The sequence below is a fragment of the Rissa tridactyla genome, chromosome 15, assembly GCF_028500815.1.
Source record: "Rissa tridactyla isolate bRisTri1 chromosome 15, bRisTri1.patW.cur.20221130, whole genome shotgun sequence".
Taxonomy (NCBI): domain Eukaryota; kingdom Metazoa; phylum Chordata; class Aves; order Charadriiformes; family Laridae; genus Rissa; species Rissa tridactyla.
In genome coordinates this window covers 6,985,563-7,199,865 of record NC_071480.1, presented here as the reverse complement: position 1 = coordinate 7,199,865, position 214,303 = coordinate 6,985,563, and the positions used below count along the sequence as shown (strand labels likewise).

Below are 214,303 nucleotides of genomic sequence, written 5' to 3'. Positions count from 1 at the left end.
GGCATTAGGAGACACGTCCTGTGCAGGAGGCACCCAGGAGCAGTGGCAATGTGTGACCTGGTGGGAGCCCCCGGTGCGATGTGCAAGGCCTGGGGACATCTCGGCAGGAGATGTGGGAAAATAACAGAACATTGGCGAGGAGGACTGTAAACATGCCGAAGCGACCTGCAGCTGAGGTGTCGCAAAACACATATATCACACCAAGCATTGTTTAGTCTTGTGTGCTCGACAAGTGGAACGTCTGTGCTCAGATAACACGGGCCTGTGACGGACTCAGGGGCACCTTATTGAACATGCTTGAGATTCCTGCCCTGCTGTCGGAAAAGATCAAGGCACAGTGGAAAACTACGCCTGCTTGAATCCCCCATATACAGAGAAGAACAGCGGGTCCGGACTCTCTCACTGACAAACTCTCTCTAGCAAGGACCGAGCCCTGCAGTGCCTGCGCTCCTGCTTGCGTGCGTCTGCCCTGGCACTGCTTCGGAGATCCCCCCGCTCGCCAGGTATCGAGGTTAAATTTACTCTTTGCATTTCCTCCATGGTTTTGTGGTTATTCCTGCGTCCTGCCCATGCTGGCTTATGCACCATCCCTCCCTGTTATCCCACAAAATCCTCCAGGGTGGGATCTGTCCCCAGCATCTTGGGGACAGGCGAGGTCCTGCTGGTCCAAAGGCTGGGAGGTGGCTGCTGCCAGGGCAGGTCCCGTCCCTGGACATGGAGACACACTGCAGCACCCGGCGGGGAGGAGATCCGAGTGGCATCGGGCTTCCTTATAAACCAAAGCCAAGGTCCTGGGGCCTTTTGAAAGAGGATTTTCAGAGGCAAGCTCAGCCCTGCTCCCCTTGGCCTTGGCATCCCTGGAGCAGGACTTTTTCTCAGATAATTCAAGTATGTGTGGAAGAGGGCCTTTGCTTTCAGGGCAGCTGCGTTTTTTCCTCCCAAGGACAACGGTGCACAAGCCTGGGTGCTAATGGGGCTGTGACATGTGGCATGAGCCCGGCCATCCCACCGCGGGAGAGCTGACGGAGCCGGGGGGCTGCCTGCTCCCCGGGGAGAGGAGCCCTGCCTCCTGCGGGGTCTGACCTCCCCCGCTCACCAGGCACCCTCCATCCCCAGCTGGGACACACAGGTGGAGGGAGTCAGGATTACGAGATGTGCTGGGGATGGATGGAGCTGGGGAATAGCTCTTCGGGTGGGTTCTCACCTGCGGGGGGGTTCCAGGAGCTTGGAACCATCTCCGGTGACTTTTCAGAGGCAGTGTCACAAAGATGCTTGGGGTGAAATATCCTGGTTTTCAAAACCTTGTCATTTTTGTGCTGTAAAAACCCCACTCTCCCACCCTAGGGCTGCAGTCCGGGGTTTCCTTGTCTTTCCAATACATCAACCACTTCCTGACATGTCTCTCAGTCCGGGTTCTCCAGGAGATTTTTCCCATTGCTGGCTCTTCATGAGCCCCCCCATCTGGCTGTGGGACCCCCCGTGTTGTCTTGAGTTGCTCCCGCATGCAGACAGAGGGATTCGTGTCCCCGCAGCCCCTCAGGGAGCCCGTCCCTCCCATCCCCTCATCCCCCGGTCTCTCGGGACACAGCCTGGGGGAAAAGCCCCGCATGGAGGGGACGCCTCTTGCCCCAGCCCTCACCACCTGTTTGGACCCCGCCGTGTCCCGCTCTCACTCATTCTCATCTCTCTCAGGGGTAAAAAATGCCTGTCCCTGCTGCCACCGTCACTGAAAGCAGCCCGGTGCCGGGGCTGGCTGCCGGCAGCGCTGCCGTTCCCGGTGCGAACGGCAGAGGCCAGGCCACGGCCGCGTTCCGCGCTGCCGGCAGCAGGCTGGAAGCTGTTCCCAGCGGCAGCAGAGGATGCTCAGCCTCTGCCATCGCTCCCTTCCCTCTCACCTCCATCTCACCAGCCTCCGCTGCCCCACTCACCCATCCCTGCCAGTGCTACGCTGGGTGTCGCAGCTGTCGCCCCCTGCCCCTTCCACCCCTGAGGGACACGGGGCACCCTGGGACCGCTCAAAGAGGGGGGAAGTTTTTCCTATCAGCCAAACTGGGAACCCAGGTCTGGTTCTGCGAGGGCAAACAGATAGAAAAGCCCTCCCCCAGCCTTTCCTGAGGGCATCGCGGTGCTGGTGGCAGTGGTGCCATCCGACCGTGTGGCAGATGATGCTTGTCACAGCATCCTCACCTGTCTGTCCCTGCTGCCTCCCTGCCCTGGCCATCGAAGGGCTGGGAGACGGGGAGCAGCACCCATGGCCCACCCGTCCCATGATTTACAGCTGCCCTGTGCTCGGTCACCTTTGCAAACACAGGGATGCTCCTGCTCACCTCCACGTCCCCTCCTGGGGAGCCGGGGGGGCACTGTCACCCCTAGATCCTGACTGAGCCACCCTAGTGGCACACAGACCCCTCCAAACACAGATATTAGTGGGAAATTTGTGTTTTTACCCCCTCCAAGCCCTGTTTCCTCCTACCCTCCCTCCCTCCTTGGCCAGTCTGCAGTGGGAAAGGATTAAGAACTAAGACAATAATCAAATGCAATCAAAAGCAGGATGGTGGGAGTTTGTCTTTTGGGGTTTCCTTCTCTTTTATTGCTTTCCCAATGAATAAACATTTGGGAGGGCTCTGGGGTGATTTAGTGGAGCAGGAAAGGGCAGGAGGCCGGGAGCCGCCTGCTCCCTTTGGCAAATCTCACAGGACGATGGCCCGGCCTTGGGGATTTTCCTTCCAGTAGAAATGACCGCCCAGTCAGACGATAAGGCTGGGAACAGCCTGGCTTGATGGGGAGTCTGCTTTGCCCCCCGGCACTGGGGCTGGGGTCTGCTGGAGCTGCTGGGACAGGGGCCGGGGGGGAGGAGGAGAGATTGAAGCGGGTGAATCCACAGCAGCACAGAGGAAGCGGTGACCTTTGAGAAGCAATATTCCTCGCCTGCTGCTATTTATCCAGCCTTCCCAGAGGCTGCTTCTGCTGAGCCAGACCCCTTACGTGCAGGCCAGGCTGGGCGATGCTGGGCTGCCCTGGTGCTGAGCCACGGCCGCCTCCTCTCCAGGGGTGGCTCTGGTTTGAGGAGCTGAATGCAACATTTACTGCTGGAACAGCAGCTCTGCAAGGGGACGGACCTTCCTGCCTGCCGGGTGTCCTTGTGCAGCCGTCCGGTTGTCCCTGAGCATCCCCCTCGCCTTGCCCGCCTCCCCCCCTGCTGCTGCTCGGGCTGCGCGATGAGCTGTGCCCGGGCTCGGTGGGTCCGTGCTCGGCTGAGCGGAAGCTGCAGCGTGGTGTTTACCTGCACAGCCATCTGCATTCACCTTCGGAGACGTGACCTGCCTGCCACCGGCGCCCAGCCAAGCTGCATCCATCGGCCGGGCTGGTGGGGGAGCAGAGCTCCAACCATCCATGCACTACATCAGGCCCAGCCCCTCTTGGCCACGGAAGGGCTAAGACTTCAGCATCCCTGGATGCAGGACCCCACGGGAGATGGGTGCTTGGCAGAGGGCAAGGCTGAACTGCCAAAACTGCTGCTTCCCCAGCGCACCCTTGTCAGCACTCTCATCTCTGCTGGCACCATCTCCCCGTAGGCATCCCAGCACCTGGAGGCACAACGTCTCTGTAGACACCCCTCTCTGTCGTCACCCCGACCCCTCTGCCAGCCTCTGGTCCCAAGGGGGACCGTGGCATGGGTGGGTTTGCACAGAGGCGAGGGACGGCCGCTGTCTCAGTGACCCCTTGCCCACCCATCATCATTAGGGTTATTTTTTAAATCAGGTTCCCAAAGTGGTTATTTACAGAAATGTCTAAAGTAAAGTAAATGAAAATCACATTATTACTTAGAATAGTGTCCCCCAAACAAAGCCCTCTGCTATATAAATATAAACCCACAACAGTGCGGCAGAGCCTGATGATTACTTTATTTCAGGAGCCGTTTGGAACACCAGCCTCAAAACTGATCAAACAGAAACAAAAGCATCTGCGGGGCGGTTTTCTAAAGCTTTCCTTTAAAGCAAATATACTTGTCAATTAATGAAAAGGATTTGTAATAAACAGCAGTAGATGTCCCGTAAAAAAAAAAAAAAAAAAAGATTTTTGATAAAGAGCAATAGATGTCCCATCTGCGTGGGGATGGGAACGCTCCCAGCAGCAAAGCTGTTTGGTTCAATGCGCCGAGCAATGGGAATGTGCTTTTTGCCGGTTTGCTCCCCGAAGAGAGGGGAGCCGGTGCTCGTTAGCGTGGGGACGGCCATTGCCCCCGAGGTTCTGGGCTAACGCCCGGCCCCAGCAGCGGGTGGAAGGCGGAGGCTCCTCTCTGTCGGGCATGGTGCCGGGGTTCAGGTGTCCGGGAGCACCTCAGTGCCTTCAGCGCTGCCGCGTCTGCCCGGGGGGGTGTCCTGCAAAACCAGAGGGTGAATTGGCTTGGCTGGGGGCTGCGGGTCGTGTCGTCCCCCCTTCCTCGGGTCCCGTCCCCCACCACCCCCCAGGTCCCATCCCCAACCACCCCCCTGGTCCCTGGCAGCGGGGCCAAGCCCTTTCGGCCACTATGGGACGAGCATGGGACAAGTGTGATTTTCCCAATCATCCCCACTCCCTTGGGTCCCAGTGGGGAGGAAGAGGAGGAGGAGGCAGCCTGCCCCCCCCCCCACCCCCAAGAGCCGTCCTCCTCGTGGTCCTCTCCCCCATCCTCCCTCTGCCTTCGGCTCTGCTCTCTCTCAAAAGCGCCTGAGAGAAGAGAAACCTGGCTGTAAATTAACCGGGAGGATTTTTCAATCTGAGATGTGCACTTTCTCCCCCCCCCCAACAGCGCTGTTATTTCATCTCTTGGCTGCCAAACTCCCAGGAATTAATCCCAGCCGGCGCTGACAGCGTTTACATTCAGCGCTGCTCAGATAAACCATATCAGCCGGCGCAGCTGAAGAGGAGCCGGGCGCGGACGGAAGGCCCGGCTCCTGCTCAGTGTCAGCCCCACCGGGGTGGGATGACTTTTTTCCTGCTTTTACTTTTATTTTTTAATTTCCCCCCCCTCCCCAGGGGGCTTTGGTCTGAGCAAGGAGACGCTGCAATCCCTTCACTGCTGAGGGTGGCCATAGGGTGGTTCCTACAGCCAGGAGCTCCTGGCTCTTATCTCGGTGCAGATAATGGAGAAGAAGGAGGGACATGTCCTTCTTCAAGCCGGTGGGAGCCTGCAGCTTTGTCTTCCGAGGTTTCTTGCCCTATGCCACCCAGCACACAAGGAGGGGCTTCTCCTCACCCCCAGCTCCCCCAGGCTGCCTTTTAATAGGTATTTGCTCAGCCCAGTTATTGCATGTTCTCTTTTTTAATCTCCCTCTTGCAGATGTCTGTCTGTCTGTCTGTCCCTCGTGGTGACCTCCTGCCTCTCCCCTTGGCTGTCACTGGGTGCCGGGGGGAGATGGAGACACCATGGAGATGTGTCACCTCTGAGCCAAATCCGCGCCGGGCTCGTGAAGCCATAATTCCCCAACACGTGGCAGGATCTGGGCGAGGAGCACCGGACCCCGTGGCCAGCGGTGTGGGCAGATGGGCTTTCCCAGGGCTGGAGCACAGGAGACAGGCCGGGAGCACACCCCAATTCCCCTCTCCATCCTCTCCCCACCCCATAAAACACCACTGGGACCACCGAGGCGGTGTCTAAGAGCTGGATCTCCTCCAGCTCCCTTGGGCAAGGGTTACCTCCTGGAAAGCAGCATCCCAGGGCTGCGACACTTAGAAACGGGGTGGATTTAGCCCCCACCACGGGCACAGGGAAGCGGGAGGGTGCAAGCCCATCACCAGAGCACCTGGGCCAACGTTTCAGCCTCATCCTCCCACCCTGTCTCCTTTCCCGTCAGTGCTTGCGGAGCGCTGGTGTGGCCGCGGGGTCCGGGTCACGGTGCGATCGTCACAGCCACCCTGAAGTGACGGGATCCGGGGGTAAATATTAGTACGAAGTGAAGGGCTGTGTACATATTTTCTCCCTGCAAGGTAATGCTGAAATTCCCGGCTCCTTTTCAACAAGCTGTTGGAAAAACTGGTCCTGTGTCAGCGCCGTCCGGCCACCGCTGGTTCTGGCAAGTCTCAGCCCAGCGTGCGAAGGTCTTAGAGCTTGAGGTCCCCACTGCAACCCCCCCACCCCTGAGCCAGTCCTTTGCTTGTGGTTTCCAAGCCAATGTTTCCCATCTGGAGCGCAGCGGCGTGCGGGCTTTGCTGACCGTTCGCTCCCCCCTGGAAGTGTATACAGGATGTGGTGGAGACACTGAGGATGGCTTATTAATTGCATTAAAAGCACCAAGCAGTTCCCCCCCCTGCCCCCCCCGCAAAAAAAAGACGCAATGTCAGAAGATGGTTTGAACCAGGCGGCTATTCCCCTTCCCGTGTGCTTGGGCCTTTGGTTCCCTTCTCCGCGGCTGGTTGGGCTTGCTGGGATAAGCTGTAGGGGAGAAATAGGCTCCCCTTGCATGGCCACCCCAGTCCCTGTAGCCTGGGGACCCATGACCAGCTCAAGTGCCTGCCCACGCAAGAGCTACCCCACCATGTGCAGGGCTGGAGAACATCACCATTGCCCTCAGACCAACAGGAGACAAGGCAGCATCAGGCTCCCAGGACCCTGGGCAGCCTCCAAGGCACCGATCTCGGCCCTCCTCCTTCTCACACCCCACTGAACCCCCCCATCCTCAGACTGGAGTGCTGAGCTGGGATTCCTCCGCTTAAAATTGCTGGTGGCCAGGTGCTGGTGGTTTCTACCATCCCGGTGGGATGAGCTTTCCCTTCCCTGAAAGCCCTTTCTGACTTGTGCTGATGGACTTGACATCAGCAGAGAGAAGCACAATAAAAAGGATTGCTCGGATTTCTTTTCCAAGCCTCACATCCCAAGGAAATGGGGCCTATGGGACCGTAACATGCGTCTGTCTGCCTGTCTGTCTGTCTGTCCATCCATCCCCTTGCCAACAGCTTTGGAAAGGATGGCCAGCATCGACCAAATCTGACCGAGGTTTCGAATACATCATGGGCCTGTTATGCAAAAGAGGGAGCTGGAAAGACCCACGGAGAGAAACCGCAACGTGACCCAACCGTGCTGGGACCCATCCCACTCCAGCGTGATTCAGCCGCAGTGTGAGGCACGGAAGGAGCCACGTGGGACAGAGCCACGGAAAACTTGGCTTCTGCTGCTCAGGGAGCTGTTTGTTATTTTTAAAGGCTGGGAACTATCACGCAGCCCTTGGAGGTCTTGCTTGCTGCAACTCGTGGCCATCATCACCCCCGGTTTCACGTCCAGCTCTGCCCCGCTGCCTCCCACGGAGGAGAGGAGCCTTCATCTCGGTGCCTGCTCGGATTCACGTGCCATGGAGGCTGCGAATCAGCCTTAGGACGTGTGTCAGGGAAAGTCCCCAGCCGGTCCCATGCAGAGCATCCTCCCTGTGTGCATTTTGGGCTGGCGAAGGCACGGGAACAGCTCCTGGTTCAGGGAGAGCCCCCAGAGGTTGGCACAACGTACCTGGAAGCCAAGCAAAGAGCCCGGAGGAGGAGCAGACCTTCCCCTTTTCACTCGAGCCCATCAGCAAAACGCTCATCTCCTCCCTTTGCTGCTGCTTCCCAGCCACAAAAGCTCCCTCGCCGGTGTCCCGCAGCGAGCGGGAGCTCACAGACCCGCCTGGCCATGGGGCAGGCCCCCAACAGCCCCCCACCTCGCAGCCACCCCACCAGAAAGAAACCAAAGAAGAGCTGGAGGGGTTTGATTGATTTATCCACTGAAGATACAAGTTTCGGTTTAATAACACCATTCTGTCTGGTTACAAACATACTAAAAACCTACAAAAAGAAAAACAAGTTACATCCATCGTACACGAAACGGCATGTATAAAACCAGCACGGAAGCGCCGAGAAACACGTACATGAACAGTATCCGCAGCGGTAACAGGAAAGACACGGAGTTACATCAGACCACGCCGGCTCATGTCTGTGGGTCACGGTGGGACTGGTTAAGACATACTAACAATTAGAGACAGCTTTAGCTATGGAAAATAATTAGCATCGCAGTCTGTTAAATAGGTCAGACCCAGGCGGGTAGTTTTATCCCTCCCTTTCTGTAAGTTGGTCCAAGGTTAGTTCCCGGGTTTCCCTTCCACCCATCCCTCCAGCATCGCTGGTGCTGGCCCTGAGCGGTCCTCGCACCGACATCGGCGCCCCAGGACGGCTTCCCTATGGCCAGGGCAGGGCAGGCTGAGCTCTGGCGCCAGCCAGCCCAAATCTGGTCCCCACTGAAGTCGCTGGGCACCTCCCCAGAAAGCGGGGAGAGGTTGGGATCCCCTTTACTGGGGGCGAACTGGAGCAAACTGGCAGCGATGCAAGAGGAGTCCCCCGGGAGAGTCCGGGGCTTGGCTGCCTCAGGGATTTGTCTCACCATCAAAGACAAGGGTGGTGGCACGAGGGCCTTGGGGGTTCCTTGCCCGAGCGGCTCTGGTGGTGCTGGGGTGTCTCTCTGGCTGGCTGGGTGTATATGGAGCTGTACCCGCCATGAGGGTTGGCCACAGGGCAGGGGGGGAGGGACAGAATGGACGGGATCTGTGTCCCGTCCCAACCTAACACTTCCCATTCCCTCCAGCGCCGAGCTCCCTCTGACCGAACGCAGCGTTGGACTTGGGGTGGGGGGACACAAGCTGGGCGTTATGAGTGAGTGTCCCCAAAGACAGCCAGGATGAGGTGCTCGGGGTGGGGGGGGACACACCCTGCCCTAGGGACACCCAATACCCCCCTCGCTTGGCGCCCATCTGCTGCTGGCAGGGGGCACAAGGACTTTCCCACCCCGGTCACGGGTCCAAGCCCAGCCCTGGTGCTAATGCAGAGACGCTGGATGAGCTGGGGGCCCCCCCGCCCTGGGAGTGGGGGGGACATCTCTGAGCTGGGCTTGTCTGGCTTGCACGGCGGTGGCCACAATGGCGTGGGCATTGGAGAGGAGTAGAGCAAGGAGGAGCAGTTCGGCAGCACCCCTGGGGACAGTGAATGGGGCTGGGGGACACGGGGGTCCCATACCCTGAGCCCCCCGAATTCTTGCTCATGAATTTTGGGGGGGGGATGACTTTGCGAGTCGATCCCTACTCGCCACTGCCAAGGAGAGCAAAGCCAAGCCCAAAGCAGGCACGGGCAGCGCCCTTACCTCATCCCAAGCGTGCCAGGAGGTGACATGTTGTGCCCCAGCAGCAGGAGCTAAAGGGAAGGGAGGATAATGGGGGATAATGGGGATACAGGGGTCCCCAGGCGGCTGTGGTGGCTTGCGGGGGGGCGGGGGTGACAGGGAGCAGCTGTGCACACGCGTACAGCAGAGAGCCACGCTCAGAGCCAGGACCCGGCCTCCCTTTCTGCTCTTCCACACGGCATTTATCAGCCCTGTCACTCTGGAATGGTATTTTTTCCTTTTTCTGTTCCTTTTCATCTCTCCCCAGATGAGAATTTTCCCCGATTTAAGCAACGCCTGCCTCTGCCGCGGGCGGCGAAGAGGGGGCGTTCGCTTTATCTCTATCTCTTCCCCTGGAGAGCTCTGTCCCGGCCGCCCTCCCTGCTTCGTTTTACTTCCTACAGAGCTGGTAAAAATAAACATGTTTTCGTTTGCATATATTCGACCGGCCTGCAATTTGGCTGATGGAGGTGGGGGGGAGCTCCTCGAGGGACGGCAGCTGCACGCATCTGGATTCGCTTTGGTGGGGGGAGAAAAAAAAAGTGCCTGGAAAAATCCCCCAGCCCAGCACACACACACGTGGGTGCATAAGGTCATGGGCTAGTTTTCTCTAGGGAAGTACAAAAAAAAAAAAAAAAAAAAAAAAAGAAGCAGCCAAGCCCTGTTCAAAGGGCAGGGGACCTCAGGGCTGCTCCCCCAAAGCCAAGGCACTCGGGCATGGGCACAGGGACTTCCCAGCCACCCCAAAATCGCTCCCCCGGTGATTGCGAACAAGCCCCATTTTGCTCGCGGGAAGGGAAAGGACGGGTTTGCACTGAAAAATAAAAATTCCCACCTGGAGAATATTAACCTCAAAGGTTAATGTGTGAACTTTGTCTAAAGATGAAACATCCCTGTATGGAAACATCCCTGGCCCAGCATCTGCGGAGAGCGGGGAGTACATGAACTCACTGCAAATATGCGCTGCTGGCCTTGAGGTTTTGGCAGAAATCGGTGAAGCTCGTGAGAGTCCCGTGATGCACCCAAAAAAAAAAAAAAAAATTAAAAAAATCTAACAGTCGTGCTCCAAGCGATCGCTCTCCAGCCTCGCACCGGAGCAAAGTCAATGACTGGACGGGTCTTTTCCCATCCGCACGGGCCTAATCCTGACGCCGGCCAGAAGGTGATGTTTGAAAGATGCCTCCACCAGCGGTGCGAGGGATGAGCAGATCCTTTGACATTGGGACGTGAGCCGGAGGCATCAGCTGCTGGCACCTTCACAGGCGCAGGCTGGCGGGGTGAACTCCGGGGGTGCTGACCCTAAATGACAGCCCACCACCCCATCAGCGAAGCGGCATCGTTTGTCACCCCCACGCCTGTCCTTTCCCTTTATAAACACCTTCACCTTCCACGCTGCCATGCCGAGGGCAGCCATGCCCTGAGCTGTTATTTCCACCCAACCCTCTACCTACACCCAGGACGTGCCATCGCTCCTCCTCCATCGCGTCTCTCCACCTGTTTCACTGCGGGACATAGGGAGGAAGGATCTGCAAGGCCAGAAAGGGTGGCTGTAGTGGAGACCTGGGGCTACTTTGGGACTAACCCTGGTCCCAGGGCTCTCCAGGGAGGTGAAGGAGGGCTGGGGAACGCAGCCAAAATGTTTGGAGCCCTCCCCAGATCCCCCTTTTGCCCAGAGGTAGGGCGTTGGGTGATGGCACAAACTCAGTGCCGCATCTAACCAAGCCCAGAGGAAGAGGAGAAGACATCTCCCCCCCTGCCACTTTCAACAGTCGCCCCCCAGGGACGGGGCAGGGCTGGGGTCTGGGGTTTGCCCCTCCGTACGGGCTCCCGCGGATCCTGAGCAGAAACATACTCTCACAGCTGGTGGAAGGAAGGGGAAAACCCCACTGAGAGCTTTTCTGGGAGCCAGCAACCGGTGCTGGCCACCCCCGGCTGTGCCAGGGTTGGGGAGCCCCTTGGCATGGGAGCAAAACACTCGAAATGGGGAAAAAAAAAAACCTATTCCCCGGGGATGATTAAAAGCAGAGATGAACTGGCTGCGGGTGAGCAAAGCGGGAGATCCTGGCTGCTCCGGAGGAGGGAGGTCAGCCCTGGGGTGGGGGTGGGGGTTACTGCATCTCCTCGTGCGGAGGGGGGACGTCCCCAGGGCGGCCGTAGGGATCCCAGCCAGGGACTGTGGGCTCGCTGCCTGTCAAGCCGACATCCAGGATGGGAGCTGGTCTCCCTTGGAAAGCTGCCAGCTCCCGAGGGAGTCCAGCGGACTACTGGAGTAGTGGAGTGAGGCCAGAGGAAATCTCAGAAGGGACACCCCCCCACACACGCACTTCAATAGGTAACATTGCCATTAACATTAGGGTTTTAAAAATAACAGAAACATTTTGGGAAGCACTGGGTGGCAAGGATGCCAAAGCTTCCTAGCACATCTGATGCTTCATCCCCAACCCTGTGGGAATCAGCCCCCAGGGCATCCTATAAATCCAAGCACAACCTGTGCAGGAGGCAACGGGGCCGCTCCTCCTTCCTTTTCCGTAACCAAAGGGGAAACTGAGGCAGCAAAACCAAGCAGACTCACCCACAGCTTCGGGAGGAGTTGATGTTGGAGGCAAGAGGAGTGCTGTGAGCCCTGCAGCCACGTCTCGTTTTTTGGGGGAGAGCCCTTTGCCAGGCCCGGGCGGGAGCACTGCCGGCCCCCGAGGGGGGGACGCAGCTCCTGCAGGGGCTGATTTCTACCAGGCACTTTGTTTGGAGGAGCCCAGTTTCACCAAGAGGGCAGGAAGATGCTCTATGTAACAAGGTTATTTACTAAATTTAACAGAGCAGGGACCTTTCTCCACACCCGGGAATCCCTCCTGCTATGTCCACTTCATCTTTCCCTGCCTCTGATCACACCCCGAACCCCCCCTTCTCCCCCAGCGGGCCAGACCCCCCCCCATCCCTGCACTGCCCTGCTGCCGGACAGACAGACCGACGCACGCCGCCTCCCAGGGCGATGGCACAACGCGTGCCACCCATCCCCATCCTCCTGCGCGTCCCTGCTGCCCAGGGGAGCCGAAGGGAGGTGGGTGGGCTCACCACCTCCCCACATCGGACACATGGATCCCACCTACGCGCCGTGCTCCGAGCCAAGGTGTCCCCCCTCCTCCCCGGCTCTCTCAGGCTGGGGGAGCACGTCTCTCCCACCGCCTCGCTCCCTCCAGCCCCCGGAGGGTTTGCAAAGGCCAGCCGAGGAGAGGGACTGGGGATGAAAGGAGAGGCGAGGGCTGCTGCTGGCCCACAGTGGAGGGTGATGGGCAACCAAGAGCGGGTCTGGCCACAGCCATCAGCCCCGACACCCTGCCGGGTGAGTAGAGAAAGTGCAAAGCAAAGCGTTTTCGGTGCCGGACGGCGGTCCCCATAAGCATCGCGCCCCCAGAAGCGAGGAGCCAGGTCTACCTGGGGGCTTCATGTGGAAAACAAGGGTTGTGGCGCTCATCAGCGAACGGGGCTGCACCTCTCTGCTGCTGCGCAGAGCTTGTGCAAGGGACTTTGAGATGGCACAAAGCGAGGTGCAGGATTTGGGAGGTGGTGACGGACAGGCCAGGACAGTAAGATGGAGCCAACAACCAACGCTCTCCCCTTGCGCTCTGCATCCCCTTCCAGCGTCCCCTGCAAGTGCTTCACCCCGACCCACCCACACCCTTGGTGCTTCTATTGATTTGGCTTGTTTAGTTTGTTTTTAAACCCCGTGGAGATCAAATCGTGACTTGGCAGCTAACAGAGCTGGGCCCTACCGGGCTCCCCAGACTGAGCGAAGATCTTGAGAAGAGACCAGAGTGAAGTCCTGGGGTGAGCGAAGCCCTCCCTGCCCCTCGCTCGGCCCCGCTGGCCGCTCACAGGGTGGCAGTGGGGTACTGCGGCCAGCCCACCTCCTTGTACACCGCCGTCACGTGGGTGCAGATGAGGGTCTTCATCTTGGTCCAGGCACCGTGCGCCTCCGGGGTGAAGTCGTCGGCGTATTCTTCAGCAATGACCTCCAGCATGACACCAGTGAGTTTCTGGAGGGAGGTGGACAGCAAAGTTAATAACTCTCCGGGGAGCATCTAACAGCAAATTTATCTTTTTCCCTAAAAAAACCCTCAATTCAATCCCATGGATGAGTTCTGGGAACCCTCCATGGGACAGACAGACGTCCGGGAGGTCTGTTGGCACCCCAGGGAACAGGTGAGGCAGGTCACCAGCCTGCCCGGGCAGGATGAGACCCAGGCATGATGGGGTTCAAGCATCTCCCTAATTTGTGCACCTCAAATTATTTAGTCCCTTCTATCACGCTTATCTCTAGAACAAGGGACATGCGGCCACAGCCATGCTGGAGGGACTGCAGGCAGGTGGGTTTCCCTGGGCAGGGCAAGGAATTGATGCTTCAGTGTCGGCTGTGTTTGGGAACGGTGGTCTGTGTGGGACAGCATGGCTTTGGGACACTGCGGCCACGTGGGGAGCAACCCCCACGACCAGCCAACCTTCTCCAGCTGAGGACAGGCAGCACCCACCCATCACAGCTCCCCCTCTCCTGCCCTCTTCCTACTTCCTACAGCATCCCAGAGATTTATTTTGGTTTTGCTCCCATCCTTTACCTTAAAGTAGATGGGCTCCACTTTGTGCTTGACGGCATGGGCCTTGCCCACCAGGGCCAGAACAGAGGAGACCTTTTCGGAGTCGTTGAGGTTCTCCACCACAGTGTTAATGGCACCCATGACCCGCCGAGCGTGCTTACGGAGTTGCAAGCTCCTCTCCATCTCCAGCGGGTCCTCCATGTTCTTGAACTGGCTGAAGTACTGCTTGGCCGATGGGAAGTTGACAAAAAACCTTCCGGAAAGAATGGACACAAAATACCATCAGGAGGGTGAGAGCAGGCTGAGAGGTTAAACCAAAGCATGGAGTGGTGAAGACGGTGGAAACCACCCCCTTGGATCTAACACAGCCAGGGCTGGTTTTCTCATTGAGTTCCCTGGGAGCTGTGGCATTCAGCTGCCTGAAAATCATCAGGTTAATGCCTTTTTGCCCCCAGTCTTCCCTACGGACTGATATTCATCGACAAAGCAGAGGCAAGACGGAGTTCTTGAGACTCCACCCAGGCGTGCCAGACCCTGTGTACATGCCCACGTACATCAAAATGTCCTGTCCTGCCTCAGAGAGCTGGAGATGATCACGAAAACCCCTCTTCACCCCAGGCAGCCTCTCCCTGCCCCTCTTCCCCCGTCCCACAACAGCTTCTCAGCCCCACAGGGTTTATTCCTGCATTGCCACCCAAAAGAGTCTCCCCCGGCCTGGGATGCCCCTGACTTTCACAGATCAGCCCCCCACCCCCGAGCCTCCAGCGAGATCTCAGCCCTGAGCTCACCTGTGCCAGGAGCCATTTCCCCCAGCACAAGGACACCCCAAGCACCCAGCCAGCCCCTCTGGGGGGCTGAGGACCCTCATTTCTGCGGGATTAAATCAACCCCAATGAAACGCAGCTGAAGCAAATGAAGCTGCGATTGCAGCTGACGTGCTTGAGCAACCGGGGGAGCTGAGGGGGGTGGGTTTGTAGGGAACAAGGTGACGAGGTGCAGGTCTGGGGCCACCGATACCAGCACCATCCATGCCAGCACCGCAGCTAGTTCTTCTCAGCAGCCGGGGCTGACGCTCGGGTCACATTAACCACCCCCTTCCATCCGATTTACACGGGGAGAACCACACCAGCATTTGCTCCCCCCTGTCACCCGGGTCCCTCCCTCCGAGGGGGCTCTCTCTGCCTTCTCCAGGACCGGCAAAGGATGCTCAGGAGGTGGCAGATGGTTCCTAGGGCTGTCTCCCATGATTCCAGACTCCAGAGAGACTGCTTTCTCCCTCTCCCAGGCTGCCATAACCCCCTCCCCAAGCACCATCCCAAAACACACAAGCCCATCCCACCCCTTTTCCCAACCATCCCTACCTCCCTCCAGGACCAAGTGGGATCCTCTTCCCCACTCCACGAATAAGCACAATATTGAGGACCAGGCTCATTTATTGCTTCATTATCCTCCTTCCCCCCCCTTCCTTCCTTCCCCCGCTCCCTTGGCTTGTGAAGCTCGGGGGCACTGCCAAGGAAGCGTGAAGCAGCGCCTGGAGTGCACCGCCGCTTCTGTTGCTTCCCGGAGGCATCTGGGATTCATCAGACAGCCCGAAATAGGTTTCGGAGGTGTGAAGAGTGCGCAGCGGAAAGGGTGGGGGAGGAAGGAAGGTGGAAGGGGGAGACAAGGTGTTGCTTTTAAAACCTGGAGGGGACCTGTGACAAAACTCCTCTTGTTATTGTGCAGCCTCCCTCCCCCGCCCCCCCCGGGCAAAGCTCCTCCTGACACATCTGGTCCCTGTCAGGAGAAATCGTTTCCAGGCCCGGCTGTCTCCAGCTCCTGTCGCCACAGAGGTGCTCGGTCCATACCCTTCAGCTCAGGGCTGTCGGAGATGGACACCGGTCCCCTGGCTGGGGCCACACGGGCAGCATCATTCCCAGGATTCAAGACTTCTGCCCTGAGCATTTCCCAATAGAAGGACAAACGTTCCTTTCTGTTTTAATGGGACAATTTTTTCCCATCCTGCCCCAGCGTCCTTCTCCCCCTGTCCCATCCCTCCCCACGTCTGGGCAAGCTGCTGCAGCCCCCGAGCCCACAGCTCCAGCCAGCCCCTGAGATCAATGCCCTCCTGGTATTCACAGCCGACACTATGCCGAGATCGGAGCCAAGGGTTTTTGCACCCCTGCTAGCGGATCTTCTCCCCCCTCACCCTCTGGCCGGGGTCCCCCTGGGCACTGGGAGCGGGGGTTGCTGCTGGAAGCGTGAGCTGCTGCCCACAGACCACCCCGACACCGGGGATGGAGGCTGCCAGACAGTCAGTGCATGCCTAACCCTCTGAATCCCAAACCATCGGAAGTTCCCCGAAAAGCCCTATTTGATTTCAGCTCAAGGGCATGATGCTGCGAAGAGCCAGGGAATGAGCTGAGAAAGATTCCTGGTCTGAGACAGGCTTTTTCAGCAGAAGGAGAAAACAGCAAGGGAGGACTGAGCCCGGCATCACCAGGGTCGGTCAGAAGGAGCACCAAGAGAAGGAGCACCAAGAGCCACTGGGGCTGATGCTCTTTGCACCTCTCCCACAGCACCACCTCTACCTCTGTGTTGTTTTCATCTGGCTACGCCATGAGCAAAGATCAATTAAATCCCCAAAAGTCCCCAGCCTGGGTGAGACCAGGCCAGTGAAGGATCCAAATCCCTGGTTTCCAACCTTGCCCTGCTTCGCAGACCCTCAAGGCAATGTCCCCATGGGAGCTGAGCCCGGCAGCTTTCCTAAGAGACCGGCAAGAGGGAGGTCAATGGTGCCACAGGGACGTAAAAACCAGCAAAACCCTGGCCCGTGTGCCCAACCCCACATGCTGTCCACTTCCATCGCTGGAGAACTGAAACAGGGGAGCCGAATCTGTCTTTCCTTCACATTGAAAGAGGAAATCCGTGGCCAGACAGAGACCTGCATCCATCTCTCCTTGGCCCACGCCTCTTCGCAGGGCTGGAGAACGCAGAGGGAGATGCAGCAAGAGCTTCTGGCCCGGAGCAAATATTTGAGTTGTCAAAGCAAGAAAAAGAGGCTCGCTCAGGGGTGAGTGTTAATAAACAGAGAAGATTAATTTAATACAAAGGTTAAATATAACCAGAGGAAAGGAGGTTAAAAAAAAAAAGGAAGAAATAAAATAACTCAAACAATAGCGAATTAGGAGAGGTGTCGGTTGGGGTTTTTCCATCTACAGAACATTTTTCGAGAGTTCAAACATCTCAGGCTCTGGAATTTTGTTGGCTCATTATGCATGTGTGTGTTTTGCGCTCTTTTACTTCACCGGAGTCATTAAAAAGATGATATTTACCATTGCATATCACACAAAATGATGATTGATAGAAGCCAGATGCCTGCATACCGATCTCATTAAATTTCTTTTTAAGCGATTCCATTCTGCACCCGCTAATTTGTACTCTGCGAGCTACATCTGGACCCGACTGACAGGATGTCGGGATTGCTCTTCCTCTCTCTTTTGCCCTTTTAACAACTTTAAGGACACAACCGTTCCCAGTAGCAGAGCCAACGGAAATAATTAAGGTGCAAAACCACCGCAGTCACTGGGAACCTGTTTTCTGTTCAGGAGGAGAGATGCCGCTTCTCCTCCCATCTCCCCCCCGCTCTCCCCGGACCACGCAGGGCAAACCCCCGCATGGAGGAAATCTTCAAGCCCAGCCATCTCCTTCCTTTCCCAGCTGGAAAAAGGAAGGGAGCTGCTTCTTTGGTCCCCATGAGCACTGAAACCCTTGATGCTTCACTTACCCTGTAGGCAAACGGTGGGGGAAAAACACCAGCGAGCCCTCAAAGCTGCTGGGGGGGCTTCAGCTGAAGCCCCAGACAGCACTTGTAGACTTTTTTTTTTTTTGCTAGATTTCCCTCCCAATGCTTTCATGTTATCTCTCACCTCGTCCCTCTACGTGGGAGAAACTCAGCCTGGAGTCTCTCCGCGTCCCTTCGCAAACCTCTCCTTCCAGCTCCTCTCTGCTCGGGTGCCTACAAAGCAGCTGATAATGGGTAGGCAGGTGGTGTGTGGTGCTGCTATTTATTATGCCGAGGGCTGTCTCACCGCTTCGCCTGCACGGTCCCCCTGCTCCTCCCAGCCACCTGTAGCCCATCATCCCATTTTCAGGCTGGGGCAGGGGTGCCGGGTGCTGCCTGCGCTCCCAGCTCCCAGCCCGAGGTGAGAAAGGTCTCGGCCATGGCAACGCCACCGCCCAGCGAGACAGAAAAAGGCAAATCTAACTGGAGTAAGGAGAGGATGGTGCCAGCTCTGCCCATGTCCTCTCCCCGAGGCTCGTGGACCGATGGAGACGGTGGTGGGCAGCACCTCCAGCTCCGGCGCGGGGAAAAACGGTCCACACACTGATGCTAAATTCAACTCCTTCTACAGCTGAGGGAGAAGAGGTGTAGCTGGCCTTCCTCCAGGTGAAGCCCACACCCCGCCGCAAAGCCTCGGGAGCAGGCTCCAGCACGGCGCTGAGCCATGCTCGGGGGCTGTGACGCCCCCGGCACCGCAGAGCCCCAGGGCAGAGGGACCGGGACACCCCAGTGATGCTGGGACGGGACCCAGCAGCAAAGATGCAGCCAAATACATTTGGGCGCGAGCTAGCAACCCCCGGGGGCACGTCCTGCTCGCTCGTGTGTGCACAGCTCGCACCTCCGAGTCCTCATTGCTGCTGCCTTCCCCTACCGTGGATGTGGGTTCAGCCCAAAGCCTCTCGGCTGCGTAGATGAACCTTGAGGCTAGGGGTAATTTATCATCAGATAAATGAATTAACAGCGCCAAAGTGGCTTTCCCACATGCCTCTGGTTTCCTACGGCCCTTGCAGTCCCCTTTGCTCAGTGCCTTCCTCCACAGCATCATCCTCATCCTCCACACCTGTGTCCCGGCCCCTCTCTGCTGCCAAACCGCTGTCCCTGCCCCCTGGGTGCGAGCAGCACACAGAGACGGTGGCATCGGCCCCCTCCACCATGCCACCAGCATCACCCCCCCATCGGGCACCCTCCCTACAGCTCTGCCCAGCGGGCTCAGCATGGCCCAGCAGGGTCCAGGGGTTTAAGGAAACGATGCTAAAACCTGAGTCTTGCCTCCGAGGCAGGCGCACGCTGAGGACGGAGTCTGCTGGAGCCCGGCTGCGTGTCCCCGACCCCCGGGGACAGCGGAGGGGGTCGGAGGTGGAAGACAACCCCCAACCGGGTGGAGGTGGGGTCACCCAGATTCACAAGGATGTGGTCCCTGCCCTGGGACCCACCATCCATCCAGCAAAATCGGGAACCCGATATTGAGGGAGAAGACGTGTAGCCGGCCTTCCTCCAGGTGAAGCCCACATCCCGCCGCAAAACCTCGGGAGCAGAGTCCAGCGCGATGCTGAGCCGTGCTCGGGGGCTGTGACACCCCCTGGCACCGCAGAGCCCCAGGACAGAGGGACCGGGACACTCCAGTGATGCTGGGACGGGACCCAGCAGCAAAAATCAGGAACCCGATATTTGCTGGCGCCTGCCACCGCCTCTCCTCTCCGATGCTCCCATGCCGATTTCCAGCAGCCCCGGCTCGGCGTTCCCAGCGGCTCTGCTGGCCGCTCGCTCCCGGCGCCGGGCTCCCGCAGGATCGCCAGCCAGCCAGCGCTCCCCGTTCCCCGGCCGCGCTCGGCGCCTGCCAGCCCACCGAGGGCTGTCCTGACATTTCCCTGACGTTAATGAGCGCTGAAACTCCGCAGCCGGGCGCTCGCCGAGCCGCCTTCGGAGGCACAGCCCCGCTCCGCTGCAGCAGCCGCATTAACGGAGCCGATGAGCAGAGCGGAGACTTGGCCCTCGCCTCCTGCTCCGGGGGAGGGATTTTCAGGGTTGGTACCAACACATCCAGCATATCCTCAGCCATAGCCAGGGAAACCATCCGGGAACAGCCTTCCGCCTCCCCTGTGCCTTCCCTTCCCTTGGCCGGGGATGTCCTTGCAGCTCTCGGGGTGTCGAGCGGGATCTTTCTAGCTAGCAAGGGCAGCCCTGGGACAGGGGACATGGGAAAGGCTCTTCTTGGGTCACCCCGAGAGCTGCTGGCAGCCCTGAGGGCCCGGCTGGTGCGGGATGTGCCATGGGGATCCCTGTGTAGCCACCTTGGCCACGAAGCAGCCAAAAGGGCTGGTTCCAGGTGCTGCGATCGGAGAGAAAACACAGCTGTAAGACAAGGGGCTGTTTCTAGACGGAGCTCGTTAAACCCACGCTCGCCCCCTTCGCCGCTCGGGGAGGGGGCTGTTGTTTTGGAAAACGTCCCTCGCGCGTGTCCTCGTCAGCGGAGCAGAGCCCCGCTGCTCTCCGTTTCTCCTCCTCTCCAGAAAAAACATCTCTCCAGCTTGACCACAACGATCCACGAGCGTGTGACAAGCCGTGGGACAGGGCCGTCACCGCACACAAGGTCGGGCCTTCCGTGGGGCCCTTCTCAAAGCGAGATATTGCAATGGAGGGGGGGATCTTTCCGAGCCGAGCAGCTTTGCTCTGAAATTTGCCCTTCGGCAGCCAGGAAAGGACCCCTTCCCGATGGACACCTCCGCAAAACACACTGGCTTTGGGGGTAGCTGCAAAATAATTTCTTTAAAATGCCCTTTTTGGGTGGATTCAACCCATTTTTTTCAGATTCAGCTAGGAAAAAAAAAAAAAAGGTTTTTCTGCATGGCCAGACTCATTAGTCAGGGTCTTTGCTTTTTTAACCTAAAACTTACAATAATGTCTGGCATCCAAGGAGCGCTTTTATATTTCAAAGCTCTCTGCAAACTGCCTGAATCCAGGTGTGTTAGCTCAGGCTGAGCAGCTGCCGAAATCCGGGGGCCTGATTCCGCATTGGCAATCCTTTCGCTTCCCCTCCTACGCCTCCTGAGAGGGAAAGAGCACATCAGGAGTGATGGAGAAGGTAGCAAATTTGGAAATTTGGAAAGCTGACGTGTCTGGAGATGGAGGGAACGGTGATGGAGAAACCCTCGTGGATGCGGCACAGCCCGCGGCGGCTGGGGCAGGTTGCGTTGCCCGCGCTTGGCACGGCATTAACATTTGGCGCGGATGTGCCTGGGAGCTAATAGAAATGATCCCTGGCTTTTGTTCCCTGATGGGATCCGTAAAGTTTTGTGGTCCCACAGCCGTGACGGCGGTATGTGTGCGTGGGTGTGGGAGCGGACGCGTGCGATGGTTGGGATGGGCTGCGGTTTTAGCCCTGGTGTCCCCGGGCTGAGCCGGGGTCTGCGCACAGCGATGTCCCCGACCCCCCCTGCTGACGCTCGCCCCTCCTCGCCTGGGTGCTCTCAGCCCCTGCGTGCTGCGGCGGGTGGGCCGTGGGGAGGGCTGAGCCCCCCGGGTGCTGCCATCCCCCGGCACGGTCTCAGAGCGTGGGGTAATGGCAATAAACCATTGCGAGGGCATTCAAGAAAGGGGGATGCTTGGGGAGCGACGGCTAATTAGCGAGGGATAATGCAGATGCCAGAGCTGCTGAAGGCTGCCCTGCTCCCCCCCGGCATGCCTGGGCTCCTGAGCTCTCTAGCGAGGGGTGCTTTTCAAACAGGACCAATTCCTAAATTACACATGGGGAAACTGAGGCATGGCAACAAGCCTGGGGACATGGGGAAGCTACGGGTGAGCTGCAGCCCAGATCTCCCAGCCGTGGTGGCCGATGTGCCCGCTTGGGAGTGACCCAGCCGAGACACACGGCCCCAGATGTGCAGTCGAGGGTCCGGCCCCAGCCCCAGCCCCAGCCCCAGCCCCAGCTCCACCAAGGGTTAAGGCGGCCGCTGTGAGATGGATCCCTCAGAGGCCCCTGAGCTCGCGAGGAGGAAGATGAGCGTGGCGAGGAGACTGCACTTCCTCCGGCGCGAGGCTCCCCCACCGAGGAAATTGTCAATTAGAGACATAGTTTTAACCGCACAGCGCAGATTCCCATGATCCGGTGGCTGCTCAGCCAGAAGTCCCCATTATTTGTGTTTACGGCCCCTGGGAGCCCGGAGGCCCTGCGAGATCGGGACCCCACCGTGCTGCTGGCAGGACCTCAGGGCTTTGCTATGGCTTCAAGCACCAGCAGCAACTAGGAGGGCTGGGAACCTGCTGCCCAGCTCTGTGCCTCAGTTTCCCCAGCTGCAAAGCATGGAAAGGCTGGGGGTGGTGGAGGAGGTGGCTGGGCAGGGGCTGAAGGAGGAGGGGCAGAGGGGGCTGGATTGACCTCCTGTGGGACGCCGGCACTGCAGCCCCCCCATCGCTGCCTCCCTGCCTTCGCTCTTGGGGTACAGGATCAGGCCCCAGATTCATTTTGACCCTGTGTGTCCAGAGGTGCTGCAAGACCCCAGCCCTTCCCCACATGGGAAAAAGTCATTCCCTGCCCTCAGCAGCTCCGAAGGGACGCAGCAGGGACGGAACAGGAAAGCACGGAGAGACCCTCTGCCACCAGGCACAGGCACTCCCCAGTCGGTCGCAATGGCAACAACAGAAATGCGGCCACTAACAGATTTGCCTGATTTTACTGGTCTGCGCAGCAGGGTTGCACCAAAGGGGGGCCCACAGCCGCTCATCCCCCTTCCCACTCCCCAGCCACCCTTGTCCACATCACTTTCTGCCTCAGTTTCCCCAGCAAAGCCCTGTGCGGGTGAAGCCGGGATGCTGGCTGGGGTGGCTCTCAGCCCCCGGCAGCGCAGGTGTGCCCACCCGAAAGCGTGCCGGGCAGGTCAGCTGGCACCGCGCCGGCGGCCGCCCACCGTCCCCCTCCCCATCCTCGACCTCTGGAGCTGCTGAATCATGTCTTGGGAAGCGGCTGCCGCCTGCCCGCGCCGCCCGGGCTCCCGGCGGCCTCCATGCATGACCCACTTCTCCCGGCGGCTGATGCCAGCTGGGAAAGGCAGCCGGGAGAGCGGCGGCCACCGGTGCTCCCAACCCCGGCCAGGGCCGCCCTGCTTTCGCCAGCTTCCCCAGGGAGCTCGGGGGGAGCTCGTCGGAGCTCGCGGGGGGAGTGGGGCTCGGGGCAGCAGCACGAAGCTCCCGCTTCAGGGTTTGCTGCCGGGGGGGGACAGCCCAGCCACCGGAGCCACGGCGTGGGGATAAAAGTGGGTGGTAGCTCTCCCAAATTTCACTGCCGTCCCCAGGGACATGCACCTGAAGTCCAGCTTGAAGCATCCCAGAGAAGCTCTGGCTGAGGAAGCAGGTGGTGGGTTCAGCTAGGACGTGCCAGGGCACACGCCATGGCCAAACATGCTCCCAAGGAGCCCGGGGTCACCCTAGGTGCCAGCTCAGTCCTGCCCTGCTGGCACAGCCCAGGGAAACCCCTCACCGCGGTGTCACAACTCTCCCCGGGGAAAAAAAAAACCAAACAAAACAACAAAACCTGGACAAAAAACTTCTATTGGGAAAGTTTGAGTCGGGACCAGAGCTTGGACACGTGGTCCCTGCTGCCACAACTTGCTGTCCCTCATCCCCTGCCCTGCTCCGAGCCCCGTGACTGCACACGGGGACACCAAAAGCACTGAGCTGCCCTGGGTGAATCCCCCATGGCATTGCCACGAGTCCCTCGGTGCTGGCCGCGGGCACCCGGCCACCCTCCCTGTGCTCACGGGCTGGGGGGCACCCGGCTGCGCTTGCGGATGGGGCCGTGGCACGACCTGGCTGCTGGACAATGACCTGGCCACCGCATGGACAAGCCCACGTGCCGAAGCTCATGGGATGGCGAAAAGGGGAATTTTGCATCCCCCAGACCTCTGCCACCCAGCCCAGGTGGGTTTGGTGTCCCCAGCCACGGGGCTGTCACCTCTCCTGGCCACCCCGGCTGGCTACGTGGCTGTGGGAGAATGGGCTCAGCCGTCAGCTGGCTCTGAGAGACGCAAGTGTTTGAGAAGGTGGCACAGAGGGGACTCAAATGCCATTTTTGATTCTCTGCGGAGGGGTCTTGCCAGGAAAATCCCGTTGCAGTGCTGGCAGCGAGCCTGGAGGGGAACCGGCTCTGCTCACCGGCACATCCGGAGAGCCTCTGCTCTCTGCAGATCCCGTGGAATCGGGCCATTAGCTCCCAGCCTCTTGGAAAACTTTTGGGTGGTTCTTAATAAACAGTGCATCCATCCAAAGGGTTCTCCGAGCACCCACAGCCCCCCGCTGCAGGAGCAAAGCAGGAAGGACACATCCCAGTCTCCCGTCTCCTTCCCAGGGTGGCGGGGCTGGGTCCCGGCGGGAGCCCGGGCAGGGAGATCCCGCGTTGCCGGTCCTCGGGATGGCTGGTGGGAGCTTTGTCTCTCCCGAGAGCATCTTTGCCGTTTGTCAACAGGTCAGCACGGGCATCTCGCCTGCCCCCCTCCTCGCCCCGTCCTCCCCCTCTGAAATCAGGGAAATGGCCTGCTGGTGCCGCACCCCGCTGGGACCCCGAACTCCCGGCATCCGTGGGACTCCATGGGATTCCCGCTCGGCGCTTTCCCGGGGTACCTGGACGAGGGTGGCACCCCCAGACAACGCAAGAACACCCCCCCCACACCTCCATTCCCCACCTCAAGAGCATCTCCCCCGTTTCGCTTCCAGGCGCAGAGACGGGGCTGCCCATCGCCGCCCGCAGCCCCACGCCGTCGGGCGATGCTCCGCACCCTGCCGCCGGGGCGGCTGGCTCCCGTGTCCCCCCCCCCCGCCTCCTTACCCCCTTCTCCCCCCTGTGCCCCCCACACCCCGCTTTCCGCCGCCAACTTCAGCGCTCTCCTTCCCGCCGACGCTGCCGCCGGAGGGACAGATGGTGCCCTCGGAGACACACCTGCTTGGGTTTTATCTTGGCTCCCAACTTGCATTATTTCACCCGCCAGCCTGCGACGTACCGATGCCATCCGCACGCAGCTAACTGAAGGGAGGGTGGGATGGGGGGGGGGGGGGGGTGTGTGTGCGTGTGTGTGTGTAAAAAAAATAAAATACCCCCAACCCACCCGAGCGGAGCCCGGCAATGCTCTCCCCCCGCCTCCGCGGCACCCTCCCACCCCCGGCTCCGTCCGCGGGTTAAGGTGACCTTTGCGAGGGAAGCGGCTTCTCCCAAAGTCCCCCGGCAAAGCTCCCCCCCTCCGCTCCCCCCGCCGCCCCGGCTCAAAGGTGTGGGAATCAGAGGAGCGCTGTGACACCCTCCCTGCTCCCCGCCAGCGAATACACCCAGCCAGCTCCCCACTCGCTGTCATTCATCTCCGTTCAGTTATATATATTGTTCTGCCTCTTTCACAGCTATAAAGAGATTTAGTTGGATTTGCTGCTGCCCTTTTTTTTTTTTTTTTTTTTTTTAAAATACCTGATGAGTATGGAGACTCCAACGTCCTCGCAGTTTGCATATACTCTGCTCCATGTCTCTTGAATAACCTTTCTTTCTGCGTCTGAAATCTCTTCACTTCTTTCCCATCTCTCAATCTCCATTTCTCCCTGGACACTCTCCATGAAAAACAGCCGGCAGGATCCTCCGGGAAGCCAGGAGGAGATAAAGAGAGATGTGTGTGAGCGGGTATATCCTGTGAGAAGAGACAAGGTGTTTGCTCAGCGGCCGCGCGGGCGCTGGCGGCTCTGCCGACGTGGGGATGTATATGTGTGCGTGTGTGTGTGCGTGCGAGCGCGCGGCTGCCTGTCGGCGTGTTTATATATGTAATTTAAAAAAAAAAAAAAAAAAATATATATATAAATATCCCGGAGGTATGATGCGTGCGATTAGATTTCAGATCTCCCAGTGCCGTCCATGGCTGTAGTTAGCTTCAGCTCGGCTTGGATGTGCGCGGCTGACTGATGGGGAACTGCCTAAAAGTAAAATATTCAAAGGCATTGCAAGACCAGCCTCTTCACCAATGTGTGAACGTGAGCTCACTTTCTCTCTCTCTCCTCCTCTCTCCCACTCCTCCCTCCTTCCCTTTTTTTTTTTTTTTTTCCTCCCCGAAAGAGAGGGATGAGGGAGACGTTCTGGGCAACATCAGGACGGTGCTGGGGGCCAGGGGGGAGGTCAGGGCTGGAAGTTGGGGTTTTTTTTTCAGCCCTTGTAAACAGCTCAGAGAAAATTCGGAATCCAAAGTGCCGAGTTAAAAGTTATCCCAACCGCTGGCTGCGCTGAGCTCTGCCTCAGCCCCCCCCCCGCCCTCCCTTGCACTTTATTTTGTGTTTTGAAGGACAAACCCTCGCTTGCCTCTGGCTCTCGGGCTGCACGGGGAGTCGGGGCAAGAGGGGAGCGCGACCCCCCCACCAGCGTCCCTCTGTCCCCGCAAAGGGACCACACTCTGTCCCACAGGGACTCTTTTAATTTTGCTCCCCCTTCTCGCGGCAGGACCCAACTGTGGAGCGATCCAGAGTTAAGGCACCGGTGAAATGAATATCTGACGGTTGTGCTGCGATGGCACGGCCCCTGGTCGTGTCTCAGCAGGGACGGGGAGCGCAGGAACCCCTCCCCGCCACGCTTCCCGCTGCCTTGGGGTGTGTGCTTTTTGGGTTGTTTTTTTGGGGTTTTTTTGTTTTTTTTTTTTTTTTTTTTTAACCCAAATGCCATTTCCAGCTCCCTGGCAATCCGGCATATTAAACCCCGCGGCACAGTCCATTTGCACAGAGAGAAGGAAAACACTACAGAGACTTGTAATAACCGACAATCCCCCAGAGGGGGATCGGAGACAAGAGAAGGAGCCTGGTGTGCACAGCCGCCTCCCGCGCCCCGGCAGGGCAGACGGACGGATGGACGGACGGACGGACAGGCTGAGGGTGCAGCTCCGACACCCAGGCAGGCAGGGGCTGGGGGGTGGCTGAGCCCCTTCTGGGGGCTGGAGCTTTGTTATTGTAGATCCATCGAGGCGAAAAAAAGCTGTATTTCTCCTCAAAACCAGCCCCGGTGAAGAGCGGCCAGACCGGCGGTGTCGGCACATTTGCTCTCGCGGATTTAAGGAGAGCTGGTGGAGAGGGTGCTGCCCACAGGTCCCCCACGGTGGGTCCCCCCACTGAATTTGTGCTGGGACGGAACCGGCAGCCCCACACATCCATGAATCCCTGGGCTGGGGGACACAAAGCGCGGCTCACCTGGGAGCTGCCGAACCCACCGGTGCGTGCAAACCCAGCAGCGTGGCCAACGCCACCAGGCCGGAGGTTGGGCATTGTTCAGGTCCCCAGTAACACCCCCACCAGCTTCCAAACCTTCAGGTTTTCACCAGCCAGCTTAAAGTTTACAATTTTCCTGCTGTCCATTAGGGATCAGCACCCGTGAGCCCCAGCTCAATTATTAACTACAATGTCCCCCAGGTGGCCACCACGCAGCAGAGAAACCCCTCCGGACCCAGGATGGCACGGCCAAGCTTAACGCCCTCCCTTAAAAATGCAGAGGAATAAATGTCGCGCTTAAACACAGCTTAAAACCAGAGCAAAACTGCAATGCAGCGCTAGCGCTTTCAAAAAGGGAGCAAAACTCAAAATCTGACAAATATGAATGCTTGGGAGATGATCTAGGCAGAGCGTTGGTTATCACTTGCTGTGTGTTTAAAGAAGAGAACTCTTTGACGCTTTCAAACCTTGTGCCTGGGTTAATGCGGGGCTCACAGCCCGGTACCTGCTTACGTGGTGAGCCTGGATGCGGCGGGCGCTTCGCCTCCCTCCCCGGCACCGGGACTCGAAGGGTCTTGGCTTGAGAGTCTCCATTTAGAAATATGAGAATATTAGAAAATATTCGAAAAGTAAGCGAGAAGTCCCCTAGCCTTTTCAAGGATTCTGCCCCCCCCTCCCTTTCTGGGGACACCACAGCTGGCCCTGGCAGCAGCCCAGCCCCGTTCCCACGTGCCATCCCGCTCCGCAAACGGGAGACGGCAAGGGAAGCGGCAGCAAAGCTCTGCTGCCTCGAAATCCCAAATGAACCCCAACAGCCCCAAACTTCTGCGTCTCGTCCCCTGATGTGGGACATAAATCAGGGGCAGGAGTGCAGGCACACGCTGTCACGCGCCGGCCGCCCGTTTCCATGGTTTCCCGCGACTATTGCTCTCGAGGGCTCGGGGTTTGGAGGCGACTTGTTCCAGAAGGAGAAAGACGCTGCGTTGACACCATTGCTGCAAAATCCCGGCTGGGGATCGCACCGTCAGCTGGGCGGCGGTGCCCCGTCAGCCTGTGCGGCCCCATAGTGACTCGGTTGACCCCCCCGGTCCCTTCGGTCCTGTGCGGAGGGAGGTGGCAGCCCTGAGGGCTGGGGTGGCGTTTGCTCCCCCTGCCCAACCCAAGCCAGCCGCTGTCCCACGGGGGAGCTCAGCACCCTGCCCGCCGCCATGGCGGGGTGGCGCGGGGCCATGGGCCTCAGGGGTGGGGACGGAGGATGTGGTGCCCATGGCCAGCGTGAAGGTTGAGATGGGATCAGCCTGGGTAATCCGTACGGAAGAAATCACTCCATCTCTCTCAGTTCCCGATTCATTTCAGTGCCCTGAGCCCTCTCCCCTCTCCAATCAAGCTTTCCACCTCCTTCCCACAGACCCGTCCCCACGACGGGGTGGCACCGCGGTGCCACCGGGGCCCTGTCCCTGCCGAGCCCGAGCCTGCTCCTCCCGCAGCTTCTGCACGGCAGGGAGACATCGAGTGCCTGTTCAAGCCGCCCTCCATTTGCACGGCCGCAGGGGTGAGGATGGGCTTCCAGGCCCTCGGAGCCCCTGCTCCGTGTTCCTGCGGGGTCTGTACCCCGCTGCCGACGGCTTCTCCCACTCCCCCCGTGCCCTCCCACGTCGCCTCTCCCCCTCCCCGCGCGCTGGGTGCAATGAGAAATGTACTTGGCTCCCGATCCTCGAGTGGGAGGTGAAGGCAAAAAAACCCGAGGCTTCAGCTCCACGGCGTGTGGGATGTGGATGATGGCAGATCCCCACCCTTGACTCCTCCACTGTCTCTGGGGCGAGGGCGGAACCCCCAAACCCAGACCCGCGGGGCTGAGCCCACCTCCTCTCGTGCGTGGGGACAGCCTCGTTATTCGGTCCCCGGAGTAAAGCCGGTGACTTCTTGTGTCCCCTGCCAAACCAGCTCCCTGAGACCTTCTGACAAACAGCATTAGTTGGGGTGTCAGAGCCCCCGCCAGCTCCCTTGGGGAGTGCTCTGGGAAGGAGCTGCGGGAGATCCCCCAAGCCCTTGGTGCTGGTGTGATGCCAGGGGACCAGCGAGGAGCCCTTCTCCAGACCCTGGAGACACCGACCTGGCCAGAACAGGAGCAGCCCTGGGATTTTAAACGAAACAAGGCTGAAAGCCCCAACGTGGCAAAGCCCAAGGCATCCAGAAGAACAGCCCTGACTGCCCCTTTTCCCTCCGAGCAGGACGGGGTGGGAGGTGGAAGGTGCTGATAGGGCTCCTTGTCATTTTTGCTCCCACTGACACGGCCGAGGGCTATTGCAGGACACCCATGTGTGCCAGGTTGGGCATTCCTCCTTCATCCTCCTCCCGGAGCCACTCCAGGCTGCTGGGCTGTCTCACCCGGAGATGCTGGACTTGTCACCCTGAACATCACTGGAAGGAAGGCCCTGGTTGCCAGCCTGGCTCACCCGGCATTGCCCCCATCTCCCCCTTCCTAATCCCCCCCTGCTGCCGACTGCAAAGTCCTGGCCTGAAAAGGAATAACCAGACTTTAGAAAACGGCTTTGCAGTGCCTGCTACCCGGGGAGGGAAGGATTTAGCCTAAAGCCTGTATAAATGCTTTGTACTTATTGCAGGTTTCCTTCCCCCAGCTTCTCTGATCCCAGGAGACCCGTGCGCAATCCCGATGCTCCAGCTCGACGCCGGCAGCGCCTGTGGCCCATGAGCTGTCACTGTGGGGACAAGCCGGAGGACAGCATGCCAGGGGGCTAAAAGGGGCTACAGCCGACAGGATCCCCCAGATCCAGCTGAGGCTGCATCGCTGCCTGCGTCTCCATCACGTGGGGGTGCTGAGCGCACGCAGGATGCTGCGGGACCCCCAGTTTAATCACGCAGCCGTTGTCCACGTCGCTGGCACCCTCGGTCGCTGATTTACTCCTAAAGACCAGTAGTATCGGGAGAATGGGCTTCCCCCAGCTCCACGTCCTCAACATGTCTGGGAAGAGCTGGGCCAGGGAGGTGACAGCGCGGGGAGCTGCTGTGTCCCCCCCCCCGGGCCCTGGGCAGCCCCAGGGAAGTGAAAGCCAGGCTGCTTGCACAGCGCGGAGCCGGGGGCAGACATTCCTCCTCTGATGGAAACCAGACCTCAGGCGGTGCTGCCAGAGCCGGTGGGGAACGCGTATAAACCAAACCAGCCCCGTCTCTCCTTCTTACATGGAAACAGGCTGCGGCCGCTCTGGGCTCAAAGTCCAACAGACGCAGCTTTGTGCGGAGAGCGAGGTCTGCGATGCCACCAAAGAACCGCCCCCCACCCCGAAGTGGGACCCTGCCCCGAGCCTCCAGCTCCCAGAGGGGACTCCAACCCCTGGGGCCACCCCGACTTCCAGCTCATCACCCCCAACATGTGTGAACAGGATGGCGTGGGATGCCGGGGATGCCGCCCTGGGGACCAGGACAGCGGTGATGCCCAGGAAGGGACCACGGGACGAAGACCCAGGCAGGACCCTCGGCAGCCGCGGGCAGAGGGGAGGCGGGTAGGTGAGCGCAGGCACCCCGTGACCCTCTCAAACCTTGTGTCAGCTTTCCACCTCCCTCCCACAAAAATCCCTACCAACCCACACCATCTAAAAAAACCCACCCAAGGATTAGGAAATCCAAGGGAACAAAAGGAATAGGAGAGGGGCTGGGTGCTGCCCGATGCTCGTGGGCAGGGCAGGGCAGGGCGAGAAGCTGCTGAGGCAGCCCTGGAAAGCGCTTCCCACCCAAACCAACCTGGTCCCGGCCTGGCAACTCTTGCAAAAACACCCCAGTCCCACCCCAGGGTTTGAGGAAACTGAAACCTTGTGATGCAACTGGGAGGGATGAAGCAAGAGGCGCTCGCTCAGGAAGAAGGTGACAGATCCAGCGCCACGGGGCTGCGTGGGCAAGGCATCAGCCAGCTGCTAAACTTCCTCAGACCCTGACCAGCCTCCGGTGTCACCATTGTCCCCTTCGCCCTCCGTGCCGAGCTCTCCCGCCGGCAGGAACCGGCCGCCTCCCACGAGAGCACAGCCCCTGTCATGGCCGGACCCTTCAGCGGTAAGCGAGGATGACAGGGTTATTGGGAAACAAGTCGACACTTCCAAACAGATTCTCTTTGCTGCTCTTTTCCTTCCTGAAGCTGGTCTGAGCGTGGCAGGGGTTGCTCAGGAAAGCCAGCAAGCTAATATATTCATGTCATCTTGCATTTGGTGCCAGGACGTGAAGTAAACACCGTCAGGGACCTCGCTCCGGTTCAAAGACAAGCCCTGTTTCTTATTCCGATCACATTATCCATGTTCCCCGTACAGCTTCATTGATTCATATCTTAAAAAGAAAAGCCTTCAAAACCCATTAAGTCTGCCTTGCCGTTCCAGCCCTGCTCTCAAGGGCTAGGGCAAGAAGCATTAACTAATCTGCTCACATTACCTTGCCTTCGAACCGAGCATCTCTTGGCGTCAATCGAGAGTGTTTGGCAGTGATACGCTCCCGCGCAGGGCGAGTTTTGGCCGGGGAGGTCACCCAATGTCAAGCGAGTGGAGGGACGGGCGCTTCGGCGGCATCCCCTGCACCTAGGGCTCATGCTCGGGGAGGCACAGTTTGCGGGGGGGGGTGTCAAGTTATGGTCCTCTGTTTGGTTATGGAGGACCATAATAGTTATAAACAAGCCCATGAAGGAGCTTTCTCAGGACCTCAGATGGCACAAGAGCAGAGCCCTCCCTAGTGCCAGCCCGGCGGGGTCTCGGTGAGGGGAGAAGGCTTTGCAAGCAGCAATGTCCTCCCAGGGATTACGAAAGCCACGCTGCCTCTTGCCAGGGAAAAGAAGGTCCTTCCAGCCTCTTGGGCTCCGGCTCAGCCAGCAGCCGCTGTTTATTTGGCTTCAAGGAGTTCACGGCATACCAAAACGTGCTCCTGGGAGCCCGGCGTGCTCTAGCACGGCTGGCCGGGACGTCGGGCTCGGCCGCCCCATGCGCTCCCCAGTGCCTTGCGTAAGGCAGCTCCGCACCCTCTGGCCTGACTTCCACTCGGGAAGAAATTATTCACTCTTGTTTCCATCCGGCTGCGGGAGATGCTTGGGATGTTTCTTCCACCCCTCTCCCGACGGCTTCCCGTGCCGCTGGGGTCAGCAGCGAGGACGGATCTGTCCCCTCTGCCCCCAGCTGGCCCCCAAGTTCAGGGATGGCGACTGGACAAGTTTAGAGGGATTTGGTTTTACTGACATTTCAAGTGCTGCTCGTGACTGTTGTTTTTAGCATTTGGAGTGTTTCGAGAGGACGTGTCCACCAAGAGGGGATTAACCACAGCCATTCCAGGCTCCTGCCATGGCTGGACTTGGGGAGCACCTCTGGCCCCAGCTGGCCGGGAATGGAAAACCAGGCTTCCTGGAAAGCTCAGCTTTGCTTTCTTTTTCAGACCCAACCAGTCATCAAACCTGGAGCGATCAAGATTGCTTGGATTTAGTTCTGATTTCAAAATCCTTTTGCAGGGGGAAGCTGTTTTCCAGCTGCGTTACGGGAATGTCCAGCCTGGGGCTTCTCTCGGCTCTCCTGCCGCAGCCAGCATCCATCCCCCGCCTCAGCCGCAGGGGAAACCACAGCCGGGACATGGTGTAAGAGGGAGAAACCCACGGGCTTTTGTGCAGCCCCCTGGGCACGTCCCCAAAGGGAGACACGTCCCGACTTTGGTGAGCGCCAGCGTTAGACCCCCAGGGGTCCCCACGGCTGCGGCGCTGTGTGGGGCAGGCAGCGCTGTGGGGGTGGGCAGCGGAAAACATTCACCTGCGGTCCCTTGTGGAAAAACCCCACGTGGGGGCAAAACCCCCTGGGAGCACCGACCCATGGGTGCCCGGGAAGCCAGCGCCTGCTGCTCTCTGCCTGCTCTGGGGCTGTTCCCTGGGTCAGGACCCTCGTGCGCCATTAAACCCCATGTGTGTGCGTTCCTGGGCACGCACGTGTGCACACACACGGCTGCGTTCCCCTCGCCCTCTCTCTTGCAGAGGTTTCTTTCCCATTTATTCTCTTACCCAAGCCCACAAAGTCACTCGGCTCCAGAAGACGCGTTCTGCATTGCAAAGGGCTGAGCTGGGACAAGGTGTGGGAAGGCACTTCACTGCCCGGGTATGGGGACATCCAAGGAGCTTGTAGGGGAGGGAAAGGCTTCCGGTGAGACACTGGAAAGGGGCACAGAGGTCTGGGGGGAGACGGTGGGGTCGGAGCCGTGCCATGGGGAGAGGTGTGTGTGCCGCTGAGCGATGGGAGAGCAGGGAGGAGGAGGCAAACCCAGCCTGGGTGAGGAGAGGATGCAGACAAGGTCTTGGGATCAGCTGACTGAGACGAGTCCGTGGAGAATTACAGACAGGTCTGAGCCTGTCAGATTACCGGAGCCGGGAAGGGGGGAGCGGGCTGAGGCAGGTCTGGCAGGAGGGGGGGATACGCGAGCTGGAGGGAAAAGGAGGAGCAGGGAGAAAGTGGGCAGAGAGGGGAGGGGGGCACACGGGAAAGGGGGAAGCAGAGAGAAGCACCCGGCCGTGGTGATGATGGGGCTGGTGGGGGCAGGAAACGGGCTGGGGGAGCCATGGGGTGGATGGGGTGGGAACGGGCTTGGTCCATCTCATGTCACCCCCAGCACCCACCTGGCGGAGGTGCGGGGCGGGGGCCAGGCGGGGCGGGAGCACCGCATGCCAAAACCAATTAAGTGCTTAAGGGGTCACGGACCAGCCACTTGGCTCCCTCCTGTCCGAAGGTCAGAGGAGAGCGTCCTCATTCGTCGCTTCTTAATTACATCTGATCCGGCCCTAAATCCTCCTAAAACCAGCCCCAAGAGCCTTCAGGTGGCTGCTTGGGAGAGGTGCCTGCCAGCCGGGGTGACGGGCCAACCGGGCACGGGTGACAGCCCCGGCCCGAGTGGTGCCGCTGGGAGGGACACGAGGGGCCGTCAGCGCTGCGTGGTGATGGAGGAAGCGCCATGTGCACCACTGTCCTGCTCCTCGGCACGCTGGTCATGATGCTGCGGCGCCGCTTCTTCAACAAAGTCGAACCGTACGTCCTTTCCCGTCCCCTTCCCGTCCCCTCGGGGCCCCGGGGCTCGGAGGGTGAGGGGTGGTACTGGGGTGGAGGATCTCGCTGCTCAGCCTAAGACCCATCCTTGGAGATACTTAGTTTCCTTCTAGTTTTGGTCCTCTGAGTGACACCAGGAGACATTCCCTTGTGCTGGGCAGAGGGGAGCCTTCTGTGATGTGCTGTCACCTCCTCCCGTTGCACCATTGCGAGCAAGGATTGGTCCCCTGCAGGACTGGTCCCCTGTCTTCCTGCTGCAAAGGGACGGGGCTGAACTCCCGGGACGCTTTTACAAGCACCGATCAAGGTGTTTTCCAAATGGAGCAGCTATCCATCCAGACAGCCTGGCTGCCTGTTTGTCTTCATGCCTTGGCTGAGGAGGAGACTGAGCGATGCTCTCAGCTGTGGGGACATCACCAGGCTGCCAATGACACCCAGCAGCACCCAGCTGGCAAACCTTCGTCCGGCATAAAATAGCCCCGGGGAGGTCCCGCTCCATCCCTGGGGTGCCAGGAGGTTGGACGAGCTTCTGGGTAGGGAGGATGCTTGAGAGCATCAGCATGTTGGCTTTCAGAGGAGCCAGCAGCCGCCACCCTGCAGCCCTGGCCCCGTTGCGCTGTGCTCCGTGCCCACGCACACACTCACACGCGTCCTGGCTCCGAGGTGACGGCAGGGAGCAGATGGGAAGGGACCTGCGGCAGTCCCGCGGCAAGGCAATGACAAAGCTGCGATGGGAGCGCGGGGTCAGCTCCCGCTCGGTGCATCCTCGCCGCACCACGGGCACGGTGCCGGCGGCTGTGGCTTCCACTACCTGCAGCTCCCCGTGTCTTTCGGGAGGGAGATTTGTTCCCGTTCAGCTTGGCTCCAGCTCGGGGGCAGCGGGGCCGAGCATCGCCCGCACTTGCCGTGCAGCCGCCTGCTCCCAACGCCAGGTGCAGCTCGAGGAGGTTTCCACTGGAGACGCGCAAATCTATTTACCAGCGGAGACTGGAGACATCTGAAAGTGGGGAGGTCAAATTGGCACTTAATGAGCCAATTAAGCCAGGGGAGGGAGAAACAAGACTGGAAGCAGGGAAGGCATCTCCTGGCCTGCGTGGCCCCAGCCCTCCCCGTGCTCCCCGCAGCACCGGCTGAATTAAGGACTCATTAAAAGCCCGAGCAAACATGTGCTCGCTGCAGAGGTGGGGGCTGCTCCTGGGCAGGGTGGCCAGGGGTGGTGGCTGGCAAGGCTGGCAGAGCTGGCAGCCTGCAGGTCCGTCCCTCGGGGAAGCTGCAGGGTGAGCAGGCGGTGCTGTCACCCCACAGGACAGGTAGGTGGCTGGGGGACAGGTCAGCGGGAGCGATGGCACCGGTGCTGGCAGGGGGAGGCAGCTCCAGCTCCAGCCCCAGCAGGCGTGAGCTGCCTTCAGGGTGGCGGGGACAGGGGTAGGGCAGCTCTGGGGCTCGCTCGGCTCCCTGTTAGTGTGTGGGAGAAGGTGTCAGGGCTGCAGGGCTGGTTTGTAGCTCAGCCACTGTGTCCTTGCTGTTAGGAGCAAGCAGTGGGAAAGCACAAAACCTTACCGGAGGAGGTAGGATGGAGCCTGGAGCCGAAAAAGCTGGGGTTGGGAGGGACGGTGGGGCTGCCCTGGCTGTCTCCACTCATGGCTGGATCAGCATCCCTTCCGCCACGTCTAAACTGGGGTCCTGCAGCCTGGTCAGACCTTGCACCCGACTGCCATCATCACCATCATCATCATCATCAATGTGTGGTCAGTGAGACAGCAACGGAGCACGGGGAGGGAGCGTACCTGGCACCGGCACCGTCATTCGAGGCTGGACCAGCACGAGGGATCCCGGCCCGGCACGGGGCCCCGGGCAGCATGAGGGAGACTCACAGCTCACGGCCGGGAGGAGCTTCCTCCGAGCCCTGCTGCAGCTTTCCAACAGGTCTGGATGCAAAGACACCAGCCAGTTGAGAAGCCATACAGCGGTAGATTAGTTCTTTTGGTGATTAATTGCTCTCACCATTAAAGACCAGGCTATTAACAGGTTTTCTACTTGTTCTATTTTGGACATTCATCTACTCACCTTGCTCTGTGCTGGCATAAATCAGAGCAGTTCCACTGACAGCTTTGTACCAGGAGACAATTTGTCTCCAGCCTTTCATATTTTGGAAAAGAGAAGTAGCAGGAGCAAAAGGAAAAAGTGCTGCTGGCCAGGGACTGAGGAGAAGGGGTACAGGTGACCAAGGCAGAACAGACCGGGGCTTCAGATGGGCATGGTGGAGGGCAGGCAGCATCTTCTAGACCATGAACAGATCCAAGGCACCAGAGCCCCAATCCAGTTTTGATCCAACTGGATTTTGGTGAGTTAGAGAACCAGGCTCAGGCTGGGCAGGCACCGGGACCCCGTACAGCAACAAAGACCAGGATTTTCCGTATGTGCACTGGTCTGGATGATCCCTGGATTAAAGACATCCCCGAAAACCAGCACACAGTGAAGAAAAAGACAGGACTCCACATGTTCCATGGGATAAAGCTGCCTCGGCGCAGGAGTGTCCCTCTGGCTCTGACGTCCCCATGTGTGAAGCAGAGCGTGCGTCCTGGGCAAAGGACACAAATGAACAGCACAGGCAAGAGCAGATTATGTGAAATCCCCTGCTCACTTGACCTCCTTCACGTCCCGTCTTCTATTTATATGCCTTGGGGCTGCCAGGGATAGCACAGGTTGTCCTTGGCCCTCACTCATGGGGCTGGGGCGCTCAGCCGTGGGGCCGTGGGGGTAGGGTTGGCCCCTGGAGCTGGCCACCACCATCTCAAAAGGAGAGGTTTGAAGGGTTTCCTCCTCACAGCCCCACTGTGGGGTCCGTTATCCCCCCCTCGCTGGAGGTGAAAAGCAAACTGAAACGCTACCCTGGAGTCACCTCCCCGCCAAGGGACAGGAAGGTCAGGGGGACTCCTCGGGCTTGGGTTCCTCAACGAGCAGTGACTTATTCTTTGTTTTATGCGATATTTAACGAGGAAGTCCTGGCGGGGGGCCAGGGCTGGTTATGGATGCCTGCTCTGTTTGCCTTTCTCATGTTCTTCCCCTCCAGTCCCTTTCCGCGGAGAGCTGCTCACCGCCTGCTCCCCACCGATACGTGGGTCTGGGGAGGTAGGGATGCTGCTGGCCCGGAGCCCGGGGTTTGGCCTTGGTACCGGCCAAGCGTGGGGGAACACAAGGTAGTGAGCACCCAAGTGGGTACAGGAGCACCCAAAGGAGCCTGCTGGGAAGAGCCAGGTCTGGGAGGGGAGACGTCGTCCATGGAGAGCTCTGGGAGAAGGACCAGGTTGGGGGCTTCGTGGGGCAGGGCTGGACTATGGCAAAGCAAAGGAGGCGCTTTGGGGAAGTGAAATGTGGATTTGCCTTTACGGCTGCTTTCTCAGCCCCCTCACAACAGGCTGGACGTGAATCCCCCAGGCACCAGAGGGGTTATTTTCCTAGGACTGGGAGCCAGGGCCATGGGAAGAGGGAGTGTTTGGTGCCTCTCCCCCGACGAGGACACCCTCATTGCACCCCACACACTGTGCTGCCAGGCGAGAACAGACCCTCTGCACCTCAGGCTGGAGAAAACAGAGCCGGTAGCTTGGCATCATCTGGATTTAACCTTCCAGCTTAGTCCCCTCTGGGAAGCAGGACGTGACCTCCTCATTTCCACCGCCCAGGCATGGCTGGCAGTCGGCAGCGGCGGCACACAGCTCTGCATCTCCGGGCTGGAGCAATCAGAGCGCAGCAGGCATGCACAGACAAGTGTCAGCTGAATTTCTCTACGACTTTAAATACATTAGCAAGGCCACAAACACAGCTCCAAAGTGCTGCAGGCACAGCCGAGCCGATAAATAACCCCCAACCCACCAGCAAGAAAATAACCCCCCCTCTTTCCATGGAAGACAAGGCTTTGCATCGCTTTCCCCCCTTATGTCTGTATAGCAACTGAGCAGATCCGCTCTCTACCTTGCTGGGTTTGAATCCAGTACCAGAAGGGTCAATGCTGTGCCACTTCTGCGGAGTCATTATACTGTCGGTTATATAAATGTCTGGGCATGCACAAAAGGCAGTGCTGATACAGTGGCTCCGACACCAACTCTCTCCAACACCTGCTTTTCAGCTGGAGAGAAAGCCGAGCACAAGAACATCTCGAGAGCTGTCACACAGAAGGCTGCTGTCTTTCAAGCTGAATGGAGGTCTAAATAGCTCTCACTTCTCCTTTAGAATCTCATTTCTAAATGCAATTAATACTGGCACATGCATAATGAGAGACTGACGAGTGAATACAGACTCCAGCAATAAAGAAGCCAGCCCCAAGTGCTATGTAAATATTACAAATCCTCACTAGAAGCTGACCCGGGGAAGACAGCTTTCTGATGATTAAACCCAAGTGACAATACGACTGGATTCCTACATCTGTCACAATACTACCTGCTGATACATAATGAGCTACGCTAAAAGAACTCGCTCTTGCTGCTCTTCAATGCAGATAAAAAGTCTATTTGTAGAATGTAATTAATCTCTTCTTCAAAATCAGGAACCTTAGTGTCCTTGGTAACAACATGCCAATGACTCAGAGAGCATCTCCAGCTTTTTCTTCTGATTTTTGAGCGAGTTATTGAAAGTGACCCCAAATTCTAGCACTGAAAAGGAGCTGTGCTTCAGAAGTGGAAAAGCCAGCTGGGCATCTGGAGGTGGGGACGGGTTTTACCCACCTCTCAGGTCTCCGCAGGGCTCCTTCGGCATCTTGAGGAGGTTCCTGGACTCGTTTCAGCCTAGGATGCAGACGACCTCTGTCCCACACCTGGTCCCCAACCTGTCGAGCACAATTTCCCTTTTACCATCAGGTGTAACCAAGCAGGGAATAACGCTGAAAGCAGAGCAAGGGTGAGAATCACGGGATGAAGCTGCTCCCCCCCTCTGCCAGGTTTCCACGGGCAATAAGTGCAGTGCGATCGCGCTCTGTGTGTGTGTGTGTACGTACGTACAAGCACACACGCGTGTGGCTGCTCCCCCAGATGGCTTCTGAGCCTGCTGGCTTATTTCAGCCAAGTCTGGCAGGGAATAGAGGTTCCAAGGCATCCAGTCCTTACCAGGTAGTGAAGAGATGCAAAGCCCTGACATGGCAGAGGGATGCAGGGAAGCGTTGCTGGCAGAGCCCCTGGTCCCTTTGAGGGTTGTGCTTAGGCATGGCCTGCTCCTCCGGCCACCCCGCTCCAGGCTGGCTGAGATTCGTGCCGAAAAGGCAAAGCTGGGCTACTCAAAAGCACCCAGGGGCCATATCTGCTTTCTATGAATTTCAGCAGGAAGCAACCGCTGCTGGATGTTGCTCACTGACCCAGTTCCAAAGCCTAGGGGAAGGATGGGCCGTGATAAAGGGACGGCTGGTTGGAGAGAGTGGGTGATGGAGGACTTGCATGTTTTATTTATTTCCTGGCAAAAAAAAAAAAAAAAGAAAAAAAAAAAGAATTGTTGGAGAAAATCAGCATATTGCAGGCTAAACTGTGCTGCAGCAATTCCTTGTGGGACTTGAGCTGAGGTGCTCAGTCCCCCCCGCAAGGGACATTCAGCCCTGCCTGCTGGATGCTGCTTTGCAGAGCTGGGGGCACATGGGGAAAAGGAGGTTTTTGTCGTTACGGGGGGCTCAGCTCCTTCGATGCAAAGCCACCCTTTCCTGCAGCAAGGTATCGCCCACAGCTCCCCCCATCTCCTCTCTCCCCAGGCATTCCGAGGGAGAGGAAGAGGCCGGGAGAGAGGCTGGCTCCGACCCTTGTGCCACCTAACACCGCTTCGGAGTAAAAGCCAGGTGAGACGTAGCACTTATCTGGGATAGATGCAATTTTGGGGAAATTGTGCAAAGAAAGCACTAGCTTGGGCTAAAAAGCCTGGTCTTTGCCTTTCTGTCCTGCTCACCGGCTCCTCAGGCATTTTAATGACAGTTTCTTCCTGTTTCACCCAGAATTTAGAGGTCTCTCTGCCTACTGGTGAGGCTGTGAAGGCTCTAGAAAAGTGGCTTGCTCTGGGGGAAGAAAGCTGGAGCCTGAAATGTCCAGACTGGAAGGGAAAAGCCCATTTTTCCAGCATTTTCAATAGCAGCTCATTTCCCAGGTGGGGACACATCCAGTCCTTCCTCTGTGGCCTCCTGCCCGCCGCCTGGATGCCAGGAGCATCCCGTAGGGACAGAAAAGGCAGCAGTGCTGGTGGTGGGCCAGCTGGGGTGGGCATGGGGTGTATATGACGTGGGGATTTGGGACTGATGTGGCTTTGTGTCCTGCACAGTGATCCCAGGGAGTTACGGCTGGCTCCGGGCTGTCCGTCTGCGGCTCCCAGCAAAGGTAGGGAAACGTTCACTGCTCTCTTGGACCCGGGAGGAAAGCTTTGGAGGCGAGGGTGAGGGGACGCTGGCCTGGGCTGGGGCACGTGTGTGGGGTTCGGGCGGGGAATTGAGGCCGAGGTTGTCTTTCCTAATCCCCCCCCCCAACATACAAGTCACTGCTGGATGCCCGTGGGCAAGCCCAGGGACTCCCCTTGCCCTGCCTTCCCTTCGGCAGATCCCCCAAAGCTCAAAACCTCATCTGTCCCAGCTCTCAGCAAACGGCTAACCATGACTGCTTCTCTCCTGCAGCTCCCCTGAGCCCTGCAGCCGGCACCCAGCACATCCCGGCCTCGGCACGTGCCGAAATCCCCGGCAAAACAACCCACAACACCAACCCAGCACGCCGACGAACCCACATCGCCCAGCTCCCCTCCCGCAGCTCAGGGGGGACCAGGCATCGGGTTAAATGGTTAAATCGGGTTAAACGCTGCTGCGCAAATTGGTCTGTCTTTAAGGCTGAGCCCTGGGGGGGTGTCCGGCAGCCCCACGGCGATGCCCTCTGCAAGCCCTAACGCAGCCTGCGGGCATGGGGCGATCCGACATCCCGCTCCCGGCGCTGGGGTTGGCACACCCTCTGCAGCTCCCCCATCTATATAAATACGTTAATAAAAGATCAGTTTGCAGACGCAGCTTGCTGTAGATGACAGCATTAGAGGCGCATCTGTTTCTACTAAGCACCAGTCTCGTGCTGGGTTTATTTGGTCCATTTGTGGCAGGGAAGCGTTGCTTTCGGCATTCAGAGATGTCTCACGTCTGGGAGAAGTCGGGGGGGAGATATATTTTTGGCTCTATTTAGCCACAAAAATTTGGTTTCAGAATAAAGAAAAATATTCCTCTTTTCTGTTTGCTGCCAAACTGAGGCAGACGATTTCTTGTGCAAGCCTTCGTTTGTTTGAGAACTCGGTGTCCTGTTGGAAAAATAAATGTTCTGATGGGAAAAGTCTATCAGCATGTATTGATCCGTCACCAGTGGACTCGCAAACGTCAGCCTCCCCCTGACTGGAAAAGCAGTTCCCAACGCTTTTGCCGATACACGTGAGGCAGAAGGAGCCAGGTCTTTGCTTTTTTGGGCGAGTGAAATAGTTACAGAACAGAATCTTTTCTGCGAGCACAGTTGCACCAACCTCACCACAGCTGGCATGAATTTTCACTGCCAAATATGCTGCTTTTTGACCCAGAACAGGCTGTTTGCTCCTTTCTGATCTGAGAGCCGACCACCACAAGCAGGACGCGGCAATGTGGGAAGGAGAGCGGCTGATCAGCCACGGTGGGGAAGAAGCCCGGGATGTGGCTCCTGCCTGGGATGCTCCCGGCTGACAGCAGCACCGTCTCCCCATCCTGAATCTATAGGATCGCCTCCCCTTGGTTCTCCTACAGTTTTCCTAATAGATTTTTTTCCCCAAAGCTTTTTAATTAAGCCTTTACAACCTCAACTCGCTTTGAACAATTATTTTATTTTTTCCCTTCTTTTTGGTAAAGGAAATATTATGATCAGGAAGAATAAAACTGGAGCTGTCTTCGTTTTATAGCAGATTAAAAGCAAGATGGAGAGTTAGTAATGCCACGAAGGGACGGAGGGTCAGGGGATGAATACAATGTACATGGGCTGAAGGCAGCATAGAGGAGATTGGGGGCTGGAAAGACAAAAGCTTATCAGGATTGAAGCCTCAAAAGCAGCACCAGCTCCTCGGATGATATAAATCACCTGGGCTCCCCTGACACACTGGTATTGCTGTAGCACGACTTTTACGTATTGATTTAAGGGAAAATAAAGGTCAGGAGCTTAGCTGCGGAGGAGGCATCAGGGCTGAGGCTGCTCAGCTCTGGGTGGGCAGTGACGAGTAACAAGAAGGATCTGCAAAGTCAGAAACAGGATGGAGAGGAGCCCCAAAAAAGTCAGGCATATGCTGGAGCTATGACAGCCCCAAGGACCAGGAGCAGAGCCTGGTGCAACCTGCAGAGGGGAGCCAGCTGGAGCCCAATTTTGCAGGGTTAGCCCAGGCACAGTCATCCCGGGTTTAGGGAAAATCCAGATTTCAGTCTGGGCCTTACTCAGTAACTCCGACCTTTCTCCCCATCTGGACTAGCACACAAAAAATCCCAGAAAGGGCAATGTGGGGCCAGCTGGCAATGGCGCCTGCAAATGTCACGGTCCTGCCGGGAACAGGGTCACTGCGGGGCAAACCTGGGTGTGCAAACATCGCTTGCTAAATCAACTGCACGGAGGTGGTTTAGATTTGGGGGATAAAGGTTTCCTGAGCCACTTAAAGGCCACTTCTCTGCCTGAGAGACCTCTGGAAGGGTGGATTTCGTGAGAAATGGTTTTTATTTACTCAACCAGCCGCAGCCAGCAGCTAAGCTAAGAGCGGGCAAGCCTGCCTGTAGCGAGCGGCTGCGCGAGGGTTGCTGGCCGCGACGAGGTGTTTGCTGTCTGCGCTGAGATTTGTGATGGTCCCAGAAGGCCCTCGGTGGGTGGGAGTGGGAATTCGCTTAACCTCGTTAACTGTGCCCTCTCTGCTGGCCAAAACCACCCTCCACTTTACAAGAAACGCAGAATTGGTAGTGACAGCCCTCACAGGCCAGGCGCGGTGTCACCAGCGGTTCTCCAAGGGATGGGATGCTGATGGGCCCAGGAGGCTGAAGGACATGGTCCCACCATCATGGTCCCGCTGTCGTGGTCCTGCTGAGGAGATGCCGTTTGTTTGAGGAGGAAGGAAGGATTGTGACATCTCTGCTCTTCTTCTTTCCATCCCTGTCCCCACTAAAATGTACTTCGGGAAAAACCAAAAGGGAAATGAAAGGGCGAGTGGGTGGGGTACACCCAGCTGGGGGGTGGTGGAGGTGGTGTGGGACCAGCAGTCCCACGCAGCCTGGAGTAGGGGGCGAAGCTGTGGGGCCCTGCCGGACCCAGCTCCCCGGGGTTTATCTGTCTGTCTGTTTTCATCATTTCTCTGTGAGAAGGGAAAGGGACCACACAGCAGCAGAAAGTCCTGGAAATCTGTGAGGGAGACCGTTCCCAGCACCCTTCCCTCTGCCGTCGCCCCTGTCTACAATTGGCTATGGAGGACGTATGGCTCTGTATAGGCTCCAACTCAGTGAGATAACGCCTCACAATTAAATTCCTAATTACAGCCAGCGAGTGCGCTTTCCCAGCTCTGACTGTTCTGTCTCGGCTGTACGCGTGGTCGCTCTAACAGACCAAGTGGACCAGGGCTGGGGTCGCCCCATCCCAACTGGCCTGTCTGCTCCATCCCCTCCATGCTGTCTCTCCTCTGCTCCCACTTCTGAGGCGTCCTAAAGGCTGCTTGTGCCCTATAACTTTGCCTGTTCTCAAAAAGAAACAACAACATAACCCAACTAAAAAACTACGGTAGAAGCCGGGGGAGGAAATTGCTTCAAGTGTCTTAACTATCTCATGGAACAAAAATGCTTCTTAAGGCTGTTTAGAGAAAGAGAGGGTCAAATGTCCCTCATTAACGCTGATTTACTGAGAGGGCTGGGAAGTGGAAAAGGGAGACAGTCCAGCTGCCTGTCTCAGTGCACAAGGAGCCTGGTCTGGGATCCAGGCTGGGAGGTGATGGCTGGTCCCCCCAGCATGGGATCGGGGTGGTGGGTTTACCGGCAGAAGGTACAGCGGGGTGCAGGGTGCTGTGAACCCACGCCGGGCTGCCTGCACCCCAGAGCAGAGACCTGACCTGCGCTAACACAGCCGAGAGGCAGGGCACAGCTCTCTCGGCTCTTAGTAGCAGTTTGGAAATTTGGTGACTTTGTGAAGAAAAGAGCAGAAGCTGAGCCCTTTGCAGGGAGGCTGGTGCTGGGTCGGGGCAGTTTCCCTGCCCTGACCTCAGCCCATGCTGTCCTTCTCCTGGCGGAGAGGAAAGGGAGAAGGCTGGCCCAGATTTGAGGGTGTAAATCAGCAGGGTTCCTCTCCAGAGAGAGCTCAATTACATTGATTTACACTTGCTGCGGATTTGGTCCATTCAACCCAATTAAAACTCCAGAGGAAGTGCAGAGAGGCAGGATGTAATTACCCGCGCTGGAATCCCAGTTCAGAAGAGGAGGCAGAGCTCTCCGGATCAAATTAATCCCTGGTGTAACTCTGCCGAAGTTACACCACGGCTATAATTGGCCTGAAACATTTTAACTATCTCATTTAATGTTATTCATGCTCTGCTGGAGATGAGAATGTTTATCCTAAATGAGAGACTCTAATGCTCCGTAGCAATAATAGAGTGTGAGGTTTATGCGGTTTCTCATTTACAAGGATGCTGGGGAGGCCAGATTGTCACGGAAGATGCGGCAGATCTGGACTCCCCAAATCTTTAACCATTTCCCTGGCTCCTGCGGTGGCTGGTTGTCCCATTGTCCTTCCTCCAGTGTGCCCACCTTCCCCATGCCCAGGCTGCTTTTCCATCTCTTGGAGATGGTGGGAGCTTGTACCCCAGACCCAGCCAGGGGCAGAAGTAGGAGATGGTAAAGTGGTAGAAGAGGGAACGGAAAGCACTGAGGGAGACCTCTCAGGATTAAAGCTCCTATAAATTAGCAGAAGCAAGATTTACCACCAACAGACTTGCCTCCCCAGTGATGCTAAAAGAGGGGATTTCCATCCATGAGAGCTGGCTCCATGGCCTTTCTCTGAGTCACTCCAGGCAAGCAGCCCCCCAGGCTCCTGCAAAAGGAGCAGGGTCAGTGCTGCAGGTAGCAACACACGGAGCGCCACGGTCCCTGCCGCCAGCTGGACATCCCCATGCACGGTGTTTCCAGCTGCCGGCCCTGGGTTATCCACCAGGCTCAGAGGATGGTCCCATGGTCATTTGAGCTGCCCCCCTCCCCGCCCCAGAGGAGGCCTGATCTCCCCACGGTGGGATGCAGCAACACTCTGGGGATGTGTCTTGAGAACCATGATCCATCCCCTTCCTCCTCCCATGGCGATGCCATCGGCCAACCCAAGCATACATCCTGCTGCCTGCAAAGCAGAGCCTGCGGGTCACATTCCTCCCTGCCACAGCTGTACTCGGGCTGGTGGCACCCTGCCAGCGATGCAGTTTGGCCCCGAAGCTCCGCTGCGTGCCCCGCATCCTCCCTGAGCAGCTCTGGCAGGTACCGCTCACTGCAGGCTCTGCGTCGGCATCACTGGGCTTTGGAGGATCATGATTATCTGTCATTAAATTGTATTTCCACTCCCCAGGCAGACAGAGCCCTGGTCTTTCCCTCTGCTCCCTTGCCAGTGGAAACCGCAGGAGAGGCAGATTTCTTTGTTCCAAAGCAATTTTTAATGCCCTGTAGCTTAGTAGAGACTTGAGCATCACAATTCATTCTGGCTCCTCTCAGTTCCTCAGAGAATATTAGATCCTTCTCTTGATACTTCCTCACTCTTTGTAGATGTTACCCTAGCTTTAATTTCCAGGGCTTCCAGACTGTTTTTAACAATGCTGAGCTTTCGAGTTGCTTCCTTCAAACTTTCTCCAGCCATGCTTTCCCAGAGCCTAAATAGCTTTGATTATTCCCAGATGTTTCTAGTTTGTTAACCCCAGAGTAGTATTGTGTAACGGCTTGGAAAGATGACTGGCAGCAGGCATCCCGGGTTCTCTTTCCTGGTTCACCAAATTACTTCCCGAGCAGAACATCTATGGGATTTATCCTACAGAAGCAATGCCATTAGCATCAGGTTATCTTGCTACAGAGAACGGGACAAGAGGTGGCTGAAATCCTCTTGCTGATAAGAGCAAGATAACCCTCCGAAAGCATGGGTCATTTTCTCCACCCCGTTCCTCCTTATCCTCTCTGCTGAGATTTCCAAGCAGGATGACACGTTGGGGCAACAAGCCCGCAGGGAAGCACCATGGAAGTGGGCATCACCGAGGCTGCCAGGCAGCACCTAATGGAAAAGACCTTGTTCACCTCCAGGCAAGGCTGGATTCAAGCCCTGGCCGTCCCTACCCACCAGCCACCCGGCCAAAAGCACAACAGCAGCTCTGCTCGGGCCAAGTTTTCCTTGGCCAGGGAGGATGCTGCGCTTATCCCGACAGACCAAATTGTGGGGAGTAAGGAGTTTTACACAACTGGCTGAGCTCCTATTAAACCTCCGCGGCCCTCTTGACTCCAGCAGTCCTGCTGCTCTCATGCTTCAGCCATTGCATTGCTAAACACACATAAAAAACATCCCCATTCCCACTAGCAGAGCGCCAGGGTGTAGCCGAGCTGGCAGGAGATGCAATCCCTCTCAAGCATCCATAAATCTTCCCAAGATCACCCCAAATACTCCATATTTCTTGGTGCCTCCACCCACCCTGCCAGATCCTTCCACTTCTGCACTTCTGTTTCTCATCCCAGTCCTCAGCTCCGCAAAGCCCAAGGTTACTGGGACGGATGTGAATACATCACACAGCAGCTCCCTCCCATATGCGGAGGACCATGCCTGGGCAGGGCGAGGAACAACAACGAAGAAGGAGGAAAACAAGACGGGAAAAGGAAAAAAAGCATCAAGAGAGAATATTTTTTTAGCAGAGGGCTAAGCTAAGGGACAAACCAACCTGCCCCGGCATTTCCCCATGACTGCAGCAGGTGAGAAGCAATCCAGCAGCATTAAATCCTTGTGCAGTCAGTCACCTGCTGCAGGAAGACCTTGCCCCAAGGAAAATGTCCCTGCCTCTGCCTGGGACACAGAGCATCCCACGCACCCTGCCCCACCGTAGCAGGGTGCAGCGTGGCGCTGAGCAGACATGCCTCAGGCCAGCACCCAGAGGTGCTCAGAACAGGGAGGAGGTTGAGGGAGGAGGACCAGAAAGCCAAGCTGTGAGTGAAGAGTGTCAGTGCTTGGAAAGCGCAACCAATTTGCTTTTAGTACAGTTCATGCCTCTCCAACAGTGCCTAGAATAACAAATTCCTTCCACCCTCCACGCCTGAATGCTGGAGGAAGCTGCTGAGAAACTTAATTGATTAGCTGGATGCGTGCACAGAAAAAAATTGCCCAGCATCAAGGAAGTCACTGTCTTGACAGTTCATGCAGACACTGGTGGGAGATTAGAGAGACCAGCTGCAGTTTTTTATCACACAACCCCTTCTTTTAGTCTGGGAACAAGGCAAGGTCTGTTTTGATGGGGCGACCCATTTCGCAGTGGCGTCGAGGGGCTGGAGCATCAGGGATGTGTCCACACTGTGCTCACCACCCACCCAGGGCTTGCTGGGCAGGCACGACCCGGTCTTCAGTACTGGGACCTTCAGCCAGTGAAGGGCAGGGAGGCAGCTTGGGGCTGCCTGAACCATCCCCAGAGGTCCTATCAGCCCTGGCAGCCCCTGAACAGCAGCAGGAGATGCCCCAAGAGCAACTTCAGCATCCAGGGTGCAGTGTATGGAGCTGAGCACATCGGAGGAGCCGAGTTTCCAGATGCCTCAGAGCATCCTCCCCAAAAAAGAGGTGTCCAGCTTCCCCAGCCCCTGCAGGCCACCTCCCCGCCTCCCAGCCCCTGCCTAGGCTTTCTGCTTTGCTCTCAGCATCTCTAGCTCTGCCCTGCCTGCCACAGGGTCACCGCCCGCAACTCTGTCACCGCACAGGATTGCTTTCCCCGGTTGGCAAAAGAAAACAAGAAGGCAAAGGCCTGCAGGGGCTGTGAACTTGCCTGTCATGTTCTCTGACAGTATCAAAACCTTTTGCCACTTGTGTTTTTCCCAAACTGTCACTGCTCGTCACACCCCTTGTTTAAACCTCTGATCCTGAAAGCTTCCCTGAGTCCTCTGGAAAACAAATGGAGACAGTGTGGTCTGTTCTCTGAGGAGATCGGTCACCACCGCAAAAGCAAGGAGGCTGACAACGCCAGCGCTCCCCAGAGCAGGTACAGGCAGAGCCAAGCGTGCCCGCCTGCGCTGGGTGGCTGCCAGAGGTGGGAGGCAGGCAGCCTGCTAACCCCCAGCTTCCTCCTCTCCCTCAAACTGCTCAGCTCCTGCTTTTTTGCCTCGGGGAAGAATAGAAGGGAAAGGAAAGGGCTCGGCCCTCCTCTTTGCTCTCTGCTGAGCAGAGCTGCTCTCCTGCCCCCCCCCACCCCCATTTCCCCTAGTGCTGCTATTTGCTATTTGACCTGAGCAGCCCAGAGGAATTTTAGTCACGGTGCATTCCTAGCACAGCATCTGTTTTCTAGAGCAAAATGGGAACAGCTGCCAAGAAACAAATCTTCCCCTGATGCCTGGCACTTCTCATGGATGGAACGAAACTTCTTGAAACCCCAGGGGAAAAACCACCAGAGCTCAGCTGCAGCAAAAGCCATCCCACTCCAGCCCGTCCCCTCCAGGGATTTTTGCAGCATGAGGGGGCTCAGACAGAGAATAATGATCATCATGATAGCATCCATACGGTACCACTTTGAAAGCTTTGAGTGAAAGAGGAGCTCAAGAGAGATCTCTTCTTTCGCTGAAGGCTAAAGAGTGCCACAGAGTGCTGTGGGGAAGAGTGCACTCTGGCTGAACCCCCCCCAGCCTCCAAGTCCAACTGTGCCCAGTGTCCTCCTACCTGTCCAGGCCTGTTGTGCCTATTGTAAACGGGCAGGATAAAGTCAGGTAGATGGTGCCGATATGTGACGCGCTGGGTTCACACATGGCTTGCTGTGAAAGAGCTTTTGAGGCTTGTCAGGGCTAAGCGAGGTTTGTCCCCAAGAGCTGTGAGAAACCTGGTGCTATCAGAGTCAGACTGGCGAGCAGGGACGCACGTGGGGGTTGCATGGGCTGAGCTGGCTCTCGGATTTCAGGTGGAGGTGTCCATGCCCATGGGATTGCCGCGTGCTTGAATAGCAGAGCTGACAGATGTACATAACCCCTTTCCCCATGAAGGTTAATGTCTCCCCCAGGTATTTACCAAGTGCAGGACAGAACCTGCAACAGTCCCTCTGCCGTGCCCAGGGGTTTCTTCTCAGATTGCTGTGCTTCAGCAGGAGGCTAAAGATCGATGTACATAGTCTCTGGTTACCAGGAGGAGTAAGGAGCAGAGCAGCTCAGGTAGCTGATGCGGTCAGGCAGAGCGCCAGCAATGCTTCGGAAGCAGCAGAATTACTCAGGAACAGGGAGGTGGTTAGAGACAGCCAGAAGAGAATTAGGAAAGGCTTTCTGGAGGCCTGGGACCAGCTGAGACAAACAAGGAGCCTCGGAGCACATGGTTTCTTGGCCCTTCCAGCTGAAGGAACAACACTGGCTCTGTGTTTGCTCACATCTTGAATGCGACAGATAGAATAAGGTCAGAAATATTGGTAACCAAGTTTTTGGAGGGCTTAAACCAGCTGACACCTGTTTTTGCTGATAACCAGGTTCCACCCTCAGTCACGATGCAGAAGGCAGCCTTCAGACAGCATCAAGGCAATATGCTTTTTCCTGCTCACCTTGACTGAGACCAAGGTTAATCTCAAAAGTACCCATTGCAGGTAGTGCTCAGCACCCAGTCTGACAGCAATGAGCCTGGTGGAGGTGCAGCTTCACCTTCTCAGTGCATCATTTTAGTGGGATGTGCTGGCAGAGGCTCAGTCAGTAGCAGTACCAGCCAATAACTCACACCATCTCAGTGGTTCACTCAAGTAGGGGCGCTTTTTCCGACCGTGAAGATTTTTAGGCATGAAGCATGTAAAGTTCACAGTTAGGACAGATGTAACACTGATCCGCTAAAGCCTAAGGCAGTGACACCAGGTTAACCCCAGTTAAGATGCATTTAGGTTTTCTGTGAAGGTAACGTGAAGTTCACATTGCAACACACATCACATCCTTGGTCATTAAAAATCCCAGGAGATTGCCATGAATGCTGCAGAATGACTAGAGCTGCTGACTGCAGGCAAGTCACGACAGCCCTTTAGCTTGTAAATTGAAGATGGCAGAAAAGTCTAATCCTTGAAAAAGCAAGAGTTCATTTGTGATCCAAGCTTTCAGGCCAGGTTTACATACCAAGCCAGTCTCAGCAAGACCAGAATGCAGCTTCTCCTTCCGTTTCTTGGCTAGACCAGGCCGTTCTGTTATAACAACACAAGCAAAGTCCACCGTCGCAAGCACCATCTGCTGAAGAGGAGGAAGGTTTCACACTGTGTCAGTCTCTTTTATCTCAGTGTAGGTTCTGCACAGGAGCTGGCTGGAGTTGGAAAAGCAATAGAGACCCCAGCAACAGCTTTTCCTGGTGCTGTCTGTGGGGAGTTAGTGATTTGACCAGAACAGGACTTCAGAGAGGCAGGACAGCACATAAGCAGGCCAGTGCCCCACGTCACTCTTCAGGCTTTGATTGAAAGTTGTATCGGGTCTTTCCCCCACCAAACTGCATGAAGCCCCAGGCAACAGAAGCAGCCCTGCTCAAGAGCTAAGCCGGCCCAGCTGAGCTCAGTCTTTCTGCTTTGGATCTTCCAGCAACAGAAAGAGCAAGGCTGGGACTGGCTGTATGAGGAACCACTACACACACCTTCCCTCCCATACCAGCACGGGGGTACAGCCACACACAAGTCAGCAGCAGCAAGGCCACCTTCTTAAGCCACCCAACATGTATTGGAGCTTCTCTCAAACGGCATCTTCAGACTACAGCTCAGAACCATTGTCAGACTGAACAGCTGAAGCAGAAGCATCGTTCTAGAGAGCGTAGAGCAAATACAGCAGATCAGAATGCATTTCTATAGCAATACAGGTTGCGCACACCAGCCAAAGCAACTCACAGCAGAGGCATCTCATAGCAGAAAGCAGCTCCTCAGCTATGGATGCTGAGGTGATACATACCCCACAGCTCACACGGGACCGAGCAGGATTGGGCCAGAGGGAGACAGGGGCAAACACAAGGCTGGGCAGGAGCACAAGCCCCTTCCCTGGTTGGGTGGGACTGGGCAGAAACGAGCCCTGACTGGGGGCTGGTGACCAGCTGAGACCTCAGGCAGGATGGTGGGGAATACAGTGCTCCTCTGCTCCCCAGGGACTTTGTTCTCATATGTCCTCCTCACAGATGTACCCTCATTTTCCCAGCCCAAAGGCTCCCCCACGCTGAGAAGGATGGCCTCCTTCCCCTGAGGTCCCACACAGACGATGCTCCTGCTCGAGGGCTCGGGATCTGGTTCTCCAGATCTGCGTGGAGACTGGAGAGCAGCCACTGATCTCCAGCAGCCTGCGATACCCAGGGCTTCTGATCAAATCCCTCTCAGCCTGGAGCCAAACCAGGATACAGCTCCAGCTCTTTAGCAGTAAAATGCTGATTTAGTTAAAGTCATGTTGCCAGCTGTGTGTTCAAACAGGAATTACACAGGGTTTCTGCTGCGGTAATGCACCAGGTGCCGGCAGCTCTACCGAGGCAGATAGGGAAGGAGGGGCAGGGAAATGGGAGCCCCCATTTCCTGAGAGAGGTGCTCAGAGGAAAGAGGGTCTCCTGATTCTTGCCCTGCTCACATGCAGGCAAGGTACCCCAGTGGTCAGCCAGCCCACAGCACCTTGCTCCTTTGAGCTCCCTGGCTCCTGCTGAGCTTTGACCACTGCGAACCTTAAGTCTGGGAAAGAAAAACATCATCAGGAGCACTCACAGCCACGCAGATGCCCTGGCCATGAACTGGGCTCCTAAGGCACGGGGTGGTCGCCAAACTCAGACATCAAAGGTGGTGCCTGTGCCAAACTGCAGCCTCTTGGAGGAAGATGTTAGGGAAGCGATTATGAATTTGGAGCCTTGCAAAGCGTGTTGGCAGCTGGATCCTCTGGATGAATAAAACCCTGCCAAAAATGAAGATTTGTTTCTGCAAAGCTGAAACAGCAAACTTGTTTGTCTTTCCTCCTTCCCCTCCCAACCCTGTTGTTGTTTTAAACATTTACAGAGACCTTTATACTGTTTAAATAATGATTTGGGAAGGGGGAAATTGTTTACACTTTTTTGCCAGCTGCTCCAAGTCAGCAGCACTTCACACACAACTTCTGGTAAATCAGGTGCTGTGGTTTGAGACGTTACCCACCTCCCCCACACTGCCCTGGTTACCCCTGCCTCAGTTTGCCTGCCCCACTGCTGGTCTGGCAGAAGGAACCCCCAGGACCCCCCCTAAGCCTCAGCCATGCCCCCCACCAGCTGCCAGGGAAGGGGGTCACCTGGAGACCAGCGAGCCGCAGCAGCTCCCTCTCTGCAGTCTGTGGGGGGGGTGCCAGCATGTGCAGCCCCTGCTTTGCTAGATAAAGGGGTGTACGTCCAGCTCCCATGATATAACCCCCCCTTTACCCCCCCAGCAGCACTCCCCCAGCCACAGAGCTTGCACAGCGGTGCTGGGTAGCCATGGTGGGGCTTTCTCCCCGTGAGATGGCAAGGCGAGGTGGAGGAGGAGGAGGAGGATGAGGATGAGGATGCTGCTGCGGCTGACTTCTCCCATCCCTGAGCACAAGTGCTATGGAAGATCAGCCATCTCCCACGGTGCGTGTTCTCCCGCCCACCTCCTTCAGCAGCAAGGCTGCTCGAGATGACAGCTGAAGGGAGAAAGGAGAGCACTCAAAAAGCGCAGGGGGAGAGATGGCTGAAGACAGACCGACCTCTATGCGACAGCAGAAGCATTAGGTCAACAGAAAAGCAGCAGCGCATCTGTCAGTAATTAAATCAGAAAGGCCCATGAGTCTCCCCATCATACGCAGGTCTCCAAGAATTTGGGGGTTTTGTTGGGCTGATTGAGTGTTATTTGTCACCTGGCAGAGGCTGGGGAGAAAAGGAGTGAGGAAGGCTCCAGAAGAGCTGGAGGCTTTTTGCAGGATGTTTGGACTGAGCAAAAGGACAGAGAAGTGAGTATGAGACATGCTATGGAAGCAGGATGTGGGATAGAGAAAATGTTTATACAGTCAACCGTGGGCTAATCCATGGGAGGCTTTGGAGACCATAAAAGCCATCTGCAAGTGGACAGATCACATTCTCTAGGAAACTAGTGGTTTAACACAATGCTACCCTCACTCTTTGATCTATTCTGAAGAAATCAGACTTGGGAGCCCAAAGAGAAGGGAAGGATAAGTAGATCCATAAGTTCTACCCACACAGGCAGGACCATTCATGGTCTCCTCCTGTACAAGAACTTGGGGCCATCATAAAAAACTAAGGGGAGCCAGACACAGAACAAATGAAAGGAAGCCGGTCCCTCTCACAGCGCAGGCTGACCTGGGCAAGTCCTCCCCACTGGAGGGAACGGCTGTTACAGGTTCACACAGGAACGGGGCAAGTTCATGGAAAACAAAGTTACCGAAACCTCCATTCCAGAGAAAACCCGTTAGTGGAGGGACTGAACTACCATCTGGCTCTCGAAGTTCACACCCCTCAAATGGCTGGTGGGGTAGTAGGAGATGTATCATAAGTAATCCCCCCATTCTTGCACTTTCCTAGTCATCCATTTTGGGCATTTCTTGGAAAAACAACATTGGTCTGGATGGCCCTCGGTCTGACACCCTGCAGCAGGGCCCCCTCAAGGAGATGTCACCCGGAGGCTGCCCTCAATAGATCTTCTTACAGACAGCAGGAGGAATCACTGCACGCCTTTAACCAACTGCCCTCTGTAATCCAGTGAGACCTCAGTTTACCACTTCAAACATGGTCAAATTAGGCATTCAGCCTGCTTCCCCTGCATAAGGGCAAGAAAAATTACCCAACGGGACCTGAAATAATGTGACCTTTCATTATTTAAACACGTTCTTTCCCACTAAGCAACGAACGTAGCAGAGACGCTATTCTTAAAAGTACCTCAAAACAATTATCTCCTTCTTCTGGTATAAACAATGGGAAGCAAGAGGTGAGCCAGAGACATGGCATTCGCGATTCTCCATCTTCAGTAGGAAGAAATGTTGGCAATTTGTACTGTGCTCCGACACAACCGCTTGACCTCAGTGCAGCTTATGCTAATTACTTGCAAGAATATGCTTGTTCGCTCCGCACGTGCCTGGCATATTTCTTGTATCTAAGCTTGATAGATGAAATATTGCTTATATGACGATGCAGACTGGGTTGACTGAAGCAACGACTGGTTGGCCGAGTAATCCAGGCAAACAGAAATACTGTTTGTGATAAAAGAGGACCTGAAAAGCTCCTTATTAATATTGCCTAGCTGTTTTTATACCATCTGACTCCCTTTCTGCTTACCACGCTTTTAATCCCTCAGGCAGACAAAGGAAATAGAGAGGATCCATCTCTTTGGCCAAAGCAAGGTCAGCTCTCAGTTCCTGGTAATTTTTTTATCTATCATGTCCTTAAAGACCTTCTGTGATGGAAATCTTACTCCTGGTTTCACAGCTTTACAGTTTTTCCTACCATCTTTGAGTGCATTTGTGTAGCTGTACACATCTTCCATCTCTGGGTGTGCTCTGAGGATATATATTTTAAATTAAACACATTCATCCATGAAGAAGCCGTATTCCTACTGCTATTGTTCAACAAGTACATATGTCTGGCCCCAGGTTTTAACCATGCACACCCTGCAATCGGAACAACTTGTTGTGTGCTCTCTGTTCTGATCGGCTCCTCTGAGGAACGAAGCTGTGAACGCAATCTGGCTGGCTTTGACAAGACAGTCACTTTGCCTAGCTGGGACACCAGACCTGAAGCGATCAAGTCAGTGGCTGAAGTTGCCATTTCTTCTGCTGTTCAGCACCATCGGGAGGAGAAAAGGCAACCTTTTCTCTTCTCCACCTGCAGGACTCCATACCATAGCCCTGCCTGCAGATACCACCATGCTCCCAGAAAAGCCATCCCTTCCTTGCAGATATCCTGGAAAATAAAGGTCTTGTTATTCAACGTACAAGGTTCAGGCTTTAGACAGGCCCCAGTTACAGCAGAGCATTTCTGAGCCTGCTAAAATTCTACGTAAGCACACAGGACACACTGAGGAGGAATGGGTTTAAGCGTGTATTTAACATTAAATGCAGGCTTAAGAGCTTTGCTGCTGGGAGAAGGGAAGGACGTTTTGTCTGCAGCATGCTTTGTCCTGAGCGGAAAGATGTTGCTTGTCTGCTACTGAGCTCCAAAGAGTCCTTCTGGTATTTCTTGGGACTGATTTGAAGCAGCAGACACCAGGATCTGGGACCTCGTGGCAGGCTTTTAACACTACAGATCTTTTCTCTCGGAAGTCTGGCACCTGAAATACCAGCAAGCGATCTCCAGCCGTACCCCAGGGGACGGTTCTTTGTGCACTGCTGTGCACGCAGCACACGTAACAGAGACAAGCATCAATCCAGCTACCCCCTGCACCTCGGCGTCTCCTCGTGCTTCCTACGCTCCAGCCATGCAGGGGGCTGGTGCCTGCCAGACGCAGTTAGCAATGGGGGACGTGCTTTTTAATGTCTTCAAATACCCTGGTTTCTTCCCCCGGCCATATGTCGGAGATGATAACCACAGCAGGGCGGCTCTGAATGAACGGATGCTTTGTTTCTCCAGGCTTTGTGGAACCCTGTCTGCAGGGTGGGACGGGGACAGGCAGAAGGGGAAATCAAAAGGAAATCAAATTGCTGTCAGTAAGCATGGGGAGCTTCTCCCTGGAGGGACTTACAGGCAGCCAAGAGGGGAAACGGGTGGGAAATTGGGAGGAGATCTTGTCCTTCAATTTAAGCGTGGGATCAAAGCGCAGCTGAAGTTGGAGAGGTTCTGTCATTGATTTCCGTTTGTCCTTCCGCCTTTCCTCTGTCACATATTCTGCCCATTCTGCTGTTATCTGCTCTAGGGATAACCAAATACCCTACAGCAGAGTTCAGACTTCTTTGCAGAGGGTAGTGCTGTGGCTTTGCAGGACAGATACTGAAGGGCCTTGAGAATGCAGAAAGACGGGGGCTTAATGTAGCTGGAGGAAGAAATCCCCTCCAGATCCTCTGACACAAAGTTGAGAGCAGCCCCAAAACATTCACACATAGAAGATCCCCATGCCTTTTTAATAGCATTCCTTACTCATTCAACACAAACAGAAGTCCTTTCAAAGACTGGAGCAAGAAAATACCGTAACTGATGGAGATCTATCAAAATTATGTCCAAATTGCCTTTGGGACAGCATTGCAACTGCCAGAGGAAGGAGAATATGTTCAACCAGAACTGTTCAAACCAGGCCGTAACTCCCTTCGCATCCCTAGGAAGGTTCACAGACTCTTCTGAAGAGCCACCATGTTCTGCTGACCTCTGGGAGGCTTCGCCTTGTACTGCAGCTCCCGGGTGAAGTTTGCACGCCAGAGATGTGTGTGACATGGACGCCCTCTAAAGGGAACTGCTGAGAAAACTTGATTCGAAGTTGCAGAGATTTAAGAAAGTATGGGCACGGGTGAGGCGACGACCATCTCCCTTCATCCAGGGTCTTTGATCTGCCTCTAAAATATGCTTGGAAACATTACCTATGCACTGCACCCACGGATAATGACAGCCAATCTACTGCTCACTTAGCTCATGCTGTTCTCCTGAGCTTTTAACTGTTGAATCCGTTCATTACTTGGTACCTTGCACAGCTCATCCATTTATAGGCACAAGTAGACAGTTAATCTATGGTCTGAGCAGCTTCCACCCAAAAATCAAGACGGTGGCAAAGCTCTCAGCACATCTGAGTCTATCTTCTCTCCTTCCAGGATCTGAACTCTACACAAGGGAGGATTTTAGTTGCTTTGTTTAATTTTAAAAACCTTATGTCCCTCGGGGACTTAAAGGGCTAATTCTAGTTATGGGGTTTTATGTATTTGCTTATTCAGAAAGCTAAAAGTAGTCAGGCAGATTGCCAGCCACATCTTCACAGAGCAAAGGCCACTTCAATGAAGGCTGCGTTAATGACTGCCATTCTGTATCATCATCCGCCTTCCCACCGGGCCAAACACCAGTGGGACAGGCTCCTGTGGGGTAGGAAGGCGCTGAAGCTCTCTCGTGTCCTCTCAGCAGAGCATGGGAGCTGCTGCCTCCAGGCTCCTGCCCAACCTGCCAGGCTTCCTGCAACTAGAAGAGGGCACAGAGGGCCAGGGAAGACCTCGTAGTCAGCCACTTGTGTTGGAAGCCGCTTATTTTTAACAGCAGGTTGGCATCTCTTTACAGCCTTCTTTCACCACTGTAAAAAAAAAAAAATTAAAAAAAAAATGCCTCTTGCAGTCTGTTAACTTTTTAAGAGAGACTTTTAAGAAACAATATGGGCCATTCTGGAGAACAAAGCACCCATGAGTCGGGTTAAATCTATGCTGTGGAGGAAAAAACCCACAGCCAACAGGTTTTAAAATAGAAGCAAGGCCAGGAGGATCCAGGCACTAAAAATAAACGTGAAGTCACGCTGCCTTTCCCTGGGAATCTGACTGCCTTGCCCAGAGAGGGGCCTCCCAGAGCACAGGGCCGGTGCGGGCAGCAGCACGGAGCCATCTCCCTGCCCTCGGAAGGAATTCGGGGGCAGAGAGACACCCAGCTCCTCGGCAGCGCTTCCCTCCAGCTCGCAGCACTCCGCTCTTCAGGATAACAGGAGGTGTTGCTTTCACAGACGCAGCAATCCAGGCAGCCAGGTCAGGCAACAGAGGAGTTGGCCGCACCGTACAACACCAACGTAGGAAGCTTACTCTTGCTATCGCTGCAGGGAACCAGGCGGCTTTCCACGAGCACATCTTCGATTCAAATGCCCCAAGGGACTGTGAATCCCCCACTTTTCAGACATTTCAGGGGTGACACCCATTAAATACGGGGCTTTCACCTGTACCCAGACTTCTCTCCTCTCAGACTCAGGTTTGTCTCCTTTCTATTTCCAGTCACTGCAGCTTTTCACAAGAGTGGATAAAGCTTTGGGGCAAGAAAGTGGGTATTAGCTGTTTGTATTTTTCCTCCCCTTGGTTCCATTTGCACTTTCTTATTGTTCATAATGTACAGGATCCCATCTAGCTTTCATAGCAGTTTTTAACAGCGAAGGACAATCATAGTACATACTGCAAGCATCACATATTCAAAGCACAGCACATACATTTACTAACTAATCTCTGACTAATCCCCAATCTCCAGCTAATTAGTCTTTTTGAAGTGTGCCCCTTCCTACATGAGCTAATGCTTGTTCAAGCCTTTTGAAGCATTTAGCGGGCTAAGTACAATCATGCGCGTCTCCCTAGTAAACAGGGCACATGAAGAATGAATAAATGCAATTAACAAGCAGCATGACGATGCAAAAGCTCTGTGTGTGGAGCCCAGGCCCAGCTCTGGGCTGATGAGCCTGTATCACCGGGGCTGAAGGGGGCCTACAGGAAAGCTGGAGTGGGACTTTTTACCAGGGCATGTAGTGATAGGAGGAGGGGTAATGGCTTCCAACTGGAAGAGGGGAGATTTAGATTAGATATCAGGAAGAAGTTCTCTCCTGTGAGGGTGGTGAGCCCCTGGCCCAGGTTGCCCAGAGAAGCTGTGGCTGCCCCATCCCTGGAGGGGTTCAAGGCCAGGCTGGACGGGGCTTGGAGCAACCTGGGCTGGTGGGAGGTGTCCCTGCCCAGGGCAGGGGGTGGCACTGGGTGGGCTTTAAGGTCCCTTCCAACCCAAACCATTCTGTGATTCCATAATTGTGACCCCATCCACCTCCATGGCTTTCCTGCAGCAGCTGCTGAGCCCTTGAGCGAGGCAACAGCCGCAGAAGCAGCCTCTGGGAGAGTCAAGCCTCACTTTAGTGACAAATTACACACACTTATTTCTTTGTCTTTCTCGTATTTGGCATTTCCACCCAGCAGAGAGAGGATGGACCCCAGGAGCAAGCCCTGCTCGTGGCTCCTCTCAGAGGAGCCCCGTCCCCCAGACACCCACTGTCACAGCCTAGGGTCCCCCGGACATCCCAGACCCCCCCCGGGGGCACGGTGCCCGGGTGCTGGGGGAGGCCGGTGATGGCGGCCGCGTCCCGCCGCTGAGGGACGGGACCACACTTCCCATCAGCCCCCGCGCCTCTCGCGAGACTCAGCGGGCGCGCGCGGCCCCAGCCCCCTCCCTCTCCGCGGTGGTTCCGGGACGACATGGCGGCGGGGCCGAGGGCGGTGAGTGGGGCGGGCCGCTATCGGCAGCCATCCGCGGGCACGGCGGCCCCGACGGGCGCGGGGACAGCGGGAAAGGGAGCGGGGCACTCTTGCGCCCCGCCGCGGCTTTCTGGAGGGGTGGGGCGAGGCCTCGACGTCTGCCTGTGGGGCTGCAATGCTGCCCCCACCGCCGCCATGGTGGGTGGGTGGAGGCAAGGCCCGGCTGCGCTGGGCCCCGCGGCTCCTGTTCGCCACCTGGAGGGGGCTCAGGCCTTCTCCGTGCGGGGGGTGCTCCGAGCAGCACGGCCTGGTCCGGGCGATGCTCAGCTCGCAGGTTTTGACTATGGTTGTACCAGTTCTTCCCCAGCTGTGGGATAGTATTTAATACAGCGGCTGGTATCGCTCAGCGTGGTGGTACAGCGTCTGCAAGCAGTGAGGCTTATATCAAGCGAGCATTATCCATCACAGTAGACCAAGCGCCCAGGCAGAAGGAGATCAGTGGGGTGAGTTGTCCCCAGGTGCCCCCAGGTGTGGTGGCTGCCCGGGTGAGGAGCACCCAAAGCACAGAGTCGGGAACAGGCTTGGGCTTTTGGGATGGCCCCGCGTGGTCCAGGTTTGGCTGCTGTGGAAGCTGAGCAAGTGATGATAAAGTTATCCCTGTCTGAAATTAATCTTTCCTCTGTGGAAGCATGACTCTGAGGCTCAGCATTAAAGACACAAAGGTAAAAGAACAGTCTGCTACTTGAACTGACTCTCTGTCCCCTTCCTCTCTTCCAGAGCATGGCATGGCGTTGAGCAAGGGCAAAACCACTCACCTGCCTGGGAAGCTGATTCCCTCACTGGACTGACAGCAAACCTGCACCAGCTGCACAATGGTGAGAAACACCAGCATTTGTGTTGTCATAGTCTAATTTATTCTCCTCTTGCTGGGCTATGGAAGTAAGACTCCATCATGTCAGATGATATCCTTTTGTGTCCCTGGCCTACTGGGAGGGGATATAAAAGCCTAATGGCTTGATTAATGTAATTAAGTCAATCAAGGCTGTAGCTTTGTTGCAGCTGCCACCTGAGTGTGCAGCCCTGTGCTGCCATGGAGCACAAGTTGAAAGGCAGCACAGGATGAATGGGAATTTTACTGTTGGTGGCTGGTAGAGCACCTGCTTGTCAGCGTGGTCAGAGATGAGCAAGAGTAGAAGGGATTACAAGTAGGAGGGATTGGATGACAGCCCATTATGGAGATACTCGACACAGCTCATCTCATAACTGTGTTTGTCACGGAAATAGACCTAGTGAAAGAGTAATTGTTCTGTTTGCTTACCTGGAGGTGCCCTGGGACAGTTTCAAACTTGCGTCGGGTTGCGGGGGGTGGGGAGGTGCAGTTCACACACAGCAAAGGGTCATCCTGGAAAGGACACACCCTGAAGAATCCTTCCCCAGAAGGGATTTATCTGTCTTAGGTTTTCTTAAATGCATTTGTCCAAGATAAACCCATAGACAATGTACACCCTTGATGAATGGATTATTCTTATGTGCAAGGAGAAAGTCGCATTTAGATGTTTCTGTATGATGATGAGGAGGATGTCTGCTTGAAACAGGTAAAAAGGGTCTAAACCACCGCAGTCTCAGAGCTGGTGTTTTTTTTTTCCCAAGCAAGGATTTAAATAGCATCCACCTCCCAAAGTTTCTTTTCTCTGAGTGAGACAACTCACTGTCAAACACGCTTCTTCGTCTTTTTGTTCTGTGCTAAGTTTGTGAGACAAAAATTGCTTGTCTTTGAATGGAAAATTTCCTCTCTAATTCCTGCTCTGTGACCCAGTGCTGTTTTTTGTTAGAAGGGGTGGAGAAGAAAGGAGCAGACAGACTGTTTGAAGTGTGATTGCTAACGGTGTTCAATGCAACTTGTATGTAGGAGGAAATCGTCCTGCAGAATCCTGGGGCTGTAGCGTTGCCCAAAGACCGCTTTGGCAAGAGGGCAGCTGCCAAGTTGGGCTTCAAGATGGTAAGAGAATGCTTCAGTACTGCATGCTGCTTGGTTTTAATTCATTAATTATATGTTAGATCTGTAGGCAATATGACTCATCTGCTGAGCAGAATACCTAGTCTTTGAAAGCTTACTAGGAAAAATACATCAGGAAGAACACTGGTCATCAGCATGTCAGCATCTGGGTGTCTTTGCTGTTTGTGATTTTGTAGAGCTTGAGGAGTTTATATAGCCAAGGGCAGGAGAGAAACTGAGCCTGTGATGTGCTGTTATCCCTGTCCGACAACTCAGCTGTGAGGGAGAAACAACTGTTCACTGAGGCTTACGTATTTCCCCTTAGCGGGTCTCCTACCCCTTGCAAAGACTCAGGTGACACGAGTGGCATCAGCAGGGCAAAAGCAGCGTCCCTTCCCTTTCCTCCTGCCCTTGCAATGCGCGACTGCAGCACAGGCTGTTCAGCAGCCAGCTCTCAACAAGGCTCAGGTACAGGGAGTATAAGCGCTGGCTGCTGTTGTCATAGCAGAGTTTGGATTCACGAAGAGCTTTTAAGTTGTGTATCCAAACAGTGAGGCACAGCGGCTGGCTGAAGGGCAGATAAGAAATGCATTTTTATCTTACCTGATGTAGAGTCACTGAATACACACGCTGTAACAGCACTTTGTCTCCAGGTAGCTGACAGCTGCATTCTGCTAAATAATTTCACGCTTTATTTAACAGAATTTGTATTTGTTTGCAGAAGATCAATAAAATGCAGTGACAGGCTGACCGGCAAACTTGACGACAGTGGACTTCCTTAAGAAATCAAGGTTGGTATGCAAAAGGGGAGGGAATGGTACTGCAAACCAGCAGTCAGAGTGGTTGCTCTGTCAATAGAGCTGCGTTCCAAGTTTGACCAGTCACTGGGAAAGCGCCTGTGGGGCTTTTGGCTTCCAAGGAGTAAGAGGGGGGGGGAAAAGTGAAGAGGCAGCCTGGTGATGAGTAGGAAAAGTAAAAGCTACTTAGTGCTTTGAGAATAGAGGGGGGCAGGAATTGTTTCAGAATGAACTTGTTTAGGAAAGTGCTTAGAGCATTCTTTGTGGTGTCTCTCAACTCTAGAAGCAAGAGAGAAGCCTTTTCTGGAGTGGGTCTTGCAAGTTGCCACTGAGATGTTATTCAGAAGGGTGTAAAACAGCCGCCTGTGCATAACTGCGGGCTCCTCCTCCCTGCTCTGTGGTTTCTGCCACCACATCATGGGTAAGTTCCAAGTAAAGCCAAAGAGGATTTGGGTACTAGTGCCATTGGCTGGGAGGGGAGCAAGTTTTTGTCTCCCGAGACCTGTGCTCTCGCTGAAATAGTGCAAATCGGGAGCTTTCCAGTTGACAGTTGCTTTGCTCTGACGCTATCTTTTTTTCCACTAGGACCTGATCTACAGCTGGCTGGAGGAAAAAGTGATTCCCTGCTGTCTTCTCCTCCAGAATAAAATAAGTTACAGAAAATACTGGGAGCTGAAGTTGAGTTTGTGTGTTGGGTTTTTTTTTTTTTGGTAAAGGCTGTCTACTTGAACAGAAATGGTTTTGAGCAGGTAGAAAGGATTTTGGGTTAAAACGCTTTCTGAAATTCAAGCAGTTGTGAGCTTACCCTTCGTAGCAAAACCTGCTTCTCCCCGATACTGAAAGACTTAAGCGTGTGCAGACACTGAAAGTTGAATAAAGGCAATTCACGGTAACGGTGTGACAAAACTACTTACAGCTAATCCAGGACGTGACAGAAATGATTCTTGTGGTCTGCTTGGAAGCTGGAAGGGAGAGGCAGTAGAAAGCCATCAGGTTCTTTGTCTGGTGAGCGCTTAAAATGGAGTATGTTTAACTCCAGGGCTGGGCTACACCCTTGGCGAGAAAAACCTCCCTTTTTGAAATGGGAAAGGAGGGTGTGCGTCCTGAGTTCCTCGTGTGCACAAACAGCTCTGCCCACGAGCTGGACGGGATTCCTGGCAGGATGCTGCACCATGACGGCGCTCCTTTTTCAGACCTGTTTGTTTTGCGTCTGCGCATCAAGGTGCTGCTGATGGCCACGTCCAGAATCACCTGCGTGGGCTGTGCCAAGGTTCGGCCAGAGCTGGTTTGAGGAGGTTTTAGTGCTGTCTTGGTCAGGTGATGTGAGGATCAGGCTCATTCTTGTCATGAAAGACGTTTTGCTGAGTGCTTGTGAATAAAAAACAGGCCTAACAGGCTGCCTTGCTACCATTGTAAGGTGGCCCTGATGCAAACAAAGGTTAATTTGAGACCTGGGAACATAAGATGGGCTCCAAGCTGGAGATTACATCTGAAACAGGCTTAGAGACTAAGCCTCGGTAATGCTCATTTGAACTGGCTGGGAGCAGCCTGCTGCAAACTGGAGGGGGGTTGGAGGTTCCCTGGCTCATGGCCAGGCTCTCTCTTGCCATCGCTGCAGTAAATCGCTCCTCCCCAGCTGACGGTACAGCACAACCGCATCCCAAGTGGAAGACGGCTGTGCTTGGAGCTGCTCCCACAGATCCGTCACGGCGCTGGGCACCAGGCCTCCCTGCCAGCCCATCTCCACCCTTTAAGCCGGCTCCCATCCCCGCCTCAGGCTGTTCTCCAGTCGGGGGCTCGCTCTGCTACACGCTACAGCCCCTCTGCTGGGGGAGGTAGGGGCCTCACCCCACCCCATTTGCCAAAACAACAGAAATAGGCATGTAAGAAAATGCTCATTCAACATTTATGTAATTACACAAAGCGGGAAACTGTCTCGCATGGCACTGCTCCCACTGCTGTGCCGTGTCAACCCTCCGGCCACCACCAGCTGGAGTGGCCTCCCCAGCGGGTCTTCCTTGGCAGCGCTGGCTTATCCGGGGTGGCTGAAGGCTTCAAGAACTTCACCTCCCTCAGGTTGTTTGGGAGGAAAGTGACAGTCACTTAGTCTGACCCAACGAGCTAGCAGGTTCCCTGACCCACCTGGCATGGGGCTGCCTTGTCAAAGCACTTGGAGGGCACCACACGGTCCCTGTGCGAGAAAAACCCAACAAACCCAGTACCACCCGGGTGGGCTGTAGGCCAGCTCTCATCTCCAGGCTGCTCAAAACCAGCCACGTTTCTGATGTCCCAGCTGAGCTGCAGTACCGCTGCTCTTAGCTGTTTAAGATCCTTGTTTGAAAACACCATGACCTAGAAAGAGGAAAATGACAGGGCATGCTGTGCGCCTGTCACAGGAGAGGGCAGCCAAGCTGCTGGCTTTCCCATTGATCATGGAGGCAACCAAGTCCTTCTAGAAAGTGGCACACATAAACCTGGCTGGAGTTGGGGCTTTCTGCAGGCCGGGAGGGAGGTGTTCTCCAACCTTCCCGTTAGCTGGATGATCTAGTCTCCAGTGCAAGGATTCATCATGCCTGTTGTCCCACCATGGTGACGAGCATTTGAATGGGGGCACGATGGCAAGGTGAAGGGCGTTCTTCCAGCCAGAGGCTGCCACACATACACATCTCCAGCATCTTCTTCCAGCCCCTTCTGTGCTTCCCAGCCATGTTCATGGGGCTGGGAGGTCACAGCCACGTGTTGTGGTGCTTCTTGGCGCCTCAAAGGCCACATTCAATCACATTGAGCCATGAAACGTTGCTGGAGATCCCTGAGGAAATGCAACATTTCTCCACCAGCTTCACCTTGCCCCTGACCATCACACCACTGCTGCAGTGTGGAGGGTCCGCTCCTTGGGCTGGCTGGCCAGCTGGGGAGAGCCCTCGCCAGGGAGAAGGTGGCCTTCAGGAAAGAGGAGAAAGAGCCACAGGAGTCCTTGGACTTGCCCCCGTAGGCGACCACCCAGCCTCACCGCTGGTAGAGGGTCATGATCCCTGCTCGGTGCAGCCCCCTCCACAGCGCCGCCTCCAGCATCATGTCATGGTTGGCATAAAACACCAGCGGCTTCTTCTCCAGCTCATAGTAGTGGTCCGAGAACTGCTCGTAGTTGGCGGTGATGAACCCATAGGCACTGACCTGCAGGGAGGGAGGTGGGACAGACAGACAAGAGACAGGGTCAAGGCTCCACTTCAGGTGGTCCATGCACTACGACCACCCCCTCCAGGAACACGAGGTGGCAGATGTAGGACAGCCACTAGGACATGCTGGTCCCCACGAAGAGCAGCTGGTCACAAGCCCCCAGCAGCCAAAGGTGGGGGTCGCCAGGGGGAAGGTGGCCCCGTGGCCTCTTACCTGGTCGCAGGTGTGGAGCGCGGTGAGGAGCATAAGTGCGCCGGTGCTGGGCATGTAGAGCGAGCCGTACTGCGTGTTCAGGAGCTCCGACCGCAGGAACCTGCCGGGGGACATGGACAGTCGGGGGGGGCTCATGGCTGGCAGGACACCCTGGGCCCCAGCACCAGACCCGGCAGCACCCAGCACCCATCCAGCCCCCACCATGCACTTTGTAAGGCAGGAGCACCGAGTGAAACACAGTGCTCGTGTGGATTCTCTGGTGGCTGCTCCTAAGGTTCAGCTCATTGGCTGCAGGTTGCTGAAAGGCACCCGCCTGCTGTTTGCAGTCACCCCAACCCAGGCGCCTGCTCTCGTGAAAGGTAAGAAAAGACAATCCCTTTGGGCCCTACCTCTGCTCCTGTTAGACCAGGTCAAAATTTAATTTATTTTGGGAAATGGGAGGCGAGGTGAGAGCAGCGAGGCTGTGGGAGCCTCCCTGCCGGGGGGGGACATGAACTGTGCTGCAGTGAATGGGAATGGCGGGGGACAAATCTCTCTGCTTTATCCGCAGACAGCAGGACAGAGGTGGTTCCAGCGCCTGGGGAGGACTGGGACTGCGCTTTGATACTGGGCAGCCACCGAGAGAGCAGCAGCAGGAGGCAGGCGGTCTTGTGCCCAGCCTGGAGCAGAGCCGGGCAGCAGCCGTGGCCCTCGTCATCCTCACCTCGCTGTCAGGTACTGCAAGAAATCAGGATGCAGCAGCTTGAACTTCTCTGCAGATGCCTCCGGTCCAAAATACTTCTGTGGCCTGCAGCGGGGCGAGGAGAAGGGCACAATTCACGTCACCGGAGTCCTGGGGCTACTTGGGGTTTATCCCAGCAGGGACAGACGTGGGGTGAGGGCAGGCAAGGCACGCTTCCTCCGGTAAGTCACCGAAGGTGCTGGGGGGATCTTGGGGTGCTACTCACTTGTCCCCCTTGTCCGAGCCCTCGGGGACTGGGCTGCCCTGGATGGCCGACTTCAGCATCATGTAGTCGCGGATGTCCGAGGGGATGAAGATGTACCTCAGGTCCTGCAGCGGGGACACAGATGTGGCACTTGGGGAGGCTTTGGGGCATTGCAGGGCAGCAGGGCAAGGACTGAGGGCTCCTGAGATGGGGAGAAGGTTTGGGGGGCAAACCCAGCCTCAGGGGACAATTTGGGGTCACCTCCCCAACAAACCCTCGGGGTCTCACCTTGGCCTGGGGTATCTGGGTGAAGCCGTACTCCTCGTAGGCCATGAGGGAGTTCTTCATGGTGTTCACCGTGAAGCCATAGAAGGAGATCTTGGTCCCCACGTCCTCCTCGAAGCCTTTGATCACAGCACCGTTGAGCCTGTGGGAAAAGCGCAGGACGCGGGTCCAGGGCTGGCCTCTCCCCAGCACCCATGGCCCCATCCTGCCTGGGACCCATCCCCACCTGAAGACCAGGTCATGCGCATCGATGGCCTTGCCCTGCCGCGAGCCGTTGAGGATGCCGCCGTTGCCTACCACGGCACAGCGGACGCAGCCCCCGGGGAAGGCATCCCTGTCGAAGAGGCGCCTGTTGTCGGAGGCGTTGAGGAGCCGGAGGGTGCTGCCCACCACTGGAAGGGAGCAGGATGGGGCCAGTCAGCGGGGAGAAGGTGTGCACCAGCCCACGCGAGCACGTGCGCGTGCAACAGCAGGCACAGACAAGCTTGCACAAGAGCACATCCAGGAGCAGCACACAAGAAAGCTCACACCACCCTCGCGCAGGAGAGGGGTCTACAGGTGGGATGGGGTGACACCAGCCAGTCACAGAATCATGGAACGGTCTGGGTTGGAAGGGACCTTAAAGATCATCTAGTTCCACCCCCTGCCCTGGGCAGGGACACCTCCCACCAGACCAGGTTGCTCAAAGCCCCGTCCATCCCGGTCCCTCTTCTCCCAGGCTTGGTGTCACCCCCTGCAGCCCCCCACTTTCCTAAGCCTGCTCCAAAATGGCCACCTGAGGCTGTGCAAGGCACGGGGACGCATCCGGACATCTCCAGCCCCAGCCCTGTGGATGCTGCTGCCCACGCTGGCCCTGTCCCCCCCCGACAATGTCTCCTTGCAGCTGCCACCGGTTCGCCCCCCCCACCATCCCCAGCACCTCCCAGCCCAGGGATTGAAGCCAGCGGCTGCCAGAGAGAGCAGAGAGTGGGTTTGGGGTGGGAAGGGAAACAATCTCCATCCACAACAATAGAGCGGGTTGTCCGAGCCCCTCCGGCCCCAGTTAATAATCATGCACACACTGGAGCTTTTATTCAGGGAAAATGTCACAAGATGCAGCAAACAGCGTTTGCAAAACTGTCCCTTCCGCCCCGCGCCCTGGGAGGCGGAGTGGGAAGAGATCAAGGTCCCTGGCTCCTCTGCAGGGCTTCTCTGCCTGCCCCACGTCTTCAGTCCCTTCTGCTGGGCTCCCCGGGCCCCTCGAGCTGCCCCACACCCTCCCATTGCCCCCCCGGCCCCATACGCTTCCCCCCCCATCCCGGTTGGGTCCGTACCTGTGTGGGACAAGCCTTGCCAGCCGTAGGGGACGTGTCGTGTCCTCAGCCTGTCCCAGGTCTCCGGGGTGAAGTGCTGGTCCCACATCAGCACGGGGGTGTCGAAGCGGAAGATCTCCCCAAACTTGGGGTCTGCCTTTGCTCTGGCCATCACCGAGCGGGGGCATGGGCTCGGCTGGGAAGGAGGAGGACGTCAGTTCAGTCTCCAGCCTGGGTCTACCTTCCCTCTGACATCTCCACCCCCCAGCAGGCACCGAGGAGAAGACAAACCCAGGGACAGAAGTGCTCCTTGTCCGCCATACGTTCTGCTGGGTCCCCCAGGCAGGTCACTGCCTCACGTCTCGGTTTCCTGCTGCAAAGCACCCTGTGGTACCCAGGACCAGGGCTGGGAGGACCAGGGGGTACAGAGTCACCCAAAAGTATAAACCCCATGGAAGATTCAGCACCTCCTAGTGCGGGTGCCCCACTAAAGGCTTTTGCTGTACGAGAACAGCCCAGCACTGGTCCCTCCCAGAGCCTGGTTCACCCTCACGAGTCTCCATCCCGGGCTGGTGGCCCAGGTGTTACGGGGTTGGAGGGGGCGGGTGATGCTGGCTCCAGCCTCCACATTGAGGAATTGCTCGGGGAGGGGCTGCAACCACGGCAGGGGGACCTGGGGAGAGCCAGGGGCATGGATGGAGGAGGTTGCTCCTCCACACACGCAAGCAGAACCCCTTCCAGACGATGCTGCTCCTCCCGAGCTTCCCCACGCAGACCTTCACCCAACAAACCCCAGCAAGGAGGGGGACCGGGGATGCTAACGGCACTGTGCTAACCATTACCTGCTTTCTGCTGGGCTTGGGCTCCTCCAGCTCAGGGGAAGGCTTGAAGGACTTCCCACTGGAAAGGGGGAAACGTACAGCGGAGTTAAAAATCCATCACTTGGGCACTGGGGAACCCCACAGTGGGCAGGGGGCTCCCAGCTCATGCCAGCAGCACTCCGTGCACCTTCCTCCTTACCTCTCTAAGCCGCCTTCAAGGTTCCATCTGCGGCTGCCGGCTCGGCGCGATGTCCCCGGCGGAGCCAGGACCAGCGGCTCCGGCTGCAGCAGGCTGGGAGAAGAAGCCAGTGGGCGGTCAGCCGGGGAGGTGACACTGAGCCACCGCACCCCGCCTGCGAGAGCCACGGGGCAGGACCATGTCACCTCCACTTGGGTCCCCTCCACCGCTGCTTGTGCCCCCCCGCCCCCGTCTGCGCGTGTTTTGGCAAACGGAGAGCCGCGGATTTGCAAAATACTGGGTTTATGCAGAAAGCAGCCACCGTCTCCTGGTGGTCCCACCTCCAGGAGCCCCACGTACCAAAAACTGCACCCAGCCCAGCCCGCAGCCTTGGGGGGTCCCTGCCGAGACCTCCCCGGCTCTTCCCACCATCCCACCCTTCCCAAGCCTGAAGGGGACGGGGCTGGGGCAAGCCAGGCAGGTCAGCAGGAGATATTTAGTTGCTCCCCTGGAGAAGCAATTGGCAAGTGGGATCTGGAGGGTCTCGGGGTGTACGGGACCCCCCCCTCTGCCCCGGAGCCAGCTGGGGCGTGCTCTGATCCTTCATTTAGCGCCGGGGGACAGAGGCAAAGCATCTCGGGGTGCCCTGAGCCCCGTGGGGCCAGGCAGAGCAGACCCGGCCTCCTGGGGGGGTGCGTGGGGCTGGGGGCCAGGGGTGGGCAGGGTCACAGCCTGGCGAGCAGGAGGTGGGAGCCCACCGGAGGGGAACAGGCTCCTATTCATCCCTGCACAGAAGGGCCCTTCAGAGCCCCCCCGGCGCCGCCTCCAGCCCAGCCGGCAGGTGCTCAGGCCAGAAGGGGGGTATTGTGGAGGAGACAAGGGCCCCCTTGTTACGGGATCGCTGCTTGGGAGCCCGGGGACAGGTAGAGGCAGGTGGGGAGCGGAGCTCTGCCTCCCCCCCAGCCCCCGCCGGCGCGATGCTGCCCGACGCAGCGGGCATTGGGTTTCCGTCCCTTCCACGGTCCCCGTTGTCACCAGCGGCACCCACAGCCCTGCCCGGGAGCGGATCCAGACCCATTTGTCACCCGAACCCCGCTCCGTGCCACCCCGGGGGTACGGCATGACGTGGCAGGACAGCCCAGCGCCTCGTCTGGTGCTGTCACCAGGGCGGGAGCATCTCCCCAGGCGTGGATGGGGGGCCAGGGCCACGCAGGATTTAGTCCCAGTTCCCTCCTTGCACCGTCCCAGCAGGGCCAGCTCTGGGCAGGGGACGCTGAGGGCAAAGGCGTCCCCCACCAAGCACCCCCGGTGGAGCAAGGCAGGTTTTTAAACTGAGCCAGCGTGTCTTGCCTCAGCGTCCCACAAAAAGGCAGCTCCCCAGAGCCCCCACCATCCAAAACACACACGCTCCAGACCAGGGGCAAGGTCCCCGGGGTAGCCCTGCCCCACGGCCACATCCTGCCCTCCAAACGCATGCAAAGGGCCGTCCTGCTGCGCGCAGAACAGGAGTGCTGGCAGCGGGGCTGGCCCCAGCGCCGGGAAGGGATCGGGCACGGCGCTGCCCCCACCTCCCCTTCCAGCCACCAGCTCATCCCGGGAGCACCGGAGCCGGCAGAGAGGAGGGAGGGCAAATCGCCGTGAGGGTCCACCAAGGTGGGACCGAGCCGTCGCAGGGAGATGTCAGAGCAGCAGCTTTCTGCAGGGCGTTTCTTGTGGAAGCACCGCGAGCATCTAAATAAACCCAACCTGACCAAACCTGCCCGTTCACCTGGCTTGCGACAGGAGCGGGGCCGCCCTGGCAGGCTCCGTGCACAGCAAGACACCGGCTGGGAAAGGCCACCCAAAGGCTGTGCGAGACCTTGTGGATAAGCTGGAGGCTGCTTTTTCAGCCCGTCTCCGCCAGGCACATGCGGCACACACCGGTCAGGGCAGAGCTCGCCCGTGCAGGAGTCTCGCAGCAGCTACAAGGAGAGCTCTGCACAGCCGGTCAGCCCAGCTCGCCCCCAGCGAGCCGCCCCAGCCCTGCTCCATCTCACGACCCAGGAGATCCCCAGCCCACCAGCCTCGGGAACAGGAGCTTATCGACATTACCAGCACCTGAACGACGGACCAAGGACTGAAGAAACCTCCCTGCTCCAAACCCAGAGCCAGAACCAGCATCCTGCAAAGCACCGAGCTCCCCGGAGCCACGCAACACCCTGCACCCAAAGCCCCCACTTTGGCCACCCACCCTTTTTTTGGCCACTGAGATGCAACCCACCACCAAACCCCAAAAGCCGTTACCTTCACACACCGTGCCCAGGCTCGTGCTGCCCAGGAGCCCCACACAAACAGCCTCTCCCGGCCCCGCTGCCTCCCCACCCCTTCCCCATCAGGCTCACGAGCCCCAGCTGCACGTCTCTGCCCACCCAGCCCTCCGAGCTCTCCCACTCTCGTTTCTTGGTACAGACCCTTCCCTTTCTCCTCCCCAGCTGGTCCCAGTGCCTGCAGGACAAGGCAAAGTCCCGGGCCCTGGCAGCGGGAGGGTGCTATGCTCCTTTCCAAACTGCCCGGGATGCTGCGGGAGCGGCTGGGGCAGGGCGGGGGGCTCGGGGTGGCCGGAGGGAGGTGGGCACAGGTAGCCCAGCAGGCTGGCTCCTGCTGATGTTCGATGGGATCCACCTCCAGCCACGGACAGCCACGGTGTGTGACACTTGCTCATCCCTTTTTCCGGGATTTGTGCTGACCCGATCAAGCCAATCTGCGTGTCAGCACGGCCCCGCACTCGCATCCCAGCCGGGGCTGCTGGAGGCACCTCCCCAGCATCGCAGCACCCATCCTGCCTGTGCCGGCTGCCCAAGCCCCTCTGGGGAGGGCGTGCGGTGGCCAGGCCCCCCCGCCCCACCGCAGCTCGGCGGCGTGTCGGGGAGCCAAACGCTTTGACGTCACCCGCCAGGATGTGGCGAAGCGCCTCGTGATGCTTGGTTGACTCAGAAGATGACAACCCTCCCCGGGACCGGCTGATGCACAATGGGGCTCCGGGGAAGGAGTGGCCCGTGGCTTCCCAGACACTAGCCAAAGCAGCGGAGCCAGCCAAGCCTGGGTACAGTCTCTCACTGCCGTGCCATTCACAAATATGACGTCTCTGGTCCATGGCCACCTCCTGTTTCCGGAAGATAACACCGTTTACGAGTGTTGTGAGCATACACTCCAGCCTTATCTTCTGCAAACACTCCCAGGGCCCTGCAGAGCCATTTGAAGGAGCCGAAGCGGGAACGTGAACGTGTTCTTGGAACCCGTTTGCTCCATCCCACCGCGAAGGGCCGAGCTCCAGGAAGCATCTTCCCCCGGCGCAGAGCCAGGGCAGCACGGCGAGGCCGGGCACAGCTCCGCGCTCATCCCGTCTGCTCTAATACTAAAGCCATGAGCGGTCCCGGCAGCTCCCCGGCGGGGTTTCAGGGAGATGGCTGGGCAGGGAGCGGGATGGGGCTGTGCCAGCCCAAGCCGGGGGCTCTGGGGATTCGGCTCTCTCCAGCCCCACTGACTGCAGGGTGGATGGCTCTGTGGAGACGGGAGCATTTCACCCATCTCTGTAGGGTCCTCACCGCTGCCACCAGCTTCGCGCTGAACTGGAGGAGGACTCGGCATCTTTGCTTCAAAAGCAGAGAGGCCAACGGGACGAGGGAGGGGATTCTGACCCCCTGCTCCGCTCTGGGGAGACCCCCCCCTGCAGTGCTGCCTCCAGCGCTGGGCCACCAACAGCAGAAGGACATGGAGCTGTTGGAGCGGGGCCAGAGGAGGCCCCGGAGATGCTGGGAGGGCTGGAGCCCCTCTGCTGTGAGGACAGGCTGAGAGAGCTGGGGGGGTTCAGCCTGGAGGGGAGAAGGCTCCGGGGAGACCTTAGAGCCCCTTCCAGTCCCTAAAGGGGTCTGATAAAAAAGATGGGGACAAACTTTTTAGGAGGGCCTGTTGCAATAGGACAAGGGGTAATGGTTTTAAATGAAAAAAGGGAAGGTTTAGACTAGATATAAGGAAGAAATTTTTCACTCCGAGGGTGGTGAGACATTGGCCCAGGTTGCCCAGAGAGGTGGGAGATGCCCCATCCCTGGAAACATCCCAGGTCAGGTTGGACTGGGCTCTGAGCAACTTGATGTAGTCAAAGATGTCCCTGCTCATGGCAAGGGGGTTGGACTAGATGACCTTTAAAGGTCCCTTCCCACCCAAACTATTCTGTGATTCCATCTGGCCCTCAGGTGATTTGGTGCTGGCAGCGGCCAGCATCAGTCGGGGGGGTCGGCTTCCTCCCGACCCCCTTCATCCCTCCCTAAGTCTGCGTGGAGACACGGCTCACACAAACCTCCCGCCTGCAACGTGGCTGCCGGCACTGACGCGTGAGCTCCCCCGACCCCCGCTTTGTGCCCCGACGGTGGGCAGAGCGGGAGCCGTGACGGCGCAGCAGCCATGCGAGGCTGTCCCGGTTTCACCCCCGGCCCCGCATCCCTGGGCAGGGCAGAGCCCATTCCTTCGGGTGCGCGGCTGGGGCTGGACAAGCCGCGATCACGGAGCGGCGTGTTTGTAAACACAGGGAATCGGAGCGATGGCGACTCGCTCTGGTTGGGTCTAGCTTTAGCAGTTGGATCAAAGCCATGAGGAAAAGCCCAGGAGAGGTTTGGAGTGCAGGTCAGCTCCAGTTACCTTGCCCTGGGCTCCTCTCTGGGGCTGGACGAGGGGATGGGACCCTCGGTCCCATCGGTTGTGGGGCAGGAGCCCGGGCTGGCTCTGTGGTGGGGGGACGTGGAGCTGGGGCAGGTCCAGGCAGGGTTAGGCAGTGGCTCCCATGTGGTGGGGGTAACCACCCCCGGCTGCCATTCCATGCCCCGCTCCCGGGATGGGCCATGGACCCTGTGCCAGGGCATGGCTGGTTTCCATTCCCAGCTCCAGCATGGTCCTTGGGCATGTCCTGCTGCCCTCGTGGGCCTCAGTTTCCCCTCTCAGGGACATCAGTTGGAGCACTGTGTCCAGTTCTGGGCTCCCCGGTTCCAGAAGGACAGGGAACTGCTGGAGAGGGGACAGCAAAGGGCTACCAAGACGATTAGGGGACTCGAACACCTCTCTTATGAAGAAAGGCTGAGGGATTGGGTCTTTTTAGTCCGGAAAAGAGAAGACTGAAGGGTGATCTTATCAATGTTTATAAATACTGAAAGGGGGCGTGTCAGGAGGATGGGGCCAGGATCTTTCCATTGGTGCCCGGGGACAGGACAAGGGGTAATGGGCACAAACTTGAGCATGGGAAGTTCCATCTCAACATGGGGAGGAACTTCTTTACTTTGAGGGTGGCAGAGCCCTGGCACAGGCTGCCCCGAGAGGTGGTGGAGTCTCCGTCTCTGGAGACATTCCAAACCCGCCTGGATGCGTTCCTGTGCCACCTGCTCTGGGTGACCCTGCTCCGGCAGGGGGTTGGAGGAGATGATCTCCAGAGGTCCCTTCCAACCCCGGCCAGTCTGTGACTCTGTGACCAAGCTCTCTGCGGGGAGCTGCTCCACAGCCCAGCCATGATCTGCCCCGATCACCGTGCGTACAGGCCAACCTCTGCCCCGGCTGCTGGGGATACCTCTGCTCCACAACCCCGGCAGGAGAGGGGATCCCTGCCTTGGGCAGAACAGGAGGGGGCAAGCAGAGCCGATGGCACCCAGCTGGCGAAGAGGGAGCACCTGGAGCCCAGGCAGCCCGGCCAGCTGCATCCCCAGCAGCTCCCAGTGTAAATCTGGCTGCGCTCAGCTCACCCCGCGCAGGACCGGCTCTGGCCCCACAGCATCCCCCGTTGCTGGGCAGCACCCAGGCAGCCGGGCTCTGTCACACCGATGGCACCAAAGAGCACCCAGCGTGGAGGCCAGGGACACCCGTAGGACACTCCTGATGCTCAGAAGAGAGAAGGGCAGCCGATGCCTGCAGGCCGAGTGCCATACAGGCTCCCACACACCCTCCCCGGGGCTCTCTGGGGGTCCCTTGGGGTCCCCAGCACCCTTGCCTGCCTGGCACCGGGGAGACTCGGGAAGGGGCTTGGGGAGGCTGGAGGATGCAGGGAAGGCAGACGTGACGGCAAAGGGGGAGACGCCAATTGCTGGAGTCTGGGAAATGCCACAGCCCCTGGGAGTTTGCAAGCAGTGGGGGGGCAGCCCTGGGGATCCCCTTCTCGGGGGTGGGGGGCAGCTGTGTCCTATCCCTGCAGTGGGGGAGTTCAATGCAGCTCCATGAGGGGCCAAACCTTCCTCCCAGGACAACCAGCCAGCTCCGATGCTAGCCCAGCCCCCCAGGGACTCAGGGGGCTCCCGGGGGGTCTGGCTGCCTGCTGGAGGGGGTTTGATCCTGCCGGGGGCTGAGCACCCTCCGCCATCCCTGTCCCCAGCAATGGTTTCTTTGCACTGTCATGGGCTGAACCCCCGCGGGGACCCCTGCAGCCTCCCCATGGCCCTGGGGTCCTGCTCTGGGCACCCCTGGGCTCGGCTGGTGGCCGCAGGCAGCACCCGGTGGCCAGGACACCTCGGGGTCGGGGCGGGGGGGCAGAGCCTGCTGCAAGCACATTTTTCAAACCAGCCACCAACCGGGGGCACAGCTGGGATAACCTGCGCTAAAGGGGCCCACACCGGCACCCCAGTCCGCCCTCCCCATCCCAGTGCATGGCACCTCATGCTGGATTTGCACATCCCTGCCTCCCACCCCCTCTCTCCCCGTCCCCCCCCCTTACCTGGCTATGATCCTCTGGCTGGCGGGTGACTCCACCGTAGCGTAGTAGTGACCGTAGAGGAGCAGGGAAGACGTTAAACCCACCAGGAGCAAAAAGCAGAGCCGTTTCCAGTGAGGGGACCCCATCCCAGTCGCTTCCAGCGCTGGAGGGGCACAGGCAAGCGGGAGCGTGGGAGCCCGTGCTGCCTGCACCGGGCACGCTGCCGTCCCGCCGCCTTCCGGAAAACTTCCCGGCCCTTCTCCTCTCCCAGCTCGGTGGGTGCCGACGCCACTCCGGTCTGGCTCCCTCCTGCCCTGGGTGCCCAGCTGCACCTTGGAGCAGGCTGGGATATTCCTCCGGAGCGGTGGGAGGGAGGGTGTGAGCCGGAGGGAGGAGGCACCAGGCTGACTGGTTCAGACTTGCTGAGAAAAAAAGCACTTTTGAGCTGCTTTTTCTCCGAGCTGGGGATTAAACATTTACTCAAACCAGCAGGGAAATCCGCTTTTTTTTTTTTTCCCCCCCTCCTTTTCATGCCACCCACCCACAGCTCACAAAGCACAGAGGTTCCTCCTCGCCGTAACTTTCTTGCTCGGCTAAAACACGCGCTTTCGCCATCGGCTGCTTCCCCACCGGCAGCAGGCACAGCCCACGCCAGCACCCGGCGACCCCACTCTGCAGCCTCCCCCCCGGTGTCTGCTCTTTATTAGAAGTTTATCAGAAACTCCAGGCCCCGAGGCGAAGCCGGGCTCCGACCTTGGGGTGCCCGATAGCAGCACCGCGGCACGTACCGGCACCGAGCGCAGGAAACCCCGCCGCCGCGGGAGCCAATCTGGTGTAAAAAGGAGAGACAAGCTGGGGGGGACACTGGTGGGTGCTGCCTCTGGGTCCCTGCCTGCTTCCTGGCCGAACACGTCGCTCCCCCACAACGTGGTTTTGCAGCAAACAAAACCCTGCAGGGCTTTGTGCCGAGTTCAACGAACGGTTTGGGCTGGGGCGGGGGGGAAAGGCAGAACGGGTTTGGGGGGTTTTGGGGGGAAATCCAAATGAAGCATTTTAGTACTTTCAGAAAGAAAGTGCTTCAGTTTCTTATTTGAATGAGCATTTCGAGATTACTTCAGTTAAACTCATCTAAACAAAGCAAACAGCCCTGCGAACTAAAGGATATGCAGACCAAAATGTTTGTTACAGCGGGGGAAGGGACTCGCAAAGGAAAACAAGCTTTTTCAGTCCATCTGCAGTGATACAGGGGGGTTGGATTTCTGGGGAGCCAGCAGACTTGGGGAGAGTCATCATGGTGAGCCCCACTCCAGCCAAACCCTCGGCCCTGCGCCCGCCGCTCCCCAAGCACCCACGATGTCCCCCCAGGGTGTCACCCACCTCCAGCCCCTCCCCAAATACCCACTGGCGTTATTCAGACCCAGAAACCCGGGGCCAAATCCCGTCCCTGCTCCCGAGTCCCACCCACACACCCCCAGTGTATTCACAGCTGCAATTTTCCCCAACTCTTCTTATCCCCGCAGATCCAGCCGCCCCCCACTTCCATTCCTCCCGCACAGACACCGTTCCGACAATGCCGCTCGTTCAAAGGAAGATAAATGCAAAAAGCCATTTCCTAGCAGTCTATTTCCATCTCCATTTTCTTGCATTTCTGCAAGCCCCCCAGTTGCCAGCCCTGCTCCTCCGGGAATTTTGGCTGTGTGGGGACAGCACAGTGTTGGCATCCACAAAGTGCCCAGTTTGCATCGGTGACAATGTCCTGGTGCAAACACAGGACGACCCAAGGCTGGCAGTGGTGGCAGCACTGGCCTCGTTCCACCGGGAGAGTGGACATTGGACCCGGGTCACCGCAAGGGGCCGGAGGCCGGGCTGATTTTAAGGAAAACTTACAGAGAACAAGCCCTGGCATTGCACGGGGCCGGAGAGCTGTGCGGGGGGGGGGCTTGGCTGGGCCCGCAGCGTCTCGGGGAAGGAGAGAGCAGGCAAGAAGCAGGAGGACAGGTCACAGCATCATCGCTTGGACACGCAGGGATGAAATCGGGTGTAAAGCCCAGCCGGAGCTAAAAGTACAAAAGAATCACAGAATCACACAATGGTTTGGGTTGGAAGGGACCTTAAAGCCCACCCAGTGCCACCCCCTGCCCTGGGCAGGGACACCTCCCACCAGCCCAGGTTGCTCCAAGCCCCGTCCAGCCTGGCCTTGAACCCCTCCAGGGATGGGGCAGCCACAGCTTCTCTGGGCAACCTGGGCCAGGGGCTCACCACCCTCACAGCAAAGAATTTCTTCCTAATATCTAATCTAAATCTCCCCTCTTCCAGTTTGAAACTGTTCCCCCTCATCCTATGGCTCCCCTCCCTGATCCAGAGTCCCTCCCTATCTCTCCTGGAGCCCCTTTAGGGACTGGAAGGGGCTCTAAGGTCTCCCCGGAGCCTTCTCTTCCCCAGGCTGAACCCCCCCAGCTCTCTCAGCCTGTCCTCACAGCAGAGGGGCTCCAGCCCTCCCAGCATCTTTGTTTCCCTCCTCTCTCCCCGCTCCAACAGGTCCATGTCCTTCTTGTGCTGCGGACTCCAGAGCTGGACACAGCACTCCAGGCGGGGTCTCCCCAGAGCAGAGTAGAGGGGTAGAATCCCCTCCCTCGACCTGCTGGCCACGCTTCTTTTGATGGGCAAGAAGAGGGAGTTAACACATACCCCAGTAGCAAAAGGCAACTCACAGAAAACGAGGGAGCACTGATGGAACAACATTTGATGCTTTTTGCCTCTGTATCCACCAGCAAAGCCTGGTCCCAGCCCCTGGGGGTACCGGCACAGTCTGGGAGAGACTCAGGGCCAGCGGAAGGGGTACAACAGTCTGGGGTCCTGCTCAAAGGTGCGCCAGCCTGGAGCCTGTCCCCACCCAGCGTGACTCAGGAATCACCCTTGTTCGCTCTGACCCGATGGATTCGCTCCCTGCGACACTGCGCCTCAGCTCATGTGCCCTTGACTCGTGCCCTTCGTTAATCGTGGCTAATTATTACCAACTGTTATAGTAAGTCACAAGGGACATAGCAAGTCCGGAGCGAGTGCCCTGGAGAAAGTCAGGAATTTGCCATTCGGAGACATTTATGGCTCAATTATGCAAACGCTGGTGGAGTGGCAGCTTTGCTGCATTTGCCCAGAGGGATGGAGGAGCTGGTTTCCTCACATCGCTCTCTTCTCTCTGTTTCCATGATATATGGTTTTCTACTGCTGTTTTTTTTTTCCAAAGGGGTGAAAATGAGATGCGCAGTTCTTCATCTGCTCTGCTTGTTTTGTGCCACAGTGCATTCTGGCCCATGCCCCAAAATTAAGTGGCGCCTAATTTAGAAGTTAAATAAGTGTGAAAACCTTTTCAGATGATAGTTGCCAAATAAAGATTAGGAAAAGAACACAAAAGAAATCACAATGAAAACCAGCAAGTATCATTTTTAGCCTGGGCTTTTTATTCCAGTGATTACTTCTTGGAAACAAAACCCAAGCCATCCGCATGGCTAGAGAGAGCGAGAGGAAAATAAGCACATTTTGCACCAGCTGGCTCTTGGCCATGGGTTGGTGGATGAAAGTCTTATGGTCTTTGCCATGATGAACTGTCCAGCCAGGAGAAAGACATCTCCAAAAACCTCCTGGAGGATTTCTATATCCCAATTTGCTCAGCACGGGTCAGAGGTGCATTTAAGAAAGTGCCAAAAATCTGCTCATAGGAAATTTCCCTGAAACGCAAAATCTGGACCTCGGAACGCGTTGCTGTGTCGGCCCCGCTGGAGAATGCAGGGCCATATGGCTGCCTGTGGAGGCAAGGCCATCGCCTAATGAAAAACTCGTCAGCAGATGTCTCGGGAGGCTGACGCACGGCCCCTTCCCCACGGGGCGGGGGGAGCAGCGAGAGCACGCCTCGGCCGAGCCTCCTCCCGCCAGGTCCCCCGCGGAAACAGGCTCAGGCAAAGCGCCTGCTCGCACTGAGCCTGGATGGTGCCATGGATGCTCCCGCACCGGCTTTGCTCGGATTTTTAGGTGTTACTGCAACCGAAGTGACCGCAGGGAGGATGCTTGGACACAGGGACCCGCATGACGGCGGTGCGGTGGCAGCACTCAGCCGCGGGTCTAGAGGTGCTCAGGGCTGTGCTCAGCGTCACCCCACGGCAGCTCCGAGCGCTGGGCTCTGCCTCACGGGTAGGGAAAGGGGCTCGGGGATGCAGCTGCGCAGGCAAACTGAGCTGACGTGCCCCATCTTTGTGCCAATCTGTCGGGACGCAGCCCGTGGGGGAAACACACCCTTTAGTCCCCTCGGGCTCCTCGCAAAAGCAGGAAGGTTGTGGGGACGAGCCACGGGCTGGGGTGGCAGGTCAGGACCTCACACGCAGCGGCAGCATGTGACTTACATTGGCTGGGCGCTGCTGGGGCTCAGCCCAGCTCTTATCGCAGGGACGTCTGCGCACAACAGAGCCGTTGGTCAGCCCTAGACACCATCGACCGGGGCCAAGACAAGCCAAACACACAGTCCGAAGGCCATCCCCTCTCTGCCAGGCATGAGGCAACCTGTGAGGCTCTGGGTGGTGCCCTGGAGAGGTGCAGAGCTGGGAAACATCTTTGAGAAATTACGGTGACACGACACAGACAACTGCCTGCCTCTCTCTTGGCTGCTCTGGACCAGGTAGGGCAGACGTGGACTGATCCTGCCCTGTCTCAGCAGGGCAGACATCCCTGAGGTCTGCTGAAAAAGGGGAGCCTCAAAGCTACAGGGCCAGGCTCTGTCCCCAAAGCTGGGGGGAGGGGACACCGTCTCTGACTGCGGGCTGGTGTCAGACCCTTGCCCGCCTGTGCGGTCCCCACCTGATGTGGCATGGCTGCCGTGGGAGGGATGGAGGGAGCCTTGGGATGTTCCCAGGACTCAGTAAGTGTCTTTCCAGGATTTACCACCCTGAAGGCTGGATCAGGAAAGCCCCACAGCACCCAGGGTCCTGCTGCCCAGACTGGTAGAGAAGCCCGGGCTACCACAGACCCTTGGCTGGGAACTAGGGGCTGCTGCACCCCCAGGAGATGTTTGTGCTGCCTCATGCACGGAGATCAGGGCTCACTGCAGGGGAGGGCCTCGGAGGTCATCTGGTGGTTTTTGCACAACAAAGCCATGGGCTGCTCCTTTATCTTGTTTTCCCTCCCCTATTATCAATAGCTTTTCTGGTCCAACTGGATTTCTTTGCTGCCACATCCCCACCACACAGAGAAAGTCAGCACGGTGGTGAGAAGCATGAGCCTCCCCACCCCTGTGCACTGAGGGCCTGCCCCAAACCTCTCTACTCTTGGGGAATGTAAATAGCATCCGTTTGGTCACCAGCATAGAGGTTTTTACACTGACCTGGAGCCAGCACACGCCTCTGCTACACTCCCACGGCGCCCGGTCAACCATGGCTGCTTGAGAGCGATGCACCTGGAAGAAGCACCTGCTCCATGCTGGGAAGCCAAGCACTGGTCTCCAGCTCTGCCTGCTCCGTGCCTCAGTTTCTTGCCTAGGAATGAGAGAGGCAGAAGTGACAATCTGGGTGTGCCACCATGGCACAAGGCTGCCTTGGAGCCATGTGTGGTACACACAGTGGCTCCCTCTGGCACCTGGTTGGGTTTGGTCTTGGCACCCCAAGCCCCAGGACACGGTGCAGAGCCCATCTCATCCCCGCGCCTAGTCAGCCCAACCTTTCAGGCTCCGGAGAGCAGGGCTGGGCTGACCAAGAGTGGGGACAAGATGGACTCTGCATTGCCTGCTCGTCCCCAAGGCGCATCCCCGTCCCCCAGCCCAGCAAGTCCTGTCCATCTGCTTCCTCCTGCTTTGGCCCCAGCCCTGGTGGAGGAGCTACGTGCCTGCGAACATGCAGCATGACATGGGCCCTGCTTCTTTCTGCCACACAGGCCAGCAGTCACACCGCAAAAGGGTTAGAGGTAGAAACCAAACAAAAGATTCAAAGCCCTGCCAGGAAGGTGACGCCGCAAGAGCTCCTGGGTAACAAGTGGATTTGTTACCCACAACCTGGCAGGGAATATTTAGAGGCTGTTAACTTCTGAGGAACCCAGGGAGGAGTCGGGAATGGCTGTACCAACGGCTTCCGGGACTCACTGACAGCTGTGCAAATAAGTAGGGCTGATTCTACAGCAACTTCCAGGCTGAAGCACGGTCGTGTTATTTCTCCCTCAAATCAGACATCTCTGTTTAAACCCATCAGACCGCGGAGCTCCTGGCTGGCAGCTGGGAAAGACGCTGCTGGTCACTGGCTCTGGGTATCACATCCACGCATGAGGAGGAATTGCTGTGTCTGAGGCATCTCTCAGGATGCCAGACCCGGTCCCGCCGTTGGTCCCTCCAGCGCTGTGCCACGTTGCACAAGCCAAGGCTACACCTCTGCATCTGTGAGGGTGGCACTTGCATGTCCCAAACCTCTCCTATGCATGTCCCCATGTACCCCAAGGAGCTCCTGGGCCATCAACCCTACGGGCAGGCAGGCGTTACAAAGTGAAGGACGCTGGGGGACAACAGTGTGGTACAACACAGGCAGCTGCAGGGCTGTGCCTGGCACCTGGACACGGCCTGTGCCAAACCTGGATGTGCCGGACACCGCACGACACTGACAGGTCCCTGAACAGGAGCTGCCACCTGGTGGCACTGGGACAATGCTGCTAGCCTGCCAGACACGAGGACCTGGATGGGGACATTTGGGGTGGTCCTGCACCATGGCACCCACTGTTCAGCCGTGCTGGGGAGGCTGGGACTACTCCGTCACAGCCCGGCATTGCCGCTTTCACCTCGGGACACACACCCAGTGGGGGGACTCACACAAGCCATGGATCCTGGCTCTCCCCAAGGGTGTCCGGCTGTCGCTGCCCTCCACGGGTTTGTGCCAGGCTAGAAGTTGGTGGAGAAATGTCACCTCCAAACCCCCTCGATGTGCCGTAGCCACTCTGGACCTGATGCCACAAGGTCAGGTGGCTCTGATGAGACGCAGCTGGACTTGTGCTCCCAGGGACATGTCCCTGTGTGTGCTGCACCTTGGCCAGCCCATGGTGGGACGGGAGGCCTTGGTGCAGGGGAGACAGGAGCAAAGCGAGGAGGCGAAGGGAACCGTCAGCTCAGAACCGCTTTTCTGGGGCCAGAGAGGACGTGGTTTAGAGCTTGCTGGGAAACTCCAGACCCCAGCAAAGGGCCTTCTCCAGCCAATATTATCCTCGGTAACACCAAACTATGTCAGCTGTGCTGAGAGGAGAGCCTAGAGGGAACAGGCTCTGCTGGTGGAGAAAGTCTCCTGGGGAGTTTCCTTCCTTGGACTCTGGGAAGCCTCAGCAAGTGGATCTGGGTGCTGGGGGAAAGCATGGACTGGGGGCTGCCAGCCCATCTCCAAACCTTCCTCCTCGCCCACCCTGGTCCTCTCACTCAGCAGGACTCAGGCCCATCCCGCTTCCCAGAGAAGAGAAAAACAAAAGAGGAGGAGGGGGAAGGAAGGGGTCTAAGAGAAACTTCTTCCAACTTCTTGGGAAGAGAAAAGCCCTATTCAGGCAGGAAGAATACCCATGTGGAGCTGGTCACTAAGCAACCTGCAGCAATTCGGTACAGCCCAAGCACGGGCAAGGAATAAAGCTGCCTCGTTACCCTCTGAGAGCCCAGCCGGGCAAGTGCTGGGCAGGGAAAGCCTGCAGGGCATGGGGACAGGGGACACCAGCCTTGCACAGCCCCTGCAAGGGGCTGAGACACCCAGCAGGGTGCAGAGCTCCTGGGTGCAGGAGTTTGTCCTTGGTCGGCTCTGGGGGCGACTAGCTGCCATTGGGCTCCCCTTTCACGGGGAGGCCATTTGCTGCTCATGAAGGATTTCTGGTCTGCTCCAAATCCCATGGCTCCCCATGGGTCTGGTGCTCACATACATCATTCCCAACAGAGGAACAGTACATTTCGGACACTGTGGGGCTTGTGTGGGCAGAGCAGCCAAAGGCCGGCTACACCCTCTCCCAGATAAGCTGAATTCTTCATGTAGATTATCAATGTGGGGGGTTGTTCTTTGCAAACAAGCTTAGTCAGACATGAGAAACTGCTTGGCCTCTCCACAGCACATGGAAAAAAGGGACAAAGGAAATTGGGCCTGGCAAACCCTGCTGACAATCCCTGCTGAGATGCCTCCCTTGGAGCCCAGGGGATCCCTGGAGACGCTGCTGCCCCCGGCAGAAATGTTGCACACAAAAGGAAAACCGCTCACAGCCAGAGCAGGTCCACTGGGACCAGTCAGTGTGCAGCTGGGCCCCAGTCCAGAGCCTTATGTGCCCAGGTAGATGGTCTGGACCTGCCTGGACGCTGGAAATGGCTTTTTGCCTGTGTAGTGGTCACAGGGAAAACTTCCAGCCCCTCCATGCATTTGTCTCCAGCATTTGTTATGCCCAGAGAGCAGTTGCTGGGACAAGGACAAACTCTCCAGGTCTTTACCCATTTCCACAGGGAGGTGTTTGGCCAGCTCTGATCCCCATCCTGTGACAGCAAGGTGGACAAGTAGGGGATGCTCAGGTGCGTCCACACAAGATGCAGAGAACCTGCAGATGGAGGTATTCAATTAACACTCAGTCCTGCCCTTTCCTGGCTTCACCATCCACTATCTCAGCCTTTAAGCAATTGCTTTGGATGCAGACTAAATAACCACATTCCACAGGGCTGCAATGAAAAATCAGCTTGGCCAAAGCAGTGCCATTTATTTTATTTACTTATTCACATGTCCTGCAGCCAGGGGAGTCCCAGAGCAAAAGGCACCAAGTCCAGCATGCCTGCTGCACCATGGAGAGCATTTACCAGCCCTTGAGCTGATGGTGGTGCTCCTTCGGAAGTGTCACGGTGAGGCCACGCTGGGAAGCAGAAGTGAGATTCGTCCTCTCTCAAATCAGTCACCTGGAAACGTCCAGTCCATCCTTTTTATCTGCAGGGAGAAGACTGGAGCAGCACCTCCAGGAATTAAGTAAACCTGAGACAGGATCTGTGCGTCCACCTCAATCCACTGACTGCAGAGGAAGCTTCCCTTAGACAACACACCCAGCTCCAAGATGGGCACCACTAATGGAGAGGATCCACCCAGAACAGAAGCAGCCCCAGCCTGAGGAGCATCTCCTTGCAAAGAGATAAAACCTGGATGAAGATGCAGGACATGCTGGACCATAGACTACCCAGATCCATCCTAGATTCTCCTCTCCGAAGACCAGTGCCTACAACCATCAGCAACAGTCTGGCAGCATAGCCAGATGGGACATCTTTGTTGGCGTGCTGTGTTTTCTTGCTGGCTTGTAGCATTTGCACATTTGTAAAAACGCCGTGAGAGAATAAAGGTGCTGAAAGAGGGAAATATCTTTGTGGGGATGAAATGTGCCTGGAAGTTCAGAGCTAACCTTGCCTCTGGTGGTCCTCTTCTGTTCCCAGTGAGGTGTTGTTGCGATTTCCCAGGCAATGGCCCCTGCCACACAATCATGATCTCTGGTAAAGCTTCATGATATTCTCATCATGAAGCTTTTTCCACACCCGCTTCTCCAGGTTGAAGTCGTGATTAGTGTAGAAAATCAGACGTTTCCAGTCCTTGTCATAGTAGTGATCCGAGTACTTCTCGTGACCCTCTGTGATGTAGCCATAAGCGCTCACCTGGGAAAGATGGAGGGCTCACTGGGGAGAGGTACCAAAGACGGAGGGAGCTAAGTGAAACACGAGACACAGGTCCCAAACAGGGAGGGAGCACAGGACAGGGATGCCAGTCATGGCTCCTCCAAGTGACCCTGCATGGAGGTCCAGAGGGACCAGACTGTGGACGCTGGATCCAGAGAGCCTGCTCTCCTCTCACTGCCTCCCTGGGAAGCAGGATGGTTCTCACACCACAGCAGGCTTCACAACTTCTATGTGAATTATTTGGGTCTGTTTCTCTTGTCTTCAATCTACTCCCTCATGGCTGACCAGAGCCCATATACCCTCAAGCCAGGCAGATGTTAGGCAGGGTTGGAGCCAGCCCTGCCCTGCCCTGTCATCCTATATCCCTTCCATACAATTCTGTGTGCAAGAATCATCATGCCCTTACCTGGTCACAGAGATGGAGGGCAGTCAGCAGCAGGAAGGCCCCCGTTGTGGGCCTGTACAGCCGCCAGTAAGGCTTTTCCAGAGTTTCAGATTTTAAAAACCTGCAGCAGGAGAGAAGAAAGCACAGAGCAGTTGCTGGGGGTAGTGGTTCAAGTTGGGCACACCTTGTGTCCCGCCCTGTAGTCTGTGTGGCATCTTCCATCCTTGCAGCAGTTCGTGGCCATAGGAGGCATTTCAGACGAGCCATGAGTATGCCCACATGTGTGGGTGCCGCTGTGCGCTCAGTAAAGCACACGGCCAGTCCAGAATGCTCCATCGCCTGCACCGCAACCTAAGCCCAGCTCTGCCCCAGCTTTATGGAAGTGGTAGGTCTTGAGGCAGTGAGGATAAAGAGAGGGTGGATTAAAGGATCTACTACGTTAAAGCCATCCTTTGCCTCGCAGTGCAGAAATGGCTTTGAAGCTCCCTGGTATATCCTGCTCCCCATCCACCTTTAGCAGTGAAACAAGACATAGGGAAGGGGGGAGGCTCACAAAACTCGCCAGGAGCTGCAGTGTTTTGTGCCAGCAGTTGTTAGGAAGGTAGGAGTCCACACAGGAAAAAATAGCATTCAGCCCCTCTTGGCTTTGGAAAGGACCCAAGTCAGAGGGGAGGCAGCAGAATAAGCAGGGAGGTGCAAGCCATCTGGCACCGCATTTGCCTTCTCTCAGAGAAGACGTAACTCAGCTCTCAAGGAGACCGAAGGGTAAACACAGCCAAAGCAGGGCACAACGGGAGCTCTTCTTCCTACATCTCTTGGTCACGTGTGGCCCACGATTGGCACATCCTACAGTGGCAGTGTCCAGCAGGCTCGTGAAAAGGATTAGAGAGGCAAAGAAGAGCAGCCAGGCCAGGCAAATGGGATACTGAAGAAGTGCCTGTTATCGTGTTTGAGGGCACAACCTCCTGAGTCAAGAAGGGATCTCGAGAGAAAAGAGCTGTTACAGAGCCTTCCTCCAAGGTGCTAAGCAACAGGGAACATGAAAGGTTGGTCCTGAACTAGATCAACTATTCTGGCACTCTGGCAATGCTCTTCCCTAAAGAGTTGCCATTTGCCCAGGACCTCTTTTGGATGCAGAAAGCCAAACTGTCTTACGCATGTTGCTTCTCCAGCTCACAGATAAGGGATGTCTACCCACCACTAACATCCACTGCAGCACCACAGAGAATTTTAACTGACTGCACACTGACAAAGCTTACCCCCAATCTGCTGGTGTGGCTAAACCGCAGTTACAAAGGAGTGAGCTGAGAGGAGAGGGCCCAGAGACAGACAGAGACGGTGATGGCCAGAAAAAATAAGCCCGTTAGAGCACATAACCCCCAGCTCACCTGTTTTTCATGTATCTGAGGAAATCAGGGTGAACCACCAGGTATTTGTCCATTGTGAAATCTTCATTGAATCTCTCCCGGGGCTTCTGCCTAAGGACAGGAATGGGGAGACTCAGGACAAGCTTCTATATTTCATCACAACTGTAAAGCAACAGCCCTGATGCGCTTGGTGATAAGAGAAGAACCACAAACACTGTTAAACTATTCTGCAACACTTCGCAGATTATGACAAAGCCTCCATAACCTGTGTGCATTGCAGAGGAAGAGATCAGGGAGCAGAGGCAACAACAGGACAGGGAAATACAAAAAGCGCGTGTGTGTATAGACAAGAATTGGTGAGACCAGGATTTCATCCATAAGTGGGCCACCATGTACAGACACCAGGCCAGACAACAGCATGTGGACATCCCAGAGGAACACAAAGCTTTCTCCAAGCTCTAGCCACACATCATTGAAATCAGCTACTTCTGGGAAGGAGGTGTATTCGTTACAACAGTGCACAGAGCTTGGGAGGAAATAACGTAATTCCCTGGACAAATCTGCAAGGGGAGGAAGGCTTTAACCTGTCTATACCCTAGCCTGCACTTCAGCAGTGCTCAGCACTGTGGAGAGGAAGAGAGCACAGCAGAGAGCTCCAAACGAAAGGGTGTAGAGATGGGGCCAGTTTGTTTCACCCGTACTCGTCTAAGAATCCTTTCCTGATGTTCTTGTTCAGCAGAAGAGCCTTCAGCCACTCATAGTCTCTGGTTCCCTCCAGGAAGTGAATGTATCTGACATGCTAAGAAAACAAGTGAGCATTAATGAATGGCACAAGAGAGACACATCCTTTAAAAACAAAAAGCAAGCAGGCGTCTAGGCTCACTGAGTTTCTTGGACACACACTTTCGGTCTGCAGCTTTTAACTATCCCACAGAAGCAGCATGGAGATAACACCTAACGTGCAGCTACTTCTACAGCCCAAAGGGCTGGGGTAGGACTGATGCAGCTTGCCACTGCAAACACTCACTGCGAGCCAAGCCAACGCAGGTTCCCTCGTAAAGGGTAATGCTAAAGCGCTAGCTCAGCCCCTTTGCTCCTCAAGCACAAGATCAGAACCGAAGGCCACAGACTAACAGCATCCTGTCAAAGCTATGCATGCATACAGCATGGACCCGACTTACTTTTCCCCGTGGAATGTGGCTGAACCCTCTGTGTCCCAAGATCTGGAGAGAGGACACCAGGGAGAAGGCTGTGAATCCATAAAAGGAGGTTTTTGTTCCCACATCTTTTTCGTAGCCTTTGATGACAGCCCCGCTCACCCTGGCCATGGAAATCAAACAGAGGAGCAGGGTTAACAGGTGACCATTGAAAACCCTTGCATCCATGTTTATAACAGGAAAAGACAGTGTTAGTCTGGAGGAAGGGAAGATTAAGCCCATTTGAGCTACACCTCTTGATCTGCAGGAGAGCCACTTCCCTCTGCTTTGGAGATGGCTCTTTACGGCTCACCTGTGAACCCAGGCTCTTCCTGGGTGTTTAGGTTTTGGTTTTTCGTCTCTTCCTGCCACCAGTTATTTTGGCACTTCAGGGTCAGTGCAATACTAGAAGATGTGAAGTTATCCAACTGTAATTATCTGCTAGCCAGAATAAGCTAGCTGTGTACCTTCTAAGAAGGAAGCTTGTCTTACCGGAAGACGTAGTCATGGGAGTCAATCTCCTGGCCCATCCCAGAGTTATTCAATATTCCTCCATTCCCCACGACAGCACAGCTGATGCATGTTGGCGTGCTGCTGTTGCTGTCGGCCAGGAGCAGCTGCTGGTGGGGTTTTGGGGGCAGCAGGGACATGACCTCCTTCACAACTGTGAAGCAAACACGGCGGAGAGTTAGCATCAAGAGCCTTTAGGATGGACACAGTAAAACCACCACAGTTTCTACCATGAGATCCACCTAGCCTGATGCCTTTGACATGGAGATGCTGCAAACCTCCAGCTACTCGACAGAAGGCTCCTGTCGGGAGTTTGATGGTCCCATCCTGACATGCCCTGAGGGACTCACGCGAATAATTCAGCTCCATGAAGCCATAGGGAGGTGCAAAATGCTCCAGGCGGTCCCACTCGCTGTCACTGAAGTATCTCTTGTCTGTGAAGAGCATGATGTTGGGCAGGAAAAGATCCCGCAGCCAGTCAGACTTGGCAGCTTTGGCCTTCACTGACTCAGAGCAGGTCTTGAAAAACAAAAAGAAAACAATAAGGACTGATTAGCAGGGAGCTAATAAACCTGACTGAGTGCCAGTGCTTGTGTGCCTATGTATGACAGTATCAGAAAGAAGCATAGAAACTCCAGTGGTACATCATCTGTTCCCTTCAGTGCCCCCATCACCAGGTACCTGAGGCATAACTTCAGCACTACATCAATAACTAGCTGGTGGAAAGTCACCTACAAGGAAGTCAGGATGACACCAGGTCTCAGAGACTTTCTTCTTCAGAACAACAGGCTTAAAATGCGCAAATGTTTTACTGCTTATGGCCTCATTAAGTGATGCAAACTGATACCTGTAATTGGTCTAACCTAAACATACCCAATAAGACCAGCAGTCCTTGTTGGCTGAACACCTCACAAGGTCCTGACCTGACTGCACATGAACAAACACACTGAGGAACATGTGATGTCAGATCACCATTATCATTCCATTTAAAGATAAGATAAAGCACGCAAACAACTCATTCAACATCATAAATGTTGAATCACAGAGAAGTGTGCGCTGAGAAGGAAATCCAAGTCAGCTTATCCTCTCCAACAAGAGGGATCTCGTTGCAGCTGGCAACAGTTAGGCTGTGTGTGCAGATGGAGAGCAAACAACTCCACTGCACTGGATGTTCCACAGAGTCAATTTGGGGCCTACTTTCTTAGACATCTTCCCCAAATACCTACTGCAAACAGTAGGTTTTGTCTCTCTACTGAGAGACAAAACAGGAGACCAAGTGGACCCACGTGCCCAGCTCAAACCCCCAGCAATGACCAGACTGCACTGCCAAAGCCTTGCTGCGTGCTCCACAGCTGAGCTGGGCTCTCTGCTAGGGATGAGGATGACAACCCAGTCACAGCCTGAGGAGACAGCCCTCATTCTGCCTGTCACAACAGGAGTGCAACGAGAATAACACCGTGGAGGGTTTCATGTTGGCACCATTTCACTTGCAGCACGTTTCACGTCCAGAGACAGGGACATTCCCTTCCTGCTCAAGCTGTACTTTGTACTGTCCAAGGCTTGGTACTTCTTGTGCCTCCACAGCTAGACTGGATCAATACCAGAGGAATTAAGGAAATCTGATCACGTAGGAAATGAAGGAGGTGGGAGTGCTTCTAGTCACTCCCTCTCTCTGAAGAATTAGAGATCAAGTTCGGGAGTGAGACCCAACATGCGACTTCTGGATCCACATTTTCACTCAAGACCCTTCTGTGTGCATTTTCTCCTCTATTCCCTACTGAGGAAGGGTTCTGCCCACTGTCTCAGCTGTTCTGCGCACACAGATGTTGTGCAGCCCCAGTTACAGTGGAGGATGTTCTCAGCTTCCTGCTGTGAACTGTGGTCTCACATTTCTCTGCCAGCTCCTGCTCTGCTTTTCTGAGATGGCTGCATGTGCTCCTCAGATAAGAAGACAGGAGCATCTGTCAGTTGATGAGCAGGATCCTGGTGACCAAACCCCACTGTGTCTACAGGTGGTAACACTGGGCAGGAGGGGTGAGGTTCTGTGTCACACAGCATATGCATTCTTAGCCACGTAATTCGCTCACTCCCATTTGTATTCTGGGTGCCTTGTGACATCCTGCACCACAGACTGGATCATCTGCCAGGCCCTTCTGCTGTGACTCAGTCAGGCTGGGCCAGTGCATGAGCTCAAGCGTTTAACAGCCAAGTTCCACATTTAACAGTCACAGATCTTTGGATAACAGAGGTATCTGTTTGGGGCCAGCTGCTCCTCTCAAGCAGCTCAATGCCACACTTGAGGAGCACATCCCATCAGCAAAAGAATGGCTCGTGCTGCCAAAAGGGGCAACAGGGAACAACACCAAAACACCACAAGGGAAAGAGAACTCAAAAATAAAACATCAAAATAATAAAACTCATCCTAGTAATTTTATCAGCCCAGTTTGTCTACCTCTGCTTTCTGCACGTCTCCCATCCTGGACACCCTGGGGTTGGGGAATGGGATTCATTTTTTCAAGAGTAGCCCCTGCTCCACCAGGAGAGGTCTGAGCAGAATGACATGGTGCCTGCATCCCTGACAGTCCCCTGGAGCAACATCTACATTCCCCCTAATGCCACCAAAATGACACATGGCAATGGTGGAAGATTGAGGCACTGAGACTTTAAGTAAGCAAATGGCTCATCTAAGACCATCGACCTAGCACCAGACTTAGTGTTTTGGAAGATCACATCGGTAATATGACATACACAGGCAGAGGTCATCGTGAGAACTAACCTACAGAACAACACTCCCAACAAACAGGACCCGTAAGAAAACGCTGAAGCTGTAGCTGTGCAAGTGCTACTGCCTTGACGGGTACAACTGTATCATTTGAGATTCTCATCTTCACCTCTACCAAAATACCTGTGCCGACCAGGCCTACAGTTGTTTCTATTTAACAAAGAGGAACAAAGCAAGACTAGTTGAATGCCAGAACTGTTATGAATTATTTGCTTTGCTGTGATGATGGGTCAATGCATAGCAACAAAACCCCAGACAGCAACCCAATATGCTGGGACCATCTGAGCCGTGGAGCTCTGCATGGGTAAAGAATCTGCTTGCTTGCTACGAGTGTGTACGTACAGGGTGGAAAAGGTGAATTGGCAACAGCTGGGAAAGACTCTCCTCTTGTTGATAATAAACCACAAGAACAGTAAAAATGTTACTTTTTAACCATCAATTTTTCAATGGGGCACACATACACATAGTTGAATTTTCGCCAATATTGACAGAAAACCTTAAAGATGGGAACGGTCCCCACCCTAGCGTCTCCAAAGCAGGCAGGTACATGCTTATCATTCCTCATCTAACCTTTTTTCTTTGACCTTATTTTGACTTTAATACAAGCAACGAACAAAGCCTCCGTTCCTGTGCACTGAGACCCTCCTCACCACCACTGCCAGCATCATCCTTCACAACCCAGCACAGCGCAAGCGTCACTGCCGCCCCACTGCTGCCAAAGCTTTCGACTTCCTTTGGTATGTACGTACGAAAAGGCACACGGAGGCATTCCTATTCCCTCGTCGTGACCTTGCTTTTTTTTTTTTAGCTGGCTGCATAAAACAAAAATCAAGGCAAATCTGGGAATTGTAAACCTGAGTCTTCATAGGAATGCAGATGTTCAGTTTCCCAAGAAATCAGGTGAGAAACGGGACGCCTGTATGAAGACTGCCATTTAGTGCCAGACACCTAATGCCAGCCTGTGGGCATCACAAGACTAGGTGTGACTCCACTTACCTTAGGGTGCCACATTACAGGGAACATATACACTGCATTGGTGCCTAAGTCCCCTACGCAATATATCACACAGAATCGCAGAATGATGGGGGCTGGAAGGGACCTCTGAAGATCATCTAGTCCAACCCACCTGCAAGGCACCTAAGAGTGGGACCACCTTGTAGCACATCTAGAAGGAGAGATATTTTGTCCAGCTTCTAACACACCTGAGCTCCAGAAAGGGCTGCTCGGCATGACTTTCAAAGGAACTCATGGAAATGCGTGCAATTACAATAAGTTCCCATACTGGAGCATGGTGGAGGACTGGCCAGGCTAACTGAGTGGTACGTACAGGTCTCCCTCTCTGGGTCCCAGCAGCATCTGCATATACTAGTGAGTTGACCTACCAGCTTGGAGATCATCCTTGACTGCAAAGGGCACACGTGCCCAGGGGACGGCAGACAAGGTCAACAGGGAGGCATCATTCTTGGCAAACACACACGGTCATCGCACCTACCGATGGTGGAGATGAGTTGTCCAGCAGGTACTTGTCCTCGAAATCCCACCGTGGCTCAGACTTGAAGTCAGCAGCCCTCAGTTTCTTCTTTTCTGTCACTGCAGCAGCCCGAGGAACAGATGTTACGGTTTTCACTGGTGCAGAAGGCTCTTTTGGCTTTATTTGGTCTTTGGATCTGTTGTTTTCATGAGCTCCCTTCACCCCAGAGGACGGTTTCACTGTTGTCTTCTCCTTGGCTTCCTCCGCCCTGGGAAGTTGTTTCACTATCGTCTTTTCCTTGCCTTCTTCCGCCCCTGAGGCTGGTCTCACTGCTGTTTTCTCCTTGTTTCCCTGCACCGTAGGGGCTGGTTTTACTGTTGTCTTCTTGATTCCCTCCAACCTGGGGGGTAGTTTCACAGCCATGTTCTCCTTGGCTTCTTCCACCCTGGCAACTGGTTTCATCATTTTCTTCTGCTCCTCCTTTTCTTCCCATCTTGGTGTCCTTTCAACCATATCTTGTTTGAGTTTTGTGATGTCTCTCCCCAAAGTCACCTTTAAAAAGCTCCTTGACTTCCCATTATCAGAATTGTTTAAACCCTGTTGCTCTTGGGTGTCCATTTGTAGCATATCTGGGGCACGTTGGAAAATGCTCAATTGCCTGAGTGCAATCAAAGGAAAAGCAGACACATCACACACACTTTCCATTTAACACTGAACACCTTCCAGACCATTTCTGTAGACTCAGAACCCTGCTCTGTGCTTCAGAGCAACCACTGCGTACGACCACCACACTCAGAGGACTTGCTTTGGCAACTGCCACTGGCTTTCTGCAGGATGCTGTATGAATTCAGTTTCATTTTCAACTTTGCCACCAGAGCGTAATACAACTTCCCACACCATTCTGGCCAGAATACTGCTTGTCTCCCCACTAAGCAAATCCCAGAGGCTACACACTCCTCTTCAGCGCTTGGCTCATGAAACACCCACATTGGCAGCAATTGCAAACCAGCAGAGAACAGCTTTGCCTTGCACTGGGCAGGATCCCTGGCAATGTCCCCAGAGCACTGCAGGACTGATCTGGAGATCCTGAGTTCAGGACACGGCACACGCCATGGAGGCAGCCATCTGGCTCTCTCCTTTGCCAGCAGAGCCAAGTGCTTCAGCGACAGACCATGAAGATCTTCCAGAATTCAGTTAGGGAAGTCTAATAAGAAGTGAAACTCACTTCTTTACCATACATCACTTCTTGGGCATTTGGGTCCACAGGGCATTTTTTCGTCTCCTCTTGCCCCTTAGCCAGCTAATGCAATGTCATCACACAGCACTCGGCAGGCACCCATGTCTTAAGACAGGCACTTTGAAGCTATTAAAATACACTCTGAAGCTTAAAAATGTAAAATCTCTGCATTTTCAGCAATCGCCTCTAATACTGCAGCTGCCCTGCTGCCTGACTCAGAGGCACAGGCAGGTACAAGGATATCATAGGAGGATACAGCTGCCAACAGCACAAGAGCCACCTGCAACAAGACTGGGCTGAAACCCAGAAAAAAAAAATCAAGGCAGGAGCGGTGGGTTTTTGTCCCAAATATTCAGTCTTATTGGCACATGGCTGGAGGGTGGAACAGGAAAAAGGAAGGTGAAAAATTTCTGCAGCTGAGCTATTATGTACAGCAAAGCTTTTCAGGATCAACCAGCATAGTTGTGGCAGCCTGATTTCACACTTACGTTCAGCCTTTACATGACGCATTTGTTTCGGAGAGCTGTGGATTGCTTCCGAGGTAATAAACAGGCAAATAGCACCTCTGCAGATAGCAGGCTGTAGGTAACAGCTGAATTGCTGCTGAAGCTTCAGAATGGTATGGCATTCATTAAAGTGACTAGGAAATTATCAACTAAGGAAGCTTTTAAAAATCATTTTGTATTGGATAAATACTTGAACCTTTCCAACGCTACTTCTAAGAAAAAAATGATTGTGGTAAATGGCCTATCAGCTCTTCCTCTGCCTCCCCTCATGATCATTAGCCAGTTTCAACCAAGTATGCTTTCTATCACAGAGTTCATGTATAAGCTTGTGTTACTGTTTACTGCCTAGTAAGAGGAAATATTTTATATGTACACTGTAAGTAAGCAGAAATTTGGTGAGGTAGCTCAGGCAGATCTTAAATCCCTGGATGATTTTCTGTTGTATTTTGAAGATGATGTTTAAAATTTTAAAATTAAAGGGCACAGAACAAACGAAACAGTGTAAGAAACCACTCCCCAGCCCAGACTTTCTGTATTTGCTGTCTTGAAGGGCACAGATTCCATCCCAGCTCTACTATACTTTAATTTCGAATACTGTGCCAAACATACAGAGACCAAAATATAAAATCAAGGGCCCTTCACATCTGAAACCTTGCTCCCTGCAGTCAGACCCACACGGACAGGCATTCATGCCTAAACAGGATCCTGCTCTCCTGACCAGCATTTTAAATCCAGACAACTGGTCCAAGCAGCTCATCAAATTTCAGGCTCTAGAGTCCAGCTGGCAAGCAACTGCAGAGGCGCAGTGATATTTACTGTCATTATCCTGTGCATTTACAACAACCTAGGACAAATAGAGGATAAAGCCATGAGGATGCTCCTTTGTGTATTTTACCTTGCATATAAAAGATACGGAAACAGAACTGACAAACAGATAACCGCATACAGCTCATGCCTAGTTGTGTTTTACTTAAGTTGCAAAAATACGGACATTTCCATTATCTGACACTATGGCAGAATGAAACAGCTTCAAGCAGCTGGGCATGGAGAGCCAGTTCTTGTCCCAGCTCTGTGATCAAGGACAACTTCACTTCTCTATGCCTTTCCCTTTTCCCCACCTCCCCTGTGCAGATTCCAATCTCTCCAAATTGATAGCTGTCCTCAAGGTGTGGTCTCAAGTCACTGGAGCCGAGCTAAACTGATGCGACCTCCAGAAGAGATGTAGGTGTTCCCGGCGTCACCACTCTTGCCTGCCCCCACAGCATCAGCCCTGAGAGGTCCAGCTGAAAACTAACCCCATCAAGACAAGCCAGACGAGCTCATCGGGAGAGCCAGGACCATATGAGGGCTGGTGGGGAGGCTGGGGAGCAGCGCTTCCCATACACAGCACAGGGCACTAACACGTAAGCGAGCCATGCTCCTAAGTAGGAAAGGCTCAGATACCTGCTGTGCTCCTGCGAGGAACAGTGCTTCCTGCCAACAATGCTGGAGACATTCTACTGCAGTCTACACTGCAATTCCCTCCACACCCGTTCTTGTAGGATTTACTTGATCATTTATACAAAAAATAATATATATATTGATCATGTCTGCATGACATTGGTCTCCCAGTTGCAGCATATTTGTGTTAGGAATCAGATGCTAAACTCACTATAAATTCGAAGGTATCCCACCAAATTCAATGTCCAGCACCGCGATCTGGACTAGGGCTGAATGATGTCCTTCTGGGAGCCACTACGAAAAGCAAAGACTATGTAATGCCAAAGGATGAAAATAAGTAACATCGGTAATGCAAAAGCTGCTTTCTTAAACAGCTATACAAGGAAACACTAGAAACTAGTGATCCAGCAGAAGCAAGTTTTTGACTGCAAATCTTCCAACGCCGTGGTCTGCTAAAGCAAAGTGGTCATCTAATTCAGATCAGAAGTGCAAATTGCAGGGTGAAGAGAGACAGAGAGAGAGAAAGAAAGTGAGCACAAGCACTCTATCCAGACAGTACATATCACAAGGAAGCAGGTCTCTTACCTGGAGATCTTTGTCTTTGACAAGCCAAACAAGAAGTCGAAATCAGCAACGAAGACGCAAAAGTTCATTAAAACAATGAGCCAAATGAAGGCTCTGGGAATTTTAGGAAACCTTCTCCTGAAAAACCACATGGTGAGGTGCCTGAGAGCGACAGAGGTGCTGCTGCTGCTGCCCAGAGGTGCTCACAAGGCAGTGCTCTCCAAAGGTGTGCTCAATGAGTGGGCTGGTCTTTTCTCTGGATTTACTGACAAGAACATGCACACCCTCTCTCACAACACTCTCAGACACTCCGCACACGGATCCAATTTCTCAGAAAAGAGACAGCAGCTTTGCACTGTTCCCGGCTATCACCCTAAGCTTATTGCAACACAGAGCGGGATGGGCAAAGAAACACCTTTTACTGCAAACAATGGAAGTTCCCTAGATTTTTCTTAATGAGGTAAATCCAGTCTAAGAAGGAAACCCTTTGCCTCTAATCTGGTGTAAGCATCACTGGGAACACTTGTTGGAATTATGGAAGTAGCCATAGTTACAGTGAAAGAAATGAGCTTTTAGACCATCACCTGCCCAAGGGCTCAGGCAAGATCCTACGCATAACCATAAGCAGATTTTTCTTTTCTTCTCCACGCTTGTAGCTCCAATCCAGAAGCACTCCCTGTCCCCAAAAGCTAATGGCTAGATACACATCCATTTTACCTTGTGACTGCTTTGAAACAAGTCAAAGTAAGACGCCTTGCAAATCCACCATAGAACAGAGGAGTTTGGGTTTAAAAGCAGATTAATGCTTGGGTAAAGCATTAGAGGACAGGGCTCAGAGTCAGACAGTCCCCTCCCTCTCTAATAAAGCTGACCTGCCTTTAGGGCAACTGGAAAAACTTCAATTTGGCATTTCACTTGTCTGAAAGGTGCCAACTCCATCACCATCCAACGCTGCTATTGCTGACGCTCTTGTTACACAGGCCTGCCTGTAGCTCAGGATCCCAAGCCGGCTCAAGAGTGTGCCACTTCAGCTCTGAGCTGCTTGCACTGATAGCAGCAATATACACTCTTCAGCTGCTCTTCTTTGTGAGCTCTTGGTCAAGCTTCTTCCAGCACCACCTTTGGGACTGGTCTTCTACTTTTGGCTTTTGAACTCTTGCTCCATCACTTCAGAGGGATCACTGAGCGCCAGGAAATGACAGCTATGTCAGTTCACCACCAAAACGAGACATGGATAGATTTGAGTCTGTGGTTAGTTGTAGAATTTAAAAGAACTAGATCACTCTGGTGAAGCCCACCGTACAGCACCTTGAAATTTAGTTGGTTTCAAGGGAGCATCTAATGTATCTGGATTTTTATTCCACATATCACGGAAATGTATTTCAAGTTTCTCGTATCTGTTAATCACACCATCACAGACCGACAGACAATTACCTTCTACACTACTGCCCTTAGAGGGACCCTCGTCATTTGGGTTTTGTACAGTACAACCAGGCTTTGCTCAAAAACAGTGTCAGTTAAAATAAAGCTTCACTAATGCCACATGCACACGAAAGGCTTCACGGGTAAAGAATCCCTGCTGCAACCCTAGGGGTTTGCACTACGCTTGATTTGAGCCATGAGCATATTCAGACCTGGGATAAATTGCTTCTCATTGGTAGGCAGCATCTGACAACCTCTCTCCTGATCCCAGGTTCCACAATACGCATCTCATCCTCTCCTCTTCATGAAAGTGTCAGCAGTCTGCCTGGAGATTGATCTTTGGCAGCCCAGAATACATCTCCCCACCAGCAGAGGGAAAGACCAGCAGAGATGAACAGCTGGAGAAATGCTTACCTGTACCAGAGATGTAGTTTTACATGCTACAGCAAAGGGCTATTTTAACTCACGAGGAGCTGTTAAATATTAACCCTGACAGTTCAAGGGGAGATAGTCGTATTGCTTCTTACGACATAGGCTGCTTTTGCACAGCTCTTATAAAAAAATTAAGCTCAGATATAAAAAAAAGCTTTTGTTGACAATATTACAAATCTCAGAAGCTAGCACTCACATGGTTACTGACTACCCAGAGAACTGAAGGTGTTTGCTCTAAGTTGCAGGAAAGCAAGTCAAGAGGTTTCACACCTACCTTATGCCCCTCCACACCACAGAGCAAAAAGCTGCAGGGATTCCCTGCACAAGGCTCAGCATTAGCTGCATTTCTTTATTGTCTGCACTTCCTGACAAGTTACTCTCTCTGCATTTAAGTGCAAGACACAGGTCACCAGAGGACCTAGGAGAAAAAAATGAAACAATAACACAGGTTTGAAAAGCCCTTGAAGAAACAGAAGGGAGGTTGTTAGTCCAGGGTAAAACGCTGCCTCCATCTACAGCAAAACTTTTCACTATTGCTCAAACTGAGCCTAGGATCAAAGGAGATCTGTTGAACAATTACAGGCACCGAGAAAGGGATCAGCCGAGGTATTGCCATATTCTGGGGCAGCCCTCATTAGCTCCAGGCAATTCAAGAGAGGTGGGCTACAGGTCTGGGCGTGCAGCAGGCAAGTGGCAACTCTGTGCCCACAAGATCTCCAACAGGACATTCTTACAGGAACAAATATCCGTCCTGAAGCACTGATATGCAGCGTACATAGCAACGGCTTCATTTTAGCCTCTTCTTTCAAACCCTTCAGGCATACTGCTTGGAAGAAGCTGCTTGTGTGTGACTACAACGCTTTTTTTGTTAATAGGATTCCAAAGGGAAATTCTAGAGGCAGCAAACATTTTCCTTCAACCTCCTCCATCTACCATTACCGCGAAACCTAGAGCCACAAGGGATAGCAAGATTCCTACAAGCAGAAAAAGACAGTTTTCCTTGCTTTTAAGGAACTGCGCTGGCAATCGCAGAGAACATGTCCGTAGTACTCAATGTTCAGGAAAGGCTGTGCTTGGGGGAAACATCCAAATCTCTGGCAAGCACGTTAGCCAAAAGCAAGCTTGCTATGCAAACACACAGCTTTTCACCTTCTTGGTTTAAGAAAAGAAAACCTAAAAAACCCTATCAGAGTACTGGCTTTCCCTTCCTTGGAGTACTATTTCCTCATCCTCCATCCCCACTGCTGGAATCAGACTGTCAGAGCTCAGGCAGCCAGGCTGGTTAGCTCAAACACGAGGTCAGATTGGGAAATGGGGATGTATTGTAACTCCTCAAGGAGGGCCTGGTGACAACTGAGGCCCAAGAGCAGAGCTTCTCCCCTGTAAAGCTCTGTAAGAAGTAGGATTCCTGGGATACAGAGGGCTCCCAGCCCACACACATAAGCAAAGACTGCATCTAACACGGGGGTTGGCAACCTCTCGAGGGCCACAGGCCAGACACCAGCCTCTTTTCCAAAGGAGAGGTTTTGCATGTTTCTCTGGCAATCCTACCGGCAATCCCAGGAGATGCTGCTCCTCTCAAGGTGCAGAGACTCTGAACCCAGCACTGCTGCTCCATCTTGAGCGTGTCCAATGTCAATGCCAACACCAGAACTTCTGTTCTTCAGTGCTGTGAAAAAAAGACCTTTTTTTTTTTTTTTTTTAAGAAAACTCCACCTGGGACCATCAAGTGAAGATGGTTATCTGTTAGTTCTTTTCTATCTCTAACAGTCCATTTAATTCCACATCCACTTAATTACACTTAATTACATCCTTAGTTACATCCTGGACAGACGAAAGGCAGATTTGCCTTTCTGGTTTTTGTTCATAAACAAACATTATCTCCATACATCTTACGCTGTGTGTGTTGTGGGTGTTGGCTACAGTCTGAACTATGCCAATGATCTGGCACGTTCTCCAGAGGACTGTGTATCATATCTTGCTTACTTGCCTGTGCCCTGTGTGCTTTCCACTTTCCCGTGACTCTGGGCTAGAGAACAGGGCATCACAAGATGTGCTTTAAGGACAGAGCTGTTCTACGAATTGATCAAGCTTCACTGTAGGACAAACTTGTCTTTCAGTGATGTCCACAACATACCAAACCAGTGCCTGACTGGCAGCCTGTGGAATAAGGACCTGCTGACGAAGCTGGGGATGTTTGGACCTGTTCACAGTATTACTTGATGATATAAGAACTGAGTGAGTTATAACTGGGAGAGAAAAAGCATGACGTTGCCTGCAGCACATGACTGCTTGGTGGTCATGCCTGTGCGTTAGCAAAGGCTAAGCTAGGCAAAGGCTTGGCTTGGAAATGTTAGGTTCTTGTTTTCCCCTCACTATTCAGTAGTCATCTTCATAAGCACATGCTTTCAGGTTAGGAATCCAGAGTGGGGAAGAAGATTACAAGAGCAAACTCTGCACAGCTATTTGTCTTGCTTTCACAAAAAAAGCTTTGATAGCCCAACATCTCCCAAGCCTGCCTTAATTCCACACTCACTGGCCATTTTCCAGTAAGTCCCTTCCCTTCTGCACCAAACCTTCTCTCAAAAACACTGAGCAAACACCCAGAGACAAACAGCATTTATGGGGATAAAGCCCCCACCTCTTCTACTGCTGCCCTTGCAAGAATACTCACAGTTTTGTCACAGAGCAAAGCCTCAGAGAACTGTGCCAGGAGACAGGGAACAATTTAGTGAACCAACTGGTCTGTGTTCTCCACGGGCTGAAATGCTCCAGGAGAGAGACAGTGGCTTTCATGGTTGAATGCTACCAAGTGCCTCCTCAGTGTCCACGCAGCAGAGCTGCAGAGAACAGAAAACTTCTTCGTTTTTTATTAGTGCTGTTCCGTCTGCTTGGTATCCAGTCTCACCCAGCTAATGCCCCAGTAAAGAAACTGCCTTGAATCCACGTTGTAACAGCAGATGATATTGGTCCAAGCTGGAATGTTTCCCCCTCTCCCACATGGTAATGGAAATACAGGCAGGGTCCTGCAGCCAGCTCCCATGCACCAGGGAAAGTCCTTGCCTGGAGCAATCGCTGGGAAATGGGATATAAATGCTCTGAATTTGGCCATATTACAGCCTCTGGTCACTGGAACTTGTTTTAGTTCTCTCTGCAAGCACAATGACCGCTCAGCTATTGTGCATGTTCCCTGTGGCCACAGCTATAGGTGTTAACCTCTCTGTATGGAATGAAGCAGACCAAGTCTTCCATCACACTGCTTTTCTGCTTCTGGAGCTCTTCACCTTTCATCCCATCCCGCTTAAGATGCAACACTGAAATGGCCCAGGTCCCAGCATTCCTTTCTCAGACACACAAAGCTGAGAAGACTGATGAGACACTTCATTTGAGAGAATTAAAAAAAAACCAAAACATAAAAATACTCCCAGCAACAATGGCTGGATATGTCAGCTGGAGTTACGCGGCTGTAAAGAACCAGGGGCTCCTTTATCCAAATGCCTCCCTCAATAGCCTTTTGTCTGTGCCATCCCAGCAGGAAGCCGAGCATATCACCCCAGAGCTGACAGACAGAGACAAAACTGACACCACTTCAGGGCTGATTTAGGTTGTGGGTTTTTTTCCCCTTTAAAATCTATTTGATGGAAAGGAAGAAAATATTCTGATCCTTGACTAGGAATCTCTCAGACAGCTGTTCCCCTCAAGGAGTAGGGCAGTGCTGCAGACAGGTGAGGAGATAATTTATTAAACTCATGGCTAACTGGCCCCCCATCAGAAAAGCAGCCTCTCCAGCTCCTTTCCCTGGCAGCTGCCAGGAGTGGAAGAGTTCCAGAATCCTCCACTGCTACTGAGAAACATAAGAATCAAAAAATACAAATCTCTCTCCATACTCCCAGCCAAAAACGCAAGCATATTATCTCAGCACTTCACGTACGTCTGCAAAAATCAGGCCCTGCACAGATAAGAATTACGGAATCACATCTATGAGAGGGTCTACTAATTTTAGAGCCAGAAGTTAAATATTTCTTGCTAAAGGTCTTTCCCATACTCTTCCCACTGACTTAACATCAGAAACCATTCCTCTTGACATCTGGCAGGACAAATGCGCCATTTGGCATCCTTTGGCATGAAAAGTGCTACAGGAATGCAAGATGCAAGCCCACTTCTTGAGTGGTATAAATCATTGTGTCCCTGACTGACACCTGGAAAAATGTGGCCTCACAGTACCTTCCTCTCTGGTCCTGACTGACAGATGCACTGGAGAAACGCAGTCACATTTTTAGCTGCAAGAGTAGCACAGCCACACCGTCCTGTAAGAAGCCAGATGGATTTACTGCTGGAAATCACATGCTTCTCTTCCCTTCTCTCCCTTTTGTCTATTGTCTTCTATTTAACAGTTCTTCTCCTGCTTTATTCAGATAGCTAGGGCGTACTGTGATACTTATCTCCATCCTCCTCCTATTATCTGGACAGAGGCTTTTGCGAGCCATGGAGAGAAGGTAATCCTTTGCCACCTCGGTTGCACAACACCTATCAACCTCATACTGGGAAAACCCCAGGCAAAGTAATTGCTGGGCAGGAGAGCAGCACACTGTGCCATTGTAGTGGAAATGTGAGATCCTGGCGCTCAGGAAGGGCATGCCATTCTCTCTTGGTTCCCTGGGAGCTGCTTAGCATCTGTTGCACAGTCTCAGCCAGGGCCGAGAGGATCAATCTGTCTCTTTCTAATAATACTGCGCAATGACATTACTCATCTCCTCCCGTGAGCTGCAATTCCTAAAGATGGGTGTCGCTCTACTGAAAAGCGCGGCACAGAGAAGTCAGGCAGGACACACGCCGAGTGTGCTTGTCCCTAGCTCTGCAGCTTGCACCTCAGGCCTTGTGTCCCCATTTTTAGTTATCAAAATGAGAATGATCAGGCCTGCAACGGGAACAGTCTGACAAAGGTCCAAGAGCCACTGATGCAGTTTTCTTTTTATGACTTTGCATCACACAGGATTTCCTCTCTGCTGCAATAAGTTACATTCTTAGTTACATTACCATAGATTTTCTCCCCTAGTTTTGCTCTCTGATGTGGATGTTCATCTGTGAGAACAGATACTGGGGAGAAAGGAAAGCCTGGGACTAGAGTCCCTTGCAGATCTCAGGAGCAGCACAAAGGACTGCTGGATCTTCCAGTCGCCTGAATGGTGTGTTAAATCAAACAGCCAAACAAAATTTCCCACCTCAATGGTGCTAACAGGAGTTTTAAAAAACAAAACAAAACAAAAAGGGGTGTGTAGACAGTGGGCCATTTCCTTGCGACATTTTAGGGAGCCATCTCATCAACCCACTCGCAGCACTGCCAATTTAACAGTGCAATTGTAGGGCTGTTGAAACTGTCATGGTCTACACACAAAACGAGAGTAAAGGACTGAGGTCCAACACTCTTGGGTGTTCATGGACAGCTTGAAAATAGCTGGAAGATAAAATTTCCCCCCCAAAAGAAATTTTGAGAATGCCTCTGCTCCTATCTCAGGGTCACTGGGTGGTACTCCCCTTGTTCACTAACGTCACCCAGCTCTATCCTGCCACAAGGATGGCAGATGAGACGCAGAAATCCTTTATTGCAGGACAAAGAAACACAGCCCATACAGGAGAAAGAGTTGGCAATACCCAACCTATAATTTTCATGCAGCACTGCCTGAAATAAAGTCTTCTTGCTCATGCCAAAAGTAAAACTTCACCACCACAAAGCTGATTTAAGGGTGTGGGCATGAAAATTTCAGCATAGTCTGTACAGAGAAAAGCTGGGGTTCCTCTTTTCTCCATCCGGTTTCTACTGGTCTTTCTATTGCTAATATGCAGGTAACAACCTGCGTAACTCATCCAATAGCTTCACATCACAGTGGAAAAAGAAACAAAACAAAGACCATGTAAGAGGAATAGACAATGTCTACACAGGCTAATCACAACTGAAGTGTATAAACACATACAGAGGAGATCTTCTAACAAAAAGCCAACCCAAACAGCAAGTTGAGACATCAACAGGTATGAGTCTCCCTCTCAGTCACTCTAACTACATAGGCTATGTCTTGGAAGTAACCAGAAACTATAACTCCTCAATTTGCAATAGACATAGCTCTGACTTTTAGGACAAATGTCAGATTCTGGGACAAGCCTAGGCAGCCAGTCATTCCACCTCCCTGCAAATCTGTTTCCCCAGACAGTCCTGGTTTATCCACCCAGTCAGTAAGTCCCTCTTTCCTCAAAAGGTCACGCTCTATTATCTGCTGTGCTACAATGTTTCTCCTCCAAAATGAAACACCTGGATTTTTAAATGGTACTTGCCGACATGAAAGGACATACTCCACACAAATGGAGTGGCAGCTAAAGGGAATTCAGGGTGACAGGAGGGATTAGAAAGATCTTGTGATTCAACTGGGAACCGCTACCCTGAGTCCAAACCAGCTTACAATAAAATGAGAAATTAAGGCATGGATCTGACACTGTTATTCATCTGAAGTCAGGACTTGCTACACATATGAACCACTGGCATCCTCAAAGTAACATATTATATCTTCTGACCTCTGCGTGCCCCTCACATTTGTAGCAGCCAGTCTCTAGACCCTGGTTACTCACACCCATGCCTGTGTCCCACCAGGTCAGCTCTCGATTAGCTCAGACACGGGCGCTGCAGGAACACGGGTACTGAAAAAAGCCTTGCCAGTGCCACAGAACATAATGCTCTACGCTGAACCAGTGCCATCACACAGGTTTTTACTGGAACTCCACAGACTAGCAATGGTCATCAGAAATACCTACTGCCAACAGACTGCAGTTTTCTCTCCAAGGTTCTCATCTGCGACCAGAACTCAGGTTACCTGGAAACTGAAAGAAGCTGACAGCCAGTTCTATGAAGCTGGAAAGCACTAAAAATTCAAAGTATCACCTTTCAAAAGAGCTACTGAACCAATGTGGCCATGTTCATTTACTACAAACTACTTTCACCACTTCCTTTCCCACCCTCCCCTTTCCTTAAAACCAGCATCTTGAGTTAACTTCTACTTCCATCAATTATCAGTAGCAGAATGCCAACAACTGAGTCATAGGCAGAGCTTGCAAAACGATTTCTCACACCACATAGGCTACTGTTCTTTGCTTGCTTTCCAATAAAAGTCTGTAACAGTGTTGACAAGGATGACAAATTACAGAGGCAATGATCCACAAAGTCCCCTCCTTTGTAAGGATCACAGCTATATCTTTAAGAGAGGGTTATAAAACAATACAATAAATAGTTACAAGGACATTAGAACAATGCCAAATAAGTTGCAAATACCTACTTCAGATCTTATCTCATGCTATGCAAGCTGATGCCATGGCAGACAAACAAAATTAAAACTCAAGTGCTGGCCTCTGGAAAGGTGGTTTCATCAGAGGAACGTGTCTCCTCTTCCCCACAAGGAAGTATAACCACAGACTCTGAAAACAAGCTTCTCCTCCAGCGACTCTTAGCTCGCTTATTGCATTTGACTGAGCCAACTAACATACATCCCGCAGGTGAAACAAAGCTTAACTTTTGGGGACTGCGGGATTGAAGGAAGTTTTAAATGAGATTTTTTAGAAAAATTCTGGTCCTGATCAGGAGGAATTGCCCAGAAAATATGAGTCTTCCCATCTGTAGTGATAAGCTAAGTTTAGCCAGTCTCAGGAATGCTGGATAACAGGTGGATCACAACATACAGGACTTGTGAAAGATTTGCTAAGGAGAAAAGGACTGTGCACATCCTCCTTAATTCTCTCTGAAGCAAAACAGTACTAGAAGTCATCAGTTGGAGCTCTCTGCTGTTTATATAAAACAACAGCACCATCCAGTGGATCAACAATACTCACTTTTACCCTCCCACCACCTCACATTTACCTACATTTATCTGCAGAAAATGCAGCATATAAACTTTCTTACCATTCTGAGCGCTTTAGGGTTTCATTTACCTTAGCCTTGGGTTAGAAAAGGTGGGATGTTTCAGGAGAGCAGTAAAAAAAAGCTCCAAAAAGAATCACACTTTCCACTGCCAGGCAGCTTTGCCAGCATCAGTGTCTCTCCCTGTGTTCCTTCCACCAGGGCTGCAACCTCTTAACCACTGTAGAGGTGGAAAAATTGACCCCAATGGGAGGTAAGGACTCATCATATCTCACTCTTGGAGTTTACCACTGGAAACAACCTCACAGCCAGACATGCTGCAGAGAATCCACATATGACCACAGGGAGAAGGCACGCAACCTCCTCTGGCATGTTTGGCCCCGTTCACACTGCCAATTTTGGAGCTGTGTTGAGACCGCTTTGGATTCCACTGGACGGTGTCAGTTGGCTGTTTCATCTCTTTCTATAGCAGCATCCCTAACAATTTGACTTACCGTGTGAAAACAGCCTCAAACCCCACAGCAGGTATAACAATACTCTCTCACGGAAAAGATCAATTATCCCCTTTCTTTTAGACAAATGAAGATGAAACAAACTATGTAATATCTCCCCTTTGTTAGTTTATTGTTCCCAATACAATTCTGCACTTAACAAACACAAGCAGTACACAGCATTCCCAATAGCTGTTCACACCATGACTCACTCACTACACATAACGTATCTCAATGACTGCATTCCTGACCTACTTTGGGAATTAATAAAGCATTTCAGACAAGAGGTCTTCCCCTTTTGAAAAAGGAGCGTCCCACCGAGATCACGTTCCTGGAACATGTCAAAATCCCTATAAAACCTCACATTTTTATAGTCCTTATATCAAAATGTGATTCACCAACCAAAGCGTGGGTGATAATGAAGGTGAAGATAGATACCTTCTTAAAACAGGAGATACTTATGCCACACATTCGCTGCTTTGATACTACATAAATTCCTTATAGTGACCAGTTACTGCATATTTCAGAACTGGTTATTTCACTCGTCAGAGGACATTATAGTCTTTAAAATGGACTGTTATCTACAACATGATTTTTGAACTTTGTCGCCACCATTCTTATGGGAATAAACCCAGATGATTACAACTCCAAATACTGTGGATTTAATTCCCTGTCAAATGCATGTAGTCTAGATACAGTGATTAAGAGACATGAAGGACTGGGGTGGGGGCAGGAAGGAGTGGGGTTTTTTTTAGTGTTATGATAACTCCAAAGCTGGTCTGGAAACTCCTACTTGTTCTCCTCTGGCGGATATTAACAGGGACCTTTGCCTTTGATTCATTCTGAGAAATGCCCCAGAGGAATTTATTCAAAATATTTGACATAGTTCGCAAAAATCCTACAACTCCCCTTAACTGCACAGAAGGCAATGTAAGCTGGAAAATAACCTCATAGGTGCAAAAAGCAAGAGGGTTTATGGTGGGTATGGGGCCACACTCTTCCCCGTTTATCATTATTACCATTTCCTGCAAAAGAAAGGACAGTGGAAACCCACCTCTTCTCTATCAGATACACCTGACAACTTCACTGGCACGATTCCTCATACTGTTGGCACAGCCGTCCACTTCGTCTACACTGCTAATGCACTGGGATAAACCCAATTCACATAACTTACACCAGCTCTAGAGTGCAAAGCAGATGCTATCGCATCACAGAGCATAAAGTTTCCCAATTCCAGAGGCAACCTATACAAAAAAGCTCATTTAAAAGATCTGTTGAGAAAGTCTCCAAACCTGAAATCCCTATCAAAGCTACCTACAGAGACAGAGCAGGGGAATTCTGCTTTCTCTTTTCCCTGCCTTCACACCCACCCACCCACACCTACTAAAGCCCATAAATAAATCGTTCCAGGCTTTCTTAAAACCTGGATCTCCATTTAGTGCTCAAAGACTGCCTGAGCTTTAATGAGAAATGAAACATGTCCAGTAACACTGGTGATGTGGAACAAAACACTCTCATTCTCTGATATACCCAAGATTAGATCAAAACAACACAATCTATCCCTCATCTGCAGGATCAAGAGTCGTAACACTAGGCTACACTAAATCATGCTTACTGGGATGTCAGGACTACATCATAAAAGACGTGGCTACATAATATCCTGGCAAAGACCTAGGCTGAACCATTCTTGCCAAGCGTGCCACGCTTCACATTGCTTTGGGCACTTTTAGATGGGCAGAAGATTCACTTCCCAAGGCGCCAGCACAGGCAGATTCCAAAACTATCACTAAACATGGACTTACTAAAGAACACCTTAAACCACAGTCACCTCATCTCGCTGCACTCCCACTCCAAACTCACTGAAACGAATGTCCTGGCAACTTCACAGAATGGCTGGGATTGGAAGGGACCTTCGGAGATCATCTAGTCCAACCCCCCTGCCAAAGCTGGGCCACCTACAGCAGGCTGGGCAGGAACGCATCCAGGTGGGTTTGGAATATCTCCAGAGAAGGAGACTCCACAGCCCCTCTTGGCAGCTTGTTCCACTGCTCTGTTACCCTTAAAGAAGCTTTTCCTTATGTTCAGATGGAATTTCCTGTTCCGTTTTGTGCCCCTTGTCCTGTTACCACACTGCTGAAGAGTCTGGCCCCATCCTCTTGACACCCGCTCTTTAGATATTGATCAGCATTGATGAGCTCCCCTCTCAGTCTTCTCCAGGCTAAACAGACCCAGATCTCCCAACCTTTCCTCATGAGAGAGGTGTTCCCTTCCCTTGATCGTCTATGCAGCCCTCAATGGACTTCAACGGACTTTGCGTCAGGCCAAACACCCGGTGAACGGTATCAGTCCACAGGCCGGTTAACCTGGATTCCTCACAGAGCCGGAGCCCGGCGGGCTGCCTCTCGGCTGGCAAAGGGGTGCCAGGTAAGGCCTAACCCCCCCTACCTCCACCACACGGCAGCCCGCCTCACAGACACCGAAACGGCTCCTTCCGAGCGGCCGGCCGCACACCAACTGGCCAGATACGGCCGTAGAGCCCTCCCCGCCGCTGGAGGGAGGCCTCAGCCTCTCGGCCGAGCCCTGTCCACCCGCGCCCCGCCGGCAGCAGCCCTCAGGCCCGCCCGCCGCCGCCGCCATCTTACTGCCAGGCGGGCGGCCCCGCCCCGCGCATGCGCGCACAGGCAGGCGCGGTGTGACGTCACACGCAGCGCCCGGGCAGTGCGCATGCGCACGGCACGATGGCCATTTCACCGCTCCCGTCTCGCTTCGGCGGGTACGGGGGCCGGGCAGGGACAAGCCAGCTCCATTCACGTTCCCGTACGGGTGCTCAGCGGGGACACGCGTGTCCAACGGCGAGCAGGCTGGGGCGGCCCGCGGCTGACGGCTACCACAGCGGGGCCACTCGCCCAGCCCTGCACAGGCTCCGGCCTTGGACCGCAGGGGACTGCATCCCCTCATCTCCCAGTCGCCTTCCCCACAGCCGTGGGCAGGAGCCATGGCCGAGGCTGGGGTTCACGGGAAACCAGGCCTCCATGTTGCGAAGGGCCCTGGGAGGCCCCTCAGCGCTGTATTCGGGATCTCCCCACCCGCGTTGGCGGCCCCAGAGCTTGTCAGAGGGGAGAAAGGTTCCCCCGATGGCCCCGGCCATGCGCCCCGTGAGCCAGCCTGCCTTCATACGGCCACGGCGGTTCCCTGCGGCCCTGCACCGGGTCCGGGAAAAGCACCTGGTGTTATTTAAAGGACAGTACCCAGAAGGGGGGAACCTGCTGTAGCAACTGGTGAAATTTCCTATATAAATATTGATGAGCCCCAGAGGGAAAAGGAAATTAGAAGCCAGCTGGCCAGGTCAGGAGGTAGCCCATCGCCGCAGGCCCCAGTGGCAGCCTGAGGCCCCAAAGGCGGCCTCCGAACGCCACCTCCCCTCTGCTGGCCACAGACCCACACAGACGTGTCCAGCGGGCTCCTCTTTATTACGGACTGGCAACCGCACACGACAAAAACGCACCTTTTGAAACCCATGGGTTTTACATCTAGACATCCCTTTGTTCCATGTCTGGGGCAGAAGCTTTTGAATTAGCTTCATTTCTTTCTTAAATTTGGGCCTAGTAAATGCCAGCTCTTTTACCACTGCCCTGTCAACAGCATCCTGACATTTTGGTGACACTGCTCGGGGTTGGTATGGGCAGGACACGTTTAATGCCAGCTGCTCTGCTTTATTCAGGGTTATCATTGCTGGCATAACATGTAGCTGAGGAGTTTGAGGAATATTGTTTTTTTTTTCCAGAAATGTTCCTATTCAGAGAAGGCCCAAATGTACAGAAGAAATATAAAAATATTTTGGAAATAAACTTTAAAGCCTACAAGACAAAGACTAAAAATCAACTAAACCTTAACTCTCCTTTGCTTGCTTGCAAGAAGAGCTTTGGGAAAGATCCTGCTTTCAGTTTTGAACTGGGGAGAAGTCCCATATATAAATTTTTTCATTTCTCCCTTTGCACAGCTTGACGAAGGAAATCGTGGCCTAGGGGCACAGCACGCTGGCACAATGTTTCACAGGAGGCTCCTTTCCCCCCTTAATTCTTTCAAGTTGAATAAGAAGAGGTAATTTTCAGACATTAAATTTAGATTAAGTCATGACTGGCAGTAAAAGCAGCTTGATGTCGTAATAAATATGCCTTCACCTAAACGAAAACAATTAGAAGATAAAATGATTCTTAAAAGTCAAATAGTATGGTGTTACAGAATATACTGTATTGGGAAACAGTGACCAGAAAATGAGATATTTGGGTTCCCAGACTCAAAAGGATTACACAAAATAAAGCATACCTCATGGTTTAAGAGATCATTCCCTAAAACTGGGTCAGAAGATGTTGCCTCCTTTTGTCAGCAGTTATTAAAAGTGACAAAATCCTTCCTGATACTAAAGTATTTAACAGGATTTCATAGGAGAGATAAGTACACCAGAAGACATGCAATTAAAATTCGGAATTCTCGTTGATTTACTCTATCCAAACCACCAAGGGCTGGTCAAGACTGTTCAAAATGCTTGATAAATTCACAGACATCTCCTAAGTATCTAGTTTCCCACATCATTTTTATATGAGAACAGGATCTGAGTTGGACACCATCACCCTTGTAAAAAAGCCAGCCACCTTTCTGTACTACCTTTACCAGTGTCAAGAGGCGAAGAGATGTTTGTGTTTCCAGGTTGAAGTTAGCTGCTGTTTCCTCAGGCGTGAAGATGAGCTCAGCGAGGTCAGCCGGAACCGACTTGGATTTGTTTCAAAAAGCCAGCGCGAAGGAGGATGAAGTGTGTTCCTTCCAAGGAGATGAGAACAGCGACTCACCTCTAATCCGAGCACTAATGCTTTTGGCTGTTTGTTTTCTAACGGCAGGATTGGAAGCCTCTCTGCCAAGAGAGGTTGTGCAGTCTCCATCTTTGGAGGTTTTCAAGACCAAACAGAATAAAGCCCTGAGTAACCTGGCTTGGTCTCATAGCTGATGCTGCTTTGAGCAGGAGGTTGGTCTACAGACCTCCTTAGGTCCCTTCCAACCTGAGTTATTCTGCGATTCTATTATTTTCATCCATTTTGCATCTATCATCTTTGGCTTTCTTTAGATATCAAACTGATAAAGATGAGATTTGAAAGTGCATTTTTATAAAGCATGGCCAGAAAAAAAGTTGCGAGTGTAACTGCTTTGTATGACTGAGACATATGAGCCAGCCAGAAAGAGGTAAAAATCTCTGTACGAGATGAAAGCATCATGATAGCTCTTCAAGGAAAAAAGATAAAAAGGGTGAGAAATATCAAGTCTTTTAAATACATATCACATGCCTATATGCATTTGCAAAACCAACTGAAACTGCAAAATAACTACCAAAACACGTTTATAGCACTACAGCCTTCAGTGTCCTGCATAATAAGGGCCAAGAGGACTTTTGGGCATAGTCTCCACTGGCTGCAAGGTTATATATCATACAGTCTAAGCTGCTCCTTCATGTCTCCTTCAGACATCTCTCCAAATGTGTCACTTTTTTCCTTCATGAGCCTGAAGATGGCAGCCAGCTGCTCTCTCTGAACCCTGTCAAGAAGAAAAGGAGAAGTAGGAATAGCGAGTCCCCAGAAGGCACTTTGAGCAAGAACACCACGGTCAAATGAAACACGAAGCCAAACGCGGGTCATTTTACAAGCCTTCCTGGCTGCAGGAAATCTGCCCATGTGAGATAAGAAAGAGAGAGCCTCTGGTTCTCCTTCCTCCACCTTCCATCTATCCAATCATCCTGCACATCGCTCTGCAGTTCTTTAAATATGGAGATAAAACAGGCTGCTTTAACACTAGCTTTGGAGTTCCTTAGGGCTTATCTATGCTCAAAGTTTCGAGATAACTCGAGATGTGGAATTTCATAAGACCAACATGTCCCCCTTTAGCAGACTCCATAATGAAACGGGATGAAGTTTCATCAGGACAGTGTCCTTTCATTCTGTAATGAGAGTATATATATATATATGAGTAGATACAGAGTGATTCAGGAATAGCTATGGAATTTTAAATGCATACCCTGTCTTAAAACTAGAGACCAGGCTACACCTTCCAGTGTGGACATGACTTTAATCAGCCACTGGAAGATAAGATCACAGATAGAAATTTGCTTTGATTGGAGAGTTCGTCTGCCAATGTCAAACGGTGAGATGGACTCATGTAGCCAGTCCAGCAACGAGGTGATCCCTGTGAGGGCAGGAGCTGACTGGTGGACCATCTAGCTCAGATTTCCATCCCTACAAAGTCCCGCAGTAGATGATTAACTCCCTTCTCCCCGTAACAGATGATATCCTGATTTTTCCCTAACATGAAGTAGTTAACCATTGTTGTATGTCCTGCAGCACAAAGATTTTTATCTGTCACAGGACTTTATCTGAGGTAGCTTTATAGGAGGGCTTATGTTGGTCATGCATCTACTGATCATCACTCGGGGATACAGAAGGGTGGGCAGCACAGGAGCGTCATTTGTTCGCAGGTACCTCGTGAACTGATGCAACTGATTTTGATGTCTACAAAATCCTCTTTGAGGGAAAAACGAACATGCACCTTGGCTCCGGTCAGGGCTGGCTGTGGGCTGGTTCGTTGTCGTTGCCAGACCCCAACCTGATTGGGATGAGATGGCAGTGTTGCCTAGCTCACCTCATCCCTGACTCTCCTGTGTGAGATTAAAAGAACTAATGAGGTTGTGGTGCTTTATGGCTGTAACAGGGGAGAAGCACTTTGTATTACTTCAAGTCTCGTTTTGTCCCTACGTGACTGTGGGGCCAGAATTCAGCGACAGCCCATCAGCTCAGAGCACAGATCTGCCGCAATCCCAGCTCATCCTGCTTGTTTAGCATCCTTAGAACTCCCCTGGGCTAGAAAGACAGACTCTGGCTTTTACTTCCACATGGTCACCCTGTCAAGAGTCCTCTGTCGCCATCACAGCCAGCTTTCCGCATAGGACTTTAATACACTGTAATTAATCCATTTAAATACACGCCATTAGTTAACCTGAGGTAGTCTTCCTGCAAGTCCTGTGTGGACAAGTTATTAGCTGTTCCAGCAACAGGAGAGGTAGAAATACCTATTGACAGGCAAAACCAGGACGCAGTCTTTGCTCAAAAGAAGAGGGGACGGCATCAACACATCAGAAACAACCACACCACGAACAAGATCAACGGAAGGAGACAGTGAAGAACAAGCAGAGGAGCCTTCGGGTGCTGAGCTCCTGCTGAGTGGGGCTCTGCATTTTCCCCTCTCCTGGGCTAAGCCCCAGCAGAAGCAAGACCAGCAGACTGTCCTCCCAGCACCACTGCAGCAGGCAGGGCAGGGAAAAAAGCAGATCCTGGCAAAAGAAAGCTCATTTGCCAATTCTTTTCTATTGCAATTAAAATGCAGTTGTCCTAAGGCCAAACATATCCTGATAATGATGTGGGATCTTTTGGTTACAAAAGCTCTGGCCACAGGCTGTCAAGTGCCTGGATTTGTCTGGTTCTTCTGTAATTTTTTTTGTGCTCGCACAAACAGCATCCAACCGCCCTTTCCAGACGAGAGGAAGGGAAGCACAAGTCGTTGGTGATCAATATTTTATTTTAGATCACCGCTGGGCACCAGAGGGCACATTTCCAGTCTGGTGGGGAGAAATTCAATACAGAGCTTTGCCTCGCGTGTCTGAAATGCATGCCGGCTGGGAGTGCTCCACACAGGTCTGCATCCCTTGCTCGTTATTTCACAGACATTAACATTGCTGAAACCTCCCCAAAGGCCCCTTTCCTTGTCTCCAAACCACGAGCACAGACAATATTCACTCTATTTTTTTAAGCCCAACGTCAATGCATTTTGGCTCTCCCCTCAACTTTAAATATCATGACTGTGCATTTGAAAAGCAGAAATAAAAAAGAGATGTTACTGCTCTTACTTCTCTGCACTACATAATCTACAACAAAGGGAGAGCAAAACAAAGATAAAGAGAAAAAAGAGCCTGGGAAGGAGAAGTAAGGCGTCAAAAAGGATCTTCTATCAAAGGCGACCTTGCAAAACAACTTTGTAGTGCTCCAGGTTGGGGGTTTTTTTGATAATTTCAGGTCAAACCTACCCCATTCACAAGTAAAATCATTCTCTCTTCCTGTAAGTGCTGTCCTCAAAACCACTTGGATTCAGGAGGTCAAACAGGATTTTACTTATTGCTGACAAAATAGATTAATTAAGGATTTTCAAAGCAGCCTAATTCGTCTTGATAGGCAATTGAATTTGCATACTTAACTCCCTTAGGCTCTTTTTAGACATTTCATCCAAGAGTTTTACAATTAACTGGAGGTTTGGGGCAGTGAGCTGGAGGTACGTTAATGGAGATCTCCGTTTCAGGAACAGCTCGGCACCCGCGTTCACAGCAGCCGAAATCCCGGGCAGAGCTCCGCATTGGGAACGCCGCTAATTGCTCTGCAGCCAAACAAGACCAGGCTCCTGCTGCAACGCTGCGTTGCCCCCAGGAGAAATAAGAGAAAATCCTTGACTTTCGCCACTGGTCTGACTCTATTGTTAAGGAAGCCAATCATTTATGGGGTAAAAGGCACAGGAGGGCAGAATGTACCTCTAACCTAAAATCCCGATTTTCAACCCAAATCTCTTGAGAAACAAGTTACAAGCTGCTGGAAGCAGGGAGAACAAGCACAAACCAAATAAACTATTCAAAGGTTTATTGGACCAAACAAAGGCAATTTTTACAGATTCAAGCCACTAGAATTACAGTCCTTTGTGTAAGAGCCACCATCAGATATAAAACAAACAAACAAAAGTAAAAAAATACTCAGACAGCCATTTGAGTTGAAGAAATAGCTTGACTTGCTGCCACAAGCAAAAAAATCTGGACTCAACTATAGACTTTGCTCAACGTACATATTGCCGTGTAACTTAAACACAATGTATATAAGGCATTCTTTGCATAGTTGGGTGCTCGGGACACAGAGTCAGCCAGCCAGCACCGAGGGGAGACAGCGGCTGTACCAGCAGGATGTTGAAGCAGAGGGTCCAGATGTGCCTAAATTCATATGCAAACCCCTGAACACGCTTGCAGTTGTCAGCTGGGAAGGGGCAGCCCAGCCTCTTCTAAAGCTGAAGCCTCCTGCTGTTCTATAAATGAGCCCTTTTATTAAGAATTTGCCAACCCCAGGCGCTGGAAAGGACAACTGTGTACAAGGTTTCAAGTATTGTCTGCATAGGAACTAAAAAGGAAAAAACAAAACCAAAAACAACCACAAAACCCGCCCGTTGGGTTTCTGATATGTTTGCAGCGTTAGCCAAGAGGCAGTTGTCCGGCAGTGAAACTTTGAAGGACACGTCCCCACCCAGCCTGGTGTTTCTACAACATCGCTAGAGGACTCGGACCCTCGTCTCACTCTCACAAACCAGCTGGGTTTGATTTGAAACCTGCTGTGTCTGAAGCAGATATACCCGCCCAGCCGAATTCATCTTCCGTATGGGACAGCTGAGGAGCAATGCTGAGCTCTGGCTCCAGCGGACAAGCCACAGGGCTAGCAAAAGAGAGCACTGGAACAGCAAGCCGGCAGAGGAATGGGGAGGGTGTCTCTTCCAGGACCCCCACTATCTCATCCTGAGCCAGAGGGAACCCCTCATGCCATAGCTACCTCCTTGGGTCTCTCCTCTTGGGAACTGGAGTAGGGAAAAGTGAGAATCCAGATATTAACAGCAGCCAAAGTGTGGTCTCCTAAACCTCCACCACAAGCAGAACAGCTAAACTATCAACCTTTGTCACTTCTCGAGTCTTCTGTCTACCTACAGAAGCAGCTCTCTGCTAAAATAACTACAGAAGCGAGATTTGAGTCAGTCCAGCTACCGTCTGCCATCCCTCACCTGGACCCCACTTTGTCCCTCCACCCCTCAGAATAAAGCAGCGTTGTACAAGATTTGGAATCATAGGCAGTTCCCACCCCCCAGCAATGAAGAGGAGTTTGGCCCCAGGAAGAAACAACTTGATAGTCTGGTATAAGGTCCAGGTTGGTCTGGGAGAAGAGCTATGGTTTGCCCACCCCAATAAAGGAACAGCACAGATTTCATGGCAGGCCTAATACATGGTAATGAACACAACTAATAGACTTGCTGCATATTTAGTGTCCAGTTTGGGTTCTGTTTGGGGGAGAGGGAGGATGGTTCATCCCAGGCCCCCAAACACAACTGAAGTCACTGCTTGCGCCCTGCCCCACTCCATGGAGCCACACAACAGGATCTCCTCAAACTTGACACCACAGGAGTTTTTGAAGAACTCAACTTCAGACCAAGAGGGGATCCCAAGTTTTGAGGGTTTATGGATTTCTCTTATGGGTGTGTTTGGTTGGTTTTGGTATTTCTCTCAAGCCTTTAAAGATGCCAAGGGATGCCTTTAGGAGGAGGCTAGGGACAACTTCATATAGTCTTCAGTTCTGCAAAGAGAAACAGGGAGAGAAGAGAAATCATTTCAGTCATTTCACCCCTCAGGTTGGTTCATTATTATTCACATAAACGAGCAGGGGGAAGACTCAGTGTGTGTTGGGGTGAAGGCAAAACAGCTTCCTACCTCAGGGCAGAACAAGCCACTGTTTGCAAACCTCACACCTCTAAGGAGGCGGCACTTTGCTTCATCAACTGCAGCAGGATAGTCGAAACCCAACCAGAAGTGCGAATCCTCTCGTCTGGCACCAGTCTAAGTTATAACCCTTCTGACCTACTGATGAGAAATGGAGAAGCCCAGCTAATTAGAAGCCTTCGTTAGCTTCAGGTGTTTCTGCCTCACTGTCCTGTGCAGAGCCTCCCTGGGCTACTGGCACCCTCGTCCAGCCCAGATTCCTCTTCCCACCTGCAGCCAGATGAGCCGGGAATGAGTACTGGATTCACAGAGCAGTGTGCCTGAACAGGTCGACCTTTCTCAATCTTCCTACAGATGTGTCTGTTCAAAGGAAAGAGGCAAAAAACCCCAGACTCCCTACAGGTCATGAGACTTCCTTTTGATGGGAAGGTCTCCCCACATCCCAGGGAAGGAAGGTGAGATATTAGATGTGTTTTATGGGTGAGGACATTCAGGCAGTCCCTGAGGTCTTGCAGCATGTTGTTAGCAGAGTTAGGGCTAAAAAATGTGGTCCCTTGTTCTCAGCTGGAACCTTTCAGGTACTCTGCCCTTACTGCCCCAGCATCTCTCATGGCCCAACCGTCCACAGTGGGAAACACCTGACAGTAGGCTGGGCAGCTGCCCGTGGGCACAGAGACCTGCACTGAGGTAGAGGGAAACTACAACACACCTTACCTGGGTACTTACAAACACACACAAAAGCACCCCAGCTTAATTCCTCCTGGATTCAGTAGGGTTCACTGCCCATAATACCTGAGCCCCATTTGAAAGTCCCCTGCTCCTGCCAGCCACAGCATGAAGGCAAGTTACAGCTTCATCTCTTCCTCAATCCTCTGCAAAAAAGGTTGCCTTCTCCAGCAGCCTCCCAAGTGCAGCCGGCGACCCGGATCCCGGATGGGAGATACAGGCTGAAGCATCACGTGGAATCAGGGTTACTCAAGCAACGCTGCGGAGGCTCAGTAGCTGGCCCATTAGGACAAAGAAAGGAAATTCTCCGAAGTGGATAATCATTCTGCAAGATTCGCAGCGCTGAGGATCGGATCATCCCGCTCAAGTCACGCAAGCATAATCAGATTTCATGCGCGAGGGCATAAGCTCGTTGCCACGGGGGCCCAGAAGGAGAGTCCCCTCCAGAACGCTGCAGTTGGAGCGGTGAGGGATGGAGGATGTCAGGGAGGGTGGATGGGGCTTGGCTGCAGCCTCTCGCAGGGATACTCACCTCCAGGACAGGGCCAGGCTGACAGCTGGGGTGAGAAGATCTTAAACCAAGCATGAACCTAATGGAGGAAGTCTGTCAGAGCCATAAATTCCCCATCTGCACAACAGGGATACCCCTTACTGCTCTTGGAGCAAGCTGTGAGGGGGATTAGGCTAAAGAGCATGAGACAGTCCATCACTGGGGACATTAAGGCCATAAAACCCCCCAGGCTGAGAAACTCTGACATTGCTGCCATGGAGCCTGAGACACTTAATTCGCTTGGGATGGAGGCCAAGAGCTTTGAGCCACTCTTTAGCCTTGGCTCTTCCCTCCTTTCCATTTGCCTTGAACGATGAGATCAGCCTGATTGGCATGCTTTCCCCTAGCAGCACCTCAATCAAACCAGGTTAGAGTCTTCATTTGCTGGAAGGCCATATCCTCTCTTCAGATACAAATTATCCAAATACCTCTGCTCTGGCCCCAGCTGAAGGCCAAGTCAGTAAATCGTACAATTCCTCAGCTGGACATGGTTCCATGCAAGGAAGAGCTGGAGAACAAGGAGCTCAGTCAAGGGCAGGTCCTGGCTTATGAAGGAAGCTCAGGTACTGAAGGTCTCAAAAGACCGTGCTTCTCCTGAAGCATGGAAACTGGATGTCCTTCTGGTGGCCTCAGAAGGATTCCCCTCTCTCCAGCTCAGCCATGGCATCAGCACAAGGCTATGGGCTTCTTGCCTTTGAGAGCAGACAGCATCCCAGCACTGACACACGGGGCGGGCTGGGGGAATCTCATATGTCCTTATCCCTTATGTGCACGAAATCCACAGCAGGAGGTCAGGAGATCCTGTAGCCCATCCATAGACGATAACTTTCCAAAGGGGTCCTGACCCATTCCAAGGACATCCCAAAACATCTTGTTGTAACCATCTCTGGCAATCGCTTGTGCCCTTTTCAGGAAAGCTGATTTTCTGAAGTGCAGACCATTCCCAGCTCCTTCCCTTGGCAGAGGGAGCAGGTGCTCAGCTTCTCAGGAACATCAGTCCTCTGGTCTGAAATCCTGGCCAGAGGGCAGATAGCAATCTGGCTCCAGACTTTTTTCAATCCAGATGGGCTAGGATTGACCCTTGAGGATCAAGAGCAGGGAAGAAAGGCACCGGGTGGTCAAGCTCTTCCTCAGGCATTTCCCTGCCATTTCACTGCTGGGGATGGTCCCATCACCACTGCTTCCCATTTCCCTACCATGAGGACAACTACCATCTCATTTCTGGTAGAAACCATACCCCGGTATTGACCGGGATCACGGTACTGCAGGAAGAATATGAGGAATGACATACTAAATCTAAGCTTTCCCCATGGTCCCAAAAGCGTGGGCCAGTTGCTTCAGCCAAAGGTAAAACAGAGAGAGTGGACTTAAATACAGAACAGGGAGAGACAGTTGGTGCTTAGAAAAGAGTGGGACAGTGAGAGGTACCAAAGGGAGCTTCTATCTACATAAATCCAAAACTCCTCCAGTGGGACAGAAAAGTCGAAAGGTGCTCACAACCTCGGGAAATACCTACTGCTCCTCAGGAACACCAGGAAAGCAGTCGAGGCTGCCGGAGCCGGCACAACCAGGGAGCACAAGCCCAGTGCCTTTCGGACAGGGGCTGGCAAGGAGTCGTTGGGGTTGGGCACCCCTGAGTGGACCTTGCCCACCGCTGTTTCAAGGCGGAAGCCTCCTGCCTTTCCCAGCCACAGCAGCAACAGCCGAAAAGGCCAAAGCACAGCCAGGAAGGTGGCTCAAGCTCCCAGCCAGCTCAGCCAAGTGGCCACAATCACCTCCTTCATCATGTACCCATCCTCTTGCAACACTCCTGACCCCCCAGCCAACGCCGCAGCAGTGGGGAAAGCCATGGACGGGCCAGCCTGTGCTTTCCTCCATCACTCAGTGGTTGTGCTCCAGCTCACTGTCTACCAGCTTGTACCCAGCCTGGTGTGATGCCCCGATTCCCCGCAACCCTCGGACTCCCCTGGCCGCAGGGGAGCCGCAGGAGAGGCAGAGCCAGGCTCCCAGAGAGTCAGCAGATAGAGAACGGCAAGCTGCCCACGCCGCACGGGATTAAGCAGAAGCAGATGAAGACAAATTGTGAGCGTTGGGTGAGGGAGACACGGAGAAGCAGCCACAAGCTAGGACAATTCAGGACCTGAGCCAAAAGAAAAAAACCCAGGAGCTGAAGCAGAATTGCTGTCTGGTCTGAAATCTCACGCCAGGGCAGGGTCAGAGACTCACACCCTGCGAAGACTATGGGGGAGCTTGCAAAAGTTTCCTCTCTGGGATGGGAGGAGACGGGGAAGGGGCTTCCTGGCCTCCCCTTCCCTGGGTTTCTGAGGGAGGCATCCTGTGTTCCTCAGTTTTTAAAGCTGCTGGGGGACTCATGACTCAAATCAAATGCTCTATAAATAGGGCCAGAGCCCAAGTCCACTGACATCTCATAGGTCAGAGGACATTTTCCCCAGGGATACGGTGGAGGCAGGGAACAGCACAGGGCCACCAGGAGACTCCCTCCTCTTACAAGCGGAGTCTGGCTCCTACAGAGGGAGCATCAGAGCAGGGGGAGCTCATCAAGGACCCTCAAACTCACAGTGCCCCTTTCTTAGCAAGCGGCAGGTGGGAAGGAAACGTGCCCCATGTGCTGGGTATTTTGCAGCTGAAAGCAGCCTTGCCCACGGTTGGTGCCATCCCCGTGGCTGGTGACCACAGTGAAGCAGTGGCCAGCCTGACCTGAAGAGTCCCGTGGCCCTAGTCTTTGCAGTTCCTTGCTGCTACACCTCCTCCCTCAGCCCAGGATGACTATCGTGCTGCAGAAGATGAAAAGCAAACAAATAATAAAACCCCAAAGAAAGCCCAAACTTACCAGCTTCCCTCATCCAAAAGAAGCATCATGCCGGACAGGACAGGACAGGACAGCAAAGCCGCTGGGTTGGGGGTGAAGGTTAGCAAAAGGGAGGAGAAAGAGGCCCAAATCCCATGCTATAAAGAGGGGGGAGCAAGCAAGCGAGCCAGGGCTATGTGATGACAATGCGGGGGGTGGACAGGGACAGATGCCGATGAAGAGCTCTCCCAAAATGCAACCGCCCCCAGCCCAGTCCACCCACTTATTTTTGGAGGGCCAGCAGTGGAGATGTTTGAAATGTCAAGGTCTGTCAACACAGTCGTTAAACCCCTGCAGCTGCTTCCTGGCCTTGTGTGCTCCAGAGTTGTCACCACGAGCATTGTCTCCTTCAGCTCGGTTCTCCCTCAAGCCACAGCTGCATCCCCAATTTGATCTGGGATGTCTGGCAGGGCAGCGGAAGGTCTCTCCTCTCTGCCATTCCCTAGAGCCAGGATCTGTCCAGGGCACCCTGCCTTGCTGAAACTCCGGGGTCCAAGCCCAGTTTTATTCACTGCCTGGTAACCAAGAGGTACTCTGAACCCAGCTGGGGAGGGGACAGGTTTCTATTGCTAAATTACCACCAAAAGGACTGAGCGTGAGATTTACAGCCATCCAGTTCCCCTTGCATGAATTCCAACTTCCAGCTGAGCCCTAGGCTTAAATCTAGTCTGGATTCAAGCAGTGTCAACCCATCCATAACTGGCCAGGAGATGAGAGGATTGAGAGGCAGGAGGAGAACTTGCTCCTAGAATGGGTCGCCTGGCTGTGGGAACTGAGCCCATTAGCCAAAGAAACTGGGCAGCCATCCCTTTCTTCTCAGTCTTACAGCGGCTGGACTGTGGTCTGGGGGATCAGCTGCTCCATCCGTGAGCGGCACCTGCAGACAGCAGAGTGTGGCTGAGCAGTTTGGTGCCATTCACTCAGACCCTGCTCGAGGGATCTGCAAGGGTGCCCAAGCTGAGGCCCCATGGGGCAGCTTCTCGCTCTCTACCCCCACCTCTTCCTAAATCCCAGAAACAAGAGAGACGACAAAGAGGAGAGACCTTTCCACAGACCGTCAGATGGGATCCTCTCTCTTTTCTCCAGTCAACACACACAGCGAAGAGTGGCAAGGACAGAGCACAGACAGCTCGATCCCTCAGCATCTCCAAAGCCAGCCAAGACTTGGCTGGGACCTGCTCTGCCTCATGGAGAGAGAGAACTGAAAGCAGAGACCCAAGGGAGTCGTTTCTCCTGATTGTTTTCTCTTTTACTGTGAGTGGAGCCTTGTCGCAGTTGTCAATGCTCAACAGAGTCCTGATCGTACTCCTTTCTAACTGAAAAATAAAAACCAAACACTAACCTCTTTCAACCTCAAGGGAGGTTTGAAAAGCACCTGGCAGAGACCCCTTCAAGCCATCCATGCGAGCCAGGCCCTGAAGGCACCCTGGGGAATCCCTCCTCTTCCTCCCTCATCTGCACAAGGTGCCCAGCCGGGACAAGCAGCACCTAACGGTCAGCCCTTGTGGGCTGTGTCTCGTGCCTACACAACTCAGCCCTGTCCAAACGGGGACAAGCTGTGCTGCTATGAGTCATGTTTCTGAACCAGTGCATTGCACCATGGCAGCTACGGTTGGCAATAGATGGCCAAAAGCCTCAGGTGCAGAAGAGAAGGATTCGGGAAACACGCTGTGCTGGCTTGACTAAGGGCTACATCCTTCCCTGCACTCTTCCCCTTCCTGCCCAGACTGTTTTTCTCCCCCAGGGGAGCAAACGCTATGTGCTTCTGTTCTAGAAGTACTGGTGACCCACCAGGTGTGATCAGGCACAGCCGCCACCCCAGCAGATGTATTTGCCAACTACGTTTACTGTCCTCCTCCCTCACTGAGCAGTCCCTCTGTTTTTTAAGACTGAAGTAACAAGAGGCAGGAAGTTGCATCACTCACTAAAGGTCACATTCCTTCCCCTTTTAGTCCAGATTTAGCACCAGTTTGAAGCCACAGGACTCAAGTGAATACTAGACAAGACAACCACAGCTTCTGGAGAGCAGAAGTGGGTTTTTCATTAAATAACCCAGTCTACTGCATGCCTGCTCTCTCCTGTCTGAAGTCCTATAGCTCTTTCTGGAAAAGGCACCTCCAAAATTTGGGGTCCCTAAATTGAGACTCGTAGACTACTGATCAACACCACAAGTAGCCTCAAGGGGATCTGAGGGACCATTTGCATTTTTGGGACGTTGCTTACAAGCTGCTTCACACGGGAGCCTGTTGGTCCGTGGGAAAACTGGAGGGCTGACAGGGCTAAAAGCAAAAACTAAGCCTGTCTCAGCTCTGGCAACACACCTTAGGACTAACTACCCACGGAGTCAGCAGCCCTAATTTTTCAAATCAGTGAACAGAAGTAGTCGTGGGATGTCCAACTTCGGGCATCCAAGACGGAAGAGCTGAGCATCCGAAGGTGAGAGCCCACGTATTCCCCAGAGGGCTCACGGAAAGCGAGATGGAGGCAGAGGGGAGCGGACTCATTAATCCGTTATGAGGAGGGAAAGGGGAGGGATGTGGGGAGGGAGGTGGGACAGGCAATCAAACTGTCCCCCAGAAAATAAAACCCAAAAGCAAAAAAAAAAACCCCGCCACCAAACAACACATTAGCAGATGTTATCAGTGGTACCACTACTTCTAAGAAACAGCGCGTCCTTACCAAAAAGATTTGCAAGAATGTTTGTGGCCGAGGACCTAAGGTACTCGCTACAGAGATGTGAGATCAGAGGTCAGCTCAATCCTGCAACATAAAGGTGGCAAACCTGGGTCACAGCGAATCAGCGGCATGGTGGGGGTGCATGGAGGTGGGGAGAGGGACGGGACCGCCGAGGGAGAAGGATGCAGGACGGGGCCGAGCCGCTGCGCTCAGCTCGCCCGGGAGCTTACCTGGCAGCAGCCCTGCCCCCCGACACCGCCTGCGAGGCCTGAAATGAAAAGCTGCTGATGCCGCGGTGAAGATTTGGCGGGGGGCGGGGGGAGGAGAGGAAAGTAAAGCCAGCAACAAAGCAAGACAAAAAAAAAAAAAAAAAAAATTTCACAAAGCTGCCTTCAAGAAATGCACAACAAAAATACAGAAGAGAAGAAAATAAAGGAGCAGTAGGAAAAACACGACTGCCAACGGCCCTCGGTGGGGAAGGCTGCTGAGAGCCGCCAAGGGATGCGATGCCCAGGCTGTCCTTCGGTTCTAGGTGCACTGTCCTGCCCTGGGACCACTCCAGGCAGAGGTGAGCAGCAATGCCTGGGAGGTCCCACATGCCCAGGAAAGGTCCATCGCCCCCTGGAGCCTGTTCTACAGTCCTGAGTACAACCCGCCTGTCCCACCGCTGCCCACACGTGTCCCCTCAGTGTCCCCAGGTGACAGCAGGTGCATTTGTTGGCACAGAGGAACCAGCCCAAGGCCCTGCAGGACTCCTGGCCCTGAAAACCCGAGCAGCGATTGCTCAGCTGGTGTGGATGGAGCTGTGGGTGCAAAAGGTTTGAATTTGCTTTGCTGCAGGTAGGTTTTTGCATTGGTGCGTCACAGGATCCTGAAAAGCAATTCCCCGTTCTCTCACATTCACTCAGTTCATTCCACCACCACCCTCCCCAGGTGACACTAACAGACCTGCTTAGCGTTTTACAGGTTGGGGGCTTCAGGCACGACAAAAAAATAACAAAAGGAAGAAAGCAAGCAACATCGTTCCTGATGCCACCAATGCAGAATAAACCCCATGCCAGAGGAAACCGGAGCTCATTTCTGTTGCTGACCCCAGAGCATGCAGCCCTTGCAGATCTTTGCTCCTGGCAGTGCTGTAAGGCAGGTGAAGGCCAAGATCTGAGGGCCGCTGGGAGCCCAGAAGCCAGGGGAGAAAGGGAAGACATCTCTTGTCTTGTTGGGAAAGTTGAGTTTGACACGGAAAGAACGGCTGCAGGTTTGGCTAGTGAAGGCAGCCTGCACGGAGCCCTGTGCACCACCTGAGTCTTTTGCAGGAACAGAGGGAGCATGTGTCAGAGCCAGGGCTCTGGATTTACGCTGCCTACCCCGATGTCCTGCTTACACCACAGAGACAAACCTCAGCCAGCCCAGTCGCTGGTGACACAGAGATGTTGCCCAAGGGCCACGAGGCAAGGCTTGCCAGCAGAAGCATGCCTGCCCCAGGGGCGAGGTGTGATCCCTCCATCCTTGCCTTCCCTGCTGCACTCAAGTTTCCACTTGGTCTGTGTCAGGCCTTTACACCACGCCGGTTGTGGTGGTACTTAGACCTTGGCATCACAGGCAAGGGGTGACAAATTTCCCCAAATCATTCCAGGAGGTGCACTGTTGGGTCCCACAGCCCTTGGGACACCAGTGGAGAGAACGACATCTCCCAGGCTTGTTGAGCCACCACTGGGAAATCAGTTCCCTGCAGGTCGCCCAAGAGGGAAGGGGTATGAGCTGCACAGGGAGCAGCCTGCCACGGGGCCTGCTTCTAGGGCAAAGCCCTTGCCTGTGGGGTTTGACATCTCCGGTTTAGCGTGGGCGCTGCATGCCCTTGGGCTGAAGGACTCCTCCTGCGCGTGGGCAGAGACTTCACACTGACAGCACAGGCTGGCTTTGGGTAGGGCTTTGCAGCTTGAGGTGCAAGGTTGGGGTTGATTTCCCTTGTATGGGCTGGGAAATCTTGAGCTAGAAAACTTGGTTTTGGTAACAGGACAGGCTCTTCCTTTTTTCCCCACGTAGGGCTCATGTTCAGGAGGAAACTTTACCAAAAATGGTGAGATGGACAATTCTCCATCTCTACCGCTGCAGGGCAAATTCCCACCACTTACAGCTGAGGAGCCAGCCCTGGGTAGGGACATCTCCAGCCTCAGCACCATCACAGTGACCTCTAAAGCTCCACACTCACTCACTTTGCTCCAGTATCTCTGAGCTATGCCCATGTCCTCGGTTTGGAGGCCATCCACAGGGTAAAGGGAGGGGAAGTAGCTAGAGATCAGACCCTCAACAGATGTAAATCAACGTGGTGCTAATGGGATCAGGGGAACTACACCAGCTTGCATCAGCTGGAAAGTTTGGTCTAAGCATCCAGAGAAGGAGCTCGAACAGCTCCAAAGGTACATAGGGCCACGGTGTCTCCATCTCCTAAATCGGCGTGACTTTATTTGCTCTCATGTCTTCCTGGGTGGGAGAGGTCTAGACCATAGTGCAATGTGGCATTGAGCCCAAAGCTACCAAGGCGGTTTGGGGAGAGAGAGGTCAGAAGACACCCAGCTTGCTTCAAGAGGATGCCAACCAGAAAGAAAAAGGAAACTCAACTTACCTTTGTTCTTCCTCGAGTTCTTCTTTGGTCATCATGGACTTGTACTGGTTTCCCCTCAGCTTTCCAGGACTGTATTTAAAAGAGAACGTCTCATCTGCAGCTGGAGAGTGGGAGAGGGAGAGACAAAGAGCAAGAGGTTGTGTGAGCCAGAGGCCTCCCGAGAGCAACGGTGAACAGCAGCGGGCTTGTTCCCTCCAGCTGTTTGCTGACCCCTGCTCCTGCACGCGCGCCCCAAACACTATGGCCACCCCAAAACACTCTTCCTCCGTCATCTCCAGTCTCCAGGAGTGCCGGGGAAGCTGTGTGGATTGCAGTGGAGAGCCAAGGTGCTGCTGGCCAGAGGACGGCGGGATTCCCAGCCACGGCTAGCCCTGGAAACAGTGAGGACTGCTGGGAGCGAGCAGCCCTGCTTGGAAGCAGATCCAAGTAAATCCTACAGCACGGGAACCATATGCTATCGCTGTCTTTGGAATCAAAGCCTCGCAGGCCCATCTTGGCTTATCAAGGCACGCTAATCCTGCCCTGATTAGCTCGCAGCATTCTCTGCTTCTCTCCAGACTTGCATTCCTCCTCCCTCCCTCCCTCCCTCTCCTCGTCCAGGGGCCCTTTTCCGTGCTTGGGGCTCAGGGACGGTGCCACAGGCAGAGCTGTCCCAGGCCACGCAGCCCAGCAGCTCTCCCGCAGCCCTTCGCAAAGCTTGTGAAAAGAGGAGGTGCCACACCAAAAATCGCGAGGCTGCAAACAGAGCTGAGCCAAGGCAGCCCCCGGAGCACCAACACAGCTGGGTCCAGGTCCCTCTGTCACCAGCCGACAGACCTGCAGGGGAGACCGAGGTTTCCTTCTCCAGGCCTGGGTGCCCTCCTGCCCGGCTCGCCAGCCTCAGCCTTCTGCTAATTAGAGCACCGAAGCTCACGGACTCTGAGCCAAAGCCGATCCTTTTCCAATCGGATTTTGTTCGAGCGCTGTTTGCTTTTAAAAAACCTCTCCCCTGCTTTATCTTCCTACAGATGGGAGAAAACAGCAGGAGTGGAGGTCGATCCAAAGGGCAGCCCAGGAAGAGCGGCTCCTTCGGGTAGTTGCCTTTATTGGTTATCTGTGGGCTGTTTATCTGTGAGCCTTTATCTCCCAAGGACTGCAGGACTCGGCTGCTTCATGTCGAGCATTGCTGTTTCCACAGCCACCCAGAAACATCTGCTGCTTCCACCAGCCCTCGGAGCCCTGGGGATACTTCTAAGGGGTCCACGAAAGGAAGATGTTATTGTATTATCTGCATGGTCCTGAAAAAATGGCACGTTATCCACAAACCAAATATCCAGAGTGATACCTTCTAGCACCAGCAAGACCCCCCCCAAAGTGGTGAAACTCCCCCGACTTCTGTGGCAGGAGAGAAAGCCCCGACTTGTACATAACCCATGGACTCATCACCTGTCCCCAGCCACCTGGGAAGCCCCTTCCAATCCTTACTGCTGCTATCGTGGGCACCACATTCATGAAAGTCTCTCCTCCTCCACCCACCCAAATAAAAAACACCCCCCAGCCTCTCTCCTCCCTCCCTCATGCCCAGAAGGATTCAACATCAGCAGCTTCCCTCTATTTTCCGGTCAATATTGCCCTCCCCGTGTCCAAGGTCAGCTGCTTGATTTAGCAATTTCTCCCAAGCTCACGTACGCCCTCAGCTGCTGCCAGAGCCCCCGCAGACCTTGGGGACCCCCATGCAAAAGGCAAGTCGGAGCCTCATTTTGTAGAGGGGGAAACCCGAGATCTCAAAAACAAGCTGTGCAAGGCTGGGCGGGCAGGTACGGGACTGAGCGTGCCGACCGCCGCAAGGTCACTGCCGTACGGAGCGTGCCTGGAGTGGTATTTGTGGGCTGGGAATTTAACAGAAACCTCCTCCCTGCAGATACCCGCATTTCCTCCCTTCACATCTCTGCGTCCCTGATCTTGGGGAGCTTCCCTGGGAAGTCCTGGTGGATTGCTGCTCAGTTACTGATCCCGAGTGTTTCTCTAATCCCAAAACAGCATCAGGGCTCCTGGAGGAACAAGGAGGCGAACCCTTTCCCTAGCACCTTCACAAGCGTCCAAACACAAGCACCCCGATGCTCTGCTCCTGCAGCCCCAAACATTCAGCTCGGCCATATCCCACCTCCCTCGGTGGGAAAACCCTCCGAACAGGCAGACAAACAAGTCTGGCCAGCTGGAAACAAGCAGTAATGCTGCGGCTTATCAGCCCCTCGGGTGGCCGTAAAAGTGCACAGAATGAAAATTCAGCTGGCGGCTGCTTTGGGAGATATTAAGAGAAAGAAAAAAAAAAAAAAAATCAAATAGGGTGTAACATCCTGTTTCTTACCCTGGTGCAGAGCAGGGGCCGTTTCGTTACCTTTGTGTAGCTCGCCTGTTTTCAAGGACAATTAAGATCGTTTCCCTCACGTGGTTTTCGGCCAAGTAAATTGAGATGTGGGATTTTGCCTGTCCCCAAAAGGGCAGTTTAATTGCCACCCTGCCAGAAAAGAATAAGGGAAGAGGGAGGCGAGGAGGCTACCCATCCATCTGCCTGCCCACGTGTTGTGGTTAGAAAGGAGCCGGCGTGAGGCTTTGGAAACCACTGGCTGTTTCCTGAGCTCAGGAACTTTCTTTGCAGACCGAAAACAAACTTCAGGAAACACATGGAAAAAGAGGAGGCCGAGTTTTCACATGGACAGCGAAAACACTACAGAAATATGAGGTGACCTACTTACACAGAGCCTCCGTGAGTTCATATTAAAGAAAACATTTGTCTTTCATCTCTCTGCCCTCGCGCTGCCAGCGCTGGGCTCGCGGGGTGAAAGCGGCCCCTCGAGCTCATCTCTGCTCCGAAGATGCTCGCTCTGCACACGCAAGTACCTGCCTCCTCCTTACCAGCTCCCCGCGGCGGGGAGAAGGCTGCTCTGCCGGTTTTGGCTACCGCAGCAGCATCCCGGGCTAGTGACAGGCCGCCTGCAGGATCCCCAGGTGCCCAAGGGGAACCTCTGCTCGCAGGCGGGCTGGGCAGCAGCTCAGCGGCTTGAGACGGGCCAGGACGAAGCGATGCGCAGGAGAAATGAAGGAAGGAGGGAGGTTTCTCCCCAGCAAAGCCAGGGCACCACTGTTATTCCCAGCTGCACGCCATTCGCCTCCTCGTCACCAAGCTGAGCCATCCCTTTACCCAGTCCCATTAAAACACCTCAAAAATGGTGTAAATAATTCAGGAGAGGAGTCAGGAGGTGATTAAGGAGGATGCTGGGCTAGCAGCGACCCATGGGCTGTCATCTCCACCCGCTCCCGAGCCACAGCCACTGCGGGGTGATGCACAGCGGGGCCGGAGCAGCCCTGAAGCAGCTGAACGGAAGGAGGCAGACCCTGGCACAGCAGCGTTACTGAGCACCCATTTGGGAGGATACATCCATCATTCCTCAAGCCTCTCCCGCAGGGTCACATCCCCCATCACCAGTGCTGCGAGGAAGCCTAACCGGGTGGAATAAGTGTCTTTTGGGAACCCCGTCTCCAAAGGCGCTTCCCCCACCTTGTGGTTGTGGCACCAGGATTAAAGTTTGATTCTCTGTGGCATTAGGCGTAATCCTCCCGAGCCAGGGGATTGCTACACAGCGCCTTAAAAAGGGCAAGCGGAAAGTGGGGCAGGGAAGGGGGAACACCTCAAACCCTCCTGCTACCCCGGCTGCCCCCGGCCACCCCAGGCAGGGGATCCTGGGGACATCCCAGCATCGCCAGGGTTCCCCAGGAGAGCGGAGTCCCCTTCGGACACACACTCTTGCTTGGCACCATCTGTTTCATTTTCTTACGAGCGCAGCAGTTGTCACCCCAATTAGTCAATTAATCATTTTCCAATCAACTAATTGGCTAATCAGTTAAACACGGCTCTGACTAAAGCCCCTGGAGATCGTCCTGGATGTGAGCAAGGAGCTTTTGGGGCTACCCCGTGGCAAACAGCCCAAGGGCATCTCGGGAAGCAAACAGGGGCTACTGCCGGGGCAGGAATTTCCTCCGCGTTTCCCGGAGAAAGGAGAAGACCATCCCCAAGCGCTCGGGGATTCAGACCCATCTGTACCCTCCCCGCAGGGTGCTGGCACTCACCATCCTCATCCTCCGGCTCTCTCACCACCAGCTTCTCGTTTTCTGAGTCCGGATCTTCCTCCTGGAGGAGTTAAAAACAGAGGAGAAGGTGCTGTGCTAAATAACTCCTGCTTGGCCAGGGCTCCAGAGCCCACGGGGCAGAGACTGGAGCTCCCAAGTCAAGGGCTGGACACTTCTTCCCTGTCTCCTTCATAGAACAGGCCAAAAGGATACTCACTGACGAGCGAGGTTCGTTAGTCTGCTTTCCTCTTGCTAGTCAGTGGGGGGAAATCGGCCTCGTTTACGGCACTCCCCCCGCAAAGGCTGCAAAATGCAAGTGCCTCCTCCTAATCGAGGGGATATTAAGGTTTTTAAGAAGGACCTGTTATCCCAATGTCCCCAGGCACAGCCTTGTGCCTGAGCACCCTCCTGGGCTGGCACCCTCTGCCAGCACCCCCCCACCCAGCCCAGGGATGTGCAGGGGACGGAGCCGTGACCCACGGGGACCTCTGCGTGCCTCCAGGCCAGGCTTGGATGGACCATCTCAGCGCTGGGAAAAGGCAAGTCCCCAGCAAAAGCCACCTCGAAGCCGCGGGCCAAGCAGCTGCTCCGAAGCACAGGAGCACTAGCCAAACAGGACCAGTGGTCGAAGGCCACCCTGGGACCCCAGCGGGAGCCCTCCCATCCTCGCCTGGCAGCAACCCCTGGGGACACCGCTGGCTCCCGTGGACCCCTGGCCCCTCGCTCCTGCGAGCCGTGCCTGCCCACACCCACTGCGGCGGCAGGGCTGGTCTCTGGAGCACACACAGCAGCAGCAACAGCTTTATATTTTATATTTTACTTTTATCTTTTATAAAAGTGAAGCGATTGTGGAAGTTTTGGGGGTTGCCTCCTACAAGCTACAGCAAGCTTTATCAAGCCCAGATTCCTTCCCCTTGTGGTACACACAGCAGAAACTCATGCAAACAGCAAATGGGGAGGGAAAGGAGCGCTCCAGCATATGGACGTGCTGGAACGTGTCCAGAGAAGGGCCACGAGGATGATCCGAGGGCTGGAGCACCTCTCCTGTGAGGACAGACTGAGAGAGTTGGGGTTGTTCAGTCTGGAGAAAAGAAGGCTCCGAGGAGACCTTATAGTGACCTACCAGTATCTCAAGGGGGCCTACAGGAAAGCTGGGGAGGGACTTTTTAGGATGTCGGGTGATGGTAGGACTAGAGGGAATGGATTAAAACTAGAGATGGGTCGATTCAGATTGGACGTTAGGAAGAAGTTCTTCACCATGAGGGTGGTGAGACACCGGAACAGGCTGCCCAGAGAGGTGGTGGAAGCCCCATCCCTGGAAGTCTTTAAGGCCAGGCTGGACGGGGCTCTGAGCAACCTGATCTAGTGGGAGGTGTCCCTGCCCAGGGCAGGGGGCTTGGAACTAGATGATCTTTAAGGTCCCTTCCAACCCGAACCATTCTATGATTCTATAGGTCCGGAGAGGACAGGGACACACGGCAATGCTCCCGAGTACATGCCTTCCTCCCACAAAGCACAGCACCCAGGCTGCACACCCCTGTGAGCTGAGCCCAGAGGTCAGCAGCATCCTGGAACACGCATCCTCCTGCATCCCTCTCAGCCCCCTGCATCCCATTCCAAGTGATGGGGCTGGGGTGCAAAAGGCAAAGCACGCGGGAGAGAGGGGGAGGAGCACGGAGGGAGCCTGGCAGGCAGCCACGCTGTTGAGCACACGGGAAAAGTCGGGGTGAAGGAGACCTGAGGGAAATGAAGACAGTCCGAGAAGGACCCTGCGTGGAGCCAAGGCTTTGCAATGCATGGCTTTAGATAAACTCCCGGAGCGCGGTATGCAGCCCTGACCCAGAACTAGGTTAGTTTGTCATCGGGGAGGAATGCGCATTATTCACAGCCGTTTGGCTTCTTCTCACCACCCTGCTCTTGGAATCTCCAGAAGGACATGCTGCTGAGACCCCCACCCCCTGCAGCCACCACTATTTTGGGCCGTGCTTCCAAACATGGACACTTCCCACCGGACACCCGGGCTTCCCCCAGGCATGGCTGGGAGGGGGGCAGCACCCAAAGGAGCGGCCTCAGGGAGGGTGCAGGGAGGGGATGCTCAGCCCTGGCCTCAGGGACGCAGCCATGAGCCCAGGGCAGCAATTCCCGATCACATCCCTCTCTCCCTGTGAGCCGGGATGTCCCCAGGGAGACCCGACCCTCCAGGAGCTGGCACAAGAAGGGATATTTTAGCCTGTTCCCTGCCCAGGCGTTAGAAACTGAGCATTTCTGAGCATTTAACAATGGAAGCAAGTAGGAAATTCGGGTGCCAAACCTCCAAGAAAGGAAAATATCTGCGCTCCAACCCTGAGGAAGAAACATTTGATGGAAGCAGAGAGGGAGCAGCCGGGGATGCCAGGCTGGCGGGCGACAGCAACGTGCCGTGGCCGTGCTGGGAATCCCCCACTCGTGGCAGCCAGTAGCTCGCCGCAGCGTGACATTTTTCTGCTTGGATGGCTCAGAGGCAGATGCCAGCGCCTCCCTTCCCCCCGCGCTGCGGCCCAGGCCTCGACATCCCCGTCTGTCCCCCTTGCCGGGGCTCAGCCATCGCTGTGCCACCCCCAGAGCCCCCCAGGCTACCTTAGCCTGACCCCCAAGAGGAGCCAGGCATCGCTCCCTGCACATCCAAGCGCACATTTGCAGCTGGAGCACTGTTTCTCTCTGCTTTAAATGGACCAAGCCACTAAAAGCCCAACCAACCCCCCCTAGGGGAGCACAGCGGGCAAGTTTTGCCCCCTCCATGGCCACTGCTACCCCGGGATGGTGTCCCACCCATGCAGGGACACCAGAACCCCATTGTGCCACCCTCCCCAGGCCGGCGCTCTGTCCCACGCACCTCTGCCTTGCTGGAAAGTGCTGCATGGCCGCATCCGCCCTCCGCTTGTCCCGTGTGCCCGAGGCTGGACCCGGGTGAGGCACCCAAAGGTGGTATCTGGAAAGAGACAAAAAGCTTTGACACAAACACCCCCGAGCCCTCCCCGTGCTTAACCGACCAGCCCCAGCAGCACCAGGACCCGTGGCCAAATCTCTGGATGTGGCCAGCAGCCTGCCTTGCCCCGTTGCCCAAGCCCACGCTGCCTCCGATCCCCGTGCCAAGCCGTGGTGTGGCTGCTGGAGTGAGGAACGCCAGAGACCTTCAACACCCAGCCTTGGAGCCAGGGTTTGGAGCTTGGGACCTGCCCTCCGCAGCAGCCCCATCCCACGGGACCGGGACGCTTGCACGGAGCCGTCGGTGAGGGGGAGCAGCTCGGCCAGTGCCAGGCTCAGCTGCCGGGTGTCCGCAGGGCTGGAGGCGGCTGCCCGTGACGCTGATGCAGCAGATCAGGGCTAACAGGAGGGGACAGGAGATGAAGGGCATGGTACACGCAGTTCGTTAACATTTGCAGGGTCTGCTCTGCCAGGTGCCTTCTCCATCACCGGGTAATACCCCCTTGAAACCCTCCTGTCCCCCCACTGCAATCACGGAGCTGGGGCTTCCCTGTCCTCTCAGCCCCACATGAGCTTTGAACACAGAATGGCCTCGACCCCCCCTGCCAAGCCTCCCTTCCCCTGCCCTCTCCCAGCCCAAATACTTCCCAGCTGATCCTTTCCCTGCTGCAGAGGAGGGTACGCGTGGGCAGGGAGCGGGGACATCGCGTCCATTGGCCTGGCAGCGAAATACCAGCGCCGGGCTGGGAGCAGCCTCCGGGCTGCTCTGAAAAACTGTCAGCAGGGACAAACCCCCCCTCCCCGAGCCTGGCTGTGCCCGCAGCCGCTGGACGGAGGGGAGAGCCCTCCCTGCATGGAGCATCCCGACACCCCCTGGGAGCCTGCCCCAAGTTTCAGGGCTCCTCAGCCCTCCTGAGGCCAGTTCCCCTCACAACCGAGGGGCAAGTGCAGCTGAGCCAGGGGCTGCCATGCCCGCGGGATGCTCTGCGAGAGCAGGGACACGTCCCGCAGCCAGAAAATGGAGGGGGAAGGTGTTGGAGAAACACTGGGAGATTTGACAGCTAAAGAGGACACCATGGCACCCCGGGCCCTGCTCTTCTATACGAAGCACAGCCCGGGGGCGGTACAGGGAGACTGTTTTGAGCGGTGGGGAATGAGGGAAGCCTGGACCAGGGCCAGATGGCAGCAGGAGCTGCTGGAGAAGCAGGGACTTGAGTGCTCCGGCCGCCACCCACGTCTCTCCGCAGTTGCACGCTGACCAAGAAAGCCTCCCCGCATTAAAAAAAAACAAAAAAAAAAAAAAAGAAAAGGGCGACAAGAAGCACTGCAGGGAGACTACGCACGTCATTATCCAGGAGCATCTGGAGGAGACTTGACACGAGCCGCCCAGGCCAGCTGCTGCAGCAAACAAAGATCGCATTGCCGCCGGCAGCGGGACGCGTTCGGCAGCAGCTGCCTGGCCCCGAGGAACGTGCCCCATGCTCCCTGCCTGCTCCTGCCTGCGGGCGGGACGGACCCAGCCCATGCTGTGACACATCCCGTGCCCGCTTATGGCTGAATCACATCTCGGCGCAGCTCGCCAGGGGCTCCGGAAAGCCCAGCGCCCGCCACCGCAGGGTTAAAATCCAACAAGTCGTTTACCTTAAATACCAATGCAGCAATACATCTGTCTCGGCTTCTGGCAGCTCTTGGCTTTAGAGCTGAAGCATTTGTTGGATCATCAGAAACACGCTTTTGCCCTTTAGCTTCCACTCCCCACAAGCGAAACGCCTGTGCGTGGAGCTGACTCCGGCAGCGGAGGCTTTGGACCGAAGTAGAAGCGGGGATAAGACCTCCAGGGACATTTTGGGCATGGGCAGCACCAACAACAGACGGAGCTGAGTCACTCAGGGGAAGACAGCTGAGACGCAGGAGCTTGGTGTTTTCCCCCCAAAATCCCCCCTCGTGGCTCTGCCACCACACGAGCCCTCTCCCAGCCCTACCGGAGATGGAGGCCGGGCTCCCCGTCACAGCATCATCTGGTTTTCAGTTCATTTCTGGCTATTTCCTCCCTGCTTCCTCCATCCCCGGTGCAAACCCCTCCGAGCAATGGGTTTCCCTTCTCAGAAGGGACGCCAGGAGGCCGTGGGGGTGGTGTGTCCCTCTGCCTCTGTCAAAGGGACAGCCCCGGCAACTACAGGCAGGATGGGGACAAATGAGTGCCCCATTCCAGCTCTGGGAAAAGGGAAGATCCCAGGCTGTGAAGCAGGGGGAGAAAACCGTCTTGGATTAAACTGCCGGGCCCTGCGTGTTGCCATTTATGGCTGCACTTTCTGCTCCAAGCCTGATGCAAGACATTGCAAGAGGGAAAGAAAGCAGACAGGAGAGAGCCAGCCAGAAAGAGAAAAGCCAGGAAGAAAAGGGGAAAGAAGGCGGCTTTTTTTTTAAAAAAAGGAATAAATAATAATGCTGGGCAGAGTTTAGCGAAGCAAAGCAGCTGCTATGTCGGCGGCTCCTTTTCACCCCGCTGCTGGGGGCTCTCCATCCTCCCGCCAGCCAGAGAAGCAGCTGCTACTGAAGGAGAGCAGTTTTCCTGCCCGCGGTGATGGTCCTGCCTGTCCTGGGGTGCCCGGCGGGGGACATGCCTTGTGCAGAGGCGGCGCTTCACAGGTCTGACCCCCCGCAAAGTGTGGGAAGCATCTGGTCCCACCAGTGCCCCCATCACTGCTGCGGGCAGATGAGCCACGGAGCGACCAGAGCCCCACCAAAGCTGCGGGGCCATCCAGCCCCCCCGCGAGGGGCCAGGCAGTGCCAGGTCTGACGAAAACACCGAGTCCCCGCTCAGCAGCGCCTGTCCCTGCAGACACCGTCACGCCCCGGTGCAGCACCCCCAGCATCGCGCCCAGCCAGCTCAGCCCCTGCTGTGCTCTGGCCTCTGGCAAGCGAACGCCACAGGCACCCGCACCGGGGCGTCTCTTGCTGCCATGGATGAGCCAGGCCGCATCCCGGGGCATGGAGCGGCGGGGGGGGGGCAAAGCCTGCCCTCAGCTGGGACGCTCACCCGGCTGCCATTCTCATGGGTGGGCACTTCAGAAGGCAACGAGTCCTCTGCACGCTGGCTCTGTGCGGGGTCCCGGGGCCGTAGCCAGCCCAGCCGGGACTGGGCGACCACCCGGTCCCGCTGGAGGGGACACAATGTAAAGCCCCCACGCCGCTGTGCCCCAACCCTATGGCTGGGATGCAGGGGAGAGACACACACACAAGGTCCCCAGCGGGTGACACACGTCCTGCCTCGCTTCCCAGTGTGCAGACACTGCAAGAGACGATGCATTCGTTAGCAGCACAGACTGCTCCGGGTGAGAGCCGGGCACAGCCGAGCGGTTACGGGTCCGGCAGGAAAGCTCCGCATCCCGCTGGCGGGGGCCCGTGCCGCTGCCAAGGCTGCGACGAGGAGTAGCCCATCATCGCATCCCTCCCCGCCGCGCTGCGGGACGGCAGAGCTCCTGTCCCAGCCCTGCCGCAGCCTGCACAGTTGCCAATTAAAGCCAGGCTAATTAGACACCCTCTCCCCTCCGGCACGGGGAAGGCAGACAGGAGGTATTGGAGGGGGAGATGCTGACTTCTGAAATTTAAAGAGGGTCTCTGCTGGGAGCTGGGTGGTTTCTGCTTCTGCTGCCTGGTGTGTCTGGGGGTGTTGGGAGCCCTGGGAAGGCACAGATGGGGGTGGGGGCACAGGGAAAAGGCGTCCGGAGCTTTGCAGAAGAGGCAGGTAACATCCCCTTTGTGCCGTTGCTATCCCAGTGACAGCACAACGTCCTGGACAGGCAGCGTTTGCATGACTTTCCCTGGCCAGGACGAGCTGGGCACCTCTGAGCGTGAGGTCCCCCCTTGCCAGCTCACCGCCAGAGCTGTCCCCTCTCTCCCTGCTGTCACCCGCTTGACCTGGCTCTGTCTGAAGCCACCAGCTGCGGTTAACCCTTGGCAAACCAGCCAAGCTGCCATGCCTGGCAGAGAGCCTGGCGCTGCCCGCTCGCCCTCCCCATCTCCAAAGCGTCCTGGCCAGGAGGGCATCCCAGCGGTGGCTCCGGACCACCACTGAAAACCCTGCCCTGTCGCTGCCATCTGCCATTTCCAGGCCAGAAATACCCGTTACAGAATTGGAGTTTTGTAACCAGTTCTGACAAGAGCAAGACTCGGCAGCCCAGCAACGCTGCAGTTCCCACCCAACAGCTTTTCATTAGGGGATCGCTTTGACAGCACCGCCTCATCCGGTAACGAGCTGGAATGGGGATGAGAACAGACAGCGACACACTAATTAACTTTTTTTGAGTGATGGGAGCCAGCAGAGACAAGGGGAACCACTACCAGCAGTTAATGGCGACAAGGACTCCTGGGCTCCTTGCCCTGCTCTGCCACTGCTTCATTTTATAGCCGTGGGCACGGTGCTGCGACGGTCCGTTCCTCCCAGAGAGGGGCAGGGAAGCCTGGACCCACATGGATTAAAATCGCCGGATGAGCCACGCAGCTGCCCCAGCTCAGGGTGCTTGGCAGACACTGGTTTCCATGGGCAAGGAGAAGGGAAGGAAGGAGGCAGGGGTGCGCACAGCTCCAGCCGGCCATTAAACACACCGAGGCTGCTCTCCCCGCGCGGGTTCGTCCATCAGCATTTTGGTTGAGTGGTTAATGGCTGCAGCGAATCTGGACCAGCCCGGTGCAGTACGTGCTGAGCAAATGGGAGGGGAAAAAAAAAAAATATGGAAAGAAAGCTCTCCGAGTGCAAGCACAGCCCTGGGCTCGCAAGGTACGGCGTCGGCCAAGAAGCCCTGAGCCTGCAGCAGCCCCGACGCTGCCGGGAGCCCGCAGCCGGGTGGATGGCACTTGGGAGCCTCGTCTGCTGAGTCACATCAGGGGACCGCAGCCCGCAGCCGAGCCAAGACGGGTTTGATCGGGCACGTTTCTATCAGCAGCCACCTGCAGAGCACTCCCTGCTCTTCCCAAGGCCAGTCCCATCCCTGCCGGTAACATCTGCTGCGCCTCGGCCTAAGCAGCGCTGGAGGAGGATGATGGAGCAACTTTGAGGATATTTGCAGGGAGCATCTCGCAAAAACGGGGAACCCAGGGGAGAATCTGCAGAGCTGTGGATGGTCTCTCCAGCTCTGCCCGCAACATGGGCCCCCGGGCACTGCTCCCCTCTCGCATGTGTGCGGCGCCGGCTGGAAAGGCACGTACTCCCTCCGCCGTGCCACCCAGCACCACGGGACCGCCAGGCTCGGCCAGCGCTGAGTGGTCCTGGCAGCCACGAGATCACGCGCGGGCCAGCGCTCCCAAACACTTACTCAGCAGCGAGAAGCATCCCTCCCCCTTCCCACTGCTCTCCACCACCACCCAGGTCGCAGCCACCGCCTGCTCCCCGTCCTTCCCCACGAGATGCTGCTCAGGTCCAGGGCTACTTGCCCTGCCTTGTTCCTACAGTGAGATAGGCATTTCCCAGGAGGAAAAACTGGCCAGGACCCTACTCAGCTCCAGCATCCCCTTTGCTCTGCTGTGAGAGGGGCCGAGGGCAGCGTAGCAGAGACCCCAGTCCCACGGGACCCAGCCAGGCTTCTGGAGGACCCTGTGCCTTGAGTTTGCTCACCTCCAGGTATGCAAAACCCTGTTATCACACCTGTGCCAAGTGGGGATAAAGGAGCCGAGCCCGTCTCTGAAGGCGATAAGCATTGCAGCCGTGCCTGCCCGAAGAAATCAGGGCTGGAGGGAGGGGGAACATTCCCAACACAACTCAAGCAAGCAAGACAGAGGAACCCATGAGCTCTGGCAGCACTGGATACGGCCATCTGTCCTGACGGGGTGCTGCACTTCATCAGAGAGCGCCTGGGTGCACCCCAGGCCCCACAGCAGCTCCAGCTGGGTGGCCAGCTTTGCTGCTGAGCTAGCCCAGCCGGGACCCAGCCAGCTAACGGCAGCCCAAGGGCACTCCAGCTTGACAAGGAGCCTGGTGCTCAAAGGCAGCAATAAATCACACGGCAGAGGGACAGATGTGGCTTCCAGGACGCTGGGAGGAGGGCGGGGACAGCTTCAGAGCTGTACCCATGGCCAAGGGCTACCGGGAAAGGGAGAGGGAGAGCTCCGAGGCTCAGAAGTGACAAGGGGAGGTGAGGAAGAGCACAGGGAGGCAGACTCACATCCCAGCCCTGAGAGCCGGTCAGAGCATCACGGTACAGATGGGGGTGCGCAACCCCCTGGGACTTGCCCAAGGCCGTCCAGTGAGTCAGTGGCAATGCTTTCCAAGGCGAGGGCTGTGTGCGCACTGCCCGGCAGCCTGGATACGGTCGCTGAGGATTACAAATGCTGCTAATAATAACTAGCAGACGCCTGGGCCCCAGGCCTGCGCTCCCCAGCCGAAACACGTTGCCTGCACACGGACGACGCAGCGCTCCTGGGCTTCTGAGCCGCCCCATTACTCACTTCCCCCCATCGGGACAAGGGGCCGCCCTGGGCAAAAACCACCAGCGCCGTGAGTTCAGGCGCCTTGGGTTGTCACCAAGTCCCATCCAAGCCAGGCAAGAGCAGAGCAAGCTCTTTCCATGGAGGCTGGGTCGCCCTTTTATTTTTAAACAAGATCCGGTGCTGGAGGAGGATTTACCAGGCTTTTATAGGCATCACTCCCCCCTCCTGCCCCCCCCAGTTCAGCCAGGGGTCAGACCTTGGGGCCAGCGTCCTGCTGGGGTTGGAAGGGAGGGGGAAGCCTAAGGGACAGCGTAAGGGAACCGGGCGCTGGCGAGGGGACAGCTTGCGGCAACCTACAGAAAGAGGATGCAGACGGGAAGAATAAACACACACACACACACCCCAGCACCTGGATTAGCTCTTGGAAGAAGGAAAAGACTCCCAGGGGCTGGATGTGCAGACAGAAGCTCACACCGACATACGCTTCTCTTCCCTTAAGTCTTCACTATTTTGATTATTTTTAAGTGTGTACCTTGGGGGGCGGTGGTGGAAAGGAGACAGAAACACCCTCCCCACCGTTGCCACCCTCGGGGACAACGGGCTTGTCCCCAGCCGAGGGCAAACCCCGTCTTTTGCCGGCACCTCCCTTGTTTTAGAGGGAAAACCCGGGCGCTGCGCTCCTTCCCCGCCACCCGCCGGCACCAGCCCCTCCCGCGGGGCCGGAGGCAATTGGGAAGGGAGGCTGCCGGTGGGGGGGGACGACGACACCGGCTGCGGGGACCCCAGCGGTCCCGGGGGATGGGGAGAGGGTCGGCAGGGAGCCGGCCTTACCTTGTTCTCGGCGTCCTCACGGTTCCCGGGCTCCTGGGGCTCGGCGGGGGGCGGCCGGGGGATGCTCTCGGCGGGGGGCGGCCGGGGGATGCTCTCGGCGGGGGGCGGCCGGGGGATGCTCTCGGCGGGGGGCGGCCGGGGGATGCTCTCGGCGGGGGGCGGCCGGGGGATGCTCTCGGCCGCCGCGGGGCTGGGCTCGCCCGCCGGGCCCGGCTCGGCCACCGCCTCCCGCTGCTCGCCAGCCGCCTCCTTCCCCTCCTCGCCCGCCCCGACCTCCTCCACCGGCACCCGGGCCCCCTCGTCCTCCGGCCCCTCGGCCGCCTCCGGTCCCGCTTCCTCCGGCGCCGCCGCCGCTTCGCCGCCGGGGCCGCCCTCCCGGGCCGGCTCAGCCGCTGCCGGCTCCGCCGCCCGCTCCCCCTCGCCTCCCCGCAGCCTGACGAAGACGGAGGCGAGGACGATGGCCAGGACGGTGAAGAGCAGCGGGACGGCCAGGTACAAGTCCACGGCCACGTCCATCCTCGCCCTGCTGCCGGAGCACCGGCCCGACCCCGACTGCGCGGCCGCGGAGGGTGCGCGGCCAAGCCCGCTCGGCCTGCGGCGGGGCTGGGCAGGCTCTCAGCCGGCTTTACCCGGCGTCATCTGCCTGGGCCCTGCCCACAGCCCCGGCCCCCCCCCTCTCCCCGGCCTCGGCACCCCCCTCCCGCACGGAGCCATCAGCCGGAGCGGTCCCCCCCCTCCCCGGCCCGTCGGGGACGCACACCCGCACCCACGGGTGGGATTTGGGCGGGGGGGGGGACCGGGCGAGGAAGGCTGGGGCTGCAAACAGCGTCTGGCTTGGGACAGGAGGATCTTTCATTAGACACTGCCCTATATCCAAAAAGTCATTCCCAGACCATTCCACGCAGTCACTTGCATCATTCATAACTGTTTGACTTGGAAAGGGCTCTGTCTCCCGGGATGCTCGCTGTGGGCAGACGGGCACCCCCAGCTTGGCGAGCTCAGCACAACTGCAGGGAGCTCTGTGCAGGTTGGGGTGTCAGCTGGCCTCCATGTACCGCTTAACGAGCATTTGCACCTTGTTAGCCCTTGGCTGGGGAGCAGAGGAGCTGGCAGGGCAAGGGAAGGATGTCCCGACTCTCCCTCGGTGAGGAGCATCTGGCCATGCGTCTACGCCAAGCTTCAGAGCATCCCTCCACCCTCCCCAGGAGCTGCGGGCAATACTGGGGGCGTGTTTGTGCCAAAAACTGCTGTCGCACCCAGCAGGGAAGTGGGTGCTGAGCAGCAGGGCTCTGAGAGCCTTCCCCTGAGCGCCTTGTGCTGGGGTGTCGGAAAAACAGGAGGCTCAAAAACCAGGATGTGCCCAAAAGCAATCACGAGCTGGCAAGGAGACTGGCCAAGGGGTTGTCAGGTCCTTCCAGACGCTGCCACCAAGGATTTCCTGCCTCTTGAGACCGCTGGGAGGATTAGCCAACCTTTTTTTTTTTTTTTTTTTCTTCACAAAGCAGGCTGAAATTAGAAGGCCTAAGCTATTCCTGCTGGGGTAAAACCAGCACGGAGCTTTCTCCCAGCCGCAGGCGAGGGGAGCAGACATGGGAATCCGCCCCCAAAGTTTCCTCCAGGGAAAAGGCTTTAGAGATACCTCCTAGAGCAGAGATTTTTATTGACTGGCTAAAACTAAAACATGAACAAAGACAGGATTAAATCCCCAGGGTGGGAGGAAGGAAGCGAAGGCATGATCCTCACTGCGGTTTGTCTTTATTGGTAATCCTATCAGGCAGGCAATCGTTAGCGTATGGATAATTGTATTCTTAGTAACAACCAACCGTGGTACTTATCTTCCCTTCTCCTGCGTAGCTTTGCCTTTCCTGGGCCCCAATCATCAGAGCTGCTCTAGACCTCAGCCAAAACATCCAGAGATGGCAGCACTGTCTGGTTCAGCATCTTTTTTTGATGTATATTTGGCCCATTCTTCTCCCTCCCTGCCCAAATCCATTCTTGAGCTTGGCGAGGCTACTGGCTTCCCAAAGTTTGACTTGGTAGATGGAAGTAGTGGAAAAGCACGAGGGATGTAACAGCCAGGACTGCTCCACCAGATCAATACACAGGGGTATAAATAGGTCTGGAGTACAGCGAGACTGAAATCCGCTCTCAAGCAGCTTCTGGAAGACCCTTCCAGGGGCAGAGGGAGCAAAGAGCCTCTGCCAAAGGGTTTACGGCAGAGCCTGTCCAGCAGGACAGCGTGATGGCTGACGGGAGCCTGGCGCAGCCTCGGGTGTGCGATACGTTGTGGTATGTTTGGGAATCAGCAGTTAATCAGGTTTGCCTGTATTTCTTCTGTTTTTTAAGTAACCCTGGAGCTGAGCTGACCACCTGCAGCAGCCGCAAAGGCATCCTCCCAAATCCAGTGCATCACTTGCCTTCTGAGACCTCTCCTGAGCCCTGGGAATTGCTCACCGCGAGACAAGACCAGGGTGGGGAAACTCACAGGCCCGGGGCTTTGCTCCTGTGCTCACACGGACTGTGAGTTTTGGGGACAAAGAGGAATTTTGGACGAGACTGCCAGAAACTGGCCACTGTGGCCTGTTAGTAGCGTGACTTGGGGTGTTCTGGCCTCACACAGCGATTACACCATGCCCTCGATTACTGCTGACATCCAGGACATCTCCTGCTCTTTTTCCCTGGCACCGTGCATTTTCCATGGCTCCGTTGGAAGCCTGTTAGAGGCTGTTTGCCTGCGCAGGAATGCAGCGGCATGTGGCTTCCATTAACCCAGCGCAGAGATGGAGCATTTCAGCGAGTACCCTCCCAAGCCAAGCAGGATTTATCACCGCCTTAACAGAGGAGATGCGGGCCCTCACAGCTGCTTCCGAGATGGGGATCAGGGATGGGGAAACCAGGCAGGAGCTACAGCCAAAACGACCCTTCGCAGCTTGCAGCTAATCACCTGCAGTGATTCACTATCGCGTTGCTGGAACCTGCTGCGCTTGTAGGAGTCGTGAGAACTGGAAGGCTCAGACACCTCTGAAAAACAACACTCCTGGTCTCGAGAGCAACAGCCGGGAGCATCAAGGACACATCTGTGAGAACAACTGCTCTAGCTGAGCTAACGAGCTGGCAGGATCGTCAAGGGGGGCTCAGCTCCCCATGTCCAGGCCGGGGGTGAGAGCTAGACTCTCCTGCAGGGCATGATCTGGTGGGGATGATCCCCCAGGCAGAAACAAGCCCAGTGGGATGTCCTCTTGCCCCCTCCGTGGCTCTCCAGAGGCAGCTGGATGGAATAAAGTTGCCCTGACGCAGCAAGGCTCCCAGCGGGAGGGACAGAGGGTATCTGCATGGTTTCCCCCAGCAATTTAGAAGGCAAGATGAAAGCCCCTGGCTCCAGCACGCTCGGGGACAGGAGGGGATGGATTCCCACGCTCCCAGCCGGGGATCTCTGCCCCGCTCCTGCCCGCCTGCTCCGGCGGAGAGAAGCTGTCACAGCCCCTGCACAGAGACTCGGGGCAAGGGGGGCAGACCCTGCACAGAGACCCCTGGCAAGGGGGGGGGCTCGGGGAGGGCAATCCCACCCCCCCGGGGTGCCAGCCTTGCCCTGGGCTGCCCTCTCCCGGGAGGAGAAGGGCTCTGCACCAGCTGCGGCCGGGGAAGGAAGGGTCCGGCTGGGAAGCAGCTCCCCTTCCCCGCACAAAAGCTGCTTGTGCGGGGGCTGCCAGCTCCAGGCGGAGCGCAGGGGCTGGGTGACAGCTGGAGAGCTTTACCAACAAAGGGGGGATTCAGGGGAGCTGCGGTGACAACTGCTCCGGGAAGCAGCCCCCGCCACGGAAAATGCTGTGCTGCAAATCTGCCCGCAAGAGGGATTTAGCTGGGTTGGCTCCATGCAGCCCGGCGCTGCTCCCAGTGTAACGTGCTGGATGTCCCGGAGAGTCTTCTGGAGGCACAAAAAGACCCCATTTACCAGGCTGCACGCTCTTACCCTCTCCCCAGCACGCGAACAGTGCAGGCAGCGACTGTACTGAGGTCCTCTGCTTACACAGACACATCCCTCCCACCCAAAGGGCTGAAGCAAGCCCAGTTTCAACACCCAGCTCTCCTCCACAGCTGGAACCCGAGCAGGGGCCAGCAAGAGCCCGTGAAGCGAGGGGAGCAGGTTCTAGTAGGGAAAGCAGCAGCTGCTGGTTTGCACAGACCCTAGTGACTTCAGTCAGCGCCTGTTCCAGACAATTATGTTTCCAGGTTCTCCAAGAACCCATTTCCCCTCAAATAAAGCTTGAGCACAGGCCAGTCCTACGACTGGTCCGAACTCAGATCATCTCTGCAAGCTCCAGTCACGCTCCCAGTCACCGATAACGCTTTTTCGTTGCCAAGAACAGCAACGTCCTCTCTGCTTTGATGCCAGAAATGAGAAGCTACCTCAGGAAGCGTCACCGTACTTACCCTGTTCTTCAGCTGACATAGGCCCGGAGGTCACTAACCTCATCTGGCTGCTGTTCCTCATTTGCTGTTTGACGCCCGGCTGCGTGTCGGCTCTGATGCTGCAGCGATGCTCAGAGCGGGTTCCACTCACAGCGGCAGACTAACCACCGCAAGAAGAGTTCGGCTCACCAGGAGGTGTGAGCCAGCGCGAGGGTGGGGATGGCCGTGCCTCGCTCCAACTGAAAGGGATGATGCCACCAAAGAGCTCTCTTGCGGGTGCTTGTTTCTGTACCTTCTCCCTCAGCTGCCTTTACCAGCCCCTCTGCTAGCTAGGCCTCTGGTCTCACCCGGGACAGCTGCTCTTCCATCACGGTAAAACCCATTTTCCAGTCTAATCCCTGAGCTCAGGCAGGCTCCCAGTTGTTGTTGATGGTCTTCAAAGTTTTGACCCAGCTGTGCCATTGGCCTTGCCCTTCAAGGCAAACAGATAGGAGCCGACAGTCCTAACAGCGAACCAAAAGCTCACGGATACTGGCAGCCAGTCCACTCCTGACTGGAGAACAGCTGAGAAAAGATGCAGCCTTGCGTCTAAACAAAGCAGCGCTGCAGCAGGAAAGCAATCCTGAAATTCTCCTCCAGCCCCGGTGCGCCTTCCCTGCCAGCACAGCCGGGACACGGCTGGGCCAGCTGCTGCTCCTCCAGCTGCCTTCCCTCTCCTTCTCCGTCAGGCTGCACAGCCGCCCGCCGCGGTGGCAGCCCCTCTTTCAGGCCCTGCTGTTGAAGGAGAGGACACACAATGGTTACAGCATCACGTACAGGGGGGAGCCACCACCTCTCACACCAGAAGGGACATGGAACGATCATTTCCTTTTGAACACGTTTCCAGTCAGCTCTACCTGCCTCAATTTACGCTTCTCCACAAACAGGGGAGGTGCAGCCCCACAGAAGAATCTTTACATGCCGTGAAAAAAAGCTGAGACTCTGCAAGCATATTAGTTTAATCCCAAACCAGTTTTAAAACACGTAGCTACTTAGTGCCGTGGCTAACACTTGAGTAGGAATGCAGCCCTGTTCCCTTTGTGACTTGCTTTCTAACTGCCACAAAAGAAATACCAGTAGTTATTTGCTTTTACATCAAACTGGAGGAAAGGCGCAAGAACATCAGCAAGGGTGCAGCACAGACAATCCAACCGGCACATTCCCACTCGGGCGACATTGTCCCGTTGGCTCCCGCTAGCTATCGAAAAAAAATCCTCCCTCTTGAAACGAGGTATTAGGTTGCAATTGTCACAAAAGGGAAGACAGGTAGATAAATCAGAAGAATAAAAATAAATCAAGTCCAGATTGCAAGGCCACAGTGGCACTGAAGGAGGTACCAGCAGCACCTGCAAGTCAGGAAGAATAATGGGAGCACACAAAATCCCCTCTCTCGGGAACAAAAAGCAGAAGGAAATATGTTATAAAAGCATTTCTACAATGGGTCTACGTTGCTTTCAGCCACCGCAGCTCATACCGTTTTCTGGAACTGGGTCTTGTTAAATGCCAAGCACCGACGCGCCCAGAGCACCCACGCGGGGAGCAGGGGCTCGTTTGCTAATTGTGGCTGCCTGGCTGCATGGAGCCAGCCAGCATCCAGCAAAGGATGTGAACAGGGCACCGGGAGAGACCTTCTGATGAGCAACTGGAAAGGAGAAAAAAATGTTTGGCTTTATAGGTGACGGTAATCAAGGAAAGCGTTTACATCAGTGTTGGGAAGGGAAGGACAGAAGTCTATGCAGAAATCAGCAAACTTGCTGTCTGCTGCCACAAAACCATTTACTCTTCCCGGTGTTTCATTCTTCAATATATTGATATAAATATTTCAAAAGCCTCCAGGCTCTCCTTCAGCTTACTTACCTACAGTTATTGGTTTCAACAGAGCTCAATAACAAAATATACAAGTTTTTTTTCTACTTTCACAATCCTTGTTCCACTACACAGCCAAATTCATTAAGGAGGAGAGGGAAAAAGCACACATCGCAGTCTGGCGACAAACCTACTGACACAAGCCTTCTCCCAAAGCCACCGCAGCCCCAGCAGCTTCCACAACACACCCCACCGTACAGACGTATTAATCACACGCAAGAAAGAGCTGAAGTCCCCAAAGCACCCCATAGCTGTTAACGTGAACACCATTTAGCACACAGCGGTGCTTTGGGAAACAGAGGTGTACAGCTGTAGCTTTTTTTTTCAGATCAGGATATGAAAAAAAGTGACTAGCCGACAGGATAATGCAAAATAATTGATTTTATTTAAAATAAAAAGCAAAACCACAATCATCCAAACAAGACAATTAAGAATATTCCAGCTCTGCTGGATGGGGTGATAAAAGCAGCTAACGGCAGTGGCGGGGCTTGGAGCTGACAGTGTGACCGTCAAACAAATCAGTAAGCTCTTTCCTTCCCCCCTTTGCAAGGGGGCTGCCAAAACCCTCCCATTACAATTAGCCCACACTGGCATTTCAGATTTGATTCAGTCAACAGTCTTGCTTCCTGCCCCACAACGGCTGGGGATACAGGGAGGAAAAGGGTCTATGTTAATTATGAAAGAGGTTGCTGTCTTTCTTCTAAGCATTTGGAGAGGCTTAATGTAACTGAGAAGACAAACTGGAGCCAGCGTACCCGAGCTGGAAAGGGGAGGAAGGTTTGCCAGTGCTTCCTCGGTGTCACCTGCTCCCACGGCACTTGTGCAGAGAACAGATGCCGAGATTGGCACGCCTCTTGTCCACATCCACAGTTCTGGCAGGGTATTTATTCGTTTACTCCTGAACTGTCACAGCAGACAAGCCTGTATTGGTTACCAGACCCAAAAGCGCGGCCAGAGCTCGCAAATCCCTTTACCTTTCGCCAGAGCAGGCAGGACAATGCCACCGATACGCACAGTACGACCGGGAAGACCACAGTCCAAACCCAGCATGGGGCTCTCTACGCTGGCCCTGGGGCACAGGGCAGCCCACAAAGTATCACGGGGCTGACAAAGCGCCGGCAGGGGCTGAGGCAGAGCAGCGCTGCTGCTCTGGGGCTCAAGGAAAGGAGGGGCCCGCCGGGTCTGGGTGCTGGACCACAGCAGCCTGCTACATCAGGGGCTCTACAGTACACAAAAGCAGTGGGGTTGGAAGAGAGACACGGATGCCCCAAGAAGCACAAGCCTGGAGAAGCGAGAGCACAAAACCCACTCTCCCCAGTCAGGCTCCCACAAGCTAGGCACAAGGGGAGCACAGTTTTTAACTTTATTCCCCATCCATCTGGCCTGGAACGAGGGTCTGGGAAGCACCAGCTCCCCGCTCCTTCCTGTAAGGCCAGTGAAGCTGATTCCCTGATGAGAGATATTATTCTAATCCTATTTAAAAAAAATCCCAATCTAGCAGGACCTCCTGTTTAAAGTAGGCCGTGAAATGCCAACAGTTAAAACTCCGGTGAAAACAAAAAGCCTTGTTCTGCTACAATTTATGTACCACACAGCAATTCTGGAAGGGCCACCGCAGAACACCACGTGGCCAAGAATGCTGAACAACATCCCCAATGTTTTCTGCTCCAAAAAAGCTAACGCCAGGTTAGGAAGTCTCAGGTTGCTTAGAATGTCTGGAACACGTTTTGTGGGAGGACGAATTCAAAGCATCTTACACAGTAAATACATCTCAGCCTCACAACACCCCTGTGAGGTAGGTATTTTCCTCATTCGACTAAAACAAAGACAGAAGCTCACGAATTTGGCTGAGGCAAGAGCCTGTAAGCGTAAGAACCAGAGATCCCAGGAGTCTCGATTCCCAGGTAGCCTAAACAGATACACCTTTGTTTCACATCAGAAAGTGCCTCATGGAGAAGTCAGTATAGCATTGCTGGTATCACGATGCCTGCAGTCCATTTCAAACACGCTGCGTTTCTGCGAGGGATGTCAAAGGAACACAGGCTTCAATCTGAAATTGGTTTTATTTCACACCATGGAAGAGTTCATAGGCACGGAAGAATACTCTGCACTCTAGATCTTCTAATTGTGCTTCTTGTGGCTTTCCCAGCACAGCAATCAGGCTTTCACGGAGATGTAAGGTTTTAAGACTGCAAAACTGAACCGTGCATGCCAAATGCAGCAACTGCAAGCTACAGGATAAGCCAGCTTACTGTACGTACTAATAGTCAAGCCACCAAAGAGGGCAGTGGGCAGTTCTCTAAGGGCTCCCCTCACGGTGACAGAGCTGAGACTTCTGAGCCTTCACCTCTCCAGGCCCCCACATTCTTCCAAAAGGCAGCACTGCAGCCCGCTCTGTCTGAGAAGACAGAGATTGCGCAGGCTCCCAGGCTGTTCAACCAGGCAGGAAAAAAGGCAACCTTGTCCAGAAATGCCAGGAGTTTGAGAAGTTTTTTTTAAAATGGAGTCATCTTGTGGAAAAATCTGCAGCAGTCTACAGAGCAAGCAGTGCTCACTTATGCCTGGCTATCACAGGAAATTCAGGAGTCTGGACAGCTAAGGAGTGTACCAATAAGCCTTCCCACTCTCCATTTTTTCACCACCGTACTGCTCCTACACAGAATGGCTGGCACAGAAGATTCAGAAACACAGATCCTGACAAACTTATTTAGGATTCCCTTGTACAACAGGATATGGCCCGGTCTCCAACTAGGGAGAGCGTGTTTAAATAGGAAGAGACAAGGTTTAAAAAAAGACCAGAAAACCCAAACAAGCAACGTTCTGGGTTCCATCAAATCCAAAATGTGTAAGAAAGTCACAGTTAAGGCTGCCAATCTCTTTTTAATTCCGCTACCAGTGCCTGGGCATTATTGCATGTTTACTACAGGCATACAACTTCTGCCTTCAAGTTTCCTCTCCCAAAGAACAGCTGAGGCGAGATCTAATACTCACCTCCTAGGTCTCAGGAGAGCACCCAAGGAAGCATCACAACTCAGCTAGCTCTGGCTGTGCTGTTCAGACAGAGAAGGAGGATCATTTCCTTGCGACACCTTCAGCCAGACAGAATTCTTTGCTGACACCACCAGCACAAGCCCCTGCTAAAAAATACAGCAGCTCCAACAGATCCCTTGGGGATGAGAGCTTTACCCAGCATAATACAAATGCATCTACACAGACTTAAGCTTAACACACTGCATTTTTAAAAAGCATAAAACAACAATATGTCCCCCTCCCAGTCCTTTAAAATTGGCACTGCAAGTTCCGGAAACATCTGAACCCATAACCTCAAAGAAAAGCCATTTAGGTATGTGAACTGCACTGGCCTGAACGAGCCCACGGCCCTGTGACTGCTTGGTATTTAAAGCCCAGCAACTGTTGTTATCATGTGAGAGTGAGACTTTTATCAATTGTTGCCTAGTGCTAAACATCACACCTGCACCTAAAGGATTGTAATTACTAGCAAATGCTGACTTTTTCCCCCACAGTTTTTGCTGTGCAAGAAACTCCAGGATTCTCCTGCTTCATCAAGCTTACTATCGCAAGGTGCTAGTGCATCTTTGTTACCACTCATCATAACAGACACAGAGCAAACGTAAATGGACTGTTGCTGGTTAAGGTATTGCACCTCAGATGTATGCACGTAGATTAAGACCACGAAAGATGCTTCAGGTCGGTGGTCACCTCCACTGAAGTTGCTTCAGTGTTTGGAGCATTCATACCACCTTCCCTTCCTGAAATTCAGGTGCGAGATCCGTCGGACATTCGGATAGGCCAAAAAGGGCTGGTGTTCCTTTCCTCAAGTGTACAGGACAACATGTAAACATATGACAGTGTCAAAGCAAAGCAGGTTTTTAGATTTACCTGCTGGTTTTAAAAAGAGTCCTTTAAAAACTGACCGTCGTCTTCCTTACCAGTTACGTGAACCATTAAATACTTGGCATGTCCTTACCCAAAGCTGGGTTATTAGTGCACTCACTTGGGGCGCAGAGGGGACAAAGCATTGCACTATCATGTAGAGTCGGGGCATTCCCCTAGAAGTTATTAAGGAGCCAACCTTTGACAGCACATAATGGAGACGGATGTCTGGGTCGAGGAAGAGTGACAAGAACTTAAGGACTGTGAGAAACAGAAGCAGAAGGGGGTAGAACAGAGCTGGCTGGCTGCTAACGGAGCTTCGATCGGCAGCTGCCTCTAGGCGGGTGTTGTTATCTCTCAGGGATAGCTGCGGCCTCCACAAGATTCCCTAATCCTGTCAAAAAAAAAAAAAGTACAACTGCCTGTCAACAACTACAGCATCTTCCCTCCTATCAGGACAAAAGATCACAGCATGCAGGTTAACTGTATGCTTATTCTTCCTACAGAGTTGTACAGGCTAGGTAAGATTTTATGTTTGGAACTGTTTCTATCAACTAATCCATCACACAGCTGGAGCAGAAAGCCCACCCATCCTCACAGAGTGAAACAATCAATATACAGGAGGAAGAACAGTGAAACCTGGAAAGCAGGTGTTCTAGGCAGTATGCTAATTTTTAATATTTAAGGATATTTACGGTATTAATTTCAAAATTTGAAGTGCAAATAACTTAAATATGCACAAGATTTTCAGAAGAACAGATCTGCACGTGTGCTTTGCATTGTTAGCGCTCTATTTAAAAAAAACAAACAAACAAACAAACAACCAAAAAAAAACCAAAAGAAAAACCAACCACAGTCTGCAGTAAGGTTTGTTATCTCCTGCTGCTCATTCCCTACCTAAGTCACAACTGGCTGCTGAAATGGGATTTGACAACGTCATAACAAATTGTTAAAACCTCCAGGGCAAAATGAGCAGCCAGTACAGTTCTCTCCAACTGTTTAACAATGTTCTGTACTTGTAATTCAATTGCATTCGGTTATGAGCAACTCCTCAAAACAGGAGAGCAGTGTGTCACAGCAAGATAAATGGCAACATGTGCAGGAGCAAACAGGTCTATAGGCAGTATCCTATACCGGGAAGTCGGGCATGATACTGGGAATGCAGACTTCCTCAGATAAATTAATATTGCACACCTTCCTTCCCAGGCCACACGGTAAGTCACCACAGCACTTGCATCCATGCCAAACCTGGAGCATCCAACAGCACCCTAATGCAGGCAGGCAGCTAATACAACAGCACCGGTTAACCAAACTGCAGGGAGTTTGCTTAAGGTTTTTGGCAAACCTCTGCTATGTGAGAAAAATGCTTCATTTAGCAAAGCATTTCTAAGTCCCTCCTTGCAGTAGACTCCCAGGTTCCCAGTGTTTCACTGTTTTTAACCTGGCAAGTTCCAGAGAACTTCCTTCCTCTGCAACTTTACCCTATGCAATAGCTGTTCTTGGTTCTGCAATGTTAATGTTCCCTCCCTCCAAGACTGACTAGAAACTTGCCTTTTTTTCCTTTTTTTTTTCCTCGTAATAGGTAAACACAGACATTTGGGACTTGGGATGAATTTTGCCTCTAACATATAAAAGAATGGACCAAATTGAATTAATCCAGGCAACAATAAGAGAAACTGTACAACTACTTGAAGGTTTTCCGTTTGGACAATAAGGCATTGAAATCTCAGTCTTACCTGATCATTCCTCATCTTTAACTGTTTACTATTCATTTGTGCTCTCTGGAGAGCACAGTTAAAATATTCCACCTCTTCCATTACAAGAAATAAAATAAAATACTTTCTCTACTAAGAGAGGCAACTAGGAAAAGTAAAAAAACTGTTTATTAAATGAAGTAAAACACCGCATTTTTTAAAAAGTATGAAGAATCTCAGTTTTCAGTTTGGAGCAATTAAAATAATTCATGGAGGGAAGATATCACCAGTGGCCAACTGGTTTACATTCTGTAAGGGACCCCTTGCTCTCCATCCCTCTGTCCTGATGAATCCCCCTATCTTAACTCTGCCAGCTCTGCTTTGTATTGTCTTTTGCTTGTTTAAAAACCAACAGTTGCCATCAGGTCACCTGGAGGAGCTGCGCTCTTTGCTCACACAGTCGTCCTGGGAAGTTGTATCACCGTTACCCATCATGCTGCACGTTCTCCGCTTTTTCCTCCGGTGCATCATCCCCTCTGTCTCAGAGCCAGAGTCACACTGAAGCATGAAGAGATGAAACCAGAATTCAGAGAAACCCAGTAAACTGTTTGTCCTGTGGAATTCACCGCAAGCGCTACCTCAGCAGCCCCAAATAATCACTATATTCAAAGAACGTGCTATTTTAGATTAGACACATGAAATAAATTTTAAATTAAGTTTTTAAAAAACAGGAACAGGTATGTTCTTAGATTTCATCACTGACTAAGCTGGCTTGGTGCAAGATAACTGATGCACTCGTTTCGGCTCCTAGAGGGACCTAATTTTCCAAGAGCAGACTCTGCTTTCTGAAGCATTTAAGTGCCTAGAGAAGTCCCCTGCATAACTGACAGTCTCAGTTTTGGATCTTGTTCCCCCTCCTCATTTTTAAAACATCCATTTTGCAGCCATTTTACAAAAGCGTGGCTTAGCTAAATGAGTGACAGATTTATATACAATATAAACATAGATCAAACAAACCAAATTCATTTAGCAATACAAAGAGAGGCTTCAACAAACAGAACCTGCTAAGACCACATGCAGACCACTACCTCCACCATGCAGATTTGCTTAGTTGCTTTCTATTAATTTCTTCCATAAGACACGAATATTAGGATGAGGCCTCAGGATCAGGTATGGAAAAAACAATACAATTGCAGGACACGGATCACCTACTGTAGTAAAAAGCATTACCTCTGAATCAGAGTCTGAGGAGCTGGAACTTGAGGAACTGGAAGAATCGCTAGAACTATCGGAAGCAATACCAGTAGATTCCTGCAGGTCAACTGAATCAGCCAAGGCTGCCAGGTCAGGATGTTCCTGCTTTAGGATCCTAAATACAGTTGAAACATCAGGGTTAGCCTTTGAACAGTAACACTGCACGTGAATGAACAGAATATTTTGGGGTTTTGTTTTAAACAGAGAATACGAAAAGAAAGGGACTAAATCTCTTACCTGTACCATTTCCGTGACAATTTGGGTCTCCCTCTTACTGTCTTGTGCCACACCACAGGGAAGTTGGTACAGCTGGCAAAGTTTTGCGTGATGGCAATAGTTGTATCAAGATTGAGAACTACGTGCCACCAGCCACCTATAAATACAACACCAATGACCATTTCTGACTAAATAGCAGAAAGCAAGTTCAAGAACAGCCATGAACACTTTTTCCGTAGCACAGGTGGAAACTGGACCTTATCTCCCAAACCCAGGTAAGTTTGCCACCACATAATCTTTCCTCAGCCTTATTTCACCGTTCACTCCAATGCTCTGACCAAATTATCCAGCTCATGAACAGTACTGAAGATCTGCCTTGACAGCAACACACTGGCTACTGATGGCTTATTTAATAGCAAGAGGCATTGTAACCCAGACCACATAGAGACCCTCTCTGTTAAGCTGGAGAGCGCTTTCCATGCTGATTTAGTAAGGTTCTTATGACTACAGAATAACCTTTCATTTAAAAATAGACGCAAAATTGTTTCCCCACACAGGGACAAAAATAGACAGTAGCGTTCTTACAACCCACTTAAAACCTCATAAAAAGACTAAGGAAACAGTTTAATGGAACCCGACAGTTACAAAGTCTTAACAGAAGGTACACTGAGGAGTCACTCATAAGTGCCAAGACAATCACAAGGCACTCTTCAAACACGAAGTCAGCGGTATGTTAGAGACAAGAGATGTGGACAGAAGCTATAGGCCACGCTGCACAAAAATGATGTAAGATTTACAAGTTAGAATTTCCACTGAACTCACACGCTTTATCCACTAGCCACCTCACCTCCCAGCTATAATGGGGCACACAGGGTGCAGCCACTTGAAAAGAATGGCATCTTTATCACATCTTTCTTTAGCTTTTGATTTCAAATACAAGACGAAGCATAACCGCAGATAAGTGGGTGGAAAGTGTCAGTACCGTTAAGTAGTTCTTCTCCCACAGCTAAGAAAAATTCATATGCAGTCAGACTACCCAGGCTACAAAATTCAGTCATGAATTTGCTAGTCAAACATTTTTGTTTAAGAGTCACTAGTACTCAAACACCTCTATTATTTTATGCCTTGACAGTTTACTATTACCGCAAGTTTAGTTCAGGACCACATTCCTGTGATGCTGCAACTCAGGTCCCATTTGTTCTGTCATCTGTCCCACATGCAATCCTGTGCTACAGGCCATATATGTTTCAGGACATTCAGAAAATAACTGAATAGTCTCAAAATGTGCCTCGCAACATACATCCCTTTTGAAACAGCTCAAAATAGTTTATTTTGTAAGAGATGGGACATATAAGAGAGCTGAAATATTCTCTTCTTGTCTACTACACACAAATTAAAAATACGCTTCTCTCTCCCAGATTTCCTTACTGGAGAGATTTGTACGTACCTGGCACAAAGACTGTCTCGCCTGGTTTCTGTAAGATTTCCAGGGGTTTGAATTCAGGGGGCCAGGTGGGGAGCTGCGTCCTAGGATAGATGACATTGAACCAAGTGATAGCCTCATCCTGCTGGTTCCCTCCCTCTTCTCGTGTCACTTTGATCAGCTCTCTGGGAGTGCTGGTAGGGAACAGACACCAACGCTTATGTCCCTGGACTAAGGCATTCCACGCACTAGTTCCCAAGGGATCGATGTGAATTCCTGTTCCAGAACGAGGTGGGCCCATCACAAACCATCTGCATGGGAGGAAAAAAAAATAATCCTTTAGTCATAGAGCAAGCAAGTAGGTACCTTCTGTTTTCTTCATATTAGACAGAAAATTATGGCTGTTCATTTCACATACAGTTACAAGTCAAGGTACAAGGTTACAGTTCCTTCATTTACCTTCTTGAGATTGTTAGGCTCACACTACAGCAAAACATACGACATGGGTTTAACCTAAAAACCAATATGAATTGGGACAGGAATGACTCTGGGACAAGAAAGCAAAGACAGCTTTTTGAAACAAAATACAGCTGTGCAATATAAACAGTTCTTCAATAAAAAAACATACTTATTTCAACGTTTATGAATGTGATTAAGTCATAACAGCCTGCATTAGGATTCTTACTATCCAGGGGGATTCTCCTAATCCTATGTTTTTCTAAAATTCTCTACTTATAAGTGGATCCAGAACTGCAGAATGAGGCACAAACAAAAGGCAATACAAGTAAGAAACAGAGCAAAGTTACGCAACCCTGGCCTCCCTCTATGCTTTCTGTTCGTTCACAACAGGCTTTTCATTCTAACATTTAACCACATGGAGCTTATTCTCCAGTGACCATTCAGGATTTGGTGCGTATATTCTCATTGCCCGTTTGCAAGGTTTATTTCTCCCTATGGAGAACTTTATCTGCTATACATGTTTAACAGCAACAGCACCTTCAATTGCTCACTTCCCCTGTAAAAGAACGGCAAGATCTACCATACCAGATAAAGCAGTGTTAAGTGAGGTGACTTAATATCAGGTGTCAAGAAGGAAAAAACGTCAGTAATTGTTTAATGGGCAGCACAGAGTGTAGAAACTAAAGGACCAGAAAGACCCCTCCATCACGTGGCTGACAGGCAGGTGACACCCAGGAAGGAGTTCAAAGGTTCGGAAAAATATCGGAAGTCCTGAGGAGAAGAACTTGGGGGTGTTGGTCGATGAGAAGCTCAACGTGAGCTAGCAATGTGCAGTCGCAGCCCAGAAAACCAACCATATCCTGGGCTGCATCCCCAGCAGTGTGGCCAGCAGGGCGATTCTGCTACTCTGCGCCACTCTGGTGAGACCCCACCTGGAGTACTGCGTCCAGCTCTGAAGCCCCAACGTAAGAAGGACATGGACCTGCTGGAGCAAGTCCAGAGGAGGCCACAAAGATGATCGGGGGCTGGAGCCTCTCTGTTGTAAGGAGAGGCTGAGAGAGTTGGGGTGTTCAGTCTGGAGAAGAGAAGGCTCTGGGGCGACAGAGCCCCTTCCAGTTCCTAAAGGGGCTACAGGAAAGATGGAGAGGGACTCTTTATCAGGGAGTGTAGCAATAAAACAAGGGTTACGGTTTTAAACTGAAAGAGGGGAGATTTAGATTGCATATTAGGAAGAAATTCTCTCCTGTGAGGGTGGTGAGCCCCTGGCCCAGGTTGCCCAGAGAAGCTGTGGCTGCCCCATCCCTGGAGGGGTTCAAGGCCAGGCTGGACGGGGCTTGGAGCAACCTGGGCTGGTGGGAGGTGTCCCTGCCCAGGGCAGGGGGTGGAACTAGATGATCTTTAAGGTACCTTCCAACTCTAACCATTCTATGATTCCATACTGTCAGCAAGCTCTCTACCTCCCCTTTCCAATGCAGGTGTAAATTAAGGTGGCTTCCCAGTATCATCAGGCAGCACTGATGATAGGACTGTATGTTTGGTTATCAAGCTGTGCTTCTTCCTACTTCACAAAGGAACCACAAAAATGTGCATAAGCAAGCAGGTGTTTGTCACTTCTATTGTCAATTCACTCTTTAGATTCATATTAGCCTTGGAAAGCTAATTAAACCACAAACAGAGCAGTCAAAGCTTTTACTAAGAAGTGAGAATAAATTCAACACAAAGATCTGTCTGGCACACAGACAGACACACTGTTCAATACCATTTTTCTGAGTATTGTCTGGATCTACACATGCAGAAGTTTTTAAAACCCTTATTTAGCGACACTATCATTTATCAGCATTTTCCTTACCAGCATTTTGCTCCAGGTGTTTAACTTACAATGAACATGAACTAGTTTGCCACAAGACATCAGATTTACGGTTAAGAACTTCACATCCTGTAACTTCAATTTAAAAGCAAGAAAACCCACTCCCTCCAAACAAAAATAGCTGCTTCAGTAAATGGCTTCCAAAAATTACTGCCCTTATTTTGAAAAGAAACAACTCCAATAAAGATGCTCTAAACAGCACGAGTTCTTACTTTAAGATCTATACGCTATCACACCTCTCAATCCAGAGGTCAATCTGTACTGCGCATATCCTGATTGTATGATTAGGAAGCACAACTTCCTGCTTTCCTTTCAATTACACTCTTGAACTACTGGATTCTCTTCATCTGTTTCTGTACCGAGATGAAACCCCTAACTCCAGGAGGCATTAGTGTGCTCTCTTGCATCACTCACCTCTCAAAAAACGATAACAGCCTCAAACAAACCCACATTTTCCAGAACAAAGTACAAGAACTGTGAATACCAAGATCACAAGCAAGGAACTCAGCATGTGCCTGTAAGGTGGGGAGGGTGTGGGGGAAACAGATAACAATGTGAGTCAGTCACAACCAAATTATCTAGTTTACCTATAACTCGGATAAATGATTCCCAATTCTGTAAGCGTATTCAGTTTTTACAAGAGACTACACCTGGTGTGCTTTTGCATCTGATCCCAGCATTGTATGTTCTTAAAAGAGAATTATAAAAACGGTCTGTTACTACACTGTAAAAACACCTACTTCAGTGATCTTAAATAGAATTAGTTTCATGCTTCACTCCTGCAAAAGCACAACTGGACTATAGACACGTGAAAGATTGCAGAAGAGAGTACCATTATTCAATCCTTGTTCTACTTTATCAAAAAAAAAAAAACAATAAAAAACCCACATCAGAGCCTCATGTCACTGAAAGGGCAAGGCATTCTCTGACAATTATAATGTGGCTGTAAAGACTTCAATTAGCAGGGAGTGTTCAGCTTATACTCATACTGCTATGAAGTGTTATATTAATGTACATAGAAATCCCTTTTGTATCTAACAGCCCAAATACATGGTTATTGCATTTGATTTCGGGAACAAAGTATCATTTCGATCTTTTTTCAATCAGACGCATAAAAAAAAAGTTGAAAAGATTATCCAGTTGTGAAATATTGTTCTCCCTCAAGATCATCTGAGGGGGAGCTAAGAACTAGTCTCCACACTTCATACTAATCTAGCTTAAGATCTTTACCTTAAAAGGACTGACTCATAATTAAACAAAAGCCCACTATGTACAGAAGCCACTGGTGCAAAACCCAGGAGCCAGTCCTGAGATACTTAAATTTGGAAGCCAGAAGGCACACATAGCAAGAAATTAATCTTTATAATTTTCAGTAACTATGTAAATTTTTTTAAAGTTTAAGTGAGGTAAACTGACTTTAAAAAAAAAAATAAAAACCCATAAACTCTTACTGGTGGCAGAACCAGAAATTGTGACACACAAATCTGCCCTTCCTTCCCTCTGGGTTACAGATGTATGCTCATTTCAAAACAGCAGACGTAAAGCTATCGCTTTGTTTTATACAAGACAATCACACCTCTTTAGGAATAGCTAATGAGATGGAAAATACTGATTTTTATCTTGCTGTCACTGTACTATACCTGTAAGGTGGCCTTCGTTTCTCCCCTGCATATTGAAACAGATCATCAGTGAAGAATTTGGGTACTTTGTAGTCCTCCAGGAGTTTCCTGCGCTTGGGGTGCTCTCCGTAACTGCTGTCAAAGATGTAGAGTGGACTGTCATCGCGTGTGGTTTCCATATACTCTATGTAGTATTTCATCTTCATCTTCACAGAATAACCGTCATTGTCCTCTCCACATTTGAACTTCTGGTTCCTATACTTGCGTTTCAGTCGTTCCAGAGTCCACTTCTCTTGAGCAGACCAGCCCACCTGAGCATTCAGCAAGACTACAGGCTTGTAAGGTTTTTCATAACGCTCAACAAATTCCTCCACTGTTAACTGGAGTGCATCTGCCCTCTCTACATTATCCTGTAAAAACAAGAGAGGAATACAGAACAGATATTAGGACAGATTAATATCCTAAAACCATGCTTTTTCAGTCGGTGTGGAGGAGCTTCACACTCATGCTTTGCTCCCTCCACCACGAGGTTGTCAAGCTGCCTACGTGTTATTTTAAGCTCCTTGAGGCCGCAGTCCTATTTCTCGTGCCCCGCTCCTTGCACACACCAGTACCACCAGCAGCCTGAAGTCGTTTGGACTCCTACTCACCGAGGTGACTCCCCAGGCAGCGAGGCCTCCCCAGCCCTTTCGGCTGGCACATCCCCTGCTGCATTTCACCCCCCTGGGACCCCGGGGAAGGCGCCTGGGAACTACGTGGGCTCCCCAGCACCAAGGATGCCCAGCCCACCCCCAGGGGGCCCTGAACCCCCCTCGCCACATGGAGGGAGGAACAAACGCGGGTGCTGCTGAGCCTCCCGCTCCCCGCCCCAGCACCCCCGAGGAGCTCCACCACCTCCGAGGCAACTCCGGCCTCAGTCCTCCCCTATCCCTTCAGAATCCCCTCAAGTCGTTGCGTCGTGTCGTGTCCCGCCGTCCCCGCCCCCCGCCCATTCCCCTCAGGACCCTGTTTCCTCCCCGCGATTGCCCTCAGCCTCCCCCGTTCCCCTTAGGTCCCCACTTGCCCCCCCATTCCCCCCAGGGCCTCCCGACTCCCCTCAGAGCCTCCCTACTCCCCTCAGGCCCCCATTTCGCCCCCCCCAACCCCCCTTTCCCCTCAGCCTCCCCATTCCCCACCCCGTTCCCTTCAGCCCCCCCCCATTCCCCTCGGACGAGGCGGGGCCGGGACGCACCTTGCAGGCGGCAGGGTTAAGGGGGAAGGTCTCGCAGTAGTTGTGGCGGGTCCAGTCCAGCGAGTCCTTCAGCTCGGGCCGAGCACTGCGCTTCGCCTCACGGATCCGCTTCTTGCTCTTATGATTCATGGCGACGGCAGCAGCGGCGGCGTTAGCGTGCAGCGCTGGTCAGTCGTCAACCACCCGCAGCGTGGCGCACGCCCCGCTCCACGCCCGGCCCGACCCCACTTCCCGCCCGCCCGGCCCCGGCCCCGGCCCCGGCCCGACCCGGCCCGGCCCGGCCCGCCGCACCTTCCAGAAATTTCACCCCCTTGCCGCCGCTGTCGCCACGGCCCCGCCCCCTCCGCTCTCCCATTGGCTCGCTGCACCGCCCTCTTCCGCCACGTCTCACCCGCCTTCCGCCGCTGATTGGCCCAGGCGGGGAAGCAGCGCGGCCGGGCCGCCATGTTGGGAAGGCAGGTGTTACGGGCGCCCCTCGCCCCGCGCCTGCCCGCCGGCGGGGCCGCGCCGGGCACCGCGCGCCGCCTCTCCCCTTCCTCCGGCTCCGCGCCCGCTGCTCCCCTGGCAGTGGCGAGCCGGCCGCTCGGGCAGGACTGCGCGGTGCCTCCTCACGGGGAGGAGGACGGGGGGTGCAGCCCGGTTTAACGGCGACACCGGGGCCGGGCCTACCGCCACGGCGCTGCGCGTGACGCCACCCCCGGAGAAGCCGCCGATTGGTTGGAGCGGTGCACGTGACCGGCGGCGCGGGGCAGCCATGGAGGAGCCGGGGCGGCGGCGGGGTGGCGTGAGGCGGTACCGCTTCACCGAGGGGCCGGCGGCGCTAGCGCTGCGCATCCCCGAGGTACCTCCCGGGACCGGGGGGACACACATGGGGCGGGGCGGCGGAGCGGGGCCCGGCTTCCCGGCACCGCGCGTCCTCGCGGTACCTGACGGGGGCACACGGGAAGTACCTCCCCGGGGGGATACGGGGCGGAGCGGGGCCCGCCTTCCCATCACTGTGCCCGGTGTGTTTCAGGAGCTGGACTCGCACTACGGGACGTACGTGTGGCCCTGCGCCGTGGTGCTGGCCCAGTACCTCTGGGTGCACCGGAGGAACCTCCCCGGCAAGCGGGTGCTGGAGGTATCGTGACATGGCCCCCTCCCCAACACTCCCCCCTCCCACTCTCTGGCTGCCGGGGAGGGGTTCCCCTGCTCCGTGATGGCCTTGTGGTTCCAGGTGGGTGCCGGGGTGAGCCTGCCCGGCGTGGTGGCTGCCAAGTGCGGTGCCGAGGTGGTCCTGTCCGACGGCGAGGAGCTGCCCCGCTGCCTGCAGAGCTGCCGCAGGAGCTGCCTGGCCAACCGGCTGCCCCACATCCCTGTGCTCGGGCTCACCTGGGGACGGGTGTCTCCAGAGCTGCTTGCTCTTCCTCCTGTAGACATTATTTTAGGCTCGGATGTCTTTTTTGACCCGAAAGGTATGTTAATACTCTGGGGTATCTTTGATTTAAGGACTTCATGTCCAAAGAGGGCTGGGAACGCTGTCAAGAGAGGAGGTGACAGCCACTGTGGTGACACTGTGCTAATGAACTCCTCATTCTTGGGGAAATTCTAGTATTAGGCAATCAAATACCACTAGAGGGTGGGTGAACAGAAAACACAGTAATTAACTGCTTAAGGCCATGCTTCTCGGGTCTCTCATACAGATGCAGTTAGTCTTGTATTGATTTTTAATTATCATTTCATATAACCAGGCATATTTAACTGTTCCTAGAAGCCAGAGACTAACCCAGACTGCTTAATCTCCCCAAACTACACAGACTTTGAAGATATTTTAATTACAATTTACTTCTTGCTGGAAAAGAATCCACATGCTCAATTCTGGACTACTTACCAAGTCCGAAGGTAAACTCTTTTGCATATTTAAGACTCAAATCTTAATTCCTGTCTCCCTGTTTGAGCTATTAAAGAATGTTAACTTCCCAGAGGCACCACGACACCAATTCCAGAAAAGCTCCGCGCAGACTGTGAATCAGGCTGGTATTAGCCAAGTAAATTCTAGGGGTAGCAGACAAAAGCAGCCAAAACAAAGTAATCCAAGAACTGCAAATTTACTGTTGACTAGAAAACTGTTACGAACTCCGTTTTGTGAACTGTTGAATTTAAAAGTTTGGTGACAATCTCCTATAATTACTGCAGAAGTTACCAACTTGGATTACATTTTCACACAGTGGTATTTCCTCCCCCCAGTGCTGACTGGTCTATCGAAGCTTTGCTCTGCAAGTGGAAGCTGAAGAGCATCCTCATTCCCTTGCACTCCTTCAGTGCGGACAAAGAGCACTTGGCCAGCTCTTCTCTACCAGGAAGACATACAATTGAAATGATGATCATCTCACTAGCACAATCAGATGGTACTTAATTTTTATTCCACTTTTTGGTTCCAATACAAGATGACACTTAACTGTTGACTGTAGCATGGATCTGCAGAAAACAGTCTGTTTACAGCAAACCTCATGCATATGTTTTTGGGAAGCAGATCCCTTCAGCAGTTAATTCTTAAAACATGCATCGTAAAAATAAAGCTGTTTGATTGTTCATGGTTTTTATGGTTTTTAGAAATTTGTGCTCCTCTCCAAAGACCACATAATAGTTCAAAGACTCAATTCTGTTTTGTAAGCCACTACACAAACAGAGCTGAACAACCTGACAATCCACAAGATCCAACTTAAATTCACAACTTCAGCTATGAAGAGAAGTTAACTGCGCTTTCAAGATAAAAAAATATCCCCAAGAAGATCTGTTTACCAGGACCAAAGACTCTTTCCCAAAGATTCATATATAAAAGCCAGCCCCTTTGTTTTTAAATGAAACTGTGCAGACTGCTGCTAGCCATGCAGTCCCACAACATACAAACTCCTCAAGTTTGTAGAAAAGTACTTTTAATCCTCAAATCAAGCCAGATTGCAAGTATTCAGATGTTTCCATTCCCATTTAACATACATGCATAAAGTTAACAAGGCATTACAATAACCCTTGACAGGTGATGGTTGAAGTTACAATTCATTTGGTACCCAAATCAAGAAGAAAAAAAAAAATCATCACTGTTAAGATTAGCTACCAACAAGCAGCAGCCTGTTGAGTCAGGGCAAGCACACAGCAAATGCAATTAGTACTGCTCAGTGTGTATCTTCTGTAACAATGTCTGATTCCATGTTTATAATCTGGTGTGCAATACTTGCCATACAACATTTGGGTTAGTCACAATACTAGTTAAGTTTGCCCATAGTAATTTAAAAGCAACCCCAGTGGATAAAATTTATAAGCAGTAGAATGCATTCAGTTACTATATAGAAGTTAAACATCGACAGTATAATTGCAGAAATCTTTTCAAGCTAAAAATAAGCTGACTCGGACATTAAGTTGAGAAAAGTTAACACAGAAAAATGTTTAATATTAACTACAGAGACAGTGGGTATAGTACAGAATGTCTTAAGCAAAAGATACACCAATCAGTACTTACAAAGGAATGAACCATTTCTTTTCTTAACATTACATTTCTCATATGTAAGTTCATGTATGTAGGTTGGTAAGTTTTACCATTCTGGAAAAAATAAGGTGTGTATATCATCAGCTAGATGTGCTCACTGTATGCTCCATTATTTATACGCAAGGCCCGGGTGACTGGAAGTGCAGTTGTCAGGCATTTTAATTAACTGGACAGCCATTTGTTTCTGCACGACAAGGCATCGTTACACAGGAGCAATCAGGAGAAAACAGGAAACAGCCAAGCACTCTGCACTGCAACACGCCACCTTAACAGCTAACCAGCATTACTCAACTGCTACACAACTGCGCCTAGTGCACAAAAATACATAAGAGAAGAGATTAGAATTGAGTCTGATAAAACAATCCTTTCAAATATCAACTGTTACCTGAAAAGATTTCTACCAATTTGAATTTGAAGATACTATTTAAATTCAAAGTTTAAAAAAAAAAGCATTTACAGTAAGTTTCAAATTGATGTTTTGCAGAATTTTATTTAAGGAATGAAGACAAAATTGAGAATACTTTTTGACAGAGTTAACTACTCAGCATATAACAGCTGCACACTTCCTCAGTATGAAACTGGAGGCAGCAAGTTACCATCAGTTTTAATTTCAAATAAAAGTCAGCACTATATAAACAAAAATGAAGTTTTACCTCAAATATCCAAGCCAATAATGAAATCGGTAGTCGTTCACTTCACTAAATTACAAGAAATTTGAATAACAGCAACAAAATGGCACATAAAATGTAAAATCTGCCACTTGAGGCGCAACTTAAACAAGTAAAAAGTTAGACAAAATGTTACAAAATAACCTTTTCAACAGCTGGTTGCTCGTGCCAGGGGTCTCTCCAATGGACTGAAGACTCAAGCGATCTTTTCCCCCCAAAGGCGTCCTTTATGTAGGTTCTCATTTATCTGATGCATCTAGGTTTGAAGAAAGATAAGTTCAGCCAGGTTTCTACCTTGTCTCTTTTGGTTGTGTGGATGACTTCAGGTATACTTCTAGTTGTGTTTCAACTGGCTTTGCCTAATTTAATTAAGTTTTAGGAATTTCCATAGTGTTCCACCTCCCCCCATGTGTTGCTTTACTTCAGAGGCCAAATGTAAGGTTATGTCAAAGTATTTAGTTACAAAGAAGAATAAGCATCAGGCTGTAGATCAAGCCACCATTAACTTCAATTCAGCCTGTTCAACAATAAATTATTCAAAGTTATATAAAAGTTATAAAACTAATACTTCTTCATAAAGACTTAACTAAACTCTAATTAGCATTCAAAACAGAAAGTGTGACTAATTTTGCTACAATTATCTAACTTCAGAGCTACCTTAGGCCCTTTCCTTTTAAAAATAGGACCAAACAGTTTGAAGGGTTAAAGACACACTATCCTTTCCCCACCCGGTGTATCCTTAGATGCCTCTTCCAAGATGTCAACTTGAGGAAAAACCAGTTTCCATGGTTTTCTCGTTGCAAGGAATTTGCCACTTTTCTAGAACAGTTACCTCCAGTCAGTATAACGGCCACTGAACCGATCTTCCATTATAAAAGGATAGTGTATCTTTAACATTTAAAGACAAACCTGCTCCAATACACGCCCACAGAAACTGGTCCCTGGAGGATCAGCCAAATCAGTTAAAATCTGCAATACTGGCCAATATTCTTTTAGCAAACAGGAGACCGCAGCTTTAAAGGGGAAAATGCAGATGTTGGATAAATACAGTAAGAAATAGTCATTTTCATCATAGGTTGCGTCTCATACAATAATTTATAAAAACCAAGCCATTAATCTCTCAATAAAACATTTCCTCTGTAAAAAAAAATTCTCCGTAAAAAGCCCTTTGGTATTAATTTCCCTAAACCAATAACCAAAAGCACTGCTCAAGAAAAAAACAAAACCAAAACAACTAACAATGTGCCCCCTTAGGATTCGCTTGGTTCAGGCTATTAATACACTAAGAACTACCCAACGCCCCACCTAAGTGCTATAATAAAGTAACATGCAACATGTGCTGATCCCGAGGTACATTACCATGTTCCTAGGAGGATACAGCTCCTTCTTCTTCCGGAGACTTGGGAGGGCTCTTAGACCTGGATCTAGAGTTGGATTCCCTCTTCGAGGCAGGGGGAGGGCTTCTAGATCTGGACCGGGATCTTGACCTGGACCGGGATCTGGAGACAGACGAGGACTTTGACTTGGATCTCCTGGCAGACCTGGACTTCGATGTGGAACGAGACCGAGAGCGTGTACGAGACCGGGATTTGGATCGACTGTAACGGGACCGACTGCGAGATCTAGAACGGCTCCTGCTTCTAGATCGGCTGCGACGACGTCTTCTAGGGCTAAAACATATCGGGAGGGGGAAAAAAAGCGCGTTAAAAGTTGAACACGGGCGGCGCAACAGACTTCAGCAACTACTTCGGGACAGGGAGGGCGGAACGGGACCCACGTGGGCAAGAAATGAGCGTTAAGAGGGCGCCATTGTTCAGAGTGAGTGGCCCGGGGGCTAAAACTACTACGGGGCGAAACCCTTGCGCACCGAGGGAACTCCACGTGCTTTTGCTACTAAACCCCTGCTCCCCGCTCCCAACCCCTCCGCCAAATTCCCTGGGAAAAGGAAACAAAAAGCGAGCGGCCGCCGCCGCGTTGGCACATGGCTAAGTCCCGTCTCCCCGCTTAATTACTGAAACTCCGCTGCCTCCCTGCTTCCCTCCAGGCGCTCACCTGCGGCTGCGGCGGCCATAGCCACTGCTCCCGTAGCGGCGGGGCGGCGGGCCCCGCCGGCTGTGGTGCGAGTCGGGGGGGCGGCCGTAGCGGGCCATCTGGACGCGGAGCTCCCGGCCATCCAGCACGGCCCCGTCCATGGCGTCCATCGCGTCCTCGGCGTCGCGTTTGTCGTGGAAACGGACGAAGGCGAAGCCACGGCTCTCCTTGGTGTAGCGGTCCCGGGGGATGTAGACGTCGCCCACTCGACCGTATTTCTCGAAGACCCTCCGGAGCGTGTCCGGGGACGTACGGTAGGTCAGGTTGTCCACCTTGAGGGACGTCATGCCCTCCACGTCCGGCGGAGGGCGCCCGTAGCTCATGGCGGGCAACAGCCCCCGAGGGGCGGCGGCGGCTGAGGAGAAGAAACCTGAGGGAAGGGTAGGGGAGGGCGAGTCAGGAGGCGGCGCGGCCCTAAGTGGGGAAGCGCCTCACACCGGAGGGGGAGCACCAGAGCGGCGGCCCAGCAGAGTCCTGAAAGGCGGGGAGCTGGAGGGCATAGGGGAAGGCCGCGGGGTCCTCAGCAGAGAGGGAAGAGCAGGCACCCACCTCTGGGGTCCGGGGACAAGGCGGCCTAAGGCCGGAGCGGAGACGAAGCGCCGGTGAACGGCCACCCCTGCCCGCTGCCGCGAGCAAATGAGCGGGGCGCCGCCCGCGCGCGCCTACTTAACGCCACAAAATGGCCGACGGCGACCCGGAAGGGAAAACGCCGCCAGCCGCGCGCGCGCGCTACCCCGCCCGCCCCGCCCCCGGCTTCGTCTTTCTCTCCTTTTTTTTTTTCCTCACCGATCGTGGGTGGTAGAGGTGGTCTCGGAGGGGGCGCGGAAAACTGTCTTCTAAATTAATAACTTGCCTGCCGTTGACAGTGACAGTTAAGGCGGCTCCGCCGTGACCCGGAAGGACTCGGCGGAGGCGGGGAAATTTTGAACAATGTGCGCCGAAAACGGTAAAAAAACGGAAATAAGGCGAGGCCTGCCTTCGCTGGGGGAAGGAGGGGCAGGAAGCCCCCACCGAATGGGGGCGGGGGGGGAAAAAGCAGCGTTAACGAAGGGGAGCACCTCCCTCGCGGGCGGGAGGTGACGGTTTAAAATGGCGGCCGCGGAGGGGAGAGCGCTGTGAGGGGAGGCGGGCGCGGGCCCTTGGCTGGGGAAGCTGTCAGGGTGGTTCTCATGGGGCAGTTGTTGTGGGAGCTCTGTGCCCTCCTTGTTCCCACTACAGCCGATTCTGCGGTGCCGTGTGTCGTGAGGGGATATGGTGGGCTGGCGCGGGCTCCTCTTCACCACCTGCCGGCGGCGGTGCCGGGTGAAGCCTCCCCAGTCCTCGCCGCGATGGATGCAGGAGCGGTGGCAGAGCGGTGTAGGTGCTTCTGGGGCTTCTAGCCTGGCTGTGTCGGTGCCTGCGAGGGAGCTGTGGGCCGGAATCCTCTGCGCACGCCAGCTCTGCGCGTTGGTGCTTTGGCAGCGTGCGTGGTAAAACAGGAACAAGGGTGAGGGTTGGCACAGCCCTTGTGTGAGGGTGGCAGGCAGGTTCCCGGAGTTTTCTCTAGGGAATTCAGGGAAAGCTGCTCCCCCATCCCAGAAGTTGTTGCTATGTCATTTCAGGCACTGGGTAAAACGTTCGAACTCTGCGTACAAACTGTAATACTTAGTTCTCATCTTACAACAGTGATAAATGTTTCTGCTCATCTGTTTTGTAATACCATGTTAAAAAAAGAAGAGAAGCAAAAAGTCTCTACCGATTTGTTTAATGCAATGACTGTATCTATATGAGAAAGTAAATTCAGTATTAGAATTTAAACCCTTATTCTTACTGTTACGTTTAATATTTTTTTTGCACTGAAGAAATATCAAAATAAGCAATGACATCAATACAAACCTAGAAGCAACAGTTTGTTTCCTGCTACAAAAGACTTAAAAAATCAAATAAACTATTACTACACGTTTTGTATTGCTCCGCGCTATGTTGTTCATTATTTTTTCCAGGAGAACTTTGATTAAAGCTTTTCTTATTCATCTACTGAAACCTCTTCTCAAAGGAGAAATTTGAAGTTTAACTTTACAATGATTTCCCTAAAATGATGGAGGGGGTTTCCTGTGCCCTTTATTCACTAGTTTCACAGTCACTTCAATACAAGCTGCTGCTAAAAGAATTGGTCCAGCACACCAGCCCAGTTTGCTGTGCAGCTGGATGAATGCTTATGCCGGCCCAAGGGGAAGAAGGTGTGAGTGGGACACAGCGCCTAGAGGATCTTAAAGATCTGTTACTATGAATTCATAATATAGAAAAGCAAGAAGAGAGCTTTGCTTGTGTTACAAAAACCCACCTTGGTAATCTAATTGGATCTTTGTAAAGCAGCCTCTGACTAATCGTACTGACTTTCTTCCATAAGTGAAAAATAGATCAATCTACATTTTTAGAAAATACAGGTCAGGAATTAAAAAACAGTTAAATATGGAACAATAGCTGGGGTATGGGTTTTATTTAAGTCCTTTACTGTAGATAGCAAAGGTAAAATTTGATGATTTACTGCAATCAATTCTGTATTTCCTTCCTTTCCTCTTTGGCCATCAGTTAAGTGCAGCTGATTTAGCTGAATGCTCCCATCCTGACAACAGGGCAGCCACAGGAGAGGACCAGTAAAAGGCAGCCATTCAGTCGATACAAGATGGGTGATCCTCTTCTGGTTTTGCTGATGCTTTAACAGAGACCTTCAAAACTTAAAAGATCAATTGATCTTAAATTCATTATTTAGAAATACTGTGAAGTAAAATAGTAAGGGTGTGTAATTACTAAAAATGGAAGTTATTCCTTGAGACGAAGCAGTGAAAGATTATGAAGACTTTCCTGAGTCACTGAGACAACGAAAGGCAGAAGCACTGAGGAGAGCGTGTGTGTTGGTGGCACTGCGATACTTGGTTTTTCCCAGGTGGGAATCATTTTCCCTTTGGAATGACTATTTGTGTGTTTGAATTCAGCTAGGCAGCTTTCTTACATGATTTTCTAAGACTTTTAAAAATTTTTTATTTATTATTTATTTAATATTATTTAGAGGATGGAGATTATAATTCTTAAAAACTAGTACAAATCTTTTTGTTCTAAGGACTAGGAGTTTTCCGCCCTTTGAAGTAGAAAAAGTATATGCTCATAAAACTGCATTTCCCAGAGTGCACAAGGGCTTTCTAGGCTGGGTCAGCTGATCTAGATTGTGAAATATTTCTTATTTCCTGTCCAACATGCATGGAAATGACTGCTGTGTACGAGTGTCTCATCTTTCCTTCGTCAGGTGATTTACAGGCTTTGGACCAGAATTCTCATTTAGAACAATGGCAAGAAACTGAGCTGATTAACTAGCTCGGTATCTGGAAAACCGCTTCGTTTGGGGGAGAGAGATGTCATGAAGAAGTAATATACTGCAGTCTGCTCTGCTAACTTCATGGGAAAAGGTAGAGAGAAGCTTTTGTACCAGACCTTTATCTTTGGGTGGTTTGGGGTCTCTTTTGGGTTTTGTTTTTTTTTTTTGAGTTACTGATTATGCTGTACATTATTTAAGGGAGTCACTAGATTTCTTGATTAGTTGATGGTTGTATTCTATCAGCTAATAAGTAGCTCTAAGAAATCCTCATTTTTGAAGCTTTCTTTTATATTTTATTCTTTTTGCTTGCTTGTTTTTAACAGAGGTTAAGAGGAAACTTTTAAAAGAAAAAAGAGTTTTTCCCATCTCAAGCTGAGGACTTGGCAAGAAAATACAAAATGTCTCCTGCATCAAAAAAACTTTTCAACATCATTATCTTGGGAGTCTCATTTATGTTTATATTCACTGCTTTCCAGACATGTGGAAATATTGCGGTAGGTATGGATTTCAAAACACGCCACATTTCTATCACACTTATTAATCCTTTCTTGTCTTGGGTGTGCTCTAATGTAAGAGTTCCTTTACTTGGGATTTTTTAATATGCAAGACACCTTGACATTTTTTCTCCTTTCTTTTGGCTTAGTGTTAACTAGATTAAGTTGGTTAACCGTATAATTAAGCAGTTTATTTCTTTAAGATAGTGTAGCTACATATGTAAGTGTGTCTGTCTGCTTAGAAAGTAGAAAATTAATGAATCCTATCAAATGTTTGAATTTTGAAAATAGTGTCTGTTTTGGCGCTTGCAATATTTATCAATTGAATTAGACTGGACCTTCCGTATTTCAGATTATTGTATACAGTCGCTTTCAAAATATTTGCCGAAGCTGTATTATTAACCATGCCCCTGGTTTTTCTTAGAATGTTTTCCCTAATCTAACGTATTTTTCCGTTCTAACAAATTAGACATTGAGGGGGAGTATGAGGATAACATCTGACAAGTAGTCAGACTTCCACAGTTACTAGAACTGCCAAGTCACCTTCCATCAGATTAAGTAATTTACTGCTTTAGTATCGTGTATCTCTGCATGCTGAAGCAAAATTGGGCATGACATAATCCAAATTTATTATTAAAAGCAGATTGTATTCTTACTACTTAGATTTTTAGAATCCTCTTGCTGACATACTTAGCCCAGATCGTCTAACTGAGTTGTTGGCGTTGCTTTCAATATTAATTATATGCCTGAAGGACAGTTAGATTTCAACATTCCTCTTGAGCCTACAGGTCTTACAGCTTCTCTTTTCTTGCATGCAAGAAGAATCCTTTCTGGGCTCAGACCTATAAATGTCCTTCACTGTGCTATAGAAATAACTACTTAGGATGGCCTTTGTAAACCATCCCAAGTGCAGCATGATAACTGTACGGGAGTACATAAGTACAGCCCGGTGGTCTTAGAAGTTCTGCAATGAATTCACAGCGCTGAATTGGACCTAGTGCAATTTACTGTCATTAAAGTCATTACAAGTGACTAGCAATCATATCTGCCTGCCAGTCTAACTAATTACATGGTCTCATGATCACCAAAGCTGATTCAAGGGGAAAAAAAAAGGAACAGGGAAATAAAGAGAAACTGAAAAGAACGGAAACTCTTATCAGAAGCTCTTAGTTAGGTCAAATTAAGAGTATTTTGAAACTTCTCCTTTCCCCCCCACTTTTTAAATTAAGATAGTCATACCTATCTACCTGAGAGGTGTTTTGTGAAATATTTTAAGGTCATGATATAATCCTTAAGTACTAATTACTGCTTCCAACATAGATGCTTCCCTGCCAAATATCTCCTTCACCTTCATTGTGAAGGTGTTGTGAATTGTAATACTTTATTTTAAGTACCTTGTAGGGTCTATTAATGATTAATTTTAACATTTAATACTGACTTCAAACTGATGCAAGTGTTCTCAGATTACAAGATACCTTCTAACATATGATTTTCTCCTCACAGCAAACCGTTATCACAAATTTAAACAACACGGATTTTCATGGCAGTGGCTACACAAGGTAATTTACACAGATCTTCTTATTACTGTCGTTCTTGCAGGGCGAGGCTGGTTATAATGCCATCTGGTAGCGATATACTTTTGAGAGATTGTAGTGTTCTGCTGACTTCACCATTTAATAGCATACTTAAACATTCGCTCTAGTTCTAGTTGAACTACATATCTGTCTTGCATTTTGTCTTTGTAGGCAGCAAAAACGCCATACGGTCATCACATCCTCAGCATTTTATCTTAGGAGATGCAGAACGTGGAAGTTAAATAAAACTGCTAACTAAGGCCTTGGTTGTTTGTCTGTCCTTGTACACCTCTGTGTGTTTATGTAGGACAGGTGGTGTGGATCAGCTTCCAGGAAATCCCGCAACATAAATGCGAAAGGAGCAGTCAGAATGATGAGAAGCAAAGCCACGAAAAGCCATTCTGTTTGTTTATTGCACTGGCATAGCCAAACTCGCCAAGCATGCTCAGGGAACTTCTGTATGCCAAATTAAGCTGTCACGTAGGAAAACCTGGTTGCTGCCTTGAAGGTTTCCTGTCTTAATTTAAACTAAATCTACAACTGGCACAAAATATATCTATACAATTTCTGTGCTGTGTTTGGCAGAAAATGAAAACCTCACTGATAGACGAATGAGGCTCTGGAACTTTCTCCTCTAGAAATACTGGGCACAAAATGCAGTAACTACTGTTGAGGCGCAGTTTGACAAATGGGTGTTGTAAATGACAAGATGTGCTTGCCTGCAATAGTTTGGGACTCTATTCAGCAATTCAAGAAACACTGTACGCTCCGGTATTCCCACATAGAGTGCTATGGGTGAAGGCAACAGAAGAAAGGAAGGAAACGTTTGACCATGAAAGTTACGCAGTTGCTTAAGTTATGTGTGTACTTAACTTGATAACTTTGGAATTGACTGAATATTCTTAAATCAGTTGCGCTTACATCCTATATTTTGTTTTAAGTACTTAATCATCTTTGGTGTTTATTTATGTAGCATGTCCATTATTTATGGAGTATTCTCTGCATCAAATCTTGTATCGCCTTCAGTGGTTGCGATAGTAGGACCTCAATTTTCCATGGTTGTTAGTGGCATATTTTATAGGTAAGTATTAATTTTGAATTTTTTTTCTGCTTCCTTTGAAATCTTTCTTTCATTTTTTCATGCCTAAGGCTACCATACTATACATGAAATTGTACTGGCTAAGAAAGGCAACTGCCTGTGTCAGTAGATGTGTGACTGCAAAGCAGTTCAGCCTACTGGAACAGAGTGTATTTTTTCCACAGCATTTCTAGACTTTGCTGTCACTGGAGTTCAGGTTGTGGCTCAGATTAATGACTATGTAAAAAAAAAAACTTGACACGCTTAGTGGAGTAAAAATATTACCTTTTTTCGCATACGGCCTGAACTATTTTCCAATGTCACTTGAGAGAGAGTAGCTGATTTAGAAGAAGCTAAGTGAGGTATCTGATTGTTAAAGAGCATTGTCCACTTTAAGTCTATATTCAATAAACTGATCTGTTCTATTCTAGCCTATATATTGCAGTTTTTATCCAGCCTGCTACATGGGCTTTCTACACTGCTTCTGTTTTTATTGGCATTGCAGCTGCTGGTAAGCATTGTTCTTAGCCTGTTTACTGTTCTTTGCTGCATTTGAATATACCTCTACATTATTGTTATTTCCTGAGCAATACATTTGGTATATTTCAGTACTCTGGACGGCACAGGGAAATTGCTTGACTGTAAATTCTGATGAAAACACCATTGGAAGGAACAGTGGAGTGTTTTGGGCACTCTTACAGTCCAGGTAAGCTTTATTTGTTAATGTTTTTTTGGTTGTGTGCACGTTCTACTTTTTACGTTTTTTGATAAGTGGGAGACTGCATCCAAAAATACTCCACTGGTCCTCTGCAGTCAGAGAAGTGGGAGGGAAGGCTGGAAGCAACATTGCTGTTGTGCATTATAGAGCAATGAATGTTACATATTGCAAGCCTCTGCTCTCGACATGCTGTTAGGGGCACATTTGACATATGTAACAGAAATCTGGTTGATTGTGAAGGGCTGTGCTAATTTGTGCCAAGATATAAGTGCACTAATAAGCCCTAATGGCCATGAACAGCCTCACCTGGCACCTCCACCACACCCTTCCCATCTGCCCATGGGCCCAGCAGCCCCATTTAAACTCAGCCCTGGGCTTTCAGTTTTGCTAGAGCTGTGTTGGAGGAGTACTGGGCTTGGGCTCTTGTTGATCTAGACTGGCTTCCTGTCTTGGCTTTGTTCTGCCTCGTCACCACGGACCTGTGTGGTGATCACCGAACCTAACTCTGGCCTGTGGACTCACCTCCTTGGCTTGACCTCAGACCTGTCTCATCAATGTAAAATTATACGATGGTCAGGACTCTTATTTGACCCTGTCTACAATCTTTGGGTCTGCACTGCTTGCTTTGTTCGTGTACTGCTGGGCTGGGCTTTAGCTGATGAGGCACCTTCTCTGTTGGATGCGTTATGCTCCTTGACTCCTAGCTTAGCCCTCCTTCCCTGAGGGAGCAGCCGGACCTTGCTGACAAGTTGAAGTGAAGATGCTAAAGTTGGATCTGGCAGTCAGAAAAGAGATCTTGTTGTCAGTAGTTCTCTGATGTTAAGCTTCAAGTGCTGCATCAACCAAAAAAGTCAACAACAGGCTCGGCATCAAGACAGGTAGTGAGAACAAGGTCGTGGATACTGCGTTGCTACTATTGAGTGTCTTGTGTAGATAACGGTTTATGCCTCTTGGGAGAGCATATATGATACAGCGAAATACAATAAAAATGCACAGGAAGATAGAGCTGCTGACTTGAAAAGAGACTAAAAAGGCTGTGACTCCACTTTGGAGAAGGTCCACAAGTGGTTCCTGAAGAGGGGTACCTTTTACCACCTCTAATACAGCAATTCTGGATATTGGGAGACAATGAGGGAAATGAATGGCAGAAAGTGCTTAGGCTGGTGAGCCTGCATTAAATGGCATTGCTGAAGCTGTTGCAGGGTCAGAATACTGGATTAGTGGAGTATCAGTCTGAACCAACGGCGTACTTCCTGTGTTTCTTAAGTTTCAGGTTCAGGAATTAACATATCAGTATGTCATCAGAGTAGCAATTTCCACAAACCCAATTAATCGTGTGTTTTACAGTGAGTAAAATGCATGGCTTTATATGAGGAAACTTGACTCTAAGCCTGTTTTGAATCACTATTCATTCAGAACTACTGTATTTCAGGAAACTGTAGGTAGGAACACAGAATTTCCCTGGAGCTGTTAACAACCAAGTGAGCATTGCTGGGGCAATACTTCAGGCAAGACACATGACTCTTCTAAGGAAGTATTACAGAATCATCTCCGCAAATGTGTCAGCTTTCTAACCTATACCCTTCCAAAATTAGAGAGTGAGACAGCTTTGATGCAGATTTCCTCATTTTTGTTACCACCTTGCATTTTTATTCTTGAAAATGAATAGCCAGCATTACGCGGAAGAATCCTTTACGGTGTTGGAAGTTTTATATAGAGTAAGCGGTTTGCATAGAGAGTGACTAGTGTCTTCATTTCTTTCACAATTGTACAGTACTGTTTTTTGCTTAGTATAGTATTACTATAATGCTACAATCTTAATCTTGCCACAAAAAGTGCTCTTACCTTTGTTTTCCTTTTGGTTTACAGCTTGTTTTTTGGAAACCTCTATATATACTTCGCTTGGCAAGGAAAAACTCACATATCAGGTGGGTATTGATTGCTTATATGGGAGGCCATCCTTTAAAGTATGGTAGCATGAATAAACAGATGAAACAACGAACTGGAAAGTGGCAAGAAACTTATACAGTAGTAGACAATTTTTTTTCCAATTTATTGTTAGATAGACTATTTTTGGAATATGTTTTTGATTCAGTGTTCCATGGTACTCATGGCCCTTGTATTACGTATATCGTTTTCCTGCACTCAGTGCACTTTGAGTACTCTCTTTTAGGATGTTGTCTGTGAAATTCCTCAGTATGCTAGTTTAGAATAAAGTTTTCCATCATAGCTACTCTGGGTTTTTGACCTGTGGAGACACGCTTGTGCCAAAATATGCGTGGTTTGAGGGAAAGGTATTCCGGAATGGCTGTATGTTTAATATACATGCTGTCCCGTTCCTGGTGGAGACCATCCTTCTAAATCAGATTGGAGACTGATTAACCTGTGAAATAAAGGAAAAGAAAGGAAAACCATCCCAGTTCACTCCATGGCTGCACTAATGGTTGTGCTGGCACCCAGCTGTGTAGGAAGACAGAGATGGAGATGTGCAGCTGGACTGAGAGCGGGCTGCTGCTGCGTAAACTGGCAGCGTTCCTGGAGCAGTGTGTAAAGAACTCACTCTTCCTTTCTTGGCATAGTTTATGAAGACTAACTTCCTAACGGGATTGTAATTAGTACTATAGTTTTTTTTGTTTGACATCATGCTAGACTGGTACAGAGCAGGAATTAGAGAACAGTTGACTTCTGAATGTTCTTAAGAAGCTGAATAGTGGTTGAGACTCTGGTTTTAAAACAGAGATTTCTGGCAACTGTTTTAAGTAAGCAGGGCAAGGTGGGTGGGGGTATCAGATAATGAAATGGCAATGGTGAAAATAGAGCAAAAAGTAAGATTTTAATTATAAAAAATGAGTATTGCTGGAAAACCAACATTTTGTAAATAAATAGGGTGTTATTTAAAGTGTCGGAGACACTTTGAACCTGGTGTGCCTGAAATTCTGTGCATTCTAAATTTCATTGCTCTTGCTAACCACAGAATAGAGCAATTAACTGTAAGGAAGTTCTGCTGTTACGTTTTCCTCGATCTTCAAATTTCTTGAGACTCCTCTTTAATAAAGAAAATGTTGATATCAGAAAATTTAACAGCCCTTAAAAACTAATTCCTCCTTCCTTTTACTACCCATATAAAAATATTACAGGTATTTCAAGGTGAAGCACGTATTCTTCTTGATCTGTAATCATACAGAGGTTCTTCTTAATTGATGTAGAACAATTTTATGTTTACCTTTAAGCTAAAGGGGAAGTAAATACAAGCATAGGCAGTATCTGCAGAGTCGTATGCTAGTTCAATCACGACCATTAGCTGTTTCTTGGCTTTTTTTCTCCTGCTTAAAATTTTAAATGAGGGTGACTTCTGTATTACAGGCTTGCCCATGCCAAAAAAGTTGGTTAGTGCAGCAGAGCTGGTGCATGGGGCAACAATTCCCTTCCTCCAGCTGCACAGTGCACCTTGTGTCAGTTGAGTGAGGTTTCAGTGGTTTTAAGGCCTTTGTAGTTCACAAGCCTACCAGTTTATAACGTTACAGCACTAATATTTCTAGTGCTGGTAAAGAGCTATTTTTTAGAATTTTGAAGGATTTTGGGATAGTTTGCTATGTCCACTCTGAATTATATGAGTCATAAGAGATGTACTTTCTTCTGCTAATAATTTATTTTGTTAATTGGCTCCTCCTTGGTCATAGCCTTTGCATGGCAGAAAATGCGAGAGTGACATTCTTAATTATGCCGATATTTTGTTGGCATCATAAAACTGAGACAGGAATTTGCCAGCAGCTGGGTACCTTTTGCTCCACGTGAAAGGTAAGTTAGAAAATTAGTATGCGTTTTAAACGCTGTTACATAGTATTTCTGTGTTAGTTCTTGGAAGGTAGTTGAATTGGTTTGAATTGCTTTTGCACATCTGGTTATGACTCTTGTTTGTTTTTCCACAGAGAGCGATCGCAGAACTGTCTTCATTGCTCTGACTGTTATCAGTCTTGTGGGCACAGTTCTGTTCTTTCTGATTAGGAAACGAGAGGACACAAAAGCTCCAGGGGAGGAGGATTCTACTAATGAAATCCTGGGGGACAGCCCGTAAGTGCTTATGGCAGTAACATGTTGTCACATATACTTGTTCGTGCTCCTACTCCTCAATGGAACGTTGCATTCACTTGCCCTCTGATCTGGAAACATAAATGTTATGAACAACCTGTAGAATGTACAGATTTTAATAGAAAAGTGTCTGTACCTTAAGCGAGAATTAATGTTCTTTATATGACATATTCTCAAGGGTGGAGTGTGGAACTGCACGTTAAGTTTTTCCATTAACGAGTAAGTGCCTTTAGAAAGATACCATTTACCTCTCTTCTCCACTGATTATTAAACATGTATCTGCCTTTCATAGTCTGTCTTACCCTGATGAGCCCGGTTTAAAGGCTGAAATGAACAGGATTTACTGCCTTTTTATAGGTTATCTTTTACATACTGAAACATATTTTTCATATCTTCTCTAAATATATATATATGCCACCCTAATAAATACATTACAAGTGCATAGGTACATAGATAGATTCAGTACAGTTTTGCCTGAGGCATCATAGAATCATAGAATGGTTCGGGTTGGAAGGGACCTTAAAGATTATCTAGTTCCAACCCCCCTGCCATGAGCAGGGACACCTCCCACTAGATCAGGTTGCTCCGAGCCCCATCCAGCCTGGCCTTAAAAACTTCCAGGGATGGGCCTTCCACCACCTCTCTGGGCAACCTGTTCCAGTGTCTCACCACCCTCATGGTGAAGAACTTCTTCCTAACGATCAGTTTAAATATTTTTACTTTATTTAAAGAACAATGAAAACGTTAGAAAAACATCAGTAAGTATGCCAGTGAAAAAATGTTCAAAGCTAAAAATGCTCAGAAGAAAGACTCTGTTAAGCGGGTTATTTTTTTTAATGGCGTTCACTAGCCCAGAAAGCAAATAAATTTTGTAGTTAGTAGTTTAGAGTCTCGGAATCTTTTAATAATATTTTAGTGTATTCCAGTATATAATGCTGGGCTAGAGAATGTACAGAAGATTTTAAAAAATTAAGCTGGCTTCCAGCATAGTGATGCAACAGGGTTATTCTTTTTCTGTTTTGACTCAGTCATTTGTTTATCCAGGTCTGCAGAAAACAAAATGACGAGAGCGGTGGCTGCCTTCAGTAAGTAGTGTTTCACGTAAGAGTTGTTTCAAAAAATACTGACATACCTTTTCCAGATCTCCATGATTTATACATGTGATCACGTATAAATCACTTAGAACAAAAATTTGTGAACAAGTAAGGCTTTAAGAATGCATTTCAGTTATTTCACTTCAAATATAGACCTTCAGGGATGGCCTGCTTGGAAAAATGACAGCCAGATGGCAATGGTTTTCAGAGCAGAGATGACAGTTCATATAGGGACACAGGACTGATGAGTTTTGAGCCTGATAGGAATTCAGTTGTCCATGTGAGTATTTGTGATTTGGAGCCTGGGCAAAATGGGGCTTGCAACTGGAAAGTCTTGGGAACCACTGAACTAACGTGTGGGCAAATGACTGTTGGTGTGTGATTGGTGTGAGCTGGCTGGCTGTGCTTCAGAAGTGCTCCTTTCAGGTGGCTGTATCATACAAAGCTTGACTGGAAGCCAAGAAAGTGAAACAGACTTCACTTCAATTACATACTAGTATAGTCCAGGAGTATTTCCTTGATCTAGTTTCAGATCCAAGCTGTTTCACAACAGCTTCCTTCTGTAGATGAGCTCCAGAAGAACAGGCCAGCACTTGGGAAAGCTACTGCATGAAGGTTTTGTGTGCTTTTTTTTTTTTTAAATAAAAAAAAAACAACAACCACTAACATAACAAGGTAAAAGAGAAGTTACATGTTGTTTTATTTTGTCACCAAATGATACCACTTAAAAACAAAAAATTTGACCTGGAGCATCTGCAGTTTCCATTGAAGTTTAATGTGGTCTGCCTCTGAGTGTTAAATTTGTTTTGAGAACATGGGGATCTTCAATGAGAATCTATTTACTTTTTTAGGAGACAGTTGCCACGAACTGAGAGAGAGTAAAAGAATGTAATGAGCAGAAAATTGTCTGCTAATCGAAAACTGTGTATCCCCTCTTTAATATTTCCCCCTTGGCATTTTTTGCCAAAAAAGGATTTCAGATCACAGCATTTCTTTTAAAGGGCAGGTGAGGGTTGGTTTGTTTAGCACTCTGTTTACTGTAATAAAGTTACAGTTTGCATAATTTTAACCTATTTCTGCTTAAAGCAAAGAGCAAAAGAAAGTTTAGATTCTCTAAATAGTGTTACCAGAAGTTTGTATTAATTTCCATTATTATGTCTTTACAGAGAAATCTATAAAGCTGAGCTTCACCAAAGAGATTATGCTTCTCAGCGTTACAACAGCCTACACAGGTATGAAGTAAGCAGAGTGTGTAATCACGTAGCAGTGTCAGGGCATTGTTTTGGAACTTTAACCCCAGAGCAGGGTCATAACTCCCTATTGCTGCAAATGTTACTTGAATATTTTCTTGTGGCCAAAAAGGCCAATGGCATCTTGGGGGGCATCAAGAAGAGTGTGGCCAGCAGGTGGAGGGAGGTCATCCTCCCCCTCTGCTCTGCCCTGGGGAGGCCGCACCTGGAGTGCTGGGTCCAGTGCTGGGCTCCCCGGTTCAAGGAGGACAGGGAACTGCTGGAGAGGGGACAGCAAAGGGCTACCAAGATGATGAGGGGACTGGAACACCTCTCTTACGACTGAGGGATTTGGGTCTCTTCAGTCTGGAAAAAAGATGCCTGAGGGGGGATCTTATAAACGCTTATAAATACTGAAAGGGGGGGTGTCAGGAGGATGGGGCCAGGCTCTTTTCAGTGGTGCCCAGGGACAGGACAAGAGGTAACGGGAACAAACTTGACCATAGGAAGTTCCACGTAAACATGAGGAGGAACTTCTTTGCTGTGAGGGTGGCAGAGCCCTGGCACAGGCTGCCCCAAGAGGTGGTGGAGTCTCCGTCTCTGGAGACATTCCAAACCCGCCTGGAGGCGTTCCTGTGCCACCTGCTCTGGGTAACCCTGCTCTGGCAGGGGGCTTGGAGGAGATGATCTCCAGAGGTCCCTTCCAACCCTATGATTCTATGAAATTCTATGAAATTAACTTTGAATGAGTTACTCAGGACGTTTCTGTGTTCTGGAAAGCATTGCTGTATGGCAGGAGGGGTGCACCTAACTCTGTGAATACTGACAGATGTAGTAATGCTTGGTTCAGTGCAGTTCCGTGACACCCAAACTGAGGGTTAGGCAAAATTTACGTAACTAGTTTTTATGGGATTTGGCATTACACTATCAATAGGTTGTAGATTGTTTAATGCAATTGCATTGCATTTGAATTAAAAATATTTTTGCGGAATACACTTTAAGTGTCCCCTCCATTGAGTCATGTTAAATTACTAAGTCTTCATTTTAGTCTTGATTCTATTGGGCAAAGGTTTAGCCATTTTCAACTATTTTTGTCACTAGTATTGCTGTGCAAAGAGCTCTCTTTCTTTTTAGCAGCTTTAGTTAAACCTGGTCTGATATTGTTAGACCAAGGTTTGAGTTGTACAATAAAAACACATTTTTTTTTTTGCCGTATACTAAAGTGATTCTTCCACAAAAGTGCTACAATATGTTACTGGGATCCTTTAACGGATTTGGGGGGGACAGGTTTCTTGCTCCTTATTTGGCTTCAGGTGTAGTTCTGTTTGTGATCAAATTAAGTTTTAGGAAGAATAGATGCATCTTCAGAACCTCAGCTCTGAGTCACCATTATGAAAAATTGTTATTAGTGCTTGTAGGTGAAAAGAAAAACTTAGATGCAAGCAAACTATAAACAGTGCTGTAACATCTGCCGAAGCTTCTGGTAGAGAAATAGCAGTAGTAGCTATGAAGTCAGTTTGCACCAGCCCCTAATCTGAGCTAAAGTTACTTCACAGCATCTCCAATGTTGTGTTAACCCAAATTACCTAAGTTTAATTCCTCCTAGACGTTTAGTGCAATAGGAATGTGAAGCAAGATAACAAGGGAAGGGGGTAATTCAGCTTTTGCCTGATGAATCTGAAATTTGGTTTTACAGGTAGCAGAAAAATAATCAGTCCAGCTTGGAAAAAAATAGCTGCTGCCATCTGGTGGCTCGTGGTCAATATTGCCACTTTATGTAGGAAAATACACAATCCCTTAAGGCCAACAAAAGCTTTTATTTCAGAGTGATGTCACGTTATTAAGACTGCCCAAAGTTCACCCCTTTTAGAGGCTATGCAGTTCATATACCATGTTAGGTAGCCTACTACATGTAGACCAGAACATGATGTACCTTATTTTTGCAGTAGCAAAAGGCAAAGGAGGTAAATTAGAAACAGTTCTATTTTTGATCTGTTTTGCTTTGTTTAGACATAACAATTTGCATTATTTTAAATATACTTTCTATTAAGACACTGCTATTTTTACACTGATGATTGCTTATCGTTAAGGGAGAGGCCGCTGCCTGAGCGTTCACACGCCATCCAAGGAGTCGCACACACAGCACCTGAGTCTGTCCCTGCTCGGACCACAGTCCCTTTGCAGCGGGTGACCCCAGTGGGCCGACAGGTGCCCCTTTTGACTCCTCACACACACACACTTACTCTCGGGTGCGCTCCCTCCTTCTCCAGGCTCGACCCTGGGTTTCCCACAGCAGAATATCAGCCATCAGATTTTATAAAAATAAATAACTTAACTGAGAGGTCCAGCAGCAGGGTCAGCTGGGGCTGGGTGCCTCCAGAGAGGGACGTTGAACAAAAAAATCCCACGGCAATGATGCCCTTGTGATCTCTAGACGCGCCTGTCACACGCTGTTCGTGCGTCTTTTAGTCCAATGGTGATTTTTGGTCTGGGGTCTTCTAACACCTTGGATTCTCTCTCTGTGTCCAGGCCGGCCATTGACTGCTCTTATCCTGTTGATTTGCAGTCTCTGCTGATGGCTGTCGCCTCCTTATCTTCTGGTTTATGCTTCTTGTGCACCTGCGCTCGCTGGCAGAACACAGGGAACTGAAAAGTCCCAGACTTAGGGAAAAACACGTCCAAAACATCAGCGTGTTACCGACATTTTCTTCATACTAAAGGACTAAACACAGCACTGTACCAGCCACTAGGAAAATTACTGAGAAAATTAGTTGCCACCTAAATGCTTCAGCAAATCTAGCCACTCAGGCCAAGTAAAGCTAGGCAAACAGCATAAACCACACCATATTATAACCCTGGGTAATTTATTCCAATTAAAACTTAAATTTAAGCCAAACAACTAATATCTCTCAACACTTACACTCATACTAGTTGGACCCAACTGTGTTACCTTTCCTCACAGTAGTGGCAGTAGAAAGAAAGAAGAGTTTTAAACAAATAGCCATGGTTCTTTTTCAGTTTTAGTTCAGTATGTATAGAAAAGTAATAGTCCATTTTAGGAATGTTGGCTCGTTTGGTATTTGGAGGTGCAGGGAGTCTTTCCTAGGAATGCCACAGCTTGGGGGAGGGGGAGGTGGAACCTTACACATGAAATTTCAAAGTTCTTGAAAAGCAGAAATCTAGACTATGTGTAGAGATTGTGTCAGCAGAAACAGTACTGAACCGAAGTGCGTGTGACAGGAATTAGTGACACCGTTTTTTCTAATGCAGGTTTTGTCAAGTGGCATAGAAGAATATCATAATTACATGGTTTAAAATTCCCTAATTGCTTCTGCTACACATACCCCATTTAAATATACGTAATTGAAAGGTACTTTAGGGAAAAACAGCCTTCAGACATAAAGAATTTTTTAATAACTTTTGTAATAGTTCATTATCATTTTTTTTGGTTTTGTTTCTTTCGAAGGTTTGGAATTAACGTTCTTTTCTGGAGTATATGGAACATGTATTGGTGCTGTGAATAGATTTGGCAGTGAAGAGAAGAGCCTTATTGGCCTCTCTGGTATTTTTATTGGTGTTGGAGAAATTTTAGGTGAGTCTAAAGTTACTACCTTCCAGGAAAAAAAAAGGATTAAGATGATGTAGTTACTCAAAACGTGGGTGTTTTTTTTTATTTAACTGAATAGTGTCTTTCAAGCTTCCAGCAATGATTATGTAAACAAAAAATGAAATATTAGAAATAAAATTGTCAGCGTCGTTCCTTGTTACACTGTGAATTATACATTACACGATGTGAAGTGAATGCAGACTAGGATGTGAAATAGAGGACTATGAATCCTAAGGTTTTGCATTCTTTCTGGGTTAGTGCAAAGGAATACGTAAGACTTAGAATGAGGGAAGCACTAGGCTACAATGTTATTGGGGAATTTTCAGCATTTTGATGTTCTGTTTTTAAATAGTTTTCTCTTGACACTTTTATTATATAAGTGATGTTGTAACTATTTTAAATTTATTAAAAAGTACTACACTAAAGATTTCTGTCTTTAAAAAAGCTAGCTTGTGTTAAATGAGATCTCATATTTGAATACAGGTAATGTTGACTACCTAATTTTTTTTTTTACATAAACTTAAGTACTGCAGTGTTTGTTTTTTTTAAAAAACAAACAAAAAAACCACCCAAGCAACCAAAGACCAAACACTGTCTTTGTTCACTAGCACCTTGGATCCATAGAGATGCATGTTTTTATAATTAAAAGAGCTAAGCACAAGGCCATCCGTCTTCCCTTAGTACTGTTGCAGTACTGGAGGAAACAGTGGCTGCTGGGAAAATACTTGCAGAGAGTCTGAGTGTCTCCATCAGCATCATCTGATAAATCTCCTGCCTGCATTTCCCAGACAACTCTAGAACCGGAAGGTTCTGCCGTCTTGCAAATGGGGCTGGCAGACCTGGCGGACTCCTTGGGACTATTCTCATGTCTGTCGATCTTCTGGTTATCCAATATGGGGAAGTTTATAATCTCAGTTTTCAACTGCTTTTTTTTTTTTCTTTTTGCGGTATTTTAAGCTTGGTTCTGTTCTCTACATCTTCAGTTGTGATTTAGTTATCCAATCTTTTTTCACTCGTACAGGTGGAGGACTCTTTGGTTTACTGAGCAAGAATAATCGCTTCGGCAGGAACCCCGTTGTGATGCTAGGCATGGTTGTCCATTTCATTGCCTTTTACTTAATTTTTTTCAACATGCCAAATGATGCCCCTATTGCTCCTATGAGAGGAACAGATGATGTTGCTTATATGATTCCAAGGTATGTAAACTTTTTCCTTTGGCTGGTATGACTCAAGATGTATATAAATGGCATGTTTCTCTAATAGAAAATTCCTTGAAGCTGCTTTTCTGTGTAGTGACTAACTCCATCAGAAAAAGCTTTCAGGAATTCTGTTTTTATTAAAGGTAGATATTCTACCAGTGTGCACTCAATTTAGGAACTTAAATGGCATAAGAATAAAAAGCATGAGGATGTTTGGTAGCAATTCTGCCACTTGAGAGCTGACATTTCTGACACGTAGTACAACAGTGAGACCAGCGTCTATTGTACTAGGTGTCAGGAATTGTTTATTTTAAAACAGTGTTGGGCTTGGTTTTACTACAGCCTGGAGCACTGACCTTGTACCGTTTTGTTGGTTTCCTAAGTCTTTGAATGCTCATTGTCAAAGTCTGCTTGGTCTAACTGGAGCCATGCTATGCCTGTCTCTTATACCACCCAGTGTTAGGAGAAGAACATAGGGAGTTTTTTTTATCTCATCATTGCAACCTTCTTTTGGGGTGTATTTTTGAAAATTTGTGTGAAAACAGTGTTGTCAGTTTGTGCAAATGCAGCTACTAACTTGCAATTACAAGCATTTGTGCCTGTGCAGGTGACTATTCGTTACTTCACTGGAGTATTTTTCTGCAAAATGAAATAGTATTTCTCTAATATTACTGCAGTTTTTATGAACTCACCATGTGTGTCTCAGCTTTTAATCGCTGCCTCGTGGGCTTTGTGGTTCCAGGCACCAAAATGAGTTCTTTTAGCAGTTCTAGTTCAGTGCAGAATTGACTTCAGGTATCAGAAGTCTTAGCATTCAAGAAATTAAAATCTGATAAAACTATTCTTTTTGCCAAGCCAAGCGTTCCCAGTTCTTTTCCAGTGAAATTTAAAGTCTGATAACTTTCTTCCATTCTCAGTTTCCAAATAAGTCTGCCAAAAATAATTTATAGACGTGTAAGCTGTTTCAATGAATGGTTTTTAAATTTGATTTCACTTTTTCCTTCAGCAAAGAGGTGGCCATATTCTGCAGCTTTCTGTTGGGCCTGGGGGACAGCTGCTTTAACACCCAGCTCCTCAGTATTTTAGGATTCCTGTATTCAGAAGACAGTGCTCCTGCCTTTGCCATCTTTAAGTTTGTTCAGGTATTACATGGCACAGCCTTTTGAAAGTACGACTGTTGGAATATTATGGAAATACTGGGCTGGGTTTTTTAATGAGCTGAAAAAATGATGTTGTTTCTGCAAAGGATTTCATCCTATTTTTTTTATCTTCCACAGGAGAGAAAAAAGTTTTTTAGGTAGAAGTATCTTGATTGTGTAGCTTGGGGTGGTTCTATAGCTTGGTTTGAGTATATAATCAAACTGCTATTACTTACAAGTTTTGAGGGAAGTTAGAAGTGTTGGGAATTGTAGTTTAAAGTCAAAAGGCTAGTACAGTTAACCAGACTTGTTTTTTATTTAAATAATCATTTACTGAATTTATTTACTCAAAGAAGTCTTTGACAGAGGGGGTTAAAAGGAAACAAGTTGTTTAAATAGTAGTTGAAGGGTTTGTGGATGATGTACCATGTCACTGGTGGCTATCAGGTGGGTACACAGACAAAAGAAGAATTGTTACGTTGTTTATCTGGTCTTAAGTTGTCGGAATGCCAAAATAAATGCATCTCTGCTAGCTGGAGACTCGAAAAGTCTTTGTACAGTATGAACGCAACTGCTGTATTTTGGATAGATCACTTCACTCACAGGCATTTATCTTGTTTGATACTGAACTTTCCAGGTCAAGATCTGTATTGATCAGAGGTAGCGGCAGAAAAACAGCAGTGCAAAGCGTTGAAACTGTTCACGCATGGTCACACCGGTAGCGAGCTAGTGCTGGGAGCAGAGGTCAGAGCGTGTCTAGTTTCAAAAGATGACAGCTGCTTGCTTCAGAAAGATTTTTTTTTTTTTCTTTGTGCACTGCTGCATTTTTATATCATTCTCTGTCATAGGTAAGAATTTGAGATAGATGTGGAATATAAAGATTCTTTATATGAGCTCTAAGGAAAATTTTACCCTTGAAGGATGCATTGCAAGTAAGCAGCACTGCTTGTCAAAGCCTCGAGCTATTTTGATACAGAATAGCTTGTGATGCTGTAAAACTGGAAATAGTTTTCTGCATTTTGTCTTAGAGCCTTGGCAGTATCATTTGTAGACAAACTGTTTTCAAGTTCCAGAGAACTGCGCTTGCAATGCTACAAACGCTTTTGAGTTGTGTTCACTTCTTGCAGTGAACACTATTTAAATAACAAGTAAAAACGAAATCTGTTGTATATAGTATCAAGGCATATGTTGGGGTATAATGAAGTTTTAAGATTATATATCTTCTACAGACGCATACCACTGAGAGTTGCGTATTAAACTGTGTGTATGTCAATTTGATAATCCTTGTATAGTAATACCAGCCTGGATATCTCCACTGAAAATCTTTTTACGTTGTGGTTTGTGTTTTTTGTTTTTTTTTTTTTTTTTTTTTTTGTTCCTCTCAGTCCATCTGTGCTGCAGTTGCATATTTCTACAGCAACTACTTCCTTCTGCAGTGGCAACTCCTGATCATGGTGGTTGTGGGCTTCTTTGGAACAATTACCTTCTTTACCGTGGAGTGGGAAGCAGCAGCAGCTCTTGCTGCCCGTGGCTCGGACTACAGCAGCATTTGATCTAGCTACCACGTCTAGCCCAACATAGGGGAAAACAGGCACATTTATTGTGAAGTGATGCGAGAAGGTGAAAAGATCCAGTGGCTGCAGAGGTTAAGATGGAGCAAGCTACTCCTAAATCACCATCGGCTAACTGAATGTGTAACGTGGGAGGAAAAAATGCCAAACTTGAAAGGCTTTTTTCTTGCTTTAATCACCTGAGCGTGGTATGCATGTTCTTAAAAATCCGATATTAGAAATGGAAGGAAATGTAGAGATCTATGTATTGAACAATTCTGTTCTGAGATGTACCTTTCAGAATGTAATTGCATAATTTCACTCTACCATGCACTACAGAACTACAGTTTCATTTCTTCCCCCCTAAATTATTTTTCCTATATTCCAGTTCTGCAGACACTTGAATTCTTGTGTTGAATGACTGATGGCTTTTTAAGGTACATTATGTCGCAGAATGCGTCTGCACAACTGGGAAAACAATTTATGTCACTGACTTTTTCAGCAATTAGATGTGGGGAGTATTTCTGTGGGAAATGTTGCCTTATTCTGTATTGCCCAGTTCCTTTTTCCCCCCAACCATTTGCTTATTAATCTATTTAATGTGCTTTTTTTAAGAAAGAGAATCAATAGTGTGACACAAAAGATTTTTACAAGAATTTGAAGAAGTTACCCTTAGTTGTCTTAAGGACGTGCTCCTGCAATCTGTGAAGTATTGATAATTGGAAGCAATCTCTTGGTGCAGCATCTCAGAGTTGGACTGTGTTGGCAGAGCTGCTGAAACTTTCTCAGGGTAATGCTATATGAAGGACCATAAGACATGGCTTCCCTTCCAGCCTCCCAATAGTTCTTTTAAATTCAGCAAAATTTTCATCATAATCTGTGGTGGGAGCGTTGTCTGAGGTAACTTTTTAAAGTACAAAGAGACTCAGAATGTGAACTCCAAGAATAACTTTGCAGTGTTTATTCTACTGCATAGTCTAAAAATACCTGAAACGCTTGATGTAAGTTGTTTCATTCAGCATATTTTGGGAAGTATTGTACTGTAATATTATTCTGCCAAATGCGAAAACAAGGATACTACTAGCATAGTAACTAAGTTTTAATGCAAGACTGTTACAGATGATATAATACAGGCAGTGAATGCAACTCACCTTGATTTTATCTGTCTACATGACTCCGTAATACTTGCAGTTGTTTCTGTCTAGCGGGCAAACAAGATGCAACCGAGAGCAGGTATGGAACACTGAGAAAGTGTTTTTAGACACTCCATGTAGCTATTTTTAGAAAAGTACCGTTCACCAACCTTTTTTTTTATGCACAGTCAGAATGTTAATGCCTTATCTTTAAACACAAGTTAAAAAAAGTCGACTGAGCATACCGTGTCAGTAGCTCCTGCGTGTCATAACTACGTAGGTGTACCCAAGGTTAAACTTGGTGAGGGAGTGCGGCGTCTCCTGTGACATTTGCTGTCACTTTTGCTCTCAAAGGGCATGTAACACACAACTCCCATGAAGCGCAGCCCTCTTCAAGCACACTAAAACAGCAGAGAGGGGCGATTTTTACAGGCATATAGAAAAGGATTTTTAAATGCACTGCAGGTTTTTGCTGTGAGATCAGTAAGGTGTTAATGGGAGAATGAGAGGGCACCTGAAGACTTGGCAAGCAAAGGAATCTGTGAGGACAGCCAGGAGAGAAAGCCTTTGTGTATTCCCGGGAGGTTTAATGAGTGATGTAAAAGAGAATGAGACAGAACACGCATTTGAGCGAGGGGTTACCGAAGCCATTCCAATGTGTCAGACAAACTGAAAAAGCATTCAGTATTCAATCAATATGTATGATTAATGTGACTAGCAGCACTCTAATGCCTGTCTCTTATCCACTCCTGTTATCCTGTAATTTGAAAGATACTATTTTTATATACTGAGCACCCTAAAACGTATAGACGATAAGATGCTGCCAGTGATTAGAATTCTCTTGTTGCTACACATTTATTTTCTCCCAAGTACCAAAAGGGATGAAGAGCTCTTTTTTTTTTTTTTTTTTTTTTTTTTTTTTAAGATAGGGAATTACAGACTTTATTCTCCAAAACCTTCCTGGGACCTGTTTTTCCCTGCATATCAATGAGAGAAGAAAGACTTGAAAGTTCAAGAGGAACAATTTTATCTTCGGTACATGGGGGAGAGAAAATGATTCTCGGGTCTTGTGGTGATGAGTAACTATAAATGCCTTTAAAGCAATGCCATTTAATTGTAGCTAGGTTACGGGTCTTATGAGGCTGCTGTTTAAATTGATCTCTTTTAATGATGAACTTCTGTGTTGTTCATCTGCCACACAAGATTTATATCAACTGTTTTATTAGAAATTAAAGAAAATTGCTAAGTTTATGTCGTTTCGAAAAGCATTTTGAGACTGACTTTCAGGGATACTAATGAACTAGGACTTGTAGACTTCAGTACCTCTGTGTACCCGCTTTACTTTTTTTCTTTTTCCTCTGTTCTGCTTGGTCTGACTCAATATCAGATAGTGTTAGAAGTCTGTTCAGAACCATTTATTGGGTCATTAAAGTGAAGTATTATTGCGGTGTGGCAAGCTTTACAAGAAATCGTGAAATTCCCAAAACTGCATCATGGATAGCCAATTTTTTTTTCACTGTTAACCATACAAGTATCGCTTTTGACATTTGATCTGAAGAGACAGTTCTCAGTTATTCACGCTGATGATAACACATGATTGCTTTTCACTTACTCGTATTTCTTTGATTTTTTTTCAGGTGAAAAATCTACCCAGCTGTACACAATTGTTAGATCAGTCAAAATTTTTAGTATAGCAATAAAAAGTATAGTAATGCTGACATCCATTCATGATTCCATCTCAATCTCTTTATCAATATTTACCAGCCCCGAGACTGCACCCCATTCATTTCACCTCCTTGGCCTTTGAACAATTTCACATTAATCTGAATTGGGTGCTTAGTGTTAAATTAAGTGGGATTTGAAAAAAGGCTTTTGCTGTATTTGCGGTACTGTGGCTTTGTTTTATATTAGGGATTTTATCTTTCTAAGGGAAATGACACATTGAGTTGCTTGGGTTTATTGAAAAGAAGTCTTTCTTTCATTTTTTTTTTCCCTTCTGTGTTGTTGCTAAGTTTTAATATCTTCATATACTGCATCCCCAAGTTTTTCAAAGAAATACTAAAGAGGAAAAGAAAACTGATATTCTTGACATTTGAGTGCCAAAGAAGCTGCTACAAATTAGTCTTTAATGCATATCATATAAGCATATCTATATTTCTGTCTTGCCAGTCAGTTTTCATTTTGATACATGAATGTATGGAAAGAGAAAATTTCTACAGCTGTAGCCCTTGTGCATAATTATGGGATGTGCTTTTACTTCTGTTGTGTTAATTTCATTGGGTACAATCTATGTCAGCAAGCTGAAATAAGGAAGAGAACCATGTATGAAGTGTTCTTTATAAGTAATTCTAATATATACACTTCTGCAGATACAGCTAAACTCAAAAAGATATATTCAAACAAACAAACAAAAAAAACCCACAACCAAAACCAACCCAACCCGAAACGCCCATAACCTTTACTGAGGTCCCTGTCTTAGCAGAACCCCTCCTGTGGTACAGTTGTTAAAAACAAGAAGTCTTCTGCAGGGGTATTATTTCAATTTTTGTGGCCATTTTAAACTGTATGCGAAAGAGAACTTCCTGGTGGAGTTTTCTGGTGTAACTTTATGGAAAAATAGTTTAAGTGTAGAAAAACATAAATTCAGGACTGTGCGTCGTCAGTTAGCCAGACTTGACTTTCTTTGAATTCGGCAAGTTTACATCGTCTGGAGAACGCAGTTCCCTGGACACCAACCTGTCTAAGCGCCAGTAATTAATGGCACAGAGGTTGCCTAGCAGTGTGCCGCTGCTTGCAGAGTAGGCGTGTATGAAAAGAACCTCAAAGATTGTTTTTGAGAGCAATGATTAATTGTTTGCTGTCAGTACAAGTAGGAACTGCTATGTTTAACACTGTGCCAGTAGATACAATACTCAACCTTGACTGGAATTGTGCAAGTATCTTAGTTAAGATAGAATTTTACAATCATGACCATTGATTTTTTCCTAGGGAAATGTGTTTTCAAAGGCTTTATCCACACCACTATTTTCCTTGGAAGTCTTGTAGCCCCACTTATGCAAATTGAATGGAAGCAGTAGTTCGTACGATGTTGTCCTTGTTCCCAGGTGGGTCTTCTAATATGCTGGCAGAAATATTAAAAAATGGGAGAATTTAAAGATGGAGATGAAGTCGAAGTTACCTGCTTTAACAAGATACTTGCCATTGGGCTATGACCCTGCTGGTTCAGAAGCAAGGTTGAGACTCTGTGTTATTTTTCAGGAATAAATTCAGAATGATGCTTTGCTAAGTTTATCTTCAGAGGTTGTGTTAGTACCGCAGAGAAGCACTGATGAGAGACTGGAAAAAAACATCCTTACAAGTGCAATAGAGGGTAAATCTGGACCTGAGAATAATTCTCAGCAGGCACCTGAAGGGGCTGCTGTGTTCAGTTGAGTTTGGGCATTTGGCTGCTGCTGGCATTAACTCAAGTTTCTGTTTGTTTCTTATTTTCTATGTTGGTTATTTCAGCTGTTGACATGTCCTGCAAGCTATCCTTTCGCTTTTGTTTATATTTTGACACTGTGCAGAAGTCTACTTTAAATGATTGAAACTGGTTTCACTTTAATAAAAGGTGTCTTTGGGTTAGAAATAGAGATAATTTAGAACAGGCTGACATAATGATTGTTCTAATGAAAATGCTGATTTCAAGTGAGTGTACCAACTGTTTACCATATTTCTTTTCATGGTCACAGCCATGCAAATAAAAGTGAATCACAGACAATGTTTTTTCTTCGTAGTATGCTTTTTTAAGTTGTCGGAATTGCTTTTGTCACTGTTTTAAACAGCCATGCCAGGGGCTTTGGAAAAGACAGGCACAGTCTGAACTGACGGATCTCAGAAGTGCTTGGTGGCGTCTGTAAGAGCCTGCGCAGGAGAATGAAAACATTTGGTTTGTGCTAAGCAGCCCTTTTGAACCACTTAATTCCACTTGTGATAATGTCTGAGGGAAATCTGGGGGACTGCTTCAGTCCTAGCCCGTTTGCTTTCCCTGTCCTGTTTGAGAATCCATCCTCTGAAAACTGACCCCGTTGTTGAAAGGACAGTGTTTCTAAAGTGGTTTTTTATGGGTTCCTCTTCCAGTATCCTTTCCCACAACTTTAGATATTTTTCTCCGAACTCAAGTGTTGTACGTCTGAAAGACTCCACAAAATTCATCACAATTGTAGAGGTTTTGGGGTCCTGTTTATCTAAAATTAAATGTAGATGTGGAAGGCTTTTGTCCAGTCGGAAACTCTGTGGCTAATGGGCAGATTCGGTCCTGGCTTCATGCGGTGGTTAAAGGGCACAGAGGGAGCAGTGGGGAAGTTTTGGCCGTTGTTTGGTGGGATTGTGCGGGAAAGGATGTGATTGCAGAGATGAGGATGCTGAGGGAAGGTAACAAGTGCCTCATGCAAGGAGGCCAGTAGCGAGAAACTTCCCCTGCGGTGTTTTTCCCTTGAGATTCAGTAATTTGTGGATTCTTCAAAATTCACTGTGGTTCCACTAGTGTGATCTTTGGATGGCCTTGGTGTTCTGATTTCTGAGAGAAAGAATCTGTATTCAGTGGCTGACTGTAAAATGCTTTATGTGAGTTGGCCTTTGCCTTGCACAGCCCTTTGAATCTTCGGATACAAGGACATTTAGGAGTTTGCGCTTCAAAGTTAGGTCATAAAGGGCGGGGGGTGGGGGGGCAGGGAGAATAGAAGGTTTGTGTCTTAAATGAAAAAAAAAAAAATTAATTCTGTCATGTTAAAGAGAAATTACTATTTTTTAAGGTCACTTAGTGAAATTAGCTTCAATTAAGCATCCTTACTGAATGCATTGGTGACTACTTATTGGCAGAGTCACTCGTCTTGTGGTAATACCTGACCTGCAGAGTTTGTTATGATGATTAATCGTTGTAAAAAAAAAAAAAAAACAAAAAAAAAAACAAACCAAAAACAAAACACCAAACCAATTACATGGATAATAACCTGTTTAAAAGAGCCTCACCACCATACATCATTATTTGTTTTGTGCTCACAAAAGTATAACTGTGTGAGCAGTTGTTTAGGAGCTCCGGTGCTGAATGATTGTGCTAAGGGAGTAAAGTATTTTCTCTGTAGCAGTAAAACAGCGGAGGATGCTCAGGGCTGTGCTTCTCCGCCGTGGGACCGAGTGCGTGGTGCCAAAAGCAGGAGCAGTGGAAAGAATCACAAGCTGCCAGAGTGCCTCCGTCCTCATCAGACGGTGTGATTGATGGAGGAAAGCGCAGCTGGAGGATAGCGGTGAGTGCTTGGCTTTTTTCCCTTGCTGGAATTTCTCCATCTAAAACTTACAAACTAAATTTCTAAACTTTCTTCCCATTATACGTATTTCTATAAAATATCTATATAGGAGATAAATGACCGGTTGTGTATTCCTGTGCTTGGCCTGACACAGGGTGAAACCAACATGTTCCTCAGCTGGTGCTTCCCTGTTGGTGTCTTTTCTGGCCCAGCCTCGCAGCACGATGGAAGCGGCTGCTCTTCCTCCCCATGGGGGATGGGATTCCTCCTCTGCCTCCCGAGGCAGCAGGCAAATGGTGGGGGTGTAAGGCCGATGCTCTCCCTTGGTGTGTGAGGGTAGACACTGGGCAGTGCTAAACTCCCCAGTACAACGAGCACTTGGGCTGTAATTGGAAGTTTTGGAGAAAATGCGCTATGAGAGAATCTGGAAAATGAGTGTTCCAGCGTTCCCATTCATATGCCATCCTTACCTCGTTGCAGAGTGAGATAGAGCAGCAATCACAGGCAGATCGCAATGACATCTATGAATAATTATAATAATTATACTTCGTGAGAGCTTAATTCTGCAAATTCTCAGATGTGTGGGTAAGACACAAAGTGCTGCCCTTTTGCAGCTGGTGGCAGGGGACAGTGCTTGCCGCCCTTGCGGGTGCTCATCGGGATCAGCCTGGAACGGCTCTTGCCTACGCTTCCTGCTTTCCTGCCAGCGCTGCCGTGATTTGATGTACACATAAAAAATGACCGTAGGGGAAGGAAAGGTATTATGCACACTGGGTCTCATTTCATGCAGAAAGCAATGGGATTTAAGTTTGCTAGCTGGTCAAAATATTTATGATGTTCTGCAGCAAACAAATAAACCACCGGTCCCAGGGAAGTGGGAGGGGAGGATGACTGGAAATGCTGCAACAGTGGAAGCTTCATGTTCGAGACACACTTCCCGGACAAGGCACTTTTGTCCTGAGGGAGATCCAGGCATGTTGTGTAATGCTCTTAGCTAAGGAAAGTGCCGGTCGGACTCCAACAGGGAAGGGCCGGTGGCTGTAGACAGCCCTGAGATGTTCACAGGGACTTTTCCCCTGCGGGCTGGCTATGAGCACGTTTGCACATGGCCATTTCCCTCACTCCAGCAATCTCCACGTCTGTTATTGATATCCTAAGCCTTTCATTCCACCAGGGACAAAACAAGTTCATTTGGGAGTTTCAGTTTGACCCAGGATCGTTATCGTTCTTGCTAAATATAGCCCCTCATGAAAATATTGACCATAAAACTACTTCATGGCCTGCCTGGCCCCCTGCTCTAACCCCCTGCTCCCCTCTGGAGGCCCTGTTTGAGCTCAGGTCCTTGCTGTTGGTCCTTGGTTGAGCTACAAAGGAGGTGTGTGTCCATGCATGGCCTTTTACCACGTTGATCCTGACCATGTCTTGCTGATGTGACCTGCTCACTTAACCTTGGCCCTGCCTTGTCTAGCGCTGGCTGGCTGTGGCTAGGCCCAGCTGCCACCACTGGTCCTCGTTCAGGTGCCGTGGGGCTGTGCCCTGGCTGGTGGTGGCACGCTCTTGGTTTGCCTTGCAGAGCCGTACCTTCTGCTGCTCCCGGGCGTTGGGCAGCTCAACCTTGATCATTCCCTGGGTAACCCTGTGGGTCTCTTGGGGACGGAGCTCTGACTTGATGGATGTATTCCTGGGGCTGTCACAAGACTAGGGACAATCAAACCTCGTTTCTTACCCACCAGGAGTGGTGGTGTGTTTTTCATCAGGCAAGTGAAGTATTGCTTGGCATTCATGACTGAGCTGGGGAAAGGGTTTCCAGGGCATAAACTGGTGATTCTTGGGCAGTTTTATACACCCTAATCTGAACTCTGGGAAAAAAAATATAGGTCTCATTCTGCTTCCCAACACCATCTCACCCTCACTGTGGGTCTGAATTCACTGCAGGATCAAAGCAGACTTCGGTCTGTGAAACCCAAAGGCTGTGGCTACCTGTGGCCCAGCGAGGTCAGTAACAAGCCAGCTGAGACGCAGAGGTAAGTGCTTAAATAGGTAGAAGGAAAACAAGGGGATTATTTTTCATATTTAGGCAACCGAGAGTTATGGGATGATGATGTGTTGATAGATAGCAATAACAAGGGATCAGCAAAGCTGATTGTCTGGTTGTCCGTGAAGATGAACCCGTGAGCCGGGCTTGTCCAAAGCACAGAACAAGCTCTCCGCATCTCTCTTCCCCGGCTCTTCAACTCGCAGTGTGCCGTGCTGTGGTCTGGTTTCACTCTGTGTGGTACCTACGTGTGTTGCTTTATTTTGACAGGAATGAAGGGTCATGTTTCACCATTAAAAATTAAACTTTGTTGCAGATGGTAATGAAGCGTTAAGATAGGGGGACTTAGGCTGCAGGGAAAAGGAGTGGGAATATCCTGGTAAATTCTAAGCAGCTGAAGACACAATTTGATGGTCAATACTTTCATGAGAGGCTATATTTAGCAGGAATGATAATGTTGCTGGGTCACTCACTGAAACCCTCAAATGAACTTGTTTTGCCTCTGGTGGAATTAAAGGCTTAGGATATCGATAAGAGATGTGGAGACTGCTCGATATTTTCTACTGCAAAATACTGCTATGAAATTCTTCATTTGTTTTTCCTCTGCTAATAAACTCGTCCCCAAAAAAAAAACTCCATGCAGGAGATAAATATTGCAAAACAGGAGGAATTTGCAATGGAAAGTGAAGTGCCATGCCCAAGGAGACAGGCACCCTCAGCAGTGGGGCTGGGATTAGCAGTTGGTTGCTCCCAGCTAATCCAGTTTGCAAATCCCTGGGCAGCGCTGCCGTCCTGGGAGCTGCCTGTACCTGTCAACAGCTCGTCCTCCTCTGGGATGTAAAATACTTTCCAAAAACTTAACACCAGCCTTCCTGCCCGAGGGTGGTGCGTTACACCTTTATGGGATGCTAATCAGAGGCAGGTTGCGAGTGCCCGAGGGACTTGGTGGTGTGTGAAGCTGTTGGAGCACCGGCAGCAGCAGAGCTTCAGGGAGACACTGGCCTGTCCCTGACTGGTTTTCATCCGCAGGTTTGCTGGCCCATGGGAAGGGTGAGCATTCGGCCTGAGCGGAGGGAGCTGTGCGGCTCGGGAGAGCGGAGAGAAACGCGCTGTATCCGCTCTGCGCTTGGCAGTGCTGCGGGAAAACCTCTGCAGAGAAACACCTTGAAATGGGCTTCTGTGTCCAGACGCTGTGAGACAGACCTTCAAGTCTTGCTGCCTTGACACAGGTGTTCTCGGTGCCGGGTCTGTGTGCGAGCGGTGCGTTGCCCTGGGACGAACCCTGCCGAAGGCTCGGTGCATGCAGAGAGCAAAGCAAATGGGCTGGATCCCGTTTAACTGGCAGGAGCCAAGGGAAGCAGCTCTCCAAACCCAGGCTCTGGTTCTCCTCGGCGTAGCTGCAGAGGGTGCTCTCTGCTCGCCCGGCTCCCGGCTGCTCTTCACCCTCGCTGCCCTGTGCCGAGCCTCCCCAAGGTGCCCTTTCCCATCTCTCTCCCACCGCCAGCAACTGGCTTTCAATTAAACCCAGCTCAGGTCAGCTCTTGACAAGCAGCCTCCCTTGTAACTGGCGGAGGTTACCAGCCAGCAGACTGTTAAAATGCATCTTAAAGAGAGAAAGGCTTGGGCTGGGAGCCAAGATAATTTTTTTTCATTTTTCTTTCTCCTCCTTCCTTCTCTGTAGCAACTGTTTCTGCAGGGCTGTGGCTCGGATGGGAGGCTGTGGGTGCTGAGAGGTGAGAGGGTGTGCGCAATGCTACTTGGCTGTTGTACCTGCAGCACAGGTACGACCACCCAGTTGTCATAATTAATGACCACAGAAATAGCAGAAGGGCTCGTAGACCTTGTGCTGGGAGATGGAAGCCAATTTCTAAGTCCTATAATCCAGGAACAGGCTTGAGTTGAGGGCGGGGCGTCCCATGTGTTTGCAATGGGTTTCTTGCATCCTCCAGAAGCAGCCAGAACATGGTGCTCTGCGGTTCAGGATGTGGGATGCATCTGCTCCCAAATATGAGCCCTTCTGGTTGTGTTTCTGCCTTCACCTCTGAGTTACTAATCATAATTGCTCTCTGTTAATAAGGTGCTCGGTGCTATACAGTAGAGAGAAAAGATGTTTGGGGTTTTTTAATTATTTTTATAATGGAGGCCTCTGTAGCGTATGTTGTATGGAGCAAAAGGAAGGATATCAAGTGATGTTTGCTTTGAGGCACTAGACACGAGCAGCCCCGTTCCCCTGTTGTCACAGGGCACAAACCAGGAACCACTGGTGGGGTGGGAGAGGAGCTGGGCCACCTGTGACAAGCAAACTGGCAAGTTCAGTTCCAACAGCAGCCGGTTGTAAGGGTAACTCCAGCTAAGAGTCAGCAGGAGCTGCTGTTCCTGCTCGAGTGGCTGCAGGTCCTGGGCTCGGGTTCAGCTCAGGTGGGAAACTGAAGGAGGAACTGGGAGAGATGTGGGGATGACCTCCTCTTCCTCACTGGGAAGGACTGGATTTTGGAGCAAATCCTCCTAGCTGAGGAGGAGAGAGGTTTGGAGAGGCAAGAGGGACACAGGAAGGGATAGGGTGGTGGTGTGGTATTGGTGGGAAATTCATGTCCAGCTGGTAAGGGACTGGTGGACAGGGTGCCGGTCTGGATGTGCATTTGGCAATGAGGTTGATCCCAGGAACTTCCCCTGCTCTTTGCAGGGTGGCAGCTTCATCCTGTTTGTTCAGGAAGGTGATTAAGAGCCTCCAAGCATTATCTTCTGAGGATATTGTGTGGAAGGGGAGGCACTTTGTGATATTTTTGCATTTAGTGTGATTCAGCAGGAGCCTGGCTGGGGTAGGCGGTTTGTGTGTGACCTCGATCATAAAATCACGGAATGGTTTGGGTTGGAAGGGACCCTAAAGCCCACCCAGTGCCACCCCCTGCCCTGGGCAGGGACACCTCCCACCAGCCCAGGTTGCTCCAAGCCCCGTCCAGCCTGGCCTTGAACCCCTCCAGGGATGGGGCAGCCGCAGCTTCTCTGGGCAACCTTCCCCCTCCCAGTGTGACCGCGCAGGCGGCCAGGCTCGGAGCAATGAAGGTGCAGGGTCCGTGCTGGGCTGTGAATGTGGGAGGTGATGTCCCACTTACTTGCCCTGCTTTGGAGTGGGGATGTGTCACAGCTGCGCAGCTGTGACACCAGCCATGTCCCTGTGGCTGCTGGCTGACCTCAGGGCATGGTGCCTGCGCAGACCTCCTGACCTCCTCTGCGAAGCACCTGCAGACGAGTGGGTGGAAACAAGCGGGTGTGAAGCACCTGAGGGTGGTGGAGGAAGCCTTTTCCAGCTGGCTACAGCTGGAACGTGGCAGCATCTCTCCTCCCCAAGGCATCATTTTTCCACCCATTGAGCCAGACCCGTAGCCGGGGCAGCCCGTGGCCAGGGTTAGCTGAGCACCAGCACTCGTGTCATCCCCTGCGAGGGCTGGGTTGTAGCAGCACTCGCTGGCAGAGTTTATTGCTCTGTGGGGCACATACAGCTGCTGACCTGCATTTGGCTTCCCCCTCATCTAGCGGAGAGGCAATTCCAGCCTCTCTAATTAATGAGTCTCTCCCGCCAGGGTCTTGGGTGAAGCATCAGCACAGGAAATTGGCCGGGCTAAGTGGTGTCTGTGCTCGGATCCGGGCTGCAAAGGCAAACCCTTGCCAGCCGAGATAAATTGTGGCTCGGTTGCTGAATTCATTTTTCATCCTTGGCTCTGAAGGCAGACAGGGGAATGGCTGCTGTGCAATCGGAGCTACGCATTTACTGCGCTCCTCCTCCGCCTGGGGCCTCATCTATTGCAAAATATCCTACGTGTGACGTGGATAAGAAAAGAAAGAATAAGGGGTGTTGGTCTGTATCCCTGGGGGGTGCTTGGCTTTTGCAATGGCATTTGGGGATGAGACAGTCCAACGCCTCTCCCCGGGCAGGTGAGGTTACAAGATAAGGGGTTAATTCTTGGAGAGCAAGCGGGCTGCTAAAGGGCAGCACAACGGCTCTGGTCTGACCTGGAGTTTGGTTAATCTCAACAGCTCACCCTGGACGTGGGCTCTGAGATGCTGTCGGGCTCCCAGGCACAGTGACAGCGTGCGCCATGGCAATTGTTTCAGAGGAAGAACCAATTTATTTAGTGAAGCGTAAGATTAAACACGCATCAGGCTGCTTGTTGTTTAAGGGAGACTCCGGTTCCCCTGTGCTGGGAACAGGTGCTTATTGCATCCTTCTGTAGGAATATGGGTTCTGGCCGAATCTTTTCCGCTGCAATTGGGGTGAAACCCTCCTCTCGGGCTGGCGGCTGCTGTGCGGCGCAGATGTATCGCCTGAGCACCAGAGAGAGCAGAATAAATGACTGTTCAGTCAAATTGCCGGTTATTCGGAGCGGTGTCTGTACAACCTGGGCCCAGGCTCTCCAAACACTGCTGCAATACAAATAATTACGTTAATGTGCAGTGGCGTGTCCTGTTGTGCGGAGCTGTGCTGTGGATCAGTGGGTGGGTTTTTTGGGGGGAAATGAATGTGCCCTTTAGTGGAAGGGGGAGTTCTGCGCTCTCACGAGCCAAGGGTTTGTAGATCAGCAGCAAGGTCCAAAAGCAGGGAGAAACCGCAGCTGATGAGAATTGCTGGCAAAGAAAATCCTGAATCCAGCCAGGTGGGATGTCTGCTGTGTTTTCACCCCTTGTGTTTGCTTTGGAAGGGAGCAGGGGTAAACCGTGCCGGCCAGAATGGGACACCCTGGGCGGGAGCAGGCAGCTCAGGAGGTGGTGGAGCAGATGCGTGACCAGTGCTACCTCCCCCTTTCCTCACTGCTCCAGGAGATGCTCTGCGAGGTCCCCAAGTCTGAGAGAAAGGGTAGGGCTGATTTTGGTCTGCTTCTTTTTTTTTTTTTTCCCCTCCCTAAAGCCAAATACCCTCTGAAATGCTGTGCACGGTCCATGCCGAGGTCAGACTCCAGCCCGGCTGGCAGCACGGGTCGTGCGTGGCTGCGTCGCTCTGTTTGAGCACAGCACCAGTACGACAGGGCAGCCCTGTTCCCCGGCAGCAGAAAGCCACAGTAAAGACTTGTGTCTCTAGAGAAAACCAGGAAAAACTCCCGTGGGAGACTGGGGGTGATGACTGTATGGGTTACCTCCCTGCTTTCCTCCCTCTCCTTTATTCTCCCTGCTTCTCACCTGCCTCCCCCATCACTTTATCTCTTTTTTTCCTTGCTCTTTCCTTCCCCTGTAGCTACTGCTTTGTAGGTAGCTGTGGTCACATCTGTCTCAAAGGTTCAGCAGTGTCACCTTGGGCCATGTCCATGTACGGTACAGATGAAGCAGTCTAGCAAGATGAGCTTTGAGCTCTGAATTTCTAATCCTGGCTCCTTTGCTGGCCTTAGACAGGTGCCTTGGAGCAGGTCTTGGCTTCCTCACCTGCAGCATGGGACCGTTGCTAAAATAGCCCACTTCTAGGGCAGCGTGAGGCAGGCTTGGTAGACCAGGTTTGAGGAAAAACATTTGAAAATGAGTTATTCAGACTTGCTGGCCAGCAAAGTGCAGCTTCAGTAGCTAGCTCTTCCCTGGGCTGGGAGCAATCCCGGCAGGAGTAGCCCTGCTTCGTGACTGCAGTTGGACACACTGGGGGCTGGCAGGGCTTCTGGGGGGGCTGGCAGGGCTTCCAGATATGATGCCCACCTTCAGGCAGCCCAAATAAGCTGCCTTGCACCCAGGATGGGACTCTGTGTCTGCTATTTTCCCTGCAGCTCGAGGGGCCGCCAGGAGCAGGTGATGCTGCTGGAAGTGCTCGGTTATTTTGGGGGGCTGCGTAAGGTAATCGGGGAGCATCCACCTTCCCTGCAGAAGCTGAGCCACGAGGCTGGCCTGCCAGTCAGACCCAGCTCCCGAAAACCTGCGGGCATTAAAACCAGTCCTTTACCTTATTGGGACATCTCTGGAGGTGCTGCCTATTCCCTGGCCCTGGGGAAGATCTGGGTTCCCGCACCCCATTTCAAGAGCAACTGAGATGATTTCGTCCCTGGGGAAAGGCTGTGGTGGTGCTGGGGACATTGGGGATGCGCCGCCTCTACCTACAGTTTCTTCTGCCCTGGGTGCCTAATTTTTAAGGTGCTTACATTTGCTGTTGTTGGCGAGTAAGGATATTTTGGAGGCTGTTGGGTGGGTAGGCAAGGACTGCAGCAGCTTCCCGTGGCATGGATGAACCTCTGCCAGCCCACCGCGAGGGAAGGTGCAGACCTGCCCAAGTCCGCTGGGGATGGAAGATGCTGAGTCCGTTCAAACAGGGTGGGTTTAAGCCTGTGCATGTGCGAGAGGGAAAGTGCATTTTTGCAGAAGTAGCTTTTCCTGGCATTGCAGTTCATCTTGTTAATAAATCTCTTGTAACACCTCCCCGCAGAGCCCCTCAAGAAGCTGGCTAACCAGGAGAAAGTCGAGATCAAAGATAAGCCTCCTAATCCGTTATCAGCAAATGCAATCAGACTCTCCATCTGCCATCAAAGGCCCCTGCAACCCGACAACTGGGAGCCCGCCATCCTCCGCCTGCCTGCACAGATGCTTGGTCACCGCCGCGCCGTCCCTGGATTCAGCCTGGTGTCACCTTAGATTAGTGGGCTTGTCTTCAAAGCCTGTGCCTCCTCTCGGAAAGAGCCAGGGAGAGCTGCCGGGCTGAAGCAAGCACACGCACCTTGGCTGGGAAAACAAGCGCCGGGTGGTTTATAGAGCCATGTTCAATTTAGTGCTGTGTGCTCGGGTATAGAAACAAGAGCCCTCCCTTGGCCAGGATCACTTTTGAGAGCGTGCAGAAGGAGGAGATGGAAAGAAACTCTTATTATGGGTATTTATTAATTACAAGGGAGGGAGTGCTTGGTTTCCTTTCCCCCTCCTGCCCTGTTTGAGCTCAGACCCGTTCGGGGGGAGCACCGCTGGGCTGCAATGCCTGGGCGGCCCTGGGGTGTGCGGCTGCAGCAGGTGGGGTCTCTGTGGATGCTCACCAAGGGGACGGTCCTGCCTCGGAGGAATTCGTGGTCTAAGCTGAGGACCCTGTTTTTCAGGCAGGGCACAAGGATATTACATGACACCTCGATGGCGTCTGAGCGCAGAGCTGAGATTCGCAGACAGGGCTGTGGTGTGCAGCAGCGCCTTTCCTATGAGACTGTCTTCCTGCCCTCCTCCTCCTCCGGTTGGTCATCACAGAATCCCAGACTGCCTGAGGCCGGCAGGGACCTCTGGAGGTCAACCAGAGGTTGACCTGGTCCAACCCCCTGCCCAAGCAGGGCCACCCACGGCAGCTTGCCCAGGACTATGGCCCGTTGGCTTTCGGATATCTCCGAGGATGGAGCCTCCACCACCTCTCATCCTCAGGTGATCAGCGTAGTCTACGGCTGACTCTGTGAACAGCATGGCAGTCTTGCTCGGAGGGCTGTCCCAGCCTTTGTGCCCAAGCTGCGGAGGCTTTGCCTCCCTTGGTGGCCCTCGTTTGTCTCGGTGATAGTGATGGAGCAGTAGTGGGACGGTTTGCTGGAGATCTGTCACCAGTGCACCAAGTCTTACAGCCACACGGCCACGTTTCGCTCTCTTCCAACCACATCACGCTTTTCCCACTGGCCACATATTAAGGTTTGGGGACCCACTAACGGTTCCTACTTTTCTTCTTTCTCTATTCTTATTTCCTTTGAAATATTCATTATTTAGAATAAAAATCTGTCCCAGGTAATTTCAGCATTCAGCTTGCTGCACAAAATGAGCAAAAGAGCGAAAATAACAGTGGGTAAAGAATGGTTTAATTTAGTAACAGATTTTCTATAAAGTAATTATTTCTTTAAAAACCTGGGATTTGCTAGAAGTATCACAATTACTTTTTTCATTATGGGTACAGAATGAAGCACTTGTTTAATTAGTAAACAGTTGGCATGCCTTTAAATAGGTTTTTAATTACATTAAAAGGACACTGTCAAGGTGTCTTTCATCATTTTTAATAGACCTGGATTTTTTTTCCTTTCCCCCTCACAGTCGGATGCAACTCTTTGGGTTTGATTGGCTGCTCCAGACAAAAACCGGCGAAGCTCTTTCCCTAAAAAAGATTAAAAAAGAGGCTCGTTTGTAGGCTCGGAGCTGAGATACGGTCTCCTGCCTCCCCTGTTTCTTGTCTTGTTGGCAGCAGGGCTCCTCGCCTGCTTTGCATCGTGCTGCTGGCTGGGCTGTGGGGAGCGGGGGGTGTCCCCGTCCCTAAGCGCTGCCACCCACAGCTCATCACCCAGGGACCCTTTGGGCTCGGTGGCAGCTCTCCTGCCCCAGCCGGCCCCGAGGGTCCCCCCACGCTGTACGCCCTCTGTGAAACCAGCTGCTTTTGCCCCATAAATGTCCCCGTGTTGGTCCTGCCCCCCTCCCTGGTGGAGCCTGTGCTACAGCCTTGCAGTCGCTCCGAGGAGTTACGTCTCGCCGTACATCACCGGTGCTCTAACCCAGCTTGATGTGAGCTCCCGGAGGAAAATCAGCTCCGGGTGAGTTCCCCAGGCTCCTGTTTGCCTTCGGATACGCCGTGTGCTCCTTCCCGCTGTCGGGCAGGGGCCAAACCTGATTAACCTCTGCTGGTGACGGGGTGCTGCTCGTCCCCTGCCCCGTGCGGGGGAGGCCAGGCATGCCCATGGTGGTGAAGTGATGAATGAGGCTCTGAGCGGCGGATCCAAGCGTGGCAGAGGTTGTTTGTCTGCGTCCCCCCTGCTCCGCCTCGCAGGAGCTGAGGTTCCTGGCCCCGTCTCGGGGAAGGCTCTCTAATTGAAATAGATGGAAGTTGCTGCCGGCGGAGGCAGCCTGGCTTGAGCGAAGGCTTCCTGGGGTGCCCCCGAAGGGAAAGGAATAACAGCAAAAACCAGAGCGTGGCGGTGGGGAGGCAGTGCCGGTGGCACCTCCCAGAGATGTGTGACACAGGGGTGGCACTGGGGCTGCCCGGGGACACGTGCCAGTCCTTTCTGCCTGCCTCTACGCCGTGTCTCTGCTGTGCTCCTCGCCCCTTTTGCAGGCTGCACAACCGGGCCAAGATGCCTCTTCTTTAATTTCTGCTTGTGTTTCACTCCTCGTTGCTGTCCTCCAAGGAGCAGGAGCCGCAGGGAATTAAAATATCCAGTGTCTTTGCTTTAATATTTTTGCCTTTCTGCTGTGCTGGGTCTTGGCTGGCTTCCCTGCAGCCGTGTTCTCTTCCAGCACGGTCTGAGCACCTCCTCTCGGGTTCCCCAGATTTTCCCCTTACTCCTGTCTTTCTCCTCCACCCCATCCACCACCTGCCCCCTCTTCCTGCTCTCTCGTGGCTCCTCACAAAGTCCTTTGCTTTCTCCTGCAGCGACCATCACCGCCCCGTGTGGCCTTGAGTCAGAGCGCTGAATATTCCAGACCCCAAAGCAGATGGAGCTGTGGAGCGATGGGGAGATGCAGGGATGGCTCATGCCCTTCCACAGCCTCAGGGAGCCCTGGGCAGGAGGGGTCCTGCCCACCACACCTCGATCCGAGCAGCAGAGGAGCCACGGCCTTTCATCCATCCCCCTTGCTGGAAGGAGTCACTGCGCAGCTCGGCTGCCCGCCTTTCCTAAAGGGAAGCGATGCTCCCTTCTGCCTTGGCACCCGCTCCAGTTTTCAGGGAGGCAGCCACTGGGAAAGCGGTGGAAGTGCTGGAGCTGGCAGGACTGTACAGCTCAACGTGGGGCAGTGGGTGCCCCGGGGGTCCCCTCCGCCCCAGCCTGTATCCCACCCCTCGGGGGACCGAGGGCCCCGCTCCCCTGAGGAGCAGCTCCTGTCCCTTTGTCCTGCTCAGCAGCTTCCCAGGCAGAGGGGACAGAACTGTCCCTTTCCCGAGTCCTTCCTTGGGGCCATAGAGCCTCTTTGCGTTGCAGGATCAGGGCCAGAAAGGGCTGAGGGGGGGTGGGTGCAGGAGCGGGGTTGTGGTGGGAGCTGGGCCGTGTCCGTGACTCAGTGTGTCCTGTCCCTTCTGCCCTGGGGTGCCTGTCCCCTGGAGGTACTGGGTGGGTGGATGCTGGGATGGAGGGGTCAAACCCAGCCTGGGAACACGGTCCTTTACCTGGTGTCATGGGGAGCCGAGGTCCCCGAGGTGTAACCTGCCACGCCATCTTCGTCCCCACTGCCGATGAACTGAAGCAAACGGTTGGGAATAACCATGATCACGGCTTTTGCAAGGCTTCCGTAAGATACGAATGCATGATAACATCTGCATAAATTATTTGAGATAATCAGCACGGGGGATATTTCCCTGGCAATTTCACGTGGGCTCCTGGAGCTTGATTGTGCCACCCGCCGGTTGTGCAGCAGAACGGGAAGGTCCTGAGCGCCCCAGGTCTCCCAGCTCCTCCCGCCGCTCTCCTTAGATTGCAAACTGTTCTCCCTCCTGCCTTGGGGCACTTTCCCCCAGCTCCCAGCACTATTAACACCTCTAATTAGAGCTGCTTCTTGGTGTACTGCTGTTCGGCTGAGTGTGGCTGATCAAGGCAGAGAAGCCATCGAGCCTAAAAGCGAGTCGCAGCTCCCTGCCTTGCAGCGCAGCATCCTGCTGTCTGGGGGAACGAGGGGAAAAGATCCAGGTGGGAAAGAAAGCGCAGAATAAGCGTGTGCTCCCAGCCAGCCATGGCTGTGCCTTGTCTCTGGGCAAGTGGATCCGGATAATCCTGGCGTTTTCCTCCCCAGTGGTCCTTACAGCTGCTACTGGTGTAACTGGGGTAGCGAGAGAGAAACGTGGGACCACAAGAACAAGCATTTGGACTCTGTCTCCTGCCAGTGGCTGGGTAGGAGTCTGTGCAATGCCCTGCGTGTTCTGAGGCAGCTTTCCTGATCTCCTCACCTTGCTTTGACCCTCCCAGACCACCAAAGGTGGTGCTTGGCTGCAGGATGAGGCAAGGTGCTGGCTGTCCCTAAAGCATGGACACCCCCGGCACCTCTAACCATCGGACATCCCGGGGGCAAGGTGGAGAGGGCGATGCACTCCAGAGGGAGCGTTTCCCTTCCCCCTCGCCGTCAGGCTTTATTAATTCCTCGCGCGGTGAAGTCTCTATTAATAATGGCTGTAGGATCTGGCTGGTAAGCTGGGTAATGAGATTCTCTACCTGCTGTTCCTGTGCGGCGGTGATTGTGTTTGGAGGACAAAATTCTATGTGGATTAATTAAAATGAAAAACAAAAGTAAAAAAGGAAGGTGTTTGTTTGAATTATTTACGAGTCTCCAGGAGACAAAGCAGTAATTGCAAGTGTCTTATTGCAGGTGTTTGGAGGGGGGATGCTCCCTCCTCCGAGCGAGGAGCGGAGTCTGGTTATTTACTGGTGGTGGAGGAGATTTATCAATCCTCACGAACGCCAAGCACAGCTCCAATTGCTCCTCAATTTGCTGATTCTGATTTTCTCCTCTTGGCTTTGGAAATTCAGAAGAGACAGGCTCCGAGGCAGCTTTGACGTGGGTAAAAGTGGGAACACACGCTCTGCCAGCAGCGCGCCCTTCCCTCCTGTGCAAGCAAATGTAAGGGAAAAAAACCAAACCATCATTCCCTGAGGAACTGCCCGTTCCTGGTTGGTTTTCCATCCTCACCAGCGCCCCTCCGTGTCACACAAGTGCTACTGCATGTTCCTTGTGGTGTCCCTTTCTGGACCCCCATTGTACCAGGGGGATCCTGAGCCTGGAGTAAAGGGATGGGGACAAGTGTCCTCTGGGGCTGTCTGGGGTCTCGTCCCTAATGGACATGTCTGGGTCCCTAATCCATGGCTGGATCTGACCCCAGGGAAAACCCAACGTGTACCGTGTCACAGCCGTCCCACCACATCGGGGTCCCGTGGGTGGGGTGGCTTCGGCAGCGTGCCCCAGCTGTGCTCTGCTGGGGTAGGGACGGAGGGCTGGAAGACGGGTCGAGATCCAGTCTTCCTTCACAGACCTCCTTAGCTGATGGATCAGCAGCATTTTAGGGAATCGCTCTGTGCTTTTACTGCTCTTTTACTCAACTGCTTCTCCCGCTGATTGCCTCCGTCCGTCTCCTCTCAACCAAGGTCCTCGGGAGCCACCTAATTGACTTCAAAGGGAACAGGACTTGCTTGAAATGGAGTTTTGCATTCCTCTCAGCCTCCGTGACAGAGCGCCCGGCGACCCCATCTCCGGCTCCTGCAGCAGTTCACCTTCACTGCTTTGTCTATGGGAGGAGAACGGCAGAAAGAAAGAAAAATGCAAGAAAATGTCGCAAAAAATTCCATTTAGTAATATACGGCGTGGTCAATATTCCTTTGTCTCCATATTCAAATTGTGAATCCTGCGGAGGAGAAACAAGTGGAGCTGCCTCGTTGGAGATGAGAAGTTAATCTTTAAAGCCAATAAAGATTTAGGACAGTGTAATTGCTTTAAGATTCGGTACTTTAGACTATTCAAACTTTCAATTTTCAACCCAACGACCTAGATCCTTGGCAACGGAGATGATTCGAGATAAGGAGCCATGACACCTCGGCGTCCTGCAGAGAAGCCGCGGTGGTGCTGTGCGCCCTGGGATGGGGATGCTCGGGGTCGCTCGTGGCTCCATGGTGGCAGGGGACACATGGGGGACGTGCGAGAGCCGGACACTGCCTGTCTGCAAAAGCGTGAGCCGCGAGTAGAGAAGGTGAATAAGAGTAGGATGGGAAGGGACATACGGGGAGGTGAAGGAACATGCACAAGCTGTGTGGCAGGGCAGGATTTGGCCAGGAGCTGGTGTGCCTGAGGGTGGGTTTTGGCAGGTCCAGGCTGCGGTGGCACAGGTCTGCCTGCCTTCGGGAGCTCCCCTTTGCCTCTCCCGCGAGCGGGGATGCTGCCCACCCTCCTCCCTGTGCCTCTGCCCCTGCTGAGCACCCCCGGCTTGGGACCCCGCGACTGTGGGGGGTGGGAGCGCGGGGGGGGTCCTCTCCTCTGGCAGCCTCCATCCAAGACGGCCAGATCCGCCCGGGACGTGGAGGATGGAGGAGGCAGAAACACCCTCCTCCCTTCTCCCTTGTCCCCGCTGGGGTGATGGAGCAGGAGGCCATCCTGAAAGCGAGCCGCGCACCGAAGCCGAGCAAACGGAGAAGCTAATTACAGGTTATTATTCACCAAGGAGATTACTGGGGCTGGGAGGAGAGGGCTGCAGCGGCTCTACATCCCTCGCGGGAAGCTCAGACCGAGCTCCCGGACATGTGCAAGGCCTGGTCCCCTCGGATGACAGGGGGACAGGCACATCGGGAAATGTCCCGGGGGATGAGAGCGCCTTTCCCAACGGCAGTTCCCTCTGGAAACACAAGCCCTGCCAGGCTGCTGCCTGCGTTTCTGCCCGTGGTCCAGGTGGCCAGAGGCTGGGCAGGAGCATCCCGGGTGGCGGGTACCCCGTGCCGCCCCGGTTCTACCCACGAGGGGTTTTCTGTGTGAAAAGCAGCCCCAGATGCTCAGCGGGGGTGAAAGCTGCCCCTGTTTTCAGCCCAGACGGTAAAGCATCCCGCCGCGGATGCAAAGACCTGGATCTTGCTCCAGGTGCTCTCTGGGAGAAGGTGGATCAGCCCTAACGGGGGTCGGCAAAGCATGGCATCCCTTTCCCTTCCCTGCTGGAAGAATTAAATCCCAACCTTTTATGCTGTTGTGATTTTACGGTGTTTATATGCGAAGGGAGCACATTAGTGATGAGGTAGATTATTATGTGCTTATATTACCAGCAGTAAAGCAAAGTCGCTTTTAATTCCTAATTCCACCATTGTCTGACACATTTCTCTGTGAGTTTTCTATTCATCCGTATTTTTTTTTCCCTGGGTCTCTACTAATAGAAATTGCTTTGTTGTTAAACTCAATTTCACTCTTGACTGGACTGAAATATGCTTATTTCCCTTCTAAAATAATAATAATAAAAATCTAAAATGATTTCCACTCATTGTATATGAAAAGTGAACATTTTTCTTCATATGGGCTATCAGGTTTAAATGTCTGAGGATTTCGGAGGTTTATTTTTTTAATGGTCTAATTGCGTGGTCTCAGCCCATAGCTGGGGGCTTTTCCGATGGTTGTTTTATGAATTTAGAGTCATAGAATAGAATCACAGAATGGTTTGGGTTGGAAGGGACCTTAAAGACCATCCAGTGCCACCCCCTGCCCTGGGCAGGGACACCTCCCACCAGCCCAGGTTGCTCCAAGCCCCGTCCAGCCTGGCCTTGAGTGAGCCTTTGAATAAGTCAGGGCAATGTATGATTTCCTGGGTGGCTTTTGAAGTCTTTTGGCGGACTTCTCCCAGTTTCTGCCTTCCGACATCGCAGCCTTCAGCACAGCGAGGGCTGGGGGGCACCCAGAGAAATCACTCGGAGCATCCCCCGGTGCTGGCTGGCGTGTGGGTTGATGCCGCCTCCTCCTCAGCCCCCAGCTGCTCCGTGCCGGGATAACCCCGGCCCCACCAGCTCCTGGGGCTGTGCCTGGCTCTGACCTCGCTGCCTGGATGGGGCTGGGAGGGTGAGGAAGGTGCTGGTGGCTCCCAGGGTCTGCCAGGTGCTTTGTGTTAAGAGAGAGACTTGATAACAAAAGCCGCCTGTGCCCAATATCTGTATCTGCCTCCCTCGGTGCTGGGCTTGCTGTGATCCTGGTGCTGGGCTTGCTGTGAGGTTTGGGGCCGTTGGGGTGCAGTAGGTTGGCTGAGCCCCATGAGAGATGGGCCTGGGTGGTATCCAGAGCCTGGGAAGGGGTCCATCCCTCTGGTAACTGAAGGGGTGACTGGAAGGGAAGCCCAGCAGCTGGTAGAGTCCACCAAACCCAGCTGGAAGCTCCCAATGTCCTCGCTGTAATGAGGGCACCCCAGGGAGCCTCAGCCTATGCTGGGCTCTCCTGCTCTCCCCCTTCCACCAGCTGTGTCCAAAACAGGACAGCAGAGGACCCTGTTTGGGGACTGATCCTGCCATGCCCAGTCCCCAGCACAGAGGCATCCCAAGCATCCTCAAAATGCAGCTCTCCCAGCGAGATGAGGCTCAGTTCGTTACCGGAGCGGAGCGCTGGCATCCCCTCAGACCGTCACCTCCTCCGTCTCCTCCTGCCAGCCCCCGGGGACCAACAGCAGCAACGGCTGAGCCCTTTTCCCCGTTACCTGTGAGAAATGTGGGACAAGGGGAGTGAGGTGCTGGGGTCGATGTTGCTGAGATGCCCTGGGAGAATGCTCTGCTCGCGGATAATGAATGTGCGTTAATAACCAACGCAGGAGCCCGTGGGGCCCTGGCTGCCGGTGGGGCTGTATCACCTCCCCAGTTACAATGGTGTGGGCTCTGCACCCTCCCTGGGGACAGGCAGGGTGAGAGGAATGGGACCTGGCGTGGGGCACCCCAGTGTTGCCCCCCCCCCCGCCCCAGCCTGCCTGGGACGTGGAGGCAGTGCCGGTGGAGAGCCGGGGCCTCGTTAGCTGCGGGATGAGTGAGGGAGCGGGACGGGTTCATGAGACGTGAAATGAAGACGTCTGGCTGCCATCGTGGAGGGATGCACGCGCTGCGGAGCCACGCTGGCCGCGTCGGCAGGAGAAGCGCATTGCCTGGGGTAAGGCAGCGTCTGGGGGGTGCTGTGGGGGCTGCCCTGGCTGAGACAACGGCATTTCTCCCCGCTCTGATGGGACGCGAGGCATGGGGTTAGGGGGGTGACGTGTGCCTGCGCGTCCCCTCTGGGTGCTCGGCCTGTGGCTGTGGCCTCGGGGACGCCGTGCACATGGGGCAGAGGCAGCAAACTCCTTACAAACCCCGGCAGGGGCTGCCAGCGCCGTTCAGCAGCGGCCACTCTCCCGCAGTAATTAAAGGGCTGCCGAGTTCTTGCTCTCCTAACCCCTGACTTTATTTTCCTTAATTACAGCTGAAGCCCGACATGTCTTGTCCCTCTTAATGTGGCTAACGCTGGCGCAAGCCTCCTCGCAGCCCTGGCTCAGGGAGCCCCCAGCCGCGTTGCACGGGGCGCCACGTCCTGCCCAGGCTGGTTGATACGAACCCTGGTGCTCCTGCGAAAGCCCAGGCAGGAGGCTGTCGTGGGGGGGCTTACGTGCTCTCCCTTCTTCCCAGCCCCGTGAGGCACCATTTTACATCCTCTTCCTTTCTTGAGCTCAAACCTTTCTCCAAATTGCGCACGTTGATGTCACCGGGTCAGCGAGCTCGTTTGGCTGAGCCGTGGGGCCACGGGGGATATAAAATCCGTCCGGTGGGATGGCTGGGGGGGCACTGGCGGCCCCTGGACACCCTCCGTCTGGGGAGGCAGCACTTGCTGCGGGAGCTCGATAGAATGTGCCAATGAGCCCAGGAGACTCCTCCAGCCTATTTCTCTTGCGGTCTCCCCTGTCCTTTCCTTTTGATGGTGATTCAATGCCTGAGCAATGGAGTGTCCCCCCCCGGGACTGTGCCGGGCTGGAAGCCGCTGCTCAGCTCAGTGTGACAGCAAGGCAGAGGCAAACCCCAACTGGCAGCTCTGAGGAGTCTGCCCGGCAAAGGGACACATCCAGCCCTCGGGTCTGACTGGGTTTTGTGTTTGGCTTTTTTTGGTGTTTTTTTTTTTTTTTGGAGGTGTCTGGATCCAACCTGGAATGTGCCGCCCGGTTGCCTTCCTTGCAGGGGGTCTCTGGGGGGGTTTAACCTCACATAACCTCCCCCAAAGGGAGGATGCTCTCCCCCTTGGGAGCTGCGGTTCAGCATCTCCCACCCTCCTTCCCCTGCGGCTCTCATTCGGCACAAGGACATGGAGCTGTTGGAGCGGGGCCAGAGGAGGCCCCGGAGATGCTGGGAGGGCTGGAGCCCCTCTGCTGTGAGGACAGGCTGAGAGAGCTGGGGGGGTTCAGCCTGGGGAAGAGAAGGCTCCGGGGAGACCTCAGAGCCCCTTCCAGTCCCTAAAGGGGCTCCAGGAGAGATGGGGAGGGACTCTGGATCAAGGAGCACAGTGATAGGACAAGGGGTAATGGTTTTAAACTGAAAGAGGGGAGATTTAGGTTAGACATTAAGGAGAAATTTTTCACTGAGGGCGGTGAGCCCCTGGCCCAGGTTGCCCAGAGAAGCTGTGGCTGCCCCATCCCTGGAGGGGTTCAAGGCCAGGCTGGACGGGGCTTGGAGCAACCTGGGCTGGTGGGAGGTGTCCCTGCCCAGGGCAGGGGGTGGCACTGGGTGGGCTTCAAGGTCCCTTCCAACCCGAACCATTCTGTGATTTACCCCAGGTTTGGTCCCTTCTTTGTTTCCCCTTCCCC

At 52.3% G+C, this 214,303-nt stretch overlaps 9 protein-coding genes, 2 long non-coding RNA genes and 1 other non-coding gene across 43 annotated transcripts; 6 read left to right on the top strand and 6 right to left on the bottom strand.

The window, feature by feature from the left end:
• Window positions 1-4,135: 4,135 nt before the first annotated feature.
• CYGB (cytoglobin) lies at window positions 4,136-25,657 on the bottom strand. 2 transcript variants are annotated; one of them, XM_054221841.1, is made up of 4 exons: window positions 25,014-25,249; window positions 13,768-13,999; window positions 13,063-13,191; window positions 4,136-4,382 (listed from the first exon to the last, which is right to left on the bottom strand). In XM_054221841.1, exons 1-4 carry the CDS (start codon window positions 25,154-25,156, stop codon window positions 4,323-4,325), a joined length of 564 nt encoding a protein of 187 aa, XP_054077816.1. In that variant the 5' UTR covers window positions 25,157-25,249; the 3' UTR covers window positions 4,136-4,322. The 2 variants fall into 2 exon arrangements, with proteins under 2 accessions (XP_054077816.1, XP_054077815.1); XM_054221840.1 differs by lacking the exon at window positions 4,136-4,382 and having other exon boundaries at window positions 7,712-13,191; window positions 25,014-25,657.
• A 4,071-nt stretch (window positions 25,658-29,728) lies between these two features.
• On the top strand, window positions 29,729-41,099 carry LOC128918092 (uncharacterized). Its single transcript, XM_054221973.1, has 7 exons — window positions 29,729-29,785; window positions 30,734-30,844; window positions 32,271-32,468; window positions 39,569-39,652; window positions 39,806-39,954; window positions 40,126-40,181; window positions 40,472-41,099. Exons 1-7 carry the CDS (start codon window positions 29,729-29,731, stop codon window positions 40,732-40,734), a joined length of 918 nt encoding a protein of 305 aa, XP_054077948.1. The 3' UTR covers window positions 40,735-41,099.
• A 17,982-nt stretch (window positions 41,100-59,081) lies between these two features.
• LOC128917836 (uncharacterized) lies at window positions 59,082-62,601 on the top strand. The gene is made up of 6 exons (XR_008469386.1): window positions 59,082-59,152; window positions 59,909-60,006; window positions 61,041-61,130; window positions 61,849-61,918; window positions 62,208-62,345; window positions 62,510-62,601. It is a non-coding gene; the product is annotated as an uncharacterized LOC128917836 (long non-coding RNA).
• LOC128918185 (small nucleolar RNA R38) lies at window positions 59,763-59,837 on the top strand. Its single transcript, XR_008469457.1, has one exon. It is a non-coding gene; the product is annotated as a small nucleolar RNA R38 (small nucleolar RNA).
• A 1,207-nt stretch (window positions 62,602-63,808) lies between the features above and the next one.
• Window positions 63,809-76,206, bottom strand: ST6GALNAC2 (ST6 N-acetylgalactosaminide alpha-2,6-sialyltransferase 2). Of its 2 annotated transcripts, XM_054221411.1 has the most exons (11): window positions 76,072-76,205; window positions 75,541-75,941; window positions 68,838-68,930; window positions 68,660-68,717; window positions 67,839-68,013; window positions 66,752-66,917; window positions 66,529-66,667; window positions 66,262-66,365; window positions 66,018-66,101; window positions 65,315-65,414; window positions 63,809-65,098 (listed from the first exon to the last, which is right to left on the bottom strand). In XM_054221411.1, exons 2-11 carry the CDS (start codon window positions 75,663-75,665, stop codon window positions 64,931-64,933), a joined length of 1,212 nt encoding a protein of 403 aa, XP_054077386.1. In that variant the 5' UTR covers window positions 75,666-75,941; window positions 76,072-76,205; the 3' UTR covers window positions 63,809-64,930. The 2 variants fall into 2 exon arrangements, with proteins under 2 accessions (XP_054077386.1, XP_054077385.1); XM_054221410.1 differs by having other exon boundaries at window positions 75,541-76,206.
• A 2,835-nt stretch (window positions 76,207-79,041) lies between these two features.
• ST6GALNAC1 (ST6 N-acetylgalactosaminide alpha-2,6-sialyltransferase 1) lies at window positions 79,042-105,494 on the bottom strand. 4 transcript variants are annotated; one of them, XR_008469384.1, is made up of 12 exons: window positions 101,182-105,494; window positions 100,059-100,176; window positions 98,782-98,925; window positions 92,928-93,564; window positions 89,004-89,172; window positions 88,636-88,807; window positions 88,129-88,267; window positions 87,649-87,746; window positions 86,969-87,058; window positions 85,602-85,701; window positions 84,928-85,174; window positions 79,042-81,038 (listed from the first exon to the last, which is right to left on the bottom strand). XR_008469384.1 is itself a non-coding variant. In XM_054221408.1 (11 exons), exons 3-11 carry the CDS (start codon window positions 98,850-98,852, stop codon window positions 81,027-81,029), a joined length of 1,488 nt encoding a protein of 495 aa, XP_054077383.1. In that variant the 5' UTR covers window positions 98,853-98,925; window positions 100,059-100,176; window positions 101,182-105,494; the 3' UTR covers window positions 79,042-81,026. The 4 variants fall into 4 exon arrangements, 2 of the variants coding, with proteins under 2 accessions (XP_054077383.1, XP_054077382.1); XM_054221408.1 differs by lacking the exon at window positions 84,928-85,174; XM_054221407.1 differs by lacking the exon at window positions 79,042-81,038 and having other exon boundaries at window positions 84,135-85,174.
• Window positions 105,495-111,333: 5,839 nt separating this feature from the next.
• On the bottom strand, window positions 111,334-141,909 carry MXRA7 (matrix remodeling associated 7). Of its 7 annotated transcripts, none has more exons than XM_054221696.1 (6): window positions 141,451-141,909; window positions 141,271-141,369; window positions 133,922-134,017; window positions 131,050-131,110; window positions 126,943-127,042; window positions 111,334-112,478 (listed from the first exon to the last, which is right to left on the bottom strand). In XM_054221696.1, exons 1-6 carry the CDS (start codon window positions 141,784-141,786, stop codon window positions 112,364-112,366), a joined length of 807 nt encoding a protein of 268 aa, XP_054077671.1. In that variant the 5' UTR covers window positions 141,787-141,909; the 3' UTR covers window positions 111,334-112,363. The 7 variants fall into 7 exon arrangements, with proteins under 7 accessions (XP_054077671.1, XP_054077667.1, XP_054077668.1 ...); XM_054221695.1 differs by lacking the exon at window positions 111,334-112,478 and adding exons at window positions 115,599-117,355; window positions 124,323-124,403 and having other exon boundaries at window positions 141,271-141,909; XM_054221699.1 differs by lacking the exon at window positions 111,334-112,478 and adding exons at window positions 115,599-117,355; window positions 124,323-124,403 and having other exon boundaries at window positions 126,943-127,036; window positions 141,271-141,909.
• A 6,039-nt stretch (window positions 141,910-147,948) lies between these two features.
• Window positions 147,949-161,483, bottom strand: JMJD6 (jumonji domain containing 6, arginine demethylase and lysine hydroxylase). 10 transcript variants are annotated; one of them, XR_008469406.1, is made up of 9 exons: window positions 161,243-161,483; window positions 160,033-160,421; window positions 156,091-156,377; window positions 154,665-154,800; window positions 154,404-154,542; window positions 153,604-153,731; window positions 152,674-152,764; window positions 151,250-151,873; window positions 147,949-150,722 (listed from the first exon to the last, which is right to left on the bottom strand). XR_008469406.1 is itself a non-coding variant. In XM_054221686.1 (8 exons), the coding sequence occupies exons 1-8, from the start codon at window positions 161,369-161,371 to the stop codon at window positions 151,868-151,870; spliced, it is 1,305 nt and encodes a 434-aa protein (XP_054077661.1). In that variant the 5' UTR covers window positions 161,372-161,483; the 3' UTR covers window positions 147,949-151,867. The 10 variants fall into 10 exon arrangements, 5 of the variants coding, with proteins under 5 accessions (XP_054077661.1, XP_054077664.1, XP_054077665.1 ...); XR_008469407.1 differs by having other exon boundaries at window positions 147,949-150,719; XR_008469405.1 differs by having other exon boundaries at window positions 147,949-151,419; window positions 151,679-151,873.
• Window positions 161,484-161,690: 207 nt separating this feature from the next.
• On the top strand, window positions 161,691-163,813 carry METTL23 (methyltransferase like 23). Its single transcript, XM_054221700.1, has 5 exons — window positions 161,691-162,083; window positions 162,258-162,362; window positions 162,459-162,696; window positions 163,039-163,123; window positions 163,469-163,813. The coding sequence occupies exons 1-5, from the start codon at window positions 161,997-161,999 to the stop codon at window positions 163,635-163,637; spliced, it is 684 nt and encodes a 227-aa protein (XP_054077675.1). The 5' UTR covers window positions 161,691-161,996; the 3' UTR covers window positions 163,638-163,813.
• Window positions 163,814-164,140: 327 nt separating this feature from the next.
• Window positions 164,141-167,847, bottom strand: SRSF2 (serine and arginine rich splicing factor 2). Of its 7 annotated transcripts, none has more exons than XR_008469413.1 (4): window positions 167,486-167,847; window positions 166,343-167,103; window positions 165,578-165,689; window positions 164,141-165,073 (listed from the first exon to the last, which is right to left on the bottom strand). XR_008469413.1 is itself a non-coding variant. In XM_054221702.1 (3 exons), exons 1-2 carry the CDS (start codon window positions 167,845-167,847, stop codon window positions 166,800-166,802), a joined length of 666 nt encoding a protein of 221 aa, XP_054077677.1. In that variant the 3' UTR covers window positions 164,141-166,446; window positions 166,793-166,799. The 7 variants fall into 7 exon arrangements, 2 of the variants coding, with proteins under 2 accessions (XP_054077677.1, XP_054077676.1); XR_008469411.1 differs by having other exon boundaries at window positions 164,141-165,689; window positions 166,343-166,446; window positions 166,793-167,103; XR_008469414.1 differs by having other exon boundaries at window positions 166,793-167,103.
• Window positions 167,848-168,205: 358 nt separating this feature from the next.
• On the top strand, window positions 168,206-193,540 carry MFSD11 (major facilitator superfamily domain containing 11). 5 transcript variants are annotated; one of them, XM_054221683.1, is made up of 18 exons: window positions 168,206-168,470; window positions 168,743-170,450; window positions 170,808-170,967; window positions 171,200-171,370; window positions 172,874-172,929; window positions 173,918-174,025; window positions 174,454-174,533; window positions 174,632-174,728; window positions 176,610-176,668; window positions 178,670-178,811; window positions 179,874-179,914; window positions 181,090-181,155; window positions 184,619-184,744; window positions 185,781-185,955; window positions 186,965-187,100; window positions 188,483-189,437; window positions 190,706-190,815; window positions 191,418-193,540. In XM_054221683.1, the coding sequence occupies exons 4-16, from the start codon at window positions 171,275-171,277 to the stop codon at window positions 188,648-188,650; spliced, it is 1,350 nt and encodes a 449-aa protein (XP_054077658.1). In that variant the 5' UTR covers window positions 168,206-168,470; window positions 168,743-170,450; window positions 170,808-170,967; window positions 171,200-171,274; the 3' UTR covers window positions 188,651-189,437; window positions 190,706-190,815; window positions 191,418-193,540. The 5 variants fall into 5 exon arrangements, with proteins under 5 accessions (XP_054077658.1, XP_054077656.1, XP_054077659.1 ...); XM_054221681.1 differs by having other exon boundaries at window positions 190,706-193,540; XM_054221684.1 differs by lacking the exons at window positions 190,706-190,815; window positions 191,418-193,540 and adding an exon at window positions 187,735-187,841 and having other exon boundaries at window positions 188,483-188,562.
• An 8,525-nt stretch (window positions 193,541-202,065) lies between these two features.
• LOC128917944 (uncharacterized) lies at window positions 202,066-208,347 on the top strand. Of its 2 annotated transcripts, none has more exons than XR_008469416.1 (3): window positions 202,066-203,202; window positions 203,492-205,595; window positions 206,432-208,347. It is a non-coding gene; the product is annotated as an uncharacterized LOC128917944 (long non-coding RNA). The 2 variants fall into 2 exon arrangements; XR_008469415.1 differs by lacking the exon at window positions 202,066-203,202 and adding an exon at window positions 203,221-203,379.
• The last annotated feature ends 5,956 nt before the right edge of the window (window positions 208,348-214,303 follow it).

Bases quoted from the DNA above. Each gene is read 5' to 3' on its own strand.
- ST6GALNAC1 (XM_054221407.1), bottom strand. From the start codon at position 98,852: ATGCAGCTAATGCTGAGCCTTGTGCAGGGAATCCCTGCAGCTTTTTGC. The intron at 89,173-92,927 runs GTAGGTGCGATG...TTGTTTTTCAAG, and splicing joins ACAACTCATCTCCACCATCG to ACCTGCTCTGAGTCAGTGAA. The intron at 88,268-88,635 runs GTAAGACAAGCT...TTCCATGGCCAG, and splicing joins TCCCATGACTACGTCTTCCG to GGTGAGCGGGGCTGTCATCA.
- ST6GALNAC2 (XM_054221410.1), bottom strand. From the start codon at position 75,665: ATGGGGTCCCCTCACTGGAAACGGCTCTGCTTTTTGCTCCTGGTGGGT. The intron at 66,918-67,838 runs GTACGGACCCAA...GCTCCCTTCCAG, and splicing joins GCAAGGCTTGTCCCACACAG to TGGTGGGCAGCACCCTCCGG. The intron at 66,668-66,751 runs GTGGGGATGGGT...CTTTTCCCACAG, and splicing joins GCGCATGACCTGGTCTTCAG to GCTCAACGGTGCTGTGATCA.
- METTL23 (XM_054221700.1), top strand. From the start codon at position 161,997: ATGGAGGAGCCGGGGCGGCGGCGGGGTGGCGTGAGGCGGTACCGCTTC. The intron at 162,084-162,257 runs GTACCTCCCGGG...GGTGTGTTTCAG, and splicing joins TAGCGCTGCGCATCCCCGAG to GAGCTGGACTCGCACTACGG. The intron at 162,363-162,458 runs GTATCGTGACAT...TTGTGGTTCCAG, and splicing joins CCGGCAAGCGGGTGCTGGAG to GTGGGTGCCGGGGTGAGCCT.
- JMJD6 (XM_054221686.1), bottom strand. From the start codon at position 161,371: ATGAATCATAAGAGCAAGAAGCGGATCCGTGAGGCGAAGCGCAGTGCT. The intron at 160,422-161,242 runs GTGCGTCCCGGC...TTGTTTTTACAG, and splicing joins TTAACCCTGCCGCCTGCAAG to GATAATGTAGAGAGGGCAGA. The intron at 153,732-154,403 runs GTAATGCTTTTT...TTCATGCTTCAG, and splicing joins CCTCAGACTCTGATTCAGAG to TGTGACTCTGGCTCTGAGAC.
- SRSF2 (XM_054221702.1), bottom strand. From the start codon at position 167,847: ATGAGCTACGGGCGCCCTCCGCCGGACGTGGAGGGCATGACGTCCCTC. The intron at 167,104-167,485 runs GTGAGCGCCTGG...GATATGTTTTAG, and splicing joins TATGGCCGCCGCAGCCGCAG to CCCTAGAAGACGTCGTCGCA.
- MXRA7 (XM_054221692.1), bottom strand. From the start codon at position 141,786: ATGGACGTGGCCGTGGACTTGTACCTGGCCGTCCCGCTGCTCTTCACC. The intron at 131,111-133,921 runs GTGCGTGGGACA...TAACTCCTCCAG, and splicing joins CACTTTCCAGCAAGGCAGAG to GAGGAAGATCCGGACTCAGA. The intron at 127,043-131,049 runs GTGAGTGCCAGC...CCCACTCTCCAG, and splicing joins AGAGCCGGAGGATGAGGATG to CTGCAGATGAGACGTTCTCT.
- MFSD11 (XM_054221682.1), top strand. From the start codon at position 171,275: ATGTCTCCTGCATCAAAAAAACTTTTCAACATCATTATCTTGGGAGTC. The intron at 179,915-181,089 runs GTAAGTAGTGTT...ATGTCTTTACAG, and splicing joins GAGAGCGGTGGCTGCCTTCA to AGAAATCTATAAAGCTGAGC. The intron at 185,956-186,964 runs GTATGTAAACTT...TTTTTCCTTCAG, and splicing joins GTTGCTTATATGATTCCAAG to CAAAGAGGTGGCCATATTCT.
- LOC128918092 (XM_054221973.1), top strand. From the start codon at position 29,729: ATGGGCTTCCCCCAGCTCCACGTCCTCAACATGTCTGGGAAGAGCTGG. The intron at 29,786-30,733 runs GTGACAGCGCGG...GACCCTGACCAG, and splicing joins GGAAGAGCTGGGCCAGGGAG to CCTCCGGTGTCACCATTGTC. The intron at 39,955-40,125 runs GTGGGGACACAT...TGTCCTGCACAG, and splicing joins AATAGCAGCTCATTTCCCAG to TGATCCCAGGGAGTTACGGC.
- CYGB (XM_054221841.1), bottom strand. From the start codon at position 25,156: ATGGAGAGTGTCCAGGGAGAAATGGAGATTGAGAGATGGGAAAGAAGT. The intron at 14,000-25,013 runs GTATTTTAAAAA...TCTTTCCGGAAG, and splicing joins GGAGTCTCCATACTCATCAG to GTTTTTTGTCAACTTCCCAT. The intron at 4,383-13,062 runs GTGGGCTGGCCG...CTGGTTTTGCAG, and splicing joins TGACGGCGGTGTACAAGGAG to GACACCCCCCCGGGCAGACG.